This window comes from Calonectris borealis, unplaced genomic scaffold, assembly GCF_964195595.1.
Source record: "Calonectris borealis unplaced genomic scaffold, bCalBor7.hap1.2 HAP1_SCAFFOLD_123, whole genome shotgun sequence".
Lineage (NCBI taxonomy): Eukaryota > Metazoa > Chordata > Aves > Procellariiformes > Procellariidae > Calonectris > Calonectris borealis.
Genome location: NW_027441511.1, coordinates 1 through 226,210, shown reverse-complemented (window position 1 = coordinate 226,210; position 226,210 = coordinate 1). Strand labels below are relative to the sequence as shown.

General features: G+C 40.3%; 5 protein-coding genes and 3 long non-coding RNA genes across 27 annotated transcripts; 5 read left to right on the top strand and 3 right to left on the bottom strand.

Annotated features, from left to right (window-relative positions):
- Positions 1 to 4,534: 4,534 nt before the first annotated feature.
- S100P (S100 calcium binding protein P) lies at positions 4,535 to 8,541 on the top strand. The gene is made up of 2 exons (XM_075139150.1): positions 4,535 to 4,754; positions 8,255 to 8,541. The coding sequence occupies exons 1-2, from the start codon at positions 4,617 to 4,619 to the stop codon at positions 8,402 to 8,404; spliced, it is 288 nt and encodes a 95-aa protein (XP_074995251.1). The 5' UTR covers positions 4,535 to 4,616; the 3' UTR covers positions 8,405 to 8,541.
- Positions 8,542 to 30,553: 22,012 nt separating this feature from the next.
- LOC142076946 (uncharacterized) lies at positions 30,554 to 41,749 on the top strand. 4 transcript variants are annotated; one of them, XR_012671440.1, is made up of 4 exons: positions 30,554 to 30,719; positions 33,649 to 33,749; positions 35,209 to 37,591; positions 37,960 to 38,792. It is a non-coding gene; the product is annotated as an uncharacterized LOC142076946 (long non-coding RNA). The 4 variants fall into 4 exon arrangements; XR_012671438.1 differs by having other exon boundaries at positions 35,209 to 35,375; positions 37,387 to 38,791; XR_012671439.1 differs by having other exon boundaries at positions 30,554 to 30,781; positions 35,209 to 41,749.
- A 945-nt stretch (positions 41,750 to 42,694) lies between these two features.
- On the bottom strand, positions 42,695 to 48,129 carry LOC142076947 (uncharacterized). 3 transcript variants are annotated; one of them, XR_012671442.1, is made up of 5 exons: positions 48,048 to 48,129; positions 47,266 to 47,356; positions 46,887 to 46,919; positions 45,860 to 45,954; positions 42,695 to 43,980 (listed from the first exon to the last, which is right to left on the bottom strand). It is a non-coding gene; the product is annotated as an uncharacterized LOC142076947 (long non-coding RNA). The 3 variants fall into 3 exon arrangements; XR_012671443.1 differs by having other exon boundaries at positions 47,266 to 47,362; positions 48,048 to 48,125; XR_012671441.1 differs by lacking the exon at positions 48,048 to 48,129 and having other exon boundaries at positions 47,266 to 47,788.
- KIAA0232 (KIAA0232 ortholog) lies at positions 48,088 to 120,278 on the top strand. 8 transcript variants are annotated; one of them, XM_075139166.1, is made up of 10 exons: positions 48,148 to 48,302; positions 67,115 to 67,156; positions 70,953 to 71,018; positions 83,698 to 83,835; positions 97,299 to 97,365; positions 98,756 to 98,837; positions 100,413 to 103,710; positions 114,491 to 114,572; positions 116,654 to 116,751; positions 117,638 to 120,278. In XM_075139166.1, exons 4-10 carry the CDS (start codon positions 83,788 to 83,790, stop codon positions 117,815 to 117,817), a joined length of 3,855 nt encoding a protein of 1,284 aa, XP_074995267.1. In that variant the 5' UTR covers positions 48,148 to 48,302; positions 67,115 to 67,156; positions 70,953 to 71,018; positions 83,698 to 83,787; the 3' UTR covers positions 117,818 to 120,278. The 8 variants fall into 8 exon arrangements, with proteins under 8 accessions (XP_074995262.1, XP_074995264.1, XP_074995265.1 ...); XM_075139165.1 differs by having other exon boundaries at positions 67,115 to 67,618; XM_075139161.1 differs by lacking the exon at positions 70,953 to 71,018 and having other exon boundaries at positions 48,088 to 48,302; positions 67,115 to 67,618.
- Positions 120,279 to 120,503: 225 nt separating this feature from the next.
- Positions 120,504 to 127,866, bottom strand: LOC142076948 (uncharacterized). The gene is made up of 2 exons (XR_012671444.1): positions 127,724 to 127,866; positions 120,504 to 127,461 (listed from the first exon to the last, which is right to left on the bottom strand). It is a non-coding gene; the product is annotated as an uncharacterized LOC142076948 (long non-coding RNA).
- Positions 127,867 to 127,906: 40 nt separating this feature from the next.
- TBC1D14 (TBC1 domain family member 14) lies at positions 127,907 to 214,888 on the top strand. Of its 7 annotated transcripts, none has more exons than XM_075139154.1 (14): positions 127,907 to 128,308; positions 133,841 to 134,576; positions 160,606 to 160,726; positions 180,551 to 180,669; positions 183,343 to 183,425; positions 185,544 to 185,661; positions 187,265 to 187,371; positions 188,270 to 188,350; positions 189,768 to 189,862; positions 190,896 to 190,967; positions 192,325 to 192,453; positions 196,006 to 196,115; positions 207,331 to 207,589; positions 211,551 to 214,888. In XM_075139154.1, the coding sequence occupies exons 1-14, from the start codon at positions 128,266 to 128,268 to the stop codon at positions 211,614 to 211,616; spliced, it is 2,139 nt and encodes a 712-aa protein (XP_074995255.1). In that variant the 5' UTR covers positions 127,907 to 128,265; the 3' UTR covers positions 211,617 to 214,888. The 7 variants fall into 7 exon arrangements, 6 of the variants coding, with proteins under 6 accessions (XP_074995255.1, XP_074995254.1, XP_074995252.1 ...); XM_075139152.1 differs by lacking the exon at positions 127,907 to 128,308 and adding an exon at positions 128,414 to 128,436; XM_075139153.1 differs by lacking the exon at positions 207,331 to 207,589 and having other exon boundaries at positions 127,929 to 128,308.
- A 1,092-nt stretch (positions 214,889 to 215,980) lies between these two features.
- On the bottom strand, positions 215,981 to 217,756 carry CFAP184 (cilia and flagella associated protein 184). The gene is made up of 3 exons (XM_075139157.1): positions 217,639 to 217,756; positions 216,859 to 217,590; positions 215,981 to 216,579 (listed from the first exon to the last, which is right to left on the bottom strand). The coding sequence occupies exons 1-3, from the start codon at positions 217,753 to 217,755 to the stop codon at positions 216,025 to 216,027; spliced, it is 1,404 nt and encodes a 467-aa protein (XP_074995258.1). The 5' UTR covers position 217,756; the 3' UTR covers positions 215,981 to 216,024.
- A 392-nt stretch (positions 217,757 to 218,148) lies between these two features.
- On the top strand, positions 218,149 to 224,450 carry TADA2B (transcriptional adaptor 2B). 2 transcript variants are annotated; one of them, XM_075139159.1, is made up of 2 exons: positions 218,149 to 218,464; positions 219,695 to 224,450. In XM_075139159.1, the coding sequence occupies exons 1-2, from the start codon at positions 218,195 to 218,197 to the stop codon at positions 220,685 to 220,687; spliced, it is 1,263 nt and encodes a 420-aa protein (XP_074995260.1). In that variant the 5' UTR covers positions 218,149 to 218,194; the 3' UTR covers positions 220,688 to 224,450. The 2 variants fall into 2 exon arrangements, with proteins under 2 accessions (XP_074995260.1, XP_074995261.1); XM_075139160.1 differs by lacking the exon at positions 218,149 to 218,464 and adding an exon at positions 219,231 to 219,421.
- The last annotated feature ends 1,760 nt before the right edge of the window (positions 224,451 to 226,210 follow it).

The window sequence follows — 226,210 nt, the reverse complement described above, 5'->3', positions numbered from 1 at the left end:
TCCCTTTTTTTCCCTTTTTTTTCCCTTTTTTTTCCCTTTTTTTTCCCTTTTTTTTCCCTTTTTTTTCCCTTTTTTTTTCCCTTTTTTTCCCTTTTTTTCCCTTTTTTTTCCCTTTTTTTCCCTTTTTTTCCCTTTTTTTTCCCCTTTTTTTTCCCCTTTTTTTTCCCCTTTTTTTCCCCTTTTTTTCCCCTTTTTTTCCCCTTTTTTTTCCCTTTTTCCATCTTTTCTTTCTTCTTTGTCTTCTTTTTCTTTGTCTTTTTTCCTATTCTTTCTGACCATGCCATAGAACAACTTCCTACTATGCTCACCACAGCTCAGCACAATGGGCTTATGTCTGAGTAGGATTTTATAAGTGTTAAGGTAGAGCAAATGACAGTTGGACTGCTTGTGTGAGACTGGCTGAGGAATCACAGTACTTAGAAATCATGACTACAGCACTTGAGTGGACAATATTCAGTTACCTTAGGGTGTGACCCTTCTTTCTGTCGTTACAATTAAAAAAAAAAAAGTAGTCTTGGAAGGCCTTAATATCATGAACCTTAAAAAACAGCATCCAGGAAATTATTCAATCAAGGATTGAAAACTAGACAGAAGTATTTACACTTCAAATAGTAATTTATTGGCTGTAATATATTCGTTGATTTTGCAGTCTAATATGGCTATGTCTAGTGCACTAATAAATGTGTTTGAGTAGAGTCAATACAGGATGATGGAAGCATGTTTCCCACGGTACAGCTTTGCCAGGCGGCAGTGTTATTACCCCAGCTCTCAACTCAGAACGTCGCACAGCCAGTTAGCTGACCTTGGTCTTCTCCATTTTACCTGCCTTTAAACTTCATTTGAACAGCATGTGAGCTTATTAATTGCGTTTGTGAAATACATTTTAAGGATTTTTTGAGAAGTAAATGATAATAAAATAATGAAAACCTATACGTATATAATTACCAGAACCTATACAGTGTGTCACTGAACATCACACTGTGGTCGTATGAACTTCTCTTCTGCCTGTGCCTCATCAGGGTCTGTTTAGTCTAATCTTTCTAACTGTGTTTTGCAAAACAATGTTGTAATTGCATCATTTAATCACTAGACATAAATAAATGTACCATGCATTGCAGAAATGAAATGACCTTTAAAAACTGTTAACCAGACTTAAAGCAAGTTTTCAGAAGCAGTGCAAAGGAAAACCTTGCTCTTGAGTAAGTAAAGTGTGTTGATACTCTAAGTTCAACAAACAATGCAGGACACGGGAAAATTTGAAGGGTTTTGGTAATTTTATCTCAGTGTGGAACATGCAATGCTTGTTTATGGTTCAGATGTTATCCTCTTGCTAAGAGAAAAATAAAGGTCTTCTCGTAGTGCTGCCAAGACACAACTTAAGAAAAACAGCAAATTCATCACTTCAGGTTGTGTTTTCTTCCTCCTGTGCTTCTTCCATTCAGATCCATAACAGATTTGTGGAAATTGTCAAAAAGTCCTTCTCATGTAACTTCCTGCACTTTTTGGAATAAGCTTTAAGGGATGATAAGCTCTAATAGAAATTTAACATTTCAGCTATCCCATTTCAGCTATTCAGCTGGCTGTGACCCAAATGGCTTTTTAGAGTAGAGCTGATAAATGTATTTATTCAGACTTTTCCAAAACAGATGCTGCTGCAAAGAGCATAGGATAAAATTTATTCTCTAAGAGAAAATCAGCACAAGGTCACGCAAATCTCATGTAAGCCTGAACATCTGGCCAAATGCCATAAAATTTGAGTATATCTGAATGGTTTTTGAAAATTATGTGTGTGACAGTCCACATTTGTATCACATAAATAATTTAAACTTTTGGCCCAAGTTAGGAACAGCAAGACCTAATTCTGCATAAACCCTCAGTAATATTCATCCAAGCTGTTGCCTATACCATTCTTTGAAGAAAGAAACCTGAAAGAACCAAATAATGGATATTGTTTACATTAAAATAATAATATAAAATTTAAACAAGCCCACAGAAAATGGCTTATCTCACTGGGGAGCTGGACAGATAGGTTGGCATCAAAACATTGCTTGCTCGCCTGTGTGTGCCTCCTATTTGTACTCTGCCTTGGTTTTGCAAACAGTTGTAGTAGTCTGTGCCTGGTGCCCAGAACTGCTATTTTTAATGAAAAACAAATTGTAAGAAAATATTTAAACAATACAAAAAGTGTGAATTGAAAAGTCTGAGCAATACTGATGTGCGTGCACATGCATGAATACAAATATGACACATTAAAAAAAAAAAAGCCAACCAGGCAGTGCTACCGTGGTGACATTTCAGTTTGTAGAAATTCAAGCCCTGTGGTTTATTTTGTGTTTTAGCACTTTTGGAGCCATCTTCTCAAAAATAGTGTGTGTTATTTTTGTTTGCGGAGGAAAATAAGTCAAGAATGAGGACACCTTTTCTGCCAGGGTATGTGGCAAATGTGTGGACATACTGACATATCCTGTTGAGTGAAGCTGATGATCTCCCCCTCTGCCTTTTCGGGGCACTTTTTTTCCTTCTTCTGTAGAACTAACACTGATGTTCATGATTCAAAGTCATGAGAATGTGATGTAAACGTTTTATTTTGTTAGGTTTTCCTTTGGCGGCAGGAATTGATTTTTCTTTAACAGCCATGTTTAATATTCGTGTTACAGATATATATCAGAAAAGGACAAGGAAAAGCTCCTGGCACTTAACGCACCAGTGACTGCCGTTGTGTGTGTATGCAAACACCAGATGATGTTCATAGCTAACAAAGGCCAGTTGTTTGCTCTCTTCTCGTTCCGTCTTCTGAAGGAACCCTGCAGGTTTCAGCATGCACTTCAATGTAAAAACTTCAAACTTTACTTAAAACCCTTATCCACTTAACGCAATTTGCTTGCAACTATGTCATGATGTTGAAGTTACAGGAACAAATAGTTCTCATGGACTGCTTGGATAAAGCATACAGCCTGAGATGTTGCCGTGATTTTCTGGGAAATGCAAAATCCCTTGTTGGAGAACGTAAGACGGAAAATCATGGGTTTTTTGTTCAGAAAGGAACTAGGTTTCCATGTGCTTGTGATGTGTAGTCTTGCTCTGAGATGTTGTAGATGTTACGGGACAGATTTTTCCTGTCTGTAACTATAGATGTCTGGGAGAAGAGAGTTTAATTTTTAAAATTTTTCTCAGTTAAAAACCATTTTTTGCTAACTTGTCTATAGCATAACATGAGTGGAAACTTATCTTCAAGCATGCAGAGGTATGTCCAAAGACATCCAAACTCAGGTTTAATTTTGGGAATTCATAGTCAGGGTCTTCTACAGAGAACACTGCAGCCTGGGGTCCCTCAGCATTATTCATGCATGATGCCCTAGTTTTGATAAGTTCCCCCAAATAATTTGCTCAGAGTGTGTCCACGCTGCAGACTCTAGTGCAGATGTAACTCACCTTAAATGAGCTCCTCCAGGTCTCGCGCAGCCACCTGGAGTTTGACAAAGGCCAAGTTACCCTGCTGCTTGGCCAGAAATTTTAACTTGTTCAGAACCTGGTGTAGCTGATCAGCTTCCATCACCTGAGCTAACGCTGTCCAGGTACCACTCGGCTCCCAGCCCAGACCCTCAAACAGCTCTGGGGTGTGTAGATGTGGTTCCAGTGTGTTTGGTGTTTTAATGATGGGGACCACGGTTTTCAAGCGAATCACAAAGTTCACCAGAAGTCACAGAGGACCACAGGACTTCAAAGTGACCTTTTGTTTTCAGTACAGTCCATTTTATTGCAACGTTTGACACTGCATGGGGTCAATAACAAGTTATTTCATTGCAGATCAAGCTAGATCTTGATACTGGCTGTTTGTTCAAGTATCAGATTTATTCTTTCAGATATCCCCATCTGAGCAAGTTCTTTGTGGAGCAGCTCTGCAAGGCTCCTTTACTGGCCCTGGGGAGATGTTGGTTCATCAGACCTGTTTCAGACAACCACTCTGGCCCGAGTGCAAGCCCAGGGGGACTAAGTTAGCTGTCTGCATCGCAGACCTCTGCTTTTGACCCAGTGAATCCCACCTGCAGTGTGTGCTAGTGAGCCAGCTGGTCTGCAACAAGGTCCTTTGCATGGCAGAGAGGGCAGTCTATGTCTGCTCTTGGCTCGGCACAGGCAGCACCTCGCAGAGCCCCTAACTATGGTAGTGAAGGAGAAGTGAGATGCTCCTCTTCCTCCCGAGCAGACCGGCGTATACTCTGCCGAAGCTGGGCTATCAACCCTCTGCTCAGATGGGGATATCTGGAGGAACAAATCTGATTCTTAAGCAAACAGCCAGTATCAAAATCTGATTTTCGTTTGTTAGTCACACTGTGTATCTTGAAGGAGAGGCTGGTTTCTACTGGTGAGCAACTGGTTGTACCAGCCACACCAGGGTGATAAAGCTTGAGTTTTGAATAGCTGTCAGCCCAGAGGCGTTGTACGCCAAGCAGTGCTCAGACACGGATGTTTGCTGAGGGGTAACTGTCCCTCTGGTGTGCCACCACTGATTGGGTGGAACAGTTGCATAAAGCACCTCAGAGTAAGTCCAGTCTCCATCCTCCGAGAGAGCCCTGAGGCTGTTCCTGCTCGGAAGAAAGCCGGACTCCAGCAGCAACATGTCTCAGCTGGAAACTGCGATGGGAATGACCATTGCTGTCTTTGACAAGTATGCAAAGACTGACGGCAACAGGCAAACCCTCACCAAAGCAGAACTAAAGACCCTCCTGGAAAAAGAGCTCCCAAACTTCCTCTCGGTAAGAGAACAGCGCGGCATCATTTCCGTGTAGCGGGTGCAAGGGCTGCCCGAGACGCAGGGTTTAGTACATTATAGGGGAAACTACATCCGGAAATATGCAATGGTTTGTAGAGAAATTTTAAATAAGAAAGTCATTGCACATACTGTGTAAAACTGATTCTAATATTCAGGGCCACTCCCTGTTTACTAAATTAATCACTCGAGTTATCAGGACAATGGCTTTGAAATAGATTGGGTTTCATCTTCAGAATTCACCTACTACTTCTGTTTATCCCTGGATTTATCAGCTCACGTCATGTCACAACTGCTGTGAAGGTACTTACGTTGTCGGCAGTTGACGATCTTGATTGCAGATGGGGAATCTCTCTAAATGTTTATACACTTACTTTTTCTAGGTATTTATGCTACATAGTCAGTATGCCCATCAAAATGATGCATACAGAACAACAGATGAACTCAGAGCAAACTGTTTTGCATTTGTCTTTAATAGTAAAAGAAGGACCTGAAAAAGTATTTTACAACATAGATTTGTATGTAATCATTAGGTGTATTTAAGTAGGATTTTTATTTATATATATAATTTCTCTTAGTAGATATTCAAAATGCTTAATATATTATAGTAAAAGCTTCAGCTGCCTGGGAGACAAAATGCTTTTCATTTTCAGTTGTTTTTTATTTGTTTCCCTTCGCTAAAAATCCAGAAAACACTTTTAAACGTCTTGTTCTTTCCACACAGGAGTAATGTTTATCTATCTGTACAGTTATTATTCTTAATTGCAAAAGCCTAGAACCAAATGTTCCAAAAGTGGCTACCACTTTTTATATCCAGCATAATTCAATTTTTTAACAACTATTTCAGGGCACTGCAGCCAGGGTACTTGATACAATTTAGTATCTTTCCATGCAAGCTATATGAGATCACCGTATGAAATCCATGCCTGCTGGATTTATGACTCACACATGAAACACAGATGCAATATTCACGATAAGAACCTGGATAGCTCTGGGGGGATAGATGAAAACGTCTCTGAAAAAGCTCTATAAAACAGATCAGTGGTTGTGACCCAACAGCATCATAGGAAGCGTCCTGTTCCTGATCATGGAGCTATATGTTAACTATAGCACTTCCACGTAAAGAAAAACAAAACCAACAACAAAACCACAATTCTAAAGGGGCATGGAAATCCTCCAGAAACTTGATGTTTGGTCTAAATAAAGTCGGGGAGCCGCTGCGCCAGACAACTGCCAAATGGGATGATGCTCAAAGGTCGTTCCTGACTGCATTCACTGGCCAGGCACCACCTTTCCCAGTTCCCCACAGCTGCTCCTACTGGCTCTACTTATTTCCTGAAACTGCTGGAAAAAACTGGAATTTTCCAGGAAGATAATTAGCTGGATGTCCTCTTATGTTCTAGTCTCCATCTCCCTTTCCCATTTTACCTATTATAGAAAAAAAAAAAAGCACAAAATAACATTTTATGTCAGTACTTAAAATAAATTTAAACCAACGTCCTGTCTTGCAGACTAATAACTGCAAAAAAGAAACTGAGAACTTAAGTCTGACTTCAGAAAAAAAGTTTTACCTGCATTTTCCTGACATTTATATCCATATTTTTTTCATTTGCAAGAATGTTCTGGGAAACAAGAGTCTTTTAAATACTCATGTATATTTCTGGTCTTAGAATTGGTTATAGCTGGCACAGCTCACAACTATCTGGAAAGGTCTTGAATCAATCAGAGGCAGAAATAAATCCATACCACAGGACTGAAGGATTGGACTCAGCTATAAAGAGTTTCCAAAAAATAATTCCCACATGTGCATTTCAGAAGTAATTCAGAGGCTAAAACTAGTTCATATATCTCACTAAATAATTTCAAATATTCACTTACAAAATTAAAACTGATTGCAATTTGCAAAGTGAAAAGGAATAAAACCTTCCAGACACATTCATAAGTCAAATTTAGGGAACTGGTTCAATTTTTAGTGATTTTAAGAGTGCATATAAAGTGAAACATGAAATTACAGAACGAGAAATTTAGTTAATTAGACCATGATCAAGAAATGCCATCAGATTTCAATTAAGGTAGTCATTATTTTAAATTCCTGGAAATTTTCCAAAAGTTTATATAATTTCTTTCTAGTATAATATCAGATTTGGGTTTTGTTTCGTTTCAACAAAATCCACACGGTTGTTTCCTACATTAGATAGGTCTCTACTGCCATCCCTTGTTTATTTTTAAAACTGCGTTTTCTAAAATCACTGGCGTTAATCAGTGCCGGGACTCAAGCCAAAAAGCCCTCCTGTAAGCTACTGCAGGAAAAAAAAACCCTTTTTTTTTACTTTGGCAAAATTAAAAAAAAAAAAATCTCTTTTTACTTGGATGGTGCCTCGCTTAACATCAGCCTCGAGATGTACTGGTTCAGTCAGCCCACCAGAATTACGACAACTTAAGACATTTTTCTTACATTTTTGCCTGCCGTAGCTCAAGCTGGGCATCAGCCTTGCCTCAGGGGGTGCCTTCCCGGGCAGCAGCTCCCGTGAGCAGCTTGTGCCGGGCACCAAGGCCAGAGGCAGCACTCAAAGCACTTCTGAGGCCGTTGGCATCTTTGCTGGGGTGGCAGTGCTTAATGAAGCTTAGAGCTGACATTTTCCCCAGGAAGGCATCATTTTGCAGAACTGCAAACTGCCCGAGCTCCAGCCGAGCCCTTCCATGGAAGCGGACGGGGAAGTCACGGCAGTTGGTTCGGCTGGGTAACGTCCTCAGCACGACACAGCTTAGCCGTGATAAATGTTGTTTTAAACACAGAAAACATCCCAGGCGAAACAAACCCGGCAGCACACGCTTTCGGGGGTCAAAGTGCTCGCTGCCACTGTGCAGGGGGTGGGAAGGTGCAGGTCTGCGCCCGTGCCATGAGGATGCCGGGACTCACACTTGTCCCCGCCGTCACCCAGAGCCCCCCAGCCTCTGCCTGTTCCCCACGTGCCTGGGCCGGACCCCAGCAGCGGCGTAAGTCCCTGCGGGAAGGGTGTGCTTTCCAGGCAGCCGGGGGAGGAGAGGTGCAGCTCCCGCCGAGACGGGCAGGTGGAGGTACGGCTCCCTGGGGACGTGGCCCACGTCCCGTGCTGGGCGCTGAGCAGTTGCCTCAGCCAAACACGGTGCAGAGGAACTCATGGCTTTATACCCAGAGATATAATGCACAAAAGAAGCTAAGAGAATTAAAAAAAAAGGTCTCACTAGCAGAAAAATGTGATAACCTGACGCTCCAGGCAGGCCTACGGCAAGGCTGCGTGCAGGAGCCATTACACCTCCATCACACTCCACGGAAAGGTACAATGTGCCCGAGCTGGCGTCAGCCTCACGGTCCCCGGGTGCCCCCTGCACGCCTCAGCGAGGGCCCGGAACCCCACCAGGGCCCTTGTTTGGGGTACAGGTAGTTACGGTGCTGCTGAGGGTTTGTGCCGCCTCTCACCTCAACCTGCTCTTTTTCTTTTGCAGTCGGGGAAGGACAAGGACGCCATCGATAAAGTCTTCAAGAACCTAGATGACAATGGCGATTCCCAAGTGGACTTCAAAGAATTCGTCATCTTTGTGTCAGCTCTGACTTGCTGCTGTCACAAATATTTTGAGCAGAAAGCAGACAAATAATTGTGGAACTGCTCGCAGGAAGCTATCTTTGCCTGTGTTCCATATGGATCCATAGTGGTATGGATCCCTTCATTCCTTCCATGTACCACCATGCAGTTTACAAGCATGCTGGGCTGTAATAAATCCTACTGTGCTTACCTCCCTGTCTTGAATTTTAATTTCTGCTCCTTTGTGGAAGAGCCTGGGTTTAATGGCTCCCACTAACTCATATTGAGTAGTTTCTCTCTTTCTCTGCTTTTTAAAATTCTGTTCTTAGCCAAAAGGCTCAATATTCATCCCAGCACAGAGGCTGCACACGGGTAAATGCTGCTGGAGCCGTGAGTCAGCTGGAGGCCGCTTTTATACAGCAGCATCTCTGCGATGCAGCTTGCCGAGCTTCAGCTGACGGAGGCTGCAGCCTAAATCTGATCCACACGTGTGGCCACCATGGCTGTACGGAACGGGTCTCACTGGGGCTGCCTTTGAGCCTCTTTGTACCCCCAGCTGTGTGGTTGTTGCAGGCTGCCATGTAGGCTCCTTCCTGGTAAAAAAAAAACCAAAAACAAAACAAACAAACAAACCCAGCTCATATGGATTTACTTCCTATAACATGATAAGGCTTTTGTACCAATACAGCATTACTATAGCATTGGCAATGTAGGTAGGGTTGCACACTATAACCGTTTTATTTTAAATAAATTTAAATACCCCGCAAATAGCATGCCATAATATTTTTACGTGAAGCAAGACTAGTGACAGCGATTGTTGCTTCTTTACCTGAAAAAGGTCTATGCGAAGAAACAGAAGATTTTGCTTTCAGTGGAGCAGGCAACAGACATCAGCTGTGACTCTGCAGCTGGAGCAAGACTGAACCAAGTGCTATTTTGGAGCCCTTTGCAGGTGAGCATCCCAGTGCAAACTGCAAACACATCAGTTTTAGTTCCTTTAGCTTCAGAACGGTCCTGTTTGGTGCTATTCCCATTTTATGCCAAGAGCCAAGTCATTCCCTGTCCTACCGCATGTACAAATGTGCCGTGCAGGTGAGGCACTGTGCCTCCCTGTGCCGCGGCACAACTTCTCTGCACGGTGCTCCAGCTCCGGCTGGAGGCCACAGGAGATCGCGCTGCACAGCAAACATAGGAACAAGAGATGTGTAGCTGCAGAGCACTGCTTTAACTGCAAAAACTCTCCTCTTCCTGCTGAAGCCTGGTACAATGAGCTAATAGGCCAAGTCGCATACCTGGAGCAGGACCAAGAACTTAGTTTCGCTGCATTTCCCGAGTCTGAAGTTAAGCCACAGGTTCGACCCATTCATAATCATGAGTACGTACATACATGTCTAAGCGTATTCATCTTTTTCAAGATGAATTTTCATCTTTTGGACCTATTAGATTATTTCAGCCTGTTTTAAGCATTGCGGCTGCCCTTTCCTCTCGCTACCTTTTGTTCCTTGGTTTGGCTGTATTGACTAAATGGACTAAACATAGCTTAAAACTTTATTCCTAATACCAAGGGTGCAGTGTTCCAAGGCACTTTAATGGATGTGACTGCCGGCTGCTTCGGGAAAGGCTCTGCTCTTCTCTGCCCCACCGCCGTTGGGGGCGGATGGAGCAATCGCGATCCAGGGGCTGGGCTTCCCTTGGTGCACGTGGCTGTGTCCCCACCAGAGCTGTCTAAACCCGGTAAGACCTCAGAGTCCCACGTCCCCCTCACGCTGTGTGTGGCTGGCGTACACCAGCACCGTACCTGGCACGGACACCCGCAAAGGGGTCCCCCCCACCCAAAAAGCGTTAGAGCCACAACTGCTATGAGTGGAAGGAGCTTGCTGGTGCGGCTGCAAACTGTGCTGCAGTGGGTGCTGTTAGCCCCTGGTCACAGTTAAATCGGGCAGAGCCCATACTTAACAGCCAGCCAAAAACCCGTGAGTGTTGCCCACATTCCCGCCTTCTCCCTGGCACCTTGCTGAGAACAGATTCCCAGCTTAGCACGGACATACAACAAAAAACTCATGATCGGTTATTCCTCATTCTCTAGTAGTCTTCATATAGTGTCTGCGTGTGCAAGAGATCGCTCGAGAAAGAGGAAGCGTGCATCTGTGTGTCTGCCTGCGCGTGTGAGCATGTCTGCGCCCTGCCGAAAGGGACAGCAGGGGTTTGTCCCCATTCCAGCGCTGCTACAGACTGAGCTCTTCACCATTTTGAGCAGGGCTCTGCCTTCTAGTCCCCAAATCCTTGTGGCACCCAGTCATGCTGAACAACACGCAGAGGGTTGCTGAGTTCCTGGATGGCTGGAGATAAATTGCGTCACATGTATTACACTTGCAGAAGTAACATTTCTTGCTTTATTAGCAACAGCAATATTTCTGTGCACTACCTGAGCACGAAAACTACTAATCACGAAAATGTGCAAAATTGTTCCCAATCCAGGGATCCCAAATTAGCCTTTTTTTTCAGAGAATACTCCATATTATTTCAGTTGTTTGAGATACCTTTACAGCTCTAACCCCATATGTCCCTGCCCGATGACTGCCGTGCAGCTGTCACGAATGAGTGGTTTTAAGGCCACTTTAAAGATCACTGACAAAGATTTCAGCAAAAGGTGACTTTAACAGAATTTTATAGAAACGTGACTTAACAGAATTCGATGGCAAGGTTCACTCTATTACTTATTACATGGATTAAGTATACACAGAGAAAATCGTGTCAGAGTTGCGTTGGAATGATTTGTACAGAGATTGAGGACAAAAGGGTAAGGGAGACCCTCCCGTTGAGTCACGAGGTTCAGAGAAGACCCGGCTGGATCCAATCTTAGTCTCAAGAGTTGGACAACGGTTTGTGTCTAATACAAAAGGGATAAGGAGATCCTCCCGTTGAGTCACGAGGTTCAGAGCAGACCCCCTTGCTTTCTAAACTCCTTCTCAGAGAGGAGCCTAGGTGCGGCTGGATCTACCCCTCGTCTCAGACCAGGCAACGGTTTATATCTAAAGGGTTAAGGGTGTTTAGCAGCAACTGAGAGTCCAACAATACTTAAGTATTAATCAATTTGGCAGCTACAAAAGGAGTTAGTCAAGTTTTTCCACAAATACGAAAACAATTGAGCTACAAATTATACTTTTTAGTGGTTGTACATATAAATGCGCAAAAAGATCCAGATCAATCAATATATATATATATAAATATGAATGTGGTACCAAAGCTAGAAAAGTTTATGAAGGCCTAAAGCTAGATAAATTTATAAAGGTATACCTGTTAAAAATTCCCCTCGAGTCTCGTGAAATACTCACATTAAATGCCTTGGCATTTCCCAACGGGCAAAGGGTTGAGCCCCGAGGAGTGTCTCGGCCAAGGAGTGTTTCAGCCCAGGTCCCGGCGGTCCTCCGAATATCACAAACTCAAGAGTTTGCGAGCTCTGAGAGGCGTCCCACTCAGAGGGAGGTTCTGGATGCAGCCTGCTGTAGTCCAGGAGAACTCAAAGGGTCTCACTTGGGACCGCTGTTTATAGGTTTGCAAGATGATTGGCTTTAGCCATCAGTAAATTTCCATCTTGGCCACTCTCCGAGGTGGTCCGGAGTAGTAATTATGGAATTGTTCCACGGTAACCATGGTACCGTTCCACTTGAGCTATGATCCAGTTAGGGAATGCTTCAGGGCTGTCCGAGATGACGAATTATCCCCTGCTCTTGTTCCCTACCTTGATCAGGTAGCCGGTGTTCCTGGTACGTTCCTGTCGCTCCCCACCTTAGCCATGCAAGAGTGCCTGGTACGGTCAAGGGACGCTCCACCGCCCAACTCGTTACACAGTGGCTAAGGCCTAACAGGAGTTCCTGGGATGGTAGGGTGGCCCGGGGGAAGGGGGGAAATGCACCACCACAGCAGCTCGTCACCTGCAAGGGCTGGCAGATTCCACTATCACATCCCTCACTATTTTGTCAAGGCTATAAATGAGCAAAGCAGTCTCCTTACTGCAAAGGAAGCTGATTATAAATTACAGAGGTGAATTTCATATATTGCATATGTAGCTAGCTAGTGGTATAAACCATCCTCAGGTGAGCAAATTTAGGTGATATCTGTCACACAATTGATTGGTGTGTCCTAATTTTTTTTCAATGTATTTTTCCTTTTCCAAGTTTAGCATTAGTGCATAAAAGAATTCCTCTGTGTTGCCTTGTAATATCCGTCCTCACTGAAATTATTTTTTTTTACCACTGTGTGGCACTAAATGCAGCCTTTTCATTACCCACTGAGCCCAAAATTCCCTGTATCATTACTGAGACAGAATGTAAAAAATTTGTGTTAAGATTTAAAATTTCAGAAATGTTCTTAACGTCACAGCAATTTTCTCTCTAAACACTGTATGTCCCGTTGAGAGCATTCCACTGGTGGCAGTGGAAGCAGCAGGCACCGAGAGCCACGCAGAAGCTCCATCTCTTGGGCTTTCGGTCGGGTTTAGCTGCAGCACCCCAGTTTCACCCTTGCAAAAGCTGTTTCCCTTGTTTGTAATTTGCAAATCCCTTTGCAATTTATTGCAGTATCATTCTACACCCCATTAAGATCGCTTTTAAAACACATCTTTTATAGAGCATATTGGTGAAAAGCTCCTGTCTTGGCAGCCAAGAGATTCACCTTATTACTCCGTTCTACCTATGGGATTTTTAAAGCACGCTGTTCGGCAGTGAGAGCTGTATATCATCGTGAGCAATACTGTAATTTACCCCACATTTCACTCTTATTTCCTAAACTTCCTGCCCCCGGTGTCCGCTACCCACACAATTTCACTTACTCTCTAATGCTTTTTTGCCCATTTTCCTGATTTTGTGCAGGTTTTACCTGTGCTCGTAGGGCGTTTGAAGACTTGGTTTACTCTGCTTATCTGCAGTTCTGCTCACAGCAGCACGAAGCTGCTTTGTGACCGCTTCACCTCCCAAAACGGGTACCAACCAACCGTGATGAGCTCAAGCACCTCGCTCCGTGAAGGAGCACCTGAGCTATCCCTCTCGCCACCAGCTCAAGTCGGCTATGAAACGAGTGGGATATTACTTTTCTCATTGCTCCTGCAGGCCCCAATCCTGCGAACTCTTACACTTGTGTTTAACTCTCGTTAGGCCCCCTCTCCCACCGGTACCGGTACCGGTGGGGACACCGGGAGCGCCCGAAGAGCGGGCCCGGGAGCACACGGATGCTGTGTGCGTCTTTGCTCACCGGAGGGAGCTGTGTATGTTCAGAGCTGCAGAAAGAGGGGGAAGAAAAGGGGGTTGGTTTTGTTTTTTTCCCCTGCAGATCTTTCAAAAGCTGTAATTCAGTGATGAATATTCATTCCAATGTAGTACTGAAAATTCAACTGATGACACCTCAGAGAGAAAATGATCCAGGAATAAAAGCAATTAACATATAGCTCCCACCTTATCATAGAACAAAAGTGACTTTTCAGAATATATTATTTAACCTAAAAGCATTTCAGCAGAGTCACTTGGATGTCTTTCAATCCGCTAATTTTCTTCCCCAGTTATTAATTTTCGCTAGGAACCCACAGTTTACCCAGAATATACTCTATATTTCTTTCCCCGGGTAAACTTTTCTCATTCAAGGTTCAAATTGCAGAGATGCTAGACCTGGTTTTATACCTACCATTTAATCCCAGCTCTTAGGCCTAAGTGTATTGCTTAGAATGAGATAGTTTAAGAAACAGTATAAGCGGATGTAAGAGAAAGGAAAAGACAACATGAAGAGCAGCTCAGCAAATAGGAGCTAACAGTTGTGGGCAGGGCATCTTTGACTTATGCTGACAGAAAATAAGATATGGGAAAGGATATTACTAGCAAACGACAATATGGGAAATCATCATCTGTGATGAGTTTCAAATTAGGCAAGGCTTAAAGGCAGAGGTCAGAAAGTCAGTTAAGCAGCAAACCAACCAATAGGTATTTTTGTTATCTTATACAGAAGAAATATAAATTTGTATTAACAAGTAGATACATTCTATAGATGAAGATGTTGCCATTTTGAAATTTGGCGGGGTACTGTCGAGGCCCTTCAGTTTTCAAAATGACATATTAAAATCTTTTTCAGGAGAAAATAGGCATAATGTTACCGAACCCTGAAGTCATTGTGGTCACTTATGTCGTGTTTTTACCTGGAAAGGTTCCTCATTATTTTACCTTCAAGTTCACTCGGGCTCATGGAAAAAAATAATTCACCCAGTCAAGCACAGTGTTTATCTCCCCAGTAAGCCCAGTTTGGGGCTGGAAACTGGAAATTTCTCTCCCCAGGCCCTCCAAACATCCCACGCTAGCAACATGTTCCTTCAACACTCGACCTACAGTGCCAAGATCAAGCTCTTTACAGAACACATTTTAGCTGCTGGTTTCCTTACAAAAGGTGGGTAGAGGAGGAGGAGGAGATGCTACCTATCATCTTTTATGCAACAGCCTCACAGTGAAATGCTCCTGCAGGAGCTGGGAAATTGCCTTCAAACCTTTCCTCGGCTGAAACCCACACACGCCAGCTGAGCGCACTAAATAGCAGGAGCCAGGGTGGCAGGAGGCCCAGGGCACCTGCCACCGGCTCCCTCCATCGCGTCAGAGACCAGCGAGGCTGAGGAGGCCTGAAAAAGGGTGCATGAGAAGTAGCACATCTCTGTAGCCTGGTAGATGGAGTATATAGCTGGCAGTGCAAGTGTCTGTCTCCCAGATATGCTATAAGGGCAAATTCTGTATTTTAATCAATAACTACTTAATGCAAAATACACAGCCAGCATAAGTGAAAAGACTCTTTGCCAGCTAAGTTCCCAAGCTATCTAACGGTAGAGCTATGGTCGCTGCTCCGGTCCTCTCTCTTGGACTATGTTCTCCGCAACAGGCTGAAAAGGTTGCAGCAGAGGATGGGAGGGAGCATCTCCTCCTCCTCCTCCTTATCCTCATCCTCCTTCTGCTCCGAGCAGCCAGTCAATCCTGTACAACAGTATAAACCAGTGGGTGATGCTCAGCCCACCACTGGCAGAGTGAAAGTCCTGCCGGCACGTCTCCCCCACCCTAACCACTCAGCAGTGCTCAGAGAAGCTCTTAAATGAAAAAAAAAGCTGACTCCTGCTCAGATACCTGGAAGGAAGGATGGAGATACCTGTTTTGCTAAAGAGGGTTCACGGCTGCAATGTTTGGAGGCGAGGTTTGGAGCTTGCCCGGTGTCCTCTGGGACATTACATGCTGCTGCCCGTGTGCATGCAGCTCCCCGACGGATGGACTCAGGCTTTTGGGTCCCTTTCTGAGACACCTTTCCCACGTGCTGGGAGCAGAGCCTTGGGGCTTAACACAGGTTTCTGCAGTCTGCTCAGATCCACCCACCTGGAAATTAGTCATTCCAGCAGGTAACCGACTATGCTTTTGTACAGCTTTTTCAGGCCATTTTCTTCCCCAGACTCATTCCTTTTTTTTTTCCCCCAGTCAATACTTTTTTTACTCCTGTGCCAACCTGAAAACCTCTGGGTCACAGCTCCCTTCTGGAAGCTGCTCATTGTCTGAAGGGAGAGAAAACTCTTAATTTTCTTAAGGGCACAGCTCCGCTGCTCTCCAACAGATGATCAATAGGTGCATACACCATATATGCTGCAAGACTAGGCACCAGAATATTCTATAATATTTTTGCTTAGTAAACCTTTCCCTTATATCCAGATAAACGCACTGAATTTTTTTTCCTTGTGATTTTATAGTTTCCTATTTAGATGTAATTGCCAATAACATCATCTTTTGTTTTATGACAGGCAGAAGTATGTCCCTAAAGTATTAGGTAGCTATTGACTGTTGCGTTCAGAAAAAACAAAAGGCTCCTGAAAATAAATGGATAAGAAAGCTGAGCAGAGATGTGCTGCGAGAGCCAAGAACTTCCTCTCCAGGATGTAAGTACGAGCACAGGGAGACTGAGCCAACCTGCAGGTCGCTGCCACAGTTTCAGCCTTGCTACCTAGAAGGGTTTCAATCTGATGAAGGCTTGAAATCCCAGGGTTGTGAGTTTGCTTTGGAAGCATTTTAATGTTCAAATATTTATTTTCCCTTAGTGCCTCTAAATTCTTGTTACAGTGATTATAGCTCCCTCCTTCCTCCTCATTTCCAATTCTTACTCTGTAATTTAAATCTGTGACGCTTTGACCAAGTAGTTTCGGATGAAGATGTTCTGAAAGCCACTGATACATCACAAAAGTCAATTTTGTGTTTCTGAATTAACTTCCTTACCGGTGCTGACCTCAGCTAGTTCAGTCTCCCCGTACTCTCGGTGAGATTTCATATCCGTCAGTGTAAGTTAATAGGTTTAAAAGGCTGAACAGTAAAACTTGCAGAAGAAGTAAAAGGCCAAAGACCCTGTGCCCTCTGCTGCTCTTTCTGCAGGTACTAAGAGGGCTGTCGGAAATGAATATTCAATCTCCCATGACAAAAATAACCTCTTCTTCCCTATCACTGACTTCCCAAATGAAACAGCTGGGAGAAAGAGAAAGCCCAGAGCTGCAGCTGTAGGGGAGCTGGAAAGGATCTAAAGTAAATAATAAATCTGAAGTAAATCGGGGATGATGCCAGGTTTGTCCTCTGAGGGCTCTGTATTCGGAGGCAAAGGCGTGTGCTTTGCCTGGGGCTCAGCCTGGGGCTAGGGCTGGGAGAAAGGCAAAGCCCAGAGCTGCCGTTTTAGGGTGCTGGAAAGCATCTTCCAGAGCTAACTCGGGGCTGCTGCTTGGTTTCGCTACTGCAGAATACGTGGTCTGAACACGGAGCTGGGTGCCCGGCCATGTGCCACCTTACTGAAAGCCACACACCTCAGGCTGGTGTCACTCCCAGCCATCATGTCAGAGGCAGAAGGATTTTAGTCTGGTTTTGGCAGGGACAAGTGCAATTCCTGCAAACTCAGCTACTGCCCTACCGGTCTTCCGATGGGAAGACTCTGTCGGCTTTCTCCCGTCACGAGGCAGCAGCAGACCCTCGCTGACAGCCTGCCCTTGCTAACAGATTCTGCAGGCACATCGTCTCATCTCCACGAGCTGGAGAGGCAGGGAAGATAACAAAGGGCAGGATAAAGCCAAGGCAGCGCAGCGGGGTGAGGCAGACCTGCAGGAAAGGACACTTTCCCCCAGCTGATTTTGAGCTGTATCTTTGTTTTTCCCTGCTCTCCGCGTTTTCCTCCTTCTTTTCCTTCCTGTTTTTTTTCCTGCCCGAATATGAAGGAGCCTTTCAGCGGAAAGCCGCTCCGTGGTTGATTTTGTAAATAACAAACCAAAGCATTTCTCTCCTGCTAAGTCCCCAAAAATCAAGCAAAAGAACCGTCCTCCTCTTGATAGAGGAGGCTGCTATTTTGGCTCGCAGTTGAGCCGGCACAACGTCGACCTTTCTAGCAAGTCTCGCACTGCTGCATGGCAGCTCAGTCTTTTCGCCCTCAGAGAATGAGCACATTAGGGGCTGAATATAAGCAACGGTTGCTTCCAATTTGCTCAGGCTATGCCCAATTACTTTATTAATGGACTGGTTTGCAGCAGGGTTCAGATAAACAAAGCTGTGCTTTAGGTTTGGTTTTGCAGTGCTCCCAGTTTTAGAGCAATAAAAACAAAGAAATATTAACTTACTTTCTGTGTGATTTTGTCTACAGAACCATGAGCTGAAGATCTCTCCATGGGCAGCCTGTCCTCTGCAGAGCTCAGTGCTAATGAAAGCAGAAGAACAAATAATTTTATTTTCCTGATATTTTTGATTAGGAAAGGATGGCTCTTCAAAAGACAGTTCAACAGCTTTAAATATCTGTTTAATAATTCTTTTGGGATAACGAGTGTGGTGCTGCTGTCCACCAAGCAAGTCCACGGTCCATTTGGGTCTCCTCCTGCAATCCCACTTTTGGATTAAGCTCTCCTCCATAGGAGTGTTTCATGCACTCGGGAAAGCTGTGGGAAGGCTTTTTAGAGAGATCCAGGGGACCTCTGGATCAGCTTTCTGGGGTATCAGGAACACAGTTCCTACCAGGTGCCGACAACAGCGTGCGGGTAGTGACAACTGTCCTTCAGAAAATACTGAGCGAGGCTGCTAAGCCCTGAACGGGGAGACAAGTATCACCCCCACCATCCAGCTCACAGACGAGGCCTTGAGGGTCTGGACAAGATGATAGGAAGAGGAGGTAGCTTTACATAGGTTTCTACTATTGTAAAGTATAATTTTGGCCACTTTAATACTTTGCTTCTCAGAGATGAAAACACCCAATGTGCTTGGAAATGCTTTCTGTGGAGGCAGAGCCACCTCACACAGAGCAGTACAAGACACGCTGGAAGGCTGCTATCTTGTGAGATGATGTCTGGAGCCTGCTACCAACTGGACCGAGACTCAGCAGTGCTGCACGCTCTCCTGCCCACAGACTTCTCTGTAACTGAAGGAGATCATCTTTAAACCAAAGGTTTTAGTGGTGGCTGGTAGCTGCTGGGCTCTGTAACTGGTGGTGTGACCTCTGCCATTTTTTAAATCTACCTGTTCTTTGAAAGGCTCATCTTCAAATAAATATAAACCAATTATTAGTATATTTACTGTCCTGGTGGTGCCTATTACTGTATTTCTTTTACAATTTTTTTTTAAAGGCCTGGGCTTCATATAGCATTCTAAAAATAAACCAGAAAATTGGTTTTTGTACTGCCTGGGGAGGGTTAATGTGTCTAGATCTTTTGCAATAAATACCCACCTCCCCTTGAAATTTTTTTTTTGATCTCTGAAAATGTACATTGTGCTGAAGCACAGCTAGAAAAGAATATAAGAAGAAATGGAGAACATACAGACCTGGTAAGTGTCACACTTTATAACCACACAATCTCTTCACAGCATCAAATATTAGCTATACGTGGGGACCTCCTCCTGCCAGGCTACAGGAATGCTGATATATGGTCAACAGACAAGACATGGACCTTGGCAGAAAGATGTGGGGATTAAGATTCTTGCTTGGAAAAAGCCCTCAAAGCAATTTGGAAAAAATGCTGGGTCCCCAATTGCAGTTGATAGCAAAGAGTACCAAGTTTCACAACTGGTCAACAATATGGGGTGATAGAAGACGATTCATGGTAACAACAAAAGAGCCTTAGATGCTTTGTTATAGGATATCATTTGTTCTCTAGTTACATAGTGCCTTTGTTTCAAAGTACAAGTGAAGGATAACAGCAATGAAACGGAAAGCAATACTTGACAATGAAAGCAAACAAGCCATCAGCTCTGGATCTCAACTGAGAACAATAGATTGAGCTTACAGAGGAAGAGAAAAGATCAAGACAGTGGGAGAAGCAGCATAAAAGAAAGAAAATAGATTCCTATGGCTATATTTAGAGCTGAAATTGTGAATTATAAGGAAGTACTTTTTTGCTGCATCACCTTGAGGTAAGATGCAGAGACCACGTCCACTTTTCTTTTAGACCCTTTCTCGTATCCTCCTTCGCTGGTGATGGTGCCTCAGTCTTCAATACCCCATTGCAATGGATGCCGCAAGCTTTAAATCATCTACAAAGTATGTCTACATTGCACTGATGTGCCTGACCTTCTGAGAAGCACTGCAGCACTTTGAAAAATCATTTCAGCTTTGGTTTTGTCCCTCAAATATCTGAATTGCCCATGCCCTGTGCCCCCCTGCTTCCCCAAAGAGATTCTGCCTCACCTTTGTCATCATCTACCCTCCAGCAGGAGGACTGGTACCCCTTTTCTCCCCTCCACGCTCTCCTTCGTGTCATCTAGGGCTTATCTGCCTCTGCCCCAGGAAGAGCCTGCAGCTGGGCTTGGAATCACTGCAGCACCCAGGAAGACAGCAGAAGATGATGAGGGCAAAAAGAAAGGAGTCTTCTAGAGAGCGTGGGGATGAGATGGGCGTGGGGAGGATTGCCTTTCAGGGCATTAAACCAAGACAGCAGTTATACTTTCTGTGCAGGAAGGATCAAACCCCTTTATTGTTGTGTAAATAAAAACAAATACATTCATTTTCATAAGCCGCAGGCGAAGAAGTGCTATGCCCAGCCAGTAGCCAAAGGACGGAAGGTGGTGGCCTTGGCGTCCTGCAATCATTTCTAGCCTGACATGCCGGGCAGAAGCAGACTCTGTCTTCCCAGTCCACCCTGGAAAATCCCGAAAGCAAACACTTCAGGACGTACAGAGTAGGACGGGGCCTTGAGATAAGTGAGAGATTCTGCAAAAGGCAGGCAGTGTTAGCAGACACATCGCTGACTTTGGCCTTCTAAAAGTCCAAGAATTAAAACTATAATTAATAGCTGTGCCAACAGGTTTTGGCTCCACTTAGCAAGATCCCTCCAATAAACTCTTGAGCCTTCATTTTCTTTCCAGATCGGCTTCTGCAAGATCAAGGACTATCTGCTCCAACAGGCTGGCCACTGACCTACATAGAGCAGCAAAGCTCAATGCAATAAAGGGCAAAGCTGAACTTCCTTTTTAAAAATAATCTAAGTTTAGAAACAATTTAGATGCTGGTGTCGCCGTGAGACTCCAGAAGCTGCAGAGCCTAAAGCCAGTGGTTTAATCTGTACCTGGTTCTTGGCAGACCTTGTGCTGCTGCTGATTTTGCATCTAAAAAATCTCTATTTAAGGTGTTACTAGTTCTGAATGGCAAAGGCATAGACGGAGGCACAAAAAACCCGTATTTCCTAATATGTAACAGTCTCTAAACACAGTATTTTGTATTAATTTAAAGAGGTCTGCTCTAATTTATGCGTATTGCCCAGCCCAAAGGAGGTTCAAATTCCTGACCTAGGCCTCCAGGCAGTATGGCAAGATAAGTAAAAAATGTTAATAATATCTCTCATTATATGGCTCTAGTTGCTTGCGTGTCTTTTAACAGTTTTCAGGGCTGGGATTTTCCGAACTACTCAGTGCTGGTCTAACTCTGACCTTCTTGCTTCCAGTGATTAAGGCATTAATCCAAAATAGATCCCAATATGAATATATAATTTCGGATGCAGACGTAGTTTTTTTCTACTCTTATGGAGTAATATTTTGCTTGTTAACTCAGTCTTATGGCAGCCCTGAAATAATTTATCCTGGTAGATCCTATATTCATCCTGCTATGTGGTTGATGTTTGATGACCCAAGCACATAGTCAATCTTATAATTTCCTAATTTGTACCAGGAGATTTTAAAAGTGCAACTTATGTCATATCTAAGTAAAACCCCCTTACATGTGAGAAATTACTGGCCGTCCATTTTGTGATTGAACGCATACAGCAAGATTAGTGATCATCTGTAGCTCAGCTGTTATTTTTACTGGGTTATCAAAGCCCTGGGGAGGATTTTGTAAAGCTATTTAGCCTGAAGGAAGGGATTAAAGAGGTTTCTCCCCATGAAACATCTGTTGCAAATGTACTTTCTAATATTCGGAGCAGAATGTTAAAATTCATCAGAAAGGGGACGAGTCTCTTCCCTGTTCAGCAGCCGTGCTCCCTGCTCAGCCATCCCACAGGCCAACCCACTGTTTCTGTCCCAGTCCAAACCAGAAGCTGCCCCCACCACTACAGAACAGAGGACTTCTTTGGATGCTGTGCCCCTCAACACCTTGATGGGATACTTCAACTTTTTCCTCAAAGCTCTCCTCCCTTTTGTCAATTAATGAGAAATTAGGACTTAAAGTGACTGTTAGAGCCAGAAAGGCCAACCATCCATGATCTCCTCCTCTGCTTGCCCTAATTCCCAGACTCTACACTCATGCTTTTGTGGTATATGCACTTGCACACACTTTTTTTTTCTCTAAACAGGTACCTGCTGGAATTGTGCATAATCATGCCTACTTTGAGCAATAGCTGATTATTTTCCCAAATGGAGTCCATTATCTACAATCCCCCTATTTGAGTGATTTTTTAAAAAGTCTGTGCTGGCTAAAAAAAAAGAATAGAATATATTAAACAAACTTGGGTACTAGCATTTCTGATACTGATATGGCCCAAGAGCTGTTTTCTGTACCTTTCTCCTCCTCTCACAGGGCTCTCTCAAGCCCACTTATCCCAGCCCCAGGATAAAGCTTGTACTCTAGGGGCAAGGATAACTTTTCTTCTCCAGTAGCAGACAGGACTAGGTTGTGCTATGCTTTTACTGCTTATAGCACCGCTTTCTATAATACGGGGGGGAAAAGGAGATACCCAGTAATAAGCAAGCACATTCACTACAGAGCAATATATACACTGCAAACTTAAGTGCTAAAAGAAGCCGGGTAAAAACAAATTCTCAGTTTATTCTCCTGGTTCATGCATAAGAGATTTACAGAGAAATTGAGGAGACCAGGCTTGATGTTCCTCATTCTTAGTGCTTTTTTTATTATTGAGTTTAAGAAAACAATCTGATTTTTTTTTTTCCCCAAAGCAAAAGGAGAAATAATTTACTTCTTCCCCTTTATATAAGAGGGAGAAGAAATACATACTCATGCTTATAGATGCTGGGCTTAGTAAACTGAAGCTTCAGGGTGGCTTACTGGTAGCAGCACAGTAGTATCCTAATCAGAGCCGTAAGTGACACTGATCACACTGCATTTCTGTCCTCAGTTCAGCCACAGACAAGTGACAGACCCCTTAAAAACACATCATTGTTGTTGCTGATGATGATATCCCGTCAAACACAAGAAGAGGAGTAGCACGACTACGGTGGCTGCTGAGTGCGTAGTAGGACTTACCTGTCCTTGTCACTCCGTGCTCCCAGCTCAGAGGAAGGGGACTGAAGTGTCTCATTCCCCTGGGCCAAGTTCACCGGCTCCAGGTGAGCTCCTGCAGCAGACGTGAGCGCAGAAGCAGTGGTGAGGCAGTGATACACCTGCTGTGCATGCCTTAAGAAATAACAAAGCAAGGATACTAAGGTGAAAAACTCCTGAAGCTGGATCCTCGGGGAGCTCCCAGGAGAGCCCAGGACTTACACCCTGTAGTCGTCCAGCAATGGAAGAGGTTTCTTCTTGCAGAGCCAGGTTGTGGTAACAGAAAGTAGAACAGAAATTTTTGAAAGACTGTTTCAGGCTGATATATAGAAGAATTAGAGATACAATTTCTAGTGCTGAGTATGAGGACAAGGTCATAAATAAGAAGGCAGACAGTAAAACGACAGCAAGTGCCTGCGCCTACTGCTATAAATTGCAACTCAAAGATTAACAAGTATAGGTATACCAGCCAAGCTTTTCTACTATACATGGGCTTTAAAAAGTCCTTAAGCACTTCACCTGGCTGAGGTTGTACTGGAAATCCTGGTGGATACATCCTGAAACCTGGGAGTGGGTACAGTGACCCAATGACCAGGACTTCTTTCCGAGGCAATGAGGAAGGGGCGACCAGACTTCTCCCAGGCTATGCCGCGGTAATTTGGGAGTCCACCCTCACTGCCTTTTCAGACCTCTTGGTTGAGAATAACAAAATAGTGAAACATGCGAGCTCTTGTCTACTAAAAACTGGAGTAAATCCAGAGTAATGTCACAGGAGTCATAAAACAGGCTGTAAATAACCACTGAAAACCTGGGCTATATTAAATATATGGGGTGATATGCGATTAAAAAACCCTATCATTCCCCTCGGCCTCTGTGCCCACATCCAGGTGACACGCTGCCCCCTCCGCGGGGATGGCTGGGACACAGCAGTTGACTTGGCAACTGCTGCTGTAATAAGATACTTTCCCTCCGAATCAGAAAGTATTAAAAACATACTGACAAAATGCACCCTGCATTTTTCTCATGTAATAAATCTGCTTTTATATTTAAAGACCATACTTCTTCCCCTGGCAGGACATAACAGTGGAATATTTCTTTCCTCAGAAGACACTGTACCAGGCTGATTTCTGGAGGGCCTGTGAAGGGGCGATGCAGAAGTGCAAAAGAGGAGCTTTGTGCAGGTTGCTGCGGGTGGAAGCACAGATGATGTTCAAGTGACGTCCATGGGCTTTGCTGAAGATACTGCAAGGAGCAAGCCATTATACAGCTCGCAGACTCAGCTGGCTAATGCAGGACAGAGGTCTGCCAAAGCCCTCCCTACTCTGGGGAAAGGACTGTCAGTCGGTCACGTCAAAAATTTCCTGCATTCCCCATAGTGCATGGGCTCCCACTCCAACATGTTTCTGAGCATGGCCTGAGGCAGGTGAGAGCATTTACTCATGCTAAAAGATCCCTACAGAATCTGTACAGGCTGTTGTGACCTGTTCTTAAAGCCATTTTGACTCAAGCTATTCAGATATCTTCTGTTGAGGGGTGAGTGTATGAGAAAGAAGCTAAGACAATTTCCAGGTACACCCTGCCTTCGGGGGCTGCTGCCCGGCTTTAGAGGACATGGAGCTGTTCCCTGAAAGGAGTAACCAGAAATAACTGCAGCCTTACATGACATCTGCAGCCAAGCCTCAAACACAGATGACAAATATCTTGCCTTGAATATAATTTTGGCTATTCTATTTAATAAAGGCATCTATTAACAAATTACAGGCCAGTGGTTAAACAGCACTCCCAAGTACAGCAGAATCAGGATTCGTGGTGTGACTGGTAGCTGCCTCTTTTTCCTACATTTTTTGCAAAATAACTCTGGGGAGGCATGCAGAGAAGCAAAGCCTCTGAAACACATTTAATTAGATAAACTGAATCTGCAGTGTAGAATTTGGAAACTGTCCAGGTTCGGAATGGATAATTCAGTAATCTGGCTGGGTGATAGCGGACTCTGCTGAGTTATGTGTGAATCAACTGCTGCTCTTCTGGGTTTCCTTCTCCCCTCCAGTCCAGTAATTCATTTGCCCACCTCTTCTCCCAGCTAAAGCTTCCAGGGTTTTTTACTTTGCCACATTGCCATCTCTCTGCCCTGAAACACACACGGACTTTTTCAGGACCAGTTTTGCAGGAGTGGAGAAACGGAGGTGCACGGATTAGCGAGACCATTGCACTCGATGGGTAATGGGGCCATGGGCGAGCATGACTTCCCAGGTCCCCATTCCTATGGGATTGCTGCTCTATCTTCTTAGCCAAGAAGCTCCCTCTTCAGGGGATGGGAAGATGGTTATATATATATATCTCCTGCTGTGGCCCTCGCTGATATTTATTTCCCTGGAAGCAGGCTGTAGAAATAAAGAAATCAAAGGGACAAGACTACAACGTGCACAAGGGCTGAGAAGCTTCTTAAAGCAGCTCCCGGGCAATCACAGTCATTGAGATATTCTGAATTAGCAGCACTGTGTGTGTGTCGAAGGGCACCCTGATGAAGAAACACAGATTATCCTTCAGATTAGCAAAGTAGTATCTGGGACAAGCTTGCACAATATTATAATCATAGAATCATAGAATGATCAAGGTTGGAAAAGACCAATCTAGAACTCAAGGTGTCCGTGGCCCTTGCCCAGGTAACTGCACCTGAACTGTTGACTCCTCACAGGTTAAGGTTAATTCACCAGAGTCCCAGTCACTATCTTTTAACATGGTCTGAAAAGTGCTGGAAGTGTGTCACATCCCCTGCACGCTCGTATCTGGGGGCCAGAGACAAAATCCAAGTTGGTCCATCGGGCTGAGGGCAGCAGGGAAGGGGTGGGGCACCCGGTGAGCAGAGTGATGGCTTCTGCTGCTGGAGGGAAGAGGGAGATGGGGAGCTGTGGAGGAATCTCTTCAGTGGAGGACAGAAAGCGAAGAGTCTTCAATTCTCGGAACTGCACAGCAGATTAAAAAGAGGAATCGCTGCCTGGCATTTTCTCTCAACAGCAAACTGCTGGCCAGCTGCTTTGGAATGAAACTCATCAGTTTGCTTACAGTGTCACCTGGAGCTCTCAAATGATTTTTCTGTAGCTAGAAAATATTTGGGCTTAACTGACACTGCTGCAACCCCAGGGAAAAATATGATGAGGGAGGGGGAGACAGGGCTGAAAATGCAGGAGACGTGCTGTGTTTGCACAGCAGGCTGCCGGTCCCCGAGCAGCCTGTAATCACTCATGCCTGCCTCGCAGAGCAGGTCCTCGATGTGTGCGTGCAGAATACGGCTGAGTAACACATCTGTGCTCCAGAGGACGCTTCAGCTTCATCGGCCTGTGAGCAAGAATCAAGGCATGTCTTACAAATAAATAATTTTTGAATGACAGAACATGTGAAGGCTGATTTCAGAGGGCTTTGTGTGCTGGGTTGGATTATTATGTGTGTAATAAGGTGCAGGCAGTGACTGAAGCATTTCCTGCAGCTCCCTCCTCCCTCGTGTGAGTTCCCTGGTACTCACTCACACGTTTGCTTTCACAGTGGAATCTGGCTTTCTGCAAGGGGTGCTCATTTTCGTCTGTCCTCCTGCCTGTTTTGCAAAGCTGTGAAAGCAGACTATCTTCGAGACATCTAACACTCGATTCCTTTTGGTTGAAAAGTTTGAGTTTCCATTTTGGGAAAACAGTTGTGGTGTAGCTCCATTGCAGGAGGACTTTTTAAAAGCCTGATGTCTGATGTCTCTTCAATTAATCACACTTTCCAAAAGAGTTTATTTAATATGTCAGAGCTAAACAAAAGTGCAAATAAGTCATGCAATATAAATTACCCATCCAATTCTAAAATCATTCAAGCCTCGTGAAACTCCTTTGCTGGTACCTGGACCTATTAGCTGAGAAAGTGCTGCCTAAATCTAGTCTCTTCAAATCAGAACTGAACCCATTTCTTTGTGACAGAGCAGGGAAGGGAGCCTGTGCTTTATTATTTTTAATAACAGAACAAGAAGTAAAACAGTTTTCTTTTTCTAGGATTCTCCAGTGAGTATTTTTCACAACCAATATCTTTTCTTCTTTCAAGGTAAACGTATTGCTCTCTTGCTGGTTGAAATATGAAGGCAAGGAATCTATATTAATCTCATCATTTTATGCTGAAAAAACCACCTGTACTCTAAGAAGCTAACAAGAATAGATAGCTGACCAGCATCAAGGTTTCCACTGTGGTTTGACTCTTGCTGCCTGTCTGCTGTCCGGACAATTCGTTGAACACAAAGGCCAGAGTGGAAGTCTTGCCTTTATACCGTATACGTGCAGTTTAGCTCAAGCGAGTTTAGCCACGGACACATACTGACTCCATTTCTTCTAACAAACATCTCACTATTTGTCTCACCAACACATACCAGCATCCCTTCTGCAGAATGGTCACTTCCATTGCTCCTTCTGTGTGCAATGTGCACATGCATGCAACCCCAAAAAAGCAACACCTCAAAGCAAGAAACTGATGAAGTAGTAAGCAAAACCAAATGGCATAAAACCAGGTACTGTAGGAATGCGGTGAGATTGGAATAATCTAATTTACAGTTAACAACCCAATTTTCCATGAGAGCAAGAGGCCATGCTGGCACCACACTTGCAACTTTTATTCTATCTTATAAGCCTATTGTCACCTGAATTGTACATCAGAGGATCATCCTGGTCACGGATGCAACCCAGATTTAAAGGTCAGCCTACAAGAGACCCAGCAACCATCACAGTGAAATTCAAGAGAGATACGGACTTCAGAGGAGTGAAGAACTTAGTTAATATCCCAAAATAACACAAATTCTATTCTGATATCATGAATAAAAGGATATTACGAAGTTCAAAAGTTCTCTATTAAAAAGTACAAAATTGCCTCAGTCTAAGGAGCCCCAAACTAGTATGTGTTAATAGTAGTTGGATGGTTACTATGTGCTTCCACAACAGGATAAAACGATGTTGAAAAGTTTCCAACACTGTTTACTGATGTATTAGGATGTGGTTTAGAAGGAATAATTTACTTTAGAAAGCATGCAATGGAGAGGCAGAGCTGCAAGGCAAGGTGACAATCAGCCCCCAACTCTGTGACACTTTCTCTGGGCACCCTATCAGGAGAGCCTTAAGATTACAGCCTTTCCTCCCAGCTTAAAGATGGACTGATGGACTGCCAGATTTGCCTTTCCCTTTTATCTCCCAGCTTTCACTGCCTTCTGCCTTCCTCCATCTGATTAGATGAATTATCAAAGCATATTTTTGTGCTGAGCAGAACACCCCATCCCAGTGCAGCATGGATGGATTTTCAAAAGAACCTAATCTTGGTTTTGATTAGGCTTTTGATGAACAGAGAAGACAAAGCCTGCTAGTCCCTGCCATGAGTCCACCAGGCACTCCTGGAGGTTAACCGACGGGTGTTCATTGCTCCGAAAGGCCTCCAAAATTTCACTTTTTAAACCCAGCCTCCATCGCTATCACCTCTCTGTCTTCACTCCCTCCCCTGCGCCTTCCTGCGGCCTCCTCGCCCTGAGCCTCTCCCCGACGTCTGCCACCACCGCCTTAGCCCACATCTCTCCTGCTCCTGCCTGGATCTCCTGCAGTCAGGGCTGGAGCCGAGCCAAGCAGACTTGGTGGAGTTTATCAGCTCAGGATCTGCCAGCAATAGGTCTTGGCCCCTGCCGGGGCCGGCATACCTCGCCACCGAGGCGTTGCCTCTGCTGTTTGAGGCAATGTGGGCACTGAGGAGCCTCAACGTCACCCAAAGCCAACAGGGACCTGCCGTGCCGTTCCCTCCTGCCGTGCCATGCCAGGTCAGGAGCCTCTGCACAAATTACTACGTCTACATTTGACAGCGATCTGCCTGTCAAAAATAGTAGCTTCGGTCTTGAAGTCGGTATGAGGATGATGCTGCACCCAGATTAATGAGCACGCTCACTCTCAGCAGGGCCAATTAGCCAGGGTAGGCTGGTGGGTTAATTCCGTTCCAGAGCTGGCTTGTTTTCTAGTTGTGACCTTGTTTGCCTCTAATTTGGGTATCTTTGCATGCTGTGACACTACATCGCGAGACCTGGCAGCATCTATGCCACTTCTGAAACGCCACTTAGTCATCTAGTTCATATAAGCCTTGTCACGCTCAGCAGAGCTATACATAAATATGTTTTAAATATCTAGGCACCAGCACACTTATCAGGTGGTTTCAGGAATCCAGCCCACACAGCCATTTAATGCCAACCTGAGAGTGGCTGATTGCTGCTTCATGCAAAACCTGGACTGATGCATTGTTTGATATGTCTGTCACAAAAGTAAATCAAATTGCAACATAAAATACAAGAATCAAATTAAAATACTAGTGATCACCATACTACTGGTTCACATGAAGAGGGGACAGCTAGAACGGGCACCTAGAAGACTGAAAATCCGCCGGAAAATAGAAGTTCAGTGACAAGCCCTGAGAACTTCTTACATTTATTTGAAGAACAAAATCCTGTCTGTCTCCCTCGTTTGCTCTTGAGGGAGGAAACTAACACTTAAAAGATGTACATAAAGTCTTCAAGAAAACAGTTTAAATGAGGTGACTGTCTTCAGTTTTACTTTCAAAATAAATTCCCTTTCGCTGGGCTCATAGTCGCAAGGCTCAAGGCAGTGAGTAGGTACCAAAGGCAGGTAGCAAAAAATTCAGCAGACCTTTACCGTAAAGACACAACCTTAGCCAAAAAAGAGTTAAAATTTTTAAAAGTCAGGAGAAAATTGCTCATTATACCTGCAATAATCTGAATTACTGCACCATATCCATATTTTAGTATTACCTAATCATCAAGGTTGAAATATCTTGTTACTGCTGTAATTCTCCAAGAAGCAATTGTATTACTAAAGACATTATGAAAAAAATGGAATTTTCCTGATTAGTAGGAACAATGTAGCAGGACAAAAAAACCAAAAAGGTTTTATTCAGTATCTTGGAGGGATAGACAGAACCACATTTCTGAAAAATTGCCTCTTTCATCTCTCAGAAAATTGAGCCTGTAATTATATTCTAGATCTTGGTAGACAGTTTTTAGATCATTGTTATGCACTTGTTCTTTATATGTATGTTAATGTGCCTTTTTTAAGTTTTCGTAATTTTTATGTATAGAGGATTCATTTTGAGCAGCAGTAAAGGAATCTTGAAAATTTTCATCTTTTTCCACGCGTTTTTGCAAATCCAGTCAGAGCTTTGCATAGACATGAGTTTATTACTGAGTATTTTCGGTTTACATATTTACAGAAACAGTTCTGAGTTAACACGAAGTAACCACGGAAAGCTGCAACAACCTTCGTACTGGAGCAAAACTGTGAGGAGATATTGAAAGTGAGCTGCTGTTCAGAATAACTCCGTTAAATGGCAAATACAGATGTCATGGTTGCGCAGGGCGGGTTTTGCAGGAGGCTTTGGGAAGGCGGGGGAAGGCAGGCAGGGTGGGGAGGTGTGATTAGCCGGGGCCCGCGGCAGGGACGGGGTTATCGCCGGCGGGGACTCCTGCCAGGTCACGGGGCGATATTTCTCTGAAGCAGACAATCTGCAGGAGTTTAGCCACAATAAAACAGGATAAAGTGTGTTTTCGTAAACACGGAAAGGACGCAAGCTCGCGCTGCAAAAACAGCTGCGAAAACTGTTGGTGTTGCGGGGTCAGTTGCAACTTTTAAGATATTTAATTCTTCATAGAATATTTGAACAGGAAACAGTGTTTGTGAGTAGAAATTTAAGGTCTGAGTGGGGAAAAAAAGAGTGTTTACCAGGGAATATAGTGTTTGGGGTTTTGCTTTTGCAAAATCTGGTAAAAACAGAGGTAATTGAGGGGAAAAAAAAGGAAGTAAACTTTTTTATCAGACATATTTTCCCACAGAATGATCAGTGAAGCAGAGACGCTCGTTTCAATTTGTGCAAAGCTCCAGTTTAGGGAAGTATGTGACTATCAGAGGGGGAGTTTCAGAATTAAATGCCCGGATCTCTCAGACCCAGATTCTGCACAGAGAAACAAAAAGAAAAACCTCGGGCACTGCTGGCACTTCCAACATCACATCAATAACTGCGTTGCTTCACTCACCTTATACGTACTGTGGGGTGGCTATTTTTGTCTGCAGTCGTAACGCCACAACACAGTGATAATTCACTATGAAAGTGCTCGGGGCTTCACTGTGCGGCTTCGTCTGTGGTTGGGCTGATGGCTGAGCCTGAGCCCCGCCAGCTGCCTTGGCAGGGCTCTGGGTGGCAATGTGGCACATTCACTTTCACAGCTCTATTGCATACTATGTCGATGCCTTCTTTTTTGCTTATAAAAGGGTTTCCATTTTTAATGCCTTAATTCCTGCTCAAATTTTAGAGATTTGCCAACAGATAAAAACATTAAATGTTTAGTCCAGCTCTGTGTCTACTATTAGATGGCTTAGACGTTACTCACAGACTCTTGTACAGATCAGAAAGCTTGTGCCCGCAGATCCCTTGCAGGACTAGGACCATACTTCACGAGTTAAGAACAGCTCTCCGTGCTCAGCCATGTTTGGCTTTGGCATGTTGCGTATGACAAGGCCAGCTGTACTAGTAGGGGTCTGGACGTCTAATCAACCAGCAAGAGCAAGCAGCTATCTCTGGTGTCCTCCCCCGTCCCCCAGCAGAACACATTTTTCCAGAGCCACTGATATTCTTGCAGCACAGACCTGATTTATGACTAGTGCCTTCAGGGGCTACTGCAATGCACATACCTAATTTGACGGTAATAGTTACAGTAGTACAAACTGATAACATTTACAGCGGATCTTTCTGTAAATGACTTGTATTTATAGAAATAAACTCCATTAGTATTTCCTATTTGCAAACATTCAAATCTGTGAATATGAAGGCTCCTGCAATTGTATAAAAATATTCTCGAGATGCTCTTACAAAAACATTGTACAAATATATATATATAGATATATGAGAGAAATATAGAATGAGAATTAAAGCAAAGAAATACACTAAATATACTCTATCAGAGAAATACACTAAATAAATACCTGCTTTTAATTTGCCTGTTCAGCTCATATAACAGTCCAACAACTATATCGCTCAGGCGGATGGTCCCCTCTGCTACTTTCAGTTGAAGTACACAAAGCTGAACTTAGCAATTAGATAAAAAAGTTGAGCTACTTTCTAATTTCCACACGTTTAAGTACATTAAGCAATTAGCAGAAACATTTTGTGGATTAGCTTTTGCAAGCCCTGCTAGAGGGGCCTCACGTCCTTAGTCTTGCTGGAACTGCACGCCGATGAGCTAATACACAGGTTAAACCTGCACAGCCCCCTGCCATTTGCTGCAAAACACTTTGCACGTGGTAGTAGGGTCTCTTCTATTAATTCCAAATGTTTTTAACATCTATAAGTTATTTGTTTGATAGAGGGCAATAAAGAAAGGTGAAAAGGGCTGTCCCTTTGACCCACAGTATAGTGCTCTGCAGCAGCACGCGGTAGTTTTTATGCCCAGGATTAACAGGGATTGGGAAGGATGCAGAAGCAGCATGCTGAATCAAGGGTTGGAAATCACTTTGCAGGGCAATTTCTCTGGTAAGATTCAAAACCGATGATGAATTCCAAGTACAAACAAACACCCTAATGCCCTATATTCAGAATTTGTTTATTTAATCTCAATTTTTGTATAGTAAATGGTGCAGGTCAGAGCTTGTTTGGATGAGCTGACAACGCTGCGTTTCAAGGCACAAAGGTTTGGCTGCAAGTGGCAAATCTATCAGAAAACTTGGGAGAAGTGAATGCAAATAAGTTTGTTAAACTTTGACAGCAAACGAGAGAAAAAAGAGAACTTGTTTTCAATCAGAGACATCGCGTCATGCCCTTTTCTCCTTATTAGGGAAGGCAATGAAGCATTTCTGTTTATGCTGAACTTACTCCCGGTAGTTGTGGATACAATTAGTTTCAAATATGTATTCTGTTTAAAAATCTTTATCTCCCAACTACATATTGAATTTGGATGAAAAAAAGATTCTCTTGGATCCATTCTCCGTCAGATGGATTTCTACCTCTGGGTTTATTTTTTGCCTCACATTCATTTTGGCCTTATGAAGGATTTAGTATTAAGGAAAGTGAAACATTTCTTTTCCTGCAAAGTCCTCTCCTTGTAAAAGCAGCATGCCTCTTTTTTCCCTCATCCTTGATTATCTATCCCTTTGGTCCATTTCTTCTCCGCAATCTTCAAGCATCATAAAAGCTGCAATTCTCTTTTCCCTAGGTTTCTAATAATTATCTCTTACTTGTTTCTATAGTCTCTCTCCTATTCCCTTTAAGAAAATTGCCAACACCCTACAAACTGCATAATGAACAATAATGACACGTTTTATTGCACGCTTAGCTGTAAGCACACTCGTGAATTATCTAAATTTGATTGTGAATAAAGATTTACACTTAACCTTGCCTCAGATACATAGGAGCATTAAGAGTATCAGCAATATCTGTGACAGATAGAAATGTCTCCAAGTTTTCTGTAATAGCGAGAAAATGCCATCTTGATTTGCTCTTCAGCAGTCTCAAGAATATGTCTGTGGAATAAAAGTTTTTTTTTTCTCTTAGCTGAAGGACAGAGCTGCACAGTTCCTCAGGCCAAGCTAATGCATTTACGGTCCGAAGAGCTCTCCTCACCCCCAGACTTCAGGCTTACAGTGGAATCCAAGGTATGTAATGATGATATGAACATGATATACTTTACTGTAACCTGTGCTTCAGGCAGCTGTTAATGCCAGTCTAGCTTTCTGCAGTCTGCAGCCACAGGAAAGTTGTCTGCAGCATATGTATAGCTTCAGTCCCCAGCATACTTACTCTGAAGTCAAGGGCGTGCTGAAGTAGACGCCACAGGACCAAAGAGCCATTTGTTAAAATTCAAGTCTCAGATGTTAATGTATATTTGGGATCATTTCTCTGCCTAAGAACGAAATTAATTTCCTCCCTTCTAAATTACTCTTGCGGGAGCATCTAAAGTCCCGCACAAAGATCCAGAGACACGTTGTACTTAACTTTATGGAAACACTGGGAAAGATGGTCCGGCTCCAAAGAGATAAAAGCCAAAGGTAGCAAGCAAAAAGGTCAAAACACATAAAGGAGAAACCGAGAAGTACAGTGGGAAAGGAAACAGAAAGATACACTGACCTTCCCACGACTGCTCAGCAGATCAAGAACAGAAGGATTTGAGCTCAGTCTGTTGGCTCCTAGTCTAATCTTCTATTGTATGCTGCTGCTTCTGACAATCTTGGTCAGGAGAGAGGTCCCTTACTATTACAATATTGCCGCACTAATCTCTTTTTAAGTTGCTCTTGTTATGCAGACCCTTAAATTTTCAGTTTATGCAAGTCATATGCTGCTTTGTTAACTGCAGATCATTATATTTTTCACCAAGTGTAAATGCTTTCAGTGGCATGCAGGTCAATAATATCCCACTCCCTGATTAGTTTATGAATGTGCAACACTTAAGCACACAATGTAGATCCAAAAATGTCCACAGTAATTTTCTCTACAGTGTCTCAGTTAGTGGTTCTGATCCCGAATAGTCAGGGAAGGGAATCAATCAATCTTACTGCTTTTCCTTGGACTCCTGCTCTCATTGATCTTCAAAAAAGAACATGAGTAATTTTTAAGTTCAGACCTTCAAAAAGCTAAGTGTGGAAGGATTGCTTGGTTTTATTTACGTGCAACACTCCTCCTAAGACATCCTCATAGGATGTTTACTTTTGTGCAGCAGTATGACATTGTTGACTCACATGTGCTTTTTCTTTCTTCTATAATCTTCAAATATTTTTCTACTGAACTGCTGCTAGTAAGCAGTTCCCACTTTTTAATTATTAATGTTAATTTATTAACATTAAATGATGTTTATCAGTACCTAAATGTACCTCAATTATGAAAATACCAAGTGAAGTATTATCAAAGGCTTCATTAATGTCATCATATATACTTACATCTTCTCCCTATACTCTTATGTGCATATATTAGTGAAAGCAATGGCAACACTATTGTATGTGTTGATTGCACTGTGGATTAGATTTTAATCATTACAGTTCATAGAACAAAGACACAATTAAGTTCATGCAATATACAAGTGCAATAGGATAACTTTACCTTCTTTGCCACATTTTCTAGAAAACCAGTTCTCTACGAAGTGACTCTGTTTTTAATCACGCTGCCAAAACAGAAAACTGCGTTCACAATTCAGATGCTGTACACCAAGTACATCTTCAGCGTGGAGGTCTCAAGATCTTTTTGGAGTGCAGGGGCATCACCCATGCTTACAAAGAGGTGGAGCTCAGGTATGGACCCAGCTATCACCTACATCTGAATTTCTCATCTGCAGAGCCAGCTGTCAGGGGCTAGACTGAATTTGCAAGTGCATAGCGACAGGCAGGCTTTGTGGACGAGGGAAGATAAGAAGTAGGTGCAAAACTTGCAGCAGATCAATGTGGACAGCACAGACATGCTATTTATCTTCCCGGAGCTGCTTGGAAAGGGCTCAAGACACATTCAAAGGCATTTCCTCTTACAAGTGAGAAAGTGAGCACCTCCATAGCTAAACTCCTTAGTGATCTATAAAGAATTAAGCATTAAAGGGAAACAAGAAGAGCCAAAGTTTTGTAATTGATTTTTGGCAGAGAGGAGCACTCAAAAAACACCACAGATTTGGTAGTAGCAGGCAAAACTGATTTCTTGGATCTAGTGCTGCACAGAAGTATGAAAAGGGTGTAGACAGGAAAAGATGACAGCAAGACCACAGGGTAAAACCAGAGAGCAGGAGCTGCCTGCATGAGAAGAAGAGGGAAAAGAAGGCAAAAAAGATACTGATGTCAATTTTCTTTCCATAAAAGCCCTGTTTTCTACTCGATTTTCTTCCGTTTTATCTTAGCCTTTGACATCAGTGAACGGCGTCTGTTAATTCTAGCAATAAATCTAACCCACAGTTTCTAGATCCCACTATTTAATGAGATTTTGGAACTTTGTCATTTGATTATTTGCACATTTCTACTGAAGTATTTGTCTGTGTGACATTCTGACCACTACATCCATCGTAAAATACACCTTGGCGTAAGTGTAAAAGTGGGTTTTGCTTGCCTGAGCTTTTTTAAAATTGAAATGCAATTCCAAAAGAGGAGCTAACCCGCATGTGTAGAATCATGAGACTACTCAAGCATCCTGCAAATACGTTTGGAGAGAGCAAAATTAAACATCTAAGTATGCTGGTTAAGGCATTGATTCTGCAAATACTTACTACCAGGCTTAATCCCTTTGAAATCAGGGGGACTATTCACGGTCAGAAAAGCTGTGCCTGTGAGTAAACATTTGCCTCCCTCAGCCCTTGAAAGCAATTGCAGGCAATATTTTTCTTCTAGATGGACAGTGCTCACTCATCGGCAGTCCACAACTATGAAATTACATATATTGTAATTGTGAAAATTATATAGGACTGCCCCTAATAACAGCCTGTAGTCAGTAATTGGCTCGGTGGTGAGACGAGAAGCGCTTAGTCATTCCGTGAGAGGCACGCAGGAAATGCCGAGATGAACTGTTGTAATCAGACACATATTATTAGTATTTATTAGAACACAACTAGTTACACTGGTTGTGCATATTCTGTAGGCAAACCTTTTGAAAAACTGAGTAATCTAGCCTTAGCCCCGCAATATAGGCCTTGTTTACAACAGAAAGTTGTGCTGACCTAACTGTATTACTGCAGTTAAAGCTGTACATCTCCCATTTAGGAGGAGTTGTATCAGAACAGCTTATTTTTCCTTAGCAGAAGGAAAACCTGTGGCAGTGTAAAACACCTCCATACCAGTACAAGCATGCATCAATTTAAATAGTACAATTAAATGGGTTGTAAAAATTCTCACAGCTCAGATAACATAGTTAAATTGGCACATGATGTATGAAGAGAGCAGACTCTCTATTTCAGTAATAAATGTGAATCAGTGAATCTTACCCCCGCTTGCATGCGAGGAGGAGGAGAAGAGAGAAGTGAAAATGGCCAGTGTTTAGGATAGAGCCTTTTGTGCCTGAGCATCTTGTGACCTAACCAGCATTTGCAGCTCAGTGAAATGCAATGTATTCTTTTGGCGGCTGCCTGTAAAAGTACTTGAATCAGTCTGAACTGATTCTTTGAATAGGAACGAAGAGGGAATCACTGCAGCCGGAAGGAGAGAAGCTGCTCATTTAAGGAAACAGTAAAAGGTCACAGAAGGATAAATGTTTCTGCCAGCATTAATTTTACTATAATGTTCCAGTTTCTCATCTTGAAAATTGAAGGGATTTTTTTCCTTGTTCTTCCAGTCGGAGAAAGTAAGGGAATATGCATGCATGTGAATAAGAAACTCACTGCATTATGGTGGAAGCTGGTTAACACTCTCTGCAGAAGATTTTTGTTTTCCAGTGATCACTGACGGCACCACGGCGCTGGTGGACAGATGGCAGGACCAGGCGGCAGAGACTGGGCTTCTGCTTGGGACCCGGTCTCTGGCCTGCTGTAACACCTCTGGTAAATCACCTTCTCTGTGTCGCAGTTTCTTCCTTTACAAAATGAGAGAAGGTCAATTTGCAAAGCACTTTGAGAAATAACGATGACAAACAAGTGCTATATATTAGTTGGAATTGTTATTAGCTTCTCTACCTTTTTCTTTTCTTGTGCAATAGCCACAATTAAAGGCAGAAATTTCACCTTTGATTGCTTATTAGATCATTTACTAATTTTGGATCCAAATCTGAATTCAGATTTCAAATGAAGTTCAAAGCTCCGAATTCTTGAATGCGATTTTTCAGTTTGAGGTATTAATTTCTTAAAAATCTATGTTACAGAAAATGCAAATTTTCATACGGAATACTTCAATACCTTTTGTTCCTATTTAGTATCTCGAATATCCAAATGGACACAATCGATCTGCTCAGCCACGTTACCTCTTTTTGAAGATTCCCCTCATTATGTATTTATAGAGAAATTGCTACAAGCAATTCCATTACCAATTGCTACCAGTAATTCCATTAGGCTGCATCACTGAGTAACCTTGTTTCTGACACTATAACCAGATATATCACATGAAGTAGTGAACTGAATGCATCATGCACTGGATGGCTGCTGAGAAGGATATACTGAAAGTTAGGAAACAAGAAAATAGTACACAGGCATGGGATCTAATAAACCAAGCCGGAATTTGGAGCCCATTATTCCTTGCTGTCCCTTACTAGTAAATTTACTACAATTAAACTGAAAAAAAACCAAGAATAAAAGTTTTGATTTGCATAATTACTTGACATGTGGCGTTTCTTTTATGCAGGGTCTCGTATACAGAAATAAAACTATTCACATGTGAAAATATTTTCGGGATCAGAACCAATATTGTCAGATATTCCCATACATAAGTTCCAGGCACTGTGTTCTGTCACTGCAAGATCATATTTGGTCTCAGTTTTACTGCTTCAGTTCTGTAAAGGATCAAATGTAAGTAGAGTTAAACTGGAATAAAGGAAACAGAAGTTAGTCCCAGCTGTTTGTATACGAGATGTGGGAGAATAACTACTCTTGCTTAATTCAAATGGTCTCTATTTCTGTTTTACAGTTGTCTCTGTTTTGTATATGCTAGCTAAATTTATGCATATTAATGACATGTTTTATATTTGAAATGTTTATATTATGCTATTTTTGTTGATATAGCACAGAAAATAATCTAAAGCATACATTTCAATAATATTACTTGTTAAATTATTTAATCTATTTCATACGGGACTACTCCTTTACTTTTTTTGTATTTCCTGTATTCTTGGTATATATAAGAAATTATCTTTATATGGCACTGAATCTTTGAATGATAATAATACATTATTTTCTATAATATAGAAACTTCCTAGGTATGAAAATGGTTCGTTCTGCAAGTCCTGGTAAATCTTGCCAATATTTAAAGGGATAGTCTTGAATGCCGGTGACCCAGGCCCCACAGGCTTTATCAATGTCAATTTTACTGAGCTGTTTGCCAAGATCCATGTCACGAAATATATGAATAGCTTTTGTTTTATTAATTGTCTTTTGGATATCATCCCAGCATCTTCTGGCCATTCCAAATTATGTTTGCTGTAGAGATGGGTTTGAATTAATTCTCCAAATTCAATGACTTCTCAGTTCAAGGAAGTTCAGAGGCAGGCTGTGATGTACTCCCCTCTCTTACAAATTTCCTGCCTGCGTCCCTTAGTCTTGTCCCGTGCTGTTATCTGAAAACCCTACGCAAATTACGAACGCTTTTTAAAAAGCTCTAACTTTGCCCAGACTTATATGAAAATGATATTATAAACATGTATATATGGATGACAAGAACAGACTAGGATCTTAACAGGCTGGGTTCATCCTGTTCAATTAGTTGTAAATCTTTCTGGGCCTAATTTAGGAAACCACTTTAACCTGTGATTAAATCCTAGTGAAATCAAGAAAATATCAGCACACATTTAAGGCTTACCCTACACTTCAGTGTTTAAAAGAGCAGCCTAACAACATGCATTCCTGAAGCGATATTTATCATAATATTTACCATCCCTGTGACTGGGACACAGTCTCCAGGCAATCCACCAAAAGAGATCTAAGTGATCATGAGATGCTGAAAAATTTATTAAACAACACTGAGACAACTTAAATATTCAACTTTTGTGAGGTCTGATGTAGCAAGCTTAGTAGCTCCACCCTTTCCATACCCTGCAGGTGACTCTTGGCATTATCTCAGTGCTCCACAACTCACACTCACTTATCATTCACCTTCAAGAATTCAGTCAATCTCTTGAGACACACATGGAAATGATGTACGCTTACACTGAGAAATGCAGAGACGTACCATTCAGCACTCCTATCTGAAAAACCAGTATAATTTAAGACATGAATATATATTAGCATATACATGTACATTTATGGATTGCAGCTTTTACTTTCATGGACCTGTGAAACAAACTTTGCAACACCAGTATTTTCTTTTTCCCAGGGGAATAAGGGATTTGTGTATATTAACAAGGCAAACATAGATTCATCTCTGTATAGTGTCTTCTCTGACATTTTGCTAAACTGAAAAATCGGCCGCATCATTGTTATTCTGTGCTTTCTAGAAGTCCACAACTGAAATGTCAGCACGCTGAAGGTGGGAAATTATTAGAACCTTATATATATGCTATACTCTGTTGAAGTGTGGCAGGGCTCATACAGTCCTTCCCCAGAGCGCTTCCAGGCATCGGGGCTTACACTGTATGTTCCCTTCTGGAAAACGAAAGGTACCCCATATTTTTTACCTAATGCTTTATCTTCAGAAGCAGGTTTTCCAATACAATATAAATATAAATATTCTGCTGTGGACTCCCTTATTTGTAGTGTACAAATGGCTTTTTTGACTATCTGATGTCAAACGGAAAAGGGATCGAAAGTGAAAGAAACAACCCTTATGCAAGACGAAAGGAGTATTCATAGTTGTATGTGGTAAAACTTCCCCAAAGAGATAACTTAAATGATGAAGCTTGTTTCTTTCATTGGCATTACGTTAATCTCTTACCAAGACATTTAGCCACTGCAAACAGTAACTGATATTGTCTGCAAATATGATACACTACTGTGGGTGTTGTGCAAGCCAAATACAGCCCACAGGACAATTCTTCTCGTACCATCATTACAATCTTGTACAATTTTGGAGCAGAGATGAAAGGAAATGACTAATTCAAGAGGTAGATGAATCTCAGCAGAAGTCGCTGCTTCCACATGAAGGAGTGGTTTGCCATCGCTTGGCAAGCAAAGACTGGCATATTTGTCCAGCAGCCGTTCCAGGGTTAAAAATTGGAAAATGCAGGTGCATGAACCTCTGATAAACCTTCTCAGCTCCTTCTGAGGATGGCTTGCTGCTGCAATAATATTACCACAAGAGCCTGTCTGTAGAGAGTTCTGCCGCTATTGTGTGTGAGGGCAGAAACACGTGGGTACAACCTCTCTGTTGAACCCTGGGAAGGCTGAGAGCCAGGTGAGACCAGTGGAAAGACTGAGCTTCTACTCAATGGAGCAGCACCATACTCTCCACTATGCCTATGATGATGTACTCTTGACAGGTGATAAATCATGTCAACTTCCCTAGCTGCCATAATGTTTCCATTGCAATTATATCTATGTATCTATTTATTGTGATGTTTTATCTTGCGGGTTTTAAATACGATGTATTAAAACATGGTGCAGTGTAATCCAAATGCAATGAGGCAAGTAACTGTAAAAGCCAAAATTAGGATACGGAGAACAATGTATTTCAAATTAAGTGGGAACAAGATTACTTGTTAGCTGAAAATAATGAGCACTTTCAGTGCCTTATGTGCATGCAAATGATAGGTGTGCCAAAGGAATATAATATCAGCTGACATTACAAAACCTACCACGATGGAAAATAAAAGAAGTGCACTGGAGAACCTCATCATTACAGAATTAAAAGAAAATCCCCCCCAAATCAACATCACAAGCAAAGAAGTATGCTGACTCAACCTGCCACTGCATGAACTGAAAACCTGGCTGCCCCCGATGAGACATGCCACAGGTGAACCCCTGAAATGGGATGGTGAGCCAGAAACAGGTGTGCAGTTAAAGTGTTCTCTGCATCTACGGTTAAAAAAAAATTAACAAATCATGGCAGTTTGTTTTCATCTCATGTAACTATAGAAAGCAGAATAGTTGGCACAAACAATCACACGCTCAAAATTTGAGACCAATCACAGAAAAATGAAAGCTCTTGTCATTGACTTTGGATGAGACCACTAACAGCAACGAAATCAGGCAGTTATTAAATCTCAACTGAGTTATTGCTAAAGTTTTCTTTGTAAAACAAATGGGGCAGTACTTTTAATGTACTTTGGAAGTACTTTCTACCACTAGCTCGTGCAACAGTTTTCAAAACTCCCTTGTCACAAACAATGACAAGTCGTGACTATCTAGAAAAGTCAGTTAATGAGTTTGCTGAAAAGAAACTGCAGCTGAATGCCTCACTTTCACTGCACGATACATTACCAGACAGTGGTAAATCTATGAAAAGAGGAACATGAAGACTAGTATCATATATATGGTTAATCTCATTCACAGAAGAAATATTGCACAAATGCACAGAAAATGTATCAAATATCTTAAGGAGCTGAATCCAAACTATGGGAATTTAGCCCCTCATTCAAAAGTTGGGTGACTGTCAGCAGGGAAGCTGCCGCCTTTACTTTTCCAAATGTGCATGTCTTGAAGATGAGAGAGCAAATAACACATTTCACTTACAAGAGCCTATCTCTGCTTATTGGTCTTCCTACCAATTTTGTAATAGCTCCAGTCTGCATGGTGCCTAAAATCCGAGAGCTATTCAGGTCACCTATTATCCATGGAAGAGAGTATCAAACTCAAAAGACACACCTATTCTATATGAACTCTTTGTAATTGCTGCTGGTATTAATCAGCTACTCTTACTGGTTCTTCAATATCTATGGAATTACTTCTTTTTAATGGCAGCACTTCCTAGATTGTCAGTTCTGTCAGAAAGCAGCAATGGCCATTCTCCCTTCTGCTCCCACACAGATAAATCAGTTAAGTTCACACACTAAAAAAAAATACACAGAATAAACCTAAGTTTATTATAGCCTATCAGTCATGCATACAGATTCACTTACATGCCACAGTTTTCAAAATATATATTTCTTTTTTTTTTAGGCATCTGAAAACATGCACTGTCTTTGCTTTGCAGTTTTTACCATGGGATCAGATAAGAAAGCTTTTTTGATCAGTCAAAACATAATGTCAAAGTGCCAGGACAATAAGCCATTAACACACAAATGATCTCTTCTTTTACTAAGGTCTGCAACAGAATACCATGTTAAGAAAATGCATTGGATGAAAAGAATACCACCTTTGATGTAATTACTTTAAGAACTCGATACATTTTCATGTTTCTTTCACTTTTCATTTCATATGGATCATTAATAAAGACGGAATGACTCTTTTAGTATATTCATTCCAAAATCTGTGGCCGGATTGTCAGCTAGTATAATGCGATCCACTGTGTTTTCAGCATTTTCACTGACTGAGAATATGGCCAATATCTGAAAAAAATGTTTGGTGGAATTAGTGTGGAACAATAATTGTATTTCTGACGAGTAAGGCAAGGATTGGATGCTGATGCTGCAGGCTACTCAAGGATGGTTAATTGTATTCATGAACTATTTGTAAGACAGCAAGCTGCCAAAACCTCAGACATTTCCAACATGGTAATTCTGGAATGCTGTAGTAAATAGGAAAAAACAGATGTCATAATGTGTTTCATTTAGTTTAAAACTTAACATGTAATTAACTTAATGGCTTGACAATAGCTGATGTAGCAACAAATATAATGCAATTAAATTAGTACCTCATTATGACATCAAATTCTTCTACATATGCATTACCAAAAAAAAGATCAGATTTTGAGACATCAGTATATTTTACGGTGACTAACTGTCCTTAAAATGCAATCGCATGTAGTACTTGCTTTGTATTTCATCACTGGTGGAAATGAGTTCATTTTTATAACACTGTACTTTTTGTAGTCTTTTCATTACACCACTAGTGAAAGCTGTTCCTTGGTTTATTGTTTCAAATGCTGTATCTAGGTACTTGGACTTTTGCATTCATTATGTAGTATAAAGCTTTCATTTTCTTTATCTTTTGTACTGCTTGGCTGTTTGTCCAAAGTGGTGTAAGCAATTATCACGCTTCTTTCACATCTTCTCTGAGTAGTTGTTACAGCAGACTTCAGGTGGTCTGTTTTACGCACAGAGCAGCATGTTGAGACAGAGTCCTGTTCGTGTATTATTTTGAACTTCCCAAAGGTTTCTCAAGGTATTATTAGGGTTTCTCAATTGTTAGTGCTGCAGGATGAAAAAGGGCAAGAGTACACTGAAGCAGAATAACTTCAAAAAAAATGTAGAGTCCCAAAGAAATACCAACACCAAGCCCAGACATTCTTGTTACAGAACAGGACTGCCTGACCTGCAAGTTCCGTGACAGTTTCCTATGTGCAGTTTGTGTTCAAAGAAAGCAAAGATACATTTGGAGGTTATAGTGATATAGTTGTATTAAACAGAAAATAATTTTACTTTGAATTATGTAATTGATTTTTCATGTGACTCAGATCTTCCAAACTCACCATGCTAGCACGTTCCTATTAAAGATATTGAAACCTGTTAGAGAGAAGTCTGAAAGGAAAAACGTCAAACTGTGGCCTAATGCAGATCCTACTAAAATTTAATGTTACTTTCCATTCACTGCAGTGGATGAGGTCCTTGATGCTGACAACAAAGTGTCCCTCTGATGCTGTGGGTATCTATAGCTTGCTTTTTCACTGTGCAAGGATATTATTAGGAAAGAGGGATCAGTAAAAAGGAATCTGAAACCTGATCCAGTGCTGAGGAATGCCTTTTGAATGTGTCATTTGAACCTAGTTATTACTTCTGTGAGGTGTGAACGTTTTGCGTGAGTCTTTGCTTAAAACCTGAAATGGACCTTGAAAAGTAGTAAAGAAGTTATGCAAGCCTTCACGCAATTAAGCAAAGTAGTTTCAAAGAGATAATTATATACTTCTGAAGCTGTGCATCAAGATACCCAATAAAATCATGTATCTGTTGGATGTTCCTTGTTTCACCTTGCATTAAGGTCCATCCATTTTCTGGATTTTAAAAATATCTTGAATTTATGTATATATTTAGATTCTGCACACTTAGATGATCTTTTTTATTCTTAAACTACATTTATTCCCTCATGAATGTTGCTCTGTCTCCATTTCTAAAACGCTGAATGGGCAGATTGCTTCTATCAAGCATTTCATATGAACAGTTTATGAAGTGTGAACAACAGAGGACTATCTAATGATTGGTTATCATGACTTTCAAAGTTAACTGATACGGAACCCCTGCTCAGGGAAAATCAGGGTTTTTTTATTGCACCTAGCAGGAAATTTTAGGGAATATTATAAACTGATCAATTTTAAGGAAGTAAGATGGATGGCTGACAGTAAAATGCTTACAAGCCGTGGCTATGTAATACTGAGCTGCTGTGCAATTCCTCCTTCAATATGTTCCTTAATAGGAAAAAATATTACATGGTGAAATTGATACATTTTTTAGAAATTTATTGGAGACCCTTTCCAGCAGGGGTCAAAATGAAAAAGGGAAACAGTGGTACTTGGTGAGGCTGACAGCTAAAAGCACAAATACATCAGTCACTCGGATGTGGTTCAGCATTCTTTTCAACACAGATCATTTAGCCTTGATTTTCCGAACAAGGGCTGTCACCTACAGTGCACACCCACTTAGTTGTTCTGGCTGTGTGCAGGTTGTCACACAGGGGCAACAAACAGAGTTCCCACAGAGAACGTCCATCTTTGATAGCAGTTCAGAAAGGAGCAGCCTCTGATCGGAGTTAGCATGCTCTATCCCTACGGCTTTTTGGAGGAAAAGTTCATTAGCTGCTTCGCATGCCAAGGGACCAGCTGTCCTTCAGCACACGGAACAGCTCTGATTGACCAGGAGGACAAGTGGGAAATAAGCTCACAGCAGTCCCAGCACGGCATATGGTCATGTACCAGCTGTTTCTGAAATGCGTGCCAAACGGAGAGCAGCATTGGGTTGGCTGTTAGGAAAATAAAACCCAACAAAAACCAACAAGCAAACAAAAAATTCCACTGTTGGGATTCCTGAGATCTGACCACAAAACCAGAACTGTCAATTTGAAATGTCACACAGCAACTACCTGAATATTCCGAATAATCTGTCACTGGCTTGCATGCTCTGACTTGCTCCATTCGGAGAACACCGATGTTCTGAGCATCTGTCCCTTCTACGGAGCTTTCAGAGAGAAAAAAATTATAGAAAGGGTGAAATAAGGTAAGTGGATTCGTATTAGTGATATACATACTAATACATTGAGAATACATTCAAAGACTGAATGGAGATTGATTTAAATTGGTGCCAATTGTTATTACAGACAAATCCCAGGTGTCTCACATTTTACTATATTTTATTTCTGCCTTGAAAAGGGGAATTCAGATTCTGAGCTCATGAACAAAAGGAGATTTGATTGCGATTGGCACGAGTCATATTACAGTGTTGGTGAAATGCTTCTGATAAACCAGTGGAATGACTCAGCAGAAAACAGTCAGCAGGATTTTTCCCCCAAAGCTTTTCAGTTTCAGCTTTTCATAACAAGAAAATAATTTAAACAGTAATTAAGTAGCCCAGAGAACAACGCTGCCCTCCTATCACAGGGTTTAAAGCACTACTTTCTCCTCAGAGCTTTCCTATCATGACACTCTTTCAGGGTTTGGAGGAAGCTGAACTGATTAACTCCACGTTCATATGACATCAATTATTGCCTCGGCAGCGTTTAAGAGAACGTCAGTAGCACATGTAGCTACACAATCCTGCATATTTAACTTTAAAAACTTAGGCTTTTTGGCTAGCCTAAATCAAATTTATGACTAAATTTGGTGCTAAGGAGGTTTAAAAAAGGTGAAGCCTAGCTAAAACAAAAATAAGAGTAATGCTGCTCCTGCACCAGGAAATGACTATGTAGGCTTGGAGGCAGTGGTTACTATCTTGGCTTGTGTTCATGTTTCTTATGAGACATATTTTTATGTACAGGCTTAGCTCGTCAAAAGGCCTGAATGGGACTACATCCGGGGTGGGGGGGATCATCTTTTCAAAGATGAGCTTGGTTCCAGTGACTGAAGATGTTTTTTGCACAAAAGAAACAGTGTTAGCCAATGTAGATGACATACCACATTTTGGAACTCTAGGAGCCACACATTTAGCTGTGAATAAAAGGAAGAAAACCCTTAGGATTATGCACAGACAGCAGACTTACTTTGACATCTTATATAATATTGACTTTCCGTAGACCCGTATGTGTTCATGTATTTGAGAAATGCGAGGTGCTAGTGTACACCTGAAAAAGGCATTATTATTTTCCCAATTAAGCAGCTTAATTAGTACTTTGGTGTGTCTTGTCATATTTTCAGTCTTACAGTGGCCCATTTTCAGTCATCTACTATGCTAAAAATGTTGCTCTTTCATTACGCTACGGTTGTGTAAACAGTTCTCATTAAGCTGGCATTTAATCAATTGGAATAAAATTTTCCCGGCTCCTGAGGAGCTCACCTACTAAAACCAGTGGCATCAGTCTTCTAAAAGACGACTTTCTTTCCAGACGGTCCTTCATTTAGCAGCAAAATAAACTTTGTTTTCTAACCTTGCCCTCAGAGTCGTTAAGGATTTCAAAAGGACCTCACATTACAAACACCGCCACACTCCATCATTATCCCCCATTTCCTCCTTCGCATTCCCGCCCCGGCCCTGAGTGTTTTCCCCTCCGTCGTTACCACGCAGCCAGCCCTCCCGAGGGGGCAAGGGCGGCTGCCGCCGGCAGCTCGCTGAGGGAGGCGAGGCGAGGCGAGGCGAGGCGAGGGGCCGCCGCCCGCCTCCCCGCCCGGGTGACGGCCACCCCGAGGCACGAAGGACAGCGCAGCTGCCCCCGCCCGCCGCTGAGGCGGCCCTCGGAGCCGCTCTCCCCGCCGGCCGGCCGGTGACTTTCAAACGTCTCGCCCGCCCCTTTTCTCCTCAGGCGCCCTGCGGCCAGCGCGGCGCTCTCCCGGCAGGCGGGGCCGGGGCTGTACAACCAGGGCAAAGCGATACTTCCCCTCCTCCCCCTCCCGCCCTTCCTGCGCGGCGGCCCGCCATGGAGCCGGCTCGCTGGCGCCCGGGCACTATGGTACGGGGACGGCGGGGCCCGGCCCCCCCGCTGCGCGCCCGCCGCCGCGCCGGAGAGCTCGGCGCGCCCCTCGCCGCCCCGCTGCGCGCGCGCAGGCACCCGGCGCGGCCCCACAGCCCGACCCGCGCGCCTGGGCGGCGGGATCCGGGCCGCCCTCTGGGCGGAAGGATACGGGGAGGAGCCTGCGGCGCGGTCCGCCGGGGCGCTGAGTCCTGTTGCCGGGTGACGGAGCGGCCGGCCCCCCTCCCTCCCCGTGGCGCTGGGAGCCGCCGCCGCTGCCGCCGCCGCCGGTTTACGTAACGCCTCCCAGGGCAGGTCCCGGCTCCGTCCCGCCCGCCTCACTCGGGGACGGCAGCAGCGGGACGGAGTCCGCCGCCTCCTCCGGCTGCCAGAGGCCCCAGGGCCCCGCTCTGCGCCGCCACGGCAGGTAAATACCCGCCGCGGGCCCGGGGAGCAGAGGGAGGGGCAGGGCTGGAGGGAGGGCAGCAGCCGCCCTCCCTGTGGCAACGGGAGGACGGAGCCGGGAGGCGGCGGCGGGCGCCCCCCCCCCCTTCCTTCCCGCCGCCGCGCTGAGGGACGGGCGGGCTCGGCCCCCGGGGAGCGCTGGGCCGGCGGCTTGAGGCCCGGCCGAGGAGGCCCGCGCCGGCCCGCTCTCCCCTCCCCTCTCCGCTAAGAGCCTGGGAAGAGGAGGAGTTGCGGGGCCGGGCCTGGCTGGCGCTGCGAGGACGGTTTGCCGGGACGGCGCGTCCCGCTTATCGGCTGCGCCTGCCGCAGCGCGGCGGGAGCGTGCCGGCAGGGCCGGGGGGAGAGGGGAGGAAGCGCGGCGACGGGAGGAGAGGGGCCGGGGAGGGGGTGACAGGGAGCGCGAGGGGCCGGGCGGGGGGGCTGGCTGCAGGCCGGCGGCGAGGCAGGGCTCGGGGGCGGGGCCGGGGGCCCGGGGGCCCGGCCGGGGTGCCCCGGTCCGAGCGCCTGCCTGGGAGCTGAGCCCTCCCCGGGCCTCCCCCCCCCCCCCCCCCCCCCGCTTCTCTATCCCGGCCCCCGGCCCCGGGGTCCCAGCGTCACGGTGAGCGGCTTGCGCCGGGGGTCGGGAGGGAGGCGCCGGCCTGGAGCGGGAGCCGGGGCTCCCGTGCCTTCGGGCCGGATCACGCCCGGGAGGAGAGGAGGAGGGAGAGGAAGGCGGCACCCAGCACCCACCCGTCGTGGGTGCCGGGCTGCGCCGATGTCACCCGGCGCAGTGGACGGGGAAACCGGAGGATGCGGCGCTTCGGGTCAGGATAGTGAGAGCCTGAGCCGGGCAGCCCCTTCCCTGCCCAGCCTGACCGTGAGGTTGAAGGGACAGGGCTTTCCGCACCCCCCGGGTCCCTGCCGGTTGTGCCTGGTGTGCGGGGATGGCTCACGCCGTGACCTTTCATCCCGTGCGTAATTGTACAAAGCGCAGACAGCGGCTGCTGACCGGTCAGGAGGCGCTGGGAGACGGGTCCGAATGCCTCGGGCTGGGGCGGACGGAAGCCACCGCCGGCTTAGCTGCGGCCTTACAGGGCCACCCTGGGGGCCGATCTGGTGGGACGCGCTCCCTTTTTTTTTTGATTTTTTTTTTCTTTGCAACAGCATTGTCCTTTAGGGGCCTATTGAAGGCAAAAGGCGGATAGAAAGGCTAGGGCTGCTGCTGTTTCAGGAGGAGGAGCTGGGCTGATGGGAGACTGATGGGAGCCGCATCCTATGGCCGCTCGGAGCTGGGCGCCGCCGGGGCGGGCCCGGCAGGACCGCAGCCTCTCGTAGGCAGTGGGCGGGGTGGGGGGGACAAGGTTTGGCGAAGGTTACAGCTGAATGCAGAAGTGACACAAACTGACACTTCATTCCAGCAAACTCATTTCCATCTTCTCCTCGTGTCCTCTCGATTAAAAGTATACATGTATTAAGTCGTGTTATAAAACTCTGAGAAAAGCGAAAGTGCGGTGCTTTTTTCTGTTTTGTCTTTGTTTTAATTACTCATTGCAGTACCTGATACTGATCTGAAGGGTGAAAATAGTAGATTTGCTTGTCCTTTCAAAGAAAAGACATTCCTATATTCCAGTGTTTTCTGTATATAAGTAATTTGGGTTGTAGTTTATAGGCCTGGGATCAGAGGACACTGTGGTACTGGTAGTTGATTTTCCTCATGCAAACCCTTTTAAGTGTTTAGGTTTTTACCCTTCTGTGGTACGTCGTGTATTACTTCTGTGTTCCTGGGATGAGGTGGGAATTGCAGATGAAATTTAGTTTCTTAGCTGTCAAAAGTGAGCTCGTGATGATTCAGTAGATAATTGTATAAAACAAACTACTTCACTGCAGTGCTTAAAACCCAAGTATTGCGGGCTTCTCGCAATCCATGGGAGTCTGAAATTGACATTTTTCTTTATTGTTTAAGACCAAAATATGCCTTATAAAAGTAAATGACATGGAACTTGATTGTTACTTGACATGTAACTGTACAGATTTTATTTTCTACTAATCCTCCATCTGCTGTTTCTTGTCAGTATGGATATGCTAAAATGGTACTGTACAACCCCTCCCTTCCAATCAATAAAGCATATTGTATAGGTATCAAAATCTTCTATTTTGATCATTGAGATATAAGACGGGATGTAGATAATTTGAATAAAATGCGTAGTACACTATATATTTCTAATGTTCTTCATTTTCGAAGAATTATAGGGGAAATCCTGATTTGTAGACTCCGTTGAAAGCATCAGCAGTTTATATCCCCCCCATATTCTGCTTAGCAGATATTCCCACACAGAACTTTATCAGTTCATTTGTTTTGTGCACTGTGGGAGTAATTCTTTGAGACCACAGATTCTGCAAATTTGTATTGGATACATGACCCTCTAGCTTTTCTGCTCATCAGCAGGGGAATCGTAAGGAAAGGAAGGGGCAAACAGATTTATATGTGACCCAAGAGGAAAAATTGGAGACCTCGAACTTCTCTGGTTATCTTAATATGCTGATTTCATAGCCTGCATTCCCCATTGCTTTTGTTGTTGTTGCTATTCGTTGTTCTTCCAAGTAAGAGAAATTCCATAGGGGTAAAATGATGTCAGCATTTTCCTTGCTCGCTTGCTGTGCATTCGAGCAGGAATAGGGACAGAGGAAGATCTAGATACTGCTCATAACTTCATTATTTGTCCTTCTTGAGAATCTTGTTTCCAGGTGAATAGAGGGGATGAAGAAAGCCAAGAGGTTGGTTTTATACTTAGCGTGGGTGAATTTTCTGTGGAATTTTTTTGGTTTTTAGGTATAGTGCTGTAGAGTCAGAATAGACTTTCTATCTACTTAGCTAGAATCCTAGCAAAATCATCTATCAGTTTGCTCCTTCTTTAAGCTTTGCGTAAAGAAGCATATAAAATTTGTAATGATGGATGTTTGAAACTAGTACCTGTTAAATATTTCCTTTAAAGTCATCTAAATGTTAATGTGTTCAAAATAAGAAATTTGAGCTTTTTTTTTTTTGTTTTTTTTGTTTTTGATCTGGGGTTTTCTGTAGTTTGTGAGAGTAAAAGACCCTTATTTCTTGTTACTCCATTGCAGCTTGTTTTTCTTCTTTCTTTTCTTAAGACATGCATTTATAGCACAGGTTTCATACCTGACTGATGGACTGATAATGTGAAGCCCCTAAAATTATATAATGGTAATAACAACCAATAGCTAATAACTAAAAGTAATAACCTATTGCTATAATAAGATGAGTACCAATGTCTGGTAAAGCAGAATGTGATGAAGACAGCAAGGCTTAGAATTCCTGTAGGCTAAGAGAAGTAGCAGGAACTATTCTAGTTATCTGCACTGCTAGTGGAGCTTGGAATACAAATGATCTTCTAGAACCTATTTAATATGCTCTGTTTATTGGGATAGTTTCTTCTGTGTTGTGGAACAGAGATTGGAATCCTTCATTTTAGTCCAAGAACAGTGACAGGCTGGTTAGGTAATTTGCAAATGTAATTATAGAAATGAGTTGTTGTGTTGTGTCCATCCCCCCACCCCCCCCCCCCCCAAGAATTTTTTCCGAGTACAATCAATTTCATGATAGAAAATAAAAATGTTCAAATGAATATTTGAATGCTCAGTTGGATTTCAGTATACAGACAAAAAGAAAATTGGCTGATAGGAGGGAAAAGTGTGTTTTTTCGTAATTTGGAAATAATTTACCAGATCTTTCTAGGCAGAAATACCAGGTGACTGCAGGACTGCAGGAGCGTTTTAGTAGAAAAAGATCTAAATGAGCTAGTTATAATATTTTTACTCAAAAGCATCTTGTTCTGCTTTTTCCAAAAGTTGGTGGGTGCATTTATAATGGATGGTGAGGGATTGAATGTGTATTTTATTGGGCCACGGTGCTGGTTGGGAGGGTGGGGGGGAAGTGTTGAGTGGTTTGAACATTCAGTACAAAGATTGTTCTTTCACAAATTTCTTACTAGAAGTCTCAAGCTTTATTGGAAGCTACTGAATATTTTTAATTTTTAGTCTGCTATTTTCTTTATAATTTAACATGCAAGTGTTTGGATTTACCTGCATAAAAGTATTCATTGATTATTTCTGCATCATCTAGATTCTGTTCGTAACTTAGCTTCTGTACATCTACTTTGGTATCTGTCTTCCCAAGAGATTTATTTCTAAGGCAGTAGTGTGGAAGTTTCAATTATAAAGGATTTAAATTAATTTTTCACTGTTGTGATATTGTATGTAATAAGTGAATTATATCCTGCTAAGTTTGTGCATAGTCTGTGCTCAGGCTTGTTATAACAATTTTCATTTTTAATATCATTTGAGGAATGTTTAAATTTCTCTTTTTTACTGTATTGAGGAGGAAGTTTCAAATATGCTAATTTTCCATGCTAATTTTACTTTTGTCTGTAATTTTCTAAGCCTTATACAAGAAAGGATTGCATGTGAAAATTTATACTCTGTGCAAAAAACTCGTTAATAAATAAAAATAAATTCTAACGGGGATGAAATCTGAATAGTTTTGTGTTCTTTTTGTAACTTCTAAAAATCTTCCTCTAGTTACTATTACATTTACATAAGGAAGAAGGTCTGCTGGATAGAGTGCTGGACTAGGATAGAAGAGACCTACAGTTTTCTATCAGCTCTGTCGCTGAGTGGATTCAAGCACATTGTTCCATCTTAATGTGCCTGTGTTTGAGATGCTGTATGGAAAGAAGGAGCTGTTATGCTTTTTATATGTTATTAAATTGGGGGTGGTGGTGGTGGTGGTGGTGTTTTTATGGTTTGGTTAGATGAAGTAGCTTGGTTATAGAAGAATTCTGAAGGGAACCATAGTTGCACTGCGGAAGAGGTTTTGCGTATTTAGACTGTGGAAGAAAGTACGGAGAGAGATAAGAGAGTAAGAGACTAGGGGTAGCTGAAGGCCAGAAAAAATGAAGCAAATTTTCATAAGATTGTGTAGTTTTAACATCCAAACAGCAGAGTTGAGTTGCAAGATACATTCTGCAAGGTTGTTCCAGGTAGTGTTAGCTTAGTCAGGACTTAGATTGAGGTAATCTTCCACAGTAAAGTGGGAAAATGTGCTAAAACATACACAGAGTGATTAAGGAAATTATTTTGGTCATTTAGCATGTGTCATCTGTGCTTTTTAAGAAAATAAAGTGTTTTATTAGCCTAAAGAAAAAAGGCTGCTTGAAGCATCACTAATGAAGAAATCAGTAATGCGTATTGCTGCCATTGGATGAGTAATTAATTCTCACTAAATCCTTGTGACACTGTAATCTGTTATTACAAACTTGAAACAAATTTGAAGACTCTGTGGCTGAGTGGGAGTGCAACATTAAAATACTGCATTGAATTTAGGACACTGGAGTATCTTGAAAGAAACAGAGCCAGCTTCCAGTGATTTGTCTGATTGATAACTTTACTTATGAAACTTAAGGAAAAAATTCTACTGTTTCATGATATTTTGATTCTGCTGGCTGAAGATTTTGAGCTATTGACTGTTACTAATTAGCTAAAGGTTGCTGTTGAGTGACTTTCTATTCTCCTGGTTTTGTCTTCTGGGGTAGAAGTTCACCCTGCTGCTTATTTGACTATTGCACTTAACAGTGAAACAAAATTACCTATAGGAATTCTTGTTTTATTGAAGTTTTTATAGCTGCTTTGCTGGAAGTCATGTTGAATTGTGTGCGGTGATACAAGAATTTTAAAATGTTTCTGTAAGTCTAGATATTAGTTTAATTTTCATATTTGTATAGATAATTTTTTCACCAGCTTCTCTGAACAGGATATCTTACCAGCTTGAGAGAAACCTCAGAGTTCCAGTTTTTAGTAACTTTGTTCCTGAGTTGTGAAAGAAATGCCTTGGTTAACAGTACAGTAACTTCCTTGAAGAGAAGTAATATAATGCTGACCTGCTATTTTTGTAAGAGGTTTTCTGGTGGTGATAGTTAAATATTTTGCATTTTAGTAAAATAAGATTTCCAGCAGTCATTTGAAGTAACAAACAGCAAATTTATTATTTTAAGAGCAATATTAGCCTGTCCTACCTGTTCGGTTTGTAAACTTTTTTTCTTTTAAATAAGCAATAGCATTTTTAAGCAACGTACGTAATCATAAAAGTGGAGATATGATATGGCAACAAATATCACCACTGTTTTTATGGAAAAAGAAGAAGAAAATGTTGTTTTCCTGACAGTCTTACAACATAAGCTGATCAAACAATGCCTATGGAAATGCACTCAAGTGCTAAAATATATATTCTTTCATGTGAATTGTTACTTTGTTCAAAATTGCAGGGTCTCCTACTTCTGATCTCAATATCATAAATATATAGAATTTAATTTACTGACATTTTGGATTAAAAGTTAGAGGTAGTAGAAGTGCAGGAGAAAAGTATTTGAAACAATTTCCTTTGTAGGTCTGCCATATTTTCTTTGCTGCAAAGTTGATATCTTCTCTGCTGGTCAAGTCATAGAGCTTGCAAATTCAACTTGTCAGAACTCTTTGCGATTACTGAGCCTCTTGTGGCTGACGCATATTGTACATTTTTAGACAGTTATTAATGAAAACGTTGTCTATATGTGACTTCCAACTGAACTTGTTATAACATCTTTTTTTTTATTGAAAAGAGCAGTTGAAAAGACTATATGGTTAGGCAATAGTTGTATTTGGTTTTAAACCCTTCATGAGGCTATTTTCAGCTTTTCAAAAAGGTAGCAATTAACTCCTTGAGTCGCAGACCGAATATAGAAAACTTCAATAGTAAGCATTCAGAGAAGACCTTCATACAAATTAAAGAAGCTAACAAAATAAAGTAAAATGTGTAGTGTGGTCATTAACTAGTTAGATGTTTATATACAGCTGGATTATTAACTTTGGAAGTATAAATAGCTGGAGAAATACTATAGCCTTTAAATGGGCAGTGGTTATTGGATCTTTGGAATTCATAATTCATTCTTCTTTTCCCTCTGAAATTAAAGATGTAATGTATGCCGAAGAATAAATTGTGTATTAATTGAAATAAATCCTATATGGTTGCTCTAAAAGAGTGGCCACTGGGCTACTTGATGCTGCAGTAGTGTTCCAGCTAATGTGAAGAGCACTGAATGTTTTATCAGGGTGGCCCCACTGGTGGCCTGGGGGATGATTCCTCCTGGTGGTTGCCTGTGCCTCGGAGGAGGCTGGCAACACCTCTTGGGGCACACTGGTGTCTGTGTCTATGCACTGAGATGTTATGAAACTGGAGGCAAGTCTGTTTTAATGGATGCACACGTAACTCGGCGCTCAGGCCTCCAAGCCATTACCATTCTGCTTGGGAAGGGAGCTCAAACACAGGCAAATAGCTGTTGGTAACAGGTATTTTGAACTGCCCTAACAGTTGGGTAAATCGAAGACATCAGGAGGGCAGGAAGGAGAGTGATCAAAATAGTCGAGAGCATTTATCTGATCTTTCTGTTACTTGACTGCATCCTCTGTTGTATTGTTAAGCCCCGCATATATTCTAGGTGATAGGCCAGTAAATATAGTGAGAGACAAGTGGTAGAAAGCTTACAGATTTTACATGCCGAAAGTCCTGAAGATAAACGTCTCAGCTTAAAATGTGTGCATTCATTGTGATCTTGTTTATATTTGGTTTTGGTTTTTATTAGCTCCATTTATGTTTCCTTAAACCTGAGAAAGAGTTACTGAAGTATGATGATGGTAATCAATGATGTGCAGGCTTCTTGCTTGTGTACATAATAAAAGATACAGCTTTTGATAAATAGTGTCCCTGTGAACATTCTCATGGGACTGAACAAAAAAGACTGTCTCCTCCTTGAAGTTACAGCTAGACAGGTATTTCTTCCCAGGACCTCTCAGGCCCTGTAGCAGTCCATCCGGGCAATCCCTGTGTGTAATAGACTTGAGGTAAACGAGAGAGTGTGAGATATTTGTGACTGGCTTTGCTCTGGTATGCTGATAAAATCTGCAATTTTAAATTGAAAAACTTAAATCATACCAGTTACTTCAATAGTAAAAAGAAATGTAACAGAACAGTCTGAAACCTGATGTCGGTGATACTCAAATTACACTGATGGTTGGGGAGTACTGTAAAGTATGAGCTGAGGCAACGTCTACGTTTTTGAGGTGTACATATGCTGCCTTCTGCATTAGCACTCACTGTTTCTCTTGGGTTCTCCACACTTCGGTGATCCATAATATTTTAGGCTAGTTACAGTGCAACACTTGACTCTCTCTTACCAAACTCGAACCAACCAGTAATTTCATCGTCATCTCTAGGCTACTGTTGCAGTTTTGAGGCTGAATCTGCTGAATGATATAAGTACGGGGTACAGTTGCATGGGTCAGTAGGGAATTTCTGTAAAAATGTTGGAAGTATCACATCTGTTGAAGTACCTGGATTGGATTCCACATTTTGTGGTCCGAAAGACTTGCATCTGAATTAGCTAAAATGCGCTTTCTGAACTCTGCCTTCCTAATGTTGTGCTTAAGTGGATCTAACAGTGGGCCACTGCTGAAAAGGGCAACCCCACTTCCTTTTTTGTGCCAGATATAGAAATTTTGTGGCAACAGGGTGAGTTGATCACTTGTATTTCTTGACACCAAAAATGAATTTTTTTCCATCTACAACAAACTGATCCAGTTCGTCGCTGCAACTACACAGTGGATGGTTAAGTACAAGGACAAAAGGGTGAGAACGCCAGGAAGGGACGATGGGAGAAACAGTAGAACATCCTCTCTTGGTGGCAGTATGGAGTTGCGGTGCAGTTTGTGTTACGCTCACTAGCCCTTGAGTCGTCAGCCACACAGGTTTCTTTGTCAAGATGCTGCTGCTGGTGTTGTTCTCTTGAAAGTTAGTTACTGCTGCTATAAAAAACATCACTTCTGGTTTTTACAAACTGGTACTTGTGTTGGCAATAGTAGTAGTTACTTCAAATTTTGTCGGTTATATGCAGCATTGTTTTAAGTTAATTTTTAATGTGAAAAATATTTACTTAAGTTCCTTGTCATTAGATGCTGATTTGTATTTTTAAACTTATAAAAAATTACCGTATTTCTAAGTTATGTGATATGTGTACATTTTTCTTTTTTCAGATAGGATTAAAAAAAAATAGTAGTCTCATTTCAACAGAGCAGTAAAATTTAGTTCAAACATCCGTTTTGAGCAAGCTTGAAATTTAGTTCAACAGCCAGTCTGGACAGCAATAAAACAAACTGCCATGAGAAAATTTTTTTCCAGTTTATGTTCATCGTTTTTTAAGAATAGAATGGAATTATTAGGACTGTATTGGTAACTGGATAACCTTGTTTGGACAAATTCGTACTAAAATAATATAAATGTTGCTGTTGTTAATGACAGCTGGGCATTTGAAATTAGTGGAGCAGTATTTCACTCCTCTAGGTTCAGACACTCTATAAATATGTTTCAATTTATTAAATCTGATCAATGTTTGAAGGTGTTTTTAACAGTTGTAAGCCCCTCTTAAAATTAATACTGAAATTTTTGGAGACATAATGCTTTGGGTTGGGGGGAGGGCACAGGTTACAGATGTGCTGTACTTAGCACTTATCTGGTACAACTGCACAACAAACTGTGGTACCAGAAATTGTTTTATTTATCAGGTTTTATTTTGTGAGAAATGCTCTGGGCTACCTTATGTTTATTGAAATGGAAGTGGTGGCTATGTGCTGCATAATGAGGTGCTTGCTTTTGATCTTTTTAATACAACTTTAATACTGAGTCTTGACCTCCTAGAACAGTTTCCTGAGTGATGCTATGAAATAAGAATACTTCTGTCTTGAAGGTAAAATTTACTTACCAAATTATCAAGACACCTATTGAACCATGATCTGCAAAACTTGCCAACTATTAGGGCTTATTAATTAAATTTTTAAGTCATACTACATGTAGTGAAGAACTACCTCCTAGGTGTCTGCTATGTAGAGATGCTTCTTACAAGACTGCTATATTGTAATAGCAATCCTTTCAAAAGAGTCTGTTTATGAAGCCACTTTCAGATGTTCTTACAATTCTATAAAGTGATCAAGTTCTGATATGTGGTGGGCATAGTATGCTGCGACTGTTCTTCACAGTGTTTGTTTTGCTGCTAGGCCATGCTTTTTCCTCTTTTGCTCTTGCCTTTTTTTTCTAACTTGCAAATTGTACATTTTCCAGCATATATTACATGTTTGTTTTGAGGAAGTGGAGAATATTCAGATTACTGAGAATTTGGGGTCTTGGATATGCAGCTGAACCCCTAGTGCAGATGCCTCACCTGCTAATTCTGCAGTCCGTTAACAATTGTTTCCCATAGCTCAGTTTTTGCTCTCTGACAGGATTGAATTTCTGACATCTTGTAACAAAGTTCATATATGTTAATAATGTGCAGCCCTGTGAGTGGATCAGCTAATTGAACTCCTCCAGCTACTGTTTTTTGAAGTGTTGTTCTTCTATTACGATGAACATGAATGTTTTATGAGAACAGCTGTACTGGTTCAGACAAAGGCTTTGTCAAATCCAGTACTTGTCTGCAACAGCATCTGTAAGTGAGCTGTTAGGGACGAAAAAGAACAGGGAGAGTATATGCGATACCTCTCCTGAATACTCCCTCAGCCTCACACTATTTTCAGTCTAGGGGATTTCCTGAGTCTGATGTGGTTTGTCTAGTTGGAAATTCTCAAGGGATCTCTCTTGTTCAATTTCCTTTGAAGCCCATCTGATTTTTTTTTTTTTTTTTGAGTCCTCAGTATCTTTTGTCAAGGAATTCCTAGTACCCGTTGTGTGAAGTTTTGTACATAGCTTTTACTAACTTGTTGGTACTTTCTATTAAGAAAATACATTGAACAGTCAATCCCTATCCATGGAGAGGCACGTCTTCTTTGATATATCAGGACCAGGGTTGCATGTTATATACCATATGCGTGCAAAACATTAATTCAGTGACACAAAGATGACTTTAGTTTTGTTCTGTGATTTGCTTTTTTGACTACTGCTGGGTTTGAGCTTATAGTTTCATGAAATATCTAACATATTACTTAGGAAATAGATCCTGGGATTAATAGTCAGCTCACAACTCATTGTTTTATGTATTAATAGCATGAGGTTGTTATTCCTCCTCTGTCTCATTTCAAGTTTATCTACGCTGAATTTTGTTTGCCTTTTTATTGCCCAGTCCAGTTTCATAAGGTCCTTCTGCATTTTTTCAGTTAATTTATATTCAGTATCCCTGATAGCTTGCTGTTGTTTGGTAGCTTGTTAACTCTGTCGCCCATCCCATCTTCCAGGTCATTTTTGAATTCGTTAGGCAATGCAGGTCCCAGTGCAGAATTCTACAGAGCTATGCTTGTGACCCCTCTGGTGTCATCTTGTTTATGCCTCTGTTCTTTTTCTTCTCTAACTTAAGTAAATGAGGCTTATATGGTAGCTCTTGAATCCTTTGAGTAATTCCATAAGCTTTTATACAGGATTAGCAGCTTCAGATTTTCATTTGGATAAGTGTTATGAAAATAAGCTTGTAGATTTACAAGAAAAAAAATCCTGCAGTAATGCCCACAGATAGGTTTCTGTCCCCTCTGTGGGTTCTCTGACTTGACTGAGTTACATTAGAACCATAGCATCAGCCCAACTTCGTTAGACATCAGTCAACCGTCAAACATATATCCATTACAAATGAGATTGTATCATTCTTGCACTTTCTGATAATACTCCTTAAAAAAGGCAGTTTTTTTTTTCTAAAAGTTAATTCACAGAGCTGCTTTTATGCTTCCGACCTCTTTTAGTGTTCCTTGCTTTGATTCTAGCCAGGTGTTTTAATCTGTGTTTCTCATGGCACAGCAATGCTTCTGAAGCTTTGTGGCAGAAATTGTCTGAACTGGGATGGAGGGAGAGGTTTGTTTATAGCACAGGCATTATCAATTTTTTTGTTTTATGATAGTGTTTCAGTGCCTTGGTCATGAATCAAGCCCCTGCTCTGCTGTTTGTTGTACAATAACATCAAACATCATGAACACATAAAAAAGCTGTCCTTGCTCTGAAGACTATACAGCCAAATTCCTTAGATTATCGAGGAATGTGATTAAAAAATAACAACTTCTTTTACTTCTGAATTCACATGTCTTTTAAATGCCATGTGAAATTTATTAAGGACACAGATTCCATTGTTCACTAGATTTTAAATAGGCTTTGTTTGTGGGCTTTGACAGTGCCCTCCCCAGTGTGTGGCTGTTTGGTTTGTATGCTAAGGATCTGTTTAGACTTTTCACTGAAAGAAACAAAGGAAATGATGGTAAAATTGCTGATTCCTCCATAATATATAAGAAAATTCTGGACTTCTGTTACCATCATATGATGTGACCATGCTTTTGATTATCAGTCTTCCAGAAGGGACTGAAATTTACTGAAGTGAATATGTGATTTTAGTATGTTATTGACCAAACTTGATAAAATGTTCGCTTTGATGTATACTAATTAGGATTTGCATATTTTTGCTATATGTAGTTGTCAGGGAGAGGAAGGATTGTGTGTTTTTAAACAACCATTCTGGGAAGAAATACTACTTAAAAAAAACTTTGTCCTGGTTAAAAAGTGTGGACACTTGTATCCACATTAAAAAAAAAAAAAAAAAGTAAGAATTCTATAATCTTTTTTTTCCTCCATGCATTGAAAAATTATCATACATTGTCAAAGACCATAGCTGGGAAAAAACCTTTTGCAAATGAGAGCTGTTAATTGTAAACTATGTAATGTACTGGCATATTTCATAGAATAATAGAGGAAACTTTGTATAAAACAGCAGTTACAACTTCACTATTGTGTGAGAATGTGTTTGGTCTAATTGTTAACATATAGCAGTAGGCAGAATGAAGCACTGGCAACACAAATGGAAGGAAGGAAAGAAGTGGCATCTTTATCTAAGAAATCAACTTCTCTGTAGTAGAGTAACTTTGAGGCTTGAGAGACTTGCAGATTATAGAAATAAATAATATATTAGTTTTCAACTTCCTTCAATGTGTAGATCCTGTAATTTTTTTTCCATTGAGACTATAGACCCCAGTGTAGCGAATTTAAGCTTGCAGACAATTTGCTTCTTTTTTAAATTACCTTTTTATGATCTCCAAGAAATAGTCTGTGGACCTTTAGTTTACCTGAAAGGACAGTAAGGACAGTTTCGCAAGGGGTGTGGTTTTTACTCTCCTATTCCAATGTTTTCTGTTATTTTAAGACGTGATAGTAGGTATATCTTTAAGAAAGCTTGAAAGCTTGTTAAAGCTACTTATTTTTTTCTACTTATTTTTTTCATTTACAAAAAATATTTGTTCAGAACCTTGCTGCATGGATACATAATTTTCAGAGGCCTCTTGGTGCTGATAAAATATAGATGAGGTTACCTTAGATTAATTCAGTGAGTTTTGTGGTTTGGCTTTGGTCGCTGTTTTCCAAGATTAGAAACAATTGGAAAAAAAGGCGTTACTTTTAAGCTCCTTAAAAGAACTTCATTTTTTGTATGAAAGCTGTTGAAGACGTGGAAATGTCTTGCCTGGCATGAGCTTTTAGCCAATCTACTCTTTCTGTTAGTAGTCTGATAAGAACAGTTACATGTGCTAGCACTTTCTTGGTGGGCTTGTATCAAGCTTCATTGAAAAGTGGTTTAATTACACCTTTCTTTTACTGCACTCTTGGGTAATCTTAGTGTAATTTTACACAATAATGCTGTATTGCTGTAGACACAACTGTCACAAGAAGGTGTTTGTGTGACTCTCATTGTATTACCAAGACACTCTTTATATATTTTCTTAAATTCTTTTTTTTCAAACTATTTTATGTATTTCTTATGACAATACTCATATTCAATTTCGCCTACAGGGAAGACTAGAATTATTTAGTCTTCAAAAAAGATTATTTACCGTGGAAGAACAACGCTGTTGTAGGGAGCGGGCCTAGAGTGTTCCAGCTTCAGTTTCCGTACCCTTGATCCTCCTTCCTATTTCTTGCTATAGATTATTTACAGTTGTTGCTTCTCCATAACTAGGTTTCAGGAGACTAGAAGTCAGTTATTGTCTTCTGCTGTCTGCTTTAGATCAAAAGAATGTTTAGTGACTATCACACTAGAAAGAGTATCCATTCTAAGGTAGTCTAAATTGTAAAATCTGAGTGTTTACACTATATTGTATTCTCATTCCTTTACAAGACACTTCATAAATTGGCTCTTGTGCCTATAGTTGTTAAGCTGTTGACAGCTTATCTAACAGTGACCTTGTTAAGGTCATTGATTAGTATTATAAAAACTGAAGATTGCTTAAAAGGAAAAATTTGACTAGGAAGTGGAGTAAGTAGAAATTCGTTTGAAAGAATTTCATATATTTTTGACTTTAGGATTTCTAAGTAATCAGTAGTTTTCACAAACTATTGACAGAGATGTGTAAATTTTTATTTGGTAATTCTCATTATAAGGTATGTCCCTCATCATATTTTATAGCTGGAAATGGAGATTTCTTTCCAACTTGGTAGTTAAAATAACTAGCCTTGCACTAATTACTTAGGCTGTATTGTAGTCTCATTGTTCAGATTAGCCATGGTCATTGTGAGGATAGGGAAAGTTATTTTTAACAAGACAGTGTGAAAAAGATTAAAAAGGAATGGTAACTTATTTGTCAGAAAATGTTATCTCTAAAATCGAGCTTAACATCTATTAGCAGAAATGTTTGCTCTTTGAGTGACTTGTATTAATTTGATATGGAAAACCTCTCTCTAGTACTGAGACGGGAAAATACTCAGTTTGCATGAAATTTTGTTAATTCTAAAACATAATGGAAATATGTTTAAGACTTTCTGTAAAACAAAGTACTTGAGACAGTTGTAAAATGAGAACTCAAATATTATTTCAGAATTTTGTTCAGATTTCCAGTTTATGTGTCATGTGTATATTTTGAAACTTAAAATAATGTTAAAATAGGTAATTGAATATGATATTTGGAAAAGCTGGACTATAATATTTGAGCATCGTAGAAATGTTGTTGTTGTCTCATTTCTTAATTCCTGTGATAACCTGTCTCTCTCTTGCTGTCTCTCCCCATTCCTCCCCATCTAAAAAAAGCAAGACATGCTTTAACTGGTCAGCCAGAGTAAATCAGATTTTGTCCGCCTAGATCTCAAGAACTGAATTTCTCAAATGCCTCATGAAAATAAGTGTTAAGATAGAAATGAGAGGCCATATTATCACCTCATTCAGTGAAAAGCTGAAGCATAAACTCAGTGCTTACTAGGTGCTAAGGATCTAAACCACGCAAACCACGCAAGTAAGTTTTGTTGAAGTGATTCAGTATCCAGAAGCCCTTTGCTTTGCTATAGCATAGAATCATAGAATGGTTTGGGTTGGAAGGAACCTTTAAAGATCATCTAGTCCAACCCCCCCTCTCTACTGTGGGCAGGGATATCTTTCACTAGATCAGGTTGCTCAAAGCCCTGTCCAGCCTGACCTTGAACTCTTCAAATAGGTCATCCACAACTTCTCTGAACAAGCTGTTCCAGTGTCTCACCACCCTCATTGTAAAAAATGTCTTCCTTATGTCCAATCTAAACCTACCCTCCTTCAGTTTAAAACCATTGCCCCTTGTCCTGTCACTGCAGGCCCTTGTAAAAAGTCTCTTCCCCATCTTTCTTATAAGTCCCCTTTAAGTATTGAAAGGCTGCAATAAACTAGCCCCAGAGCCTTCTCTTCTTCAGGCTGAACAACCCCAACTCTCTCAGCCTTTCTTCATAGGAGAGGTGTTCCATCCCTCTGATGATTTTCATGGCCCTCCTCTAGATCCACTCTAACAGATCCATGTCTTTCTTGTACTGTGGACCCCAGAGCTGGATACACTACTCTGGCTAGGATCTTACGGAGAACGGAGTAGAGGGGGAGAATCTCCTCCTTTGACCTGCTGGCCATGCTTCTTTTGATGCAGCCCAGGATGTGATTGGCTTTCTGGGCTGCAAGCTCTGGCTCATGTCCAATTTTTCATCTACCAGTATCCCCAAGTCCTTCTCCGCCAGGCTGCTCTCAATCCTTTCATCCCCCAATCTGAATTGATACTGGGGATTGCCCCGACCCAGGTGCAGGACCTTGCACTTGGCCTTGTTGAACCTCATGAGGTTCGCATGGGCCCACTGCTCAAGCCTGTCAAGATCCCTCTGGATGGCATCCTTTCCCTCAAGCAAATCAATTACACCACTCAGCTTGGTGTCACCTGCGAACTTGCTGAGGGTGCACTCAAGCCCACTATCTACGTCATTGATGAAGATAGTAAGTAGTATTGGTCCCAGTATGGACCTTAGAGGGACACCGCTCATTACTGGTTTCCACTTGGACATTGAGCCATTGACTGTAACTCTTTGGACACGGCCATCCAGCCAATTCCTTATCCATCTAATAGTCCATCCATCAAATCCATCTCTCTCCAATTTAGCAGCAAGGATGTTGTGTGGGACCGTGTCAAAGGCCTTACAGAAGTCCAGGTAGGTGACATCTATAGCTCTTCCATTGTCCACTGATGCAGTCGCTTTTGATTGAAGTAACTCAATTTCCAGAAGCCCATTGCTTTGCTATACTGGATAATCAAAACCTTCAATGAAAAATGTGATCACCTTAACCAAACCTTCTCCATCCCACCTCTCTTGACTGTTTTTGATAGTATCTTTGCAAACCAAAGGCTACTTGGAACGTGTGTTTGCTGTCCCTCTCCATTCTCTGTACACTTTATACAAGAAAAGATGGGAGACCTGCTGAATTAGAATAAATGAATTTCTCGTTTGGTCACTTTCTCGCTTTTTTTTTTCCTGATTTTCCTCCCCGTCCACCCTTTCATAATTCCCCTTTCCAGTGGAACTTTCTGTCAACTCTGTCAAAAAGTTGTTGATTTCCTGAACATTCAGGTAGTGCTGCTCCGTGTCTCAAAAAAGACAAATCAAAAGTGTCAGTTTTTCCAGATCTTTGAAACATGGGGTTTGGGGGGCTGACTGGGATTGTGGCATTGAGTTAGGGAGAGTGTTCATCACATGCTGTGATGGGGAGTACCAACAGGAGAAGGATGAAATAGATGTTTGAGTGGAATGTTGTTCTTCAACAATTAAGAGAATATGGACTGCTTAAGAGTTTGGACTTGTGGCTCTCGATTTGGAGTATCTTGGTTGCAATATTAGACTTTTCTCATACTTTGTGTTCTCTAACTACCTGATGAAGCAGTAACCTCCAGGCCCTTTGCAGGATGTTTCTACCTGCTGTTATTTGTGCTTACTTTTGAGATTCTGACTAATACAAACATGTTACTGACAAAGATTGCATACTCTTGCGTTACCTGCTTTCTCAAAATGGACATTGCCATGAGAGAAGTAAGGTGGCTTTAGCATAGTGTAGGGTTTTGTCAACTCTGTAGCAACTGATTATAATGGGTTTCTTTTTGATGATGTTACAATTGACTCAGTAAAGATCTGGAATAGACAGTTGTACCCAGGTGATGCAAAGAAAGCTCCGAAAATCTACAGTCTTCTGTTGTGTGAACATAGGTGTCAGCTGTAAGGTCACGTTTCAATTTTGTTTGGCCACAAAACACATGCTGCCCACACGAAACTCTGTACACAGTATATGGTTTAGATAGTTATATTAGGTGATGTCTGTTTTGAGTGTGCTGGTCATCTGGCAGTGGGGTTGAAACAAAACAGTAGATTTTGCTTAGATCCTTTAGTCTTTGTTTCCATTCAGTGAAGGCATATTTCCTGCTTGGATTTGAGTTTTGTTTTCTCTTGCTGAGAAGCTGGAGAGGAGAGAGAAGGCCTACACAAATGCCAGATTGGCATGTGGTTGATTGGCAGACTGGCCCAGCTTCTTCTGGGTTAGAGGGCAGAATGCCTATGTGTGTGGTGCTTGCACCTTCTGCCCCTTACTTACTGAGACTGATTTGGGATTGTGGGTGGTGTAAGTCTTAGGATAGTTTGTCTTATTTTAGGATATGGTTTAGAGTGTAAGCTCTCAGGTAAGACTGTGTATGCTTTCTGTAAAGAGGGTTAAATGTTAATTCTGGCACTGATAAATTATGTTCCGCTCAAATTTTTTAAGTTATTCCAGAGATTTATATTTATATTTTTATGAGGACAGATTTTGGATGATAAAATGCTTTGCTGTCCTGAAGCAAGGCAAACATTGAATCGAAAAAAAAAAAACCTGAAAAAACCCAAGCCTGAAGATAGCAATTATTTAGTGGTAGGATTTATGAACCTCCTGGCCAGATGAATTTCATAAATTCAGTGTTTTATAAACAAGACACTTTATTCCGGAAATGGAAATCACTGCAAAACAGTAGGATTATATTGTCTTCTAGTGATGCAGAACATACAGTCAGTCTTTATGCAAGCTAACATAGATTTTTTTTTTTTTTTTAATCGAAGTGGTTTTTTTTAGCTGATAGTGAAAGTAATAAAATCTCAACTTTCCCATAGAGCTAGGTTAAACATATATTTCAATCAACGGATTAGTTGTGAAGTCTTTGATGAAAGAGTCTCTCTTCCTGCATTAAAAAGTACCTTCTCTGAAAGTCACCTTTAAACTTGGAATAATTCCTGTTACTCTTCAAAATGACATTGGGTAGGTGTACTATATATGTGGATTAAGCAGTATGTAAATGACTGCTTTCTACATTGGGTGTTTTTTTCACTGTTTAATATTATTCATGTATGGATACATATTATCACAACTTATCATTTTTTCCTCTTTATAGGTCCTGCTGGGGACTTGCATCTGGCCTCAATGTGAAATTAAGGTAGAAAAACACATCTACATATGTGTTTGCTATTAGGATTTAGTTTATTCACTGGTCATGCCTGAAGAGTGATGTTCGTCTCTAGACGGCTAACTGCCAGGAAATATAAATGATTGTCCTAGAAGTCAAGCCTCTCTCCTATTTACTGGAGTGAAAATCACCTCCAGATATCGACGGAATATCAACTACAGAAAATGCTTCACGTTATAAGGATGCCAACCACCTAGATTCATGCGCCCTATCTGTACAGTTGTTGTGGATGGTTTGCCATCTGAAAGCTCCTCAAGCTCTTATCCAGGCCCTGTATCTGTTTCTGAAATGTCTCTGCTACATGCTTTGGGTCCAGTGCAGACCTGGCTGGGACAAGAGCTAGAGAAGTGTGGCATTGATGCCATGATTTATACTCGGTATGTCCTCAGTCTTCTGCTGCATGATAGCTATGACTACGACCTGCAGGAACAGGTATTTACATATTTTAGATGTTGTCCAGTGAAAGTGAGTTTTTGTATCAGTTATGTTTTGTGTATTATACATGGGTATGGCTCAGATGGGGGGGCGGTTGTTTTTCAGTGTATGGGGTGGAAGGGGGATATAAACCACAAGGGGATCATATTTCGTGGGTGAACTGAGATTAACATAGTTAGTTTGCTGTATGAGCAATTATATTAAACAAAATTTTCACATTACTACAATTGATATCAGAATTATTAACACAGGAATGGTCTGTATCATAAATGCAGACCTTCAGTACTTGTGATTGTAAGGTTAATTTAATGTTGGAATGTTAGTAAACTAATGTAATTCTTGTAAACTGTGTGTCAAATTGGCCTGCTTCACAGTAGTTTGTAGACTCCCCATCACTTTTCCTGATGGATTTCATCTTGTGCTATTTTCATGAAAGAATTAAAAAAACCCACTTTTTTTCTTTAGTATTCAAGTTTTTAAAATACATTATTGCACATACATTATTCCTGTCTTCTAAAAGAATGTTAATGCTGAATCCTGATAAAAGGCATGCAAGAGAGTTGTGGAACAGTGAGTCGCTATACATGGCGTCATTCAAAAAGGGCAGGGGAAGAAGGCTGAAGCTGTGTATCAGATAGGCACAACTCTGTTGCTGTTTCCTTGTGTCTTTATTGCTATGGATTTTGTATGTCCCTAGAACATACTTTTCAATCCTGATCTCACCTCTTTTTTTTCTTTTCCTTTTTTATTTTTTTTAATTTTAATTTCTCTACATCATCAACATATATCAAAATACTTTCAATAGCTGAGTTTTCTAGATGTAGGAATCAGGGAAGTTCTGGTGTTTTTAAGAAGGGGTGAGGATGCTGTTGATCACAGACTTTGTCTTATAAGGTGGCTGTGATTACAGTGGGAAGGAAGGAAAGGAAATACCTCTTATTTGGTGGCTTAATTATTAGTTCTTTTTTTGTTGCTGTTGTTTTGGTTATACTTCACACATTGCTACCTAACAGCTTCAGAACTTTCATTGTTTCCTCATTTACTTTTTTAAAAATTCAGCAAGAGCAGAGCAAGAATAGGTGTAAATGTAGCTGAAGCAGAAAAAAATTCATGTCAGATGCTGCCAGTTTCTGAACTCTTAGCAACCACTACTGTGCATAAAAGTCTTCATGCTTCCATTGTGTAAAACAGAAAACTTTATGTGCAGAAGTATTTTTTGTTCAAAGGTTTATCTGGTAGCAGTGGAAGTCACCAGGAACAACCTCATGATTAATAGTAATAATGCTAAAAAAACCCCAAACCTGTAAGCACTCTTTAGAATGTACCTTAGCAGTGAACTTATTTAGGTCTTGGTCAGATATGAATAGCTGTATTTTAGAAGGGGACAGAATAAAGTTCCAAAATCTGTTTGAAAGGAGGGTGTGGGGTGAGGACAATAAAAAGAAACCAAGTGAAACCACACCAGAATTTGAGGAGCTTTATAGATAGCCCTGTGGCCTTGGGGAAAAACGAAGACTTGTTTCTTTTCAGTCAATTTTAGAGCATAGTCATAACTGTGAAGTCACTACTGTGATAATTCAAAATGACTGAAGTGCCAAAATTAGTTTTCGTTTTATCAGGCTTTGCAAGAAACAGGGTAACTATACTATGAAAAGCTCATTCAGTTTATTTCTCGTTTCGATACCTTAACTGGGTGCTTTGTGGGTTGATAGCGGAGCTTTAAGGATGTATCTGTTCTTTTTCCAAGTTGATTATCTGAACCTAATGAACCAAAGAGTGAAGAATACCACATGCTGGCAGGGTAGCCAAAACCTGTGTTGCTGAGCGGGTGCTGTAGTACAAATGTACAGGATGTCTTCTGAACAACATCTAGGTTTGAAGAAGCTGGAAGTTTCTTTTCCACCTCCTCCAATTTGATCCTGCTTATAACATACTTCTATTGCATTTGTTCCCTCTACTTCAAATAACCATTTTCTAAGTTTTGAGACCTAATATCAATTTAGCTTTGGGATGATATTCTGTAATAATGATTGGATGCATATGTTGTGAAACATACTGCTACCTAATTTCTTGCTCAAATAGCTTAGTCTTTAAAGATTGTAAATACAAACCTCTTATATGGAGAATACGGAGAATTGAGGAAATCTTAAAACACATGTGCTTGTTCTTTTTTTTTTTTTTTTTTAATTTATTTAGTTTTATTTTACTTATTGTCTACTGGTTATTTGTATGACCTGGCATTTTAAAATTAATTTTGGTTTAGTTAAGTCATTCAGAAACAAGAAAATCTGTACTTTAAAGCGTATGTTTGCATATAAGCAGTTTCAATCCAATTTTGGTGATGGGTACAACATTAAGATAAAGGGGAAAAACAAATACTGGTGGTGTTTACAAATAGAAATCAGGGAAGAGTGTGGCAATTAAACATCTAAATGAGAAATAATTTAGGAGTAAGATACTGAGAGTTGCTGAGCTCCTTTAATTCTGATTAATTCCCATGGAAGAGTTGGTTCTTGGCATCTCGGGAATTTTTTCTCCGATATGATCCTTTGATTCTTGAGAAAGATGACAGAATTTCCAGGGAAAGAACTGTTCTCTGTAGTGGGTTTATTGCAATGATTTCTCCCCAACTTAGAGGACAGCTACAAAGAGAACGGAGGCTCTCTCTTCACAAGCACCCACATGGAGAAGACAAGGGACAACGGGTACAAGTTGCGCTGGGTGAAGTTTCATCTCAATATGAGAAAGATTTTTTTCTTTCTTTCTTTTTTTTTTTTTTCCCAAAATAGTGAGAACAATCATTCACTGGAACAACCTCCTCAGGAACGTGATAGAGTCCCTGTTGCTGGAGGTTTTCAAGATGCAGTAGGATAGGGTGCTAGATAATCTTACCTAGGCTCCCTTTCCCTCGAAAGGGTGGACCAGATGGTCTTTCGAGGTCCCTTCCAACCTGGGCTGTTCTATGATTCTATGATTCTTTGCTTCTAGAATTCTGTTTCTGTGGAGAATGATTAGCCATCACTTCTTCCCAAAAATACAGCGATGACTTCTGTTTTGAACAGGTTAAAAGGAATGTGTGGTCTCTGAACACCCAAAATGGGATTACACATACGAACAATCCATTGTAATTGCTTTTTTGGGGGTGGAGGTGGAGAAGAAGACAAATTTATGAAGTCTTAGTCTTATGGATACTGTATAAATCATCTTCATTAGAAATGTTGCAAACTGGAGTTAAGATGGTCATTAAGATCTTTCCACCTCAGAATGTTGATGACATCATTAGCGCTGTTTTAGTTGCTTCAGGGAGCCTCCTTCCGTGCTTTCTTTATAGTGTTCTGGTGTCATCAACTGTAGCAGGGAAATGGAACTCTGAAGTCCTGGACTGAGGTTCTGTCAGGTAAGTACAAAAAGATTTAAAATAAAAAATGAATGAAAAAACATCCCCAATCTTACTAGGCATACCCAGCTATTTAAGGTATCAGTGTTATTGTGTTATCAGTCACTTCTGTTTACATTTAAAATAAGTATTTCAAAAGAATATGGGAGTCTTGATTGATTAGGTCTTCAGGGTTATTTTTGAGAATAAGCAGGATGTTCCCTTCTGGTTTGTTAGTAATACATAATATGTGGTTTCTGGTCTTGATTCTGCTGCAGGCTTCTGTGGCTTTGGTCACTTGACCTCTCTTCCACCAATATTATCTGTCTCTGTATGGTGAGGTAGTTTGATATGTGGATAGAAGATAAAATGTGTTTAAGGGTTTGGTGTATGGGGTTGGGTTTTTTTCCTTCTTTGTTTTGTTTTTGGGGTTTTTTGTGTGTGAGTCTGGGTTTTGGGAGTCGTCTTTGTTTGTTTGGGGTTTTTTTTTGTTATTATTACTGTTAATTCCATGTCTTGCCTGTTGGGTATCATTATATGGACGCAGGCTCAATATCGCAAAATGTTAAATCAATACGTGATGAGTTTTCAGAAAGTTGATAGGGACTTTTTGCAAGTACTTGTGTGTGGGGCTGTAGAGGGAGGCACAGTACAGAAAACATGGGTGAAAGTGAAACCCTAATACACTGCAACCAAATTTTACTGGAATGTTTGCAGTTTTTATTCTGACTCATTGGCTTGAACTGAAATATCTATTAAAATATTAGGAAAATTGATAAGCAGCTATGTTTTGCCCAGTTGTGTTTCAAAGTACTAGAGAGCTTTCAAGAAAGGAATCTTGTTTATGGTAAATTGCACTGTGGTACCAAGATCTTCTAGAGCTGCTATGGTTATACATATGCTATACATACCTATCAAGAATTACTGTAACACCTCCTAAATATAAACACTTTCAATGTTTTTTGGAAAATATTCAAGTACTGAAGTTAAGTTAATTATCGTTGGCATTTACAGCACAATTCTTATTCAAGCCATACTTGCTACTTTTGGAAATGAGTCTAAAAGCTTAAGATGTGAAAGTTCTTAAGCAGTCCTTCATACTTAGTGTGCGCACTTTTTTCTTTTTTTTTTCATTTCCCTCTCTTCCCCCCTTTTTTTTGCAGCAATGATATTGCTGGTGGGAGGGTTTAAGCGGGCGGAAGGGAGGAGGCTCTTTGGGGTGTTTCCCCAGCGTTGACTGATGGAGGAGAGAATACAAAGACAGTATGAATTGGGTTTGCACATTCTCCTTGATTACTGTGACACAGCAGGATGTTCATAGAAATAGTTTGGATTTTTTTGTGGCTAGTTAGTTTAGGTCTATCAGAAGACAAGTAAGGACTTCAGTGGTAAATTAGCCTTTTTTTTTTTCTTTCCTAAAAACAAAGATGTTTCTTTCTCACACACTTTCTAGAGAACATGATTCTCAAATTGATTTACACATAAATTATATGTCTACGTGGTCAAAATTACTAAAGGAGTCTGTTCAACCATATTATATAACATATATTTGTTATTTAGGTGTGTTAGAGGTTTTTTTTGTTTGTTTTGGTTTTGTTTTTTAAGATTTGAGGCCTATCAATAGTCTCTGTTCAAAATGTTTGGAAACCACTGGTATTTCATTCTGAAGCAGATGACATTTTAGATGCTTTTGGTCTGTTAAGGAAAACCTCATAAAATTGGTATGGATTTAAAGACTGTGTGAGGGTAACTAAAGTGCAGAATGTTTCTGTTAAGTATACATGCTTTCATCATTTGCATTTTATTACTGAATTTTCTTATTTTGGAATAAAGGATAAATTAAGGAGAAAAACCCATGAAATTACTGACAAATCTTTAACTTCTGGGGACCCACAAAATTCCTGTTGAGGGAGATCTGAACATTGTGAGACAGCCTTTTGACTTCAGACTAGATTGATTTTTAATCAGAATGCCTTGCTCTTAGTTTCCTAATGTTAAACCAACTAGGTGCTTTTAAGATTTCTGATTGTTATTTAAGTGCTAATTAAAAGTATATTTGTAGATACACGTGTTCTCAAACCAGTTTGTGATACAGTAAATATTTGCATTAATATCGTATAATCTGTGTGAAGTGGAAGGCATTGCCTTAAAATATATTTTGTGCGAAACATTATTTCATTAATCTTTATTTGTACAGTATTAAAATCAGTGTTCTGTGTTGTATCTTTTATATACTATTTGTAAGCATAGCTGTTTCCAAATATAACAAGTTCACATTTTTTTGCCTGTGGACTGTTCTCCCTTTTGAAGGGATGGAGCCTTTATTAAAAAAACAAACAAAACCCCAAAAAACTCCAGAAAAAAAACCCCCAAAAAACAACAAAAAAACCCCCCAAACCCAACAGCTAGACACTCTGCGAGATAAAGGCTTTGTTTGTAAGCCTTTGGTCATGCAGCATGAACGTCTAAATGCATTTGTAATGCTTGCTTTCCATATCAAGTGTCTTCTGTTGCTTTTGATCTACTTCTTTCAACTCATTTTTAGAAGTTGACGTTTTCTTCTGATCCTCAAAAGTAAAAATCCTAAAAAAGTTTTTTTTAAAAATATTTTAATATTTTCCTAACTCTCAGAATTAAGTAGCTGTTGTACTGCAAACTGTGTTCTTCTGTGACCAGTATGAGATTTTTCCTTTTGATTTTTCAGTTTATAAGAGGGAGGGTTTCATTCTGGAAGACTAGTTATTTGTAGACTGATTTGAAATAGTTCCATTCAGGTAATCTTTTAGAAAAAAGTCTTCAGAATGATAGCTACACTTCTGCTGATTCTCTTATCATAGTTTTTATTCTTGGTTTTTCATCATTAGCACATACATATATAAAGTCCAAAATGTAGTTTTCTTTTTTATATTAAGAGAAGAACAGAGCAATGGAAAAGAGACCTCAGCCCACATATGATAAATTTTAGGTCTTTACACTGTGATTTTATCTTCATAAATGCTTTTGGCCTATCACTCTGAACTGGGACGGGGATATCTATGCCAGCTCTTCTGCATTTGGCTAGCGTGTGCTGGAGACACGGGACACTTTTTGCTGACAGTGCTTATGATGCACCTGCTAGGTTCCAAGGTCCAGTCAAACATCGGGTGTTTGTTCTCCCTGCCATCCTGTGTTAACCCAGTAAAGGGACCTGATTTATATTCTAGTAATGGATATTTAGTTTTTGACATGTATATTTTAGGGGGAAGAGGATGTGTTTTGTTGTGTTTGTTTTGAAGTGCAAATCTCATCCATAACCTCAAGATAGGAGAAGAAATGAGGATTTGGTCCTCTGTAATACACTAAACCTGTATTAAATGTTAATGTGGCTGATATACCTATTTAACAAAAGATGACAGTGCAGGTTCTAGTATAATTGCAACTGCTTTTTTATCATCCCTAAGAAATTGGGTCATTCAAACCCAATTTTTTTTTAATACATTAAAATATGCAGAGTATAGTTCAGTTATAGTAGGGTAACGCTGTGTGACTGCTACTCACAAGTGTCATGAAGTTTCAAAGCAGCACCAGCAACATGTAGAAGTAAATTTCTTGAATGCAAAACATTTTAGTTTAGTTTGTATTTGTGTTACTGCTTATTAAACTGTGCAATATTTCTGTAGGAACAATTTTAAAAATTTTTTTACTTTAGTTTTTTAATCATTACCCAAACTAAGTATGTAAAATTCAAGTTGTGGAAATTTTTGTATGAAGAAAAGAATAGTTAGGTAGGAAAGGGAACTGTGAGACGGAGACTTCTTCCTGTACTTTTTTTATATTATTAATTTGAAGTCCTTAGAGTATTCAAATGTGTACGTTTACAGGGTTGGGAATAAAACCCCTCTTTTTCTCATACATAAACATGTAAACTGAAGAAAGAGCATATTTATAATATTTAGGAAACAGTGCTGTATCCTCATGTTAATATGCCCATAAAGCTTATTTATTAATAGAAAATAGTTTAACTTTTGTGAAAGCTGAGATAACTAACTTTAAAAGTTCATAGAGGAAAATTTAGCTGTGCTCTTCCCCCTCTCCCCCCCAGGAGTGACTAGCTGAGGACTGTACAACTTACATTGTCATATTTAAAACTCTGGAAAAGAAATCTTTTGTATACAATATTAACGTGGTGAGAAAAATTGGGAGGATGTGGATTCCTCTTCAGTTAAGCACTGGAAGATGACTGACTTTACTGTAAAGGCACATGCCTCAGAAAACTCCCAAATGTCCTCTCTGAACTGCTGTGTGTGCAGCAGGGTGGGGCCTCTTGTTTTTCGTCTTAGAGCAGACTTGTGATTCCCCCAGTGCAATGGGCTTTGTCCTGTGAAAGCACCTGTAGATTGGCTTATGAAGAACAGCTGCACCTATAGTTTCGCAGGTGCAGAAGTCGTATCAGTGGGTTCCTTTGCAAGTGCTGTCAGTACAAGAGCTTCCAGCCAAAGCTCATGTAACAGTTCTGACCAATGGAACTCAAGTTTATATGGTGCAGCGTCTCTGTGGGACTTACTCTTTTTTTATTATTTTCTTCTTTTTTTTTTTTTTAATTTATTAATTTTTAGTTGACATTTGTCTTAATTGTGAGATAACTGCTCTGTTCTGTATTTCTGTCTTGGTGACTGTTAGATGTGGGGTAGATTTGGAGTATCATGGACTATGCATTTATATTCTTTATTCTGTTTTATGGATAGGAATTGCGGTGGCAGGGATTGGAGCTCAGCAGTAGGCTCATTGAATTTGTGCAGGCTGTACAGGTTTCAGGGTAGTCAGCTTCAGCTGATATGTTAGTGCAAAAGAAAAGCATTTGTTCTCAAGGACTATGGTTATCTGAGAAATTTTTCTTTCAAACTGTCTTCTGCCTTTGTAGCAGTGTGAGTGATCATGTTGAAATGCTGATTCCTTTGCAAACATGTCTGTTCCAATATGTGAAACGTCCATTTCAGGACATCCAACTTAGGGAGGCTCTGTGGTGCCTATCTTATGTACTATTCTATTGAAGTAGGCACATCTGTGTAATATAGTTAAAATGTTATCATTAGCTTCTGCTATGAGTAATCAAAGCTAGCTTTTAAAACAGTACTATATTACCTTTTTGTGACTTTCTATATAGCATCTAATGCTTAGTTATGGTGTATCTCTCACAATCATGCAAAAAGAATAACAGAATCACTTTTTTATTGTTAAGTTATGACTACTAATGTATTCTCACAAAGGCTTACATAATGCAAAACAGAGATATAAGGTCAAGTGCCAGGCTGGTTAGTCCTCCTAACAGTCAGGATTTATTTGATATAATTGTACTGTTTTGGATTCTGGGGCTAGCTGAGATACCTTCTTAGTGTGCTTTGTACAGTAGACCATTGCATGACGGTACACTCACCACATGTCTCCAAGCATAGGTGTGCACTGCCTATATTCTCTGAAATCAGATGATTACAGTGGTCTGTGATGCTTGCCACACAACTTTATTCCTAAGTCCAAGAGAGCAACCATAAATGCTGTGAAATAACTTCTCCAGTCATAACATGTTGCCTTCAGATATCTGGACTCTGTAGTGGCAGTTTCTATTGAGTTCTTGGCTTTGTTTTCTGTCATGTAGGTAAGATGTGCAAGTAAAATGATGTCTTTTAGCTGTAGCTATAGCCTTGCTAAATCATCTTCTTTTCTACTTTACTTTAATGGGAAAACTCTAAAGGCAGCCTGCTCAACAAAATAGGATTTCAACAGATGCAGCATTTGCATGTTCTCTCACTCTTGGGAGTGGGTGTGATCAAATTTCTTCTGCTTGGTTTCAGCCTAGAGTAACTTCTAATTAGTGAACAACACATAGACTGCCCTTTCAAGTTGGTAGGATTATAAGCAAGAGTTTATAATCGACAGAAACTCCGTTTACAGGATTCTATACCCAGATTGATTGGTTTCGATAGGTAAAGTTCTTCCCTGCCTGCAAATAGTGGAATCATCAGTCCTGAATGCCTTGAGGACTTTGAAGTCATAGCAGTGCATGATGTGGTCTGATATATTATCAGCTGTTCTGTTACAGTCCAACTGCATAGGATTGTCATGTTCCAGTTACAGCAACCAGGAAAGAGGTGATTGTAGCGGCTGGATGGTTCTCTGGCTTTTCACAAAAAGTCTAAGATGAATTATTTCCCTGGTAGTACCTGGGGATTTGAAGTAATTATCTAACATTAAAGAACGTTTTCCAGTCCTCTCCATTCTGTAGTAGGATGGCTTTTGACATGGAGGAAACTTGTGCTGCTCTCTAAAAGGTACTTATTTGCTGTTTGTCTGCTGAACCTCTCGTTGCATGTCTTTTGGAGAATATAAGAACAGCCACTGTTCTCGTGTTTTCTTCAGAATTGTCTTGCATATGTATTATCTCATTATCTTTGTCTCAGTCTGAGGCAGCCTGTGAGGAATGTCTGAGCCGATCCTGGCCCATTAGACCTTTCTCATTAATTATAATGAGATGCAATGTCTCTTAAAATTTTCGCAAAAGCAATTATGAAAAGGTATGTATCCCTGTGGCTTTAAGCAATCCATGAGAGTTTTACCTGAATCTCAGTTTAGGGGAAATATTTTTTCAGGGAAGATCACTGAAGGTATTTATACAGACTGCTTCTTGAATAATCTTAAAGGTGAAATACACATGTAGTCTGTTGCAGTTTTCCCCAAATTCTCCATTATGAGATCCTGCTAGAGGTAGTGAGCACCTATTCCATTTTGGGTACAATTTATGGCTATTTTCTTCCATTCCCTGCCTATCCAAACATCTCAAGAGTTGATTTTTGGAGTTCTTTGATTAAGTTTTTGGAAAAGCTTTCTTGCAGTTCACAATGGTTCATACCTGTCTATGCGAACATTGTATTTTATTAAACTTCAATGCTGTAAAAACTGTTGCTGCCAGAAGAGACTATGACTGCTGGACTACCTGGGTTTTCATTGTGTCAGTTTATATAGTCTTTGTTTTCATTTATTCACTACAAACCTTGATAGCAGTCACTGACTTCAGATATAGAATGATGACAGACTGATGATAGACTTTAGCAGAGAAATTTTGTGGAATTATTTTGTGGAATTATTTTGGGTATGTTTGTGGAGAGAGAGAGAATGTGCATGCCTTTGGAGAACACTGCTGGCTTGAGTTGAGACCATTCTGTCTCATAGGCAGAGTAAAGATCTCCAAATTCTGTAGTACTGTCAAAACATTTTGGGGTTTATGGTGTCTTGTACAATCCATGACCTCAGTATATTAGTTGTTTTGGGTGATCTGTCTTTTCCTGTTTTTGAGGTTCTTTCTAAGGAACAACTGCATATGCATTCACTGTTCACTGTCCATATGAACATTCGTTCTGTTTTTCCTTTTGGCCTGTCCAGTAATTTGACGATCTATTTTAATGGCATTTGAGCGTCTTCAAAAAAGTTTTGTAAGAAATGTTTCTCCTACAGCTTGGTAGAGGAGTCTGCAGACTAATGCCCCAGTTTGGAAGCAAACGAAACTTAATCTTTATGTACTGCACTGGACGGGAACTGGCCAGCCATTCAGTAGACATACAACTCCAAACTATTCATGGCAAAAATACCAATCAACTGTTCTGCTGAGTCTGTGGCAAATGTTTGTCCCTTTTAAAAAAACCTCTGGGTAATTTTTTTCTCCTTCCTTGGAGATACTTTTTAATCCATTAACTGAGAATTATAAGAAGGAAGAATTGTTCAGATATGTTACTCAATCTTGCAGGACTTTGCTTGCATACCTTAACAATTTTGGGAATTCTTTTTCACATTAGATGATCTTGTCTGGATGTTTGGGCTTCTTATTTTGATGGTATTCTTTGAGTTGGATTTTTAAAGGGAGAGACTCTGTGTGTGTGATTATTTTGTATTTGAGAAATTATTACATTATTTTCTGTATGAACATGTTACTAGAACTTGCTTGTTGAAGCAGCACTTTCTGGCTGGCCAGGAATAACTTTTATGAGAGCAAGAAATGCTGGGCTAGTAATATGCTTGAATAGCAACTGGTTTGTGCTGAAATTAAAATGCTCAAAAAAGAGGAGTTCTTCAAAATTCTCTGATTCAAGATTTTTTTAAACTCAGTATTTTCTTCAAGTGAATGGAAATTCTTGCCCTAAAGTGTCTTCTATATAATTCAAAATAGAAATGTCAACCACATAGATAATTATGGCTGTTCAATACATTATCTGAAAACTTGATATACATTATACTTGTTCATCTTAGTGTGTATCTAATTCAATCTGTAGTGCATTTACGCAGGGAGAATCTTAGGGAATCAGTTTCCCTGAACTTACTTTAAGAAACAAAAAAACCTGATTTTTTTTAAAATGTGTTTTTCTCCTGATTTGAATTCCCCATTTGGGGAGTTTCTTGATCAGGTTATTAAATCTGATTCCTTTCCTGCGTGTTCTGCTGATAAGGTAAAATTTAAGCCTGTTTACTTACCTGAATAGAAACTGGACCTTGAGTCATCTAGTGTTTCTGCATCAGTGAACTTGACTCCAGCTTTTATGAAATATGGGTAGTTCCTGCAAGATTCTTGAAGTATGTTGTAACACTGATGTCGTGGTTTAACCTTAGCCAGCAACTAAACACCACACAGCTGCTCGCTCACCTCCCCTACCCTCCCCCACCTCCAGTTGGATGGGGGAGAGAATCAGAAAAGTGGGAAAACTCACGGGTTGAGATAAAAACAGTTTAATTATTGAAATAAAGCAAAGTAGAACAGTATTAATAATAACAACAACAATAATAGAATATACAAAGCAGGCGATGCACAATGCAACTGCTCACCACCTGCTGACCAATGCCCAGCCCCTTCCCAGAGCCGGGAATCCCCCTTTCCAGACCACGCCTCCCAGTTTATATACTGAGCATGACATCATATGGTATGGAATACCCCGTTGGCCAGTTGGGTCAGCTGTCCTGGCCCAGCTTCTCTTGCACCCGGCAGAGCATGGTAAGCTGAAAAGTCCTTGACCAGTGTAAGCACTACTTAACAATAACTAAAGCATCAATGTGCCATCAACATTCCTCTCATACCAAACCCAAAGCAGAGCACCACACCAGCTGCTAAAAAGAAAATTAACTCTGTCCCAGCCAAAAGCAGGACAACTGATTTTCGGTTTTTGTAGACTATGACCTTCAAAACAATTTCAATCTTATCACAAGGTGTCACATTTGTTCTCTTACTGATAGTAGATATTTCTCTATTATTTTTATAACAAATGAAAGTAAGAAGAATCACTACGAAACGTGCTTTTCTTTTGCTTCTCCAATTTCTTGGTAGGGTGGAGGGAAGTGGTGGAATTGCTGCTTTTGCGTAGTTGAACAGGAGAAGCAATTCAGAAATCTCTTTCTAAAATTTGCACCTGTATACTAATTCAGGATTGAATTAAGCACTCCAAATACTGGATTTCTTAAAGCAGCATTAGCCTAAAGAATACAGATACTTTATCAACATTTGTTTAGCCACATTTACGGTTCTTAAGTTATTCTTGTCATGAAACTTTGCATTTTCAGTGTCTTTACAATTAAAAATCTCTAATATGTAATTATATGGTTACGTAATAAGTAGGTACAGTAGGACTCTGAAGAACAGATGTTGAAATAGCAGTTTAGATATTCAAACTTGAATTTTTCCAATATCCAGATGGCCTCAGCTTCCTGTTGATATTTATTTAATATTGGGTAGTTGTCCCTTAAAAATTTAAGTAGTGGTAATCTGTTTTAAATATTAGAATTTTGTAAGCCAAATTTCAGTTTTTCTTCTGTGTATATGCACACTTTTAAAATCTATAAGTCTGGGGTGGCATTGCTTTTATGAAACATTCAGTGACCACCAACAGAATTGTGAAAATTCAAAGTTAATGGTAGAGCTCTTGCACTAAACCAAGCATTATCATATGATCTCTAGTTCTGTTAGGAAACAAAAGTAAATGAATGAAGGCATCTAGTAGCTGAAGAGAACAGAAGCCCTTAGTGATTCTTTCCATGTGAAGTAACTAATTTACTTGCCTTTACTTGCTTTCTACTGTAACGCTTTTTTTCTTTTTTTTTTTTGTAATTGATTCAGAGTGGTTCTGATAGATTGTAACACAAGAATTGCATGTAAGGGTTTTCTTTCTTCACTGTTCTGTAGTGTTTTATGGGTGTGGTGTTTGATTTGTGTGCAGAAAGTGCAAGGTCCTCAATAAATTTAGGCTGTATCAAATACATATATAGTTCTGATAAATATTGTAGTTTACATGAGGATTTTAAAATTTTGAAGTTTATGTGGAATAGCTGTAATCCATCGTGTTTGCTAATCTTGTAAAATCTGAGGCTAAAAAAATCAGTGAGTTTGTCCAGGAAAAAAAATTCAAACCCTCAAGTTTTCAACAGTTTTTTTCCTATAAAACTTAAAAAGGTAGTGTGAAGCACTGGCAGCCAGGTGTGACTGAAAACCGTGTGTTCAGAAGCAAATTTTCTGTGTATTGTCTAAAGAGGCAGAAAGGAGAAGAGGATTCTAATAGACCTCTGTCCTCAATCGCTGCATCCTACAAGATGAGCCGTGTTGTTCCCAGAGTGCAAAAACAATGTGCTTCCTCTGGAAGAAGGGATGAGACCATGATACATGCAGCTCTGTGGTGGGTGCCTGAGAGAGAATTCCATTCAGCCTCCCTTCCCCCATTTAAAAAATTGCGTATTTGTTGCAAGGATTAAGTTTTTTAAAATTGAAAAGTGTCGAAGTTTGTAGACAAGTGTCAGATTTATGTGTGGAGAACTGAATGAAATGCTTTATAAATTTCTGTAAGTGTGAAGGTTTTTACTGCTCTGCTGACAGACTGCTAGCATATATGGCTAGCAAAGCTACTCTTTTAGCTTTAAGGTACCAGTGCAAAGCAAAGTTTTGTTGGCGTAAATAAAACAAAGTACTTTAATATATAGCATTTTGGTAACGTTTTCCTAGTGGAGATGTTGCCTTAATCAACTTTACACCTAAAAGCAAAATAAATGAAGCTAACCCAGTGCACATTTGCTGGTGTTACTGGATTTTCATTTTGAGTAACGTATTGCAAGTGGATATGTATTTTTTCATTTGTAATTGTGCCCATGGGATGAGCAGGACAGGCTTTGGAAGCTGGTGGGGGGTAGGTGGGTCTCATTGGTTTGTATACTTTCACGTGTATATTGGGAAGAGTTAGAGTGCTCTACAGCTCATTGTATATAAAGAAATATATAAACTACAATTTTGGAAGACTTTTGAATTTATTTTAACAAAATGGAGTATAGATGTGCACAATCTATTGAACCTATTTTGTAAGAATTTTATTTTTCTTATTTTTTCTATTAGTTCTTTCTGTTACTGTATTAGTCTTTATAATAACAGAACAGTAACCTGTTCAAATTTCTTGTTTTAAATGAACCACTGGCATCTTGCACAAGTAAAACAAAAAACAGAGTGACTGGTCGCTTTTTGTTCTTTCAGAACTAAATCCATTTCTTCCGTTTTGCTGATCAAATAAGACTTTAAGAAATAAATTTAACAAATTGCTCTACTCTTTCCTGAAGGACTCGGTCATGTAAAATCACAAAGGGCAGCCATTTCAATGGCTGCTTCTGAAGGTGATTGGTCCCTCTCCACGACCTTTTTTTCCCATCTTATTCTTTGATTGCACAGAGACAACTAGTTTCACTGACAACTTGTTTTTACTTCATTTTGAAGCCACGGGGAATTGGGAGTTGTTTCAAATAAGGGTAGGCCTTAGCCTGGATTTCATTAGAAACAGTAACAGGTATGTTGAAAAGCATCAGGTGTTTGTGGATCTCTCTGAAGATGATGATTGAGATGAGTGTACTTTAAAAGATGTTAAAGATCATTTTCCTGGTAGCCAAAATATTTCTTTGATGAGATGAGCACAGGAAATCGTGTGTGTATATGTGAATGGACAGCAAAGAATAAGCAAGTCTGATAATAAATTTTGTACATTCTGGAAAGTGATATGAAACGGATGCTACGTATCTTTGGTTGATTACATATAATACAATAGCATTCTTCTTTGATTTTATTGTTCTTAATTAAATGTTCTTCCATGTATGGGAACCCAGCCTGCCCCCACCCCAGGCCCCCAATGTCTAATTCTCTTCTGAAATTAGTTCAGGTTCATTTTAAGGTAGGCACTGCTATCTCTAGTCATAATGATGTTCATTATGAGACTAAGTTGAAGGCTTTGAGATCTAATACTGCATTTTTTTCTTTTGGCTTGTTTAGCGTTCTCTTAAGTTTGATCCTAACTCTGAATTACTTGCTTTTCATCCTTATTATTTCAGATATCAGTGAAACTCTCTAACATATTTTGAGTAAATTACAGTAATACATTCAACCATAAGTTGGCCATAAAATGATCTTTACGAATATGTTGTACAATTGGAAAATATTGCAGTGAAGTGTGAGTAGCCTCCATATCCTGTGAAAAATATGTGCTTTTCTGAACAGTAAGTGCAGGTTTTCTGTAATCAAACTAATCTTTAATTTGGCAAAAAGTAGTTTTTAGTAGATAGGATGAGGTTTTTATTTTGAACAGAGTGTTATTTGTAGTCCTGTTCTGTTATAGTATTGAGATATTAATGTATTTTAAATAATGTAATTCCTTTATTTGGATTTTAGGAGAATGACATCTTCCTGGGCTGGGAAAAGGGAGCTTACAAGAAATGGGGAAAGAGTAAGAAAAAGTGCTCTGATCTAACACTAGAGGAAATGAAAAAACAGGCTGCTGTCCAGTGTCTTCGCTCTGCTTCTGATGAAGTAAGTTTGGACTATTTAATAGATTCTTGAGACTTTATGCCCTTCTTTGTGTTAGTTATATTTAGCTTGTGATGCTTATCTTTTAATTTGTGGCTTCTTAAAATGCAAGTTCCCTGAGAGTTCTTTATTTTTCTTTAGGAAATTATGAAATCTGTGTATGGCAGCAGGATTTCACAAAAGATTCTGTACTACGTAGTGTCATGCTTTCCTTTCTGTAAGCCCTCACCTATTCTTGTCAGGGACAGCTGCAATGCACCAGTTTGTGTTGAAATTACCACAAAGCTTTGCATAAAGATATTTCTTAAAAGTCTAGATTTACTTTGTGTTGTGTGGAGGCAGCAAGGAATGGAGTATTTGGGCAGCGATCTTGCTTTGTGCGTGCTGTATGTGTAATCTAGAAGCGCTAAATAAAATGCACTGTATAGTAGCAAATGTTCGCTTTCCAGATTACATCATTGAGTGGAAGTGGAGTTGAAGTGCACTGACTGGAGAAGGTAAGGAGAGGTGATGGCAACAGGTTGAAGGAAGATACCAGAGACAGCAGATACCATGTAGCTCAATGGAAAAGTGGAGAAAGGGAGAGACCGTCGAAGGAAATGTTTAAAAAGAAAAAATAATCTGTAGCACAGGTCAATGAAAGCTCTCCAGGGAGATTTTTCAGACAGCAGAAATGAGAAAGTCTATCTTTTAGTTTACAGAACTACAAATACTCTGATCTGTCACTACTGTAAGAAGAAACTCTAGCCCGCCTATGCAGCCTGGTTGCGTTATTGCTCCATACAGCTTCCTAGTCACAGTTTGTGCTTGTGCAAGCGTTTGTGTGGTTGTATGGAGAACTGGATTGGGCAAGTGAATCAGTTTCCTGAGATTAACCTGGTTGGGGTGGAGGAAGTGTTAACCCGGAGAGGTTTCCTGGTCAGATTTGTAGCACAGACACTTGTGCCAGCAAGAATGGGGAAGGTATGTGGCCAAGAATAATGAAGGAAGTGGGGTTGATTTGTGTGGTTATTCCCACCACCACCTTCAGCAGCATTTCCATCATATGCTGGCTTACTGTTCTTGAAGCTTCTTGAGCATTTGTTCAGTTACTAAAGTACTAATTGATTAATTGGGAGTTTTCTGAACTCCCGTTTTCCCATTACTTAATATCCTAACAAAGTGATGCAAAATATAATATTGTTGGTAATTTGTTCTGCTTTTATAGTTACAGAATATTGAGGTCAGCACTCTGACTACCATAAAAGTTAATTTAAATGTGAAGCAAATATGAAGAAATAATTGCAAGAAGTAATGTCTTTCTTGAGGATATGACTATCTTTGTATACTCATTTTATGAACAACAAAAAGTAGTAGTCTTATACGTAGACCACAGGAATACTGCTGATCGATTTTTAGCTTTAGAAATTACTCTCTTGATGCATCTTCACATAGCTGAAAATCAAGGAGCATCACTTAGAGCTAAATTTATATGATATAGAGAAATCCCGTTGAAAAGAAAAAGGAAGGAGGTAGATTTGTTAATAATCCCTGGTCTGCCTCCACTTGAAAGTTTGTGTAATCTAAAACAGAAGAAGGGAAGAAACCCTTCAACTAGAGTTTTGAAAGAATAAAAAGATGTGTGATCTGAAATGTTGAACAAGTAACTTCTTCCTTTGACTCCTGCCACCTCGTCAGATTTCTGTTGTTCAGCATTAACCTGTAATCTACAACCTGTAGACTTGTGTTATTTCAGGGCTATTTTGACTTCTCTTGCATGCCTAGACAATTCAGCTTGCACATTTGTTGTCTTTAACGAAATTGTAGGATATAATTTTTTTGAACTTATTTTCAAACACAGGGTGGAACCTTTAAACCTTTACAAAAAAAAAAAAGTTGTTACTTAAAGCTGTTCTGTAGGTAGTTTAACACTTGTATTGCATAAGAGAGAGATATAGTTTCCCCACCCTCCCCACCCCTTGGAGTTGGGGGGGAAGGGTGATCCTGCTTTGATGCTAGTGATATTTAAAGTAACTTGTAAGGTATCTTTTCTTTCTGCTTTTCAAACACATTTCCTATGCTGGCTGGTTCTGTACTTATGTTTGTGTGCTAATCTGATGGGAATAATCATTAGTTTTTGGACTGTGAAACATAATGTTGCAATACTATTTCTCCTGAGGCATTCAAGCTGCCCCATGATTTCATCTCTACAAAAAGATAAAAATACTCTGTTAACTCTAGCCAAAATTGATGATAAGTGATGTGTGAGTGAGGAGCGTTTATAAAAACCGTTGAGATACAAATAAATACTTTTTTTACAATGCCACTTCAATTTTTTTTTAATTGTTTTCTGAATCATGTGAAAATGTTTACCTGTAGAGATTTTTTTTTTTTGTCAAATAGATAGAAGTTGGATGTGTTCATTCGGATCTTCATAAATATGTCAACTAGCAGCTTTGTTCTCATGGGATTTTCTTCTTGCAAGGTATCTGGCAATAGTCCACATGGGCAGTCCTGGAGCTTGCTTATAATTTTGCTATTCTTCTGTGATCCTTTTTTGAAAGAAGGTGGATATGGAAATACCAATATCCTCACACGGATATGGAACGCTTGCTCTTGCAGCCTAACCTCTTTCAACCTTAGCATTGGAGCAAAGCAAGCAAGGTTGAGGTAGCTCCATTATTGGGAGTAATCGAAAGAAGTCTTAATGTATTTAAACTTAAGTATGTTTAAATAAAATTGTATTTAAGTGAAATGGTTAGAATGTTTACCCTGCATGTGTCTGTAGAGAGAGTATATATACACACGTATGTGTACACATACACACACACAAACAAACAAACAAAACAAAATAGGGAGACAATTAAATGAATATTTTAGGATTCTGCAGCCTGATCTGTTTTAGGGCGGAAAACTGTGCAGGGAATGAAAGGGTATTGAGGGTTAATAATAACTTTTCTAACTCTCATAGGAAATGACAGAGATCGAGGTACCATAATTTTGATGTTTATATTTAATTACTTAAACAAGTAATATGTTGAGAAATTGCAGATAGTCTGCCTCCTCCCTCCTACCAGTAATCAAACCTAATTGGGTGATCACTTCAAAAAGATGCTTGATGGGGAGAGGAAGTCATAAAATAGATTAGATGAAAATTGCCTTGATAACAGTAAACACTGTTTTGTCAGTCTTTCATTTAATGGTTGAAATAAATATTTTGAAATCTTGTCTCTTATGGATTTTCATTTACATAGTATTCATTCTTAGGGAGTACTTTATTTGGTAGCTTAGTTTTGTTTGAATTCATTTTTTTGTCTGTTATTAAATGCTGTAAAACACTAGTCTGAGACAGAAATTTTATGGTGCAGAAAACAAACAAAAAGCCTACAGTTTGGTGTTTATTTCTGAAACATTTCCTAAGTTACAGAGTATAAGAAGTATGACAAGTCAGGGAAGCTGCAGTCTTTTGACTGCTCTGCATCACTGTGTCTCGCAGTGGCAAAGCATGTTGTGGACTAAATGCTTTTGTGAAAGGAGGCCAGATTTTGATAGATACTCTCTGGTATATGTAAGAGTGCAAATTGTTAATGTCTGTATGTTCTGAGGACAGTATATTTTGTGTGACAAGCATTTTGGTGTCTCAAGTTGTCTACATTCATATGAATCTTTGGCTGCAGATACTCTTGATGCAGTCAGAAGCAGAGAAAATGTAAGTATATTGCAACTTGCCAGGAAATGAAGACAGAATGATGGTGAGAAGAACTTCTAAGACAAGTATTTTAATGCAGTAATCAATTGCTATTCTTACTGCAGTTCTAAAGTTTATTTTTTCCAACACACTTGAATGGAGTATAAATAGCAGTTCAAAGATGTGCTGAAGAATTGTTCAAATTTTGAAAAGTTTGTTAATATTGGCCTTGAATAGAGACTTTATCTTAATTTTTATCTTGCTGAATTGTAGAAGAAATTTTAAAATGTTGGTTTGCAATTAAGTAGCAAAGTAAGGGTATCCATTCTAATGAAATGTTGGGTTAAAAAACCCAACTGGGGAGTATTTATGTAAAAGTCCTTTGAGGAAAATAAGAAATTTTACTCTGAAATTACTGCCTCAAATTTTAAGTAAAAACAGCTGTTTCTGTCAGGATTAAATGACTTTTTTTGGTTAGTGGCTTTTTTGTTGTTGTTGTTTTTTTCTAATTCCTGTCTGGTACACCTAAAACTAAGAAGGTCAGTTTGTTCATGTATAGTTTCTGAGATGCCTTTTTTTTTTTTTAAATCCTTCTAATTCTGTAAATTATTTTGGATTTGAATAACGAAACCTGTCAGTAACAAGACAGAAAGCAGTATCTTTGAGACTCAGAAGTTTAGTGAAAAAAGTAAGAGGTTAGAAATTGACCTGTGTTGTATTTTTGCAAGGTGGATACTGTCTGAGCAAGACTGGAATTAGAGGTTGAGACTGATACATGTAAGACTTTTCAGTAGGTATATTTCCTACTAATAATATCGAAATTACTCATGTTGCCTCTCCATTGGTCATAAATCCAAGTTTAATTACCTTTTTACTGACTCGTTTTCTGCTAAAGGTTGCCTTGCTCAATAGAGTAAGTAGGTTTTCAGCTGTGTTATTGCAGTTCCTATGTAATACAATTCATTCACTGAACACTTGTAGTGTTACATGTGAAATTCCACCCCAAGATGGTGCTAGAGTTTCAGTTAAAGCAATCGGTGTATCTTTATTCTGCTGAACTGTACGAGGACATTTTAAGAATGAGCAAAGGAGACTATTCATATGTGTCTTACTGTCTGCATTGGTGAAACCAGACCTCCCAGACTCTTTCCTTCTCTGCCTATAGGTGACCGCTTCACCTAAGGTGTTCCGCAGCACATACTGAGACTTTGCTAGTGTCTAATGCTGCTGATCTCTCAAGGCACGTCCTAATGGGGTTCAGGCAATGTGGTCCATTTCTGAACTAACCAGGCTTTCAAAATCTGCTAACTGCCACATGAAACAGTGTACAGCATGTTAAAGTAAGAATTAGTCTTGGTTGATAGATTCCATAATGAATTTTGAAAGTGTACTGCTCTAATATATTTGACAAAAGCAAATAGTGCCTTCCATCCCACTGTTCTAAGAGGTTACTGCTTGGAGGTAACACTAAAACATAATTGGTGAAACTTCATAACAGTAATTTCTTTGAAATATTGTCAGGTGTGGGCATGCTGTTATTTGGAGCATTGACTTTGCTTGCTTTGAATTATGAGGAGGGAATATCACCCTTCTGAAATCTGTATTATCATATGGGAGCACTTACAGGAACAAGTGTGGCTCTAGTGTACAGTGTTGTTAAAAATTTGAAATGGTAATCTTTTATTCTCAAACCTTGCTTTCAGCACAAATTTGAGATGTGTCTAAAATAAGATCCTGGTGAAAATTTCTTAGCATTTGTCATCTTGCTCTAAGTGCAGAACTGTCAAACTTTCCATGCAGTTACTACAGTTCTGCACATAAGCCTTATTTGAAGAAATAAGCTCCTAATCAGGCCAAATTAACCAATTGGTTATGATTCCCTGTCTGAGCATATTTTTATTGATGGATTACTCAGGCCAACTATTGTAGTCTCCAAAGATTATGGTAGCTCTGTGCCAGTTAGACCAAGGCACTATTGCATAATCTGTCCTGTGCTTGGCTATAGTGGTGTGCAAGAACTGAGGCAAAAGGGCTTGTAGAGCCCGTAGCACAGGGACTATGTTTCTTTTCTTCTTATGTAGGATGCCAGATTAGCTAGATTATTTAAAATTCATTTTAATAACTGATTTATTTCTGCTGTTCTCTGCTTCTGTGGTGTAAGCCAATATTAAGTAGGTAATACACTCTGACCACTATGCTGAGGTACCAGGGAATCAGCTAGTAAACATTAGATGGTTTGTTAAGTGATTTAGCGTATGCATCTTCATATAACTAGAAGTGACATGAACAAGAGATGTGTAAAGAAAGTGCCTCTTGACTTTTTTAAAAATAAGTGAAAAACGTTAGTCAAAAAGCCCTGTAAGGAGGGTAACAAAGTGCTAGGATGAACACTGTTAATGTAAAGATAAAGGACAGCACAAGAATGAAGCAAGTTGTGCAAAAGCCATCTTAATGAATGAGAAAGATGAAATGCTGAAGTTGCTGTTGAAAAGTCCAAATTTATTAAAGCAAAAAAATGAAGTAAAGGTTCCAAAACAACCGTAATGCTTCTTGAAGCATATATCCTGACTAGCTCAGTAGTAAGCATTTCTGTGTGTCTGAGGGTGATTGTTCAGAATTTTTTTCCAGGAAATGCCAAAACACTTCACAAAACAAGTGAATATTATCTTTCTTCCGGGTTGTATCCAGTTGGCCTTCTGGAAAGGGATATACTAACTGTTTCTAGAACACACAGCATTATTTAGGAAAGGATTTAAAAATTTTTCAGGAGCTAAGAAGAATTTTAGACAAGATGTATGTTTTGAAAAATAAAATCAAGCTAGGACTGATATCACGCAGCTTATTCTGTGAGAAGGCACCATAGGGTTTTATTATTTCCAAGTAATCATTGTTCTTCTATGATAATTTAATTTGTATTGGTTTAAGAGAATTTGTATTGGCTCTGTATTATCAAATCCATTGGCTTCAAAAAAGTTTTCCTGCTTTCTCCATTCATATACTATGTGGTATTGAATTTGGCAGACTCTTAGCCTGTGTTTATAATTTCAGATACCATTTAGAAAATTGAAATGAATTTTTCTTGCCAAGGTAACCACCACAGAATAAAATAATTACAATAAATCAATTCCTTTTTCCTTATGACTTTGGCATTTAAATAGACATTCATAGTACCACATATCTGATTTGTCAGGTTACTGAAGCTGCTACCCTGCATATAATATTAACTTTAATGGAAGTTGACAAAAGTTTTAATTATTCCAATTTTTGTATGAGTTTTCTTGATACAGAAAAAGTATATATCAAACTGGAGAGAAGTTCTTTGTGGGATCTTAGTCTACACAGAAGTTGCTTCATAACATTTTTTTGGGCATTTGTTTCTCAGTTTACATCAAGCCAGCAAAAGTAAATTAATGCTTATCTTGTATTTCTTGTATTTAAGTATGTCCCATAGTATAGATCATTTTGTCTTGGAGGCTGAAAGTAAGCGTTCGGTAAGACTGGAAGTTATTTCACCTTGTGTGTACTCCCAATGATAATGGGAGCAAAATGGGGCAAGGCAATTGGCTGGGCCAGCAGCTGCTCTGATAAGTCTGGGACAGAAAAGAAGTTTGCATATGCACGTCTTGGAGGGAGAAGGCAGCACGATCTTTCAGATACACAGCCATGGCCATGAAAATGCCAAAGAAGTCGGTTACAGAGGTCTCCTGATTAATGCTTTGTATTTCATCACAGAACAATGTTATTAGCTTATAATTTTCCTTAATGTAGAACAATCGTTTTCACCAAAAATTTTAATTGGGGCCCATTATGAATTCTTATCATACGCACAAGCAGACTTCAATGAATATGGGAGAGTACCTATTGAGGAAATTGCAAGCGTCCTTTCTGCATTTCACTTGATGCAGAAAATAACTTTTGCATAATTGGTGGGAACACATTTTAAAAAATTTCTCCCATTTCATTGATAATACAGATAAGAACATTTCAGCATCCACAAGCTGAAGAACTGTGATAAAGTGAAATCTCACAGCAGCACTGCTTACAAGGATAGTAAGTCTTTTCTGGCTTTGAAGGCAGCATGTTTGTTTATAAGCGATGAATAGTAATCAAGAAGAATAGTTTCTAGAGAGGAGTTATCCTTTCTTGGGGGGATAACTTTTATCTCAATGTAGCCTGCTATGGGAGGGAGCTACAAGAATTAAGTTTTAAATAACAGAAGTCAGATTAACTGCTTTAGTAACCTACATTTAGGGATAGCGTGTTCATTTTAAGTTAGAGCTGGTAGTTGACCTCTTTTATCTAGCATTAGTAAATAATGTGCTATTATCTCTCTTAGAATGTGCAGTGTGAAGTAGTGAATTAGAGCTCTGAAATCTGAGCCTGATCCTAGATCCTAATGCTGTTTTAGTACAGAAGACAGGACTAAGAGAATTGATAGGAAGTATTTTTATCTCCTTTTTGGAGAGCTATTGCTCTTGTATTGCTTGAGATTGGATTTTTGTGATATCAAGTTGGTTTGTCTGCTTGGAAATTGATATTCTAAAGTCACACATCTATTGAAGATTACTTGGATAAAGTATTCATGAGCCCCAAAAGAGAAGTTAATAAATAGAATTTGTTTTTCTGACTGGTCCAATGTCTTTGCTGTAAATCATTATGTATTCAAGTGAAAAGAAAGATTTAATTATGTTCTCATACTGAAGGATCAAAAAGGTGTTGTACAAATACATACTCTAAATGTTTCTTAGTGTCATCCATCTTATTATGGTGGAAAATCCCATAATGCAAACTCGAACCTTGTTTTATTCCTTTGAACTCTACGTGGATTGAACACCCCAGGGAGGCTGCTGTTCTGGTGGATTTATTTATTTATTTGTTTGTTTGTTTATTTATTTAGGGATGATCTTGGGGTTAGGGACTTTTTTTTTAGTCCTTTTTTTGGTCTATCTCTTGAGTACCTCTTTTGAGAGTACTTATAACCAGATGAATTATACTGTATCAGAATGTTAGAAAATGAAAACCTAGACTTTTATCTAGCTCTCATCATCCTACAAAATATAGAAATAGATGTGTGGTTGCAATGAATCACATTTTGTGCCTTATTCAGTTCACGTGGCTTAACAGCTGATACATGTAGAACAGCTACCTAATCCTGCTCTTGGTGACAGGCTACACGCCAAGAAAACAGTCCTGGTACACTACAGTCAGAGTTCCATCTCTGTCTGGAGAGTCCTATGACCTGTTAAAAGAACGATTTGAAACTATGAATATATCAATTTACTTTAGTTTCTAGATTGTTTGAACTTGTATTCTGTGAAAGGAGTGTCTGTATTCTGCTCTAGCTGATCCTGTTTCAGCAGGGGTTTGGACTAGATGATCTCCAGAGGTTCTTTCCAACCTAAACAATTCTGTGCATCTGGGAAAGTGAAATGAGGATTTGTTTTAAAAGTGTAAGCTAGACAGCTCTCAAAAACCTAAAGCTAAATGAGTGATTGTTTTAATTGTTAAAGTAAAATGAAGTATAATGCTTTGTCTTTTCAAAAAGCTTAAGGAGGAACAAGGAACTTTCCTCATACCCTACAGGCCTGAAGTAACAAGCCATATTTAGTAAATATTTACAATACACAGTTCAAGCCTTCTGGAGGAAAGCTATTAACTTATGTTAGCCTAGAATCAAAAAAAAAGAAACCCCCAAAAACCCAAACCAAAACACCCCCCCCCCAAAACAACCCCTCCCTTTGAGTTGTATAATCTGATGGAATTTTTCAGTATATGTTTATGGTATATCAGATGTGGAAAGCTCATTCTAAATAGTGGCTATCACAACTTTGTTCTCCTTCTTTTGTCCAGAATTTTTGGCTGTTGCGTATGTGCAGATCTGCAGAACAAAGTATACATTTGCACGGCATTTTTTTGGATGGAAGTACGAGAGCCATAACCAGACATCATTACTGGGTGACGGGAAAGGGTGAAAGATCAGTGAAAACAAGAAATTTGCTGACCAAGGCTATCCTCAGTTCCATAGAATAACTATGTGAAATAATAGTGGTGCATGAACATTTGTGACCAAATTCAGGAAAACCTTGTTAAATCTTCTGGATGGTGACTGCGCAGTGCTTGTTTGCAACATTCAGAAGTAACCTACAAGCAGAGATGAATGTCAACAAGAATTGAAGTGATTCGTCAAGAATCTGAGAGGAGCTAATGTTTCACAACTTCTTACTAAGAACTCTCAGAACATAGAAGCCAGTGCCCACTGTTAACATAGCCAACAGTTTTTAGTGGATTTCAATTCGGTGTACATAATATTGTTTTGTTTCCATGGATCACAATTAATTAAACTGATTATTTTAAATTTATAAAAATATTTCAGAAGTAGCTATATTTGTAGATTTAATATCTTCTGGAAACATTTTCTGCAGCTATACAGGGGTGTGAATGTACATACAAAAGCAATTGGGTTGCTTTAAGCTAATGGGTTACTACTTGTCATTTCTGACTGCTCTACTTCCAAAGTAGAGCATGTTAAAAAGATCTTTGATTTAAGATTTGACATTACATATATATATATATATATTTATCTATGCATGTGTGTATATGTAAAAACGTGTTTGAGCTTTGTTGTTTCTTTTTTAATTGCTCTCATTCCTCATTACGCAAAACTACATTAATTTGGAATAGAGTCATGTTGGTCAGTAAGCAAGGCACCGGCTATTAAGAGTCTTATAACTCCAGCAGTCATTGACTGTTCTTGTTCATGCTGGCTGAGTTCAGAAGCTTAATTTATCTGTTAGTGCGGTCACTCCTATGCTAGTAACATAACACCTATCCTTTATGTAATCCTTCCCTTGCTTCAGCCAGCTGATGAAAAGCCAAAAAGAACAACTTTTGATAGAACTGGATGTAAGTAAAAGCAGGGAGGTAGAAATATGTTGGAAACAGAATAAAATGTGTTTTCATTGTGGAGGAAGTTTTATTATGCAAAATGAAAAATATTAATTAAAAAAATGATGTGCTGCCCTTTGTAGTTTGAATGGGAGAAAAGGGTTAGTAGAAATCTGGGTCAGTAGTTTAAATAATCTTACAGATAATAATGAGATTTAAGCCTTTCGTGTTGGAATTACAAAAGCAATCATAATTAGGCACTTCCACGTTGAAAAATGTTTTTAAGCTATTCCAGTATTTGTATTATTTGGGGACTGTCTTTACATTTGAACATCAGCAAAGCAGTTCAGGCAGATCACTGAATTTTGTTAACTGACTGTCCTACTGGACCAAGCCAGTACCTGGAATATCTTACTTTCTGGCAATGGGGTTGCTGCAACTACAATGCATTAATTTAAACAATGAAGAAATATAGTAACTAAATCTCATATTCAGAGAACAACGCTGTCATATATGAAATAATTGCTGAGGCATTCATTACATTAAGTCTGCAGCTTGTTTTTATATACTGCAGTATGAGGTTGAGCAAGTGGTCCCTAGGGACTTGGTATTCTGCACACTGGCTCTTCCCCCCCCCCCCCCCCCCCCCCTTTTTTTTTTTTTAAAAGCTAGCGCTAGCTACATCAGCGTGCTATGCAGGACAGCATGCAGCGTGTCAGCTGACTCAAGTATTAGTTTCATGGTACAGGAGGAAATGAAGTGTTTGATTCCAAAAGTTTTCACTTCTTCGGTGTAATGGTGAGCATATTGTTGCCGGGTTTGGGGATTTTTTGGACATGATGTTATAATTAAGCTAAGGAAGTGAATCTATATTCCTTAGATTTTGAGTATTTGCTACAGGTGTCCATTCGATTAGACAGTTCGGGGACTGCAAAAACAAGGCCAGCTCCTCCTCTATTACCCTTTTGGGGGGAGGAGGGGGGAGTCAGGAGTGGTATAGGCATAAAGTGACGATTATTACAACTACATAGGTTTGTCCATATTACTGTGCTGCTTGGTTCTTTCTAAGCAATTTAATTTATGGTGGTAAATTTACTGATACAGAAGATGACTTCTAAAGTTTAATGTTGCTAAGTCATCCTCAGTTAAGTATGTGGCATAAAGGTTTATATTTAGCACTTCAGTGCAGCAATGAAGTTAGAAATAGAAAATTGCTTTCTCGGTTGACTGCAAATAATTAAAATTTAGAAGTTAGCGTATAAGTCATTGCTTCAGTATATGATTTTTCAAGTGTGTGTTTCTGACAAAGAATTAAACAAGCTGGTTTCAATGTATAAATTAGTATTCCCTTTTCCATAATGTTTTCTTGTGCTTTAGCAACATATATTCACATTTCTCAGCAATTTCTAGCCAGTAATCAGGAGAGAGGATCTTGGAAAAATGAAATCTTTATACCACCATGGTGACACAGCAAATCAAACTTCTTTTATGCATTTCTGTAACTTGATATTTGATCTGCATTACCTTTGGAGAGAATGCATATTCCATGACTATATGCAGACAAGATCACGTCAAGTTCAGAAGGTGAGATAATTTTGGAGGAGGTTTGTATAAGTCTCAGAATCTCCAAGTATGATGGGGACAAGATGCTGGAGTTGTTATTGAGGAAATTGTGCATAGGATACAAGAAGCTGCACAGTTCTCCCTCATTACCATTCCCAGCTGTATGGTGATGTGCAGGGGACTTCTTCCATCCTCCTCACCTGTTTCGTATTGCTGCGTTTAGCTGTGATTCCAGCCTTTTGTTTGCAGTTATGGAAAGTGCAAAGTGTAATCTCCAAGCATGATCCCTGAGCATCGAAACACTAAGAACACGAATATCTACTCAGTACCCACCTCACCTGGTTTTCCTTCCAACAGGAATGGTTATTTCAGGTTGTAAGTTGGTATTTAGTATTTCGCTGACTGGAATTCAACTTTTATTTCACGGGGTTTTCTCCTATGGGACAGTTGGTAGTATATTGTACCGTTTTGTGTGTGTGCTTGTTTTTCAGTATTTTGCTGTTCTGGTGCTGTTGCTTTATCTAGAACTACTTGCAAGTCTAGACAGATAGTAAAAGCAGAAGCACATGAGAATAACACTGAAATGGGATTTAAAAGGAAGCTTGAGTGTATGGAAGGTTTATGTGGAGGAATAAAGGACGAAGATAGAGGCTTATAGGGAAGATGAATAAGGTGTTTATTTTTCTCTCTGCTCTCCTGAGCAAACAACACAACATTTAAAAAGAAAAAAACTAGGCATTGTAAACTTGCAAAACTGTGGGATACATTTTGCATGAAGATACTGTGGAAGCGTTTCCTCTCCCTCTCTGCCACCTATACGTGTATGTCTTTATAATGTTCTCCTTTTCACCTTCACTCCTGATTTCCTTTTAACAGTGCCTTTCTCACAGGTATAAACTGTGCAACCAAAAGAGTCAGGGTTAGCTTTTTAAAATGCATCTTTAGTGATCAGTTGATTCTTGAACTTTTATCCTGAGACTCTTGGCTAAATCCTAAGTGATAGAGTGCAGTAAATGTGGCAGTGCAGAGCTTGCAAAACCTTGGATATACAATAATGCAACAATGTGACTTGTAGTTTGAAACCTCTGTGTGAATGTATCAATGTGTTTCGTGGAATCATTTTGACCTCTAATTAACATATTAATAGGAATGGATTTATACCTAGTAATAATTTTTGTTGCTTTTAATGCGTGTTACCATGCAAAAAGAAAAATACATCTGCTAAGATATGTTTACTGTATTGATGTCTTTCTATAAAATGAATATTCTTTTTAGTAAGTTATGTGTTCTTTTTTCTTTTTTTTTTTTCTTTTTTTCCTTTTCCCCCCCCTGTGGTTTTGTTGTTGTGCAGAGCTCTGGGATTGAAACGTTAGTGGAGGAGCTTTGCTCCAGACTGAAAGACCTTCAGAGTAAGCAAGGTGAGGAATAAATCTTTAAACTTCTGAGGCCATATATTGTATTTATCAACTGTGTAAAATTCTGAGACATGCGGGTAGGGGAGCAGGCTGTTAATTCAGTAGCTTTTGATACAGGCCATGCAATTTTAAAATACATTTGAATAATTTCATTCAAATAGTTTAAGCAATTCTCTACTAGTGTGCCTTGTTTACCTAGGAAATAGCCATTCACAAATGGAGTTTTCCTCATGAAAAGCTATAACTGTTCTTATCCAGCTATGCCTGCTTTTTTAGTAAATATTCCATATTCAGCATCCCCCTCCCCACCAAAAGAAGTCAAAATAAATTATTGTATTTTGTGTATTGATACTTGCAAAGAGTAGATTGGCTTCAAAATTGTTATATACTAGCTATTCCTGTGAAAAGCATCCAAGTAGCCCTTACAGAGAGGTGTGTTTAAAATTTCCGGGCTTTAGGGGAATGATAGTGGGGACTTTTATGTTGTCAAGCGTAGGGCAGGGAGCATAATACAAAATTGTGGTGACTCCAGTGAAAGTTCATTGCACATAAATGTTTGTTCAGGCGCATAGCAGCTGCCTTTGACACAGTAAAATTAATATGCTTATCGTGTAGTATAAATAGCAATAAATAAGGGATAAATATTTACCTGCTTAAAACATGATTTTAGCTGTTTCCATTCCCTTTTTCTGTTTTTAAACAGTAGTTACTAGTCAGCTCTTAATACTTCCTAGTGCTATGCTGTGACACTTTCTTACTGAGCCGAGGTGATTTTGACTATTTATTTTGGAAAAAAAAGTAAAATTAGTGTGTATCTCACAGCATTTTTTTGGTATTTTACAGATTTTAATGTAAAGAATTAGAAATCTTGAGAGTCACCTCTCACACAGGAAATATGCCTTCACATCCACCCAAAGCACAGCAACTACTGCAGGAGTACTTCCTTTTAGTGAAATACATGAGAAGTTAGATGCAACCATTCATAAAAATATTTAGTTAAATAGCTGATTTTTAAAAAAAATCTTTTTTTTATATGTAGCAATGCAAGAAGGAGATAAGGATTTGGATATGAAATAACTACAAATTCAATAGGAAGTCTCCTAGTGGGGGCATTGCTAACCATGAAGTTGCATGCAGCTGCTAGGCAGTCATGTTTGGTGAGATTTGCAGGGCTTAACAAGGCAACTGTGGAAAACTTGAATCTTGGCTGGTAACTTATAATTTCTTTATGTATAATAACCAGACTATAAATTGTTCTGTTATTTACAGTGTTTTGTGGAAATTTACTACCATTACAGGTATACATCCTGGAGCTTTTTGTTAAATACTGTTATAAAATACACTGGCTTTTTGAATTTTTCTGTTAAGCATTTGGAATTTTCTTCCAAAACAGAGGAGAAGATTCACAAAAAGTTAGAAGGCTCTTTGTCTCCTGAGACTGATTTATCTCCCACAGCAAAGGATCAAGTAGAAATGTATGCATTTTTTATTATTATTATCTGAGATGCTTTTCTCTTTTCTCCTTTTACTCCCATACTTTGACACAGTGAAGTTAACTTAGTGGAGAAACTGGAGTTTTGTGGATATTAAGAAGTACATTTTTTTTCCTGCCATCTTCTTTTGTTAATCTTATATATTTAAATATAAGCATTTGGTACCATGGGCTAGTTTAATTTCTGGCTAAGTCCTGACTGATTTCTTTTGACTATATGCAGAACGCAAACCATACTGTATTTTAGTTTCCTTAAGACCAAGTCAATTAGACAAATGAAAAGCCTTTAAAATGGTAGTAATTGACACATTAGACTTGCAGGGAGAGAATCAGTTTCCTGGGTTCATAGAATCACAGAATAGTTTGGGTTGGAAGGGACCTTTAAAGGTCATCTAGTCCAACTCCCCTGCCATGAGCAGGGACATCTTCCACTAGATCAGGTTGCTCAGAGCCCCGTCCAGCCTGACCTTGAATGTTTCCAGGGATGGGGCATCTACCACCTCTCTGGGCAACCTGTTCCAGTGTTTCACCCCCTTGTAAAAAAGGTCTTCCTTATATCTAGTCTAAATCTACCCTCTTTTAGTTTAAAACGATTACCCCTTGTCCTATCTTGTTCAGAACTCTGTCTTCTGTTGCAGAAATGGGAAACTGAAACTCTTTTATAACATTTAAACTCTTTATAATCAAAGTGGTCTACTAGTTACCAAGAACCTGAGTACAGTGTTACTGAAGTACCCAGGAGTTTTATTATTGACTTCTGTTGGAGATATGACTGCTTCTATATCTTTTAATAATAACCATTGCTAGCAACAGTCTAGTAGAAGTGTTGCTAAATGGATTATACTTCTTCAGGGAATAGATTGTGCTAATGTGGATTTAACTTAACTGACTTCTGAATGTTTTTTAATAGGTTTTCATTGAAATATATGCGATTCAGTATAAATCTCTTTAATGTCAAACACATACTACTTTAAACTTGCAGAAAACCGTATTTTAATTTTGTCCCTGTTGCACAAAGCTGTTAAGCATCTTAAACTACTCAAGAACTAATCTTTTTTTGCAACAGCTTTTTCTTAATAACTGGATGATCAGGCTATGTAGAACTTAACAGATAGTGTCTCATTTCACAAAGGAGAATTTAAAAAACTGAAATTCAGGACTGAACTGGCTCATTTATACTCTAAATCAAACATGTTTGAGACGACTGTAGTGAATTGCTACATTATCTAATAAATCTGGAGTCGGGCCTTCACTGTTTTAAGCATCCACAATTTCTGTCTACAGTGAAGTTTAGTACTCTCTAAAAATGGGATTTTTTTACTTGGCAATATATTTTTAAACATATATTAATGTAAGCACTTTTAAAGCTTATCTTAATCTCCCCTTTGTTGTAATTCAAAGAAACAGTGCAGTGAGTGGCATGTGCATATGTAGAGCAAACTAGATTTTTTGGCAATTAGATTGGTAGTGTTTTGATGCATTTTTAGTAATACTTTCTAATCTTAATGCCTGTCTGAAGTTCTACGATCTGAATGTCACCTTTCTGTTTTGCTTTCAGGTACTATGAAGCATTTCCTCCTCTTTCTGAAAAGCCAGTTTGCCTGCAGGAAATTATGACTGTATGGAATAAATCCAAAGTATGCTCTTACTCTAGCTCCTCATCTTCATCCACTGCTCCACCAACTAGCACGGATACATCTTCTCCAAAGGACTGCAATAGCGAAAGTGAAGTAACTAAAGACAGAAGTAATAAAGTATCTTCCACTGTACAGGAACGAACCCAGCAGAAGAAAAGTAAAAATGAGAAAGAAAACAAGTTTAGTAACAACACTGTTGAAGAGAAGCCTGCTTTATACAAAAAGCAAGTCCGACATAAGTCTGAGGGAAAGATGCGTCCTCGCTCCTGGTCATCTGGATCCAGTGAGGCTGGCTCAAGTTCTAGTGGTAATCAAGGTGAATACAAGGCATCAATGAAATGTATTAAAGTAAGACACAAAACAAGAGAGGTTCGAAATAAAAAAGGGCGTAACGGGCAAAGCAGGCTTTCAGTGAAATCTGGTGAAAAGGCTGATAGAAAAGTCCACAGCGGAAGCAGTAGCAGCAGTAGCAGCGGGTCCATCAAACAGCTGTGCAAAAGAGGTAAAAGGCCATTAAAAGAAATTGGAAGAAAAGAAGCTGGCAGTAGCGATGGAAAAGATTTGTATTTAGACAGCAGAAATGAAAAGGAGTATAAAGAAGAACCCTTGTGGTATACTGAGCCGATTACAGAGTACTTTGTTCCTCTTAGCAGAAAAAGCAAGCTGGAGACTACATACCGCAACAGGGAAGATATATGTGGCGTAACATCAGAGGCTGTAGAAGAATTGTCTGAATCAGTGCATGGTCTTTGTATTAGCAACAATAATATTCATAAAACATACCTCGCAGCAGGTACTTTCATCGATGGTCACTTTGTAGAAATGCCTGCAGTTCTAAATGAGGATATTGACCTCGCTGGGACCTCAGTATGTTCTCAACCAGAGGACGACAAATATTTAGATGATGTTCATCTGTCAGAACTAACACACTTCTATGAAGTGGATATTGATCAATCCATGTTGGATCCTGGTGCCTCAGATACGATGCAAGGGGAGAGTCGGATTTTAAATATGATTCGACAAAAGAGTAAAGAAAAAACTGATTTTGAGGCAGAATGTTGCATAGTGTTAGATGGAATGGAGTTGCAAGGGGAAAGTGCAATATGGACAGATTCGACCAGCTCTGTTGGTGCTGAAGGGTGGTTCTTGCAAGACCTTAGTAATTTAGCTCAATTTTGGGAGTGCTGTTCATCTTCTAGTTCTGGTGATGCAGATGGGGAAAGTTTTGGAGGAGATTCTCCGATCAGATTCTCCCCCATCTTAGACAGCACAATGCTTAATTCACACATGCTTGCTGGCAATCAAGAGCTCTTTTCAGATATTAATGAAGGGTCTGGTATAAACTCTTGTTTTTCAGTGTTTGAAGTGCAATGCAGTAACTCTGTTTTACCATTTTCTTTTGAAACACTCAATCTGGGAAATGAAAATGCAGATTCTAGTAGCACTGCTAATATTCTTGGGAAAACACAGTCTAGATTGCTAATATGGACCAAAAATAGTGCCTTTGATGAAAATGAACACTGTTCCAATCTTTCAACAAGAACCTGTAGTCCATGGTCACACTCGGAAGAAACACGTTCAGACAATGAGACTTTAAATATTCCATATGAAGAATCCACGCAATTTAATGCAGAAGATATCAATTATGTAGTTCCTAGAGTGTCTTCGAGTTATGTAGATGAAGAAATTCTAGATTTTTTGCCAGAAGAAACCTGCCAGCAACAAGCTAGAACTTTAGGAGAAATGCCCACTTTGATTTTCAAAAAAAAATCTAAGCTAGAATCTGTCTGTGGTATTCAGCTAGAACAAAAAGCAGAAAGTAAAGACTATGAAACTACACAAGGGTGTAGTGAAAGCAGTCCACATGGAGATGGCTACAGCTCAGGGGTTATTAAAGATATTTGGACAAATATGACAGACAGAAATTCTGCAGCGATGGTAGAAATAGAAGGAATAGAAGATGAATTGTTTTCAACTGATGTAAATAACTATTGCTGCTGTTTGGATACAGAAGCAAAAGTTGAAACCCTCCAGGAGCCCAATAAAGCAGTGCAGAGATCAGAGTATCATCTTTGGGAAGGTCAAAAGGAGAATTTAGAGAAGAGAGCCTTTGTCTCGAATGATTTATCAAAAGTAGATGGTGGTGACTATACTACACCATCAAAACCTTGGGATGTTAACCAGGATAAAGAAAACTCATTTATACTTGGTGGTGTGTATGGGGAGCTCAAAACATTTAACAGTGATGGAGAATGGGCAGTGGTGCCACCTAGTCACTCAAAAGGGAGCTTATTACAATGTGCAGCTTCTGATGTAGTGACAATAGCTGGTACAGATGTTTTTATGACTCCAGGTAATAGCTTTGCCCCTGGTCATAGGCAATTATGGAGGCCATTTGTATCATTTGAACAGAATGAGCAATCAAAGAGCGGAGATAATGGATTAAATAAGGGTTTTTCTTTTATCTTCCATGAAGACTTACTGGGAGCTTGTGGTAACTTTCAAGTTGAAGAACCAGGGCTTGAATACTCATTCTCTTCCTTTGACCTGAATAATCCATTTTCACAAGTTCTTCATGTAGAGTGTTCGTTTGAGCCAGAAGGAATTGCATCTTTCAGCCCTAGTTTTAAACCTAAGTCAATTCTGTGCTCCGATTCAGACAGTGAGGTTTTACACCCCAGGATATGTGGTGTTGATCGAACGCAGTACAGGGCTATACGGATTTCTCCAAGGACTCACTTTCGCCCAATTTCTGCATCTGAACTTTCTCCAGGTGGTGGAAGTGAGTCAGAATTTGAATCAGAAAAAGATGAGGGAGGTACTGCTGTCCCTTCTCAAGTAGATGTATTTGAGGATCCACAAGCAGATCTCAAACCTCTGGAAGAAGATGCAGAAAAAGAAGGGCATTATTATGGAAAATCAGAGCTTGAATCTGGAAAATTCCTTCCCAGATTAAAAAAGTCTGGAATGGAGAAGAGTGCACAAACATCATTGGATTCCCAAGAAGAGTCGGCCGGGATGTTGCCAGTAGGAAACCAAGACCCCTGTTTAGAATGCAGTATGAAGGAATCTCTAGATGGGAGGGCGATGGAGAGCTCTAAAGTCAACTGCAGAATAGTGGAGCCACGTGAGGAGACTAGCAGGTTTTGCAGTTGCAAAGCAGGGTGCCATTTCCCCACATACGAGGATAATCCTGTTTCTTCAGGAGAGCTTGAAGAGGTATGTGGATATATAAAATTATGGAATTTGCAGCTGGCAGCTGATAACCAGCGATTTGTCATGTGACAGTTCAATTTAAATGTTTGTAATTGTGTAGTTCTCTAGAAAAATACAGTTTTGTAGAAACACTGGAGGTTCCATCTGAACATAAGGAAAAACGTTTTTACAATAAGAGTGACCTAGCGCTGGCACAGGTTGCCCAGGAAGGTGGTAGAGTCTCCATCCTTGGAGGTGTTCAAAAGACATCTGGACATGGTCCTGGGCAACCTGCTCTAGATGGCCCAGCTTGAGCAGGGGGAGATGGACATGATGACCTCCAGAGTTCCCTTTGAACCTCAATCATTTTGTGATTCTGTGAAAAATGAACCATTTCCAGACATTACGGTGTCATCTTGCTTACCTTTAGAAATACATGCGTGTGTACACTCATGTGACTTCAAAATCTGTTTACCTTAGGTTTTTAGCTTATCTGATTTACATACAATGTGTTAAAATGTGCGTAAAGTTTGAGTAATGAGATATTACTGATTTTGATTCAAACCTATTTTAAAATTTTGAAGAGGAAGATCTGAAGTCAGTCTTTGCAATATAAGCTATAGTTACTTCCAAATAGAGGAATTTGGAGTTGAATTATTGGATGTAAACTTCAGGAAAGAAAGGTTTGTAGAAAGGCATAATTGTCTGGAAATTAAAATGTTCTCTCATCAGCGTAGACACAAAAAAACCCATGGATGCAAAATATCCATCACTACCACAGTACTGTAAGGAGGCCTAACTGGATTAAGCTCGGAGTTTTCTTTCAGGTTGTTGTAGCCATAGGTTAAGTAACGATCAAGAGCAAAAATCCCTTCCAGCCGAAAATATCCAAGTTGTTCTTGCTGTGAGCTCCCTCTGCTCTTGAGAAGAAATATTTGACCAGCAAAATGAAGGTCCTTGAATGCGTCCAGAGGAGGGCAACAAAGCTGGTGAAAGGGCTGAAAGGAATGTCCTATGAGGAGTGGCCAAGGACTTTGGGCTTGTCTAGTTTGGAGGAAAGGAGGCTGAGGGGCAACCTCGTTGCTCTGTACAGCTTCCTGAGGGGGGGAAGTGGAGACGGAGGTGCTGATCTCTTCTCCCTGGGATCCAGCGATAGGACATGTGGGAATGGCTCAAAGCTGCGGCAGGAGAGGTTCAGACTGGACATCAGGAAGCATTTCTTTACCGAGAGCATGGTCAAAAACTTGAACAGGCTTCCTACAGAGGTGGTTGATGCCCCAGTCCTGTTTAGTGCTTAAGAGGCATTTGGACAATGCCCTTAAAAACATGCTTTAACTTTTGGTCAGCCCTGAATTAGTCAGGCAGTTGGACTAGATGATCATTGTAGGTCCCTTCCAACTGAAATAGTCTAGTCTATTCTATTCTAAAATAATTTAGTTGTGCGGCCAGCCCAGAGATGTTGTCTGGATAGTTATAAGTTGCATCTTATGTTTTCTTTTCCTCTTCAGCCTCCTTTTCCACATAGTCAGCAGTTGTAGTATCTACATTAGGAGGGAATTTTTTTCATTTTCAGCTGAAGAGTTGCACCTAGCTTGTGTTGTGCGATTGTATACTCCTCAATTACAAGTTTGAAACGCTAATTCATGTATGGGAAAGCTAACCTTTTTGTTGAACAAAATCAGAGTTCCTTATTTTTCTTCTTCCCCATTTGTTTCTCCTCTCATCCCCCTTTAAATTAATTGCTATTGCAACTCCTTTTCCCAGTGTCAGTAAGTTGATGTCTGCTGCTTGCATAAGAGAATCAAATCTATGACTTTTCCAGGCCCTTTCTAGACATCTTCGTTCCTGTTGCTCTGTTAAGTTAACGGCGATAAAGTGGCTCAAAATCTTTTCTGGAGTCTGGGAAGTTTCTGGGTTTGTGCCAGGCCTTGCAAAAAGAGTCACCAAAAAAATTAATAAATTTAGACTGTAAGTCAGAACAGATTCTGGAATAAGCAGAATCTAACTTCATCATGCAGTAGGGCATAATGAATGAACAAAGGGTATAACAGAGTTATTTGTTACTGCAAGAGTCTAAAGTTCATTCCAGTCCTTTTCAGATCTCTCTTCTGGATGCTTAGTGCTCCATGAGGGTATTTATTCTCATCTTCGCTTCAACCACTTATCCGTTCAAGAAAGTAGTAAGTGTCTGGTATAAGGTAATTTTATAGTGGTTCCATAGTTTATGGTAGCTATGAGGTTTGAAAAAAACCTTCGGTACTGAATAGTACTCAAAAAGCGCTGGTATTTTATTTTCTTTAAGTTCCTTAGTGCAAGAGGAAAACTAACTGCTTCCCTTGCTCAGGTCACATGATTTTGTAGGCATTTTCATCGCTTCAAAATTATAAGCCACTAAGAAGTACAAAGGGCCAACAACCGTCTCAGCAGTCTAGACTCCAATTTGGTTTGCAATTAAGCTCTTCCTAGGGGACCTGAGGAGCCTGGTTACAACCTAAACTCAGAAAGACTGGGTTAACTAGCCCTCCTGTATCTAGCACGTCTCAAGAGGATGTGTGCGCACTCTGGGCTTTTCTAAGAACCATTAGTGTGCGTCTGAAGATAATAGGCTTTTTGGCTTGAGAACATTTATCCAAATTTATTATTGTCGTTAAGTGTATCTGTAAAAGAAGAGGGTTTTTTAAGCATTAAAACAATTTTAATATGTTGGTTATGAAGTAAACTTTAATCAGTAAAGATGATGACTATATTGTGTGCAGGAAGGGTGCAAATGTCATGCAAGTATGTCTTCTGTGTGCAAACTTTTTTCTTTTTAAGGGTGGTATTATTTATTTTCACAAGCGCTAAAGAAAATAAATATAAAATACCTAGAATCAGAACAGCTTAGGAGAAGCATTCTTCCTGGACACCCCACGCATCACGCATGGGAAAAAGAGTTTTAACTTGAGCAAAGGCTATGGAATTGACTGATTAGTATAGGTCAATATTTGTAAAGGATTTTTTTTAAACGAAACTTTTGTGCTTCCTTTTACTGTCTTACGATAAAAATTAAAGTTATTGTTTAACTCACTGTTATCTGACATAAAGTTTGAGTTGTGTTCTGAGGTACCTCCAATAGTTTTGCATAAATAATAGTGTGAAAATGTAGACCACAGTGTAATAGTAAAACATTCTGTTTTGCATCACATAAACTTGAATTATATAGGTGCTGTGCAAACATGCATCTTTGATTACCTCCTATTTATAAGACTGTAGGAGAATCTGGTTCAGTTTCCTCCCTCTTACCTTATATATTAGAGCACTTCTTTTAGACTTGCAGCATATTTTGCTGCAGGAGCTATCAGCAAATTCCTTCTGAAGTTCTTCAAGGGTGAATATAATTATATAATAATTATATACCTAGCCTTAAGATTACCCCCCCCAAACCAACCAACCAACCAACCAACACCGCCCCCAACAACAACAACAAAAACCTACAAAAAATACCTACTGAAGTACAGTCCTTTTTCTTCCAAGTAAATGCTCTTACCGCTTAGCTGTGGAGTCATAGGTAAGTACACAATCTGGTCATTTAATGGTCTCTGAATATAACAACATTGAATCTCTTATGAACAAATGTTATATGGGCTCTGATCTAGTAAGTGTGCCCTAAGAATGCTTATACTATTGAGTCCTTGACATAGATAAAGACTTGTGGGTTTTATTGGAATTGGTAGCAAACTTTTGAGGTCTGAACATGCCTAATGCATTTGGGGATGAGGAAATATTATTGGCAAAATCTGTAAGTGTTTATGGATCTCATGACTTAATTGGCCTATTAGATTTGGTGAGGTACTTTGCTTGACTGGAGTAATGCAATGTAAGTGTATAACTCCCTTAGGAAGGGCTGTCGAGAGGAAGGGAGGAGGGGTGCCTTGCATACATTGGTTCTGAGGTCAATAGTGTAGGAGAGAACCTGACATAAACCTGGGTAGTGATAAGACGGAGACAAAATTCAGAGGGGTCTGCTTTATGCCTTAAAATCAGGAGAATCAAGTAGGAAAAATATTCAAGAGCATGTAGAGTCATCCACATACAAAGCAAAGGACTTAACTGTAAAAGAGAGAGTAACTTTGGAGCTATCTGAGAAGGGATTGGTCCAGGTGGTTCTTGATATGTGCTGATGGTGGCAGATGATGAAAACACCTACAAAGACTGAGCTCTAGCTTTCTAATTAATAAGACATTCATTTGCTGAGATTTTGAAGGATGAAAGTATCTTGTATGAGAGGGACCTTAAAAAGATGGAGTTCACAATGACAGTATAAAAATCATGAGGAAAAAAAAACAAGGTATAAAGTAAGCCAATAAAACAAAGATTTGGTACACCTGAAAGTCCTAGAAGTAAATCAGAAACAGAAAAAATGACTGAAGGATATTTCTGAGAGACAGAACTAACAAGCTTGGAAAGCTATGAAAAGATAATGTCAAAAAGGTACTGTTTAGTGCGTTTTTTTATTGTTTGAATTGGTGAAAAGACAATTAAGCAAAGGAGTAGTACAGATAAATTGCACTGTTTCAGTTAGTCATAGGAATATTCAGCTAAATATCATGAGGAGCAGCAACTGATTTGAAAAATGGCTAGTAGAATACTTGTTTGAGAACACACAGAAGATAGAAAATATAGAAAAGGCAAACACATTTCCATCTTTTTAAAGAGGAAAATGGAACCTGGGATATTACCAATGACTCTCTTAAATTTCCTAAATAAATGTTTTAACCAGTAAATGGCATGGATGCATGGGAAAGTGAGAAAGTTTCTAAGTATTGGTCTGGCAAAAAGATTGCACACTCAAAATAACAGTCAGTGGCTTACTAGATGACAAGGGAGACGATTAATTTTTCTGATCTGGGGAGTAAAATACATGTTTATGAAAATCCCTGATGGTATCAAACTGGGAAAGTCTGCAGTTACACTGGAAGAGAGGATTAGAATCAAAAGGTTGTTAAAATCGAGAAATGGTCTGAAAAATAAAATGCAATCCAGCAGGGACAAATACAAACTTCTAAAGAAAATAATAATCCTCTTCACAAACACAGTGTGAGGAGTGACAGGCGAGGAAATGACGTGAAACTGAAAAGCATCAGTTAGATCATAAGCTGAGCATAAATCAGCAATGACACACTGCAAAAGAAACCATTGTGATAGATAAATAGGAAAGCCCTTCTGTTAAAGAGGAAGTAATTGCTCCTGTGTAGCTGAGAAACTGGAAAGCCTTCTGCTGGAGTACTGGCCTCAGCTCCCATTACTTCTATCAAGAAAGATGTCCTGAGGAGAGCAACACAAAGATCACCACTTGAAAACAGAGTGAAGGAACGGGGGTGGTTTTATCTCAAAAAAAGAGAAACTTGAAGAAGAACCCAGCAGTTTTGCAGAAGCCCTGTTTATAGTTACAGGAGATAAGGACAAAGCTGTGCTTACCCTGTAGGCTCTGGTAAACACAAAGGAAGTGGATGTGATGACCTTAAATCACAGCAAGGGAAATTGAAGAAAAAGAATTCTAACCAGAAAATGAGCTTACTGTAAGGCTGAATTATTTTTAGGGAAGCAGTGGAAATTCTGTCTTGAAGAGATTTAGAGGAATAGTGCATTGTAGTTGATTCCAGCTTTGTGCAAGAGTAGAGTCTAGATGATCTCATAGGGTCCCTTACACATATATTTTCAGTGAAATTCGAGAATTAGGTGACTTCCAAATAGGTTTTAAGAATACGAAGTCTGGACTCGGCTCCCTTTGTTCATTTGTGACTAGATTCTTGAGCCAGGTGTATCTTCCCTGGGTACCTGATGAACTAAAATTAGGATCTGATCTTTTGGAATGGGACTCAATGGATTCATTGGTGCTTTGACTTCTAAATTATTCATGTGTTTCTCTTAAATTATTCATGCAACCCCATGTAAGGGGTCGCAGAGCAGGAAATTTGTACTTACAGATTAATATGACTTTTACTTTTTCTGTGGTTGGTTATAGGGTTGGTCACTCATAACACTTCAGATAATATTCAGATAATAATGAGGATTTAGTGCTTATTCTGTTCACATTCTGCAAAACTCTTGTCACTGCCGTGATCCTTGTCAGCATGCATTCTGAAACTGTAGGAATATTCAATGCTGGTGTTTTCAAATTAGTACCTAAAGCCCAAATAGTCTACCCTGAAAGGCATATCAGTTTAGATGAAAAATAATAGCTATTTAGGTGGGTAGGTGGAAAATTTAATAAAACTTTTCATAAAATACTGGAAGTGCCCTTTTTTCAAGACCTTCAGGCAGATGGTCCTTAAAACTGTAGACCCCAGCTCTGAGAGGATGCTTTGCATAAAGTTTGCTTGAAGAATAAAGTTGTGACCAATGTAACTTTTCTAATTAGCAAATGACTAATCTGCCACTAATCTTGCTGTGGACTTTTGTCTGTAACTGTAGGGAAAAATTTGTGATGGAAGCAAGGCAATGAACAAAAAATGATTGCTACCTCATACAAAATTGTTAGTTAAGAAACAGCAAAAAAAAATCGTACTAATATTTCCCCCTATTGTTGATAAAATAAGATTTAAGTTGTTAAGCACATCCTATACCAGTTCTTGGTGGAGAAAAAAATGTGTTGCATATTCATAAATGCTCTCTAAGAAATTTATCTGAGGTTGCAGAATAAAACTATGTGTTATTTTCTGGTAAGAAGAAAGAATAAAGTAATTTCTTAATAAACTACTTGTATGAGCAATCAAGATCTTACCTAAAGAGAAATATTTTTTTATATATATAACAAAATATAAGTAAAATAAATATTTTGGGGTTTGTGTTTGGGTTTTTTTTTAAATTTATCAACATGAACTTCCCTTTTAATACATTTGTACACATAAGGAGAGGGGGAAGGAACCCCACCCTCCTGCCCCCTCCAGATTTCTCCTACCTTTTGTTCCTTGGCTTTTCCATCTGTGCATTTATCATTCAGGTAATAAAACCTCATATTGCAGATGTGACAGTACCAGGTTTATCATTTTATCATATGAATGGGTCTTTTTTCATGAATTCTGCTTTCATACTTCTAGACCTGGTCTTTCCCAACTTTGATAGTCACTGCTTCCTCACCTGCCTAAATGCCCCTGTCAAAGATATACCTGAAAGTTGGCTTGGCATCCTGTCATACAGAAACGATGGTTAAATTTTATCTAATGTCAGCAAACAAACAGTACCACTAAAATGTGCTGTTTGTCAGGCTGCCTACTAGTCACAGTTGAAGACCGTGGTGTTGGATACGTCCCTTGCTGTAGTGAGTATGGAACGGTTTGCACAAGCAAAACAGTAAAATGCTCCTCCTGGGCATTCGTTCTGGTAGGCCCAACTCCGCAGTCCGACGCGTGTTCACCAAAGCAGTTTGCCCTTTTCTCCAGATCAATATAATACGATACTCTGCTGCATTCTCTCAATGCAGCTTCATCAGCTAATGAATTACATATTGCTGTCCATAGCAGTCTTGCGAAGCAATACAATAAAACTCTATAGAACAGTAATCTTCCTTGGCTGCTTTATTTCAAATATGTGCGTGAGTGGAAGAGGTGAGGAAAAAATCTCATCAGCTGTAGGAAATGGCATTCATGGTGCAGGAAACAATCTTTCACTTCTCTGCTTGTTTTCCCTTTTTTTCAATTGTATCCTTAACAAGACACCGAATTGCTATTCCATCGTGATGCTGGAGATCAAATACGCTGTTTTAAATGGTCGTTATCCACTTAGGCTCACAAAATCTCTCCTTCATGTTAGCTACTTTACCCTAGCTAGATTAAAGAGTCTTTGAAGCAGCACTAGAATTTTTAGTTGAAAGAAACTAATACTTGCTTTTATTCCTTTAGAAAGTATTTGTACTGATGTTTGCAAGGAATGGTGGTTCTTTTGTATACCAGAACTTTCAGTTGAGATTTTGGATGAAAGACCTAAGTGGACAGCCCTGCTGTTGTATGAAGTTCTTAGAAAGGTTCATTTGAGAAGACAGACATAAAATGATGTTGGAAGGAACAGATGTGAGCCAGATGCCAATGAAAAACATATAAATGCTATTTAAAGTTTTGAAAACATTTTACTCTTTCAAACTTTTATACCAACAATAGCAAACATTAAAATGATTTTTTTTCTGCTGTTGGCTTAACTCTCAATAGAGAGGGAGACAGAAGCAGAATTGAAGTTTTAGTTTTTGCATGTAACTGCACAATTCTGACCCGAATCTACTGAAAATTCATAGACAATCGTGACAAATCTGCCAGGATTTGGGGGGAGGGGAATCTTTCATAACTATAACATTACTGTACTGTTTGCGCCAGTGAATGCTAAAGTCCTCAAGTGATTTTACATATCCTCAACCAGAAGCTCTAAGAGAAGCCTCAGTTACCATATGTCTAGCTGTAAAACAAGAAAGGAAACCCGTCAGTGTTCTCTCAGACCTGCAGCAAGACTGGGAGTGCAACAGCATTGCAGCTGGTTTTGCCATGTTGTCTTTGAGCTGTATTGAAGAATAAAGTAAAATAAATACGAATAGTTTCAGAGGGGAAAGACTTCCACTTGCAATTTCTAATACTAGTACAATTGAGAATAATAGCTGTTTAGATTGGTAGCTGGGAAATTTATTAAAACTTTCCGTAAAATACTGGAAGTGCACGTGAGTATGTGTGAGAGGAGGAGGTGGCATAAATGGAAAATGCAGTTTTAAAAGGGAAAGAAAAGGAAGGTAGAGTCATGGGACTATTCTGGAGTTGGTACTTCTTATTTGCTAATTAAGGGTACTTCTTTAATTTTCAGAAATTTTCATCATAACAGACTGTACAATTGTAGTAAACATCTAAGCAACTGTAGGAGAAAATGGTTTTCTTCAGTGAATGTATAAAATGGACATCAGCCCGTGTCCCCCGTCACCTCCCAAACAAAACCCCCAAATGGCATTAGTATGGATAGCGGGTCTTTACACCCGTTCTTTTGCTTTACACATCCGACCTTAATGCTGGTTTAGAAATAACACACGTCATTCCACGAGGGTCAGTGTGGGGGCAAGAGGGCCAGGTCTGAGCTCCGACTGAAGTCCTGCTGGGCTGCTTCTGCGTGCAGCCAAAAGATGTGTCTCTGGCTTTCTCGAACTCTTCTGGTATCGAGGCAGTGGTGGAAGGACATGGGAGCTGAGGCAGCCTGCAGCCAGCATCAGTCCAGTCACCGAGCCATCCTGAAGCAGATACGTAGGCTCTGATGGTAGCTTAGCCCAGGAAGCAAGACTGCTGTAGCTTGTTATACCCTGCCAGACTCAAGCTGGCTTCGCTGTCGTTCATCCAGTTTACCACCTGTGCAGATCTGAGTGCAGGTGTGACACCAGCAGCATGGAAAACTTTGAAGTTAATAAAGCATTGTGTCTGTGGAATTTAGATGCCTCTATCTGTAGTTAGCAGCAGAGTGAGGCCTCTGTGATTGAATTTATTTGTAAATGCACATATTTCTTATGAAGTCCTGCTTCAAATACTCGTGAGCTTTTTTTTTTTCTTTCTTTCCTTCTTTTTTTTTTAACTATGGTTTAACTTTCTAACAATTCCCTTTTCTGGAGTTGGGGTTTAAGCTTTGGGAGAGTGGTTCCAAGAGGACTGTTCCTCGGTGTTATGAGAGGAAACCAGCATGGATAATTTCAATATTCATTATAGCAGAATTTCGTGGGAGAAAAAGTTTAATCTGGCAGATGCTTCTGAATACAGCACTCTTGAGCTGCTTATTTGGTTTGAGAGGGACTTCTCTTTATTAAGCAATAAGCATTTGTAAGTTTAGGTTCTATAGGTTTGTAGTCCTACAAAAGAGGAACAAAAGGAGGCTCGTTAATTTTCCATGCTTAAATGTTCTCAGGTTTACAGAGGAGGAGGCTGGATAGAGACTCAGTGTTGATGCTCATTTGATAGTGTTTTTTAGTAGCTAGCTGCACTATAGTTTGTTTTTGAATCATTCTATCTAATATCTATAGGGGATGTTAAAAGCTGGCATCATCTTTTGAAGGTTAATGGGGTTACCACAGATGCAGTCATAAAACTAGGGACATGGCTGTTGTGAAAAGCCTTTGGTATTTTAGCCATGTCCATTAATTTTACAAGGAAAGGGCTCTGGTAAATTTAAATTAGTATTAAAATATGGGCGGGGGCGGGGGGGGAGTATTTAGGCATATTTAGTTAGTAGATTGAGATTATTTTTCGCATAAAGACAACTTATTAATCATCCTCATAACCAGTTTTTCCTCATCTTGACACATTCATTCTCTAGTTTAACTTTATGTTATCCCATTGATGGTAATGGTACTGCTAATTCACCCATCCAGACTTGAAACATTAAATTTTGCCACTTTTTGTTTGCTTTCTTTTCTGTTTTCTTTTACACTGAACTATTTGTCCTGTTGACTAATGTTTCATTATATTCTCATCTCTTGCATAGCTATCTGTTCTCTCTTGTTTTGTACTTAGATTATATACAGCGTAGGGCTGGAATTCGTCTTTTTGTTCTGGTTTGTACAACTCTGTATCAGCAAAGTATGAGCCCCTGTGTGGAGTTCATATTGAGTATAAGAGTTCAGATAACGGATGTTCTGTTGTAGTTTGACAGCCCTTTCCCATTAGTATTAGAAATTGAACAGTGTGACCTGTAAGACCTAGCAAATTGGTTGTAATACCAGAGTTTCCTCCTTTACATGTAAGTATATTATTTATGGCATAATGAAGTGTGATTATTGTCTAAACACTTTCCTATATTGAATACTAATCTGCAGAGAATGAGTGGCAGCCAGGAAAAGCAATGCTGGTGGGAAAAGGCGCTCTATTCTCCCCTTTTTCCTGCATCACAGTGTGAAGGTAAGAAGATATGCCTGTTTGAACTAACTTGCTGTTGCACCTGTGTTAGAATGAAATGCTCTTTCTTATGAATTTAAATTGTTGCAGATGAATTGGAACTACTATCTCTATTTAAAAAAAAACCAGTAAACTTCCACAATAAATTCTCTTGTCTGAGAGAGAACTGGGATGCTTCAGTTACATTTGTAATAGATCTCTAGCATGCTTCTAAACAGTTTTTAAATGAAAGTGCTTTTAAAATAGTCTTAACATTTATGCAAATTTACTAAATTCCAGAGCCTGTAATTAAATAAATAGAATATTAATCTCTGACTCTGAAAATACTTTATTACATTTTTGAATATGTTTCAACCTGAATAATACCTATTAGGTAGCTAATTTTATAAGAATGTGAAAACATTATAATTACCTTTTATGGGTTCACATAAATAACATGCCAGTTATTCAGTGAATGTGTGGAATTTCTCTCAAGCTGGGAAGGAGAGGGATTTGCCTCTTGGCCACTCCTTTCACAGTGACAATCTGGGAATTTTTCTGTGCCACACAGAGAGTAAGTCCAGTCTTGGTAGGCAGGCTGCTCGCAAGCGGAAGCAGGTGTGCTTCCAGCACTCTCTTGCCTCCCAGGAATTCGTAGCGTCTGACAGCTGCCCCAGCCCAGGCTTTCAGCGGACAGGCAAGAATCCAGACAGCTTTTTTTTGCCTGCATACCAATTTACCTTTTCTGGGGAGAAGGCAAGAAGCTAAATAAGAACATTCTGTGTATTGAATTGACAGGCTATCTGATGCTTTCTGTTGGTAGAGGCTCAGTGCAAGAAACTTTTGATCAGAGGTCTGGTTCCTTAATAATCTGGAAGTAGATTAGCCAGTAATTATTACTGAACTATTTTTGGAGTGCACCTTAAAGTGCAACCAACTGAACGGTGTTCTTGGTGCCTAAATGCCCTTACTTTGGTAAGGTTTAGGACAGTTTGGATTACTTTCAAGAACATCTTAACTGACTTCACTCCCAACTATAGAAATGTGTTTGCACAGTGAAAGAGAATAAATTGATGCCTGTAGGACTTTTGATTTGCCTCCTGGACTGGTCACAGAACCTCCCACATTAGAAAAAAAAAATCAGTATTTACAAAGTAGAGATATTTGGTGTCCTATTGTAAAGTTTTTTTTTCCCCACAGTGATAACTGCAGAGGTATTATTGTACTAGCAAATGTAGTGACTCGCGCTCTTGAGTATCTATTTTACAGAGTAATCCTTGAATTCCTGTGGGTGAATTGTGTCATCTTTTTGCTGACATCTGCTGGTGAACCTGCGTAACTGTCTCAGTGTTTCACCACTCTATTTCATCAGAGGAAGACAGAATATTCAGTATAAAATACTATGGAACGTGCGTGATACAGTGGCAGAATTTCTGTGAAGTAGAATAGTTCTAGGATTTCCTCTTTTAGACTAAGTTTAACAAAACTAGAGCTTTACCCTCAGAGCTAGTGTTACTCTTTCACAAATCTTTAGCTGTATCCAGTTTTCTGTGTGGGTATTTTTTATATTGATGCATGTGATCCATATATATCGATATGATATATGTTGATATTATACACGGAAGTTTACGCTGGTAAGTCGAAACCACAGCCATTCATGTCAACTTTTTTTTTCTGAGCTTCAGTCAGGATCAGGCTGCTCTTGCAGCCTGATGTTTTGTATGGGTATAGAAATAGGAATGATCTAAAACACGGTGCAGTATCAGAATTGAAAAATGTACTGAACCATTTATAATAAAAAAGTAATTCTTGCTCTTTGTACCTTACTATTTTAGATGTTTTCATTAACTAAGTAGCTTTTTTCTTTTATTATTTGGTTATCCAGGTAAGATTTGATGAAGCTTCCATAAGGTATTATGCTTCTCTCTTTAAGGATGTCAAACTGTAAAATTCCCCACAAGCACAGAACTTACATGGCTTAGAGAGTGAATTTCACAAATACTTCTCTAGGTGCTTTCATTTTGGCCAAACGTAAATAACAGTGTTCCTCAATTCTGTTTTTTCTTCTTTTTTCCTCTGAAACACCCCCACAAACACAATGTAAGAGTGTTATACAAATGCCAAGGGAGAGAATGGTGTAGGAGAATTTGCAGATGTAAAGGAAATATCCAATGATGATGAACATCTTTTAGATTTTAATATGGTAAGTGTGTCATTGGTTTGGGGGAGGAGGTTTATTGTTTATTTTATAAGGGTGTGCCACCATGTCTTTCCTTTCATCACAGTTTTCAGTCTGGCCTCAAATGAAATTCCTATGAAAACTTTCAAAAGCTTGTCTTTTCTTACTTTGTGTTTTAATCTCTTCTGCGTCTTGAGCGTTCTTCTGAAAACTCCTCAGTGTTGTACTTTGGGGAGTACAGCCCTTTGTACAAAGAGTTGTACTTGTAGTAGTTCAGCAAACTCAGTTTCCGTTGGGAACACTTGGCTTTTGCTTGTCGTGTGTGTTAAACGTGAGTCTTTTTTTCCTCAACTTCTAATTTCAGTAAGCATAGAGTGGGCTGATGTGCACTATGAAGGCAGAAGGGACCAGTAATTAAAGGCGTAAACATAATGTATGCTGAATTCTGTCCTGCTAACAAAAAAACCCCTGATTTTTTGCTGTAGGGAAAATCTTCGTGTACACGTGCACTTACTGATACACTTTTAAACTCTATAGTGATGATAGCACTTAAATGTATGCTGACGTGCTTGCTATAGCTTTACTGATTCAGCTGAAAATATATTGGTTTTGCTTGAAGTTCAATCAGATCTGTGCTGTGTTTCCTTGATATTTAATACTACCAAATTTTGGAGATAACTGTTTTGTGCAAATCCTAAAATGAAGGAATAGGAAAAAATAATAAAGGCCCCACCTTTTTTCCTGCTGTTCTGCAGTCCTTTCTACATAGTGGACTAAGTCAGGAAAGCGGAGGACTTGCCCTGCAATCGTGACCTCTCTCTTGAACAACTATTGTATAACCTGCCAGCTCAGAAAAAAGCAAGCATGTTTTTTATTGTTCCCCATCAACACTGTGAGTTTAAATCCTTAGGTTTCTTCTGTTTATGAAGCAAGATGTGCAGATGATATAAATGCTGAGGCAAAACCAAATGGCTTCAGGAAGAAGATCTACTCCAGTGATAGCTCCAGCTCTGAAGACACAGCTTCAGAAGGTGGCAGTGAATGGGCTGACCCGTGTGAGGAGGAGCTTTTTTCTCGAACTCAACTATAAAAACTGCAGAGTAGAACAGATGATTTAAAAGTAACATGAGATGGAAAACTATTCTTCTTGAGGGTCTGTAGCTCTAAAACAACAACTTGAGTTTCCTCTTCAGTTAATGGATTCAGATGTGTATTTATCTTTCTCTTCTTGCTTATTTTATAGATGAGGACACAGCTGTCCTGTTGAAGATTTTTTTTTCCCCAAAAAAACCCTGTTAAATTCTTGGCTATTTGAACTAGACTAGATTGTGTTGTCAAATCAAGAATGGATGTGCATGTGCTTGTCTTAGTAGTACCACTGCTTTTTTGCATCTTAATTGCAGTTATTTTCATTCGTAACTGTAGCCCTACCACTATTACTATCTTCTTGGCATCGCAGTGTCTACAACTACTTCTGCTATTCAGAGACTTCAGCTTTCTGCACATTAGGCTTTGTTCTTTAAGAACTGGGAGATAAATACTTAACACTGTAATCTATCAGTGCCTTTCTGAATGCAGGAGAAAAGCATGAATGACTTGTCCAGTCTTCATTCAGTAAATCTCGTAACTTTGAAGTAGGAACAACAGGGTTGTGCTTTAGAGACTTACAGAAACTGTGTTTTCTATCCTATGATTCCCCCCTCCCGCAAACCAACACTGAGGATACCATGGTTTGTATTTTTGCTAACTGGAGAAGCCAAGGATTTTTTGTAGGTATGGAGGCAATGTGGGGTTTTTTTCCTTTTTTTTCTTTTTTTTTTGTCCTTTTTAGCAACTTGCCAATGTGGGGCAGACGTTTAAAGAGTAACACCAAAAATAATAAACCACTGGGGTGATGTGTGGATTGTTGTGACTTTTGTAACGAGTAGTGAGAATGTTGTCTTGTTGCAGATGATGGCATTCATGTGACCTGCAAAAGCATCCTGTACTGAACTTGAGCCTCAATGACTGAAACTATCTAAAATGCTCAGAGTGTTCAATGTTTTAAATGCAAAGGGTCAGTGCTTCACTTGAAAGAAATCCTGTGGCTGCTGCAGTTAGCTGCTGTTGTGGCTGTAATTTAGTAAATCTCGTAGTTCATTTTGTGTTTCTGAGAGAATGTGTGGGGCAAGTTATGTGTGTGGTGGGTGGGGGTAGGGAAAGTGATGACTTACAACATACATGTGTGATTGCAGTAGTGATTGTTGCTTTATGTGACTTGCTTTTAAATTTTATTTTGTTAACTTAGAAAGTCAATACATTGTCAAGTTGCATCTGTACAAGACTATCAACTCCTTGTGCTTTTAACACATTATGCAAAATGTATAAGCCAGGAGGAGCAATATTTGCAAAACTAAACATTCTAAGTTTTTACCAACTCATAGTTTAAAGAACAACAACAACTAACTAGTCTATACAATAGCAGCATGTCTATAACATCAGGAAGTGCAGAAAGTCCCATACTGACTTGAAAAGCTTAACCATTAATTTTGACAGGCAATAAACCTCATGAGAACCATAGCTGTTTGAAATGTGAGCTGAACTGCCTTTGAAATATGTTCTGTGCTAGAAAGGTTTTCTGAGTAGCTGGGTTTTGTTGCCTTTATTCAATTGATAATGTAAGAATTGAAATACATGGTTGGAAAACCATGCCGTTCTTTGTGCAACGCTTCTGTTGGGATCCTTACTTAAAATTGGCTTGGTTTGTCCTGACCCAGGGACTTTCTTTTGGTCCTCCTCTTAGACTATGTTTTAGGGTTTGTATTCATACAGCAAATCTTTTGACACTTTACAGTTTCGTTTCTTAATTTATTTGCAGACTTTGGATAGATTTTTATATATTTTACTTTCTTCTGGAGCTTCCTTGAGAGGTTGTTTAGCACCTGCACTGAGAACTAGTTAACTGTAACATGAAAGTAAAAAAGAACTTTACACACAAATTCTTCAAATCACTACAGTGAAGAATGGAATAGAACTTCATTCGAAACAAGAAATGACCAAATGGACATATTTCAAACACAAACTTCAGCTCAGTTAATTTTGGCTGGAGCTGCTTCTTTGGTAAGAAAGGGCTCAAAACAACAAAGGTGTTGCTTATATTTACATTGTGGCATGTAATAATTCCAGCACCTTTGGGGAAAATAAAATCGTATGTTGAGCTTGGGCAATAACAAATTGTCTTTACTTGTTTTCATAGTTTAATGGCTAAAGCTCTAAAGCTTTCAGTGAGAGTTGAAGTGTGGTTTTAGTTTTTCTGTATGGATAGAAACACACACAACAACAACAACAACAAAAGCATTAAAGGTTGGCATACGCTGAACCGCACTGTGGTATGAAGCGCATTGCATATCCATAGCACTGAAGTATCAGTTTTCCATTCCTGGGCTGAAATTTGTTTCTACTTTTTGCTTCAAGTGGTTGTATTGTTCTGATTTCACGTACACCAGAGTAACTGATTTTGTTTTCTTGTGGAGTTACTTAACACCGAATAAAAATATAAAAGGACAATTGGATAGCGTGTGTGTGTGTTCATTTTCTTTGTCTAACGTATATAACTTGGATACAACACGGCAGTTAAGCATTAAACCTTTTGGAGAGAGAGCATGAGGTATGTAATTTGGGAGTCCTTTTCATTGCTGTAATTTTTTAATCTTTTTTATTGTTTTTCAATACAATGCAGGAAAATTAAATACACTACATATGTTCTTTAGAAAAAAAAGTCAAGCAAACATAAGAAGCTTAGTCCCCACTTCATTTATTTCTGTAGAAAATGTCATAATCTCATTCCAAAAATTAATTTCTAATGACAACTTCATGTTTAGAGAACACGAGACCGCTTTCAAAAAAAAAAAAAAGGAATTAAAACCCAAACAAACCCAGACCCTCTCTCACAAATCAAAGAACTTTTATATAGTACAAGATCTAAAATAGCAGACTTTATTTCTGCTTTCAACTTGTGCTCAGCCATCAAATGGTCAGTATCTCACTTCTACTTTTAGAAAAATTGCATCTGTGACAAGAATACTGCTAACCCCATGGCAGGACCTCTTTTTATAAAAAGGAGAAAAGACACACCCAGTTTTGAACAGCGCACATTCCATTTGGTGGAGACATGGACATGTTGCTGTAAGTTTACAGCCATAACGACTTGGGATTCTGTGTAGAATGATTGCAACTCCCCTGAATTGCAAGTGCAATGAAAACAACACATAAATACACACTTGGGAAATAATGGAAAATAATTGCTCTGTAACGTCATTGGGTCAATACTTGTGTTCATTAGTATCTAAGTATCAAAGTATCTAGCATGCTTTAAACTTTGTAGTTAAAACTTTCAAAGGCATACATTATTTTTAATTATTTCTTAAATACAGCAGGAGGAATATTTTCATTGTTTATAGAAGATGCTTGATAAAAGAATTAAATTTAATCAGCCAGGCCTTTCAATTGTTGTATCTGAATTATTAACTCCGCATATCTTAAAGAATTAGTTTCCAATGTAAACAATGCTTCTATCTTGCAAAAACGACTGCATAGTCCTTGGCAGCAATTGCATCTGTCAGTGGTAGGGCAGGCTTTAAATGCATGTCAAACTATGACTTCATGGGAGTGCTGTCCACAGTGAAAATACATGGAAACGTACTGCAGCTCCTGGAGAGCCAGTCTTCCCAGGATTCCTTGACAGTAACTCATTCTTTTCTTGCCAGGACCAGCGTATTTAAGTATTATCCCCAATGAATTTGTCATCTACCTTTCACACACAGCATCTCACATAATTTTCTTTTATGACCTGTGAAACTAGTAGCAACAAGGCTCCAGAGGTTTGGGACAGATGAATCTTAACTGATACATTTTAGCTTTCTACAGTAAGATCCCTTTTCCAGTGTTCAAGTTGCTCTTAAAATGTATTATAATACGCAAGTGCTTTTAAATTTTATGAGCTACCGCTATGCTCCAAAATTATGATAATGGGATTAAAAGAAAAAACAAAGCTGACAGAGCTGGCAGTGGGTCAGCATGCTGCTAAGAAAAAGTGACTGGGTGGCAAAACATTGGTTTCCCTGCCCTGTTTCATCGTTGTGTATAGCTTCACCTATACAGAATGCACCAAGGACAGAGACTGAGATGAGAGACTTCCATGTACGCTACCTTCTCTACCTGACAGCCTTCCTGTAGGGCAAGCGCTTCTGGAAGAACTGTATCTGTTACTGTAATGTATTTGCAACCGTAGAACCCAGTTAATCCAAGAACACGAGGTGCAAAAGCAGTAGTAAGTCTCTCTTTCCCGGCCACTACAAGGCAGGGTCACTCTTATTAACAACAGTAAGAGCTATACAATATTGCTACAATTGCTTTTCACATAAAGATTTCAGAAATTGTGAATGAAGAAGGCTTAACTGCCTGTCATTTCTGTGTAGACACTATTTTACTCACGACAAGAAACGGAGACAGATGTAACAACTCTCCTTGTATCACAGAATTGAGCAGTCTCAAATTCTTGAATTTCTTCTAAAATCAATCTAAACAATCAAGCTTGTTAAAATGTATAGGTGAGTATATTTTCATTCATTTCAGTGCTTTTCTTGTTCGTAGCCAAGGAAATGCTTGAGCAAATGGCACTAGAGTACAGCAGCAGTACTGAAAGCAATACATAAGCACTAGAATAGACTGCCTAAAAAAGGGACGCCATTTCCACCATTACAGATTTTTAGGAACAGATTAGACAAATGTGTCAGAAATAATGTAGGTATGTATACATACATCCTGCCTTGGGGAAAAACAAGGAACTAAGTGATCTCCTGATTTCTCTGAATCCTGTTTTCCATACATGAAGAGCTTATATCTAGAAGGGCTATTAAATTGATTCATAGTTTACAGAGAAAAAAGAACCATTAGATTGCCTATGGTACATTAAAACTTGTGCAGTTTTTCCTTTATTGATCCCAAACTTGTGTTTGAAAAAAGTACAACTTGTGCGTGGTTCAAGCCCATCGTCCAAAGAGTAATTTGCCTCATCATTTCCTACCTGCTATGGTGGGCCACCCTGATCCCTTCCAGATACAGGACGGAAATTGGTACTGAATTTTTCTTTTTTGCAGTTACTTTATTCATGCAATAATATTGGCATGCTTTTTGTTCCTAATACCCTTTCGGTAGGATTTTTCCCTTTTTCTCTTACTTTTTTTTTTTATATTTCATAGCTTCTAGTTTTTGTATTGATATTTGGCTTTTAATTGTCTTCACTTTGAGATGGGGTTTTAGCCCATAGTCTTTTGACTCTGGAACCCTTATCTGTTTGACAACAAAGCCTTCTTCAAAAAGTCTCAATTGTCATTCATGCTTTTAAAATATTTTTCTTCCATTTTTCCTATAATTTTATTCAATACAAAAATATTAAATTCTGTGAAGCACTGCAGATCCATAGAGATATATTTACTGGATCTGTTATTTGCCCAAATTGAATGTTACTTGGTTTCATTCATCATTACTAGTTCTAGACAACAACTAATTTTTAGTCCAGTACTACTTTTTTTTCCTAGCGAGTTCCAATAGAAAGTTACCACACATTGGGTGCAATGCCTTTTGGGTGCAATGCCTTTTGTGTTACAGAATCAATCTGTTTGCTTTTGGAAATGTAATTTAAATTGTGCTTGCTTAAGAGAATAAATCTGCTATAGCATCCCAACTTTTCATTATGCAGCTGTGCATAATAAAAACCTTGTTTCCTTCTCTGTTATGATTTAGCGATGAATTAAGATCCATAACAGAAGTACCATGGAGGCTTTGTTAGCAATTATTATGGGCATTTCAGATTCCACAGTTCTGAGATATTAATACAAGAAACAGTATTGTTAGTTTGTATAGTCTTACTCCTTCACACCTGATTACTCATTTTGTCTTTCCTAAACAGCTTGTAGACAGTGATAGAAACATTCCAGTCACACGCATCATGTTTCGGTAATATCAATTCAAACGTGCTGGGAAGTCTCGCACTATCTTCCCCTGCCTTTCCTGCTCTTCATTTTCTTGCTGTCTCATGGAGGGGAACTTTAAACCATGTAAGTCTGTTCTTACCCAGTGTAACAGAAAGGTTAACAGTAATGGTAGTTATAGACCTGGCTTCACTTCCCTCATCCTTTATCAGGTTTAAGTTCCTACAGGAGGAGGCAGCCTTTTGGGAGAATGAAATGGCATGTTCTCCAGCTGTTCCTGATTCATCCCACACCTATTAAAATGGTTTCGTGCACAGACGTTCCACTGCTAGTAGGAATGCCCGTGCAGAGGGTGGCTGTGCTGGAAACGGACGGCCATCAAACACAGATGTGCAAAAGACAGGCAAATATTAGTTTTGTGAGAACAAAATGAATTTGTCGTGAATTTGAAGTAGAAGAGCATAGTATTCTCCATTTGTCAAAAACATCACCATTTGCTTGTGAGGTATTGATATTTTTGAGCATCATCCTGCTCATTGCTACAAGTCAGTAGAAACCTGAATTTATTCCTTGTTCCCCTCTTCCCGTGCCATAAAACATGCATTAGTTACTTTACCATACATACAAGTAATTCTGTAAAGCAAGGAGGAAAAAGATCCATGTCCCACCTCTGTTCTAACACTTACCTTCAAGAGAGAACTTTTCTGTCTCTCAGCATGATGGACGGTAACAAAGATTATCCATCACTTGCTACACTTGGTACACTTGCACTCTTGTTTGTGTGAGCTAAAACTACCTTAAATGACAGTGATGGGAAATGGAGGAAGGAGCTGTTGTATCCTCACAATATGCAAATATTTGGTTAACTAGAGAAAAAAATATTATACTATCTTTTAGTTTATGATAGAGGATTACTGACCTCAAGGTGGATAAGGAGCTGCACAGGAGCAGCTAAGGATGAGAAGGAGCTGATTCAAATGAAACTCAGTTTGGCTGTCTCTGAAAGCTGCTTGCATCATACTTGGCTTTTGATGAATGAAAATTCAATCTAAATGTTCTCATCTAGTTCTTAGAAAAAATTAAATTAAAAATTGTATCAATTGCAAAATTGCTGAAGCTTCAAAACAGAACTGAGCCTAAGCAGAGGATGATTTCCCACATCTACAGGCGTAAGAAACATGAGGGAAGCTTGCGTTTCTGCTCCTTAACTCTACCTTGTTCTAAAGGACCAACGGAAGGACTATTACTTTGCATACATTTTTCATATGTAGTATATTTTGGAGAAACCAGTGAGACAGAACAGAGCACAAACCGTTCAAGCTTTTTTGCAGAGTAACCATAAAACTGGCGTATCAAATTCTGCTGGCATGAATATGAGTTTGTATGACAGGGCTGTTGAATTGAATGTTTTCAGAAAATTAAATTCTCTAGCACTGATCTATTATTAGACCATGTAGATGTTTTTTGCCTACTAGGTGAACATGAGTTGCCAATTTGAGGCTGCTCTATGTAGTGCTTCATTTCTACACAACAGCCACAGGCAAGACACTCTTGAACAAAACACCAGGATTTTGTCCCAGTAATTTTCACAAAATTAAGTATTTTACAGGTTTACCCAACCCTGAATCAATGGCAGAGCAGTGATAATAACCATGCTGAGTAAGCGCGACAACTAACTTCTTATCATGCTTTTGAGGATTTACTTACAACCCGTTTGTTAAAACAGGAAAACTTGATTTCTCAGCATGCCCTTCTGGATGAACTTGAAATTTTGCACAGCTGAAAAACAAAGGCGCTAAAGGTCCCCTTTGCACTTAGTTATGCATTTATACTTCCCGTACCTGCTAGTACCTGTTCTGTTTCTTTTCAATAATTAGGACATGCCACGCTTCCATGAGAGCTAATGGTGTGACGCTGTATTTAGTCACGTCAGCCCTTCAGCTCTTACCAATACAGAGGAACAATAATACACAATATTTGCAGACAGAAACTACATTATCTCAGATGGAGGCGGCTTTAACAGAACTGATGCTAACTGCTAATGCAAAAGTCAACTTTTGCTAATGGCTCCCAACAACCAGAAATGCTATTTACCCTTTTCCATGAGTTATACAGTCATTCACATGCAATAAAGAGTATTTTTTTATATTGATGAAGCTGTGATTTTCCGCCAACATTTTGAGGCTGACCCTGGTATTTTTACGCTGCCTAGCACATTGGGACTCTGGCTGTTCTGTGTTTCTTCAGTGCAAAGAACAGGAAGAATTTTGTTGTGAGTGGTTATCAAAAAACGTACTGGCTGAATAGCAACCCATCTGTGGGTTGGAAATGGAAAATTTCCACTAAAATAGATCACTTAGAATGGCATCTCAAAGGTATTATGATTGTTAGGCAAAATTCCATCCTTAAGTAAGTGCTGACTCAAAAAGTGTTTAAGCACGTAACTCCTTGTGTGATTTGAAACTTTTAGCTGTATTCTGCACTCTGCTACGGCTGAAAGATTTCCTGCAGCACATTCTTCTAATAGTTTCTTCAGCCACAATAATATTACGAAGATAGGAGTATCATTATTTCCTTTGGAGACACTCTGTAGACTTACAGAATTCATGACTCTGTATTTCCATTCTGTTATTTACCCTAGGAACCTAACAACTTTGACCCAAGTTTGATGATACCATGATGACAATACACTCTTCTGGTTGTTCCAACAGAAGAATTAATTCCCACTCTCAAAACCAGAAGGAAGATGTTAATACTGAAAAAGGAGTTAGTGACAGCATATGGTCCAGAATAGTAGGTCTCTTGCATACAAACAAGTTTATAGTGCTTCAAAGCTGTTTTGCTTTTATTTACCTTCTTTCAATAGTAATATGCAAGCTGTCTTGCAGAGGTAGCAGTGATTTTCAAAGAAAGATATGGAGAAATTAGTGCCAATCTTAATTACATTGATATTCGTCTTAGAAAACCAGCAGAATAAGCACTGAAATCTATCAGTCTCTGACCCAGTCACAGAAAGTTATTGCCGAAGTATAATTTTTGGTTCATGGTAGGTTTTCAGTGCCTACTTCTCATCTTGATAATGACCTAATTCTCATCTTGATAGCATAGAACAGGTGTCAATGGGGTCATGGTGGCAAGTACTTCCATGTAAGTTTACCTCAGCCTCTCGCAATTTATTCAGGTGAAACTTGCCCACATCAAAGCTTGAACAATCATGGCTTTGCTCTTCTTGATATTGAACTAATTACATTAACACAAGTTCAGATATTTCTGCATTTGCTGCACTCACACTTCCAGCTTCAGGGTAGACTTAAGAGGACTTAAGAGGTGTGAGGTGATGAGAGGCTGGTACTTACATCCTCAGTTAAGATGGGGGACAACTTTATCTTACTACCATTCTAGAGACATGATCACTGAGTCTAAGTTCAAAACGCATGTGACCTTTGTGGAAAAAGGCAAAAATGAGTTTCAAAGATGGTAAGGAACCATGAGAGCTCTGCTCCTGCAAGGTACTGAGTGCTCCCAACTCCTTTCATTTCAGTGTAGAGCTGGAGAGAAGGGATGTGCAAGATACGTTGACTATGCAAACGCCAAAAGGGAGCACTTTGAGATGGAAGGTAAAGATAAGAGAATTGAAAGATAAATCGAACATGCTAGAATAGCAATTACCATCCCAGAGCCTCTGCTTTCGGCATTACAGGTCAGTTCCACAGAGCTATGGATACACCTTCGCTTGATGCCCCAGACCTTCCGCAGTCCGAACCTGCAAAACCCACCAAATTTTGTTTTCGTCTTAAATGCAGCCATGAACATAAAGGCAGTCCCGCCGCAGACCTGCTTCCCCCGGAGGCCGCCAGCGCGCAGGCCCGGCCGCCCCGGCACAGTTCGGCCCCTCGCGCTGCCGCGGGCGGTAACGCAGGACGGGCTGCAACCGCCCGGTAACGAGAGCGGCTCCCCTCCAGCGCGCGGCGCGGAACTCCTCTGAACAAGCGCCCTCAGTTAAAGCCCACCGTTCTTCAACGCACCCCATTCCCCAGGGCCGCCCCACCGCCTCCGCCGCGGCTGAGCCGGGCGCGCACAACTCGCCCTCGCCGCTGCCCGCCACCGCCGTGCTGAGGCGATTCAAAATGGCGGCCAGCGCGCAGTGCCGGCGCCCAGCGGCCGCCTCCCCGCCCCCCACCGCGCAGGCGTTTCCCTCCCCGGCGGGCGGCGCTTCTCACCGCCGCGCTGGGGAGGGGGAGCGGGAGCGGGAGCGGCGGCGGGGCGGGAAGAGGTCGAGCCGCGGGGACCGGAGCGTCCCGGGAGCAGCGCGGCACCTGTCCCGCCGGCAGAGCCCGCCGCTGCGCCCGCAGCCAGGTGTGCGCCGCGCCGTGCTCGCCGCGGGGGCGGGCGCCATGGGAGGCCCTGCGCCGCGCAGAGAGGGCGCCCGGCGGGCGGGGGTTGTTCCGCCACACCGCCGCTGAACCCGCCGCCCCTCCCGGGGACCGGAGAGCGATATGGACTGCCCGCCGCAGCCGCCAGCCGCCTCCTAGTCCCGCAGCAGCAGCAGCTGTGGGACGGGTTGGGCATGGCCCAGCATGAGGAGAGCGACGGAGGGCAGCGCTACCCTGGTGAGGCGTCAAAGTTTCTGCGTGGCTCTTCCTCCTCGGGCGGCAGACCCAGCCGGGCGGTGGCTTGCAGTCCTGCCGGGGCTCGGCCCGCGCTTGGGGCCGGGGGGTGTTTGGCGGCACCTGTTGGGGTGAGGGGCAGAGCCCGGGGGGGGCGAGCGCGCCGCTCCCGGGGCGGGGCGGGCCGTGCCGGCGGTGAGGGCTCGCCTGGGGCCGCCCGGGCTGCGGCTGGTGGGCGGCAGCTTGCCTTGCCCGTCCCTGGCCACCTTAAAAAGTTAGAGGAGCAGCTCGGCGCCGCCAGAGTCTTCACCGAGTGTTTTAAAGACCACAGAGGAGAGTGAGCGTTGCTTCCTCAAGGCTTTGGGGAAGGGCACTGGCTGTGGTTTTTTGGGGTGTTTTGTTTGTTTGGTTTGTTGTTGGTTTTTTTTGTTTGTTTTTGTTTTTTCGTTTTTGTTTTTTTTTTGTTTGTTTCGTTTTGCCTTTTTAAATGAAGACCACCAGCTAGGCAACCTTCGCAGTGTCCTGTCAGCCTCAAAGCTCGTGAAAAGGAAGCAACTTTCATCTCTCTCATTGCCTCTCTTTCTAGTCGAAGTCTCCTAAGCAATTCCCAACGACCAAACAAAACTACAACTAACATTAGCTGAAGTTCTTATGACGCTACTGCTAGTTTAATGTGGCCTCAGATTTTTCAGTAATATTGGTGTGGGGAGGAAAAAAGCCCTGTAAACTGCTTCTGGAGCAGAGGTTTTAGAAGAACACTGTGACTCATTTATATTGCCTGCCTGACATAGCAAAAAAGTGGAAAAGCGGTGAATGGTTTACTTATGATTGCTCTCCAAGCGCTCTGCTCAAAAGCCAGATTTGTAAAGCTCACACTTCGTGAAGGACGCTGGCTGGGGGTTAGATAAAAGACTTCTTAATAAAAAAAATCCTAACTTGTTTCTTTTCTTTTTGCCTTTAAGGTTTTGGCAGTGCTTAGGTATGTAGCCTTAATCGCTGTATCTCATGCTTTGTCGAAAGCTAGACTGTTTTGTAGCCTGAGGAGTTCTTCAGTATCGGCAATGCTATGGCTGTTAGGATGTGAACATAAACAATCTGAACCAAGAAATGTTTAATAAACAAATCTGGGTTTGATGCTCTTGTGCACTGAGGTCACCTGCAGATGCACTTGGTAGCAGCAATGTGTTTCTTGGTACATTCAATAAAAATATTGCGTGGAGATTTTAAAAAAAATATTTTCCTTTAAGAAGAAAAAAAAACAGTTGCAACTTTGTAATTGAGGAAATTCCTTACACTTACAGTCTTGAAGAGACAAGGTGTGATAAAAATTGAGATGTTAACTCTTTGAGAACTGAGCAGCATATGTAAACCATTCCCCCTCTCATTTCTTTGAGGCAAGAAGATACAAAGCCTGTTTTGTAGATCGTTGTCTTACCCTTCCTTCTGAACAAGTTCATTGCCTAAATTGCATTGCAAGTCACAGCAAACTTGGAAGAACGTGGCTTGAATTGGCATCTTTCTGATCTTTGTTTTACTCTAATGGTTTGGCATTGCTGTTAACTTTCTTTAAATTTTACATTAAAATGGGTTAAAAAGCGATTTTATTCTAGATCTTAGAAATTATAATCAAATTTGACTTGTTCCCTCTGTGTGCTTGAGTGATATGCAAAGTCAAAATCTGTTTTAAAGCCTCTGGTTATTGTCAGAACATGCCTTCTTGCATGCCGTGATCAGAATCTGGGGAATGTAAGACCATACGGACAGCCGTGCTGGGATGAACTAAAACTTCACCTGTCAGACAGTAGAATTTATCTGGGAGAGGACCTAAAAGCAGGAATCATGTACATTGATACTTCCGTGAAGTTCTGACACGTGCAGTTCAGGGCCTTCCTGGGTTTCTTTTAGTTTAGGAATCCTCAGTGATTCCCCCCCCCCCCCCCCCGCCCCGAGTTGACATGTAAACTTCTAGCATCCACAGTGTACTGTGGCAAGGAGTTATGCAGTTCAGTTACCCTTTGCATGAATGGCTATGTTCTGATGTTAATTTTGAACCTGGCTACAAAACTATCTTTGTCTGGTGCCCCTTAGCGCTTCTGTTGGAAGAGTTAATGAGTAAATAATACGTACCGACCCTCTCACTGCCACTTGTGACCTCTGCTGTATCTTCCTATCTTCCTTTCCCTTGTTATTTCTCTTCTGGGATATTCACGCTTATGAGATCGTGGTTCCTATAAGACATAGGATGTCAAGACTTTATCATCTAAATAAAATTGATATTTGTAATATATTTAAGTAAACCATGGGGATTATGAATGTGGTGCAGAGAAAATTGCTTGTTCTTTCTCAATAGTTTATTTTACTACTAATATGTTAATAATGCTATGTTTGTTATGATGATAATGTTACAACAATGTTATGTTAATAAATGATTTATGGAAAGAAGTTAGTATTGGAGCACATGACACTTAGAATGTTTGACATCAATTGTCAGATTTTGCACTTACCAGTGAGGCAGCTAAAATAAGGAGTATAAATACTGCTTCACTACATCCTTAAAAACAATCCTACAACAATCTAATGCAAAACGAATCAAGGAGTTCTCATGTATGTTTTTGACAGCCGATTACATCTCAAGTTTTCATTTAAAGCCCTTGATGGGTATACTTCAAAGCTTCCCACAGTTTTGCTGAACTGTGTGAAACCTTTGTAGCTTGTTATTGCATAATTTTCTCCAGCAATCTAGAGCTGTTATATACTTCTGCATTTGCTGGTTTAAAGGATCTCTTCGTGTTAAATTTCTTACTTAAATACCAAGTTAAAATAGCTTCAGTATCCCGTGTGGAAATTTATTTTCACTCTCTTTGAACTCTCTTGTTTATGGAATTGTTTGACCTCTTGAGCTGCTATATTTACTGGCTCTTCCAAGGCCGCTTGAATGCTTACCATTTGTAAGCTTAGTCGAGAAAAGCCATGCAATTAAACTAAGGACTGTCTGATTCTTGGGACAATCATTGAGCAGAAGTGCAGTCAGTCACTGAAGGACTTCATTATGGGAACATGCTTATGCTATTTACCCAAACATCATAAAAGTTGTTACATTTCTGAACTTTGTTTTCTGGACTACATTGTCTGATGCATTAATAAGTATGGATTGTGATAAAGCAAACACCTGCACCCTTGCTTATGCAGTTCCATTTTGTGTGTGTGTGTACATGCTTTAGAGTAATGTTGGGGCTGGGTGAGCTGTTGATTTAAAAAGCAATATAATGTTGTATGAAGGGGTGGGTGAGCATGGGGAAGAGAAAAGAGTCAGACTTATGTTAGAAAAATAAGTGAATCCAAGCAAGAAGGTCTGAGAGCTGGAGATCCAAGTATATGCAACAGTAATTATATCTAACGTTCCATGTTATGTCATATTTGTACACTTTGACTATCACAGTTGACTTCATGAAGTAGAATACTTTGTTGCCTGTATTCAAGGGTTGTTGTTTAGGGTTTCTTTGTTTGTTTTTTTTGCTTGTTTTTTTGCTGGCCCTCGCAATTTTAATTTAGTGAAAAGAGACGTTCATAATGTATGCGGTTTGTATGCTAGCTATCTCAAGACATCACTTCTTTAAATTGCAGGGGATGTAAACTTTTCAAACCATGGTAATGTGAAAAAAGAAAAGTTGCTATAGCAACTCTATAAGAAAAGTGTACATCTTCACAAGCTTTTTAGTCAAAACAATAAATTTGAAGCCTTACTTATCCAAAGGATTAGGCAATTGATGCATTGATTGATTTGGATGGGTAGTACATAGTTGGCTCTTAAAAAATTCTGCAAAGGTCTGAAAGATGAAATATCCAGCGTTGTTTCTACTTGACTTTTCTCTGCACTTAGGAGGAGTGGATTGAACTGGAGCATCGGATCAGCTAGTGAACAGAATTTGTGTAGTAAGCTAAAGAGTTGGTATAGCATAAGAAGTACCTTTGGATTCATGAGCTTTTCATGTGACTGAAAGCTTGTAGAAAAAATCATTACGGTTTGGACCAGTGGAATATGTTTGAAATGTTTTTTCTGTCACCTACTGCCTGTCGGTATCACAAAGCCAAAGTGTATTGATGGGCTTGGATCTAAGAACGGACAGTGTGTCGAACCCTGGTGTTTGGCAGGGCTTAGGTGCCGTTAGCCAGTGGTTTGGAACTGCTGGGAGGAACCAGTTTTCCCAAATGAGATGTTTGGGTTTTGGTTTGGTTTTTTTTGTGAGGGGGTTGTTTGTTTGTTTTTTAAAAGTAGAATGCGGGGAGGACCTCCTAGAGGACAACTGGCACCTTTAATTAAGTGCTACATTTGAGAGAGAATAGGAGACCAGAAGCAGGAGACCAGGCTTCAGGAACTGGAGAAAAAGCCATCTAGAAAGCAAGTTGTTTGCAAGATGTGAGGAGTATTCTTCAGTCCTTCACACTTAGCGCAGAGTATTTCAGAGTGAAGAAACCGAAGCAATATGTGCATATTTTTTCTGCCAATTGCTGCAGAGTAATTACATTGCAAACTTCAGCAGAGCTGTAGATAATTTAACTATTCATATAAAAAGAGGAGATGTATGTAATGTCGCAATAATAATCATGTAGTGTGTTAAAGGGTCAGCAGCAGTTCTGGGAGCCAGGGCAGCAGTCCTGATGGTGTTCAAGGTTTATGAAAGGCTACAATTGCCCATGAGGACAGTGCATCTAACCTGCAGCTCATACTTGACTGCCCCCTCTTTGAGGGTCGCTCAGATTTAGACTGGAAGTGGGGCACTGACTGGATTAACTGCCCTGCTGGCAGCCCCTGGCGAGACAGTGTGAATCTATATTGCAAATATGAAGCATAGCGATCCCTGAGTGCAGTAAATACAATATATTTGCAAGTGTCAGTTTTACTGTACATGCACTGATGAAGTGCATCATGTGTATTGTCAAAATGTTGACTACATGGATAACGTATAGCTATTCAGATCTTGCATCTCTTGCTTAATGCAAAACTGATATATTATGCATTCTATTTCAGTGACAAATTTATTATCAGTTTTATGGTTTCCAGAAGAATGCTAAGAAATTCTATTTAAATGACCACTTCAGAATTTTGGTCTAAGTGTATGGAAACAAGTTTTGTAGCCTTCCAACATCAGTAAATATGCGTTTATGACTGTATAAAAGTAAATTTCAAATATTTGTCTTAATATTGACATGGAACATTAAAGTACTGCAGTTTTTATAGTATGTAATTTCACTCTCAGGAGATGTATATGAAGCAAACACTGGCACACAAACTGCTTATGAAAAGCTTTTCATGCTTGACATTTTCTAGAAGCCTAATTTAAGTTGCCATTGTCCTGCTTGTTCAAGCAGGGGGAAGGGATAGTAATCACGAGCAAGAGAAGATGAATAACTTTTAATTAAATGCCTAAATTATGACATGACTGAGTGTATTTAAAAAAACCTAACAAACAGTCAAGAACAAACCACAACCTTCCTGCAAACTCATAATCTTGTCTTTTCTTTCTTTTTAACCAGTTATCAGTTGGGCCAAGACAACTGATGTAAATTTATCCAACTCCTTAAATGGTTTGAGCTTCATGGGAATTCTGGACGCAAGAGTGGGCAGCGGTATCCAGAGCCTTCAAAACTTGAACTCCGGGACCCCAAGATCTCTCTCATTACCTGAGCATGGGCCTGGCCAGCTGTCCAGTGCTTTAGAAGATTGTCATAGCCTTAAATCAGTGGATTCTGGTATTCCAACTCTAGAAATAGGAAATCCAGAGCCTGTTCACTGCAGTGTGTTAAATGTGAAGAGAAAGCAGTCAGAACCTGAAATTGTGCCTGACAGGGCTTTTCAGAGTGCGTACACACTGCCGTCTTACATGCCTCCACATTCTCTGACTTCTGAACATGACCATGCTGTGCGAAAATCCTCTACTTTCCCAAGAACTGGATATGACACTGTCAAACTTTATAGTCCAACTTCAAAAACTCTGAATCGAAGTGATGATATCTCTGTTTGTAGTGTTTCTAGTCTTAGCACAGAACTGTCAACAACTTTATCAGTTAGCAATGAAGACATTTTGGACTTCGTGGTCACAAGCAGTTCAAGTGCAATTGTGAATCTTGAGACTGATGAGGCGCACTTCTCGGATGTTACCCTGAATTCCACTAAAGAGACCAATGATCAGAACCAGCAGGAGTGTTGTCAAGAGACAGACGTGGACAGTAAACGAAAAATATTGGGACCTTTTACAAACTTCTTTGCCAGGTAATGTTTCTGTAAGATATATTTGTATTTTAACGGTGAGATTAAGTAAGATCATAGGAGAAAGGTCTTGTGTGATATTTTACTTTGAAAGAGGTAATAGCTTGCTATTTTAATTTAAAATGGTGTTAACAACATTCTTTTTTCTGTTCTGAGTAAGTCGGCAAATATTGCTAGGGACTAAGGCTCTGAATTCTACTCTGTATTATCTTTATGATCTATAGAAGCATCTTAAATCTTCTTAAAAGATTTCTTCTACATTACGGTAAAAGGAGTTCTGAACAAGGTTTTTTTCCTCTGAACAAGGGCTTTCTTCCTGGCTTTTCCAGTGATGCCTTTTGTGATTTTGGCCACAGTCCTTAATCTCATGTCCCATAAAGAGGTAAATATAGGTAGGTATTGAAGAGCTTTGACATCTAAGGATTCATAAGTGGTCTAGTAGTGATGGGATATTTTATTGATCAATGTAAGTGTATGAAGCTTAAAATACAAATATTTGCCAGACACTTGCGTGACTACTATGGTTTTTCCAAATCTCAGTTATAGTTTTGTGTCCTGGTTTTGGCTGGCTCAGAGTTAATTTTCTTCCTAGTAGCTGGTACAGTGCTGTGTTTTGGATTTAGTATGAGAATGATGTTGATAACACCCTGATGTTTGAGTTGTTGCTAAGTCGTGTTTACGCTAGTCAAGGACTTTTCAGCTTCCCATGCTCTGCCCGGTGCACAAGAAGCTGGGAGGGAGCACAGCCAGGACAGCTGACCCAAACTGGCCAAAGGGGTATTCCATATCGTATGATGTCATGCTCAGTATATAAGCTGGGGGGAGTTGGCCAGGGAGCAGCAATCGCTGCTCAGGGACTGGGCATCGGTCTGTGGGTGGTGAGCAATTGCATTGTGCATCACTCATTTTGTATATTCTATCGTTATTGTTGTTATTGTTGTTATTATTTTCCCTTCCTTGTCTGTTCTATTAAACTGTCTTTATCACAGTCCATTAATTTTACCCCCCCCCCCCCCGCCCCAATTCTCTCCCGCATCCCACTGGGGTGGGGGGCGGGGAGCGAGCAAGTGGCTCTGTGGTGTTTCACTGCCTGCTGGGTTAAACCACAACAAGTTTTGTTTATGCCTTTTTTCTTTCATTTTTGTATGGAATGAGAACATCTGACATTTTGTCTCTCAGTTGTTGAAATGAAAGCATTGGCCACTCAAAGCAGTTATATGACCTCTTCTAAATGTGGCCCTTGTATGAACGATAAGGTATTCTAAATGCAGGTATCCAGTGAAAGTGGTGAATGAGGAAAAGGACTAGTCTACTTTTTGGGATTTGGGATGTTTGTGGGTGTTTTTTGGGTTTTTATTTATTAAGGCCTTCATAATGTCTCTTATTTTTAGGATATAATGTCTGAAGTATGATATTTTTTGAAGAAACGATTCTAGAAATAAACTTTAGACATCAAGCAGGGTTGGCTGTATCTAACCTGTTTTGAACTTGTGATTGCTTCAGCTAATCTCTCTTTCCTCATGTAAACTTTTTTTTTTCATGAGATGAATAGGCTGATATGAATAGGCTGATAAAATACTTAGAGAATTGGCAAACATCATTCTTTGAAAGGCTGCCTTATTTGCAAAGCTTAAGAGAAGCAGTTTCTTTAGATCTACTAAACTGGCTGAAGACTTCATTGCTTTTTATTCTTAGGTTAAAGTTAGAGTACTGTGCAGCAGAATTCCAGTCATCAGTCATGTTTGAGGTGCTGAAGCTTTTGTGGACCTCTGTCTGTTTGTTGCCATGGAACCAGACTTAATTCTGAAGCAGGGGGTTTCTCAGCACTTCAAAGCATGAACTTCTGTTACCCATTCTGGTAGCACAACTGCTAACTTGAACAAATGCTGTCCTTCAGCGTGGAGGGAGCACAGTAGAATAGGCGTATTTAGACCCTGCTCAAAGTAGGGTGTTTAATTGCTTCTTAACTTTTCTCATTCAACAAAATAAAGCCATCTGTCCAAATTCTGTTCCAGTGTAGTCTCCAGTGGTTTTGCCAGTGTTACAGAAACAGTGGTACTCACTAGACTGAGCTTTTTAACCTGAATCTTTTCAGGTATGTTTAATTCCAGAGAACAAAGGCTCTCCTTACTACCTTTTGAATGGGGAACAGGTAATCTTGGTCACCATGTGATGTCGTCATGAGAATATGAGGATTAAGTTCAAACTAGGTGATTGCCTTTGAAGTTCCAGGTGCTCTGTCTGTAACCTGGCCTTTAATATCCTTCCCTTTAACATCCACTGTCTGCTCCGTTTCAAAAACAAAAGTTGTTCACTTTTTGTCTGTACTTGCACACCACACACCCATATTTTATGCATCCGTTCTCTTATGTCGTGCGACCTCGTGGTGAGTTTCACAGGTATTGAATGAGCAGGGAGCTTCTGAGGGTCCTTCTGTGCCACAGGGAATCCTATCTATATTTAGGCTATCAACGTTGTTAAGGATCAAAACATGCTGTTGCTAGGTTTTTTTGATATTCGCAATCTGCTGTCCATAGGGTTGTAATTGCTTCCTCTAATGATCCCATACAGTCCCTGTTCCCTGGAGTTCCTATGGCCTTTATTATGCCACTTGGATTCTCAGCGCTTAACCTAGTACTTCAGTAAATGAACTTGGGCCCTGCAGTGTTTTGTTGAAAGTAACTGACTTCTAGGGTCTTTCCTACCTAGCTCACCCTGCACTGTGTGCCAGGGTTTGTGTACAGTGTTAGACGAGGAGGAGGCATTTGGAATAGTATCTTTGAAGACCAGCTTGCTGAGAAGGGAGCTTCTTAAAGTAGTTTGTAAAAAGTGCTGTGGTGGTAGGTATAAACAAAGTCCCAGAGCAGAGCATGTTCATAGCACTTCACTCTGTGCTGAAAGGAGTTTCACTTGAGATTCACAGTCTTGTAGGTTAAGTTCATAAACCTTCCCTTTTGAAAACCAGGGATGAACTATGGCAGGAGAAAGCCAAATTGCTTTGGCTTTGGTCAGTGGCTGGCACACTTGTGTGTAACATGGAAGAACAAGCATCTGAGTGGTTTGTACACAGCCTTTCTACTTTCCAGCAGGCCGATGGTCATGGCGTAAGGCTGCAGTGCAGGGGCTCTCAGCCTTCATCTGCAGGTTTAGCTCTCTGAGGGCTCTTTTGGGTAATGGGATACAAGTTTGAACCACTGAGAGTGAAGATGAATCAGCGTAGTTTTTGCTCAAGTTGTTGACATTTGGTGAAAGGAGAAACCTTGCTTCTTGAAATGGCAGCTGTGGTTGTATTGAACCTTGTCTGTCATCTGAGAATGTGTTAGTTTCTCTGAACTCGTCAAGACCGAGTTTGCTCTGGATATGTCAGTTAAGATTTGCGGCTGCCTGTAGACATAATACTGACAAAAATTAGATGCGTCTGGTGCTTGGTGACATGCGCCTAAGTGGCTTACGTATCACTTAAGTGTGAAATGTGTTCACCTGATTCGTGTCAATATGGAACAATGCTAGGGCCGCATGGTGAAATGTGACCCTCTCTGTATATGTAATCTTTAACCATTCTGATTGTTCTTGTATAACCACAGGCTAATGGTAGCCCTGAAAAGAAAATAGTTGAAGTCATCAGGTCTGTTCCAGACAGACTAACCTTGCGGGCGCATTCACTAAGGTACTATCAGGATGGTATGTCTGGAACTGTCCTGGTGGTGCCTTGGTGAATGTGTCTGCAAGGCCTCTGCATCCTCATTATGTGGGTGGGGGAGCCCTATCTTTAGAGTTAAGTTTCAACTTCTGTTCTTGCCTCTTGGGAAAGCCACCTAACGAACATTTTGGTATACCAGCTCAAACCAGTTTGACCACTGACCGCATAGTATTGTGTAAAGAGAAACTTGTAAAGTGCATGCATAAAGTTTGGGGTCATCCTGGGGGCAAGCTGAGGAAGATTTGAGAAGACCCTAGAAGGAGAAGAGGGCATGCGCCGAAGAAGACACACCTATTCATGAATATGTATTAGTATAAGGGATATAAACCCAAAACAGGAACTGTATGGCGTGCATCTTGGTAGAGCAGAGACTCCCGGCGCACCCAGCGCTGTTTGCTTGCCTCTATTCGTTTAATAAATTGTAAACTTAAATTGGAATCCTGTTTGGGACTAAATCATTTATCACAACTGGGGGCTCGTCCGGGATGGTCTTGGTTCCTGAATTCTGACTTGATCTAGGAGGGGCGCCCCACCATTTGGTGGCTCCTGGTCCGGTCGGGACTAACACCATCCTGAACCTGAATAGAGGCAAGCAAAGAATTTGATTTTTTATGAGCTCCCTTGCCGGCTGCAGTAGTTTATTTTGCCTGTAATTCTGCACGCGAAGATCCGAACGAAGACGACGGAGTTGTATGTATTTAAGGCGTATACCGTTCGGTTGGGTGGGATTCGGTTTCCTGTGTGTGTAAGTGTGTGATTGAGACGGAACCTAGTTCTGAAGCGATTGTGGAGGTCTTCTAACCGCGGTTCCAATCTCCCACGAGGGACTTGGCTGGTGAAGGACCGAAGCGATTTCTATAGGATTCATGGGTGGGTGGTAGGTCCTAAACCCCCTGCAAGACACTCTTACTGGTAACCAAGGGCTGTAGGAATTGCCACAGTAAAATTCCTAGATGGGTCAGACAAAATCGAAGGCCCGGGACCAGAAGAAAGGGAGCAAATTACCAGACATACCATCAGAAAGTCCATTAGGAATAATGATTAGAAATTGGAATGAAAGGGGCCCCAGAAAAGGAAAAAGTAAATTAAAATTGGTTCAATATTGTATGGTTGAATGGCTGAAGAAGCCTTTAAGACCACATGTCTTTTGGCCTGTTTTTGGATCTTTTGAAGACTGGATTTGCCAGGCCTTAAATATATATGTTAATTCAAAGGAACCTTTTAGTCAGGAGGAAAGTGATTATGCAGGATTATGGATCAGAACTTTACGTCCTTTTCCAGCCTCAATACTTACATTAAAAACAGATGAAAAGTTTCAGGGAGAAGAAGGAGATAAAAACGAAAAGGGAAATGAAAAAGATGATAAATGGGAGCCACTGGATAACCTACCGCCTCCATATCCTAACAATCCATCTCCGGCGGCGGCTCCCCCTCCGGTGGCCGTAGTACCTCTACCAGTACCACCGTTGCCCCTACCTCCACCACCAACAGCACCGGAATTAGATTGACCTCCGGCTGCATGTACGAGAAGTAGGACTGCTGTATCTGAGGGAGCTTCTCTATATCCCTTACGAGAAGTACCCCTCGGGGGCAATCAGGGAGGCATCGGGTTTGTGGCAGTCCCATTAAATACCACAGATGTAAGAAATTTCAAGAAAGAAATGGGGACCCTATTAGATGATCCCCTCGGAGTAGCTGAAAAACTGGACCAATTCCAAGGCCCCAATACCTATACCTGGGAAGAAATACAGTCCATTTTAGGGATCTTATTCACTGCTGAGGAAAGGGGAATGATTAGACAAGCTGGAATGAGAATTTGGGAAAGACAGAATCAGGCAGGACCCCCGGGAGATCAGAAATGGCCAAATGTGGATCCCCACTGGGATCATGAACAACCCCAAGGAAGACAGAATATGAGGGATTTGAGAACGTTAATCATACAGGGAATAAGGGAAGCGGTTCCCCGAGGGCAAAACATTAATAAAGCATTTAATGAACAACAAGGGAAAGATGAATCTCCAACAGAATGGTTGGAGAGGTTGAGGAAAAACCTACAAATGTATTCTGGAATTGATCCGAATACAGTGGCTGGGACCGCACTCCTTAAAACGCAATTTGTAGCTAAATCCTGGGGGGATATAAGAAGGAAATTAGAAAAATTGGAAGACTGGCAAGAAAGAGGATTAGAGTAGTTACTTAGAGAAGCCCAGAAAGTCTATGCTAGGAGGGACAAAGAAAAACAGAAAGCGAAAGCAAAAATTTTTGTAGCAGCAGTAAGAGAAAGTCAGAAAAATAAGACTCCATCTGGAGAGAAAAGGGAAAAAAGAATAGAGCAGACACCCCGGGGACAGCCTTATCGAGAGAGATTTACAACTCCCGTCTGTTACTACTGTAACAAGAGGGGACATGTTCAGAAGAACTGCCGTAAGCGGGAACAAGATGAGAAAACGTTCAAAGAAGATTAGGGGTGTCAGGGGCTATATCTTCTGGGGACTTTAACATCAACAGAGCCCTTGATAAAATTATTAATTGGTCCCCATAAAGAGAAAGTTTTATTTTTAGTGGATACAGGGGCCGAAAAATCAACCATTCAAAAACTTCCAAAAGGAATAGAAAAAGGGAAGAGCTATATGTCAGTAGTAGGGGCAAAAGGAGAGCCTTTTAAAGTAAATATCTTGAAAGATGTAGAAGTAGAAACAGAAAAGAAAATTTGTCTTAATGATTTACTTTTGCTCCCTGAAGCGGAATACAATTTATTAGGAAGGGATTTGATTTTGAAATTAAACTTGAGCATTCAGAGTCAAGGGGACAAATTGCAGATTAAATTATACACTTTAACACAAGAGGATGAAGAAGCTATTAACCCCTCAGTGTGGTATAAAGAAGGGGAAACTGGAAAGATAAAAATGGACCCCATAAGCATTCAAATAATAGATCCGCACCGCCCAATTAGAATCAAGCAATACCCTATACCTATGGAGGGTCGAAAAGGATTAAAACCTGTAGTTGACAGACTTTTGGAAAAAGGAACCCTAGAACCATGTATGTCACCTCATAACACGCCCATTCTCCCCGTAAAGAAACTGGACGGGTCATACAGGATGGTGCAGGACTTAAGAGCTGTAAATCAGCGAACAATCACTAAATTCCCTGTGGTGGCAAATCCTTATACTTTATTGAGTCATATATCTCCCAAACATACTTGGTATAGTGTAATAGATTTGAAGGATGCTTTTTGGGCCTGTCCTCTGGATGAGGGATCCAGAGATTATTTTGCCTTTGAGTGGGAGGACCCCGAAACAGGACGAAAACAACAATTAAGATGGACTGTGTTACCACAAGGGTTTACGGAGTCACCAAATCTATTTGGACAAACTTTAGAGAAAATCTTACAAGATTTTATAATACCCAAGGAGTTAAAATTATTGCAGTATGTGGATGATTTATTAGTAGCAGGAGAAACTGAAGAGGGGACCCGAAAAGCCACCATTGAATTGTTAAATTTTCTAGGGGAGAAGGGATTAAAGGTGTGCTGACCAAAGCTACAGTTTGTAGAACAGGAAGTAAAATACTTAGGACATTGGCTGAGTAAGGGAAGGAAGAAGTTAGATCCTGACAGGGTATCTGGGATTCTATCCTTAAGACCCCCACAAACTATAAAGGAAATTAGGCAAATATTGGGATTATTAGGATATTGTAGACCATGGCTTGAAAATTATAGTGAAAAGGTAAAATTCCTATATGAAAAATTAACTGATAACCAACTCAAGTGGTTTACTGAAGATGATCAGAGATTTGAGGAAGTAAAAAAGGCATTAATACAAGCACCTGTATTGAGCCTCCCAGATCTAGAAAAACCTTTCTATCTCTTTGTGAATACATCAAGCCAGACAGCATATGGAGTCCTTACTCGACTGGGCAGGAATTAAAAAACCCGTGGGGTATTGTTCTAAGTTACTTGATCCAGTAAGCAAAGATGGCCTGCTTGTCTCCAAGCTTTGGTTGCTACAGCATTATTAATAGAGGAAGTTAGGAAGATTACCTTTAGTGCTCCTTTAAAGGTGTATACCCCACACAATGTCAGAAATGTTTTACAACAGAAAGCGGAAAAGTGGTTAACGGACAGCCGGATCCTAAAGTATGAAGCAATACTAATAGACTCCCCTGACTTAGAACTGAGGGTGACTTCTGCTCAGAGTCCAGCACAATTTTTGTTTGGAGAACCATTGGAGGAATTACAACATAACTGTTTAGAGGTAATTGAGACCCAGACTAAGGTGAGGCCAGATTTAAGAGATACTGAATTGGAAAATGGAGAAACGCTGTTTATAGATGGCTCCTCCTGAGTGATGGAAGGGAAGAGAAAATCGGGATATGCAATAATTAATAAGGACTTAGAACTTGTGGAATCAGGACCTCTGAGTCCATCATGGTCAGCTCAGGCTTGTGAGCTGTATGCCCTATGTAGGGCCCTGGAATTATTAAGAGGAAAAAGCGGGACTATATTTACGGATTCTAAACATGTGTATGGGGTGGTCCACACTTTTGGAAAAATTTGGGAAGAAAGAGGTTTGATTAATACTCAAGGGAGGAATCTAATACATCAAGAATTAATAGTAAAAATTTTAAAGGCATTAAGAGAACCAAAGGAGATAGCAGTGGTACATGTGAGGGGACACCAAAAGGGATTAGATTACCAAACCAGAGGAAATAACTTAGCAGATAAAGAGGCCCAGGAAGCAGCCCTGAGGACTAAAGTTGCTAAAATTAATGCAGTACAAACAAAGGAGGACACCAGCGAAGAAGGATGAGAGGAAAGAGAGAAGAAGTTTACCCCTGAAGAACAAATAAAATTGGAGAAAATAGGAGCTAAATTAGAACAAGGAAAATGGACACTGCCCGATGGGCAAGAAATGTTACCAAAAGCCTACGCCAGGCAAATATTGCAACGTTTGCATGTGCAAACACATTGGTGTACAAAGGCGTTAAGTGATCATTTCCTTAAACAATTTGGCTGTATTGGAATTTTTGAAATAGCAAAGCAAATTACACAAGGTTGCTTAACTTGTCAAAAGGTAAATACAAAAGTGTTTTGACAAGCGGCCACGGGAGGGAGAAAAACAGCTTACAGACCTTTCGAGAAAGTACAAGTCGATTTCACTGAATTGCCTAAGGTAGGGAGGATAAAATATTTATTGGTAATAGTAGATCATTTAACACAATGGGTAGAAGCTTACCCTGTAGCATGAGCTACGGCACAGATGGTGGTAAAAATTTTATTGGAACATTTGATACCTAGATATGGGATAATCCAGTACATTGATTCTGACCAGGGCACACATTTCACTTCTAAAATAATAAAATTATTATGTCAATCATTAGGTATTCAGTGGGAATACCACACTCCGTGGCACCCATAGAGCTCGGGGAAGGTAGAAAGAATGAATCAAACAATAAAACAACAATTAGCTAAATTGATGATTGAGACACAAATGCCCTGGACGAAATGCTTACCATTGGCACTTTTAAACATAAGAACTAAACCACATAGTGAGACTGGATTATCGCCATATGAAATGTTATATGGCATGCCTTATCTTCAAGGAATGCCTCTGGGGAACAATGTAATTGAGGATCATAGTATCCAAAAATACATAATTACCATTGGAAAAAGATTAAAAGAATTAAGAGAGATTGGGATGGTGGCCCAAACACCACCTTTAGGATTTGCAATTCATCAGTTAGAACCAGGAGATAAAGTTCTAATAAAAACATGGAAAGAAGGAAACCTGTCTCCCGTCTGGGAAGGACCTTTTCTTGTTTTATTAACTACAAAAACCGCTGTGAGAACTGCTAAAAAAGGATGAACACATGTGTCGCGAGTGAAAAGTCCAGTGAAGGAGTGGAGAGTCACATCTAAACCCGGAGAAACTAAGCTAACCATCAGACGAACTTAAAGAAGCCTTAATCAAAGAGTATAAGCTAAGTTGCTGTGGGAATTTTTGTGATCACTCCTGTTTTAATAAATAACAAGAATCTTACATAGATACCGACTATGAAAAGATTAAGTACATGGGGGGATCGGCATGAAACCATATTTACTTAAACCCCTGGAAAGGAGCTGGAGTTAGCGCCTGTCCTTTATGTAAAAGGTGTTGTTTATGTATAAGAGTTAAGTGTTCTAACTGTCTTAAATATATCATTTCTCCAAAGGGAAGACAAGAACATTATTTAAGTAACTGTTTAGACTTTGAGTGTATTCGTTGTGGAGCCACCACTTCCCTAGAAAACTTCCCGTGGATTAGGTTTTATTGTTGCCAATGTAATCAGAAGATTCACTTCTGAAGAAGAGGGCAAGACCGGATAGGAAACTAGTGCAGTGGCTGGAAAAGTCTGCCAAGGGCTGCAACCCCTTTGGGCTGTGACTGCCATCACTATGACCCTTACCGGACCTTTTCTAGCCCTACTGGGAGTGAGTTTCTTGACCCTGGCAACGGCAAACAATTGCAGTCAATGTGTAGTAACTACTAGAAAGGGACGGGTAGGTTCCCAAACCTTGGTGTATCATACTGTCTATGACTGTAAAGGCCAGAAAATAGGAATCTGCATTTATGGCCAAACCCAGTATGCTCCATGCAGAGAAGGCAACAGGACCGTATGCTATGATCCAAAAGAACTCCCTTATCAATATTGGGTAGAGATGAAATCAGAAGGAGGTAAATTAATTGGAACAAGTAAGGTTATAGCCAATTTGAGCACACTGGTGTCAGTAATTTTTGATGCATGCGATATTATAGATGATGATTTATATAGTAATTGTGGGAGCTTAGAGTGGAGAGAATATTATAGTAATCAACCAAAATATTTATGTCCCAGAACTAAGGAGACACCCTATTGCTATAACAGTGATACAGAATATCTTGCCAAAAGTTACTATTTTTGTGGAAAAACCGGGTGGGGTTGTGTCTGTTGAACTACAGAATCCAGCTGGGGTTTACCCCAGAAGTGTAAAGGATCCAACTTAGAGGCAAAAATTGAAACACAGACAGCCTTTTCTAATTGTACAGCCCGTTCCTGTAACCCGATAAATATAACTCTTATAAATCTAGAAATTTGGAAACAAAAAAAAGTAACCGAAATTGGACTTATGATATATGGAACCGGAGAAGACCCAGGTATAGTTACTAATATTGAAATAAAAGAAAGGGCAAAGGAATTGGTGCAACATAGACTGTTACTTAATTCATTTTATCATGAAATGGAAACAGGAGTGAAATATGAAATTCCCACAGTTGCTAAAAATCTATTTGTAAATCTGGCTGAAAACATTGCTAAGTCATTGAATATAACTAATTGTTATGTTTGTGGTGGAACAAATCAAGGTGAACGATGGCCCTGGGAAGCTATGGAGAGCAACATAAGTAATCCCCAAGTTTGGAAAACAATGGGAAAGGGTAATAGGAAACAACGAGTACTCCAAACGAGTATAATTGGAGGGAGTTGTTGGCAAAATCTGAAAGAAAATGGAAGAAAAGTGAGTAACCTGGAGTGTGAAGGAGGTTATTTGTGGAATGAAACTCGGAATAGCTGGGATAAGTGGGGAAGCCCACTGGAAATGAATAATCAATTTAAAAATTGGACCAATGGAACAAACATACCAAATGGTTGGCCAACTCCTGAAGGACATTATTGGATTTGTGGCAAACTAGCATATGCATATTTGCCAAAGAATTGGATAGGATCTTGTGTATTAGGAACTATAAGACCTAGTTTTTTCCTGTTACCCATAAATCGGGGAGAGCGACTAGGAGTCCAAGTGTATACTGAAGCTGATGAGTTAAGAAAAAGACGCCATAAACGGAGCCTGCAAATTGGACATTGGAAAAATAACGAATGGCCTCCTGAGAGAATCATTGCCTATTATGATCCAGCTACATGGGCAGAAGACGGATCCTGGGGCTACAGGACTCCAATATATATGCTTAATAGTATAATTAGGTTACAAGCTGTAGTAGAAATAATTGTAAATAAAACTGGAGATGCACTTGGATTAATTGCAAAACAAAACACCAAGATGAGAACTGCTTTGTATCAGAATCGCTTAGCTTTGGATTATTTGCTAGCACAGGAAGGGGGTGTTTGTGGAAAATTTAATCTTAGTAACTGTTGTTTAGAAATTGATGACGAAGGAAAAGCTGTAAAAGAGCTTGTAAAAGAAATGAAGAAAATTGCACATGTCCCAGTTCAAACTTGGAATGGAGTCAATCTAGGAGGATTTTGGGGAGATTTTATGGGTGGTGATTGGCTTACTAAAATCGGGATAGTTGTATTGGGGATATGTGGGGGATTGTTAATAATTCCATGTTTAATACCTTGTTTCACTAGACTAATACACTCAGTTATACAAGGAATGCAGATATCTGCAGTACCTATTGATCCAGAACCAGGGAAAGAGAAAACCCATTCCCTGATGATAATAAAAACAAAAGAAGATCCGAAATTGATACCAATTCGGCGAGTATTGACTTGATTGGAAACGACAACACGAATCAATACTATAAAAGCAGAAGATGAGGGATTGTGAAATGTGTTCACCTGATTCGTGTCAATATGGAACAATGCTAGGGCCGCATGGTGAAATGTGACCCTCTCTGTATATGTAATCTTTAACCATTCTGATTGTTCTTGTATAACCACAGGCTAATGGTAGCCCTGAAAAGAAAATAGTTGAAGTCATCAGGTCTGTTCCAGACAGACTAACCTTGCGGGCGCATTCACTAAGGTACTATCAGGATGGTATGTCTGGAACTGTCCTGGTGGTGCCTTGGTGAATGTGTCTGCAAGGCCTCTGCATCCTCATTATGTGGGTGGGGGAGCCCTATCTTTAGAGTTAAGTTTCAACTTCTGTTCTTGCCTCTTGGGAAAGCCACCTAACGAACATTTTGGTATACCAGCTCAAACCAGTTTGACCACTGACCGCATAGTATTGTGTAAAGAGAAACTTGTAAAGTGCATGCATAAAGTTTGGGGTCATCCTGGGGGCAAGCTGAGGAAGATTTGAGAAGACCCTAGAAGGAGAAGAGGACATGCGCCGAAGAAGACACGCCTATTCATGAATATGTATTAGTATAAGGGATATAAACCCAAAACAGGAACTGTATGGCGTGCGTCTTGGTAGAGCAGAGACTCCCGGCGCACCCAGTGCTGTTTGCTTGCCTCTATTCGTTTAATAAATTGTAAACTTAAATTGGAATCCTGTTTGGGACTAAATCATTTATCACATAAGGGTAAATCTCCTATAGTATCAAGAAGATGCTTAGAGAAGCATGTGCTTTGGAATAAAATTCGTAAAATTATTTCTTAGCACTCTGTAGTGTTTATTTTTCCTTGTGAGACCATATGCGTGTGTGCACGTGCACTATGCATGAGGTTGTGTGTTCCATATCAGTTGTGGAAATACCGTGGTGTGTTATGAAGTGTTGGTGATGGCTTGGGTCTGCAGTTGAAAATTGAGTTATAGAGGAGATGAAAGAAAGGAGAACGCTGTTGGCTGGTTGCGTGTCAATCCTGGCACCTTCAAGGGCACTTGGGAATGGAGTGCTCCTGCCCTGCCTTCTTGAGCACTATGGTGAAGAAAGCTTCCTGACTGCTCCCCTGGCTCATTTGCTCTCTCTTCAGCAGTTTGAGGCTCTGAAAGGTCTGGTTGTTTCCTCAGGTCGTTACATGCCTCTTTGGGTGTGGCAGGAAGATCCAAAGTGAGAAAAGAGACCGCTTTCCTGCCTGTTTACGCATAGCTTTCCTCTTGAAAGAGCTTAAGACATCACAGGTACAGTGCTAGGTGGAGTACTAGTGCTCTCATTAGGCTCCAGGTTAGCACATGAAAATGGATTATTGCTTCTGAAAGAGCTGTAATGCTGACTGACAAAGAAACCTGACATGTTGGTTGTTTTCAAGTGTCACGTGTACTTGTATCAGCTCTAAAAGGCCGGAGGTCTTCCACATAAAGCATGAGTTTGAATTAATTTCCTTCATTTGAATGTATGCAGGAACTTGGTTTGAGAAATAGTGTGAGCAAATAATTGGCTGGGAGACTAAAGAGTCGGTGGCTTGTCTGTCCCTTTGCCCTAGTGACCCAGAGTAGTGTAGCTTAATGAGTTTTACCTTTGGACTTTGCTTCTGTACAGTACTGCTGAAACACAGATTTTCTAAGTGCTCAGCTTTTTAAACAGCTTTGCTGAATCAGGACCGCTGTGATCTTACTGTAGAAGTTGTACTTTTCATTTATGCTTTTCATTTATCATTGTGGAGAGTGAGGATGAGGCTTTTTATGGTTACACACAGGGTGACCATAAAAAGACTATGTTCGGTTAAGTAATAAGCCATGTAGTTCCTTTCCTTTTGAATGGATTACAAGAATCCTAAGTCTTTACTTAGTCAACTGCTGTGGATATTGTCTATTTTTCCAGGAATCTGGATCCTCTTTCTTTTCAGGCAGCTCCTAGAAGTTTTTGATCTGAATGTTCTAAGTAGCAGGATTTCAGGAAATCTCTACAGAGAACAGGGACTACACATGAAATAAAGGGCTTTAAGAAGAATATTATGTTTTACTGTTTCCAAAGAATCTCTGTATTTCTGAGAAAAAGCTTCTGAAGCAGGATTGGCATCCTATACCATACATAGAAGCACAAACTTAATCCAGACTGTGGCCTTACTTGTAGTCTGAGAAGAAAAAGGGCTTAAGTTTCACAGTAACAACTACTGGTTTCAGCATTAAGTCTGAAATAATGTAACTCATACACTTATATCAGATACACTCACATACATGTTTTGAGGTGACTGGTCACACTTAATTGGGAGTTCTGAACTTAAGGAATTAGGTCCATCGATACCATAAGTAAGTCACCTGTGTTAATGAATAGGACCCTTTCATAATGCCATTTGTTGCTTTTGTACTTCTCTAATTTTGGTGTTAAAAGGAAGGTAGCATAACAAGGAGCATTTTACTGTTGATTTCCCACTTTCATTTCTCCAAAAAGGGGATTCACTGACAATAGAAGGGAAGAGAAAGGATTAAAATAATTACGATTGAGTAATCTGAGATATTAAACTTGATATATGATGTTGTCTCCTTTTCTGTGCATGTTTTATGTTAAATGAAGCCTAGTAGAGTATAAGCTGTTCAGGAGGAGAGAGGCTGACAACAGGACTGAAGTATGTAGGAGGAGGGACAGAAAGAGCTGGATCTGCTGGGGGGGAGGATGCGAGTACAGTGCTTTTAACCACAAATGAACAAAAACTAGCTGAGCTGCAGGTGGATTTGTCCAGAAGTTGGAAGGAAGGATGCCAGAAACCCAGCCTCTGGCGGAGGGAATCCGCACTGACACCCAGCACAGGCTGCTTCACTGCCCTGTGGGTGGGCTGGGCTCCCCAGTGCTGCAGTTGCCTGACCCCACATGATTCACTCTCCTGTTGGAGGAAAAAGAGGAATTTGGTGGCAGCTTCGTCCCTCCCCACTACTTTATCTGGGTACATTTTGAGCTAATTGTTGTCAATAATGGGCATTTAAAAGGGTTGGGGAGAGAGGAAGGCAAACAAGCTTATGTTTCAGTGATGTGGGAAGCAGCATAGGCACCGAGGATCTGTATTAACAGATGATGCTGGAAACAGTATTTCAGCAGCCCATAAGATATTCAGGTATACTTATTTGATGGGTGCTTCACAATATGGTTTTGAATACTACTTATTTGAAAGCCACTTTCTGTCTACTTGAAATGGAAGACTAGTGGTCCTCCCGTCATCCGTACTTACTATCACATCTCTGTGTAGAACAAAAGAAAAGTTGCAGAATTTTTCTGAAATAAACATTCTCTCTCAAAGCAAGTCTTCCATAGGTGTAAAGTTGGAGTTCTACAAAGACAACAGCCTTTTCTTTTGATAAAGATTGAAAATTGTTGAAAATTGAATGATACAGTTTTCAAAATTCCTATCCTCTAATTCACTATGTCAAGTTTTGAACTTTGTCATGTGGCCTGTTCTCCACTAGGTGTGGAACTGAAACTGTCCACATTAATTTTAATCCCTATTTTCCCTTTATGTGTGAAATAATATAACTTCTGTTTAGAATTACTGTTCTGTTAGTCCTTCCTTAAATTTTGCACTAAATCTTATTTGAGATGTGGTCCTTTAGAATAAAGGGAAGTTGCTTTTGCAGATAAAACCTGCTTTACTTAAAATCCTGTTCATGCGAAACCGCAAAACTAAGAGGCTTGTTGAAGTTATTTGTTCGTTATGGAAGTTAAATGAAAATCTGCTCAGCAGGACTTTGAGTTTAGGGATTTTTTTTTCGGTAATGGTACAAAACTATGCAGTAAGTGAGGACTTAGTGTGATCCAGTTATTATTTAAAATAAAGTCAAATGTGTATGTTTCTTGTCTAGTGCCTGGTGGGAAGCATTACAAAAGTCTCACACCGGCTAGTGAATGAGATTTGTAACATAGATGGGTGTGTAGGTCGCTTGCAGCATTCAGCTATAATGCTTTTTCCCCCTGTTCCTTCTCCTTCATCTCCTGCGTGAGGCTGCCTTTTGGAAAGCTTGCAGTTCTTCAGTTCTACATGCATTCTACATGCTTGCTTTTGAATGGAAAGAGTAAGAATTACATACATTTTGATGGATGTATACAAGACTTCAGGAACTAATTCAGATGAATGAAATTAAGGTCTGTTTTCATTCTGATTCATTGTGTATTTGAAGGTTTAGTGAATTAGTGGGTTAGATGGACTTCGTATTTTCAGTTGATTTGCAAGAACTTTCCGGATGTTTCCCTGTATTAAAAGGAGCTGTGAGAAGAAGTGGATGGGCACTGGGAAAGAGGGAGAATATCAGCACAATCACTGCCATGTGACACTCTATCTGTCTTTCTATCTATCTAATCAAAATACCATTTAATGTTCAACTGACTTTTTGTTCCCTCTCTTCCTTATCAGCAATATCAACTGTTGTAAGTTATTGCAAGTACAGAAATGATGAAAAAAAATTACTCTGACTGTAAAGAGTACTTAATTCAGGATCGACATTGTGAGGGAATGTTATGTACGCTTAGAGATTCTGAAAAATGTAGTAGGCAAGGTGAAATTAGATGGAATAAATATCAATTCTTGCTCCTTGATCATTATTTTTTAATACTGTCTCTCTTCCTTTCCCAGTGTTACATAATCTGTGGGGAAGTTGGAGTCAACACTAACTTTTGTTTTTAAACATATTTATAAAGGCTCAAATAAGAAATGATCTGTTAATAAAATTCCATGTGTGAATGAATACTTGTTTAACAGAAATAGTATATGGAGACCACAGGTTTTCTGGAGCAGGAATATGTGTTTTTATGCCTCTCTCTGGATATTCGGAGTTCTGTTAAATAAATGTTGAGTTTGCTGGCAGGAAAAAAACAACTATGAATTCTTCTTTATGAACTATTAATCTCAATTTGGGTATTAGTTACATTGCTGTTTTAAGAAGCTATCCATATTAAGCCTCTCTTTCTAGTCATTAAGTGCCTCAAAAGTTTTCGAGCCATAGGTAAGAATAATAGAGGAAAAAACCCTACAGTAGATAAGGAGTCATTCGCACTTTACATTGACAACTGACAGAGTAAACACAAGAACTTGGTAACAATCATGAGGTAAGACAAGGCATTTACTTAGAGCTTGGACTCCCCTTTGTGAGCTGCAGCCTTCCGCAAGTACAGAATCACAAAACAGTTTAGGTCGGAAGGGACTTCTGGAGCCATCTGGTGTAACCTCCTGCTCAGTGCAGGGCAGACTTCAGCACTAGATCATGTTCCTCAGGACCTTGTCCAGTCAACTGTGAGCATGTCCAAGGACAGAGTTACCACAACCTCTCTAGGGTATATGGTCCAGGATTTAGCCACTACCACTGTGATTTTTTTTTCTCCCCTTTTATCCAGTTGGAATTTACCTTGCAGCAGCTTGCTGCTTTGCTCTTGTTTTTTCTGTTTGCATCTCTGAGAATGGTCATCCAGGCTAAATGAAACCACCTCTCTCAGCATCCCTGCTTGTACATCGTAGGCCTCAGCACCATTGGACTTCCTCCAGTTTTTGATCGCTCTTTATTTTAGTCCAGGGGCCCCAAACTGGATACAGATGTTGTCTCATGGGTACTAGCTAGAGCTTTTAACCTTTTTTTCCTCTTGATCTTGCTAATACCACCCAGTTCATGTTTAATCTTTATTGCTGCAAGGTCTTACTGCTGACTCAGGTTCAGCTTTTTGCTTAGGATGACATTTCATGTATTCATTCCATTTTTGATTTGTGGAGTAATAGTACTTCAGATCAATGAAGAAATCTGCTTTCAGACTCTGGGAACAGAAGTTGAGGTTATTCTGATAACATTGGGATAACTGGGAATTTTGCCAGCTAGAAAAGAACAGTTACGTATAGCTGGTTGACTCTAATAGCTTGAGCTTGGACCCAAATGTTGCTTTTGTATGAGAGTCCTAACTTGCTGAAACTGCTGTTTCCGAGAATTCTGCAGCATTAGCATGGTAGGCTAGCACTGTGCCTCATCCACATGCAAAATAGTTCTTGGTTTGCTAAAACCAGTTCTAACTGCTAAACATGCAGGATTACGGTCTGATTTATCTTTTCATATCTTTGACACTTCAGTGTAGGCAGCTCTGCTTTGTTCTCCTCTGAAGTGTGGGCTACTGTCTAAGAAAAAAAGATAAATACAGAACATTGTAGTCTTGATAAGTAGTTATCAAACCTTGCTTTTTTTCCCAGAAATCTAAAGAGATTCAAAGTTACCCTACTGCAAGCTTTCAGATATCCTGTACTGCTAACTTGTGTTGTGTTACTGTCTCCCTCAACTGTGGAAATATTTTTTCAGACCTGCAGGTATCTGTAACATTGTAAAGTGTCATTATTCTTTGTTCTTACTGAACTGGAATGTCAGTGGTTGGAAAACTTTGTTTATAAAATGTGGTAGCAATTTATAAAACATGATTTGTCGTTAGTTACCTCTTTCATAGGTAGGTCAACTTCTAGGCTGTCTGGCTCTACTTCTGTTGGATTTGTTTATCCGTAAACCAAGCATTGTTCTTCCTTTACCTTGACCTTTGGCAATTTCTCAGAGATAAAATTCTGCAAACCCTGCTTTTGTATGTGATTTTGGAATCTTATTCAAACCATAACTTTTGACTTGTTGATGAAGGTTCTTCACCATGGCCAAAATACTTGGGCTTTTTTGATTATATTGTTTCTGTTGGATTTTTTTGTGCGTGGGTTTGTTTTTTGGTTTTTTTGGGGTTTTTTTTGTGTTTTTTTTTTTTTTTTAATAAAAGCTGAAAGGTGATCTGGGGTTGGGAGGGGGGAATGCAAGTACTGGCAATCACTGCATCTAGTGAACTGTTTCTAGAAACCAGTGTTATCTGGTCATGGGTACCAACTGTTGGCTTTCATCTGTGGAGAATGTAGATTTAGGGCTTTTCAGGAGATTTTGATAGGTCTTCTGAAAAAAATTTCTTCTCAAGTCTATCAGTTCCCTAGTCATCATGATTTATGTGCCTTGTTCCTCCGCTAATCAGGTAACCAAAATTGCTGTGATAGAATATGTTGCTGATTTTTCGGGGTTTATTTTCTGTCCCTCTGGAAATTGTTTAAGAGGCCAGAGTGCAAATTTGGAACATCTAGAGGTGAGAATCTTTCTTCTTATTGAGGGTAAGTTGTGAAGGTCATGGTTAGTACAGAATACAAAAGGTCATTGAAAGTTGAGAAGAAAACACCTTTCGCCTAAATTCCATAATAGTGTGAGAATGTTTCCTAGGTAGTGTTAATTGAATTTGTACCATGCCAGGTAAGATGGCTGGATACTTTTGCCCACAATGCAGCAAATATTTAATAAAATTTCTCTTAATATATTTTTTGCTTAATAGATGCTGTACGTTACTTGAAATGTCCTGTTTCAATGTAGATTTCTGCATGCCTCGAGGAGTAATGTCTGTGGAGACATCTCTTATACTGTGCTTATTGCTTGACATGGGTTTACCTAGTTCTTAAAATTAATATCTGCTTACTGGCAAACTCTTTAGGTAAAGTCCATTACACACTCCAGTATGAGTGCCTTTGCATAGGCTGAGGGGCTCAAGAACTTAGTGCTCTCTCCTCATGTAGTTTAGAGTTACCTGGAAATTTCAGAATCTTCCTCCAGAAGCAGCTGAAATGAACTTTAACTTGCCTCTGTTTCTTTCCTGCATCTTAAGAATACATGCAAGTCTGATACTCATTTGAAATTGTTTTTCAAGATAATTTTGTTCTACCAAATCTGAATCTTTTGAACTTTCTCCACTGCCCTTATTTTTCATCTGCTCTACTCATGAGACTGGTAAGTCCTTCAAGTTGTTAATTCGCATGACTCTTCTAATTGTTGTCTTCTGAAAATAACTGAAAGACTAATTAAAATTAATTGAAAGACTAATTAAAATTTGAATGTGAGCATGCATCTTGAGAGCAGGAAATGTTGTATGTATTTTAACACTCAACAAAAATTTACTTGCAAATTAGTTTTGGGTAAATGCAGGTAAAAATTGCATCAGTGCATGAGTTGGATCATTTTCTAGGTAATTCTCATGCATGTTTCTTCACAGCAACTGTCTTTTTTAAGAGTAAGGAATCAATTTATTTGCAAATATAATCTCTATGCTAGGTCACTGTTAAAGTAGTCTACCACAGAGCAGCATATGCCGTCTCACTTTTGTTTTGCTCACAACTATCATTCCATGCTGCATGCCAGTAGTTCACATACTGCGGTCTTTGGAACTTCGTCTAAGGAGCCATGTCAAAATAGTAACATCAGAATAGTTAAAAATCATGAATTTCAGATTTTCTGGAGAACCCAGATACTCTAATCATGACAACTACAAAGTCCTAAGCTCTTGTACCCTTTTATTTCAGGCAACCGGTACCTATTGGGAAGAAGAATACTGTGTGTTGCCTGGAAGTCCAGATGTAGGGGGTGTGTGTGCACCAACAGGCGTTAGTGGGTGTATGTGTGTCCGCCCTGCTTGACTCCACCCTCTGACAGCTACTGTGTTGGAGCCTATCTTTTTTTCCCATTGTTTGAGTGATATGTGCCAGAGAAACAGTTCGTTGACTCTGGTGGTACTGAACTTCAGAGGTATCTTAAGGGGCACAGTATTGAGCCTGCCTGGCTAGAGAAGACTGAGACTTTTCAGGGAAGAGATTTACAGCTGACTTTTAAGATCTGGACTAAATCGGCAACAGAAGCCATGGCAGCATTGTCTCTGCTCCTTTTAGTGGATAGGATTGTATACTGAACTGGGAGGAGTGGTGGGGAGGGATGACCTTTTGAGAGGTGACTTCACATAAGTGGCTAACCTTACTTGGGACAAACCACAGCTGAAATGTGGAAAAAGTGAATACTTGAATGCTTGTGGAGCAGCGCTATGAACTTGTCACACGGCAGTAGTTGCTGGCAGTTCTGTTACAGACTTCATGTCTTTTTAGAAAGAGAATTGGACTGAACTAGATAAACTTTCTGCTTCTGTGGTGATGCGGGACTTTGTTTAAAAGCATAAGCTTGAAAAAGCTATAATAGATGCTATATGGATAGATTTGGCTTGATTACTTGTTATTGATGTGGTTCTAATTTTTTTGTTTGTTTGTTTGATTGAGGCTTCAGCCTGATCATGACAGCACACAAGGCTACATAAATACTGGCAATACATGAATGTGCAGTATGTATATATGGCTATAAAACTATTCAGTAAGTTTTATAACTATTCACTAAGCAGTGCTTATAGAACCAAAATGAAGTGGTTCTTAAGTTTTATTAAAGAATAAGGTTTTCCTGACACTGCTGAACTTATCTATTGGTATTAACTTCCTCTCTTCCCCACAAAAAAAGGGAGTTGGGCAGATCAGTATACAGTAATGGTGCAGTATGTGTGTGTTCAAGCAAAAGATTGTTTGATCTCTCTCCTGTATCACAGGATGCTATTTTGTGTATGTAAACATTAATTCTGGAGTTAGAATCAAATTCTCTTCAGGCAGGTAATTCCTCTCCACAGCTCGATTAAAATAACAAGGTTAAACAGCTGTTTGGTGCCAAATACTGTTTTTAGGGGACTGTGCAGAATAATTTTCTATTTGAAATGTGATCTCAATTTAACTTCTGTGCTTGGTTTTCCTAAAATAAGCAGCTGCAGACACTTAGTGTAAAATAGTTAACACGTTCAATAGGAATGCAAATGTAATGCACAATACTTTAATGGCTCCACACTAATAATACTGCAGACATGATGTATGACGGCAGATATTCCTGTTAATATCCCTGTTTTAAGTCAGCGTGATGTGCTCTAATGGTTGTGAAGAGGACAGTGAGACTGAGATAATGATCAGCATGTGATCTTTTCTTTCCAGGCATGTCAACCGTTTTTACATTCAAGATCTCAAATTTATTTTTGTATCTTAAAACACTTGTAATTAAACTTTGAGATCTTTTACCCTAGGAGTTCTGAGCTCATCTTTGAAGTGAAGATCTGTTTGCTTTTTTTCAAATAGAAAATTTTTGCTCCTTGTTAACCTGTATTTTCCATTAGGTAAGACCTCTTTAAGTTACCTTTAGATTGGAATATTTTTGGTGAATTATATTTGCTCAGAAGTGAGACTGCTTAGTATTTTTGAAAATCCTAGGGTGCTGTGTAAGCATGGGACGAAAGGAATTCCTTTTTGTGCTGTGGCAGCAGAAGAATGAAAGCTTTTGCTGTGAATTATTTGCTCTGATATGGTGGAAATCATTACTTCCTTCTAAGGGAGTTGCATATTTTAAGGGTCTTAAATTTCTTCTGGACTTTCAGTCCAGAAGTCTCAAGTAGTGGCTTTATCAGGACCCTGTGGCGTTGTCCTGATTTATTGCAAAGCTCTGCAGAAATCGGACCAGAGAACATTCCATAGTATTTTTTTTTTCCTTAGGTTTTCTAAAATTGGGTGCAAAGGGAGCAGCATCTTTTCTTCTCCTTCCATGCCAGCCAAGCTGTCATGTGGTTTACCTTTGGCTTGTTCCAGTTTGGGGCAGATCAGGGTTTAACAATGTTGTGTGTCCTCAGTGAAAGCCAAGAATAGGTTATAGTTTGCAGTTGTACATCTGATTGTGCCAGTTTGTGGCTTCTGATAATGTTATGCGTTTTGGGAGTTTTGAGACTTTTTGGAGTGCATATAGAGTGTGGACACCAGCAAAACACCAGGACTTAGGCACGGACAGAGAGCAGGGGAAAAGAAGAAAAGGAGAATAAATTGCTCTGTACAGAATAGGAATTTTATATTGACCATGCCTGGTGCTTTCAGTTCAATATCTATTTTAAATTTAAAAAAAAAAAGTGAACTGGAAGTCCCTGACATAGTACAGAGAGAGGAAGAGATGCCTGGTTCCCTGGTACGTACAGTGGAAATCACACGAACAGAGAAGAGTGAGCTGAGCGAGCGCTGTGCCATCTGCTAGATAAGCTGGAGAGCAGATTACTTACTGTGATGCTCCCTCTAAAGGGAAAACAGTTAGAATTGTGGAACTGAATTGAAAGCAAGTATGTGAGATTGACTTTTCAGGTTTAGTTCATCTTACGCAGGCACTTGCAGCAGAGAGCTATTATACTTTATCATTCCAATTCATCTTTATTTTGCTCTGAGGATAAAGACCTACTGCTGCTCTTAAAATCCCTCAGAGGAGACTGGGGGGATTGTTGCTTGTGTATGTCTGTGCTGGCAACCTCTAATGTGGATAGATAGGGAGAAAAAATTGCCTGTTAGTCCTTTAATTTTCATGTTATTGCAGCGCTGATGAACTGTGGTGAAAGCCTTTTGCTTGCAAAAGAGGATTTGAATATGCACAGATCTGTTACACAGGTGTGCCTCCTAATGGGACTCTTTCACGTGTCCCTGATGCTAGAAGTTCTTGTTTTCTCTGAAGACAGTATGTAGCCTGGAATTTAGGTTGCTAGCTTCTGAAGTATTAACAACCTGAAAGAAAACCTTTTGCAAGAACAGCCAGCCTGTCTTGCATTGTGTATCCTGTTTACTTGCAGTAGTTTTGATGACGTTATTCCTGTCATGTTTTCCTTTTTATTCTTAGATATATTTTAGAACTTGCTTGATATTTCTCCATTTTAAATTAACTAAACACATACATTAAAAAAAATCTCATGTCTGTCTCTCTTTACATTTTATTGCCCTGGTAGCTATCTCACATGATCCTATAAATCCATCATCTCAGGCTGTCTTACATACATGCTATGAACTTGGGCAGGGGTAAGAAGATAATTACATGCAGAAGCCCTTCAGGGTACTAAACGCTCAAACAGAATGGATTCTTTATATTGCCAACGTGAAGGAATTGCTGGTGAAAAGAAAGCAAAATCAACTGAGATACCTTTCTTCGAAGTTGTTTTTATGATGGTCTCTTTTTCACAGCACTAGCAGTTGTAGTGGTAGCAGTGTAGTCAAACTTGTTGATTAATGCTCTAGTTAGGTTAAAATCTCTAAGTAGCATTACAGCTGTAATGATGAGCTACAGGAGAGCTTCATAACATGGAAATGGAGTATGCTAGTTACAGAGACAAAGCAAATCTTTGGGTTTTATCCAGTAGTTTATCTAGATTTCTACCTAGTAGAATTATAATTTCATGCTTTGAAAAAAGTGGAAAGAGGGAAAACATGACAGTATGTTTCTACGTTTTCCATGCTGCTGTTCTTCAGTGCTTTCTCTACAATTGTTTCCCCTACATCTTTATACTATTTTTTATTTTGTGTGAGGTGGGGTAGGGGAAAGCTGAAAGGGGTTTGTAGAAGTACAGTTACTGCTTAGCTTTGACATCAATTGTTATTGACTTGTGTGATTTCTATACCTAAACACTTTGTTCTTATCTTTTAATATGATAATCTGTTCCCAGTTTAGGTTTCAAGGTAACTGTACCCTTGTGATATAGAAGCATGTGATCGTTTGTGTAAATATATCCATATTTAAGGATGGCAGTGCAGCCTATTAACCTTATAATGCATTCCAGCGCACTCTGACATTTGTGCCTCAATTGTTTTTCTTGTATTAAGCATTTCTCCTGTATTCCAAGAAATATTATCTCTGTTGGTATATTTATGATATTATTCATGTTAGCTGATCCAAAGTGGCCAGGGAAAAACAACTTTTTAGTGTCCAGGTTGTTCCCATTGCAGATGTGTATTCAGCCCGTTTAGAACATGAAGCTCAATATAGTTTTATTTCCCAAACTGCCACACTTTATGAATAAGAAACAATCTGTGCTTGGTGCGTCAACCCACTGGACATTAAGGCAGTAACTGTAAGGAAAAGCAGTAATGCCAGATTGGAAGCATCCGTGGTATGAAGGTGCTATAGCTGCCTGCTGATTGAAGTAGCAAAATGCTTTTGTCTCAGTGGAATTCATTTTTTTCTTTTAAATGAGGGAGCAAAAGCCTATAGACAAGTTCCCAGAAAACCTGCCACAAGGCATGTAAATAATTGAGCTAACCTGGACATATTTGAATATTCACTGAACTAGACAGTAGGACAAAAGAAAATCTGTTACTTTAATAATCCAGACATGCTGTGGGTGTAGAATATCTATTGTGCTCTTGGAGGAGCTGAGTGCTACCAAAAGTGTGACGACTGGTCTGTACCGTATGTCCAGTTTTGGAAAAACATAGTTGTGGTGAGAAGATGCAAGGCTGGCATACTGCTTTATGATTAAAAACTAGCAATGTCAATAAAAATAACTTAATTTTCAGTGGCTTTATGTCTAACCTTATGACTGCTACTACAGTGTTTAAGCTGGTTAATTTGAGATGTTTCAGAGAGACTTCAGAGTTAATGTGTTTTGATAGCTGCTTTTAAGGTTATTCAGAAAAGATAATCTTTATGAAAGATTGTCTGCAACTTTTTTGTGATTTTTGGTAGTGGTGTGTTGTAACGGGTGGAGAATGTTTATGCAGCAAGAGATTTAGTGTCTTAGTCTTAATGATCTAGAGGGAGGCTAAAAAAGAAGGTCACTTTTAGAAAGTTGCAAATGAATTTTTTTTAATCCACTAAAAATTCTTGTTTAACCAAGTCCAGTGCCTAGTATGGTGATAATACTGCATGATGTACCTCCTGAGGATGGGAAACAGTGTCTGCCAGCACAACCACAAGAGGAGTTGGAATATGTGATTGGGATACATGAGGTTAGCAAATTGTCTATCCTTCTGTTTATTATAATTAATCAACCCTTTTTCTTAATCAAACTTCTTTTTTTGTAGGAATTTGTTTATCAGAAAGCAAAGCGCAAGATTTGAAAAACAGAATGATGTGGGATGGAAGTTGTTTGGAAAAGTACCTCTCAGAGAAAACTCACAGAAAGATGCAAAGAAAATACAAAAGGTATTTGTTTAATTCTGTGTTAGGATTAGTGGTGAATGTAGAAGCCAGTTAAGTATGTGATCTGTATATATGACTGTGAAGCCTGTTTGTTTGATGAGTTGCGCACAATTTCTTGGACAGTATCAGAGAAGGTTCTTCATTGAAATTTTACTTCCATTATAACAGTGCCGTTCAAAAGAATGTGTTCTACATGGTCATGACATTGAGTACTCCATGGAAACACATACCACTTTGGTGTAAAGCATTTCACGTGAAGATTCAAGGTATATGAATGCATATTTGTTTTTATAATCAAGCTAAGAGGTATTTTGAAAATCTTTCCAATTTCTTTATCTTGTTATAGCTTTCACTGGTTTGTGGCCTTTGTGTCATAGATGCATCCATAACATGCTGTTTGAAGGGAAATTGTGTTCTGCTGGGACTTGGCTTATTTGTGCTTAAAGAGTAATTAAAAATACATAAATTCAAGATAAAGTGAATGGTAGAGTGCCAGAAACTTGTGTTGGAATGCTAGTGTCACCCATTCCTTATTTCCTGAAGTATTTGCTGTTTGGAGTTGAAATTTTCCGTGTGTGGGCCTTGATGAAAATTTGGTTACTGACTTGAAATGTTGGAACAATACAATACAGTTCAGGATAGGTGAATGGAATAATTTTTTTTTTCCTTGTACAGCATAGTTCAAAAGGGAGTGTGTATTGAAATTGTTTCTTGAGTGGTTCCGTGAATAGAGAAAAACTTGAAAAGCATTGGAAACACCAAAGAATTCAGGTTTTTCCCTGTCTTCACTGCTGCTTAACTATTTTTGACATTAGTTTTTGTGTGTGTGTCTGTGTCCTGGTTTTGGCTGGGATAGAGTTAATTTTCTTCCTAGTAGCTGGTACAGCTGCTAAGTCGTGCTTACATTAAGTCAAGGACTTTTCAGCTTCCCAGGTGCACAAGAAGCTGGGAGGGAGCATAGCCAGGACAGCTGACCCAAACTGGCCAACGGGGTATTCCATACCATATGACGTCATGCTCAGTATATAAGCTGGGAAGAGTTGGCCAGGGGACAGCGATCACTGCTCGGGAACTGGCTGGGCATCAGTCAGTGAGCCATTGCATAATGCATCACTTGTTTTGTATATTCTTTCATCATCATCATCATCATCATCATCATCATCATCATCATTATTATTATTATTATTATTATTATTATTATTATTATTATTATTATTTTCTCTTCCTTTGCAGTCCTATTAAACTGTCTTTATCTCAACCCATGGGTTTTACTCCCCCCCCGATTCTCTCCTCCATCCCACCTGGGCGGGGAGAGTGAGCAAGTGGCTGTGTGGTACTTAGTTGCAAACTGGGGTTAAACCATGACAGTCTGTTGCTTATATTTGCCAGTAGTTAGATCCATGATTTGTCAAATTTTAGCAGCTATTTTTGGGGGGTGGGGAAGAGGTTATACAAAAATCTTTTCAAGCCTTCCTTAGTGTGTTATAAGAGAATAAAAAAACACAGTGAAAACCCCTTTTTGCCTTCTTTGCATATCACTTCTCAAGCTATAGCATTATAACATTCTTGAAAACACAGCATTTCAGAGGATTGGTTGTGCTACAGATGAACCCAAGCACATTGCTAATGAATCAAATAACCTGCCTTCCCAATGGGGAAAAATCTTGTGAAATCCAACTATGTGGTCAGTAGTATATGAGCTGCTCTTTCAGTGAGAATAAAATATCCTCTTTCAATCTGTCTCACTTGTTCTGGGATTTTTGGATTGCGTATAGGCATTTTATGTGTTTGGGACTTTTGTTGTATTTCATCTGGTTCTCATGTCCTTGTTCAAACCACTGTGGGACTGGGAAGGTTTGCATGGAGAGGGACCATGTACTTAGAGCTTCAAAACCAGCTGCTGTGTGTGAAATGAGATTGCTGATTTGAAGGACTGTGCTGCTTGATTTAAATTAAAGTGCTCTGGAAATCCAGGTGTCTTGTGTGACTGTTCTTAGCTGTCACACAGCTGACTGTTCTAGGCTGTTAATTTAAGTGAAGTTCAAGCAGCCTTTTGAAGTTGTCCCTATGATCAACCATTCAGACTTTTTCTACAGCTTATCTTGATACAATTAACAGTTCCAAAGTGTTCACTAAAGATTTTTGATGACACTATTGGAGAGGCTTAATAATTGCAGTACTCTATTTTGTACACAGTACTATTTTATTGTAGTCATCTGTTCTTTGATAATTGGGTAAAGAATTAATTAACATTTTGTGGTTGTTGCTGCTACTGTGAATATTTTTCCTTTCGATCCAAACTATTTTACATCATGAATATTCAGTGTTCCTGGAACATCACAACTTTGAATAGTTGTATTAAATTTGTTAGAAAAAAGTAGCTATTGAAGAATTATGTGGTATGGCATCCAACCATTAGTGAGTTTCTGGCAAGATTGCAAGTCTAAAACAATTGTCTCCAATGCCTCTTGGATAACAATAGCTAATCCTTCCTAATTTATTTGGTGCTTTCCTGAAGTTATTTTTGATATGTAGAATTTCTGAGACACGGGTAATGCAGTAAATAACTAATCCAGCCTTACCAGCACCCAAAAGCAGGACATCCAATTTAGGTTACCACTCACAGGTTGCTTTGACAATGACAAAGTAGCACTTGTGTTGCAGAGTTTTTTGCCCATTTAGAGGCATGCTTTTAGCTCTTTAACTTGTGCCTAAAGAACTTGCATATGTGTAAGTGGAGGAGGTGACAGCCTATTGGCTATCGGGATGATGCTTGTTGGCCAACACCAGTTCCTTCTTCTTTCTGGAAAAAAGGGTACTAGACCAGAAGAATAAATGTTCTGGCTCTATTTCTGCCTTGAGGGATATATTTTATTTCCAAGGCCAGAAGAGTAGGTGCTTGGAAGATCCTTATCTCATGTATTGAAGAATTTGGAGGTATGCAATGAAATGTGGGAGTTGGGGGAGAAGATGGCTGTCATCAAGGTAAATGGTTAGTGTCCTAGTAAAGGATTTCAGTGTCTGTACTTTTTCCTGTGGGACATGAAACAAAGTGCCTAAACTATTTCTTTCATAGGTGGCTGTTAATTGTCTGCGCTTTATGTATGCTTTACTTGAAATTGGGCTTGATTTTTTTTTTTTTAAATTTATTTTTCTTCCCAGAAGTGCTAGGGCCTGTCTTAAATCTCAGTGCAATGGGAGTTACACTTGCATTATATGAAATCCATATAAACAGTAGGTGCCCTGAGAAGCTGATCATTTGGGGATGCAAAGTTGGTGACTGTTTTGGAGCTTGAGACTCCATGTGTTGATCACCAGTGTTTCATGACTTGATTACCATGCTGTCTTATGCAAAGAGATGTGGAAAACATTGTGTAACACTCTTACAGGAACTTGTCAGTATGGGAGCCGGTTCTTGAGGACTGTACAGGGAGCTGCGAGGCCCTGAACAATGATGGCAACATCGTAATTGTTAATTGAACACTGTCAGCTCTACGTATTGAGTGAAGTGTGTAGAGTACACAGTCTAAGTGGAAAATGCCACCTGGACAGAAGGCACTAATTCAAAATCTAAGTATTCTTTTAACATAGCATCGTGTAGCTTCCTATAAACTTCAAGAAAACCAAACTGGAGGGAGAAAAGGGAGAGTCAGTTTTTCTGACATCATGGGAAATCAGCAGGGTTTTGAACCCTGTTGTCTGTTGGATCTCTTGAGCTAACACAGTGATTCGTAGCAGCAGTCACCTGTCACTCCATGCCATGAATTTCTGATTATGTTATACAACTGGACTTCTGCAAACTTGATGAGAAATAGTTAGACATTGCTCATGTGCTGCTGGCCACAGTTGTCATGGGTATTGCTTCCTTCCCGTAGTACACTTTATTCCTTCCATCTTCTGTATGTGCAGGATTATCTGACTTCATTCGTAGGATTCAGTGCTCTGACAGACTTATTTCTAATGTTTTGTGCTGCTGACATGATGAACAAAAGAATTGTGCATTGGCGTGCCCTTGTAACTTAACTTTTCATCACTCTGCCTCATGTGTATTCACCTGGATTTGTACTGAAGAGATACTCAGTGCCCTGTTAAAGGGTTTCATGCCTATTTGCTGGTGGCAGAAAACTGACAGGCTTCTGAGAGTCTATTACTTCAGACTCTTCGGGTTTGGGAAAGGACGGAGATGTAGACTCAAGATGCCTTCCTCTTGAGCTTGACCCTGTCCCTCCTGTTCCAGTTCCTGCCTCTGTTGGTGCTGGTACTTGAAACAGGGGTTGTTTATTGAGCAAGAGCCTTTCCATTCTCTGGCTGCTCAGGCTTGGCTTATTGATTCTTTTCAAGGGAAAAAAACCAAACAAACATATTCATACCATGGAGTCCAGATCTTCCTGCAAATTGTCTGTTCACAGTGATGTTATTGTCTATGTGGTAAAATACTCATTAGCCCATAGATTGTAGGAGACTCAACCTGCCTGACTACAGAGGCTCTTGACTAGTGTTTCTATTAGCAAAATCATAGTCTAAGTTAATTCTGAAAGGCAACTTAGAGGAAGGGTGATAAATTCTTCATCATGATTTTTACTTGATTATGGTTTCCCATCTTGGGGGGGGGGAAAAAAATTCAAGTTGCACGTAACTTGAATGTTAGACTATCGAAAGTCCTTTGGATTATCTAAGATGCCACAAAATAGCCTGACTGTAGTAGCTATCACTGTCAATTTCTGTTTGTATCTGTCCTCAAGTTTCACATACCTAGGGAAATCCATCTGATCGTACCTGCTTGGTATGAAGCTCTTTGTGCACAGGAACTAAGGTGACTAAGCCACCAAGTAATCCTCTTTCAAGTCAGTTTCTTTTGCTTCTGGACAGACATCAAAGAACTCCTTTGTGCCAGGTCACTAATTAGAGCCCTGTGACTATGTAGACCTGTGGCTGTAGACTCCTATAGTGAGTTCATTGGTATGTTCATGGTTCCATCTTACGATACCTTTATATTTTTTTTTCCAGAATGAGATGAACAAAGTTAACTGTAAACTTAGTCTTCTGAAAGATAAGGATGTTTGGTAAACATTTTTTAAAACTTATACAAAGGGAGTAATCTTTAAATACTTTCATATTGTACATTGTTCTGATACTTTCCGCATGATAATCTTGTCTGGGATTGAAAGAAATTTGCAAGACAGAATGCAACTGCAAGGTCTGTGTTTATGTAAAGCACAGAAGCGGGGAGGGGGAAGTAATTGAACTGTGAAGTGGCTAAAGATTGTTCTTAGAAATACCAGTTTTTATTTCCTTCTGGCCTGCTGCTTAATAAATAAATGATGAAAACTCCAGAGCCTCAAACTTCAGTTGCCATTCACAAGTTGAGCATTATTATACCACAGCTGAAGATGACTGTACATATACAACTGAGGCCAGACACAGTTTGTAAGGAGCAGTAGCATTTTTTCCTGTCTGACCTCTGACCAAAAGAATGGTCAGACAGGTTTCTGAGCACATAAGCCTTTTCTCAAGTCCTATAAAAACTTCTAACAGCACTCACTTGTTCAGCTAGTGTGTGTAAGACATAGCATCATAGTCTATTTTAACAATGTGGGAATTAAAGTCATTCCAGCTAAGTTGGTGTTTGGCCTACTTTTACTGCTGACAGTATTCATTAATATTTCTTTTGGTAAAGAATCAGTATTGGCATAGGCTAAGGTTGGATTGCTTTGCATCGTCACCAAGAGGTTTTATATAGTTTTTATACAGTTACAGTTTTATACTGTTCACAGTTTTAAAGCTTAAAAGCTGTCAGAACAAGTAATCCCATCTGAGAAGCTGGAAGTATATTTACAAGGGGGATTTGCATGATTAATTTTTTGTATCAATTATCTTCAGGAATCCTGCTCGAGCAGAACTGGTTATGCCAGTTGCTTTTGTAATTGATGTGTGAAAATGCACTAAAAGTCAGATGACAGTGCTTCACTGAGAGTAATAACCGAAGTTAAATTCTCTTCCCTTCCAACAGACTGTAGAGCTGAGCTAGGCTTTGCAGCCACTGTTTCTTTCAGGAACTCTTTTCAGGATTGGCAAGAACAGTAGATGTAAATACTGTATGTTTGCAACTTCTCCCCTCTCCCAGTGGTTTTCTTAATGAATGGTCTTGAAAAGAAATTCCTTTAAAAATTTAAGAAGAGGTAACATTGTTCTGAGCATATAATTTGGTTGTCTCCTCTCATGTGATCAGTCTTCACAGAACTTGTTTCCAACTGGCCAGTCAAGATCTTGTGTACGAAAAGACTAAAAAGTATAGAGGAAAGCCAGATTTTGGCTATATCCTAGAAACACGTTACAGCTGGCTTTCCCAAAGGAGCAGCTTAAATGAAATTACTTTTTTCTATAGTGTATGCCTTTTCTTTTTTTTTTCTGTAATATGAAAATCCATTTTTTAATCAGTGCGTAATTTTTTTCCCTTCCAAATGTGCTGTGACCCTATGAAGACTGTTCAATTTAACTTTAACTGCATGAATTCCAATAAGAGCTCAATAGAATGTCTTCATTTTCTTTGAGTCTCAATACCAGTAAAATTCAGCACATATAACACTTGAGGCCTTTCAATAACAATCTTTACTCATAAATTCAGGTCTAAATACTTTATGCTCTCATTTGCTGATATTCCATATCAGAATATTTAGAATTTCTAATGGCAGTTCCTTAATAATAAAAAATAGCTATGATTTTTAATGTAGGGATTGTCATCTTCCCAAACTTAGAAGGACTTCTGTTCTGAAAGTCATACTGTGTTCTCGTGGGGGGGTGGGGGAGACTCCCCCCCCCTTCCCTCCCCCTTCCCCCCAAGCATAAGGATTCAAATAAATGAATTGCTGGGGAGTTGGATTCCAGCCATGAAGCCACCAATGATGAAAACAGTCTGCCCACCTCAGATGCAACGGAAAACTACAGGAGTTTATGTGCAGCTGTGGATAACAAGTTTGTCTGTGCGAGGCCCCAGGAGCAGATGGCAGGCGTGCAGTAGGTGGAGTGGCAGCATAAGAGCTTATACCCAGGCTTTTTAGTACACCTTATTTGTTCTGCACTTACAACTACAGTGAAGTCATTTGAGTCAGATTGTTCAGACTTGATAATTACATTAATACAATATTGCTTCTATCATACAAGCTGCCAGCAGCGTGTTCTCACTCCCTCCTATCAAACTGTTTTGATTTTTTTTTTTGCCAATCATTCTTGTATTTGTTTCTTTCAAGGAGAGGGGGAGATAGAAAAGTGTCATTCTTTTTTGCTACTGTTGTGGTTTAACCCTAGCCAGCAACTAAACATACACAGCTGCTTGCTCACTCCACCCCCTCCAGTGGCGTGGGGAAGAGAATCGGAAGAGTAGAAGTGAGAAAACTCATGGGTTACAATAAAAACAGTTTAATAATTGAAATAAAATAAAGTAAAATAGTAGTAGCAGTAATAATAAAAGAATATACAAAGCAAGTGATGCACGATGCAATTGCTCACCACCCACTGACCGATGCCTAGCCAGTCCCCGTGCAGCGATCGCTGTTCCCCAGCCAACTCCCCCCAGTTTATATGCTGAGCATGACGTCATATGGTATGGAACACCCCTTTGGCCAGTTGGGGTCAGCTGTCCTGGCTGTGCTCCCTCCCAGCTTCTTGTGCATCGGGCAGAGCATGGGAAGCTGAAAAGTCCTTGACTAGCGTAAACACGACTTAGCAACAACTAAAACATCAGGGTATTATCAACATCATTCTTCTTATACTAAATCTAAAACACAGCACTAGACCAGCTCCTAGGAAGAAGATTAACTCTGTCCCAGCCAAAACCAGGACATGTACCAATGATAAAATTTCCCAAGTGGACTGTCTTTAGCTGGAGACACAACAGGCTTTCTTTTAGGAGCGATGCACTAACAGGAAATAAATCAATATGATTTACCAGTTATGCTTTTCTGTAATAATTAGATCATGACAGTATGTGGGGTCAACCTGTCAGTCAATTAAAATCAATTGTACTTAAGGGGCTTAATCTGCAGCATGTGATAAAGTGAAAATGACCTCTCGAAACAGCTAAATACATTGCTTGGCTCATAGGTGATGCTTTTTTATGGGATGAATAGTTAAGCTTATAACAGTAGTCGAGGAAAAACCTTTGTAAGTTGATTTGGGTTAGTTATCATTCAAGGCAATCTTCACTTGATTTTCCTTTTTTTTTTTTTTAAGCTATAATCCTAGTTGATTAATAAAATCACTTTACTCAAAGCCTGTTTTTCGGCTTGGACCTATTACGTGGAAAAGAGTTGCAGAGCAACAGCACCCAGCAAGAAATACTGAAAGAAATCACTACAACTCATGCTTTAGGCAGACAGTGGTAAGAGCTTTTGTTGAGAGCAGTTTTATCCAGGAAAAAACAGAGGAAAGTCCCCTGGCTGCTGATGTGTGGAGGTTCTCATGCAGCTCCATGTGCAGATGGAAGCTGTGCAGCATGGCTAGCTGCTGCCACGTGTTCCACTTCCTCTTGCCCTCTGCTGATGGGTGGCAGTTGTCTAAAAATACCAAGCTTTTCTAAGCGTTTGTCTTAACCATGCTTTACGCTGTATTCAGATGGACGATTCAGGACATTTTGAAGAGGGAAGTGGTTGGTTCAAGGTGGCTGCTGATTCTGGCAGGAACTAGACTTACAATTTTGGATAAAGCATTATCTTCTGCTCATACTGAGTTTGTCTTTGGATAGATCACTGGGTAAATCATTGTGACTAATGGCTATAGCTGTTAATGGTGGGGTGAGTATTTACGTGTAGACTTCATTCACACTTGTAGGCAATAAACTGTCTAGTGCATTTTTTTTTGTTCCGCAGTAGAAGTCCAAGGGTGTAAATGAGTCACTTCCTGTGTTCTCCTCCTCTGGGTTCCTTTCTACTTGTCAGCCTTCAAAAAGGCAGGACTTAGATCTGTCATGGTATGTCTGAGTTCCTTTTTTTAAGAACAAAGAAACAAAAGCACAATTGCAGTGCAAGAAGGCATCGTTCCTGTGGTTAGTCTAAAACTAATCTATGCTTATTCTTGTTGAAATCTATAGAAATAAAGATGGGACTCTAATTTTCCCACTTAAGAATTATAACCCAAAACTTGCAAGTTGCCATAATGCACTGCTATTTCATGTCTTTCCTTCTGATCCAATTAAAAATATTTCTATTTTATTGTAATCATATGTAAAGAGCATCTAATTTTTGTGAAAGTAAATAAAAATAAGTAAAGAAAGAAAACCTGTTTTGTCACTGATGAAGTCCTAAAATATCTTTTTTTTTTCCAACGAGAAGAGATGTACTAAATAGATTATTCAGCAATTCCAGTAGGCTGTATTGCTCTACCAAGGGCATGTTGCCCTTGTCCTGACTTGAAAATTACCTGCCTCAAACAAATTCACTATCATATCTAAACAGATAAAGCAAGAGTAATAGCTTCCATCCACAGTAAATGAAAGGGTAATTTAATACTATGGCAGAAGAATTGTTCCTGAGCATTTTAATAATAAAAGAATGCAATATAACCCACCTAGGTATCATAATCTAGCAGAGTCTAACTGCCGAAGTGCTGCTTTTGATGCTCTTGGGACTTCTTCCCTTATGTTAGGAACGTGTGAGAAGAAAGAATATGTTACAAACATTAGGCTCATAGAAAATAATAGGCTTTGAGTATCAGTTTAACAGTTATGACAAGCTACAAAGTATTTTTTGAAAGGAAGTGAGAAAGTGGTTTTTTTTTCCCCTTTTCCAGTTTTAAAGCTTTTATTTTAGTTTTATCACTCTCTAAAACTCCTCATAAATTGTCCTGGTCAAAAGCACTGGTAGCTGGAGGGATCCTAAATAGGTGTAACAGGCAGTGTTTAAGGATGGGTGTCGGCTTTCTGGAAAAAAAGATACTAAATAGATAGAAGTATAAGCTTTGTTAGTTGTTGTTGCAGTTAAAATGCCAGCTGCTAGTCTCTACTGAAAAGTCTATTTCAATGCCAGGGGTATGTTTTAGGGGAAATGCAGTAAGTTTAAAGTTGTCCAGTGAGATCATAAAGCTTTTCTGTCTGAATTGCAATAGTTACTTTGTAGCCCATGTTGATGCTTAGCATTAGATGGAATATAAATTCACATGGCACAACATTATTTTTAAATGCAGGAAGCTGCATACTCATGGAAAAATGCTTGACTTTTGAGGATGAAGTACACAGCTGCTCTTACCCCCAAAATTTCAAGGCTGGGGAAGACAACTTTTCAGAAGACCTGATACATCGGTAGAAGTTTGTTCTCATTTGCTGTTAAATGAGAATCGAACACGCAGCTGGCATTTTTGTGTCTGATCGTGCTTATAGATAGACACTTAAACACCTACAACTTTGTGTAGCCAGTAAGTTTTTTCAGTGTAATAACCTTCCACCATGCATGCTGATAAGCAACACACAGGAGGCTTTCGGATTTTTTTTCCTCCCATGGGTTTTGGAATGAAAACAGAAGTCTGTAGGGAGTGGGCCTGGAAATACCAGCATATACTTTTGAATGTTGCATCACACAAACACTTGGCAAAACATTGCTGTGAAGCAAAGCTGGAGATAAATCCTTAAAGGCAGGTGTGTTAGCCTCTAAATATTGTGGTGGAACTGCCTATCCTAACAGGAGACTAGAACTTGCATTGCTAAAATGTAAAATTAATTGAGAAAACTTTGCTAGACTTCAAAATGTTATTTTTGTTAAACAGAAGCAAGCTCCCAAGAAACCTGACCTAAAGGTTTTCTTTGTCTGTCTTCCAGTTTATACATCTCAAACTTCATCTAAAATTAAAGAATGGGGAGGAGGTGAAGGTTTTGAAAGGCTAACTTTTACCATGCTCACTAGCAACAACAAACAAAACTGATGTTCTTTGGCTCTGCAATATGAATGGAGTTACTGTATGTGTGTTACTGGAAACCCTGAGGTTCCGGATGTAAGGATTTTAAAAAACCCAGACTGGTACTTTTTCCTTAAGTGTCTTTCCTAGATAGGAAAGATAAGTTTTCTTCTGCAACATCAGCACTAATGTGAAATGTTGAAGAAAAAGTTGCTGAGAGATTATTTGGAAGGGTATGGTGCTGAGGCTATACAGAAAATTGAAGTGGAGAGATCAGTGAGCTGACATACAGTTTATGTAAAATGGTATTTTTACATGAAGTTCATATCCAGTGTAATCCTAGTCCCTGGAAGTGACATTTAAGGGATACACTGAAAGCAGGTGTTGGTGGTATTTTATTCTGGCAGATGTTCATAAAAAGAAAGTAAAATAACCATTTAGCTTGTATTCTCTTGCTCAAGCACTTATCAGATGCTTGTCCTGCCGAAAGCCTTTCTAGTAGATGTTTCCACTTGTTTGATACTGTAGTGTATCAGATAGTATCAGTATATAGGGAAACTGTGCACATGTTTGTATATGCAGATTAAATTACATCCTCTACAGTGTTCTAAGTAGTAGGAGTTTTTTTTATGTTACTGTGACTCATATTGGAATCACTTTGTAAGAGTATACTGTACAGTCTGATTGAAGATCCCGCATTTGACAACAAAGAGCTGGTCTTAAGCTACATGGTTCATATGTGTGCTTTGTCTCTCAGAGTACTTCAAATACAAGGAACTATTTTAGGTTCGTTCCTTTTTTTTAATAAAGCATGTGCCTCTATATGAACCAAAGAGCACTTGAATTATTTACATATAGCACAAATGAAACATGAACCCTGAGGGTGAGAGCCATCTGATACATAGCACATTGCATGATTAGATGTGACAGACTCCAAAACAGCAAACAGTTAGTCTTTCTTGCAAGACCTAACTTGGCCTCATGTAGGGTTAGGTTTTAAATGTTCCTTAATTTGATGCCTCTGTTGCTCAAAATATGATGCTATAAAAATACATATATGTAAAAATTGTTAAAGTAGTCAAGTGGCTGGAGCACAGGACTGCAAAGCAGAGTATGTGGCTTCTAGTCCTCTCTTTACTGTTAACCTTTTGGAAGATGTGTGCATTATTTTATTCACTTAACTTCAGTGTGATTGCATGGGACCACAGTTGCAAGCCTAAGTTCCATATCACCTGTAATCAGAAGAGAGAAATAAACGCTTCTCGGGAAAAGGGGGAAATTTCAGAGCACTTGAAATGCTGCCTAAAAATAGGTAGTGTGAGGTTTTCCTCACGTGAACTGGCTGTAGTTTCTTACCCTTACATTGCTTAAGCATTCCTAATTTGTTAAGTATGGAACAGAATACTGTGCTACTAAAGATGAGAAGGATGTCCTGGTGGAAGATAAAACTTCACACACATAATGTTATTTCAATCAAGTTCTGTCATCACATCGCTATTTTCTGCTCTGGTATCCTTTCTATAGTGTAAGAGGATTAAATATGTGTATAGATGGGTAAAGCAAGTAGGGCTGATGGTTTTTGAACCATTAATTAATTGTGGAACTTGCCAGATCACTTTGGCAAAGTGTGTGGGTTCAGTGTGCAACTCGGATTTTTCAGGTTGTTAGATCAGTAAGTAAAACTAATTGCATTTCAGATCATTCTGTACTGGGTGTGCAGTTATATAAAAAGCCCTTATATATATATCCCTTAAGGAGTTGTTTGAAAGTTTAATATCTGAGCTCAGCAGTTTGTATTCTCTTTCTGTTAAGTTTTAAAGGATATTCTCATAATCGGATCTTTGCCTGAGGTGTCAGTCTCCTTAAGTTCTCTTTTATTACTGTATACGTAAAAGCCTTAATTAAAATTACTTTTTTATGGCCTGGTGCCATGTCAAGAATCAGATCTTAGTTTCCTGACCCAAAGATCATCACAAGTTTCATGATCTCCTGGTTTCAGTTAAGCTTCTGAAAGAAACAGTCCTGCTGCTTGCTCCTTTTCCTTCCTTTTCCTTCCACATTTACATTGCCCCGTAGCAGACATTACCAGAGTAACCGAACTAATCCAACAAAAGGTTAGTTTTTAGCAGTATCATTTCCCCAATCTAGTGTATTCTACAGTCACACAGCTACTTACGGTGGCACAAAAAAATGGTGTGAGGGGCCAGAAGGGCAGGGGAGGGCAGTGAAGTGCTGGGTGTGTACCAGCTTAAATTTATCTAGTAAACCACTTTATAGATAAAAGGCAAGAGACTGCAGATGGACAGATGGACATGCAGTAGAAAGCTATGAAGCAACAGTAGGGAATGTTGAAGCAATATTTAGGTAGCAGTCAGACTCAAAAACCAGGAAAAAACAATTTTCTGTTTACTTGTGCAATCCTGCTCCAGTTTCTATCTCGTATGCTGAATGAGGCGGGAATTCCAGTGGAAAAAATATCATGTAATTAAAACTTGTGCATAACTTGTTCGAGTAGCCTCAGGTACTCTTAAATTGCGGCAGCCTAAAAATAGTGACTGCTACTAAATGTCTGTGTAATGTGTGGCTAGCTATGGTTTGAGTTACAGAGCGTACTTAGCTTTTCACCCACAGAAGTATCTTCCCATGTCACCAGGCATCACTCTCTCCCAGTCAGTGTTCTGCAGAGTGCATTGTTGATTGAGCTCCACTTTTTGTGGATCGACAAGTGGCAGTTTCCTATGTCCAGAAGAGCTGCAGTTTCGTTCTATTTTCAGCATGTGAAACCACAGAGATTTACCACAGGAATACTATTGTCCACCTAAGGCTGCTCTTCCTCATGATCTGAAGGGTTTTTTTGTGTTAATAGTTATAATTTTGCATAAATGTCTTTTGATATGTGCAATAATTCACTGCTTCAGATACCTTATGAGAAAAAGCATTAGCAGTGGAGGCTGTAGTGCTTTTCGTGAGCTATGTTGACTTGCCATTGTGGTAATTATTAGTGCTCTGACACTAGATGCTTCGATGGCAGATGTCTGTAGTTAATTGGTGGTGGTGGAAATGAAGCTAAGATACTTTTAAACAATGAGCTGTTCCTCATTTGGTATAATATCGCTGCATCCATGAATTAGTTGAGAAGTCGTGGGTTGAAAACATTAGCTGATACAACAGTTAGTAATTTTGAGAAAATAAGTTATCTCAGCTTTTGCAAAGCCACCTCTTGAAAGCAGAATACTTCAGTGACTTCAGTTGTTTTTGAGTCCATCTTTGCTGCTCACTTTGTGGTTCAGGATCAGGCCTTGAGCAATGCAGCCTGGCAGCTGCAAACCGTAGTCAATGAGATTAAGGAATATGAAATTCTTAGTACGGCGCTGAGAAAAGGACAACTAACGGTTGCAGATGAATAGATAATAGGATAAAATGTTGGGTCTACCAAAGATGGTGCCACAGCAACTTGAGTATCTCCCCTGAGTTAGATAATGGGGCTTTTGGACAAAGGAAAAATGGCAAACTTAATTCATCTGGATTGAGGCAAAATATTTAACAAGATGTGATGTGGAAGTTGTCTGAATTGTGGAAGAGAGATATATATCTATCTCTGTTAAAGCTGTCTGAAGAGGACAGAGCATGAGTTGTACTGAAAAGATGCTTATGCTGTAGGAAGTATTTCCGCATAACACTGCTGCTGTTTCTTCGGGACTGACTTCAGGGCTGGTGGGTTTTAGCTGCCCTTGCACTTAGGGCTGCTGCAGAGGCTGTCTCAGGCGGAGTGTCGGTGCCCGGTACAAGCAAACGACCGGCTTGGAGCCCGGGACGCGGGGAGGGGAAGCGGGAGTCCGGGAAACCAACGGCGAGAGTTGCCCGTGTGTCAGAATGCGGCTGCGTCCTGGAACAGCACACGTAATTCTGGGCTGCTTTAGGCAAAGAGACAGTGATTGCAGCTAACGCACATGGGCTTGTGCAAGGCTTCAGTTACCCATCTTGGACCTACATCTGAAGCGGGCTGGGGATTGCTGCTCGAGCGGCACAAGAGGCGGAAAGCTTCTGCCAGGTGGAGCACGGCGCCTGGCAGGGCAAGCGCTTGCCTCCCCGGGGCGTCCGGGCGGGGGCGAGGCGTGCGTCCCGCCGGCCGGGGCCGCTTCCTCCGTGCGCCGAGGGCTCGGGGCCGCGAGTCCCCTTGGGGCCGCCGCCGGGCGCGCCGTGCGTGCTCAGGCAGCGCTGGGCGAGACGGAGAGAACCGATCGGGTGCGCCGGCTCCGCGGGTGATTAGCGGGGCTGGCGGGGCGGGGCGGGGCGGGCGGAGGCGCTGCGCCCGCGGAGGGCGGCGCGGGCAGGGCAGGGTCGGGGCGGGCGGGCGGCCCGCGAGGCCGTGCGGGCCCGGGCGGCGCCGCGGCGGGGAGCCAGGCCCGCGGTGCGGGGCGGGCATGGGGCTCCGGCGCCGCTGCCTGTGAAGGACCGCAGCTTTCATGGTGAGCGAGGCCGCGGTGGGGGCGTGGGTGCGGGCAGCCGTGCCGCCGGCGGGTAGGGCTGGGCGGGCGGCTGCTGGGCGCTTGGGGCGGGGGGAGACGGGATGGGTGGGCGCGGACTTTAATCGGTAAAAGCAGCCTTGTCCCCTTTTGAGTCGCCTTGCGGGGTCCGGTACTGAACCAACTTCCCGAGAAGGGGATCCCCTTTGTGTGAGGCGCGGCGGGGCGGCGAGAGCCCGCCGGGGGTGGCAGGCGGCGGCACAGACCGGCCGGCGGCACAGGCCCACCCGGGGGCTGGGGCCGTTTCAGCGCGGAGGCTGCTAGGTGAGAGCCGGCGGGCGTGCTTACGGCCGGCCATCGCCCATCCCGCGCAAAGCCGCTAGCCGTGGAGCAAGAGTCGAGCAGTGTGGTGTCTGCCACTCTGTCGCCTAGCGTGAATATTTCATATTCGACTTCCTCGGAGAGTGGTTACCTTAAACAAACAGGGCCAAAACAAGATGACCTTGATAGAGCAGCTTGTGTTTTGTGGGTTCAATTATGCCGTGCCTCTGGTCCCCGGGGAGGCTCGGTGCGTGTGCGAAGTCACACAGCCCTCTCCCGGGTAGCGTGCTTGATCTATTAGCACTTGCCCTGTGTTCTGGTGGGTTATTTGTGTTTCTTCGTAGAGATGGTTTAGGATCCCTTTGCAGGTTAGCTTCTCTTGAAGAATTGTGGAGGATCACTGCAACTTGAGCTTCTTGCATCTCAACTGCAAAGCTGTCGGGTTCCACCCAGAATTAAACTTGGGTTTGGGGGTGTGTGTTTCTGTGGGGTTTTTTGTTTGGTTGGTTTGGGTTTTTTAAATCAGTGCTTTAGTCTGCAGCACACTGTCTTAGAACATCTTCAAACACTAGTTCAGCTATCGTGGTTGAATGCTGAATAGGTTAAGGCGAAACCTGGAAGAAAGCCTAAGTGATCTCAGTGATAAGGATGTATTTTGAATCATAAATGATCAGCTCGTTCTAAATTGATCCTAAAATTAACTTGCAACCATATCAGGTTAGTAACCCCTAATTACAGTATAGGATTTAAATAAATATGGAATTACTTGTACCTGTGAGAGATTTGAGTCTGTTTTTTTTTTTAAAAAAAAAAAAGAAAAAGCTTAAAATGAGCTATTGTGTGCTTCAGCCTATTGCAGTATGCCTGTATGTGCAAATACTTCTACTTGCTCAGTCAGCAGATACTCTTAATGTGAGTTTGTGGAGGCTTCAATCTGCTTCATTGCTGTATCATACATTGTGCTCTGTTCCAAATTGCATTCTCTTCCTACTGGAATAAAAGATCATTTTCAGGAGCTTTTGTCTTCTGTGAGTTTTGGGCATTTTGTTTTTCTGGTTTTGTTGTTTGGGTTTTTTTGGGGTGGAGTGGGGTTTTTTTTGTTTGGTTTTTTAATTTCCCCTAATTAAAAAACAGTCTTGTAGATAATGACTGTCACCAGCAGAGATTTTTTTTCTTTTTTGGCTACCACTGAAAAGGATGAAATTACTACAAAGGACTCATGCTTCATAATCTGATAAAATGTGCCACTCCCATTTTTGTGCTGGTCTGACTTCTTTACCGTAGGGTAGTGCTGAGTAGAACATGTCAGTGGATACTTGGTAAATGCAGGCTGGGCTTTTGCTCTTTAAGAGGTTTGAACAACTGTACTAATATGCCAATACTGTAACTAGCCACCCATATTCCAAAATAAAACATTCCTTAACAAAGAAATTCTTGGAAGAATGTTATGTGAAGTGCTGGTCTGGAAAACTCAGCTGAATGAGATTTCAAAAATAATTCTACTGTACAGAATAAAATCCCCATTGCAGCCCAGTGTGTACAGTTTTTCTCATCTTCCAAAAGCAATTTTGCTCTGCAGTTGGCTTTCAATGAAAGAAGACCCTGAAAATAATTTTTGTAAGCCAAAATTAAGCAGCTTTTCTGGAACTTCTACTGTAATAAGCATTGGTGCATGTGTTTTAATGTCAAGTTCTCTGATGCTTTGGGGAGATCAACAGATGATGATTTCTGCATATTAGCAGTTTCTTGTGGATGCCGGATGGTTTTTCTTTCACTAGTAGTGTCTCAAAGGAGTAAAAATGTTAGATTTAGGGACAAGGTTCACCTTGTCTGTGGAAGCAGTAATAGAGGTTAATATTTGACTATGTTAATTTGTGAAAAATAGCTAATAAAAAAATCAGTCTTCTAACAGAAACTGGGAGAAAGAATAGCCATTTTCTTCATTCCTGTCAACACAGTGGATATACTCCACAGTTCATGGTGCAGCTGAAGCTCGTTATGATGGTGCACTCATACACTGGTCTCTATCAGCTGCTTGCAAGGAGTTATTAATGCAAGAATAATGTCTTAGCTTTCTGAATATGCTGTCAATCACAATACCTTTTTTACTATATTTCTTTGCTTATTCTCTTGCTGGAGGGATTTTTTTTGCGAACAGCTTTGTCAGCATGAGCACTATCCCTTTACTAAACAAAGCTAAGTACTATTCAGTAGTTGAAATACGTTTTTCTTGGTTCTTTTCTTTGTTTTCAAACTGATGTCATGCATAGCAATATTAACTGGTATTAATGAGCCAGGCATTCCAAATTCATGACAATGTTTCCCATCACAGCAATACAGGCATCATAGGATTGATTGTTGAGACAGTGCCCATTTAACAAACAAGGAAAAAGAGGGTTTTTCTGTGTACTGAGAGCTTCACAGACCTGCACCTGTGAGTCCCACAGAACTAGTTTGAACTAGAATTGAATTGTACGACACAGAGTAGCAAACCACAGCCGCGTTGCTCTGCATTCATGTGTGTTTTTCATCCATCCTTGTTTTTTAATGTGGGGTTGGAGGAGAAGGCCTTTCTGGAAGTGATAGGGATCTCGTTTTAGTTTCTGAATGATCCAGGCTGTTCTGATTGTGTTGGAGAGGTTGGATCTATTGCCCAAGGAAATTTTGACATAATTGACAAGTTAGATCGAGAGAAAGAAATCAGTACCATTTGAGGAGCTGGTTGTGCTAATGGGAGAAAGTCCGTGGCTGGAACACTGTTCGTAGTGCTCATTTATAATGATTAGTTTTCACAGTATAGTTAAAATTTTTTTAAATTTTAATAGAAATGTTATAAACAAGCTACACATGAAAGCAAGTGGTTTTTGGAAATAGCAAAATTCATTACAAAGTTGAATGTAAAAGTATCTATAATATGGATTTGGTTTTTCTGTAGGACTGTTTGACCGTGTTTGTTGTTTGTATATCACTGATACTTTGAATAGTTAATGTTTGCTATAGTACTTCAAGCTTTGGAGCAGATGGGAGTTGTGTAAAGGTTGTTTTATCCCATTAGGTCATGGTTTTGGAACACTTTCTTCCAAAACAGTGTTTGTAGGAAAAATAAAAATAGCACGTAATGCCAAGTCCTCTAATGTAGATCATAGTGATACAGTAGTTAAGGGTGGACAGACCTCTGGCTAACTCCCCTCTCAGAGCGGAGTCTGCTTAGACCAGGTTCCCAGGGCTCATCCATCTAAGCTTTGAATGCCTTCAAGATCGGAGGTTCCACCACATCTCAGGAAACTTGTCCCAGTGTTTGACTACCTTCCTAGTGACTTTTTTTTTCCCTAAGACCAGAATTCCCCTTGTAGCAGTTTGTGCCTGTTGTCTTCATGTTCTTTATACAAGTGCCTCAGAGACTTGTACTCAACCTTCACCATGCTGTTACTGCTGTCTGCCAAAGATTCCTACGAAGCCTTCTCCTCTGAAGGCTGAACAAGTGCAGTTCTCTCAACCTCTCTTAGTGTGTCACTTGCTCCAGACCCCAGTCGTCTTGGCGCCTCTTTGCTAGTCTTGCTCTGGTGTGTCAGTGCCTATATTACAAACAGAAGTTAATACGTTATGCTCTGTTATGATTTAGGATTGTTGTACTTCAAGGCATCATAACAAGTGTGGGGCTTCTGTCTAACCATGATTTTAACCTTTTTTTTTGCCATCGTTGAACTGTTACATCTGAAAATAGCTTGAGTAGGAGAAATCTTACGATGAGATTTTAACACAAGGAGCTTGTGATCATTTTTGACTTCCATTTCAAAACCATGTAAATCAAAACAAAATATTTTAAATAGGTCTTATTTTATACCTCCGATAGTATCTGCTGTTTGTAAGCTCATTCTTAGCAGTACTTTGTAAAAGCAGGCTGCCTGTCAGAGGAACTGAAGATGTTTCTACAAATAGAAGAAATGGAAAAAAACATCAAAACTCACTCCTGAACATAAATTTTAACATTGTTTTCAATTCAGAGGTTGCTCTAGTTGGGAAGCTTTAAAGGGACTGCAGCTGGGCAGAGATGTGAAAGGATTATCTTGGAGACTTTTGTAGACCCTGTTTAAATTCTCATGTGCATCATCTTGGTGTTCTCCACTCTTTTAACTTGCCCTGTCTTTTGCTTCTTTAGGAATATGAAGAAAAAACTGGACGAGCTCACAGACCACTCTCTCCTAAACAGAATGTGAGGAAGAATCTTGATTTTGAACCACTCTCCACTACAGCACTTATTTTAGAGGACAGACCAGCGTAAGTTTTGGGAAACACCACAGTGAGGGTCTCTTTAAAATTAGGCTAGCAAAGCTTTTCTTACTCTTTGTATTTGATTACTCTAACTTAAACATGATTTAAAATTTAAAGTAGAAATTTTTTTGAGGCTAGTGAATATAAAGTTGGATGATTATAAGAAAAATTATTCAAACAAAAGTAACCTTATTTTATAGTAAAAGCAATGGCTTTGTGTGGAAGGAGGTAATTAGGAGAGCAGAGCTCTAGTTCTGAGTAATTCTAGCTTCTAAACATGAATAAGAGATTTTCCCTGACAGAACGTAAGCATAAAAATGAAGCTGGTATATGCTAAAGAAATTGAGAAGCAAAGATACAGTGTCCTGTTTACACAGAGAAAGACCAAACCTCCATAAATAATGAAACAATATAATGATCGTTCTGCAGTGGATTCAGCATTGCATTTTAAAGGTTGTAAAGTACTTGATAAGTTGTTTCAGGCGTCTGTACTGCAAGGAGATTCTTGCATATGCAGACTAACTCCGTAACAATTTACTAGCAGCTGCTCTACCATGGTTTGCTCCTGAATTACACAAATTCAGTCATGCTTAGCCAATTTATGAACGGTACGTAGCTTTACAGGCATGGCATCTGTATTTTTAATATAGCTGTGCATTGGTGTAAAGAACTGGCATAACATAGATCTGTGTTTTCATCGACAAATCTGAATGAAGAATGCTCATATCAAAGTAGTTGTAGGGTCATTTAAGACAATTTTTGGCTTGACTGGTAGACTATGTGCCAAGACTTCTTGGGGACATCTAGAACAATGTAAGAGTGATTATTTGTTGTAGCGGGTTTTATTGTGTACAGCTGGAAACAATACATACTAGCTTATTTGTTGTATTTAAAACCTGTCTGTTAAAAAACATTCTTTATGTGAGATTATCTGAACACTGTACGTCTCAGATTTATTGAATTAGTGATACATTACAGGATAACATTCAGATTTTTTCTTTCCTACTGTTGATACACTGAGGAACTCCTAGCAGAAAAGGTATTTTTAAGATTCTAGACAATTGAATCATCATTCTTTTGTCTAGCAGGGAAAACTGCTCTGGACAGCTGTGCTGTCCTCTGATGGAATCTTTCTAAAGAATCTTTTTTAATTGTTTACTTACAGTTTGCATACTTTTTTTTTTTACCTATTAGGCTTTAAGTAATTTCTTTTTGATTTCCTGTGACAAAAAGATTTAAGACTTCTGGAAGAAAAATGCAGTGAGATTTTTTCCGAAATGGCTGCTCTTGATTTTGCACGCACTTGTAGGGTTTAGGTAAAACCTTCTAGGAAAAATCAGTAAATATGCCATAGTCCTTCTCGCTTTAACTGGAAAAATCTTAATACTAATATTAAACTAAGATAGATACTAAACATCATCTCACATGTATGGTGATGTTGTTAAGAGATAGGACAAGTAATTTAAGTGGTGGAATTTAAGTTAGCAGGACTTGCATTGTTTCATCTGGTTTTCCTTTCCAAACTTTCCTTAACTTACACCATTTCTAAAGCCTTGGATTTAAAAAAGATACTGGTCAATTTACATAAATGAAACTGGAAGAGAGTAGATTGTTCTCTGTGGTTAACAGTGACGCTAATGTGAAAATCCATTTTTCTTGTTCTTGTAACAATCTTGATTTTAAAAAATATGCATAGGCACGTATCACGTGGCTATGCATACTTTACAGGTAATATGATTAGGTAAGTAGTAAAGCGTACTACTATTAATGGTGACTGTTGATGGCTAGCAGCTGCCTTATGTGTGACACCTTACAGGAATGTGAAGGGGAATTTTTGCATATCTTTTTTATGAACCAAAGATATAAACTGTCCTAGGAATACAGTACAGTGTTCTGCAATACAGAAGAACAAAATACGTAGTCATTTTGTGTTCTGATGTTTTGGTGATCTTGCAGTCGTATGAGATACATGGTGGTTATGTTAATTACAAATATAATTAGCTTAAAGTTAATGTGGCCTGACATATGAGTATGTGTATTTCTATGGCAGAGATGTTACCAGTCCAGGCTTTAACCACAAATCAAAATGGCAGTGTTGGGATTGACAAATGGAGATTATAGAGGATGATTGCAGTGCCACCTGTTGCTGTAGAAGTAAGGGGGAGGAGTTAAGCCTTTAAAATAGAAAGGGGGTCTCAGAGAGCAGAGGGGAAAAGGAAACTGGTGTAGGGAGTCGTTTCTGCATGGGTAAAGTTGTGGATGTAACTCTTAAATGAGGTGCACAGTAAGAGAGAGTATGGTCTTGTATCTTATCTGTAGAGATCAGTTTAGATCAAAACTACCAGCTTGGTATATGCCAGTATATTCCCTTTATTTATGAAGATCAGCCTGTGGGTTCAGTTGGTTTAATAATAAAAATGCTGAAATTACCAAACATAAGGAAATTACTCAGCATATTTTGTGTATAAAAGTAGTCGTAGCTGGTCAGTGTTCTTTCCTTCTCTTTTGCTGACTCTGGCAAAAAAAAAAAAATTTCTTTCCAAGGATTTGTTGCTCTACTCTTTGATCAAATATTTTGATGAGAAGCAGTATATGCTTTTCTTTTAGAAGTGTCTAGAATTTTCTTTTGACAGGCTTGCCAACTTTAAATGCTGATTATTATTATTTTTTAAATTTAAGGAACCTCCCTGCAAAACCAGCAGAAGAAGCTCAGAAACACAGGCAACAGTACGAAGAAATGGTGGTTCAAGCAAAAAAAAGAGGTAATGGAATTTCTTGTCTTCAGAGGAGAGAAGTAAAGTTAAGGGGTGTTTCTAAACCTGAAATGCATTTGTGTTAGTCTGTTGCTCTGTAACATGAGGGATCTGTACCTCCCCTGAAAGAAGAATCAGTCCAGAGAAGAGAGAGGGACAACAGTAGTTTCATTAAAAAGCCCCACGCCACGCTGAAAAAAAAAAACAATCCTAGAAGCCAGCAGGAAGGAATTTTTAAATTTGTAACTCTTAAATAATTGAGTGGCATCTGTTTGTGGGTTTAAAAACTTACTCATATACTGAAATAGATTATCAGTCAAATTAGTGAAGACTAGACTTATTTAGATAACTACGGGATATTTAATAGATTCAAGTTGGGAACGACCTGTTGAGGCTGTAATACATAAATACATAATTTTCCATGTAGGAAAATGTACGTAGTTATGTTCATTTGATAATCTGTCTACCACTTAAAATTTACAGTTTTCCCAAGGTTTTGCTCATAATTTCTTGTCTAACATTGTTCACAGAAGTGTCTCAGCAACACTGTACCGTGCACATCAGGTAGAGCTGACAGTTGTGGTTTCCTTCTGCTGATATTTTTGACTATCTGGGTTTTCTAATAAAAACAAGCATTGTGATAATAGGAAATCTGGACTTGTAGAAGTTTTGTGTCCAGTGAGAGCTACTGGAAATATTTTTTTTCCAGCTGGCCAGAGCCCTGAGCCATATGAAACAGTGGAAAGGTGATCTGAACATAGGACTTGCTTGCTTTCTGCAGTTGACATATTAGTAGAAGTATCCTCTTGCGGTTTTGAACATCATACACCTACCAGTGAAGTTCTAACTTCATGTGACTCCCATGTTAGTACATCCACTTAATGTGTAGTAGTCCAAAGGAGTTTCTCTGTTCTTTCTTTGCACGTAGGGTAGATGGTTTGGGAGAAATGGGATGATACTCAGGTTGGGCAATGGGCCAGATCCTTGTGCTGTCTTCACTGGACTGGAGTATGTAATTCTGTCCAGATAAATACCCTGACAAACCCATTTTCCCAAAAGCCACTCCAGATGAACAACTTTGCAGAGTGATGTATTGTGTAGACGTCAGGAAATCAAACACCCTCTTTTTGTTTAGAGAAAAATTGAAAGCCTGCATTTAGGCAGACTTGCAAAGAGCTCATATCAAAGCTGAAAATATTAGGCGGCAGTTGGTATGGTTTTGCGCAGGCATAGCTTCTTTTGGGCTTCAAAGTGGACCCATTGGGTGGTTTGTGTTCATTCCAAAGACCTTGTTCATGGTACTGCTGTTCTTCAGTTAGTTTTCCTTGCCAGGTCAGTACCTTCCTATATTGTAGGCAGTGTGTGTGTGCATGCACATGTCCTGTATTTCCACTGTGCTGCTATAGTGTCTGCCTGCATTTGTTAAATTGCACGTCTAACAAATCTGCCTGTGAAAAAAATAGTAGTTGATGATGCAAGAAGAAATACTCAATGATAATGCAAAAATGTAAAATATGTTTAAATTTAACATGAAAAATGTTTTCTTTTTAATGAACTGAAGGTTTCCAGTATATATATATATTTGTGATGTATGACGTTTAGATTAACCATACGCTAAGTAGCATCAAAAACATAGCTCTTGTGATTTCCTGTCAGTATATCTAAGTCATGATTTACAAAGACCAACACATAAGAGTGAAAACAAAATACAAAATTTGTATTATTTTAGCCTGTATTTTTGAGTCTGCCATAAAAAAGGGGTGGGGCTTTATTAGGAAATACTCTGACCCGTCCTACTAGGTGGGGCTGTTGGCTGTCAGAGATGCTAATTCATAGTTACTAATGTGGTTAGATTTGAAGGGTCAAAGGAACTATATATTGTCAAACTCCCTTTGGTCCCATCTATCGAAAATAAGCCTTATGCAGAGTTCCACTTTTTCCTTTATACACATTTGGCATCACTGCTTAGCTTCCTGTATGTCTGGGAAATTTTTAGAATTTGAACAATCCACTGTACATTTAGGTGAATATAGTGTGCTTTTACATAGCTATATAGCCATGAATAGCTAACTCTGAATATTTGCTTTCTGGTTTTATTGATGTAAAAAGGAAATTGCTTTTCTGCAGAGCTTAAAGAAGCCCAGAAGAGAAAGAAACAACTGGAAGAACGCTGTAAACTGGAAGACAGCATCGGCAGTGCTGTTTTAACTTGGAACAATGAAATCTTGCCCAACTGGGAAACTATGTAAGACAGTATGTTATACTGAGTTTTAATTAAAAATGCTGAGTCTATATCCTGAAGAGAAGTTACAAAATTAGCAAGTATAATTTTAAATGGTCCTGGAAGCTTTTGTTCGAAAGTCGCTTTTGGACAGCTACAAAGAAAATGAGCAACATGTGTTTCATTATTTCTACAAGATGGCTGGAAGTGATGCAATTCTTATTATTTGTCTTTAATGGAGGTTCAGGATATTCAGAAACTGTGAAACGCTGAGAAGTGATCTCTGGTAGAGAATGTAAAAGCAGAAAGCATAATGCTTGAACACCATGCATTTATCAGGAATGAGCTTTCGTTGATTACTTGAGCTGTTGATGTTATAATATCAGATGTAGATTGAAGTACATGTATGGTATTATGAAGCCTCTTCAATTACAGAGTGGTATACCTGCTGGGATAATCAAGTGATGGAAAAGAGAAGTAGGGAAAAAGTTATTTTAAAAAAATATTAAGTGCTAAACGATTGCCTACAGAGACACAGCACGGGCAATTGGTAAGCTACCTTCGCTGTCTAGTTTTTCATGGACTTTGCTAGTCATCTTAAAAAAAAAAAACAGCCCCCCATGAATATAACCACCACCACCACCACAAGAAAAACCAACCTCCACAGCACTCAAAATTGCAATTTGCTTAATCATGGAATTTGGTTGTCCTGAGAATATATGTTAAAAATATGGTTGGCATTTGTTGGAAAATGCATTTCTGGAGAACTGAAGAGGTAAATTAAGTATAAGCAAATGGCGGATTTACATCTGTCTTTAGTATTTGAAAATGCATCTATTATGGCTGCTGTTAAAATAAGGACACTTTTTCCTGTATTGGTTTATAAATCCAGAATATATTCCCCAGTGTATTCACTATTTTACATTTTAGTTCAGAATGTGCTTTTAGATAAATGGATTGTTGTGTGTTTTGTCACTACCTCAAACTTTCATTGGTGCTTAGGTGGTATTCCGTTCCTCCTTCTGGGCTCTCAGATTGGTGAACTGAACTCTCAGATTGATCAGCTGCAGCCATTTCAAAGCCTGTGTTCTGTTAAAACGTCTTTCATGCTCCCATCTAAAAGTTGTTTCTTGTTGCATCTTCATGCATTTGTCTGGAGGGTTAGGGCTGCAAAGCTAGATGGGAAACTGCATGTCTCATTTGCACAACAGGGTGATGACAGAGGGGAGAGGATAGACTTCCATAACTTCTTTCTGTATTTAATTTTACATGGAGATTTAAGTCTGTCCAGTCTTTAGCATAAGCAGTGGCATAGATGTGGATTTCATTTTTATTTGTTTATTTCTGTCCCCTATGATTTTTGCTGGTCAAGTGTGGTTGCAGATTACGGATATTGTGGGTGCAGTGCTTCTGTCAAAATAAGCCATTAACTTGGAAGGAAGTAAGCTTTCGTTTATAGTTCAAAGCAAAATAGTACTAACGAATGGGTATGTGCAAACGGCATTTGACTTCTTGGCCTGTTGATGTTTGTTTTGGTTTGGATCCCTTCAGCAGTGATAGAAGGATACATTCGCAATTCAGCTGGCAATGAAATATTTCATAGAATAATCTGTTTTATTTTAAACAGGTGTTGTTCCCGTAAAGTTCGAGAGCTATGGTGGCAGGGCATCCCACCGAGTGTGAGAGGCAAAGTCTGGAGCTTGGCAATTGGCAACGAGTTAAACATCACCCATGGTGAGGCTGTTGTTTTGTCTACATTGTCTTACAAAGAGAAATAGTAAGGGGACAGTCTTCTATTTATTATGGTGTATCAGAACCTGAGGTGTGGGTGTGAGGAGATGTTATCTAGCTATGCTTTTTTTTGTGGTGCTTTGACGTGTTTAGTTCAAAAATACAGTGGCTTTTAATCTTGTAACCACTCTAGGACTGCTGCTGTAAATTGTTTCTGATTATTGCTGTCACTGTGTCTTGCTTTGATGTTAGATGGAAATGGTCAGAATTAATCACTCAAGCTTTTTTTTCTTTTTGAAACTTAGAATTGTTGTTATTTTTATAATGCGTATGAGTATGCAGATAGCATGCTTCCTTTGATTTAGAGCAAGACAGTAGGTTTGTGACCCTGGGAAAATTTGTACTTTTATTTATGCGTGTGTTTTTGAAAATAGAAATAGTGTGTTACTTCAGAGTACAGGAAAACACAGCTCTGAAAGACTAACATACATAATCAATTCCAACATGGAAATGTGGTAGACTGCCTGTACACCTGCTGTATTGTGCTGCTTTTCTGTGCTTGGCTTAATTACTTTGGATGTAGTTCTTACATGGAATTTTCTAGACTTATCCCAATTATCCATTCAGACTATAATTTTGAACACCAGCACTCTGCAAGAAAAGTAAATGCTTGAACATAAAATGGAACTTGTGCCTAGATTGCCTTTCCTTTTCACTTAAGTTATGGGTCAGTGGAACAAGTCTTTCAGATCCATAACCTACTTAGAAATTCAACTACTGTGTTAGAGATATACTGTTACTTGTAACGAGTGGGGCAGCACTGCTCGTATGTTAGTACCTGACAGTGGACATGAGCGTATATAAATAGTGGACTTGGTTTTCTCTGTTTTTCTTTTTCCAGAACTGTATGATATTTGCCTGGCTCGTGCCAAAGAGAAATGGCGATCGCTTAGCACAGGAGGGGCTGAAGTAGAATGTGAAGGTACGCTTTTCGTGAAGGATTTATGCTGTGTTACAAAAGAACAGATTTTGTAAAATTGTTCCTTAAAATGAAATCACAGATTTTGAACAAAAAATTTCAGCTATAAAGATGCCTCTGGTAAAAAGAAAGCTTCTTTTTGTGGAAGCAAGAAATAGCTGTTTTCTTTCTTCTCAATGAAACTATAGTCTCTTAAAAACCACACTTGTTCATTTTTCTTTATAAACTTATCTCTAGGTGCAGTTCTTATTTGATGCTAATTTGTAAGAAAACTAGGAAAGTTTGAGGATTATAATTTGAATTGCAACACTAAAATACTTTTCTGCATCTTTTTTTTGGAATTGAAACTCAAATTATAGCAGAAAATTGCATTTTAGTCCCTTACTGCAGCTTTGAGCCCATCTCTTGGGTGTGTTTCAGAGAGCAGCAATTTATTTTTGCAGATTAAGTGGTTTTAGATTTACTAATTGATTGGAGGAGTTGTCTGTTTTTAAGAGAGTATAAAGCTACATGCAGATGCTTGAAGTTGCCTTTGGTAAGTAATTATGCTGAGCAGAAAAAGGAGAGCATACATACTGGCATTTATCAACAGAAAAATATTTTTGATTGGAAATCCCCTACTTCATTCCCTTAAGATTGTCTGCATCTTAAATAAAATGACATCTAGTACCTTTCCAGCTTCCTCTTGCACTTCATTTTCTGGAGTGTATATGCTCATGTGATTGGTGTAAGCATTGGCTAATGACAACTCTTGTTTTTTGATTGCTCAATAAGTAGCAGTAGGTAATTCCCAACTATACTTACCAGAACAGACAAAATACAAATAGAACTTTTTGATCAGAAAGAAAACTAATACTTTAGAAATTTACTTTGTATGAGATCTGTTTCAGTTATGGAGAGTGTATTGCAGTGACCATGATCTTTAACAACACATACAAAGAGTAAATAAACATGATTTTGGAAGGAGAGCTGGCAGTAGTAGCGATAGGTGGCATCCATCGAATGCTTCTGCTTTAGGACTTCTCCCTCCCACCACAACCTTTCCACAGAGCGCGCTATTACGGGAGCTACTGGGAAGCCTTGTTGAGGGCGAGGGGTGACAGGTTAACAGGCTTGTGGCTGTCTAATGATTTGTCAGCGAATACCAGTAAAGTGCCTGGCCTGCCTTGTCCTGTGTCTTTCCCCCCATCTCTTTGAAACATATTGAGGGTCAATGTGCATTGTAGGATTGCTTTGAGTCAGGACATGCTTGCTTCTTAGCCTGTGTGCTGAATTCAGGGAATTGTCCTGTCTATACCCTTAGTCCCTAGCATTTGCATCAAAATAAGTGAACTGTTCAAAAGCTAACCCTTACTTGGGGCGGGGGGGGAAGAGCGTACACTGATCCATGTAATAAATGCAGTAACTTTGGCTTTTGTAGATGCTGGATTTTCTGCAGCTGACAGAGAAGCAAGCTTGGAGTTAATAAAACTGGATATCTCAAGAACGTTTCCTAATCTTTGTATATTCCAGCAAGTAAGCAATGTTAACTTTTGTCTTGACTTCTCAGAGAAATTAAGTTTACATAATCTTGCCTGTCCCTTGGTTGAAACAGCCCATTGAGTTCAAATCTGAAGGAGTAGTCATCTTGAGAGGAAAATGTTCCTCAAGATTTTGGAAAACTATAAATAATCTAGAAAAGAGTAACCTCAAGGTATTACACGTTTGGAAAAGGCAAAAAACCAATCTGTTGGCTGATCATCATGATTCATCTAGCGCAGTTCATGCTGGTTTCTATATGATGAAGTGATGCAGGTGTTTCCAAGTCAGTGAATCAACACTGCTGGGTTGTAAATACACGGTGAGAGAGAGCACGGCTCCAGCAAGCATGATTTGGTGGCCTTTTTTTGGTTCCATGCAAGACCAATTTAACTCGTATGTTTTTGGTGTGCTTTAATGACTCATTTTGACCAGATATTTTGTCCTTCTATACACAAATTTCAGCAGCTTGTAAAAAGTTTAGATTGTGATAAGTCAACATTTTTGGGTGAAGAACTTTTCCATTTCAAAATTCTCAAGCAGTTACAGTACTTAGTGCAAGATACGGCAGCAGTGTGAAATTCTTTTTAGCTAGACATGTAATTCTTGATATGCTCTGTGTGTGTTACGGCATATTGTTGTTGTTTTAACTATTTTCTTCATGGTTGAATTCTGCCTCTAGTCAAATAGACAATTAAAAGTAGTTGTCATTAGTGTTCTGCTTTCTTGGCACTATTGTCAAAGTGCTGCTAAGCTGTAAGGAATCTCTTAGGTTTACATTCCTCTTGTATAAGGATTTAATATGTAATTGATGTATTGGGTGAACTGTATGCATTTGTAATAAATGTGGTATGGAGGGCTGTTTCATGCTTTTAAAGCCAAAATTATTTTGAAAGACTCGGGGCTGTTCAAAGCTGCATAGTGAAATAATGTATCCTTCATTAAGTAATAGATACTGTCTGTAGCACTGAAGGGTTTTTAATGTTTGTTATATACTCAGATATATTGTCTTGTTTTTGTTTAATTATAGGGTGGTCCTTACCATGACACATTGCACAGTATTTTAGGAGCCTATACTTGTTACAGACCTGATGTAGGCTATGTAAGTGAAGAAATTTTTTTTCGGGGGTGGGGAGGGAGAACTAGGGGGAGGAAGGATTTTGTTAATCAGTCCTTTGTAGACCAGTATTAAATGATTTTGTGAATACTTCTGGGGTTTCTGTGTGCTTTCTTCTCTTCCAATAGATGCTTGAGAAGTGTATATAATGGTTCTCTTGCTAGATTTAAGCTTTTTAACAGGTTAAGTAATTGGAAAACTCAAAAGTATATATTTGTAGTGCTTTAAAATCGGAGTCAAAAGAGAAGATGTAGTTAAATTGGTCCTTTGAAGTACATACTGTTCTTAATGGCAGTCTTACTGAGACTATTCTGTTGAGTTGAGTATCTTACTCCTTTTGATAGGCATTTCTGTGCCTTAGCACTGTGGGCTTCTGGAACAGTCTTTAAAGTAATGCCCATTGAGGGTACGTGAGCTCCCTCAAAGTATTTGAAGTAGTGATTATGAGAGGACTGAGTGGATTTCAGATGCTTCATTTAGTCTTTTCTCCCAGAGCAGGGATATACATAGGAGCTTATTCTTTATTCGGGAGCAGTTGTTTTAGAGAAGGCAAATGTAGAAAGATAACGTTCCTATTCTGTGAGTAGCATGTGATGCTTGGCAAAAACTGCTGAACGTGACTGCCGGGAAACTAGAAGAAGGGCAGATCAGGTGGTTTGCTTCATTTGGCATGGAACCTGTTGTGTTGGGAAGGAGCTTGTTCCTCAGGTTTGCAGGAAGGACTGTCACACCCTGGTCCATGTGACTGCAATGGCAGCGTTACACCCTCTGAGTGAGCGAGCTCTGCCTAGATTCAGCGTTGATTCCATAGCATACTTTGTAGAATAGTGCAACAACGTTGTGAGCTTATGGTAGATGAAACATGAGCTTAATCTTAAAATGCAACTTACTGCTTGTCAAATGAGTCATTGCAGTTGTCTCTTAACTGCCAGTAATTGATTGAAAAAGGAAAGAACAGGCTTCGTCTCTAGTATCCTAGTCCAGCTTTCCACAAATAAGAGTATATATGACCCATCCCTAGGAGAAGAGAAATTGTTTAGAAACAGCTTATTCTTAAAAAAAATCTTTATTCTGCATATATGAAAGTGCTGTCATCCTAGCCTGTCTTAGGAGTTCTACTTAGAGTCTTTGAAAGGAGGCAACGTGAGGATCATTAGCTTCCATGCTCTGTACATTCAATACCGAAGGGTCACATGGGTTAAAAAATCCTGCCTTTCTGAACGTTTCACAAAATTCAGCAGCTCAGTGAGTGCATTAAAAACTAGTGATTATGAGGACAAAATGAGGCAGTATTCTTGGGAGTACAGTTGTTGCTGAACAGTAACATTTCTGCTTTCTTCAGGTACAGGGCATGTCATTCATAGCAGCTGTATTGATCTTGAACTTGGATACTGCAGATGCCTTCATTGCTTTTTCTAACCTTTTAAATAAACCCTGTCAGATGGCGTTTTTCCGTGTGGACCATGGCCTTGTAAGTATGCAAGAAAACTGTAATCTACACATTGTAGATACGTGTAGGGGAAGTTTTTTTAAAAAAATTGATGGGCTCAGTAGCTTGGAAAATAAGTCAGAGTTTATTTTAAAGCAACATGCTTTAAACAAAAAAAACCCAATACGCGCCTGTGCACACCCCCTCAAAAGCCCCAAACCAAACCAAAAACCACCCCACTAACCTTTTTGAACAGGCAGGTGAATGAAATTGTTCAGCTGCTATTTTATGATGCTCAGAGAATAGTTATGAGAATATTATTGTAGGTGTTTTTCAAATTGAGCACTGTAGTTGAAAGCTGAAAACACTAATGTTAGAGGAAGTGTCTTGAAGGGGCTTTTTATCCCAAACTAATAGATTGCTAAAAGTAGACTGTTGCAGGGAGAACCAGGTTTCCCATCTCTTATTGTAGCAGTGTCTTGGAAAAGGAGCCTGGGGGAATCAGATGAGCAGACCCTTCCAATATTCAGTGGGTTCCCTGATTCTCTTTAGAGTCTCTAAAGTTCCTTGTTAGCATGTACGCTAGGCTACATGTGTACCATAGCAGAATAAGACACGTTTCCTGAAACGTGTTTTTAGTTTACTTTAGAAGTATTTTTTTGTAAATATATGGCATTCTGTATTTCTTTCTCACTCACTCACCTTTTGAACACTATGAAAATAGGATCTGCTTCTCAAGAATTCAAATGGGAGAAATAAAGCAAGGGAATGGATGACGACAACAACAATCACTCTTGTTGCTTACACAGTAGGACCTAGGGATCCTGTCAGTATTTCCTGCTGGAAAAGCAGTATGTAATTCCCTGTGGCAGTCCCTGAATTTCATTAGTTGTAGATGCCCATGGGGAGATGTACCACAGCACAGACAGCATTTCTAGAAGCAGTATCAGTCCATCTCCATTATTGTACTTGGAAAAAGAGGACATGCTCATACATTCAGTGTGTAAATATGGTTTTGTGAAGATGATTTTGGAATTAAATTTGCGGGAATAAGTTGTTTTTTTTTTTTAGCTGAAATAGTGTTTTTTGGTATGCTCTTGGATAATGCTGTTTAGTTCTGTTAGCCTGGCTAAATAGAGGCTACATGATAAATGAATGCTTACAGAAGAGTAGAGATGGAGGTACATGAAAGAATATTAACATACCGTGAAATTACAAAGCCATGATTCACACCACAAGGAAAACTTTGTACCTAATGTTTCAGAGTAGTGAGACATAAAGTGAGACAGTTTTGGCTTCCTATGGTGAATACACTGATCTGCTGTTTACCCTCATCTTTTTGTGTCAGTTTTACAACTTAGAATCATAAAATAGTTTGGGTTGGAAGCGACCTTTAAAGGTTATCTAGTCCAACCCCCCTGCTGTGGGCAGGGACATCTTCAACTAGATCAGGTTGCTCAGAGCCCCGTCCAGCCTGACCTTGAATGTTTGCAGGGATGGGGCATCCACCACCTCTCTGGGCAACCTGTTCCAGTGCTTCACCATCCTCATTGTAAAAAACTTCTTCCTTATATCTAGTCTAAATCTACCCTCTTTTAGTTTAAAACCATTCCCCCTTGTCCTGTCGCAACAGACCCTGCTAAAAAGTTTGCCGCCATCTTTCTTGTAAGTCCCCTTTAAGTACTGAAAGGCTGCAATAAGGTCTCCCTGAAGCCTTCTCTTCTCCAGGCTGAACAACCCCAACTCTCTCAGCCTTTCTTCATAGAAGAGGTGTTCCATCCCCCTGATCATTTTCGTGGCCCTCCTCTGGACCCGCTACAACAGGTCTGTGTCTTTCTTCTGCTGAGGGTTCCAGAGCTGGACGCAGTCCTCCAGGTGGGGTCTCACCAGAGCAGAGTAGAGAGGCAGAATCACCGCCCTCGGCCTGCTGGCCACCCTTCTTTTGATGCAGCCCAGGATACGGTTGGCCTTCTGGACTGTGAGCGCATATTGCTGGCTCATGTCCAGATTTTCATCTTAAAGTATGTTCAACTTAATAACCAAATGCTGATTTGTCTTAACATATAATAAACTACAAAAATAAAACCAGCATAAGTTAGTTGTGAAAATGATAGTAATTTATACCGATGAATCTTGATTTCTTTTTTTGGTTACAGTTTCATGAAACTAGAATTTTTTTTAATTACTACTAAGGAAATGTCTTGTTGAATGTTGTTTTGATCAAGATCAGTACCTGAACTGCCATTACATTTCTAATAGAGCTGCCCGCATTACTATCAATAGATGTGATTGTAGCAGTTATGTGTAAAATCCCTTCTCTACTTTCGAAATGCTTTAGTAGAACTCTTTTTACTGTGGTGCTAGCATGTAAACAGATCATTTAGGAAGTAGGACTGTAACTGATGGTTCAGAGATTTTACGTAACTTCGTATGGCTATTTCCATAGAATATACCCATCTCTGATTGGCTTTTAAGCCTTATACTCTTGCTGACTACCAGGCTTGATCTTTTATTTGCTGCTGTTAATGAAGGTAGTCCACCATTTGTCACTTCATTCAGATGAAACGGGAAAAATTTCTGTAAGGACATTTAAAAAAACTGTGAAACAAATCTGTCATCCTTTAAAAGGATTTCAGACAAGAGGCTCCAAAAGGTTCCTCTTTTTCCTTTACCTGTCATGGTGTTTTGGGGAGAAGCATGCTGATACAACTCACACTTTGAAGTAATCACAGCCATTCTTTGTTGCTTTTATTGGTATATATTGTGATTAAAATTACTGAATCATTCAAGGACTTTGCTTAACTTTTCTCCCTGTAATATTAAGAGGACAGGGGAGGGGAGAGCTGAAAAGCCTTTTGTTTTTAACTCTTAGTTGGTTTGGAAGATTTTCTTTTTCCATGTCCTCCATTATGAAATTTGACCTAAATATTCAAATTGTAAAATAACATGACAGTCTTCATGTTAAAAGGAGTACAGTTCAGGGGTTACGGTATCAGATGGGAGTTACAATCTGTTTCTCTTCCATAGGTGTTTTGTCTTGATCTTTGGCTTTTCTGTGTGAACTTTGTCTCTCCCTTTTTGCAATAGAAATGCTGTTATCTCATTTTAACACATGTGGTATAAAAGAAACTTTGGTGTTAGAATACGATTTATGATTGGAGCCAACTGGACGCTTCACTCTTGCTGTGAACTATTAAATTACTTTAGTTTGTTTTCATTTTATAACCCATTGGGCCTTGGATTTTATTCAGTGTAATATTAAATTACTGCCACACGCATAAAGCACCATTCTGTTACCATAATTATTTTGAGAAATCAGCAGATAACTTCTCTCCTGCTGGTATTTTTCTTTCCAAAGGAAGCTGGCCAAGACCCAAAACAATAATTATATTGTTTAGTATGAGAACAGTATATAGGGTGGATCTTAAACTCTGTGTGCTTACAGATGCTGTCCTTTATGTAAACGTTTGGTCTTTATTGTATCATGTAATTCATTCGGTCCTGTTTTTGAAGAGCATTAACCCAACAACAGCTAATGCATTTAAGCCTATTAATACAGCTAACTGCTTTTTTCTCCCCATTGTATTTTCCCAGATGTTGACTTACTTTGCCGCATTTGAGGTATTCTTTGAAGAAAATCTGCCAAAGTTATTTGCTCACTTCAAAAAAAATAACTTAACTCCAGACATCTATCTTATTGATTGGTAAGACATTGAAAGTACAATTAACGTGCATACTAGTGTATAGCTCTATGTCAGTATTCATGACAGAAGCTGGAGTGCTCTGACCTGGTTTAGTATTCTTTTAAGATAAAGGCTTTATCTTTTGTTCAGTACTTGAGTTTGTCAATCCAAATCCTTCCCACATACTTCCGTGATGTTTAACGTTTGCCTAACCTTTATTATTGTACTTTTGTTGAGTTTGAAGCTTATTTTGAAATACAGATGTATAGCATTGTTTATCCATATTTAGTGCATCTTTGGATTGATCTTCTGAGAAAATATGTTAATTTTTCTACTTTATGTGTAGGTGTATACCAGGGGTGTATATCCAGACAGTATTGCTAGTCTTGCATTTGAAAGTTACAGTTTGTCCTCTTGCACAGAACAGGAAAAGAGTAGTTAAAACATAATGTTTCTATCCATACAACAAAAAGCTAGAAGCTACAGAAAAGCAAACACCTAGGCTTTTGGCAGGGTGAACTATGGCTCCTGGGCAGTATCTCGCTCATATTTTAAGTGGTCCCAGATCCTGTTTAGAGGATCCCAATACAGGTTGTTTAAAAACTGATCTTGACACAGTCCAATTGAATAGCTAAAGGGCATTAGCACTTTTTAATTACCGCATCTGTTCCACTTAGCAGACAGGCAATTACGATCTTTTTATTTGGTGAAACTGCCTTCCTTTTTAGTTCTAGTGTAATTAGAACCTTTTTCCTTAGAGAGGAAAAAAGACAAGGATCTTATTTGCACTCCTGCCAAATTTCAATGTGGTATAAGGCACTCCAAATTGAGTATTTGCATTTGTGCCTGTCAGGCTTTGGTTTGGGGCAGCTAAAATGTCTCTTTTCAGCAAGACTTTGTTGTCAGTTTCAGGATGATATGAAATCTTTCTTTTGTGAAAAATTTATTTGCCCTTAAATTGTTGACAATTTCTCCTGTTCTCAGGTATCTAACTAAATACCTTCAGTAAAAGATGGAATTCCCAGTAGTAACAGCATTTTTTTTCTGAAATTACGTTTTTATTTTGGAAAACATTTGTACTGTTAATGCAATTCTACCTGAACCAAGCTCTCGATACCTTGGTGATCTTTAAGACCTAGTTGTTAGCACTGAACATGTTCCTGATCCATTAGACAGAAATCCATTTAAAGTAATTCAGTCCAATCCAACAGCTAGACGTTTGAATACATGAGTTTTCATAGGATCATAGAATTGCTGGAGCATTGGAAGGGACTTCTGGAGGTCACCTCGTCTAAACCCACTGCTCAAAGCAGGGTTAACTAGAGCAGGTTGCTTAGGAGCTTGTCCAGTCAGGTTTTGAATATCTCCAAGGATGGAGACTCCACAACCTCTCCAGGCAACCTGTTCCAGTGTTCAACCACCCTCACAGTGAACAAGTTTTTAATTTTCTTATGTTTAAATGGAATTTTCTGTATTTCAATTTGTGCCCATTGGCTCTTGTCCTTTCACTGGATACAACTGAGAAGAGTCTGGCTCTGTCTTCTTTATGCCCTCCTATCAAGTATTTTTACACATTTAGGTCCAAGCCATCTCTTCTCCTGGCTAAACAGTCCCAGCTTTCTCAGCCTCCCCCTGCGTATCCTATGCTCCAGGCCTTTAATCGTATTCATGGCAAGCCTGACTTGCTCCAGTATATCCATGTCTCTCTTGTACTGGGAAGGCCAGAGCTGGCTCACCAGTGCTGCGTGGAGAAGAGGGATGACCTGCCTTGGCCTGCTGCCAGCGCTGTTCCTAATGCAGCCCAGGAGTTTGTGGACGTTCTTTGCTGCAAAGGCATGTTGCTGAGTTACATTCAACTTCTTATCCACCACGATCTCCATGTCTTTTTCTGCAAAGCTACTTTGCAGTCTGTTGGCTTCCCATGTGGATTGGTGCCTCGGCTTATTTGCTCCCCAGGTGCAGGATTTGGCATTTCCCTTTGTTGCACTTTATGAGACTCATGTCGGCTCATTTCTCCAGTGTCTCAAGGTCCCTATGGAGTGGTGTATCGACCACTCCTCCCAGTTTTGAATCACCTGCAAACTTGCTGAGGATACAGTCTGACCCATCATCTAGGTCCTTAATGAAGACATTTAAAAGTATTGGATGAGTATCAAACTCTGGAGTACTCTACCATTGGATTGGCTTGAAGCTGTACTTCATGCCACTAATGACAATCGTATGAGCTTGGCAGTTCCAGCCAGTTTTCAGTCCACCTCACTGTCCATTTATCTAGTCCATACTTCATCAGTTCATCAGCAAGGATTTTATGGGATACAGTGTTGAAAGCCTTGCTAACATGAAGATAAGCAATAACCATTGCTCACCCCTCATCCACCAAACCAGTCATCTCATTGTTGAAGGCTATCAGGTTGGTCAGGCATGATTTTGCTTTCATAAATCCATACTGATTTCTCTCAATAACCTTTTTGCCCATCATATGTTTTGAAATGATCTCCAGGAATTTTTCTTCCATTACTTTCCCAGGGATAGAGGTGAGGCTGACCAGCCTGTAGTTCCGTGCATTCTACTTCTTGAAGATAGGAGTGTGTTGTGGTTTAACCTGGCAGGCAGCCAAATACCAGGCAGCCGCTCACTCACTCCCCCTGCCCCTCCCCAGTGGGACAAGGAGAGAATCAGAAGGGTAGGAGTGAGAAAAACTCGTGGGTTGAGATAAAGACAGTTTAATAGAACAAAAAAGGGAAAATAATAATAATATGATAGTATATACAAAATGAGTGATGCACAATGCAATTGCTCACCACCTGCGCTGACCGATAACCAAGTAGCAATTGGTACTTCCTGGATCACGCCTACCGTTCATATACTGAGCATGACGTCACATGGTATGGAATACCCCATTGGCCAGCTGGGCTGGCTGTCCTGATTATGTTCCCTCCCATCTTGTGTACCTAGCTCAGTCAGTAGGCACGGGAGCTGTCCTTGGACTAGGAGGGCACTTAGCAACAACTGAAAACATCAGTGTGTTATCAACATTCTCCTCATACTAAATCCAAAACACAGCACTAGGAAGAAATTTAACTCTATTCCAGCCAAAACTAGGACAGAGTGACATCTATTTTCTTCAAGTCCTCAGGAACCTCCCCTGATCACTGGGACCTTTCAAAGATAATTGAGAGTGGCCTCACAATGACATGGGATAGTTTCCTCAGCACTCACATGTGTTTCTCACCAGGTTCCATGCACTTGTATATGCCCAATTTGTTTAAATGTTCCCTAACGTGATCCTCCTCCGCCTAGGGTAGGGCTTCCTTGCACTAGGCTTTCCCACTGGTCTGGAGGACCTGGGATTCCTGAAGGCAAGTCTTCTCAGTAAAGGCTGAGGTGAAGAAGGCAGTGAGTACCACAGCTTTCTGCATGTACTTTGTCACCAGGTACCCTGTCCCTTTCAGCAACGGGCTCATGTTTTCCTGAGTCTTTTTTTCTGCTGATGTACCTGTGGAAAGCCCTTCTCATTGTCCTTGACATCCATTGCCAGATTCAACTCCAGATGGGCTTTGGCTTTCCTAGCCCCTTCCCTGCATACTCAGACAATGTCTTATTGGGGTCATCTGCCCCTCCTTCAGCCTCTTGTATGGTTCCTTTTTACGTTTGAGTTTTGTCAGGAGGTTCTTGTTCATCCATACAGACCTCCTGTTGCCTTTGCTTGAGTTCCTTGATTTTCATATGCCTCTTGCACAGAGGATAGTGTAACATGGGCTTTGTTTGACTTGGCTTTTACACTGGGATTAAATTTTAATGTAACATGAGTAGGAGAATGAGGGGGTGTGTAATGGATAGGCTCATTTCTCCCAACATTTGATGGGAGAAATACCATCGGAAGGATTTTTATGACTGAAGGCTGAGAATATTAAACTGAACTAGATCTATGCACAGAGCAGGAAGATGCTAGAAAAAATACTGGAATAGAATAGAAGGGAAGGAAGAGGGCAGAGGCTGGTATGTTCAATGATAAGAGGAAAGATGTTGAAATTATATTGCCTCAGACAATGTTGTGAAAAGCCTGTGTGTGGAGGAAGCAACTGAATAAAAGGGATATCAGAATAGTGATTGTGGATGGTGCTTCTCAAGGTCTTTGTACCAGTGGAATGACAACCCCTAGCATTTCTTGCTGACTACCTGCATCCATATTAAAGCTGTTTATTTTAATCCTAAGGACAATTTACTGTGTTCTTCCCCATCCCTAGAGAGTCACAACACCATGACCTTGCACAGGAATGTAGGCTAGTTGAGGTAGTCCTGCCCAATCCTATATTAAACTTCTTTCACACTTGTCTTGAGCTAGACATCTTGTCCTACTCTGTCTTTAATTTTGTTAGACAGTGGAGTTAGTATTTAACTGTGTAAGATTTAGGTATAATATTTCATAGAATCATAGAATCATTAAGGTTGGAAAAGACCTCTAAGATCGTTGAGTCCAACTGTCAACCCAACACCACCATGTCCACTAAACCATGTCCCTAAGCACCTCATCTACACGTCTTTTAAATACTTCCAGGGATGGTGACTCAACCACTTCCCTGGGCAGCCTGTTCCAAGGCCTGACCACTCTTTCAGTAAAGAAATTTCTCCTAATGTCCAGTCTAAACCTCCCTTGACGCAACTTGAGGCCATTTCCTCTCGTCCTATTGCTTGTTACTTGGCAGAAGAGACCAACACCCACCTCACTACAACCTCCTTTCAGGTAGTTGTAGAGCGCGATGAGGTCTCCCCTGACCCTCCTCTTCTCCAGACTAAAGAACCCCAGTTCCCTCAGCCGCTCCTCATAAGACTTGCGCTCCAGGCCCTTCACCAGCTTCGTTGCCCTTCTCTGGACACGCTCCAGCACCTCCATGTCCTTCTTGTCGTGAGGGGCCCAAAACTGAACGCAGGATTCGAGGTGCGGCCTCACCAGTGCTGAGTACAGGGGCACGATCACCTCCCTGCTCCTGCTGGCCACACTATTTCTGATACAGGCCAGGATGGCGTTGGCCTTCTTGGCCACCTGGGCACACTGCCGGCTCATGTTCAGCCGGCTGTCAACCAGCACCCCCAGGTCCTTTTCCTCTGAGCAGCTTTCCAGCCACTCTTCCCCAAGCCTGTAGCGTTGCCTGGGGTTGTTGTGGCCGAAGTGCAGGACCCAGCACTTGGCCTTGTTGAACCTCATACAGTTGGCCTCGGCCCATCGATCCAGCCTGTCCAGGTCCCTCTGCAGAGCCTTCCTACCCTCCAGCAGATCAACACTCCCGCCCAACTTGGTGTCATCTGCAAACTGACTGAGGGAGCACTCGATCCCCTCGTCCAGATCATTGATAAAGATATTGAACAGGACCGGCCCCAGTACTGAGCCCTGGGGAACACCGCTCGTGACCGGCCGCCAACTGGATTTAACTCCGTTGACCACAACTCTCTGGGCTCGGCCGTCCAGCCAGTTTTTTACCCAGCGAAGAGTGCACCTGTCTAAGCCGTGAGCCGCCAGCTTCTCTAGGAGAATGCTGTGGGAGACAGTGTCAAAGGCTTTACTGAAGTCCAGGCAGACCACATCCACAGCCTTTCCCTCATCCACCAGGCAGGTCCCCTGGTCATAGAAGGAGATCAGGTTGGTCAAGCAGGACCTGCCTTTCATGAACCTGTGCTGGCTGGGCCTGATCCCCTGGTTGTCCCAGACATGGCTCGTGAGCGCCCTCAAAACGAACCGCTCCATGATCTTCCCCGGCACCGAGGTCAGGCTGACTGGCTGTAGTTCCTCGGATCCTCCCTCCAGCCCTTCTTGTAGATGGGCATCACATTGGCAAGCCTCCAGTCGTCTGGGACCTCCCCAGTTAACCAGAGGTTATTTAAATATATACATATTTAAATATGTATGTGTGTATGTGCATGTGTATATAAGTATATGTATACATATGTGTGTGCGCATACATATATATTTTCTACGTTAAAATACTTTGATCCTATAGTAAGCAGATTTAGAAATTTTTTTTTTTTTTTTAAAAATGGCCAGTGGAAACTTAGTGAATTGGACTTTATATGTGCTGTCCTTCCATTAGTTCTAGGAAGTAATATAGAAAAGATGCAAGGAAAAATCGAGTGGGTCTGTGTTCTCACAAGTGAGTAATATTAAAGCTAAGGACTTTGGAAAATGTTGTTTATAAGGTTGCCTGTGGCTCATGGCTGACACTGAATTTGCTGTAGTACAGATACCGCTCCATTAAAAACAGAACTGTTTCTGGAAAGATAAGAATGTGGTTTCAGTGTGTTTAAAGTCAGGGAAGAATATGGTACAGTGTTGCTCTGAATAGACAGACATTTTGGTTGTAGGTAAAAATATCTATGAAACGGCCTTGCTCTACCAACATTACTTTTATTTAAATGCGTGTTTGTTCTGAGCTCCAAAGGGATGCCTCCTGCTATTCCGGTGGCTGGCATGGTTACTGTGCAGGCATGTGTGCAGTAAATCTCAGTTGGTGCCAGCCCTGGGAGGGCTCCAGTAGCCAGTGCTGCACAGTTGTCGGGAAACCCTCCTGCTCCTGCCGCAATTACAGTGGAATCAACTAGTCTCCTTTATGCTGCTTCCTGTAACCAGTGCCGCGGGGAACGGCAGTAAAATTGGTATGCTTAAATCATTTGTTGAAGGGATACATTCCAAGAAAAAACGCTGTGCATATAGATGGACCCAGCTATGCAGGTGATGCAATGCTTCTTTGAGTTTTCTTGGGGCTGGTAGAGGATTTAGGGAGGGGAGGCCCCCTGCCTGTTCAGTTCCACCACTGCCTTCTGTGATGGGAAAATGCCAGGACTTAAGAATGTAATTAAAAGGTACAGTGGCGTGATTATCAGCAGATACCTGCCAAAAGTAAGGCATCTCTTTTTGAAAAGGACGCATGGGCTTCAAGCCCAAACTCCAACTGATAAATCTCACGGTAAGAATTCAAAAGCTAGACAGGTTTTTACTTTTTTTGAAGAATATACAGGGAATCAAGTGTGAGAGGGGTGTAAAGAGCAATGTACATTCAGGTTCACAGAGAATAGAGAGCAAATAGTGTGTCTGAATAGCCCAGTTTTGGCCTCTCGTCTCTGTCAGCTGATGTACTGCAGGCTCTTGTGAGCAGAGCAGAATGTGGATTTGCAAAGGACACATGCTGTCTGTTTGTGGCCTGCTGCTGCTATACAAACACCTCTTTATCCCCACTCAGAAAAATGATTTTGGCAATAATTATAGCCAAGGGCTTTGTTTGTACTGATGGATTGATAAATGGTTCTTTAGTATTGCATTGACTGTGATTGTGCGCTGTGAACACTAACTTTCTATTGATGCCGTTTGCTTGTTATGATAAAGGTCCAAGCCGCTTTGTGTGGATGCTTGTAGTGGGCACTTCCAATGAAGTATTTATAAGCTTGCTATCTGTTACATTAAGAAAAACATAGTCCATGTCATGCCAGTAACTCTCCACCACCCCCCAAAAATGAAGCTCAAGTTGATGCTTTAAATGCGTGCCCCCTTTTCAAAGGAAAAAATGAACTGTAATTCTGTCCAAAGGTTTCTGGTAACATCCTGATTTTCTGAATTGGAGTTGTTACTGGACTCCAAAAGATCATGGTCTTCAGCCCAATTTACAGTGTGCTCATCCTTATGTCACTGCAGGTTAGGGTGGAATCAAGTGAAATACTGCGTTGCCTTGTTGTACTCCTAGATGAGAGAGCAGGGCTTTTTGGGTGACTGGTTGGAAATTGCTCGGGAACTGACACAGTGTTTGTATTCTATTGATACATTTTAGAATGCAATCAGATTTGCTGAGTGCTGAGAAGTTCCTCTGTTGCAGTCAGTATTGTATAATACATAATACTTTTTCTTTCCCTTACAAAGAACAAAGTAAATGCTTCCACTTTTTTTAAAAACTCTAATGATTTAAAAATTGTACTAAATAAACTGTTACCAGCAAGCTTATTGCAATAACTCTAAAGGTGAATGAATTCTCCAATGAGAACAGAGATGCCACTATACAATAAAGTAATGCATGAACACTTAGAAAGATACAGTCTTTGTCTCACAGCAGATGTAGTTGAAATAGATACAAAATGTAACAACTAAGAATTAGTACCAGGATGAAGGAGGGAGGATCCAAGAATAAGTTTAAAAGGTGAATTAGTTCATCAGTTTCCACAGCTGAAATCAGAAGTTGCAGAAATATTTTTGTGCTGTTACAGGCATGGGAAGAGAATGTGTAGTGCAAGAATATGTAAGATCTGATTTGCATCAGCATTGTTGTGCATGAGTTGCAATCCAAAATCCAGCATACCTGTCTTCAGTGCTGTTGCTAATGGTAGCTTATGAATACTTTTTAATTAAAAAAGAAAGAAAAGGGGAAAAAAAAAGGGGGGGGGCAGGGGGAGAAGGAACAAAGGAAAGAAAATACAGAGCCTACGATTATTACGGTAACAGTGCTTTCTTGATAACATTATGGTCATACGCTTTCCCTGTGAGTAGCAAACCAGCTAGGATTTCACGCATATACCTCAAAGTACACTTTCATCATAAGCAGGGCTGGGAGGAGCAGGAGCATCTGGTACTTCGGGTTTTTTTTTCCCTCTTCCAAACGGATAGCAGCCAGTAGCCTGCATTTATGTTACTCTGATACTGGACATCTTTGTGCTAGTTAGCTGTGTTGTCTGCACCTGGGACTTCTAGTGAGTTGGAAGAGAGCTGCAGACAGAAAATCATCCTGCAGTGCAGCGAGAGCAGATCATGTGCAAGTAGTGTGCTAGCGCTGCTGAGAGCCGCTGCTGTAACTGCTTTAGTCTAGCAGCTGCTTTATTACTGTAATAAATTTCAGCTGGGTTTCAGACCAGTAGCTCAGATGTCTAATAAAAAATGTCTTTCAGTAGGAAACGTTTCAAGGGAGCAAATGCTGTATCCATTCTTAGCAGTAATGATTCCTACTGTTGTTTCATTGCTTATTCTAGGGGGCCCAGTCTCCATTCTTAGGGCTTGATGCATTTAATTCCATGCTAGTACTAATGAAAGTTAATTGCCTTGCGAATTTCCTGCAAATTGCACTTTCTTCCAAATTATGAAGAGATCAATGTCAAATACCTTATTTGATGTGACAGCTTTTTTGATGCGAGTAAATCTTTTCCTACAAAAAGTAGTGTTCTAATAAATAGTTCTGACTGTTTCTTCTGACAGTTAATTTTCTGGATAGATGCAGATTTAATACACATGGGTTATTCAGGTTAAGGTCTGAATCATGACAGAATAATAGGTCTTGTGAATAAAAGCAGATCAAAAAAATAGGCATTGTTACTTATCTTTAACGAGGACTAGTTTCTGGCTGAGTGTTTGCCTGCTACTTGGTGACCAGGAAAGGACTCAGTTGAATTGCTTCCTATTACACTGTTCTTTTTAAATGGAACAGCTGTTGCTGTTTCCTGTGCGTGTGTGTGTATAGACAAAAAGTCTTAATTCAGCTGTGTAAGTATTCTGTAGCAAGACATTTTTATATGGCATGTGACTGTACAAAAATGTTGAAAGAGTGTACAAAGTCTGCAACGCATGATCAGCCAGTAACCCAAAGAAGGGGCTTGTATCGTGCTATTCTTATATATTCATGTATGTATGTAAAATACATATATGAACAATAGTGGGTTTTTTCATTCCAGACTCTACCTTTTATTTGCTTATTTTTATACTTCTAATTTAGCTTTTTTGGAGAACAGAATTTAAATTATTTCCACTTGTTATAAAAACATTGCAATGAGATGTGAAAATAGAAAAAAGTAAAATCCTGAGGATCCTAAACCTGCAATTTACTTGTCACTTGAATTTGTGCAAATGGTTTAGTTTCATCTTGCTGCTTGTAAAATGAATATATTTTCCCATTTTCCTAAAGTGCACTGATTCACAGGGAAGCTGGATACTTGATGACACATCATTCAAATAATCTTATATATTAAACAGCAGATACTGCAGAAAACCTTTGATTATTAGAATTTGCTGTGAAAATATATTCATTCATATTCTATACCTATATGTGTGTGTGTGTGTGTGTGTGTATGTATTTGTTCCATTGTATTTTTTTAATGTAAACCTGGATTTCCTAAATAAAAAATTGGAGGGAATGGGAGGGGCCTTAAACACAAGAGAACTACTGTTCAATTCAGCATACTTTAAAAGAAATTCTGTGTTAAAAGATGTGGAAAGGATTTATTTAAATTTGAGACTTTGCTGACCTCTGCTGGAGAAAGAATTTTTTGCAGTTTTACGGAGATCTTTTGTGCAGTGCATCTGTGGAGAAATGTTCTCTCTCTAAATTCTGACGGAAAAAAATTACTGTAACTCTTTTCCTTATACGCTATAACGTGATTCCAGGAAACTTAATTCTCTTCACTTGCTATTATGACGTTGTTAGTGGCAATGAAAACTGCTCTGCCTTGTAGCGATGTGTTGGATAGAGGAGGGAGTAGGGAGCATCTTAGCGTTCCTGGCTGCAAGGCTGTCAGCATTTTGATGACGGAAGAAATGTGGTATTGGCAGTTAATGAAAATGCAGTTTTAGCAACTGGGAGGAGGTTCTTGCTTCTGCTTACTCTTTGGGGATCACATCCGTTCAAGCACGCTGAGCCACCATCTTATCACAGCTATCTATGCAATCTCTTTGGACATCTTGCGTGTTTCTCTCAACTCACTAGAGTTTAAACTGATCTTTCCTCCAAAACTTTGTGCTATTGTTACTTTACCAGTCATCAGGCCTGGAACGCAGGGTTAATTTTACACATCTCCTTCATCTGATCCACAAAATTCCCTTTGCAGTATGTCTTAAGACTCAGCTTTTTGTGTTCTCACAGCTAAAACTGCATCAGTCGTCAACTATGAAGTGATGATTAAATATGCCTTTGATTATACCTGTGGCCAGTGCATGTCCATCATAAAACCATGTATATTCTTTCTTCTGGTGTGATCCAAGAAAATTGAACTTGGAGGCCCAGATTGATAGCAAGATGCCTTAACTGTTGTACAATTTCATGTTGTTTCATGTATTGTTATGCAGCAACTAATAGAAGTGCTTTTGAAACAAAAAAGCATTCAGATACAAATATTTGAGAAGCCTCAAACTTCACTAATAATCAGTCTGTGTACTTCTGCGAGTCTCCAAGACGTTTTTCTTGTGCAGTAACTCTGAAAATTTTAATCTGTTTTTCAGGATATTCACATTGTACAGCAAATCTTTGCCACTAGACTTGGCATGTCGTGTCTGGGATGTGTTCTGCCGTGATGGAGAAGAGTTCTTATTCCGTACAGCCCTGGGAATATTAAAACTTTTTGAAGATATTTTGACCAAAATGGACTTCATTCATATAGCCCAATTTTTAACAAAACTACCAGAGGACTTGCCTTCAGAAGAATTCTTCACATCTATTGCTGCCATTCAGATGCAAAGTAGAAACAAAAAGTGGGCTCAGGTAAAGAGGCTGCTTGATCTTTGATAACAGATGATTGTACTGTAGTCATGAAAATGGGGTTTGGCAGCATCTGGAAGAATGTTTTAGCAGAGCTAGTGTTCGATTTTACAGGTAGGTAGGACTATGTAGCTCACTTCATGCTTTTAGTATACATTCAGGTGAGTGGATTCCCCGAGTTTTTTCTCCTCTGGAAAGGGAGAGCTCTGTCAACATTCAAAATTGAAATGTTGGGTGAAGTCGATGAAGTAAAGTATTGTGCGACTTTTTTAACTTACTAATTACAAAGGCTGCTAGCAGCATTACAACTTGATATTTAAAAGCAGAAATTCACTCTTTGGGAGAAGATGACAGTTTGTCAGGACACATCATCATACAGTCGTTATCTTAATATCCTTGAGGATCTAGTTTGCCTAATCTTGGGCTGTAAAGAAGTGACTACATTTCTGACTTCTTCACTGGAATTTAGGACTGAAGCCTTTACTTCAAAAATTGTAGTCTCATCACTGTAATTCCAACTAAATTCCAGCTTAAAGAAAAAAGATGGAAGTGTGGAAATTGTTAAGTGGCTGTAACAGCCATCATGCTGGAGAGTTAGGTCAAATGTACTCCATAGCATTTGGAGTGTAAACTCCGTTTTTTTTGCTTCAAAGTGGTGATGCAGCCTGCTTCATGAAACATGCTGTAATAGAGCTCTGCCCAGTTTATCCATTCTTTTTTGCAGTTAAACTGAAAGGTGTTTTTAAACGTAGTGGTTATGGGAGTTTATGGTTCTTTCCTGGAGTAATAGTCTGCCTGTAGATGGGGGCACTGCCAGCTTGCTATTTGAGATGAGAATTTCCAACCTTCAGAGTGGGATTAGATTGTAGCCTTCTGAGCCTTATCTTGTGTATAAGGGGGAGCACAGCCTGCACTGCCCAGCTAAGAGCAGCACGCTGCCAGCATTTCCTCCCTGACGTGGCTTTCCTCACAGCTTATTTTGCATTTACCCTCTGGACTTGGTCATAAGTTGCTAGTACAGATCCAGCTTTGTTTCTATCCTTAAGAACATTTTTCAGCCAGCAATGTCTCTGCAAGTAACCTCCCAGTCTTGTTCCTTGTTCAGATGGTTCACTTTCTTTGAACATGTCCTGTGTGGATGAGGATCACATACCAAATCAATTCTCAGTGTACTGCCGCTTCCTTTGCAGAGAGGGGGAGATAGTGGTCCTATTCTGCCAAGTAACCCAAGTAATAGGCTTGCTTAGCCAGTGGTTTTCAGTCTTTGACACCTGTGAAGGTTTAGTGGTGATTATCACAAGAGGAGGAGGACTTCAAAGTAACCTAGCCCAAGCAGTCTTCCTCAGTCTCTTCGTCAGCTTCATTCTGACTGCGCTGGAATTTCCGATTGTTTTCACTTGTTGTGGCAAACTGAAGAAAAAATGCTGCTGAACTGTGGTGCAGATAGATCTCAAAACACAGTTAGCACGCTGTAGGATGGTATTGGCTGACCTCTTACCTATGTTGACTTCTGCACCAACTGGCTTTCTTCACCAGGTAGTTCCATTGCTGAGTAAGTTTCTATCAGGAAAACCTCTTCACTCTTTAGCCTGCCATCCTTTTCCAGGCCAGAAGTGGGCAGGGGCTGTGAGTTTGCTCACATCATGTACTTACTGGGACTCTTCAGTCGCTGAAGTACCGTTGTTGGAACCAACCTAGACAAAGAGAAGAGTATGGGAGTATGTTTTCTACTGCTAAGATGCTACCTGTGATGACCTCTTACCTCTCTTCAGGTTTTTAAAGTTTACCAGGATGAGTCTGGACTCAGAAACCTGAACTTTGCCGTTCTAGGACAGACAGGCTTCTGGAGTGTGTGACTTGGTTTTACAGCTGGACTCAGAGCAGTGCTGGGGCTGTGGCAGCACGCACCCACACAATATGCTTGAGAAGTCTGGCTGCAGTTGGGATGCTCCATAGCTGAATAATTATTTCTGACTATTGTTGTAGGAGTCAGATGCTTTGCTGTAGTATCCATGTGTTTTCTCTAGGGAAATACCTTTTCAAAGTAGCAAAATGAATGTCCGTTGTGATGGATGCGTTACCTTTAAGATAAACTCTAGGTGGACTGACTGACCAGGGGCGCTAGTTCCCAGGGGATGCAGCGTGCTCTTGAGCTTAGAAAAGTGGGCTTTGTGTTCCTCTCTCTAGCATCATCTCATTTGGTTAAAGTGACTGTACTGCATAAGAAAGCAGCAGAGCTTGAGTTACTACTTCTTTGTAGGAGTATATTTGGTCAAATTCAGCCACACATCTCAACAGTGGGTGTATTTGGCACTCAGAAAAACACCCACTTACTGAACCTTTCATCTTGCTGTACCATGGTAATTATGGTCCTGGTATCCTGTGGGTCACATTCTGGTGTGATGATATATGTAGGACCTCATCTAAAATGTTATGGGCTGCTTATGAATCCGGATCTCACAGTCCTGGTTCCCTCATCAGACGAGTTGGTTTATGTTTTCCGTCTCAGTCCATTTTCCTTTGGTCACCTGTGACCAGGAAACTAAAGACTGAAAGGAGTCCTGGTAAATCACAGACATGGCTCTTCTAATAAGAAGGACTCTGGTTATCAATAGGAAACCTGCAAGCTCTGTTTTTCTTCTGGAATTACCTACAAACAACTCCAGGGCCTTGTGTCAATACAGCTTAGCCTGAAATGTGAGTGGCTGTTGATACACCTACCGCTTTGCCATCAACAGAGAAATAGAGATGGTAGAACACACTAGATTGTTGGGTTAGCATTTCTGTAATCTCTATGCTTCAAATCTTAGCTCCATAAAGTTTTCGAAATAACTAAAGAATCTGAGCTCTGTTAGTTGGCTTAATGTCTATGTTTTTCTGCTTTTCTGGATCATTATTTTGGTGTCATTCTCTGGTTCCTTAAAAAGGTTAACTTTTTTCCACCAAGAACATTCTTACTATGGCACTTGAAACTCTCATAACGCCATTTGATTGAGGAGCTGTTGATTTACCCTGAATGTCTGTGAAATCTCTCTCCAATCCTACAAATTGCTGAACAGCCAGCCAGCCGTGGCTCTGTTCAGACCCATGTTGAACTCTCTTACTGTGACAGCTATGGGTGCTTTTGTATTGAAGCATAGGCAGTGTTGTGTGATTGCCCTGTGAGTGATTAAGACCCACCTCCTGTTAATTCTGATGGTGCAGAGGTTTCTTTGAAGTTGGTCAGAGAGAGAAAAGAAGGCTGCTTACTCATAACTGCAATTCTTTGAGATGAAATGTCTCTCAGTACATTCAATTCCAGGGTGATTCTTGGGGATGCTGCTGGACTTCTTCAGCAGAAACTAACTATAGAGCAGGGAGCGTGTTACGCAGCATGAGAAACTGGCTATCGTTGTGCCCTCTACATTAGGGCTAACAACACAAAATTGCGCATCGGATAATAGAAAATACAAATTTTCAGTATGGATGCAAATGCGGACTTTCTGCTTCAGAAAAAAATGTAAGCAGATCTGGAGGCAGTGACGTGCTCTAGACAAGCACCAGCCAGCGCTATGGCAGTTCTGTCCTGAACTCGTAGATAATGCCGTATTGCTCAGGCTGCTCACTTGCTGTGTCTTCAGACAGCCCATTTATCTTGAGAATTATAACTTCCCCTCAGACAGCGTCCTTTAATAGTGCTAGACTTGTGTAATCTGGGTAAGAGTCTCATCTCCGAGCTTCAGAAGTGTGTGTTGGGGGGAGATTGAGTTTAAACCTTTGTTAAATCCATTCGTATCTACCATGCCACAAGAACTTACGGGAGAGGTCTTCATCAGTGGAGAGGTTCTCTAAATTTGATTACATTCAATAGTTAAAATAGTATTGCTCAGAGATAATTAAATTGGAAACTCTTCAGACAGTGATTTATATTGAGTCACTTTCTAAATCTAATACTTTTTTCTCTCTCACTCCTTGAAACATCTAGGTACTGGCTGCTCTTCAGAAAGATAACCGGGAAATGGAAAAAGGAAGTCCTTCACTCAAACGTTAAAACTATGATTGCCTCCAGTGACTCACAGGAAAAGAGCTAAAGTGGCAAAAGTATTGAGTACTGTTTGACATGTATGAGCCTGCAAATCAAAGTGTTATTTCAGAGTTTTGTTTAGTAGTAGGATAGCCTTAAAGAGGAGAGAGGAAAAAAAGAGAAGGGGGGGAAGGGAAGGAAGGAAATCGGGGGATAAAACCGTTGTAAGTGAAACCTAGGCTTAGCCTTAAACTTTTAGTGGAATGAGCACTTGCTATGGACAGCGTTACACATTCTGTACTTCTGATGAGGGCAGTGAAACTAAACAATGTTAAGGGGTTTGTTAAGTTTTTTTTTTCTTTGATTTTTTAAAAAGACTGCGCACTCAGTGATGTCGGTTGCTTTGAAAGCTATTCGCCAGTTTCATTCTTAGGCAGAATATATTTTCCATAACAGCTGGATCTGGATTTTAAATAACTGGTGCTGGAATTTATAGTTAAATGATGTAAGGACCATTTCTTTAGAAATGCTTCTTGTTTTATAGGCTGTGGGTCCCATTTACCAAAGAACTCATGTAGACATAGAACTACATTCCATTCTTTAATAAGAAAAAGTTAAGTAGAAAGTAAAATTGGAAGAGAAGTCACGCTAGCAGTGCAAAACCAATTATTCTTGAAGATGCCTTGGAAATCTGTGTTTCCAATCTGGATGCATATGGAAGAAGTTCCATTAATCAGAGGAGATTCCAAACTCATTGGGGGTTTCTGATATTAAGCTGGCACATTTCCCAACTGTACTCTCTTTCCTCTGTGTAAACACAGGGTCACACACTACAAAATGTATGTTTCCATGTCTCCCTCTCTGGGGCAATGCTGTTCCGGGTTGTTCTTGCCTACCAGCTACTTATTCCTGTGCCGCTTCTCCAGTCGTGCTGATAAAACTGTGGGCTGAGCAGATAAATTACAAAATGGTGAAAAGCAATTTTATAGTTACTTTGAACCCAGCTCTGCTCACTGGCAAAACTGAGGAGGAAGGGTGTAGGGGAGAAGTTACGCAAGCCAACGTTGCTGCCGAAAAGAAAAGGTTCTGTGGGATCTCCTGAAGCTGCTGCTGCCACAGTGGGAAAGCGTTATGTGGAGCTGATCTGTATGTAGTGACAAGTGAAAGAAGTTGGGGAATGTGCCAGACAAATATTATCAGGGTAAGTACAAGCTGTCATTTGCCAGCGTCTTATCCAGCCTCTCATACATGGGAGCAAGTTACAGAGACGGCAAACTGTGGTTGCATAATTCTGTTATACAGCTTAGATCCCCTCTGCATTCAGATGAATGTTGAACTGTAAATCATGAGTGCCTCTGATTTACAAGAATGTTTATTGCATAGTGTATAGTGTAAAATCTATTTTATAAATAATGACCATCATTGAAAAGGGAAACTAACGGAAGCAATATTTGTTAGCTGTAAACAGGCGTTTCTAAATCCTCTAGCTATATGGTCAGCGGTTTCCCAGTGCTCTTCAGTCTGTTTTATGCTGATTATTTTGGCATTGTCTGAATAAAAAAATAAGAATAATAGTTGCACACTGCTCAACTCAACATATAATGTAAAGGACTGTGGGACATAATCAAAATATGGTCCTTTAGTACAAACATTGTTTCTGTGAGGAATAGTTTGATTGTAGTATTAAAAAGAATGAGGGCAAGATTCCCTGGTAAGTGAGGACTCTCAATCACTTCGGAAGATGTGTAATGCAAATGCAGCTTGCAAGTCTGATACCTCATTGGCCTCTTTTCCTGTCCACTTTGTGTACCTGGCATAATGGATGTGGTTTTTTGTTGGCCATCTTAATTCCTCCATAAGACTTCTTCTAGGTCATCACTTACTGAAAATAGACATCAAGATGTTGATATGAAACACGTGTTAATTCTCCCAGGATTTGTATAGCTTTGGTCCTCCAGTGACCGGTACTTGTATGCTACGTTGCTTTGAAGTGCAATAGAAAGCTGGAAGGTCAGTAAGTGTTTTTTAATATTATTTTTTCTGTTACTACAACAACTATGCCTTTCCATGAAGGATATGAGAGGCCTACCATCTGAAACATTTGCACTATGCCTTTAAACGGTGTATTAAACAGAGACAACTTTTTCCTCAGTATACATTTTTGGGTGGTACTGTAACTGGCTTTGTGATTTAAGCCTTCATTGCAACTAGATTTGTATTTCCTTTTAAGCCAAGTCTAGAAGTGTGGCTCATTTGTCTGGTTAAAATGCATTCTTCAGCCACTAGGTATCTTTGCAGCCATCGGCAGCCTGTTCTCCTTTTTCTCTTCTTAATAAGATGTTGAATGTAACAGTGAAAATGGTCATAGTTGTGGGAAGAAGGCCTGCTGCAACACATGTGCACTGTTTGTTACTTGCAAATGTAATTATTTTGTTCTGTGATTTGATCTTTCTGTTCTTAGAAGATGTATATATTTTCTAAATGATTTCTTCGTGTATATAAGGTATGTTCGTTAATGAAGAAAAGCAATGCAATAAGGAGCTTTGCACAGTTTGTTTTCAAACAAAATACATTTTAAAAAAAATCACCTGCCTAAAGATGCAGTTGTTTCAACTTCTCAGTAACTTGATTTGAAGGTAACGCTTGAATTTTGATAAAAACAGAGATGAGTAGTAAGGGCATAGAACTACTTGCCACTGAGCTTCTTCAGTTTCTTGCAGCGTACCAAATCTCTTAATTAGCTATTAAGGAAGATTTCTGTAATAAATTCAGGGATTGCATAAAAAATTTTGACAATTTTATTGTTCAGGTGCTTGAGAGTATCTGTAACAAGATGCATGAGATTATCTTTCATTGAGCAAGTGTCCCTATCAAGCAAACTTTCTTTTCTTCATGGGTTTAAGGAGAAATAAAAATGCTGCAATGTATCAGAAGTCTGCAACTACCACTGTACATGCAGCAGATTAGAGAAACTAGAAAACTTCAACCAGGTTTGGAATTCTGTACGACCTGCACTTTATAATGAAGCCGTTTTGCAACTTCAATCAGCAATCAATCATTAACGTTATTTCATTTAGTAAAGAATTTAATTTGGAAAAAAGGTACCTTGTAACAGCTTATTTTTGAATGTTTTGAAAAATAGGATGACGTATAGAGAACATCCCCTGTACATCATGTTTAAATTGGTTTTATGTAGTTACCAAGTTTGTTTTGTTTAGATACGTGTATCAAACTGGAACTTTTTTCAACTGTAAATACATGGTTTTGTTAAATAAAGTCATGTAAAGTTATCTTAAGCACCTATTGTCAGTGTAAGTTGCAACTGCTTCAGTTATGAGAACATAGTATGTCAGAGCGTCAACATTTTACATTTTAGATGTTTCTATATTCTTGACATCCAACCCATGCCTTAAATAAAAAATAATGCTACAATAGCAGCAGCAAAAGCTGCGGGATATAGATCAGTCTCACAGCCGCTGTTTGCCGTGGGGGAATTGGAGTTTAAAGAACATACTGTTTTGAAAGGGGAAGCTGCTTCCTGTAAGTGAAGCTCTGTGAGCTGTACAGTCATAAATGTGTAAATGTTTGTCGGTCCCTCCCCTCTTTTCTTCGGTCTTTTTTTTTCTGGAATTCTGATGCACTGTAGTTGAGCGGTGCAGAGGGGGCTGACACGGTGATGGGCTTACACTACTCTCCACCTCTTCACACACCATGAATAAGGACAAGGCTGAGGATGCCCTAAAACTGTAAAAGCTGAAAGACCAAAAAAATCTAGTAAAACTCTAGTTTTGAGTGATAAGATTTAGGTATATATTTATACTATGAAAACAGTTCCTCAAGTAATAAACCTTTCTTCTTGTGCACCACCAAGGCAAACTTGGCAGCCAAATATATTTACAGAATGGGCGAGTGATTTAGTGCTTCTGTAGTATATTGGCTGTGTGCAAGTCACGCCAGGTGTTGACAATAAGCTTCTCTCCAGTTCTCGGCCACATCTATGAAAACTGCCCCTTACGGTGTGCCCAGAAGGCAGGAACATTTATTGTACAGATGAAGCCGATACTGAATTACAAAATCCACACAGAGGGTGGCAGGATCAGGATTTGGGTTGGCGTACGGTGAGTGCTCTGCTTAAACAGTGTTGCCATGGCCTTTAAGGACTGAATGCTAAGATGGTTTTCGGGAAGTGTAGCTTTTGACTGTGGTGGTTTTTGTTTGCTTAAGACAGGCGCACGGATATGGTTTCATTCAAAGTGAGTAACTACCGTAACCTCTTCATTGAATGCATAATACTGACATGTTACTTAGAAAAGGCTTTTTCAGGAGTATGTGTGTAATGTATTCCCCAGGACTTACAAAAAAAAAAAAAAGGCATGTTAAAAATTAGAATTACGGAATACTCCTTTGTTTATTTCTTTTCCATGCCTTCTTTTCTTTAGTTATCCTCAGCAAGGAAAGAGGCATTGGCTTCCTTGATTTTCTTCTGAATTCCCCTACAAGTAAGGATGAGACCAGCATGGCGACTTTTCAGTGTTTCCAGGCGCTGACTTAGCAGCTCTGCAGTGTCCACCTTTTCCTCAAAGTCCCGAAGCAGTATCGCATTTCCAAGCAACCCACGTTTCTGCTGCAATTTCAAATTGTTTCTCCGCAGTCTGTCTCTGGCCTGTTTGGTTTTGGTCAGAATGTCTCTCTTCTGTGACAAGACGGTCTCAATGTCCATCAGTTCAGCCTTTCGGCCTCGATTTTCAGCTTCCACAAACTGTAGTTTTTCCCTGAACTGGCTGAGAATATGTACTGCGTTCGATACCTTCTTTTTGAGGTTCAGGATTTCGTCGCTGAGGTCGTCAATCTTTTTGCTGTGTTTCCGATTCTCTTTCTTCAGGTGCTCAAAGTCCGTCAAACGTTGACCCTCTACCAGTTCTCCCTGAGCTTTCAAGATGGTTTCAAGGTTTTGGATTTCATGCTTCAGCTTGATGTTTTCCACGCGGGCCTAGAGGAGTAGAAATAAAATTAGAATTACTCTATTTCTTTAATCTTGCCTTGCCAAGGAAGAAGTGCTTCCGTTTAAATTATGACAATAATAAAGCTTCAAGGGGAGAAAAGCATCGTACATCTTATGTTGTTGAATACCGAGCGGTAGATGTTGGGGGAAGAACGAACCGTATCTGTAGGAAGAGGAAAACGCTGGCCTTCTCAGAAACCTTTTTGGCAAGAGAGGAGAGAGACAGACGAGACCGCAGCCGTAGCTCGACCAGGGCCTGACCCTCACCTCGCGCACCTGTTGTTCCTTGTCCCGTTCCCTGGCCTGGATGCGGTCCACCGCCGCCGCCGCCTCCCTGCCGCCCGGCCGCCGGCCCAGGCTGAAAACGGCCACCGCCTTCTTGCGGGCCTGGAAGGCGGCCCACTCGGCCTGGGCCCGGGCCTGCCGCTCTTCGCCGCCCCGCCGCTGGGCCGCCTCCCGCTCCCGGCAGGCAGCGGCCGTCCGCTCCCGCTCCTCCCGCAGCTCCCGCAGCCGCAGGAGGTGCTGGGCGTACAACTGCGGCCCGCCCGCGCCCAGCTCCGCCCGCGGCCGCCCCTGGCCCTGCCGCAGCCGCAGCAGCTCGCCCAGCCGCAGCTGCAGGCGGGCGCTGGCCTGCCGCAGCCGCTCCCGCTCGCCCGCCAGCCCGCGGTGCTGCTCCAGCAGCGCCGCCCGCTCCTGCCGCTCCTCCTCGCCCTCCTCCGCGGCGTCCCGCTCCTCGGGCGCCTCGCCCGCCGCCTCGCCGCTCCTCCGCTCGGCTCCGCCGGGGGCGGCCGGCGCCGGGGGGCCCGGGGCCTCTTCAGCCCGCGCGGCGGGGGGCGTCTCGCCCGCGGCGCCGTCCCTGCGGCTCGCCGCCTCCTCTCCGGCACCCGGGTCCGACGGGTCCGAGGGCCCTGGCGGTCCCGCCGCGACCTCTGGCTCTGACGGCTCCTCGGGCGCCGGCGGCTCCACCTCCTCCAGCCCCAGTTTCTCTGGCTCGCAGGGCTCCGGCTCCCCCGGCCCCGGCGGCTCCTCAGGCCTCGGCCCCGCGACCTCCGGCCTCGGTTCCGCGGGCTCCCCGGGCCCGTCCAGCACCTCGGGCCCCGGCGACTCCCCTGGGGCCCCCGGGCTCAGCTCCCCGCGCCCCGCCGGCCCCTCGGGGCGCTCCATCTCCGGCCCTCCCGCCGCCGCCTCCATGGCCGGGCCGCTCCCCGCTTCCCCCGTTGCCCGGGCAACGGGACTCGGCCCCGCCCGCCGGCGGGCGGCCCCGCCCCGCCCCGCCCCGCCCCCTGCTCGTGGCGCCGGCTCGGCCGCGCCCCTCGCCTCGGACTACCACTCAGCGACGGGGTCGCTCGGAGTCGCATCTCCGATTGGTCGCGGCAAAGGACGACGGATCCCGGTCGGCCAATCCTAGTGGTTCATTCCTTTTAGTAGCCCCCGCGCCCAGGCGCATTGGCCCCATTGGCCGGGGGTCGGAGAGGAGGGCCAAGCCCTCTGCGCCCATTGGCCGTCCGTCGCGGGGCTCCGCCCGTCGGGCTCGCCGCCATTGGCGATGCCGGTGCGGGGGCGTGTCGGCGCGTGCGCGCGGCTTGTCGGCGGGCGGGGTAAGATGGCGGAACTGGGGAAGAAGTACTGCGTGTACTGCCTGGCCGAGGTGAGCTCCCTGCGCTTCCGCTGCACCGAGTGCGCCGACATCGAGCTCTGCCCCGACTGCTTCTCGGCGGGCGCCGAGATCGGCCCGCACCGCCGATGGCACGGCTACCAGCTCGTCGACGGCGGCCGCTTCACACTCTGGGGCGCCGAGGCCGAGGGCGGCTGGAGCAGCCGGGAGGAGCAGCTGCTGCTGGACGCCATCGAGCAGTTCGGCTTCGGCAACTGGGTAAGGGCCGCGGGCCGCGGGGCGGGCTGCCGGCGGCGGCGTCCGCGTCCCGCCTGGCGGCGCGGGGCAGCCCCCAGCGGGGCAGCGCCGCCCCTCAGGCCGCGGGCGGGCCTGCCCTCCTGCGGCGGGCGCTCCCTCGCGCCGAGGGCAGGCCGTCCCCGCTCGGGGTGGCGACCACGGGTGCGCGGGGCAACGGGCCGCCGCTGACCGGCCTGAGGGAAGCCCCCGGCCGGGGCTGCGGGGAGCCCGCAGGCCTGGCAGCAGCGGGGGCCGTGCGCGGTGCTGGCAGGAGGCCCGGGTGCCCCGTCCCGCTCTGCAGCCCCTCCAGCGCTGGGGAGGCAGCAGCCTCGCTGGCTGGCGGGTGCGGGCGGCTCCGTGCCGGGACGGCGGCCTCTCGGCCTTAGGCGGGCTGCCTGTGGGAGGACCGCTGGTCAAAGGAGCACTTCGGGCTTCTCGGACCGGCCGGTACCTTCAGTTCCAGCATGTGCCTTCCCCCCAGCCTGCCTGTGCTGCAGATCTTGCACCCTCTTCTTCTTTGTATGTAACAGCTGTAAACTTGCTGCTCGCCTTCTGTCTCAGGATCGTCAGGCTTGTTTTTAAAAAACAGCAGTAAAAAGCATCATCATTTGATTCATTGTTACTTGATTATGTTTTGCTTCATTAAACATAAAGCCTTTTTCAAAATCTTTATGATCATCGTAGCTTGTTTTAGTTCTTAAATAACTGGAAAAGAGCAGATACTATCTTTCTTACTGTAAGTACTATCTGTCTTTATTTCTATATTGCTCTAAAAGTACTTCAGCAATGCAGTATCAATGAGCAAAATCCAAACGACGTAGTGATCTCAGTGCTGGCTTGGGACTTAGAAAGCTTCCTGGTGGCAGTAAGCTGACTTCTTGAGAGAGCGACGGATGCTCAGGAAGCACCATGTGGCTCCAGTGTCTCGATGGTGTTCCTGTACGTAGGGGATCTGACGCAGCTTGCCTTAGTGGTGTTTCTGGTGCTGTTTTCATGGCTTACGTGCCCCTGTGCACTTGTAAATCCTTAGCTGGACCTAAAAATGCAGATCTGATGGGGACATGGCCAATTTCAGCATTGCTAGAAAAGTTTAGGTATTGTGAGTTGGCTTTTGAGGAGCAGGGAAGAAGTGGTCATGCTCTTACCTGAGTGCACATTATGCTGGAGATGTAATAGGAATAATTTTATCACTCCTCCTTATTTTCTGTTTAGGAGGACATGGCTGCTCACGTGGGAGCATCCCGAACGCCTCAGGAGGTGATGGAACACTATGTGAGCATGTATATCCACGGCAACCTGGGAAAAGCCTGCATCCCCGACACTATTCCGAACAGAGTAACGGATCACACGTGTCCCAGCGGTGGCCCGCTTTCTCCTAGCTTGACCACGCCGCTCCCACCGTTGGATATATCGGTGGCTGAGCAGCAGCAGTTGGGATACATGCCGCTTCGGGATGACTACGAGATCGAATATGATCAAGACGCGGAGACTCTGATCAGTGGCCTTTCTGTGAACTATGACGATGATGATGTGGAAATAGAGTTAAAAAGAGCTCACGTAGACATGTACGTAAGGAAACTCAAGGAGCGGCAACGGCGGAAAAACATTGCACGAGACTATAACTTGGTACCGGCCTTTCTGGGGAAGGATAAAAAGGACAAGGAGAAAGCTCCCAAACGAAAGATCACAAAAGAAGAGAAGGAGTTGAGGCTGAAACTGAGGCCTCTGTACCAGTTCATGTCTTGTAAGGAGTTTGAAGACTTCTTTGAGAACATGCACAAGGAGAGGATACTTCGAGCAAAGATTCGGGAGCTGCAGCGGTATCGTCGAAATGGAATCACCAAAATGGAAGAGTCAGCAGAATATGAGGCAGCCAGGCATAAACGGGAAAAGAGGAAGGAGAACAAAAACATAGCTAGTTCCAAGAGAGGGAAGGAAGATGGTAAAGAAGGTGAATTTGCTGCCATTGAAAACCTGCCTGGCTTTGAACTCTTATCGGACAGGGAAAAAGTGCTCTGCAGCTCTCTAAATTTGAGTCCTGCACGTTATGTGACTGTAAAAACTATAATCATTAAAGACCATCTCCAAAAAAGACAAGGAATTCCTTCAAAGAGTCGCCTTCCCAGTTACTTAGATAAGGTACTGAAGAAAAGGATTTTAAACTTTCTAACAGAAAGTGGTTGGATATCCAGGGATGCTTCATGAAATTCAGCTGATCTGAAAAGCAGAGGCCTATTATAGCCTCAAGGACTCTGTAATTTTTTCCTTCCCTCCCCAAAGATACAGAAATTCTGTCACTTAAAAACAAAAAAAAAAAGCAAATACATAAACCCCCACAGTATTCATGATCCATGGTTCAAATAGACTTTTGCTTTGGATCATGGAAAGTACTTAATTGTGAAACTTCTAAATTGGATTTCACTGCTTTTGGTACATTATTAGAACAGATTTCTTTCACGTGAACTTACTCAAGTCCAGTAGTCCCAGAGTAGTTACTTTACTCTTACTATTGGACAAATGAGTATCAGTGTAATCCTTGCTTTTCTTTGAAGGTGGGAGATGGTTTCATTTGCTGGAAACTTTCTTCTCCCTTTTTGTTTTTTGGCGTAATGCTGGCAGCAAAGCGAAGCTTACAAAAGTCCTGAGCTCTGGAGCACGGTGAGCGGGGATTTTTGTGACCATGGCTAAGCTTTCAGAACATTCTCCTTAGTAACTACAGCCAAGGTGCTAGGACAGCAAGGTGAGAGTTTCTGTCAGAATACAGCAGGGCTGAGCCGTGGCAGGGAGTGGAAGGAAAGAAATGTGGTAGGTGAGATGCCTGCAGGTTCTTGTGCTGTGGAAAGGGTTCTTGAAGAGCTGCCTTCACACCCAGCTGATCCAGACATGGCTTTGACTTGAGTTTTTGCTGAAACAGATCCCACTGAGGCTCTGATGTTAACTAATTAGTAGCAAAGTTGCAGGACTACATGGCAGTTGTGGTGCTCTGTTCTGGAGGAGGGGTCAGCACTACTGTGAAGTGGCTGATTTGGGCCAGAAACGGTGTTTGGGAAAATAAGCAGTGAGTTGTCTTGCAGCCTCAGGCAGCAAAATCACCGTCTTTTCTTGTTGGGGGAGCCTACTCCTCCTTCTTTGGTATCTCTAACTTCTGAGCTTGTATGGGCTGAGGAGGTGTAGCTGTCTCCTCCTGAATTTGATTGGGAGGGACAGGGAAAGGGAGTGAGATTCTCAGACGGAGAGTGATCACTGAGATTGGTTTTTAGAAACAAAAATGAGAAGTCATACAGATTAGGTCAAAATGCACAGCTAATGTGCTCCTAACGTATGGAGTTGTAAATCAAGCCATTACAGGGTTCTAACTGCACATACCTTGAAACGTACTGGACTAAGCACGTTGAAGTTGAAATTACTGACATGGTAGGAGAACTGTGAATGCAGCCCACTGCAGGGAGAACAGTGCACCTTGAGAAGTAACTCATCACAACTCTAACGACTACGGTCTGAACTGGGTGCTTGCGACAGGCAGCAGCTGGCGATGTAACACAGCATGCAACAGAAATGCCAGATCCACAGTACTGTTTTAGTAAGATCTACCGATTAAGGGAAAACGTGTTGAAGGAGGACTAGTTTTTATGCTCATTTCATCCTTAAATTCCCGTGCTGGTATTTAACCACATGAATAAAAGGTGGTGGTTGCGACATGGAAGATGGCACAGTGTTACTTGTGCCTGAGCCTCCCTACTGGTCATGTCCGGAGCAGGAAGCTGTGACCGGAGGCCAGTTGGGCAGGTCTTCTGGAGTGCAGGTGTGCCAAAACATGGAACTGGACTGCCTTCAGAACAAGTGCAAGCACTGGAAATGTCATCTTGGTTTGATGCTTTGGGCTGTAGTTGGTGAGGATACCACAAAATCTTAAAACAGTATTAATTCTGCAACTTGGCAGAGGTATACTGATCAGAACTGGGTTTTAGTTAATATATCCAGCATTACCAAAATAGTGTTACCAGTGAGTTTAGAATAAAAGGGGTATAATGACAAAGCCAGCATTTCTAAGGAAGAAAAAACCAAAACTCTAGTGCCTTTTTCTTTTGAGCTTGTGATGTTATGTATGTCCCTTCAAAAAAGGTAAGGGCTATGTCCTCTCGGATGTCATACTTTGTTTGGCTTACCTGTAAGTGGCTTGTTGTGGAATACTCGAGACAAAACTGTCTCTCCTTGGCAGCAGTGGAACTAACTGCAATGTGCTGAGAAGCTTTAAGAACCACTTCCACCCTATATGCATGTAGAGACAGCGCACAAGTTCATAAGGTATAAACCCTTGGTTATTTTCTCTGCCCTACTCCTGTGGAAAGGAAGCTCAGCCTTTCTTTCTAGTGTTCTAGTTATGCAATTTGGTTCTTCCTGTAACTTGTTACCTAACTGCCATAACATACCATTACTGATGATAGTGTTCTGGAGCCTCAACTCTGCATGTAGCTGGGAGTTTAAAAGAATTGGTTGGTTGTTTTTTTTTTCTCAAATCTGTGATTTTTATATTTCTACACTGTTTTGGCACATCTAAGTCTAACTGAAGCAATAGTCTAAAGCCCATCTGAACAATAACTTAAAAAAAAAATATCTAGGCACCACTGAGTCATTTAAATGTTGAAGTGAATTCTGCATTTACAGTTTGTAGTTTCTTAATTCCTCAGCCCCTCCAAAAAGTTTCTTTGGTGCTAGACGTAACTTATTGAACATCAAAATGAATGTAAAATAAAGTATTTTTAATGTATGAAATATGGATATCAATATTTATTTTATACTTGCAAGCAAATTCAAGGTGGTAAATGTTTGCTTTAGCAAATCCTAGTCCCTTGGAAAGGGCTTCCCTAGAAGCAATGTCTCATTGTCAGCTATGCTTTTAATTTTAAAGGTGACTTGCACTAGAGGATGCTGCTGTTCCATATTTTCACATGGAACTGATTTAGTCTAAGCATTCCTTTGTTATAAGCTGCTGTTTTTTTGTTTGTTTGTTTTTAAGTTGAGATGCAGTTATGTTAATCCAGCAACTTACTAGAGCTACGCTGCTTCTCTTCTGTGGTGAAGGGCCTGAGAAAACACGGCAGAGAGCTCTTCAACTTGTATCTTGTGTTGATCTGGAAGTGCTTCCTGTACTGTACAAATAACCTAGCCTTCATGTTGCTAATGAAAAGGTGTTTTATATGCTTAATGCTTTTGAATTTTCTAATTAAAGACATTACTAATGATAGTATCTGTCCTAGCAGCATTGATGTAAGCCTATGAAAAAGTGATACTCCATAAGCTGTTCAAAATACTGATCTTCTGCTACTGATAGAGGCAGCAATAAGTCTGTTTTAATGCTGTATGTTTACTTCAATCAGTCCAGTCCCAGTGATGTTTTACAGTAACATTTGCTCACTAGGTAACAAGGGAGCATTAATCTCCATTCTGCGTGTACTACCCAGTGCAGAAGGGCTTGTTACAGAGTATTCTGGATACAGACCCTCCTGCCCTACGTTCTGTTGCAGTCCCAGCAAGCATTAAGAACAGCATTAGTAGGTTTGCACGAGTCTTTGACCTTAAACTGCCTTGTAAATCACACAAACTAAGCACTCTGTGATTATTCTCTTGTGCGGCGGCTGAATCAAATTTCTTTGCAACTGTAACAGACTTCATTAGCCTTTCAGTTTACTATCTCTTCCTGCAAAATGTTTTTGCATGTGCCCCAGTTGCTCTTAAGTGATGACACATTAAATACTGTGAAGGAAGATACCTGGTGAGCATGTTCAGCTCATCAGCTTCTTCCTTAAAGGGAATGTTGCACTCATTTGAATAGTGTACTGGTGTAGCTGTGCCAGACACACAAATGCCTGTGCTGAAATCATGTAAAACCTAACTGATGTTGTGCACACTCAGCATTTTACTAGGTTTTTGCATTGTATATTGGTAAATAAACTTGTATTGAAATTTCTTTCCATTATTGATTTAATTGTAATGTAGTTGCATAATGAGGAAAACAACTTAAGTTTTTGCAGTAACAAATGGAGATGTGTTTTAGCTAAATGATGATGGGTGGAAAAGTAGTCTCTATGAAACAGCTAAACCAGAGGTACTGGTGGTAGCTTTGTTGGCTGCTCTTACGCTTAAATTTCAGAGTTGCCTCCCTCTGTTCTTTGATTTCTTCAGTGCTTCTTACTGTTGTATGGCAGAGTGCACAGGTGGTTTGAGCTCTCAGTAAAGACTGAAGCTCTCCATGCTGAAAGCCTCTCTGAAAGGGCAGGCCAAGGAAAAGGAACCACTTAAATGAGATGATAGTTATCAGCTTTAAAGATACTAGTTTGAGTCTTGTGCCGAACACTTAACAGGAACTTGTGTTTAAGAACACCCCGAATGAAGTAGTGTAGTCCAAAAAAGACAGTTTGTGTGAGGTGCTGGGAAGCTCATTAACAAAATCTTAATCTGCTAGGGAAGAAGCTGTCCCTTTGTTTTAATTGCCCTGCTGGAAAAACTTCTATACTGATGAAGTTATTAGATTTAGTTTCGATCCAGAGGGGTTGGGAGGGGGCAGAACAACACATGACAGTTCTTAAAAGGTATATAAATTGACCCTGGTCCCTCTATGGCATATCAGTTAAGCACCAGTTCCAATCAAAGTGCAATGAAACTGTTTCTTCAATCCTACTTCACACAGCTACAGCATGCTCCAACCCAGATGGAAGTTACTTCCAAATTCACCCTAAGCATATGGAATCCCCTCTTTTCCTCTGGTTTTACACTCAAGTCTTTGCATTTTGATCCCTGTACTTGATGAGTTTAAAAAAATTAACACTGTGGTTGTCTTCTCACACGGACCAAAAATTATTCTCCCTCCCCTGCCCAGTCAAAGCATTGATTTTCTTTCTTAGACTTGAGAAAGAATGAATGAATGAATGAATCCTTAAACATGACTAACCCCTAAACAGTAGTAGGCGCTTGGGTTGTTCCTAGTTAACTGCCTGATTCCCATGAAGCAAACCAGCACTGGGAAAAAAGTCTTAAAGGACAAGTAATCACTTCTCACCATGAGTAGGTCTAGTGTTGAGTAAGCTGTTGGCAACTCTGCATCTGAACTAAAAAAAAAAAAATCAATACTTGACCTTAAGATAAGCAGTTCCTTAATCCAAGACAACCAGAAACAAGGGTGAAAAATTCAGAAGTACTTACTGTTTATCAGGTCCTAATAACATGCATAAGTTTGAAGTTTCTGTCCTGTGTGTTAAATGTATGGGCTTCGAGGATACAAGAGGATGCTTTGTCAGTTGTGTAATTTGCCAAGTTCCATCCACTCCTATCCAGGTGACCAGACAAATGTGGGACAAAGCATTCAGTTAATCATGTATTGTATTTTAGCCTGATTCTGCAGGATTGGGAGCAGCACACGGAGTTAGACGTGGCAAGAGCTGCATATAGGAAAAGTTCTATTGCAACTTAAGATCCAAGCTGAGTAAATGCAAGAAACGAAGATGAAACTGAATTCACATTTTTTGTTTGAGCCACTTACATGCAATTATGTATGTAATTCTAAAAGACAGTATATACCAAACTCTCAGCTACTCACTTCTTTGGGTGTTCTGGCTTTCAGCAGGGTTGTAACTACAGTTTGCATAACAAACTGACTGTAAAGCTTGGAAATTACAAGACTATCAAATTGTTTAAACCAATTTATACAATATTAAATTAAAAATCCAGAGA

Bases quoted from the DNA above. Each gene is read 5' to 3' on its own strand.
- KIAA0232 (XM_075139161.1), top strand. From the start codon at position 67,388: ATGCGCCCTATCTGTACAGTTGTTGTGGATGGTTTGCCATCTGAAAGC. The intron at 83,836-97,298 runs GTAAGTTTGGAC...GTTGTTGTGCAG, and splicing joins TTCGCTCTGCTTCTGATGAA to AGCTCTGGGATTGAAACGTT. The intron at 114,573-116,653 runs GTAAGAAGATAT...ACACAATGTAAG, and splicing joins TCCTGCATCACAGTGTGAAG to AGTGTTATACAAATGCCAAG.
- CFAP184 (XM_075139157.1), bottom strand. From the start codon at position 217,755: ATGGAGCGCCCCGAGGGGCCGGCGGGGCGCGGGGAGCTGAGCCCGGGG. The intron at 217,591-217,638 runs GTCGCGGGGCCG...GGGGAGCCGGAG, and splicing joins CCGCGGAACCGAGGCCGGAG to CCCTGCGAGCCAGAGAAACT. The intron at 216,580-216,858 runs GTGAGGGTCAGG...CTACTCCTCTAG, and splicing joins AGGAACAACAGGTGCGCGAG to GCCCGCGTGGAAAACATCAA.
- S100P (XM_075139150.1), top strand. From the start codon at position 4,617: ATGTCTCAGCTGGAAACTGCGATGGGAATGACCATTGCTGTCTTTGAC. The intron at 4,755-8,254 runs GTAAGAGAACAG...TTTCTTTTGCAG, and splicing joins AGCTCCCAAACTTCCTCTCG to TCGGGGAAGGACAAGGACGC.
- TBC1D14 (XM_075139154.1), top strand. From the start codon at position 128,266: ATGGCCCAGCATGAGGAGAGCGACGGAGGGCAGCGCTACCCTG. The intron at 134,577-160,605 runs GTAATGTTTCTG...CTTTTTTTGTAG, and splicing joins TTTACAAACTTCTTTGCCAG to GAATTTGTTTATCAGAAAGC. The intron at 185,662-187,264 runs GTAAGACAGTAT...TATTTTAAACAG, and splicing joins TTGCCCAACTGGGAAACTAT to GTGTTGTTCCCGTAAAGTTC.
- TADA2B (XM_075139159.1), top strand. From the start codon at position 218,195: ATGGCGGAACTGGGGAAGAAGTACTGCGTGTACTGCCTGGCCGAGGTG. The intron at 218,465-219,694 runs GTAAGGGCCGCG...TTTTCTGTTTAG, and splicing joins AGTTCGGCTTCGGCAACTGG to GAGGACATGGCTGCTCACGT.